Raw genomic sequence first — 288,358 nt, forward strand, 5'->3', positions numbered from 1 at the left:
AATTACGAGGTGGTCCCCAAAGGAGTGAGCTGTTGCAATACGAGGTCCCCTGAAATAAAGAACTCCGCACGCCAGCCACAGGGACTGAGCTAAGAACCCTCTGGAGAACTGGCATTAACAACAAAAATATTTTATTTCTTTTTTTCTTAAAATTCTTTTTTTTTTTTTTTGCATACTAGAGGAGCAAAAGAGAGATGCGGAGGAGCAAAGGGAATTAGTCAGGAACATTACACATTGAAAATGCTGATGGGATGGGGGTGATTTCTGGCTCCCCTGAGCATCCGTTTCACTGCCAAGCGATGTTCTCCAAGTAGAAACAATCATAAATTACCATCAGAGAGACTGTGGGATTCCCGTGAGCTGTAACTGGAAAACACCAACCTCAGAGGCAACTCAGAGATTTTTTTTTTTCCTAATTGGAGACAGGACGGGAAGAGGGGAGCCCTGCGGGGTGCAAGAATGCAGGAGCCCCTCTCTTGCTGTGCCGATACATTTAGGAGCGAGTGGAATGAAGCACATGGTGGCATCTAAGGAAAAAAGAAGGAACTTTTCATGCTGAGGGTGGTGAAACACTGACACAGGTTGCCCAGAGAGTTCCCCATCCCTGGAAACATTCAAGGTCAGGTTGGATGAGGCTCTGAGGGGGTTAAAAAAGATAACCTTTAAATGTCCCTTCCAACCCAAAATGTTCAATGATTCTATGATATATTTGCCGCCCAGTGCAAGCGATGGCTTCTTGGGGAAGGCAGCAGTCCCAGCCCCAGCTGAAGGGCTGCAGACACCTTGGGTCATGGATTGGTCCATCAATACCTTTGGGGGTTCATCCAGCAGCAGCAGATTGAAGCAGCATTGAAAATAATATTGCTAATAAATATGGACAAGCAAAACAAGGCTTTGCTGGTGAAATACACTGTAAGCTGGTCTGGTTTGTCCAGGCATGAGCCGCAGGCCAAGCAGAGGGAGGAATGGAGCAATTGGAACTCTGGCTAGGGAAGGAGGAGCACTTCCAAACTGCGCGTTTTCTTAAAGCCTATGCGAAAGTATTACTATTTGCCTAATAAACAAGCACAGTTTTTTTAAAAAAAAAAATCAAAAAACAAAAGAAAACAAAAAAAACCTTGGTGAAGAAAAGCACCAAACTCCCGTGGTCTCGTGTGAGTGACTGATCCCAAGGTGCGTGCAAATTTACAGTGTCTGGAGTTGCATCGGTGTGTCAGGTTCCTTTGAGTTTAAATAATTTGTACGAGTAGGTTGCGATAATAGGGTGAGTCTGAAAACAAAACAAACAACAAAAAATCTCTAGGAACAAAACATTGATAGTTTACAGGGTTTTGTGAGTTTAAATGCCTTATATTTAACAATCATAATTTATGACTAACTTGTAGATATTGTGAGTTCTTATTTAATTATTTTTATAGTTGTTTTTTGCATTTTTAATTATAATTTATTTATTTAGAAATTAATACTAATTTTTTTTATTACTCCTATTACCTCATTTTTGCATTGTTTCTGGGAATGGAATGCTTTGCATGCGTCGGTACTTAAAAAAAAAAAACAAAAACATAGGATGTGGGGGATAATGCTTATCTTGTCAAAAAAAATAGCAAAAAAAATCAGGGTGTGTGATTACAAACTGTATTACTGTGGTGCTGTTACCTTGGATACATTCCATAAAAATGCAAAACTTTGATTCTGTATGCTGTGACATAGTGGAAAACTGCAATATAGTGACTGTGTTTAGCACATATATATGAATATTATTTGCACTCATAATCAAGCTCTGGTGATCCTTTCACTTGCGCCCTTGAGAATTCAAGGTGACTATAGGCTCTCTGCAAAACTAAAATATTTTGGTTGATTCTTTCCACTGTCCCCAACACTGCTGGTGATGCTACTGCTCTTGCTGCACGTGTTACCCTGAAATAACACCTACTGGGCCCCCGCTGCAAGGCTGTGCTTGAAGCAACACATGCGTTTAGCACAAGACTCTGCAAATTGCTTCAAAACTGAAGAAGGAAGCCCAGGCGTGGTGTCTCTGTTCAGTTTTTGGTGTCTATCAGTGCTCAGTCTGGCGCTTTTCCCCCTCTGTGCATGCACCCAGCTAGGTGCTGCGGGGAGGATGAAGGAGGCAATCGATTGAGCTTGAGCTTGGAGGCAACAAAATGGAGGGATTCATTGCAGTTTTTAAGGGTTGATCACTGAGAGGGGCCAGGACCCGCACTCGAATGATTCAGCGCACCTTTGCAATCCCTGGCTGTGCGCGTTTGCTATAACCCAGCTGTATGCATGGAGCACAATCCCTCTTCTTGAAAACCTTCCAGTTGATTTTGTTCCCCTTGTTCAGGAGAAAACATCAACTTGAAGCTTTTTCATCCATTTCAGAGCCGGGAGCTGCGCTGGAGCCCTCCGGACCCTACAGAGGGTGGCAGCCAAGCATCCCCACCCCAGCCACGGCCACGTTGCTTTCACAGCACGCTGCCCTTTCCCTAAAGGCTCCTGAACATCAGTCCCTAGAGCCTTGCAAGAGGGTTAGAGTACCCTTGACAATATTTTAAGCTTTAAAGACATAACGGCTTTTGGTCAGTGCAGATGCTCAGCCAAGAAGGGACAGAAATGAGGTTCCGTGCCTGTGCTCAGCGAGTAGCCGTTCCTGCAAAAAGTCTTTGGATGCAATTCTCTTTTGGGTTAGAAAGGCACAGAAAGGTTCTATCCTAATTTTTTTTTTCTCTGTCCCTTCAGGGTACTGCTCTGCTTTGTTGACTTTAATTTTCCCTGGGTTTAAATCCTGTGTTTTTCCCTTGCTGCTCTGTAACTCTCCTCTCCTGAAGCCCAGAGTCAGACAGATTTTGAGCCATGTGGGGACAGGGGTTGGTTTTGCCCACCCAAAAAAGATTGCAAAAGGGATCAGTACAACAAGGAGTGAGCAAGCAAAAATCCTCTCCTTTAATGACCTGGGCTGGTGAAAGGATCACCCACATTTTTGTACTCCTACTGCTGTTCTGTTGTGCTGTGCAACATTTTGCTACATAGACTATTTTATAGAAGAAAGCTAGAAAAATATTTATTATTAATATTAAAGCAATAGTGCATTGAAGAAATGAAAAGACATTAGAAATTGTGTAAATGCTTAGATTCACTTTTGGTGGATTTTTTGTACTTTATTTATAACTAATAAAACAAACTGCATTGCTAACTATAAACGTGTGCCGTGCAGAAGTCACCTGGCTGGGCGATGGCTTGGTCTTTATTTACCACTCGTTCCTTGTTTCTTTGGGTCAGAGTCAATTCTTTTTTCACTGCTCATGCCTTTGGGCTTCAATGTGCAAAAGAGACACTGCTGGGGTATAAAATACTCTGCCAGGCTAGTTTGCAGAGGCTGTTGGTGCTTGAGCTCCACGCTGGGCGTACCACCATGCGTGATGTCTTGTGGCATGGGTTTTATGATTAGGTATCAAAACCACTTTCTAGTGAAAATTGCCTGTCAAAGAGACATGTCATCTCTTAACAGAGTCCATGGTGGCTGTAGGACATCTCTAGCAAGTTCTGCAGAGACAGCTACGTGTCCTCCACCCTCCAAGTGGAGAAACATCTCCCTCCCTGTTGATCTTTTGTTTGACAACTAAGGAAAGAGAAGCACATTGGAATAACAAAAAAAACTCCTCCAAGCTACGTATTTGAGGGTATTTTCAATCATTTTGTTACCTGTTGGAGAATCAATGGGCCACACATCAGACTTTCCATCTTCCATAGCTCATTTCATAGGTCCTCTTGTATGTTTATTTTTCCCTCCACAATGAATGGTGCCAGTCTTTGCTCCTACCCACTCTCGGTTTAGCCGTTCCTCCTCTTGCATTTCATACAGAAAGGCTGAGACTGGTTCCCAGCTGTGACTTATCTATGCGATTAGAACTAAATAAACCTTGGAGACGGGTGGCTGCTGATCATAGAGATTTGGTTCCCGTAGCCGAGGGATATTGCTGTCTCGTCCAGCATCCAGCAAAGGCTGCATAAGAGACGCACCGTACTCAGGCAGCTTTTACAAATTCAGAAAATGGGTTAAAAGTGATGGTCCAGCTGGGAAAAATCTCAGTTGTTCGCTGAGATCGAGCTGATGTCCTTCAGAAGTGTAACGGTGCTGACAGAGTTGCTTGAGATGGCAATCGGATTCGCTTCAAAGCTGCTGCAGCAAACATGCCCCTGCGATCTGATAACAGCCCCATGGAGCGTGGCAAGCAGTGACCGGTGGCTGTGCTGGGGAGGAGAGGGATTGTGCCCATTAAGGTATAACAGCAAGGGCCAAGGTGCAACATCTTTATTCACTGCAAGCATCTGTTCTCACAGCAGCTGCCTGGGGTCGGGAGGCTTATTTGTATTTTGTAGTGTCTAAATCCTCGGCTAGCCCATAGGTTGCAGCTCCGAGCTGTACAACTCCATCAGTAAAGATCAATTTTTTGCTGTTTTTCTTTTTTTATGAGGACTTTTTTTTTTTTTATGCAGAACAATGGAGCCTGGGAGATTATAAAATGGTTGCTTCACAGCCCTCAGTTATTCTGCCTCTATGCTCGTAAGGTTGGTGTAGGTATGTGATGCTATTAAAATTGTTTCACAACAATTTTATAGATATTTTTATATAATCCTCTGTGTCCTGCAGCAAAAGACAACCAGTCCTTCTTAGCATCTAGCACAACAAAGTACTCCTTGGTTATACTTGTTTTCACTGGCAGCACCCAACTGCTTTCATAAATACAACACCTCAATAGGCTCCTAATATGACGAGAATCGCAGAGATGATGGGGTGTCCTGATTTTGAAGACTCCTGCTGGAGGTCACCATCCTTGTCCTTTGCTCTTGCTTCTCACCTACATTAGTGGCTTTGGATGAAGTCGTGTGCACTAAACCCACACCAGTTAAAAAAACAAGGACCAAAAAATAAGGTAGCGTGTGGCAGGGAATGCAAGGGCTCTGCATCTGCCTGGCAGTCTTGGGGAGCTCTGCCCCCACAGGCAGAGATTGCAAAAGGTGCAGCCCTAGGACAATTTTGGCTTTTCTCCTCCTCAGTTCTCCACTTGGCTAAGATAGCGCTGGTTTAAGCAGCTTAATGCAAATCCAACCCTTGGAAAAACTTATTACTTTTGTAGCATTAGTTGTTGTAGCAACAGAATGACTCCCCAGAGCCAGGGTGGAGTTGAGTTTTGCACAAACAAGGGGCATTTTTTAAGTCCTTTGAAGAAAAAAGGAGAGTTTTTTCATGCTTTGCCAAGGTTGCCTTCCTGGAGGGCAGGGAGCTTGCTGGCCCTGTATCAGGAAACCCCCATTCAGCCCCTTTTAAGGCAGCACTGCCTGGAAGTCAGCACAGCTTTTGTGTTCAACACACCCATCCAGGCATGGCTGGTGGTTTTGATGGCAACCCAGGTATTCACTGTCCTATCTCTCAACTACACAATGACCCAATGAACCCGAAGATGTTCACTTCTACTTCAACAGGACCTCAATCCAAGGCTGTACCTACTTGCTACATATGGTTACTCCGAGATGTGAGGACATCTCATATGCAAGATAACTATTTCTCTTTTCTCCTTACCCCGTGAAGGGATGGTGCGAGGAGCAGGAGCTGCCTCACTGCTCCCAAGGGCAGCGTTGAGCAGGGCAGTTCCCACAGTCTCCACAGTGAATTTGCTCAGGGACTGGCAGGGGTTAAACTGCTGCGATGCAGCAGGGCTGTAAAACCCAGCATCTCTGTGCTCTCCATACCAGGTGGGCACTTACTGGAGCCAAGTGGAAGTGCTGGGACTACAGCATTTTAATGGGAAAAACTCCTATTTCACTGCAGTGCATATTTATCTAAAAATGGGAGAGATTATTGATAGGGGCAGGGGTTTCTCCATACTCCTGCTAGACTGAGGTGGGAGGGAAAGCAGAGCAATCAAAAGCCTGACCTTCTTTTGTTTCAAAACACCCACCAGGAACCACTGCTTTGCAACACCACCACACAAGCACAGAAAAGCAAATGCTCCAGACTCGGACTGAGGGACCCCTGGGCATCCAGGGAGCCTGAGCCCCATCCCAGCTGGGTCCAGCAGAAGCAACACACCTGCTGACCCCAGCACCCAGCTCCAGCCCTCCTGAGGTCCACCTTGCTCTTCCCGTGAACTCACAGCTCCTGATCCATCCTTGCTTGTAGGGGCATACAGGAAAGCTGGAGAGGGACTTTTTACAAGGTCCTGTAGTGATAGGATGAGGAGAAATGGCTTTAAATTGTAGAGGGGAAGATTTAGGACGAGACATTAGGAGGAAATTCTTCATGCTGAGGGCAGTGAGTCCCTGGCCCAGGTTGTCCAGGGAAGCTGTGGCTGCCCCATCCCTGGAGGTGTTCAAGGCCAGGTTGGATGGGGCTTGGAGCAACCTGATGGCAGGCGGTGGAACTGGATGATCTTTAAGGTCCCTTACAACCCAAACCATTCTATGATTCTATGATTCTGTGATTCTCTTTGCTCGGAGCTGGGTAGCATGAGTCTGCAGCAAGGAGGGAGAATGCAGCCAGTAAAGGCTGCTATTATTATTCCCCATCAGTGAGTAGTTGATCATTGATGAGGTTGATTACTGGGCTCATTTAAGCAACTTGCTTTGCTCCAAAACCATCAGTTGACAGAAAGGTTTCTAAAATGAATTAGCCTGGGCTATTATTTGTGACTTGGCACAGATGGCCCTGAATAAGCTCAAGTCTCTTTTGTAGTGCCTGCTGCTGAACATAAAGATGTAGCACTTCCCTTGCACAACTTAGGTGGGACGCAGCAGCTTTCAAATATCCAGGAGCACTTGGCAGCACCTGCAATATGCCCCCAACTCATGTCTCAGCATCACTAGCCTCTGCAGGAGCCTCCTTTGCCTATGACCAGGCTGTGAACGGTCCTGTCTTTGGCCAGGCACATCCAGGTAATGTCCCAGTCATTGACCCCAGCCCAGGGACTAATGGAGTGGGTGGACTCAGAAAGTTTAACCGACTCTTGACTATTTGATCCCTGTTTGCACAAGGTGCTTGTTTAAAACCAGCTTCAGGAAGGAAAGAGCTTCCCTACGATGTAGGCAGGCCAGGGGGAAGATTGCATCCTCAAGGTGTCTTAGACATCCCTCTTTCTCCTCCAAAGGATGTGTTTGCTCCCTGGGAAGGGAAAAGGGGCTCCAGCTGCAATAGTTTGTAACAGCTTTTCTTGTTGGTACCTGTAGTGATGCAAGTAGCTGGGAAGAGCTCACCTAGAGGAGCACCGGCCCTAACTGCGGCTGGGAAATCCCTCTTCCACCACAAAAAATCCCTCAAACCCAAACCAAAACAAACAGCCCTCCCCCCAGCCAACCTAAGCCATCAATTCTTATTAAAAGAAGAAACAAAAATGAATTACAGTTGCTCTGAAACAGTGTTGTTGTTCAGGCCATATAGGGTAAGAATATTTTGAGACAGCTTTCAATGTAGCTAGCACGGCTTCCTTGCAGTAGAATCGATTATCTGCTAGGTCTTCTGCTCTGGGTGGAAAAACACCACCCAGATCCATCATCTGAAACCTGTCTGGATGGATAACGAGTCCTTCTCAACCCTTCCTGCAGAAAGCCCTGCTGTGCCCGCTGATTTCAACGAGGTGCCTTCTGGAGGTGTGTATGTGTACAGACAAGCAGTGTTTACAGGTGCCAGAAGTGGGGAAAAAAAGGGATCTTCAAGTTCAATTTTCTTAAATATATGGGCTCAATTCCCTTATCCCCTTTACTCAGCTAAAAAGGGAGCCTGTCAGCGGTGGAAGCCCCCTGGCAGGGGCGTGTTGAAAGCAGAAGACAGAATCTGATCTATTAAAGGATAGTTCGTGGATCTGCTGGTTGTGGCTTTTAATAATAAATAAGCGATAAATGCATTTATTTAATTCACAATTTTATACGCACCTTAAAAAACAGTAACATTACTTTTAGAAAATGTTAACCCAGAAAGCACATCTTGCTGCTAAAAATCTGTCAATATAAAAGGCAGCATTTTAAAAAGAAAAATGCAATATAAAACAGTAGAAGGAGAAAAAAAATCAATGTGCAGAAAGGACCAAAACCCTCCTGCCATCTTGCCCTCCTCAGTACCTAGGAAAAAGCTCCCTCCAGATTAACCCATCACCTCGGTTTTCATCCAGCCACTTCCCGCAGGGAAATATGGTTGTCACGCCGGTCGCTGAGTTGGTGATCTCCACCCGTTCCACCAGCCAGCCCGGTGCCAGACCGCTGTTATCATGCTCAATTCGGACCTTTTTTAGCTCCCCCATGTCCAGCGTTTCCAAGTAAAACCTGTTGGTTTTGCCTCGCTCAAAGAGGTTCCTGAACTTCTGCTTCAGTGCCCGCTTCCCCGAGTCCCCGTTCAGCCCAAAGATGGTGATGAACACGTTGGCGTCAGTTCCTGCTCCCTTTTCAAAGCCTGTGACCACAATTGTCTCATATTTGACTGGCACCAAGCTCCGGGCTTTGCTGGCAAAGCTCTCGGTGACCTTGGCACACTCAAAGACTTTGTAGTCCCGCCTCTTGTAACGCAGAGGGATTTTCACATTGCACCTGAAAAAGTATCTACCAAAGGAAAATTAGCAGAATGTTAATGGTTTAGGTGGACACATTATTGGACCACAGCCTGATACTGATGCTGTTTCAATGCTTTTGCATACTTGTTCCAGCACTAGAGTTTCTGTCTAGAAAGAACATGACCAAACATTGCAACTGCAACAGGAAAATCCAACATCTCCCTAGTTGTGAGTGTGAGGCACCTGTCACCACTTTTGCCTCTTCAGCTACACATCTATTTATTGACCCACTGAGGCAGGATTAGCAATCAGCCCTGCTCCTAATGTAGCCCAGAGCTTCTGAGTTTAACTGGTCTGGGAGCAAGGTCTCATCTGTGCAGCTGTCCTTGCAGGGAGCTCAGCAATTATCCTCACGGATGGTATGGCTAAGGTTAGGCTAGGAACTAGGAAAAAGGAAATGGCAAAGACAGGAGGAGGAGGCTTATACCCCCCTTTTCCTAATTTAGATCACCCAGCCCATCCTTAGCAGGAAAAAAAAAAAGCATCAAGTACAGAAATGATAGGCACCAGATGCTGAAAGCTCTTGGCTCTGCAGTGCTGCGTCTGGTGACGTGCAGGGAGTACACAGCACATCCATAAATTACTGCATGCCTGGCAGCTGGCCAGAGGCTGGAGCACTCTGCTTTTAATGAAGTATTTCATTTCCAATGATGCAGATCATTTCCAAATGAGTTTCCCCTCTCGGCCCCTCCTCCCCCACTGCCAGACTGCAGCAGGTCTTCCTGGAGGGATTGTACCTGGATTGCAGTGTCTGTACATAAAATAAGCACTTTGAGGAAGGGTTACTTCAGTTGCAGCAGTGCTGTGCTTCTTAAGCCCTTCCAACATTTTTGACATTTTCCACAGTCAGAGAGTAAAGCACTCTTTTCTCTGGAAAGAAGCTTTGTAGATGAGATATTCTGGTGGGAACAAAATTTTAGACTCAGAGACACAAAAACTGGATGAGAGTAGGGTGGAGTGGTTGCCTGAAGGTGCAGTTTTATTTCCTAGGCTGTGTAATATCTCATGGTCTGGAGTTACAAGGAAGCATGCCAGTCTTCACCAGGGGCTAGAAGAAAAAATACGACCTTTCTAGCCCTGGGATTTGCAAGAAAAACCTTCTAAATACAGCCCTTTCACATACTAAGCTCTGCTACTAAAAGGCAAAAATCCCAGTGTAATTCAAAACTATTGCTGGAGCAATCTCAAATCTCTTTTAGTTTGGTCTTTGACTTGACTGGGTGGGTTTTTTGAGATGTTTGAGACCAGGAATACCTGAAATGAGTGTTTACTCTTATGGTGAGATTTGCTCCTGTTGATTGTTTGCACAGAAAACACGGCTGTGAAGTGATGTGTCTGTAAAACTGGAGCCCTGCTTCAGCACCACAACGTGCTTTACCGGTATCTCCTGGCTGCCCTCTTTAATTTCATAGAATCATAGAATCATAGAATCACCAGGTTGGAAGAGACCCACTGGATCACAGGGGAGGTGAATCAACCCCCTCCCTGGGCAGCCTCTGCCAGTGCCCAATGACCCTTTCTGTGAAAATTTTTTTTCCTAATGTTCAGCCTGAACCTCCCTTGGTGGAGCTTGAGGCCATTTCCTCAACATCCTTCCTGTGGTGAGGGGCCCAGAACTGAACACAGGATTCGAGGAGCGGTCTCACCAGTGCCGAGTCCAGAGGGAGAAGAACCTCCCTGGACCTGCTGGCCACGCCGTGTCTGATCCAAGCCAAGATGCCATTGGCCTTCTTGGCCACCTGGGCCACTGCTGGCTCATGTTCAGTCGCTGTCAACCAACACCCCCAGGTCCCTCTCCTCCAGGCAGCTTTCCAGCCAGACTTCTCCTAGTCTGTAGCTGCTCAGGGTTGTTGTGCCCCAAGTGCAGGACCCGGCATTTGGCCTTGTTAAACCTCCTGCTGTTGGTCTCAGCCCAGTGGTCCAGCCTGTTTAGATCCCTAATCTCATTTCTGTTTGGCTGGAAGGCAACAGGCGTGATGGAGAATGAAGAGCTGACAGGAATTGCTCACATTCAGCAGCCGTGCTGAAAGCACAGGTCACATCTCGAGTCTCAACAACATCTCTTGGGCTGCCCCACTTGCAGGGCTTATGATCGAGCACAACCGCAGCACTGCTGAGGGCAGAGAAGGTTTTGTTGGTACCTGAACGTCAAGGTAACTATTGGGACTTTGCTCATCACCCATGTAATTCAACGTGCTCAGCCCATGGATCCAGCCTGTTCAGATCCCTTTGGAGCCTCCTGATCCTCCAGCAGATCGACACTTCCACCCAGCTTAGTGTCGTCCGCAAACTTGCTAAGGGTGCACTCGATGCCTTCATCCAGGTCATTGATAAAGACCTTGAGCAGGGCTGGACCCAGCACTGAGCCCTGGGGAACCCCACTTGTAACTGGCCTCCAGCTGGATTTAACACCATTTACCACCACCCTTTACCACCATTTAAAACAGCTTTAAAAAATCTGGGGCTTTCAGAAAAGATCTTTGGTCCTTTCGAAACATACTGTTTCTGCAGTTTCAGCACGCTCCCAATGAGTTTAGTGCAAGGATTTGATTGCACAGCTGGACTTTAAGGATTCCAGGCTTTTTCCCACTGGGAGAAGAAAACATGTTTTAGCATGTAATTGACTGAGTTTTCATTCAGCAAATATTATTGTGGCTCTTCTGCTGGCTGATTAATTTGCTAGGAGAGACCCTTAGCTTCTAAAAAAAAACCACTTCAAGGATTTCTTCTTAAACACTCAATTGTTCCAGTTGGAACAAACTGCTTGTAGTTAAATTCTTCAGCAGCAATGGGAATATCATAGAGAAAAACAGAAATCCACAATAACGTTGTGGGTATTTTCTCTGAAGAGCAGCTTGTTCTGCAAATGGACAATCTTCTCTTGTTCCTACACAGTCCCTGCACTACCTGCTCTGTCAGTTGTCAGTTTCAACCCTTCCAAAGACAAGGCTTAGACCAGAATGTGCAGGACCTTACGGGCTCAGAGCTCTTCAGATATGTTCATGTTTCAGCTGTGGCAGATTTCAGTCATATTCTAATCAGGCTAGCTGGCCTGCATGACTTCAGCCTTTCCAGTGGGCCCTTTGGACCCCATACCAGAAGGATCTGCTACTCAAATCAGTCTGAATAAGAGGTTCAAGTTTTGTCTTTTTTTTTCTAGGAGTTCATTCTACAAGACTTCCCTAAAGGCCAATCTATGCAGTGCATACTACAAACCCCTAAATTATCAATCTAATCATTTTCTACAAGCTGAGGCATTCATTTTTCGTAGCTGCAAGATTCACCAAAGCCATCTTGTTTCTAAACTTACCTGCTCATGTGAACACCCTCTCTAACACTGCATAGGCAAGTCAGGTAGGAACATTCTGTACCTAACACACCAAACACTTTGTCCTTATCTTTCAGAAAGGGATTGAGATTTGGCTGTTGCTTGAGTCTGAAATGCTTCAGGAGGATGCATGCAGAGCTGCTCAGCTTCTTCATGCCCTCCTGGAACAGCTCCTTGCAGATGAAAAGGCACTTACTTGTTGCAAAGCTCCATCTCTGTTATGGTAATCTCTTGGACATGCCAAAAGACATCAGCTTTTGCAGATGACTTCTTCCCATCTTTTGGGCAGTGGCCAACGCAGATGGCTGCAATATCCCCAACGTTCTTTGAAGAAAACTGAAATGTGTCTGTTGCTCCCCTACAGGAAACAAGGAGCAGTTTCAGTTACTATCTTGAAGGCTGGCTGTGACTCGACTCATATGGACATTAAGTCATTTGCACATAACCACGGAAGATAGTAGATAAGCCTCCATTTAGAGTAATTTGATTTAACCTACAATCATTCAGCACAAAGTATAATTCCCACATTTAAATTTAGTATTTTCTCTGATTAGGGGGTGACAGTTTAAGTTGTTGCCACTAGGACTTTCCAGGATAAACTTGAGCTGTTCCACATATAAAATCAATTTGCCTCATTATAGATAAAGCTAAAGAATGACTAATTTCCCCTCTGGCACTTATTCATTCATCCTTGACAGATACTGTATCTGTAACGCATCTACCCATCATAGCTGTTTTAAATTTGCTAGTTCAGCCACCCTTCCCGAAGCTCAGCTTGAAAACAGTTTAGAGAAACAATAGGTCTCTGTCAAACCCTTGGCTGACTCCATGTCATGTCCCTGTGGATCTGTTAGGTTTAGCTTCTTGAACTGGTCCTTATTCCAACCTGCCTCCAAGGATGGACTGTGACTAATGCTTTGGAGAGTGGTGTCTTTAACTCCACTGTATACACCAGCAGCTGAAGCTCAGGAGGAAGCTCCTCCCAGACTTACATGTTTAACATGAAATCTCAGCCAGTCATACTAGAGTCCACATCAGATGTAATTTCACCTTCCTTTACAGAGCCACAAGAAAAACCTTTCCTCCCTGCAAAGCAATAGAAAATCAGCAGTATCTGTGACTTTGAAGAGGTTCCAGTCTCCTAAGGGTATGCTGTGTCCTTAAACAAATCAGATAACCCATCTCACATCTGGAGCACTTTTGTCCCACATGGCAGAAGGAATCTGCCCCATGTTACACAAATGTGCCTCCAGCTTGTTTTTTTCACGAGTCTGATATTCATCTTTCCTCACATGACAGTGATCTTTCAGCCTTTCCACCCAGATTCGTCTGGAAAGTCAAATCTGAGCAGCTCTGACAACATTTAGCCTCCAACTATTTTTACTTTCTCTCTGATTCCCACTGCCAGTGAGATGCTGTAAAAGGAACTAAAAACACCTCCAGCTTCCTTCTGCCTTTCCCAGCTCAAAAATACACAGCTTCCCTGCAGGCTCAAAGAAGCCTGTTTGTATGTACTAACACAAAAAGGCACACAAACACACTCTTATCATCTACATTTTCTTACACCAAATGATTTTTTCTTACGATTTTTAAACCTGCTCTCTGTCTGCCTATTGGAAATTAATCTCATGTCTTCCTTTTACTCCAGGTGAGAAACCACAGGGCTTTTTGGAAGAGGGGATGATCAACAGCAAAGCACAAGCACAGCTCTGTAGACCATTCTGGAGAAGAGGTGGGCAATTGTGGAAGACAAACAACTGGTGAGAAGTTCCTTTAGCCCACCAGCCATTGAACCATAGAATCATGGAATAGTTTGGGTTGGACAGGACCTTAAAGGTCATCAAGTTCCAACCCTCCTGCTATGGGGGGGCATCTAGTGCAACACTAGATCAGGTTGCCCAAGGCCCCATCCAACCTGGCCTTGAACACCTCCAGGGATGGGGCAGCCACAGCTTCCCTGGGCAACCTGGACCAGTGCTTCACCACTCTCATGGTGAAGAAATTGCTCCTTATGTCTAGTCTAAATCTTCCCCTCTGCAGTTTATAGCCATCCAGTCCCACTACCTTTCGAATCTTCTTTTCTTGGAGGAGTTTTCCATAAGGAATTCTTTAGAGCGGCCCAACTTTCCTTCTAAGATGATCCAGATGTTTTCCTTTGTTTCTGCATCTTCTCTGTCGCTTGTTACTGTGACAATCTCATAGGCTTTAAATCATAATTAACACAAACATTAAACAGAAAAAGGAAGAGCAGGTGGCCAGAAAGATCTCTTCATTTGCCTGTCACTTTGCTTAAAAACTCTTTTCCTAATATTTATCACAGCACACAAGAAAGCATTCACAAACTAAGGATGGAACCACACTGAAATCCATGGGCCTTTCGACTTCCACATGCTGTGGTTTTCATGCACTAATAGAGAAGAGGAAAATATAAGTACTGCTCCATCAAGCAGCAAGAGCAGATGGAGTTGCTCTTGAATAAGTGGTGACCAGCTCCATGCTGAACCAAGCACTCCCTTTTTTAGCACAGCCCAAATCCCACAGTTTCTGCACCACCATTCCTTACAGGGACAGTGGGGATCCATGCACCCAACAGGATGTGCTCAGATGCTGCACTGGCATGTATGTACCTCAAATGGCAATCACAATGCTAGGTTTTTGTTGTTTTGGTTTCTTTTTTTTTTTTTTTTTTTTTTTTGCAGGAGCAGAGAGACGTCACACTGACATAATGTGATCATTAGCTCTCCAGGGCTCTCCTGAAGAAGAGCACTGTGATGCAGGAGGGGTCAAGATGCACTTTGCATATCATCAGTACAGTTAAATAACTCTTGCTCTCCTGTTCGCTCACACATCAGACACCAGTGTGATCACCTCGGACTCAGTGGAATTACCCAGAGCAGACACCGGGCGAAAGGGTGTTAAGCTTAGTCGTCATGTTCAGCTGGGATACTTGAGCTAGTAGCCCAGATCATGTTAAGAGGGAAGCTGGAACAATGTTACTAACAAAACTTTAAGGACTGAAGTTATTTTCCACCTCACAGACTCAAGCTCATTATTTCTAATGAGACAATAAGCATGTGTCCTTATGGCTTACTGCTGGATTGAAATGCTGCAGATAGACTCCTCTTAGGTTTCAACCCAGAATGAGATTTTTTTTTTCCTCATAAATCCTGATTTATTTCTTTCTTAATACAGCATTGCACTTATGAACTAAAGAATCCTGTAAATAATCCAGCCCTTAAAGCCTACAAATACAAATTCCTATTGCATGGCAATCCTTGGCGGAGCAGCCTGCTGGAGATGTGGTCTTATGGTCTCTGAGGTGCCTCAGCAAATGCCAAAAGTCAACTCCAAACTTACTGGTCCGTTCCTTCAATTCCAGGATGTCATTATTGGCGCAAGCCAGTTCCCTTATGAGCTGCCCATCATCTTCACCTTTAGCCAGCCAGCGATCGCACTGAAAGCGAAATGTCTTGTCCATAGCAGAGTCCATCACGTCAATATATTCCAAATGCCAACCTGGTGCGATTCCTAGCATAGAAACAAAATAAAAAATGTTTGTATATTTTCACAAAGCTTCGGTAAGGAGGTGAGATACTGCTCCTTGGTAGCTCCCTGCTAGTGCTAAAAATGTTTGTTTGTTGTCACAAATAATGTCAGCAGTGAACACAATGTTGTTCTGATACCTAAAGCAATGTCAGCTTGGTGAAGACCATAACCCAATCCCCTTTCTACATTCAGGCTGTGATTTTGAGGGAGTAGCTACCTTTTGGTTACATATAAAGATGTTGTAACACGGTCAAGGATAAGATCATAGAATCATAGAATCATAGAATAGTTAGGGTTGGAAGTGACCTTAAAGATCATCTAGTTCCAACCACGTTCTCCTGACTTTGCCAAGCAACCATCCGCTAATGCTTGTGACTGACCAGGAGTGTGGGACAGACTAAATTGATGAATGCAAAGACCAGCAAATCACCACATGTTTTCTATGGGGCCTTTTGAGGAGTCATAGCTCTCTTTCAGTTGTCCATTTTTTTAATTCTGGCTTTCAGGTTTTTTGGGGTTTGGTTTTTTTTTTTCTTTTTTTCCAGTGGAAAAACAACTTGAAAATGATGAAAAGGGCATTTGGGAACATTTTACTGATTTTTTTGTTGAAATAGAAGAAGCCCTTGTTGAGCCTGAGGATATGAGAGGTTCTGACATTTCTACTTACAAGTCCTGTTATTAGTCAGACAAAGAAGGGTGATGTTCATGATAAGACATTTCTACTGACTTATTATTTGCATCTCAGAGAAGTTAAACAGCTCTTGTTCTCCCAAGAACAAACTGCCATGTGCCTACTTCCTTAGTCTGCAAATATTAATCTTCCTTAGCTCTGAAAACAAAATGATGGCAGCTTTTTGAGTTATGTCAACAATCAGCCTGTTCCTGTGGACTGTGAATGATCCACACCACATGCTGGCAGTTGTCTATCAGCCTCTCAGCCGGTCCTGTTTCGTACTTTGGCTTCCTGAACCTTCTTCAAGCTAGGAAATTATCTGCTACAAAGCAAGGAACTCAACCGAAGATGCCACTTGGCCCTTAGATTTCAGAGACATAGAAGCACAGAATCATTGTGGCTGGAAGGGACCTCTGGAGAACACCTGGTCCAACCCACTGCTTAGAGCAAGCTCAGCCAAAGCAAGTTGTTCAGGACTGTATCCAGTCAGGATTTGAGTATCTTCAAGGATGTGGACTCCAGAACTTCTCTGAGCAAGCTGTGCCAGTGTTTGATTGCCCATGCAGAGAAAAAAAAAAGTTTTTTCCCTATGTTTAAATAGGATTTGCTGTAATTTAAGTAGTCTCCATTGTCTCTTGTCCTGTAACGAGAGACAACCTCAGAGATCCTCACCAGTTTATTGCCTCCTGGGAAGATCTCTATGAATTCCTCAGGGCTCCTAGCGCTCTCTACCTGGAGCAACTTGCTTTTTGAGGCTGTTTAGGAATGTATTCTAAACATGTTGGCAGTGTCAGCTGTTAATCTTTTTGGCAGTCACATTTCCATTTAAGTTCAATGAACACCTCTGCAGCATATTCAGAAGGCAGTTCTGCTTCCATCAAAACTTTAGTTAAAACAGTACAGGATGAAAGAAAGAAAGTATCCCATCCGTCTCCAGTGAGAGAGATCAATGACTGCAGACTAGGATAGAATAAATTGGTGATGTTAGTCATGTTGCCAGCAGTGAACAGCATGACTGGGACAGGATCAGTGCTAAGCAGCAGTCTCAGAAAAGTGACTGAATGAGATGCACATACCCTCCCCCTTCTTCTCCAGGCTGATCCCAGCAGCCACTCACCAGGAGAACTGCAACAAAAACCTGTTCTTATATCACAGGGGGAGGTGGGCCAGAGCTGACTTTCCAGCATATGTTGGAGTTGAGGACAAAGCAAGCACAAATTGCAGCTTTTCCTAGTGTTCCCTGAAAAAGATGCATTTATCTCTGGGCTATTTAAAGAGCTAGCTCTGGGCTCTGTCAGGAGTTTGACACTGAAAAGCAAATACCAACAGGGTGTCCCTTACAGCACAAGGATATCTTAAACCAAGGAGCTGTCTGGTCACTTTAGAAAAAATTGCAACTATCCCAAAGCATCCTCCTCTCTGCTCTGAAGAAAAGAATATGTCAATTCCCTCTCCCTAGAACTGGTTTTTCTTTTTTCCCTTTTTTCTTCTTGGTAGTTAGCAACTTAAATGAGATTAGGAGAACCTGGAGGCTGCAGAAGAATCCTGTATTGTGTTTCATTTCTCAAAAGAAATAGTTCACCCCAGGTGAATGTTGTATTGACTATGTCCAGAGCAGCACATTTTCCCACCCTGTCCATGTTCCCTGGCGCCAGGAGTGGTGTCACATCAAGGCTTTCACTGACACAGCATTAAACCCCATTTAAAAGCTGATATGGAAATGGAAGGATTGGTTCAGGGCTGAAGAAACTATTCTGCTTTACTAGTCAAGGTGTTGTTTTTCTCTTGTTTCAGATGGGGAAAAGATATATATATAATTTCTTTTTGCATTAATCTTGAAAAATATGCAAAGTCCAGTGAAGCAGATTCTAAACGTGAGACCTCCCTTCCACTGAGTGGATGCTGTGTGCTGGGAAGCATATGAGGAAAAGGAAAAGAAACTGTGTGTGCAGAACTGCTTTTCAGGTCATGAAATCCTGGTTTCAGGATATTATCATTTTTACACCTCCTGTTCCTATGCAGTTTTTTGCAGAGTATCCAGCCCAGAGATGTTACAGCACTCAAGAAACAACAGGAATGGAAACTACATCCTATGCAGTTATAATGCTCAGGGGCATCAAATCCTTAGCACAAGCTGGTTTATGGAAGGAGTGAGGAAGGGGAGCCAGAAAAGTGTTGTGGACGTAGAGAGTGGAAATACTTTCCTAGGTCCTGTCTACTGCACACACAACCTGGCCATGCAGGAGAATGTGGAGGATCTCTGCAGCAATGGCTCGTCAGCCTTTCCCCTCAGCACTGTTGGAGGGTGGATTCTAATTCATCGTGAAAGCCAGAGCTGCTCCATCACTCTTCTTTTAGTACTTGCAGAAGGTCCAGAGCCGATGGCACCTCGCCCAACAGTACCAGGAGAACAAGGGCTCAGGAACAAATCAGCGCCATGAATGCCCTGGAGAGCATCGTGAGCTTTTCTGCAGTGACCCTGCCACAAAGCAGGACCACTAAACATCTCCAATACGGCTTGAGGGCAGAAAGGAAGAAATAGTATTTCTCTGAACAGTCCCTGCTTGATTATGCAGGTCTCAGTCTTGAAAATAGTTTGTCCACCACTGTGCCTTTGTGGAAGATCTTCGCCGTAACAAGTGTTCAATGTTTGTAACAAAAGGTACTTCACTCCAGGTCTGCCTCGCTGCCGTCAAACCCCCCAGCAGCAAGATGCCCTAATAAAACCGGTGGCTGTGCCATGAAGGCTCCGTTACAGTCCGCAGATGGAAGTGACATTTTCAATAGCATGCAAAACATTTCAAATGTAATTAGAGGAGGAGAAGAGCTTTGGGGAAAACAAAATCACTTTGCTTACTTGACTCTGGCAGTTGTATAATTTAGTGTCATGTAGGAAAATGTATTCTTTTCCCCAAGTGTCTTTATCCAAAAGAGCAATTATTTGTCCGATTTATCCTCCTTTTGAAAAGGGTCCAAGCTGACAACTAGGTGATTCTGGACAAAGTCCCTCTGTGTACACCTGCAGAGTCTTTGCAGGACCATCTTGCCTTTTTTCCCAGGTGATTCTTGAAGTCTGTGCTTTCCTGATATCGGACAGACAGATTGGATTGTAAGCTCCTTGTCATGCGCTTCTGCAGTGATTAGCGCAATCGACTCTGACTTTAGCAGCAGCAGATGTAACACAGATAATGACATTACTGCTTGATTTAACTAAAACCCCAACTCACAGGTCTAGAAGTTCCTTTTGCCCCTCTTGGGAACAGCCAACACTTGTCCCACTCTATATTCAACCCTAAAACATTAAGTTGTTCTGATACGTGCAGAAATATAGGATAAAAGGAGCAAGAATGGATCAAAACTAGTGGTTCACCAGGCACCAAGCACTTGGTCCTTGACCTTACTTTAATGAACATTAACTAACCCTTGCAAATTGAGAGCTGGTGGAATAAAATCTGTGCTGTTCGAGCCACATCCAGGCTCGGCTATATAGACGTCCCTGGAAGCTAAACTGACTCCACTCTTTGCAGCCATATTAATTCACTTTGCTCTCTGTCTCTTGCCTACCTGAAGCAGATCCTCTTTGGTTTGGTTCTGAAAGCAGCTGGTGCCTAATCAAGAATAATAGTTGTAATTAGTGGTGCTTATGTTCCCATAGGAAGGAAAGAAAAACTTTGCTTGGGACATTGACTGCTCACAGGCCAGTGAAGAACTGTTGCTGCCCAGTCATTCACAACTATCAACCATTTCTGCTCAGCCCCTTAATTGCATTTTTTTTTAATTCTCACATTTTCTGAAACATAAAGTAATGACCATTGCAAAGACAGCTCATCAGTATTGTGTCCTCTGACATTATTTACTCCCTGCCTGGTTAGATGACCATCCATCCATAAGCCCCACCACTTGAGACATCACCCAGAAAGTGGTGGGAATTTTGATAGCAGTGTCAGATTGCTAGAAACACAGCATTAATCGTGAGATGTTAAAATCATAGCATCTAGCTTTGCATCGGTACATCTCAAAACACTTTAAGAAGGTGAATAATTTTTATTCCTAATTTACATAATTGAAAATGAGGTACAAGGATGTGATTTACGCAAGGTCATTCAGTAAGCCAGTGGCAGAATAAAAATAGATCCATTTTGTATATCTCTTCTTTGGGATCATGTTAGTTCACACCACGACATTTCTCATCAGAGCAGACAGGCAATGCAAACCCTCTTACAACCTTTGACAAAGCAAAAGCTTAACACTTGGTACAGTTTTAGAAAGCAGGTCCCCTGCCCCTCTACCTCAGTTGTCTGCGCAACTTGTTCAGTCCATGATTTGACTCAGGTCAAACCCACCCATAAATCACTCTCAGACAACCCTTCTCTCACTCCCTATATAACAGATAAACTGCTCCTTTGCAAAAATCTTAACAGCTCAGAATGAAGATGTAACACTTTCTCACATGATATTCTTGCGATTGAAGCGTATTTTGTGTTTTATGCAGGCATACTTGATACAAAAGCATTTAACAAAGGTGCAGGATAATTTCTTCCCAAGAGGAGCATGGAGGCTTGTGGAAAAGAGAGTCATAGAATCATAGAATCATAGAATCATAGAATAACCACGTTGGAAGAGACCCACCGGATCATCAAGTCCAACCATTCCTATCAAACACTAAACCATGTCCCTCAGCACCTCGTCCACCCATGCCTTAAACACCTCCAGGGAAGGTGACTCAATCACCTCCCTGGGCAGCCTGTTCCAGTTCCCAATGACCCTTCCTGTGAAGAATTTTTTCTTAATGCCAGGGGAGGTTTAGGCTAGACGTTAGGAAAAAATTCTTTACAGAAAGGGTCATTGGGCACTGGAACAGGCTGCCCAGGGAGGTGGTTGAGTCACCTTCCCTGGAGGTGTTTAAGGCACGGGTGGACGAGGTGCTGAGGGATATGGTTTAGTGTTTGGTAGGAACGGTTGGACTCGGTGATCCTGTGGGTCTCTTCCAACCTGGTTATTCTGTGATTCTGTGATTCTGTAATGTCCAGAAGAGAAGTGTTTACAGAATTCATAATCCTATTGTCCTATATGGTCTTTTGGGCTCTTTCCACTCTGTAGTGAGGGGTTCTGCAGTTACAGGAGATTGGGAGGAAATGAATGACTGTGCAAGTTCAACACCAAAATCTTTGCCTTCTCTCCAAGTCTGTTCTTTTATTTGCTTACGTTTTTTTCCCCCCAGTGTTATGTCAACTCAGAACTATAAGATCTTTGCAGTATCTTCTGCTTGCACTGTAATTCCTGTAGCACGTCTTTGAAATAGTAAAGATGAGTGAAAGGACAAAACCTACCATTGAAGAGAGAAGAAGGTACATGGCAGGTGAGGAGGACTCCACAAGTTGGTGCCTGGGTCTCCTGAGGGGCTGAAGCCAGGTTCGGGCAACCTGAATGACTAAGCAGCCACAACTTGGTTGCTGGCACACTAGACTGGTGTGCACTTTGCGTTCCCTCTAGTGCCTTGTGTCAGGTACTGAGGTACCTACAAAACATGGGATAATGGACTCTCCTTTCCTTGAACAGGTTTACGCATCTGTTTCTCTTCCTCTCATTTTCTTTATTGAAAGTAGAAATGATTCAACAAAGCTGTCCAATGGATCAACAAAGCTTGTGGGGCAACAGTAGAGCACTGTGAAGAAGGCTTAGGAAAGCCCATCTCAACCCTAATAGCTGAGCAAATCCTTACAAAGGGCTAAACCCTCAGATATTTAGGTTTCCTTTAATAATTTATGGCCTACAAGTGCCCAAAAGGCTTGGAATCATGTCTCTGCACTGCAGAAACATGTCTCTGGAAAAGCCACGTGCTGCGAGTTCAAAGTCTGGACAATTTAAGATCTTATCCAAGATAATGTTCCTCTCTCCTTTAGAGAAAGAAAAGGAAAAACAAGGATGTATTATTTCTTTTTTACTTCCATCCAGATCACAAAAGTGCAATAAGATACTTTCTTCATTGGAAGAGCCATACAAAAGGAGTCACTGGGGCAGTTCAGCTATTTAAAACTCTAGACAATATCATAGCAGTTGGTGGAATTGAGAGAAGAGCCCTGTTGAGGCAAAGAAGTTTTTGGGCTACATAACTTTGTTATGTACTTCTATCTTCCCTCCTATAATAGCACAGAGAAGTCTGGTTTATCCACAATTAGACTCTTCCTGGCTCCCCTTGGCTGATGGCAACTGAGATAATAAAGAATCTGAAATTAATGACTTTAGAAAGACTGCTTATCGTCTGGGTTCAAATCTACTCAAGCAGATGAGGGAGCTAAATCCAGATTTCCTGTATATCCTTTTACAAGGAGAAAAAGTGCGTGTTGAGGAGGGGAAGGAAAAAAAGCAGTTTTTCTAGGTAAATAATTCCATTACTGAGATACTGAGAAACTTTCGGCCATTCTTCCAGAATGGTGATTTATTCCTTAAACCACAGAAAAAATTGAGGCCTATATTTAGAAAGCTAGCATTTCTACAGACCTACAGATACTGATCTTGCATAAATGTAGAAGTAAATGAACTGAGATATGAGAAAATACATAGTGCCTATCTGAGATTGGGAGATAGGGAGTCTGGAAATGATTAAATTTGCTCAGGGAGTCTAAATATATTAGGTCGAACATCAGTATCTCAAAGTAAACAGTGACAAGATAAAAAGACATAGAGCAAAGCTTAAAACTAGATTTCATTACTGCAATTCATTGTTACCAGACTCTCACTGATGAGCTCTAAACACCTAAAAAAATTAGGAGCAAGTTCCTTGAAATTGAGTTGCAAAGTCTCTAAACTGCCTGTTTGCAAATGAGTGCTGACTTTCTCCCTAATCAGTTTTACTGAAGTTGGAGGAATTAGACGGGGGTTTCATTCCCCCTTTATATCCATTACATAGATGCCACTCATCAGGTTTTGTAGCGAAAACAGCATTTAAAAGCATTAAAGTGGGACTATAAAACTGACATGCTTTTCCAGAAAAGGCAAACACACTGTTAGTGGTTTAAAAACCTGACAGCCTTTGCCATTGCAATTATTGTCCCTTCAGCTCCGAATACCCTACTGCAGTCAAATTTCAGTGAAAGGATAAACAAAAGCGGGTGGTGAAGTAGGAGCAAAGCCATTGTAGCAAAGCTTTGCTGATGGGAACAGATGCTGGACTGGGCTCCATGGCAAACTAGCCCCCTTAGTCAAGCAATTTAAATGCATTTTATTTCAAAATGGGGGCAAGCTGGATGACGTTTTGCTGGGACTAGGTGATGTTTGAAAGAAAAAGAAGGCTTGTGATGGTCATTAGTTTTCTTAACTAGCCCATAGGTGTTGAAGGCACCTAATATGAGTCAAAGTGACTTGCCTAATATGAGTCTTCCCACAAGTAACAAGTGACAGGATGAGAGGAAACAGTCTCAAGTTGTGCCAGGAGAGCTTCAGATTAGATATGAGGAAAAATTTCTTCACTCAAAGGGCTCTCAGGCCCTGGCAGAGGCTGCCGAGGGAGATGGTTGAGTCACCATCCCCAGAGGGATTTAAAAGACAGTGGACAAGGTGCCTAGAGATATGGTTTAGTAGTGGACAGGTAGTGTTGGACTCAGTGAATGCAAAGATCTTTCCCAAGCAAACAATTTTACAATTCTATGAAAACAGGATGATGCTGTCATTGTGTCTGATCATTAAGAACATCAGAAGAATGTCAACCGTGTTCCAAGTATTCAGCATGTGAGGAGCAATGGGGTCGGCCAGTGTGAGGTTGAGTCTTCCACAGACTATTGGCAGGGAATCATTTAGTCCAAAAAATAAAAAGAACTACAGAAAGAATGATCAGCATCCGATGCCTTGAAGTAATAGTAAATGCAAGCACATTTTTATTTAATACCCAAAGTCCCCCAGGCATCTGACAAAAACCATACATAACCCTCAACCTCTGACACCACTATTCCTTTCCAAAAAATAGAGCCAGGAATTTCTCATCAGTGGCACAGCCAAATTATATAAATTATATAGAGAGAGCAGGCATAATATATGCAAAGGATAGCTATAGCCTGGGATCCCAGCAGTAATAAATACTTTACCCACCCAACAAACTGTCATGCTGCATTGTGTGAAGTTTTAGATAGGATATGCCTTCCACATGACTAATGCAAGAACAATGAAGACAACATATGTTATGATTTAAACTACAGTTGTCCTGCTTTCTGGGGGAAAAAACAAGTACATTTTTGCTGAACAAAACCTGAGCATGTTGTTTGTCCAAGGCTTAACTCTGCAGTCAGCTAGATCTGGTAAAAGCCCTATGAACTATTATTTATAAACGGAAAACAGTGATGTGAAGGAAATAAGGAAAGAGAATATGAGGTTGCAATGTGTATTTATATGCATAAATATGAAGTATTTTTTCAGGTTCTGGACACATGTTTTACTCTTTTAGCAGACTTGTGGTTGTTATCTGCGTACATGCTCTTAGCCCACAGCAAATTTAAAATAATTGAGCTTATTTACTTCTCAGCCTAAGGCTAAACTCTGTAACTTCTCTTTGCCACTAACCAAAATCATGCAGGTAGCAATTACCATAGCTCAGCTGCAATATGGTAACTCCTCAGACTGTATCAACGGCATTATCAGTGATGCGAAGATGGTGAACTATGACTGCTTCTGCAAGAAGGAAAAAGCAGCAAAACCACCTAGATTAATAAGATTCACCTGTAATGCAGCAGAGCACACTCATGGGACTCATTGCCATGGGATGCCAGGGGTGCTAAATGTTTCCTGGAGAGTCTGGACAAACGCTTGAAGGTGAAAATTCACTGAAAGTTACTTAACGGACAAAAACTGTATCAAGTTTAGGAGGCACCCTGAGCTATATAGAGTAAGATACAGTGGTTTAGGGAAAGATTACATGTGCTTCCTCAGTTCCTCCTCTTCCTCAAGCATCCAATGCTGCTGGTGTTGGAAATGGTTCTGGGCTTGACAGACCCTCACTCTGACCCAGTTCTCATCTTCCTGCACCCTAGCACGTTCATGTGCCTGAGCCCTAAGGATCAGCTCTGATCTGGTGGGTGCATTGCATTCTGTTAACACAAGCAACCACCAGGGAATCATTATTCCTCCTGAGCAAAATATTCTGCTTATAGAAACTTTAGAATGTAATATATTTGAAAATGAATCTGCAAGCCCATGTTGATTCCTTCTCAGAAGGATATCCAAACCACCTTTGTAACTGCAGAGATTCCTGAGATAAAACTGCAGTGGGTATTTTGATGGCCCATTCCATTTCAGCATCTAAGCTCTAGTTTCAAGGAATAAATGTTTTGACAGCTTCTCCCAAGTAGCAAGTGCTAGGACAAGAGGAAATGGCATCAAGTTGCACCAGGGAGTTGTAGACTTCATAGTAAGAAAAATGTCTTCACAGAAAGGGTTCTCAGGCCCTGGCAGAAGCTGCCCAGTGGTGGAGTCCCCATCCCTGGAGGGATTTAAAAGACATGTGGATGTGACACTTAACAACATGGTTTAATGGTGGAGTTGGCCACGTTGGTTTAACAGTTGGACTCAATGATGTTAAGAGTCTTTTCCAATCTAATTCTATGGTTCTAAAATCAAGTTTAGTGGTCTCCCTTACTGCATTAAGTGCCAGCTATATAATGTGACATTACAGAGCTTAAATAACTAAATTGTCCTGTATTATGGGAGTGATAAATATTAGCTTGCAGTAGCTGAGGATGAAACAATCATGAAACCAGGTTAGGGAAATGGTCGTATTTCCCATATTTCACAACAGACAGACTCTAAAATAAGATTTCTTTCTTTTTTCCCCCCTTTCTTTTTTTTTTTTTAATAACAATGAGGAGGAAGACTTCATGTGGGAGGGTCTGATCCAAAGGTAACATCTTTTATTAATGTCTTTCGAGATGCATCCTTTCCCATCTGCTACAACTTGGAGATATCAAGAGGATAATGGCCAGAACAAGCCCACACTGACATACAACCCCAGCCCAGACATAAACCGGTTGCTTCAGTACAATCAAGTAATGACTGGGTAGTCCTGCTGCAAGTCCTCCCAGGAATTGGATAAATACTGCTGCCCAAACCACCTTCTTAATACTGATCCAAGTAGGCTGCTAGGTGCGATCAAACTTCCCTTTCAGGCTGAAGCAAGGGCCTGCCATTAGCAGGCAAATAATTGTTAACGCAAGATCATCTCTTTTAGATGAAGATGTGATGGGATGAGATGTCACTACATGCATTTGTTACAAGATGCTTGTTGGCACCTGAATAACAACACAAATGATTACAACAGTGGTACTGAGTGCTTCTCTGCCATTTGTGAAAGCAATTCAGCTGTCTGGCAGCTGGGAAATGTCAGAATCTCTCTCAGCAGGGCACTGTACACTCGCCGTATGATGCAGTGATTTTAATAAAGACAGATACAGATCTTTATTTCTGTCTTCTAAAGCTCACTGTGTTTTGTTATGCTGCATTACCTCATGTGTTGGTGTCAGACTCATAGAAAAAATTGCTAGGGAAGTGCCATATTGGCATGTGAAAAAGTCATTGCATTAATAGAATTGGTGTATTGGGATTAAAAAAAGGCTGGATGGCTTTGCTTTGGAGGAGCTATCAATATTTTTTCTGCAGTAGTGGCTGTAAGCTCTAACTGAAGCTGGGGATCCATTACAGCAGACACTACACCACCGTGTGAGATGTTCTCCTGTGTGAAGGGGTTATGTCTAGATAGAGCAGGAGGCTGCCTTCCCTCAGGTAAAAACATTGTCTCAAACTCTCCCAGCCCACCAAGTCGTTTTCCTGACCTTTGTTGTCATGCCAGATCCTCACTTTGCAGAGGTCTCCCAGGCTCAGCATGTCCGAGAAGTTGAATTCATCCATCTGGTTCCTTTCAAACTTGTTCGACTTGTTGGACTCCTTTAGAGCCAGGGTCCCGCTGTCGCCGTTCTCCCCAAAGAGGATCAAGGAAACGTTGGCATCTGTGCCTGCTCCTGGAAAGAGAGAGTAAGTCTGAAAGGAGGATGTTCCATGGTAGCTAACAAGCCAGCCCTTCCAGTCTGTGCCCCAAACACAGCTGGAACACTCTGCCTTTGCAAAGCAATGCTGTGAGAAGACAGGAGTTTGTGCCTCAGATGGAGCACTGTGAATTATGTAGCTTTGCAGAGAATGCCAATCTTGTGACTCCCAGTTTTCCAAGGTGGCTTAGGAAGCAAAGTGACTCACACAGCAACATCCAGCAATCTATGGAAGAGAATTAAAGAACATATTTTAGCTGGTTTAGCTACAGCTAAAGTATTAGCACACATTCTCCTGGGCTTCCCACCAGACCACAGTCCCTTTTCCACACTGTGAGCTCCTTCTGCAGTCCCACAAGCTCCTCCAAGCTGTCCTGTGGCATACAGGACTCTTCAGCTGGAGTCTGTCTCGTCCTGCTCTCCCTGTGTTATATGGCACAGGGATTTGAAAGCAAAGTGCACATCATCTTGAGACCCACAATCCCCTCCCATAAGTCTTCTTTCTCTACACTTGTTTCTTAAAATATTGTTTGTGTTGCATTTAATGGAAAAACAATCCCAATTTCTCAAACATCAGTTTGCCCCACCAACTCCTATCTCTTCTTATATATATGCTAGGAAAAGACTAATTCCAAAGATGATCTTTGTCTCCTGAATTTCATATGCCCATGACTGCCTGTATTTTGCTGCAGAGAACAGCCATGTTGTCAATGTTCGTGACTTTTGGGGAGTTCAAGGCTGTACCATCACCTGCAGTGATCTTACAAATACTGCCGTGGAAAGTGTTACAACAGTTCTACCTGGCATTATTTATAATTTGACCAAAGTTACTGCTTTTAGTGTTTGACAATAAAAAGGCAGACTCATAGAAACAAATTTGATTCCATGTGAGTAGACATTCATTGTTGTGTCAGAACCAAAGCCCTTAAATTCTGGAAAACTAAAATGAGATCATCAAACCCAAATTTGTCTTACAAAGAAACTCAGCATCTGCTGCTCTTGGTTAGATAGCTGAGCTTTGAAAACTCTGTCTGCCAAGCCATGTCTTACACAAGAGGGCTGTTAATTCACTTTGGGCCACACGGACAGTACTTCCCACAGCTCCATTCACAACAAAATGCAAGGACAAAGCTGGGGGGACTGAAAACTTTTTGAGAAATCTACCACTTCTTTGGGATAATTATTTGAATACAGAAAATAGGAAGAAATCGCAACTACTCTTATAGAGGGGATAAAAAGAATGCTAGAAGAAAAAAATAAAGAGGAGAAAATGAATCATAAAGAGCAAAACCAAAGCAACATTTGATGTCGACGTGAAAAATTGCTTATGTTAAATTGAGGCTAATTTTGAGCAGTTCCCTAGGAAGGACTTAAGAAGAAGGAGAAAGCTTCAGGGATTCAGGCAGTTCATCTGTCAATACCTTTTATGACCCTAAAGCTTGCTGAGGTGAGGAACAAAGCAAACCAAAGTCCATTTCCTTACAAGGAGCAGGCTCCCAATTAATATAAGGTCTCAAAAAGCCCAGAACCAACTGTTTCTTAGCAAAACCTTCCCTGCAGGAAGAAGCTTATGAAGGTCTCACGCCGTGACATTTCCCTCACAAGCAATTAGCAGGAGATGGGAAAGAAAAGAACACAAATTGCTGAATCAATGTACATTTCACCTTTTTGGGTCCCTGATTTTGTTGTTGTTGTTGTTAATTCCAGGAAACTGTCAGGCACATTTAGGAACTGTAACACATTTGACAAATGAAGAGATGAAGTTCCTGTGGTTGCACAAGCCTTAACTGGCAACGAGTGCAATATCTTATGGGTCGATACTTGGGTCTGCAGCACTGAACTTCATCACCAACACCCTGAACAACGACAGAGTGCATTCTCAGCAGATTTCCAGATAACGTTAAATCTGAGGGAGTGACTGACATGCTGGATGGAAGAATTCCAACCCAGACGGACCTTGAGAAACTTGAGGACTGGGCACCAAGAAACTTGAGGATTCCCACAAAGCTCAGGAAGGAGAAACACCAAGTTTTGCCAGATTTATACATGCTGGAGAGTTCAAGAAGACCAAGATGTTATAACAGTAACATTCACAGTCTGATTAAATCTGAGCTAACAGTGAGTTCTCTGTGTTCAATGCAAACCACATATTTGGCTGCATCAAGAGGACCATGGCCAGCAGCTTAAGAGATGCTCTTATCTCCTTTGCCGATACTTAGGAGGAGCCTGTATTCAGAACACAGTGCCAATTTGGGCCCTTGGGTCATGGTGAGACACTCAAGAGGGCTCAACACACAGTTGCCAACATGTACAGCACACAATTGTGAGGAGATGCCAAGGAAGAGGAGCTGGGGCAGGTGAACAAGCGCTCCTTGACCTCATGGAGGGACAGTGGTAACAATAACAGGGTCATGTGCTCTGGAGATATCGGACCATGCCCCAGGGAACCACAAACTGCTGGGGAGGTTCAGTCTGGGCATCAGGAAAATGGCACAGGTCTGGATCAGATGCCAGGGGAGATGGTAGCATCACCATGAGGTGCCCAAGACTCAGCTGGGAATCATCATAGAATCATAGAATCACCAGATTGGAAGAGACCCACCGGATCACCGAGTCCAACCGTTCCTACCAAACACTAAACCATATCCCTCAGCACCTCGTCCACCCGTGCCTTAAACACCTCCAGGGAAGGTGACTCAACCCCCTCCCTGGGCAGCCTCTGCCAGTGCCCAATGACCCTTTCTGTAAAGAATTTTTTCCTAACGTCTAGCCTAAACCTCCCCTGGCGGAGCTTGAGGCCATTCCCTCTTGTCCTGTCCCCTGTCACTTGGGAGAAGAGGCCAGCACCCTCCTCTCTACAACGTCCTTTCAGGTAGTTGTAGAGAGCAATGAGGTCTCCCCTCAGCCTCCTCTTCTCCAGGCTAAACAACCCCAGCTCTCTCAGCCGTTCCTCATAAGGCCTGTTCTCCAGCCCTTTCACCAGCTTTGTTGCTCTTCTCTGGACTCTCTCCAGAGCCTCAACATCCTTCTTGTGGTGAGGGGCCCAGAACTGAACACAGGATTCGAGGAGCGGTCTCACCAGTGCCGAGTACAGAGGGAGGATAACCTCCCTGGACCTGCTGGTCACACCGTTTCTGATCCAAGCCAAGATGCCATTGGCCTTCTTGGCCACCTGGGCACACTGCTGGCTTATATTCAGTCGGCTGTCAACCAACACCCCCAGGTCCCTCTCCTCCAGGCAGCTTTCTAGACAGACTTCTCCCAGTCTGTAGCACTGCATAGGGTTGTTGTGCCCCAAGTGCAGGACCCGGCATTTGGCCTTGTTAAACCTCATGCCGTTGGACTCTGCCCAGCGGTCCAGCCTGTTCAGATCCCTTTGCAGAGCCTCCCTACCCTCCAGCAGATCGACACTTCCACCCAGCTTAGTGTCGTCCACAAACTTGCTCAGGGTGCACTCGATGCCTTCATCCAGATCATTGATGAAGACATTGAACAGGGCTGGACCCAGCACTGAGCCCTGGGGAACCCCACTTGTCACTGGCCTCCAGCTGGATTTCACACCATTTACCACCACTCTCTGGGCCCGGCCATCCAACCAGTTTTCCACCCAGGAGAGTGTGCGCCTGTCCAGCCCAGAGGCTGACAGTTTCTCAAGCAGAACGCTGTGAGAAACTGTGTCTAAACCATGTCCCTGAGCACCTCATCCACCCGTGACATAAACACATCCAGGGAAGGTGAATCAACCACCTCCCTGGGCAGCCTCTGCCAGTGCCCAATGACCTTTTCTGTGAGAAAGTTTTTCCTAATGTCCAGCCTAAACCTCCCCTGGTGCAGCTTGAGGCCATTCCCTCTTGTCCTGTCCCCTGTCACTTGGGAGAAGAGGCCAGCACCCTCCTCTCCACAACATCCTTTCAGGTAGTTGTAGAGAGCAATGAGGTCTCCCCTCAGCCTCCTCTTCTCCAGGCTAAACACCCCCAGCTCTCTCAGCCGTTCCTCATAAGGCCTGTTCTCCAGCCCCTTCACCAGCTTTGTTGCTCTTCTCTGGACTCGCTCCAGAGCCCCAACATCCTTCTTGTGGTGAGGGGCCCTATGATTCTTACTGCATGGCTACATCATATTTAAACAAACCGTAGGCTTGAGTCACAGCCTTCTGGGCCAAAGAATGTCCTTTTTTTGACCAAACAGCCCTGGATAAGGCACTAAGAATTGACACTTACTGACCTAATAATGTGATTTGTAGGCTGTAGCTGAGCTGACAACATACTAATTAATCTTATAACAAGACAGATAACTTCCAGCTTCATTAATGTTTGGAAAAGGAAAAAGCAGCATTTATTCTTTCTCCATCTTTATTGCATTACATGTATACAATTCCTTCATGTAGAATAGAAAAAGTCTGTGTAAATAAAAATTAAAATTAACAGATGAGGGCATTTTTGTTTCACAGAAAGAGCCATCATGTGGTCTGGCTCACTTGAAGTTGTGTCTGTTGGCCATACGCTAAAGAAAATGACATCGTGATTTACTTCTCTTGTAAGATCAAAAGTAAACTGATTTTTTTTTTTTCTTTTACTAAAGTTTATCCATCTGACTCAGGATGTGTCTGCTCTAACAACCTCATGTCCCCATGCTTGTGTATGGTCTGAGAGCTGCCATCTCAGGTGCTTCTGATGACCTCTGGATTAGACCTTTGCAAGAAGAGAGTATTTCCCTGATGCAGCCCCTGTGTGTTACATGAGCATCCAAGCCAAATGACTTCTGGAATGCCAAACTGTAACTCAAAAGGTTTCTTTGAGGAAAAAGTAAAACAAGACTTTTGTTCAATATGTGTGCATGGTGGGAAGGAAATGACTACTGTATTATAGTTTGCTGCAGGACATTTTTTGTGGGATTAATTTACTGTAACTTTAGCCAACTAGCCTAACTTAACTGGACTGGCTCTGTTTGAATCTGATGAAGACAGAGTGATAGAGACCCTCCAGAGGATGATCCAGACCACTGATTAAGACTCCTCCCCCAGATGAATTGACCAGAGACAGACTAGATTAGAAGGAATTAAGGCCACAAGTATAATTTTTCTGAGAGCAATAAATAGATGAGATGAATCCTACCCTACATATACTTTTCCTTTTTTTCAATGCCTCTAGTGCTCTGGAAATTTGAAAGATATTGCAGAGAAAAACCTTATACCTAGAAATAAACATACCTGATCCTATTCACTTTGGAGCGTTGTAATCCGTAGATAATGTCAGTGTGGCAGATGATATAACATGTTTAAACCAACCTTCAAGGATAAAATGTCTTTTTTTCCTGAATTTGTCCAACCAGGGATAATTGTGGGATACATAATAATCGAAGAAGGGAGATGGCTCATGACTTGTACCTCTTTAGATAAGCTGGACAGAGTTCAGCATCATGTTTATGGGCTCTGTGATCTAACCATAAACAGACTCTCTGAAACCTCTCTCTAATCTGCTCTTTCCTACTGATTGTTGCTGTTCATAATGAAATAAGATGTTCATCATTAATACCCACCGTCCTTCATTCAATGGAAAGGACAGATCTGTCTGCTGTTGCTGTCACCTTCTATTCTCCTTTCATTTCATTTCCACTGCCTTTGTGAGCTAGGGCTGGATTTCACAAAAAGGTCACAGGAAGATCTACCATTATACTAGATGATTTGCCAGATACATAAACAAATCTTCCTCTCTTTCCTTTGTTTTTCGTGTTTCATTACATGTTTTTCAGACAAGTAGCAGGAAGAGAAGATAGATGAAAAATGGTGAGGTAGCACAAAGACAGGCTGCCAGGGGAATTTTGATATTCTCATATCAAACCTCACAAGCTGCATAAATTACCACTGGAAAATCCAGGGGAAAAAAAAAAAAAGGAAAAGAAAAAAGAAAGAGATGTGGAGATCAGGAGGTAATTATGTGCACTGGTGTGGCAGAATCCCCTTCGAGGGTCAACCTTTCAAACAAGGTGTCTGCCAGATCATATCTGACTTGCCCCATTTTGGCATGAGGCAGCATGTCTGCGGTTGCAGCTTTCATTTCAGCAGCCTGACAGAAGTCCTCATGAAAAGAGGCAGTGATCCCAGGAAATGACATAGAAATCTTATTTCTTGGCTTTTGAAGCTCTGCAGCTTTCTTTATACTCTGTTCCACCTCTTCTATCTGGTGTGCATTTCGGGGTGGTTATTCACAGCATGAGATGAATGGTCTCAAGACACTTTGAAAAAGAGGGTGAATAATTGCTGTCATTTTTGAGGAAAGGAGATAGTGCTGACTGAAACCCAGGATCCTGTCAGCTTTGACCATAACCTGCTTTTCTATTCTGTGTGTATGGACACAACCTGATAAAAAAGAAAAAAGGGGTTCCTGACCATCACAACATGGTCTAGCTTCTGTTAAGGTTTCTTCAGAGGAAGCAGCAAGCAGTCAGATCAAGGTCTTATATCTCAATATTTTGTGCCCAGTGCTCAAATGAGGATGAATCCCACAGTATAACATTCATAGAATCATAGAATCACAGAATCACAGAATCACAGAATCATGTAATGATGAACAGCCAGCCAAAATGGTGATGTTTCCGCATAGTAGGATTGAGTATGCTTTTTAACATAATTTCAAATAAGACCGGAGAAGTTTTCCATGGCTATAATTAAAACTCCATGCTAGAAATGTCATAAAAAATCCACCACGGACATACCTCCAACATCACTGGTTTTAACCTGAAGAGTGTATGTTGTATCCTCCATCATCTGCTTATCATTTATCACAGCTGGCATCTCACACAGAAGACTTCCCTTCTCATTTTTTAGCTTCGACAGCCATCCGCCATAGGTAAACGTGGCCACTTCTTGATTGGTCAGGTTCCTCAGGGTGATCTGTGAAGAGCCAAAATAAAGGAAAAAAAATTCAGCTAGAGTTCATCTACTGTTTGAATGAGGGCAAAGATGAAACTTCTGAAGTTCATTGTGTGATCAGACATGGGTAGAGCTCAGTCATAGCTTCAAAACCTGCACTGAAGTCCTCTGAGATAAACAGAGGTGCGAACAATATTTGCTGTGGTGACTTGTCCTGAGAAACTGTCTTCATAACGTTGGATGTTTTCTTGCATCAGATAAAGCACATGAAGAAATTTGGTCCTCTGATATAAGTTATGGACAAAGTTCATCTCTAAGAGAATCACACCTTTCCTGGGAGCCATTATGGAGCTAACTCCAAAGATGAAGAAATAGAGAGTTATCAAAAACCTCACTACCACTCCTTGACCTACGCAGTATCTTTCTTTCACCTTGCTCCTCTGAGAAAACACACAGCAATCATTGTAAAGATATGCAAACTAACCTCAAACAAGTTAAAGCAGTGCAGAAGATAAAATTAGGCCAGCAAAACTTAATGCTTCACACTCTTCTCCTTCTGGGAAAAGGTGACAGAACAAACAGTATGCAACAGATATTAGTCACACTGTCTAACATGACATAGGAAAGAACTCAGATGCTGTGGTGATCAGAACAGAATAGGAAACCGTTGAGAATGATCCAGCGAGTTATTCCAACAAACACATGATAAAATGCCCTCCTTTGTGTGTCCTGTTCAGGGTGAGCTCAGTGGAGCATCAGTCTGCTGCGAGAAAGGCATTACGCTTGCCTATGGCAAAAACTTGGCAGTAAATTCCCACTAAACTGGGGGAGTTGGAAGGAAGTAAGGAGACAGGGCATTTTTGTTACCCTTGTAACAGAAGCAGGGACCATACCCGAGCGAGGCAGTGCTTCAAGAAACAGGGTCTTGCAAGGCACATCTCTGCAAGGGCCACGGAAACGTGACCCCAGACAAGTCACAGGAATGTGACATGACATTAGGAAGAAAGAAATCATGCAGTGGTGGAAAATGTTGCATTAAAAGGGGCACCAGGAGGTGTCTAGTCGCACCTCTGGCTCCAACTAGGCCTAAGTGCAAGGCCATGCCCAGCTGAGTCTTGAAAATCTTCAAGGGTGGAGATTCCCCCAGTAGTGTGGGCGTCCACCCTAGGGCTGCATCACTCCCACTGGGAAGATATTTTCTTCCTTAAATCTGATCAGGATTTTCCTAGCTGCAGGTCATGTTCACTGCCTCCTGCCCTTTCACTATTCACCTCTGAGAAGAGACTGAATTGATGTAACCTCCATTTAAGCAGCAGAAGACTGCAATTACACTCTCCTTAGACTTTTCTTTTCAAGGCTTAAAAATTCCATTTACCTTAGCCTTTCCAAGAGTGCCGTATGCTTCAGCCCTTTGACTATCTTAGTGACCTTCCACTGCACTCTGATATATCAGCCTAAGAAACTTATAAAACTTATCTTGAGATAAAATGTGCTCAAGTTCTCTCCTCAAACTGCATGTGTCCCAGCCCATGCACTTCTGTTGACCCCAACTAAACTTTGCCAGCGCCTTTAGCAGTTCAAAAGAATTTTGCTCCAGGTTATAAAAAAATGACTTTAAAGAGAGCAGTAGCTACACTGAAGCTGAATCAGCAGCCGTGCTATTCGTGTATTGTACAGTTCTGTGGGTAGGACACTCATCTGGGGTTTTCTCTCTGCCTGGTGCTAAATGGGGATCTGTATCACAGCACCTTCATCCCAGAGGTACAGGACATTTTGGGCTGTTGAAGCTGTCCCATTTTTCTGAAAAGCTGCTTATTCACAGACAGTGACACTATTACTTTGTGGTCAAAAAACTGCTCTATGTGTCAAGAGGTGTTGAATCAAATCCTTGCTTTGAACCAAGAAGAAATTAGGTTTCCAACACCCCAGCTGGTGCCCTCTCTGCTGGGAAACAGGCCAGAAGGAAGTCTCCTCTCTCAAGGATGAGTGAGTGATATATACATCCTCTTAAGAGTCCAGCCAAGAAACTTTTCTTTGGCTAAAATTCATAAATTTGAATTGTGAATAATCTTAGGTTGACTGAAAATGACCCATTTTCCCCCCTTAGATAAACTATTTGCTGGAAAATATTCAGGCATCTATACCTCTGCCCTGCTTAGGAAGGACAGTGACACTGTTAATAGCAAAATGGCCTGAGCAAAGCTTGCAGGGAGATGTCAGGAAAGCACTGGGGGGTAGAAGCAGATTAGACTTGCCAGCTGGAGTGTGCTTGCAGACAGAGAGCTAACCTCTCACAAATAACCAGCCCATGCCCAGTGCTCCAGATGCTGTCTGGGAAAAGCTGTTTGGCTACTAAAACCACAGGAACAAAATGCCCTTTCTTTCCATCCCCAGCCCCTCACCCAGGATGAGAAATTTCATCTACGCGTAGCTTCAGGTAAGCAGTTAGCACAGAGAGAGCGAGCAGCCTCTGCTATCTCATCCTGGGTGCTTTTCCAGAGGTGAACAGATAGGAGAAAGAGACTCACAGCATGAGCTTTGTTTGCTCAGGGGAGATCACAGCAAGAGACATGGATGCAGCAGGAAACCTGTGGCAGGCTTATTGCTTGTGGGTGTGTTGATTGGCTTACCTACCACAAGCCACCGAAACACCAGGCATCCTGCCCAAGCACATCATGTCAGCTCTTCCCATGGTCAGTGCTCAGAGCTGGGTATCCCCAGGGAAGCAAGACATCCCACCCAAGCTATGGGCAGATAAACAGCCATTTCAGGCCTCTCTTCCTCTCTCTTTCTCTCTCCTGAACACAGAGGGTGCCTAAATTATTTGGTAGAAAAGGAGAAAGCTGAATGTAGCTTTTTGAATGGCTAAAACAGCACAAAATCAATCCCAGCCTACAAGGAGATATTTGTGGGTGTTGCACGCACACAGGATGATGCAGGATTTTGATTTGGATCGTGATGGTCAAGAAAGTCAACTCAGGGAGCTGAGCTGACGCTATTTTTATACTGTCTGTTCCTCTTAGAAAATTTAGGTATCACTTGGCAATGAGAGTGCTGCTTTTGATTGCATCTAAACTATTTTTTTTAGGATATCTAGAACTTGCTGTGGACCACGTCCATCCTTTTAAGCTCAAAAGTTATCACTAATTAGGCATAGGTTTTAACTGGCCTGTAGAAGACCTATAGAAATGAAAAGGAAATGGGAGCAGTACTTATGAATAAAATGTTGATAATTTGCTTTGTAGCTGAGCAAATTTAGTAGCTGACAAGAATATTAAACCAGCAACTTGAAATTAATTGTGCAGTGTATCCTGTATCAGAAAAGGCTTGACAAGTCCAATGATTTGATTTACCTCAACCCAACCTTCTCCCACCTGCAGTGTAAAACATGCTCTGCAGGGGCTCACACCTCCCTAATGCCAAAGCACATAGGTCTTGGGTTTCATCTTTAAAGACTCAGCCACAGGTTTTTGTGGTTCTGTTGCATATTATTAGGCTTTGCTTAAAACCAGAGTCCTCTGATGGTAAAACAAAAAGACTCTGCGCTGTTGCAAAGAACAACAGTCAGCTTCAGTAATAACGAATTGTCTCAAAATCTCCTAATCTCCTTTATATAAAAGAAAAATAACTGAATAAAGACCAAGTCCCACATTCAGGATTATTCGTGAAGTGTGAATGCAATGCAATTAGTGCTTCATTAAGACAGCTTCTTATCTGCCTGGCTTTGACAGCACAAAGTAACATTAAAATTCTGAGGGAAGCAACTCTGCAGAATTCAACAGTCTTACAATACATGTTATTTCACTCTGAGAGCTCTCTTCCCTTCTAATTTTTAGCTTTTCAGCTTCGTATCTAATACACTGGGCAGCAGGTGAAATCATCATGTGGTCTGAGGGACTGGCAATCCCAGGAGAATGTCTCCAAACCATGCATTTATATAAGTTGCCTAATTAGAAGTCATGATTTTTTATGCAAATGATGGTAAAACACTGGCACAAGTTACCCAGAGAGGTGGTGGATGCCCCACCCTTGGAAATGTTCCAGGCAGGGTTGGATGGGGCTCTGAGCAACCTGACCGAGTTGAAGATGTCCCTGCTCACTGTAGGTGTTTGAACTAGATGACCTTTAAGGATCCCTTCAACCCAGAATGTGTCGTGAGTCTATGATTCTATTCTCAGATTTTTCAGAGTCACAGAGCAACTTCATGGCAGCTTGGTGTGGAAGAACCTGATATTCAGCATCAGGTCAGAGGACCTGACTATGACCTATCTCTCCCAGCAGTGGTGATATCAGGAAGTGTTGCTCAGCTTTAGAGAGTTTTCAATATGTCTCTGTGCATAGCAATAATCAATAATATTCATTTTGGCCAAACCCATCACTGATCCCTGTAGAGGATTAAGTGTCAAGTATATAAATCTTATTGCCACTTTTGGTGCATTTTGAATCTTTGGCACCAAGTTCATTACTTTGTTGAGGTTCTGAATGAAGTTTTGATGTATTTTATGTTGACAGAAATTAGAAAAGGGCTACTTCTTTGCTTGCAAATAGAATCTTTTGGCTGCGTACATTATCATTGATAATATACGCATTTTAATTAGTACTTTTGCACTTCTATTACTGGTAAACTAAAAGCAGCATGAATTATGACCAGCAACATTTTACAGAAAGACCAAAGAGAATTAAAAAGATCATTTATTGTAATTCTAATAGAACAAGAAAACTGAGAATATCCTGTAGATAAATGGAGCAACAAATGGTTAATTACAGGGTTGATGGCTTAATCTAGCTTCTCATTTCACTGTGCTAGTTAGCACTAACTGTGAACCATCTGTCTGAGAGTTTAGCACTACCCCCACAAGTATTTCATTATGCAGTTTTAATATGCACTTTTGACAGAAATGGAAATGGGCTCAGATCAGTTTTCATGTCACACCAGGCTACATAATTTTTCAAGGCTGGAATACAAATCAGAGAATACAAATCCTTCCTCCCCTCCTCCAGAGCACTCCTGTCCTCACTGTCTGCCTGGGAATGCAAATGCTATGTTTACCTTTGCAGGGAAAGTAGGAAAGAAAGCTAATAAATAAAGTTCTCTTCATATCGCTGGAGCTAGAAGATCTTCCATGGTCTGTTTCTCTAGGAAAAATTGTAATACAGGTACAATTTTCCCAAGCTGCTACAATCTTGTTCTCAAACAGTTGCAGGCATGGTGTGCCTATTACTTCCCTAGAGCTCCAAGAGGGCTATAAACCCATCATATGAGTCCATATGAGAGTCCTTTTTGTCTGCTTCTCTGTGAAAGCCTTGCCTTGGGTGGGGCAGTCAAGCAGGATGGATTGTTGGTCAGAACTGGCAACAGGAGCATGTGAAGGTGCTACCTACCACTAAAGATGTGGGTGTCCCTTGCCTTTGAGCTATTGTTATTTCACAACTGAAAGATCTGGAATGCCTCTGGATGAATAAGCTTTATTTTGTTTCATTTTATGTGAATTCGATTTATAAAACTCAGGTAAGTGGCAGGGAACTAGCAAAGGGAGTTTGACCAAGATAACTGAATCAAATCAGAGAGCAGATTGAGTTATTCCTTAGGCATAGAGAGAAAAATTGTGTCTGTGGAAGATATTTGGAAGATATAAGCGGGAGGTCTAGTACTTTGGCAAACTGCACAAGAGTTGCTGAGAAAAAATGTAGAAGTGACAAAGCTCAAGTACAAGAAGGTACGGCGCACAGGAATGCTTTATAGACCATGCTACTAGAGTCACAGAATCGTAGAATGGTTTGGGTTGGAAGGGACCTTAAAGCCTATCCAGTTCCAACACCTTTGTTATGGCTAGCAACACCTTCCGCTGGATCAGGTTGCTAAGAGCCACATCCAGCCTGGTCTTAATAGAGGTGAAGGGTATTTCATCACTTTGCTGGAAACTAGTGGCCATCTAGGACCATTGTTTAGGAACATGTTATTTTTGAAAAAATGAAGAAAAGTTTCAGACTAGTCAAAAGGATAAGGGACCCAACAAAAAAAATCTTTCACTATTCTTAATGACCATAGATTAAGCTATCTGGATCTTAACCTATTCTCAAAGGAAAGTCAAGAAACAGAAATTCAGTAGGAGAGCTACTCCAGAAAAAGTGTGCTAAATGAACATGGCAGAGGTGTGTTTCTACCTTAATGACATCTGACGGTGTGAATCTGTGCATCACTCCATCTCTATCCTACAAGTAAAATTATAAGGACCCATAACTAGCAAAATACATTTTCGTGCCTAAATATGTGAAATATGTGATGTTTACATAGGGTTGATGGTTTAGTAGAAAAGATAAAGGCAAGAACGGTGCTTTTGTGTGAGACAGGACACCAGGGAGAAGTACAGTCAACAGAAGTGGCAGGAGCTGCTTTGCGTGCTGTATTTAAAACACAAGAAGAAACTGACACCTTACTTGTATGGAGAAGAAAAGAAATAAATACATCTGTGTGCTAGAGTGAAAAAGCAAGGGGAGAGCTGTGATGCTTCACCTGAAAGAATGGATTATTTGGAAATATCCTACCCAGACAAGGCTCACACTAGCTGTCCCTGCCTGGCAGAAGGTGATATGCTCTCCCATGGGGTTTGATAATGGCAAGGGTCTGCAGGAGCTGAGGGTACATCCCAAGGACCAAAAAATATTGCAGGTGCCCTGGGTGGCAAGGCTATTCTGCAGGAAGGGAGAGTGAGATCTAACAGCAGAGACTGTGATAAACCTTTACAGCACAGCTTTTGCTCTTGCTCTCTATTTTGATTCAAGTCCTACAGGAGAAAACACATGAGAAACTAAATGGAAAGAGGCAGAAAACAAATGAAATGGAATCACTCTCTGCTTTTCTCTTTCTGGAGGGCTGAGAGGCTTCAACATAAGCAGACTGCAAACAGATGCGTGACGTGAGGTGTGTTACCGTTTCCATGAACCAGTGCGGTCGAGTCCCCTTCCCATCCGTCCGAATCCTCATCTTCCGGAGGGGTGCGATATCGGCTATCTCCATAATGAAACTGTCCACTTGGCCTCGCTCAAATCTGGAAGGATTGAAAAATTGGCAAGGTTTCCCACTGCTTTACAGACTCATTTTGTCTCAATCCCCTGTCCATGCTGCAACTCACACCTTGCCAACAGCCTCAAATTAAAAGTTTATGAGTGTGCTTTACTGGACTTGAGCATTTCTGTCCTGCCATCACCAGCTACTGTGCTTTTGGCAAGATACCTCAGTGCAGATCTGTCAGGGATTCCTCCTCCCCTAGAAAATCAGTCCCATACAAGGCACCTGGAGTTGTTCCAGGCAGCCTGTAGCATACATTATCGCTCTGTTTGTAACCAGGAAAATAGACACTCACAGTCAGTTTTATGTACATCGCGTTCCTTCTGGCATTGGCCCATGGGCTTGCCCTCAGCCCATCCCAGCTAGAAGGCAAAGCAATTTTGCTTAATCTTCTTTCACTAAGATGCAGCACATAACTTTCCTTTGCTGCGGTGATAGACAGCTCCTGCAGCTCAGCTAAATACCGCAACCTGATTGCAAGCTGGAGCCCAATGCCTACATTTAGCAAATGCAGGCAAATTGTGTTAGAAAGGAGCCAAAACCAACTGTCCTGCATGCCCCTCCTGAATTTAGGGAATTTGGATTTGCAAACTAGTTCCGCCTTTGGTAAGAACCTGGATAGGTTTGTGTGACAATGCATGAAATATCTTTCCCCACGCTTGGCTGCTGCACATAGGCACTAAGATACGTTGGAACTGCTCATCCATAGCAATCAGCAGAAAGCAGGAAAAGGGGAAAAACTAACATATGCTTCTTGAAGAAGGTATTACACTGGCCTGCCTCCCTCTTAGCATCAATGGTGCTAGGAAGAAAGCCTCAGGTTTAATATTACTCTGTTTAGAAGAAGTGGACCTTCTAGGTTTGCCCCCAAAATAATCTAGCAGACCCACTGTGGGCTTGGAGATGGAAATCAAGACCTTGCTAACTAGAAGACCAAATCCAGAGGGTCTACCAAGCTACTGAGGCTGCTTTTTTGTGTAAACTTCTCTTTGTGAGCTACTTGTATTTGCAGAGAGGTTTGGAGACAACTCTGCAAACTGTGGCCACAGTCATAAACTAGACAATCCATAATGATGATATGTCATTCCTAGCAATGTACTTAGCCTCCTACAGCTGTGCAGTGCCAGGATATGGAAAAAAAACCCTTTCTTTACCAGTCTCTGCTCAGATTACCCCCTGCAGAATGAATGTGATTATCCTCACACCATTATCTAAGCCTGCATAGCTGCAAATGTTAGCAACAGCGATTGGCTCAAGCCTCTCGTTTTTCATCCAGGCATTGCTTTCCCTGCACTCCCAGAGGCATTTGGATAGGGCATTTTGGTCCCAGTCCATTTCTAGTCATTGAGGGTTATGTTTGCTCTTTGAGAAACTCCCCTCTCTCTTGTTATTTGTCTTTCTGTGGTACTGGGTACTAAGACAGCCTGTCTCACTGTGAGAAACAGAATGTGCTTTTGTGCTTAGACTGGATTGATTTCCACTTCTACTTAAGAAAAAGGTGTGACCCTTCTAGCCTGAATTATCCCATGATCCTATGATCAGTTTTCATTACAATCACTGTTACCTACAAAGCTGCATGGAATTCTCTCACTTTGCTCCTTTCTAGGCTGAGGAATTCCAAGCTAAACAGTCTGTTAGCAAAATAAACCATTATTTATCTGCAGTAAATGCCATGCTTACAATTTGTAAGGCTGCTGTTCACCTGCTGCTTCCAGGAAGTCATCACACGAGAGGAAAGAAATTGCTAAAGTGACAAACTGGGTGACCCAAGAGCTCTTTTCTATCCCTTATTTATATAAACAGGAGCATAAGCCTGAAAAAAATTGAGAAGGGAAGAAGTACCCAGACATGCTGACTGCCACTATTTCTTTTCCTGGTCACTGAAGCATTTATCTGAGGGATTTCATTGAGATTTCCTACCCATACCTGCACTTATAAATATTTCTATTGCCCAGAGGTCTTGGCAATAACAGTAATGTAGCTAAAATTGCTCTAAATCTGCAGCAGCTTAGACAGACAGTTCTTCGTAATGCACTAAGCTGCTGTGAGTGAATTGGCATTGGATGTCCCCTATAAAGATGAAGTGTCTTTTACCACTTGGTTCCAGTGGCTCTCACCCATTCCTTGCTGCTTGTGCAAAAAAAAATGGTTGGACTCGATGATTCAGTGGGTCTTTTCCAACCTGGTGATTCTATGATTCTATGAAAGTCTGGCAAGATTTAAATGCAAAACAAGAGCTGGGGAAGCCTGTGTTGTTAATAGCTGGATGAAGACTGGTGGGAGTGGTGTGCAATCAGGCAGAATTTGCATTTGGGGACTCACATGTTCTCTGCTGAGTGTTAATGAGATAACAAGGGCTCTGTACAGGAGGTGGGATATAGAGCATCTTCAGCTAGCAGAGATGTGGCTGTACATCCCCAAAGAATAGCACAGCATCGTGGGGATATTAGCACATTAATACCTGTGTTTTACACATCCTTCTTCTTTATACAGTCCCAGAGAATTTTCATCACCATTTGCAGATCTTGTACTTGCAGAAAACAACCCAAGCAAGTAATAACATACAAAATATGTGGACCTCTCTACAGCGTTTTCATACCCTCATGACAGACATTATCCATCCTACCCATGTAGACAGATAAATGGGATGTCTTCTTGTAGGCCACAGAGTTTAGGCATATCACTTGCCTGGCCATGTGGAGAGAAATTGTAGTCCCTCTCTTGAAGGGCTGGAGCTGTCTTTGTCTCTTTTAGAGATATTTGGTTAAAGTACCCTGACACGAATTCTGCTTTACTTTTAAATACCAGTGGTCATTGTCCATTTTCCCACCACTAGGACTGAATATTGGGCTTAAAGTACAATCATAGAATCATAGAATCATAGAATCACAGAACCACAGAATAATAGAACCATAGAATCATACAATAATTTGGGTTGGAAGGGACCTTAAAGATCACCTAGTTCCAACCCCCTTGCCATGGGCAGGGTCATCCCGGTAGACCAGGCTGTCCAAGGCTCCATCCAACATGACCTTGAACACCTCCAGGGATGGGGCAGCCACAAACATTTGGGACTGTCTGGGGTCTTGGAAGGGGGTCATCACCAACAACCAGACACGCTGGTAGCCCAGGTGCCTTTGGAATTCTCTCTGTGATAGGGAGTAAGGCTAAGAGCTAGGACTTTCTGCATGACTCAGTTGTGCTTCTCACGGAGATTTTAGTCAGCAGCACCTCTGCTATATTTTTTTTTTTCAGAGCAAACAAGGCTCATGCTTGTTACTAACTAAACATATGAAGGTTTCAAGCTTAGCTGAACACGCTTACCCAGACACCCACTCTGCTATGACAGCTGCAAGTAAAACATCCCCTGAGCAAACACCTCTAAGAAGGGAGCCTTATCTTCAATTATCCAGCCCACACATGGTATACAAAGCTGTGGAGGAAGAACTGCATGGCGAGGAAGCTGGGGGAAGAGTCCATCATCACCTCAGGAAGCTCAGCTTGAACCATGTGGCCAAAAGTTCCTGCCTTCCCGATGCTCGGGAGATGCTTTGCTGATTAAGATCAGAGGTAGTCAATTAATTCAGTTTAAGGTTAATGAAAAGCATGTCTAAAAACTGATTAGTGCCATGTTCATTCTTGCCAAAGCTTTGAGTACTGAGGGAGGTGCTGGGAAGGAACAGGAAAACTTGAGGAAATGGACTAGTGGCAAGTGGATATTTTTGGTTTACAGAAGTGCTGTCATCAGATTGGGATTACAGTGTTAGCTGCTTCTGCTGAAGAAAACATGAGATTTCTTCTTTTTAGTCAAACCAGAGCACACAGTGCAGAACTCCACCCAGCTCGTGGCATGTTTACATCTTTTTACCCCATAAGACCACATCTGGGCAGGCAGATGTCGTCATGTGTCCCTGTTGTGCCAGCTGTAGACAAGCCAGCTCCAGTTCCAAAACCTCGTGGTTACATTAGTGTGGCACAGAGCCCAAGCTAAGAAACCCTCTTCTCAGCAAGGCCTTCATATTATCAGCTCAGGCCCTGGCATCTCTCATGCAGCTTCTGGACCAAGCTGGCTGACATCTGGCCAGCAAAGCCAACTTGAGGAGCATACAGAGGATCAGCACCTTCCCATCACAGGCACTTCCTAAGGCAGGTATGCGCATGTTAGTTTGTCTTTCTTCATCACGGTGTTACTCATGCATTCCCAATAAATAATGTTTAAATTAAATTACTTATTTTCCCACAAAAGATCCATTTTGCAGAATTTGCACCTGTGGTTTCATGTAATGTTTACAGATCGTCTTGGAGATGATGCAAGACATTAAAATTCATACTTTTGTTCTAAACTTTCAACTCTAAATCCGTGAGGAACAGGTCAAATGAAACAGCAAATGATGTAGGTTGAGTCCCCTGGCCACACAGTGCTCTCCTTTTCGTTGCTAAACATACTATAACAACAGCTACAAAGGGCACAGTTCTGAATCTATAAAGTAAATGGGAGTTTATCTTTGTATTTCAGTGGGAGCATGTCCAAAGCCCAAAGTGCATCTCATCTTGACACCAGCATCTGTCATCACTCCACTTCTGATGAGTAAAACTGACAAAGATATTGTACCTGTCTCCATTTTTTTCCAGCTGCATCTCCTCAGTGGTCCCATTGGATCCAAAGACAGTCATGAAAATACTGGTGTCAGTACCACCACTTTCGATGTCTCCAGTCACAACAGTGACTTCATAGAGGATCTGGTAAAGATTTGGAACAATCAGAAGGTCTTATTTAAACAACCGTCCTTAATGCATACAAAAGCCTGGGCAAAATGCTAGACAGGCTCTGTAGGAGATCTGCTTCTTTGCTAGAAATAGCTACAACACAATATCTTGGGTTCTCTCCGCACTGTGGTTCTCAGAAGCAACGTTAGATATTGCAGCTTGCTACAGGATCTTCCTCTTTGCATCATCTATGACTTTTTCCGCAGATTTTCTCAGCTCAGATAGGCTCAGAGAGAGAAATATCCATTTTGACAACCATATGCTTGGGGAGCAATGAAGACCTTGTAAACATCAGTGTGTGGGTCTCCAACCCTCTGCTACTGCCATCTCCTCCCAGCCACCTCCCAGAGCTCCAGACCTCCATACTGTACCACACTTCTGCCATTTTTAAAAGCAGCTCTCAAAGATATGATTTTTTTTTATTTTCCTTGACTGCAAAATACTTCCCCCAAGTGTTCGGTGTCCATCTGGGCAACACGTAGCCTGAGACCACCAATAGATTTAAAATCTATACATCCAGACGCTCTGTACAGCAGAAAAACACAGCTGCCCTATTTCCCAGTGGGATGCACACTGCTGCATTGAACACAGAGCGTTCTCAGATCTTGTACATTAAAGGTATGCCAATTTGTGAAAAGATGTTTTGCACCATTTTCACCTGATTAGCCTACCTTTGTTCTTTTCTCCTGACATGTGAATAATAAGATTCAGAATAAAATATTTCAAAAGCGTGCAAGTCCCAGTGGCTGTCAGTAGCATTAAGACTTTTAGGCCGTGCAGACGCTTTCAAGATCGTACCTATGGCAACAAGACCTCTGGTTTTAAGAAGTGGAGGAATATCAAGAAACAGCCCCAACAAACCCTATTTCAAATAGTGCACAGCTAGGCAAGATTTATTGGCCTGAGTTGTGGTTGCCACAGTGCAAAAAGAATAATACAAGGGAAAAAAATATATTCACAGTTGTTCAATGTTGAGTAACCTGTCCAACACATATTCATACACACATTTTACATCACAGGAGAGCATCGTATTTGCTATACATGGGAGAAGCAACACTCTTTTACAAATTCATTAAAGGTTTTTTAGTGACTTTGGTGGATATAACTAGCTTCTCTATGTATGGAAATGCAAATAATTAAAACACAAATTGGGGAATATCAAGCCAAGAAGAAAAATAAATTGAAATGGGTATGTGTGGCTGTGGAAGAGTCAAGCAAAAGCAAAGCAAAAACCATTTGTTTTCCCAAAGCAATTAAAAGTATTAGTCTTCTTTGAACTCTAAAAAAAAAATTTAAATGTAGTTTCTAACTACAGATATTTATGAGGGAACAGTCCCTAATTCCCACAACTAGAAGACTGATCAGAGAGTCAAATGCACACTTCTGATATTATGTTTCAAGCAACATCCCTGACTTCCTTCAAACCTTTTAGCTAGTTTCTGGCTTAGCATCACAGAAAAAAATTTAGTCATGTGTCATTTTGGGCATGCTTATGAAAATAAATATTCAGGATTGGGCTTTTAAAGGAAAGCTGAACATCAGACTTCACTAACACTCACATCAATCTACAGCAAACCATCAGCTAACCAATCAGAGTTTGGAAATCTTATGCAGGAGGTCAAACAACCACTGGGAGGGTTTTGAGAGACTAGGTTTTAATCCTGGTGTTCAATCTGAGGGAGTTGATTTTCCCTCTTAGGTCAATTCTACCACAAAAGCCTGCATTGAGCTGCTGAATCCTTCACAGATGCTAAAACTGTTATCATGCTTTTGTGTGTCTAAGGAAGAAAAAAGATTTCACGAGAGTGTCTGCAGCTTGGGAATCAAGAGCAGCATAAAGAAAAATTAACATCCTATGAAAGTGTAACATCACTGTAAATAAAGGCACATCTATAGAGATTTTAAATTGCCACACAGGTGCTAAATGCAGTGTTATTATACTATTCATCCAGACTGTTATTTCTAATATAAAATCTTAAATCCAAAATCAGCATAGCTAGGCTTTCCAATTGTACGTGTCTGAAATATGGAATAGCACACTTCGAATTTCATATATATGGATGAAAAGACTACATAGTTATTTCACTGCTTATTCAACTTCTATCAGTTATTCATTTCAAAGATCAAGCTTACCCATGTCTTCATGTTTTAACAAATTCCAATTATTATTAGTTTCTAACTGAATTCCATTTCCCTAACCCATCTTAGAAAAGCCGATATAGACCCTATCTATGCAAATATTAAATTACCTCCCCTATTCTAATTTGACAAGGCAGATGTGTCTCCTCAAAGAAAGCATGATGGATTTGGATTACACCAAGGTGTTCACCTGGCAGCTCCCCCAGCTCTACAGGTACCAGGTGATGCAGCATGTGGTTCAGGTATGGTGAACAAAATAAGGACATGGTGCTGAACTGTGTCCTACCTGCTCTGCCCTACCCTGCACCTCTGCCTATGCCATGGCTACATCCAGACAGCATTATAAAACTCCCCTAAGTGGCAAAATCAAAGAATCTCTTAGATTGGAAGAGACTCTTAAGATCACAGAGTCCAATTGTAAACCTTACCCTGCCAAGTCCACTACAAAACCCTGTTCCTAAGCAACACATCTACATGTCTTTCAAATACCTCCAGGGATGGTGACTCCACCGCTTCTCTAGGCAGACTGTTCCAACCCTTGACAAAGAATTTTTCCTAATATCCAATCCAAATGTCCCCTGGCAAAACCTGAGGTCATTTCTCCTCACCTTATCACTTGTTACTTCATGAAGAGACCAATACCCACCTCACCACAACCTTTTTTCAAGGAATTGTAGACAGTAGTAAGGTCTCCTCTCAGCCTCCTTTTCTCCAGACTGAATAACCTGAGCTCCCTCAGCTACTCCTCATAACCCCTGTGCTCCAGACTCTTCTCCAGCTCTGTTCCTTTCCTCCGGATGCACTCCAGCCCCTCAATGTCTTTCTTGAACTGAGGGGCCAAAAATTGCACCTAGGATTCAAGATGCTGCCTCACCAGTGCCAAGTACAGGGAACAATCCCCTCCTCCTGCTGGCCACACCATTTCTGATCCAAGCCAGGATGCTGTTGGCCTTCTTGGTCACCTGGGCACACTCATGGCTTGTGTTCAGCTGCTGATAGCCAACACCCCTAGGTCCTTTTCCACTCAGCAACTTTCAAGCCACTCTTCCCCAAGCCCATAGCATCGGATGGGGTTATTGTGTCCCAAGTGCAGGGCTTAGCACTAAGCTTTGTTGAACTTCATACAATTCACCTCAGCCCATTGATCCAGCCTGTCCAAATCCCTCTTTGGAGACCCTCAAACAGATCAACACTCCCTCCTGATTTGGTGTCATCTGAAAACTTACTGAGTTCTCTGGTCCAGACCACTGAGAAAGATAATAGACATGGTGCTATACCATCCCATAGATTTTGCTAAAGAATAAACAAATAAACCCTCTGCAAATAGAAGGCTCAAATCACATGTAGAAGTCAAAGTACGAAAGCTGCTGACACATAGCCTGTATCAGCTCAGGTCCATGCAACAGCTAAAGATACAGCAAGAGCTTAGAGCCTACCTTGAGGCCAATGTTAACACAGTCTGCATCCAGGATGTTGAGGATTCGTGAGGTGAGACCATCACCTTTGTCTCTGGCCAGCCAGCACTTACAGACAAAGTTATACATGAAGCCTTTGGTGGGTACAACGATGGTAAGCTCTTCCATCAGCCAGCAGCTCTCAGGGGTAGCGCCATCGTGCCCCACCTGTGAGAGTCAGCAAGAAAACACCCGCCGATTAAAGGGGGTTTCTTCAGAGGAGAGACCCTGTGTTTTAGCCATTGATGAAAGTCTAAGAGTGTTGGCTACATATACCATCACACCAACCACTTCCACAGTGGAATGGAGCAAGCTGTGAAATAGTTTGTACTGCTGCCGACCAACACGGAAGACATCAGTGTGCATTGTAGTTGATGTAGGCAAGGAAGCTCAAGTCATTATCTGCTGAGTGTGAGGGATGACAGGACACTGCCAGTCCCAAAATAAAGTAATATAGACCGGACTGACATACATGAGAACATGTCTGGTCTTCCACTACTCTATTTCTGGTCCATTGACCTTTATCTACTAGTTTGCTGATCTCAGTAGACTCATTTTTCCGTCTTTCCAACTCCTTCCACTGCTTCTGCCACACTTAGAAGTGACTATTCAAAGCTTCAGAGCCAAGATGAAAGACACAACTAGGCAAACAACTACATGCATTACACAAGCCCTCCTTCTCTCTCAAATTCACATCTAAGTTAGATACATGTATCATGCTATTCTTCTGCTTCCCACTCCCTTAAACTGCAAAAGCTCTATGTTTGTATAGAAGCCAACAGATGGAGTTTACATCTGTAGCTGGTATATTTCCAACGATGGCATCCTCTAAGCTCAAGAATGGTCCATTCTGGAGATCAGGTAGTCATACAAGACTGGCAGGAAGGCTGCATGAATGAACAAGGGGCTCTTGACAAAGCTTAAATGGAAAAAAAGAATACTAGAGCTGCCAGCAGGGATAGGACACCTGGAGAAATACAGAGGCACTGCCCACGTGTGCAGGGATGAGAACAGGAAAGCCAAAGCTCACCTGGAGCTGAATCTGGCAAGGGTTATGGACAGCAACAAGCAATGCTGTTACAGTTCTATCAGCAGCTAAAGGATACTGACGGTACAAACTTCTCCAAGAAATGGCATGTAGCCCTCTTAAATAATGTGGGTAATTCACATCAGGGTGGGCTTATAAGCATAATTATGTATTCCAGCTGATTTCCAAAACTCAGTCAGCCAGTCATGCCAATGATCTATCTGTACATAAAAGGTCAAATAAACAAGCTGCCCACAGGTCATTATTTTCAGGGAAAGTGTTCTTTGTGTCGTAACTAGGAAAATGAGGCCCTTAGCTCTTGCTGGTTTTGTTTCTAGAGTGTTAGGATATTTAGGGTTGCTTAGAAAAGAATTTTTAATAATAAGTTCATCTTGGGTGATATATATGTGATATTATTTTCCCCAAAAAAGCAAGTGATCTTTTTATCTGACTGTCTCAGCCATCACTGCTATTAGGAGTATTATTACTCTACTAATGTCTGTGCAGCTGCAGAAAATTAGAGTTATCCACTAGGGAAATTCAAGTCTACAATGGATGCATTAATTTTCAGATTCCTGGGGTGTGAGGTGAATGGGAATACAACACTTGCCTTCCCATTCTGTCTCTGGTGTCTTGGCTGGCCTTCTCCAAACCAAAAAATCCTCTGGGAGTCTCCACACAGCCTCTCAAGACCTGTTGCAGGATGAGGCAGTGGGGCAAGTCCAGGGCAATAGCTCTGCAGTGAAGCAGGGACAGGGCAGCTGGAGGGAAAATCCAAAGGAGCCCATTAAAGTCCGCTGTTCTTCTGTTTTAATTACAGCTACTTCCTAAAGCAACATTCCAAGGCATTGCTAGGTAGCAGGTTTTCACAGCAACCTTTAACTCCTTTGTTACAAGTGACTGGCCAGAAGAAAGCATGCTGCACATCCTGTTGCCTTGGAGAACCTCCACACATGCAGATTTCCAAGACCTCCAAGAACAATATTGTAAGGTCTGGGATAAACTCATCCAGTGCTGAGACTTCCTTATAGCTGGTCTTTTACAGCGTAGCACTGGGTTTTGTCTTTCAATCCAAGCAAATCTTTAGGTAGACCATGCCAACACAATGAATGGTTCAAAGCCACGGACACACCAGCAGTGTAGCCCGGATATGCATACCAGTATCACATGTTGTTTGGTCTAAGATATTTGAGCTAAGTTAGGATGATGGAATTTCAAGGGCTGATAATACTTGGGCCAGCTGAAAATCTTTCTAAATCATTCTCACATATCCTTGAAGGACTGTTGAGTATTTTGCGTCACTGAGACTAAGATGCACTATTTGCACTGCACAGCTCACAACCTTATTGAAACTGAAAGCAACAACAAGGAAAAGTGTGAGAGAATTCTAGAGGTAGGTAGAAGGAAAAATGACAAAAAAAGGGGATTTATAACTTATTTTGAAAAGTGCAGAAAATATATTAGAGACCTGAGGGTTTTCCAGGGTCAAGTCCCTAGTCCAGGAGGTACTGGACTTGCAGCACTTCACACTCCATCACACTTTGTGCTTGTGATGGAGAAAGGCTTTGAACAATAAGTGGTTTAAAAATGCAGAACAATGTACAGCTTTTCTGATCATACCTGTGTCTCTCTGCAGCAAAAGTAGTCTAGAAACAGAGATACTTTGATTCATTAGGAGAAGAAATATTAAAACTTGTTTTAAGAACACAGTATAAATTGCCCGTTCCAAATAACTTGTATTATTTATTTTCATGTCAGTGTGTCTATTAAAGTACACCAGTAGAAAATACCATATCTGTAGGCTTACAAGACAGTTATAAATGGTCCCCTTTCAAACTGCTTCATGTTCCACTGTTTCTGCTTTTACCACTATATTTGCAAGAGGAGAATAATTCCAAACTAAGACTGACATCACACTGCAAATCTTACAATCCTACTAAATCCTGCAGTCTGCTCCCTGGGTTATACAGAGGGCTTCTGGAAACTTAATCCCCATGCTATGCTATTTTCACATGTTAACTCATATTCAGAACTTCTTGCCTTCTTCCAGAAGCAGACAAATGCCAAATCTGAGAACAAACTGTTCCTCACTTTTTCTGATTAGATAACTAGCAATTTTCTGCACTATCCCCGAACACTGCAATTTTCTACAAGGAAAATATGGACTGATTCCATGGCAACCATGGCAGACTGGCACATCGGTGTTAACTCTGGGATATGAATCAAGAAGAAGAGACCCTTCAAGAAGAGGGCACTGCAGGAAGGAAGGTAGAACACCAGGAGCAGATGGCTCCTCCAGCCATGAGCTGAGGGATTACAAAGAGAAAGAGAAAAATGAGCAAGGGGAGAGGCAGCAGGCTGGTGAGATCACTGAGGATAAGGGTGAAAGAGTGCAGAAGAACATCACCCAGCTTAAAAACTATATGTTGTGTCTTTTTCTAACACTCTACTGTTCATTTGCAACCCTTTCTCTTCTTTCCCAGTTGTAATCCAGAATCACAGTATGGTCAGAGTTGGAAGGGCCCTCTGGAGTTCATCCAGTCCAACCCCCACTGCTAAAACAGGATCACCTCCAGCAGGTCACACAGGAACACATCCAGGTGGGTTTGGGTATCTCCAGAGAAGGACATCCCACACCCTCCCTGGGCAGCCTGATCCAGTGTTCTGACACCCATGCAGGAAAGAAATTTTTCCTCATGCTGAGGTGGAACTTTCCGTGCTTCAGTTTGTGCCCAGTGCCCCTTTTCCTGTCACTGGGAACAATTGAGAAGAGACTGGCCCCATCCTCTTGACACCCACCCCTTAGATATTTATAAGCATTGACAACGACCTCTTTTCTCTTCTACAGGCTAAACATTTTGAGCTCACTCATCCTCTCCTCACAGAAAAGATGCTCAAGTCCCATGATCAAACTACTTCTTTCTTGCTTCTGTCTTTTTCAAGTGTTTTCTCTTATTTTCTCCTCTTCGCTGTCCATTCCTTAAGCTACTCACCATCTCTTTTCAAGTGACTATTTCTTTCTTCCTCCAACTCCTTCTCTCAAACACTAAGGGCTTACACTTTTTCTTCTTTCTCTTTCACACCCTATGGCTGTCGCCGTGTGCATGGTTTGGAGAAGAAGTATTTATGCACTTACTTCACTTTCAAAGTTTGACCTAGAGAGGGCTAGATGCAAAGTGCCACTGAAACTCACAACATCCAGGCACTTGGAGCACAGCAGGAAAATGGCTTGTTAATAAACTCAAAACTAGTATAGGGACTTCTTAAGGTACCAGAATCCATTGATTGAATGCAAGATAATGGGAGTGCTTCAGTCTGTCAGCTGATAGAACAGGACATAGAACTACAAATATATTTTAATTAGTTAGAATTTCTCTCTTTATGTTCCTTTCACTCATCTCCCTCTGAATATGCAAGTACACATACCAGGTTTACAGCAACATGGGGTGTGGGGTAAAAATGAAATTAAATAGGCCCCAGAAATCTTCAGATGCTATGAGTATCAGTTCTTGAGGGCTGGAGCAGGCATTCAGGAGATGAAACTGCCATACGAAACATGAATGATGTACACAAATGCACTGGAAGATTCATGTGAATTTTAACCTCGGTAATGGAAAGTCTATGCAAATTCTGTCTCCCTGAGCCATAGCAGAAATAATAGCTCCTGTACCAAAATCTGTTTGTGTACGTTACTTATGAACAATGATTAATTTTCCTCTCTAAGCTTGGGTCCTCCAAGCTGTAAAAACAATTTTCATGTTTAGCTAGAAAACTATACAAGATGTGTTTCTCACTGCAGGCACAATTTATAAAACCCAACTGGAAGTAGTGTAAATATCAGCTAGAAAAAGGACTGACATAGAAGCGCATCCTGGGAGCCTTCACTGCATCTATCAATAACAGGGTTTGACTAAGAAAAACCAGTGCCAGAGATGGAACAAATCTGGGATGTGTTACAACATCCCTTATAGTTCAATATTCTTTTGCCTCCCTAGGATCTTAGTTTTGTGACATGTAAAGCATACTGCTTTTCAGGCTCAGACACATATGAAATCTTATTAGCATATCCCTGTTTACATTCCTTTAAGATTCAAGTGCCTTTGCTGCTAAGAATAACAGGAACATGTACTCTCTTTGGCTGCACATGACTATGCCTCCAATGCCTTCCTTGTGTTCATGAAATACCTCCACTTTTTTGATCTCTCCAACATCAAGGCCCCAAACAGAGAATTTCTCTACAGAACCATCTGCAAACTCGTCTTTTTCTTCTGGGAGGTCCAGCCACAGCCTCTCTGTCTGCACTTTCTGAGGACCCATGATGATGATGTACACACGGCTGTCGGTGCTGGAGTCATACTCCGTGCCTGTTGTGACGGTGATGTGGTATGGGATTACTGTAAAAAACAGAAGTTTAGCAATCAGAAAACCCGCACATATATATATTTGCATAAGACTTCAGAAAGCCGGGGGGTTATTCCGTCAGAGGTACCAGTTGTGTGTGCTACGTAGTTTCACATTCCATTGAACTAATTGAGTTCATTGAGTTAAAGAACTAATGCTTCATTGAGTTACAAATGTACATGGGAGATGACCTTCCCATACACATTTGGGACTGAATTCTGCAAGGGTTAATTTCCCCAGACAACTTTACCAGTTGCAAGGAGGTTATAAGTCTGGATTTCTCCTTAATAGATGACAGAACAGCAAAGGTCTTGAATCTTTATTTACACCAAGAGATCTTCATGAAGATGAGCCTGAGCATCTAAATCTTAAGTAGGCCATTAGACTAGAGCCATCTTATGCTCACTGTTCAATAAAGGCAAATAAATCTATGTTGACTCCAAGGTAAGCTCTCACTGACTGAAAGGCCGAGCACAACTGCAAATGTTCTCTTCGTGCTTCATTCAGGGATTGCTGTGATCTATGGGGCAGCTCAGGATTTCAGCATCCCTTTGCAAACCCAGGCAAAACATCAATAATCCTTGTATTAAGGGCTCAAAAATTTTATACTTCACATAATAAGATCGATTAGAGAGAAAAAACTTTCAGGCCAAGGCTTGGGGCTGAGCTGGTTTTTCTATGGTTTTCAGAAATTTCAGTTCAGCTGTTAAAAGGGAGGAAGTGCCAGACTGCTTTTCAAGTGCTTTCCAAAAGCTCATTTGGGTAAGTCGAGCGGGTGGTGCAGAATTAGATGCTGAATACTCGTTTGATTTCTCAGAACATTTGTGCAGGGCTGTTAAAACCATTCTGACAAGATTCAGAGCTTTGAAACTTGCCTCGTCACAAACTCAAAACTCAGTCTGGCTTCATCATCACTTTTTCGATTTTAAAAATAGGTTTATAAACCCTGACAAAAAACTTAGTTGGGTTTCATATCATCCAAGACTGACAAATAATTTTGCTTTATGATGACTAACAAGATATTTGGGGTAGGAGGCTGTACTAGAAACTCACATCAAGCTCAGAACACATATGCAATATCAGGGAAGGCATGAAACCATGCTGCCTAAATCTGTTCTTACCTTTGGACACAGCAGAACCCAAAGAGATTAATTCAGCCCGAGACCAAGGATTTTGTGTACCAACACAAAACAAACTGATGATTAGTCAAGACTTGTTCTCCCCTTTATGGTATCATTTACATTTTAGTGTGAACATCAGCTTAGGAGGTGGCTATCTGGCTCACATAGTCCATCTTATGCGACATTCCTTCAAGATGCAGTTTTGTTAATAAAGCCATTGCACTGCCACAGAGATAGTGGTGGTGACAAGCTCCAGGACTCAGAGAAGAAAGACCACCCCAGTACAATGGGAATGATGAGATCTTTCTCAGCACTGCTGGAGATGGGTTCTCATGGGAAATACTGATGTTTTACCCATTATTTGTGAAACTACAGGGAATTCCAGCAAGGCAGATGTTATCCATTGTCACAGCACAGAAGTAATATCAGAAGGGACATGGGAATCATTTTTTTTTCATTTAAACACAATATGGGATTACAAAAGAAGGGTTGCCTTGAGACATATGGGTTGCGGACCAGGTTAAGCAATCGGCAGCCTTATGTCTGCTTCGCAACTTCAAGGCATGAGATGCACAACCCAGGTATCACATTGCAACGAGCTACAAGGCATCAGCTAAGCTGCAGTAACCATGTCAGTGAAAGCTATCTCAAACGCTTAAGCTGAATTACATCATTTTGCCCTTGTCTTGCCATGGAAGTTTAAGACAAGTTTAATTATTTTGCACGTACTGTGGGCCAAGAACACATATACAGACCACAACTTTAACCCAGCTGCTTCCCAGTTACTTGTTACAATGCAGTGTAATCTTAATCTAAACCTTAAAGACCCCATGTAGGACAACAACAAGCTATAGGCGCAATTTAGATGATTTTGTCCTGGAACACAGAGGTGGTTAATCAAAAGGTGCGTAAATGCAGAGGGAAAAAAAAGCCTGTGTGCCAGTGAGGTTACAGGGAAATATTTATGGACTGGGAAAGTTTTCCACAAAGGTTAAGTTCAACTGATGGACACTGATCCTTCAGGGTTTGTTCACAGCCAGGACAGAAACAAAACTAACACAACTTTCCCACCTTGTATTGGACACAGCTGAAGAAGACTAGCCTCCCTGCATGAAAGCTGGCCTTTGCAGACACAGTCCAGCATATCTGACTTTTTATAAATGCAATCCAGAAACAGATTTTTCTTTTATATTTGCCTTTGCTTTGTCTCAGGAACCAGAACCTCAGGGTGAAACTCTACACTAGAGCCATCAACCCTTTCCACCAGTGATTTGAGGAAGAACCTGTTGGGAGTTCATTGGCTCCTGTCTTTCAATGACAGCATTTGCAGACCCTCCTCTTCTGCGTAATTATAAGACAATGCACCTTTTAGAAAAGAACACACTCTCTTTAGTGCTCCCAGTCAAAGCTCATTTTCTGAAAGCCAAAAGGCTTATCCATACTCTTGTTCACTCCCCATATCCCACTCGCCTCACAACCCAACAGCTTCCATGATTCAGCTACATGTTGCAAAGAAAAAATGTAAAGGATTCTAAAATAAATCACATTTAAATTCAGATTAAGTGAACATCCTTGGTGATGAGGCACTACTAGCCTAATCCTGAAAAGGAAAGATGATTTAGGAATGGCAAATAAGGTCTCAGGAAATTCAAAGCCTTCTTTGCTAATTCAGATTTAGTATGCTAAATGAAACACTATCTTGGGTAGGTCAAAGAGATACAGGAGGGGATAAAAACCAGCTGATATCAGCAACAAGAGCTTCTTCAAGCAATCATGTGGAGAAGAGCCTCTGATAATACAAAGGAGAGTTTTTTGGTGATAGCATGTCTAACTACATTTCCTTTCACTGCAAAGAGCTTTGGATCCTTTGAAGGATACTTCAGACAAAATTATACAAAACTTGCATAAATTCTTCCCTTAACACTATCAGTCCACGCTGTTCAGAGGGTAACGTCACTCTAGCCAGTGCTATCTGCAATGCAGTTGTTGGTGGAGGAGGAAGAAAAAGGAGTATGACTTTTCAGGCCAGTGGGTTTCTTTCTGAGGAGGCCCTATGGATATAGTTGACTAGCTGCTTTGTCACAATTAGTGGTGTGGATGCACTCGTCTAACTTCAGGCATCTAAGGGACACAATTTGGGACTGCAGTAGCCTCTAGAGGTCCCCTGTGTCTTTCACCTCACCACAGCAGAAAACAACATACTCTTGAATAACCACCTACCTAAAGACATTGTCACATTGTCACATGAACACAACCTCTCAAGCACTATAATCCGAGAACACACGCATGCATGCAATCAAACACTGTGCTAGCTCACGTGATCCTTCTTCTGCTGCCTTGACCAAGCTGGATTTCTTGGTTTCCTTCACGTCTGCGTTGCTGTCTTGACTTGACATGCTGAGAGACAAATCATCCAAGCTGTTTCTCTCACCATCATAGCTCTAGTTGGAAGGCATGTATGGGAAGGTAATGAGGTTGAGTGCTCACGTGTTGTCAGCTCTTCCCATATCACTCCAAGATCAACATGAGAAGGAGTCGTTCTAGTTTCCCAGGTCATTTTTTTCCTCAGTGTAGCTCAAACAAATGTGACTTGCAATTTACTGCAGCTTATTCATTCATTTCATTGGTAACCTTAACCAGTCATTTTGGATGCATGTTGTAACAAAAGAAAATATAATGGGTATAATAGACTTTAATGGTGTGTTGTGACTTTTATCTGCTACCTGCATGAGCAATAGCCACAGAAAATGCAGATGGATGGGATGATGCCAGATTTGCTCATTAGAGCATACACTGTGGTGTCAGACTTATTGATCTGGTGCAAGTCAAATACTGAGAAAGTACTGCAAAGCTGAATGATAAGAAACATCTATTGTGTTTGAGAAGTGTGCGTGTATGAGCCTCATGAAGTTAAAAAAGGCCAAATGCAAGGTTCTACACCAGAGTCAGGGCAATCTGAAGTTTCAGTTTGGGTAGGGGGGTGACATGACTGAGAGCAGCTCTGAGGAGAAGGACTCGTGGTTGCAGATTGATTAGAAGCTTGACACGGGCCAGCAACGTGTGCTCACAGCCCAGAAGGCCAACCGTGTCCTGGGCTGCATCAAAAGCAGCACGGCCAGCAGGGCGAGGGAGGGGATTCTGCCCCTCTGCTCAGCTCTTGTCAGACCCCACCTGGAGTCCTTTGTCCAGTTCTGGAATCCCCAACATAAGAAGGATATGGAGCTGTTGGAATGGGTCCAGAGGAGGCTACAAAGATGATCAGAGGGCTGGAGCACCTCTGCTCTGAGGACAGGCTGAGAGAGTTGGGGTTGTTCACCCTAGAGTAGACAAGGCTCCCAGGAGACCTTATAGGGACCTTCCAGTCCCTGAAGGGTCTACAGGAATGCTGGGGAGGGACTTTTTACAAGAGCTGGAGTGATAGAGGGGGAATGGCTACAAACTGGAAGGGGGAAAATTTAGACTTGACATTAGGAAGAATTTTTTCACGCTGAGGGTGAGGAGACTCTGGAACAGGTTGTCCAGGGAAGTTGTGGATGTCCTTTCCCTGGAAGAGTTCAAAGTCAAGGTGGATGAAGCTTTGAGCAGCCTGATCCAGTGGGAGGTATCGCTGCCCATGGCAAGGGGTTGGAATTATAGGATCTTTAAGGTACTTTCCAACACAAACCATTCTATTATCCTGTGTTAGTCCAGATGTGTTAAGTGTCATTGTCCAATAAATGTGAGGCTCTTATCACACCGTCACTTAATTAAAAAAAATAATTATTGTCCTTTCCTTATTATGAATCAATATGAGCAACAGAGCAAGTGAGACCACAAGAATTCCTAGCATTGTCTGCTGCAATTTTATGAAGTAGCATTTGGCAATACTTATCCTTGGTGTATCTGTTGTATTGAGGATGAGCCTGGCCCAGTTTCATTGATGATAATTTTGGTGGTAACTGTCAATTAAAATTTCACTGTATTTTGCAGAGTGGACTCCATAACTATGAGGAACTTATAATCAGCTGCTTTATTGTGTCTCATTGTATAGAAGCAAGAGAGGTCTATTAATCTTGTTTGCTAATTTTAAGTAGTGTATGTACCTTGAATTCCAATCAGCTATTGTAGCCTGATAAGGCAACAGAGAATGTGCAATTAGAAATGGCATGTCACTAAAAAACATTCATTGCTTTGAGCAGTAACAAAGAAACTATAATTTTTATGTTTGTAATTGATGGAAGAAACTGCTGAGAAGATAAACCTACCCAGTCCAATGAGGATGAAGTCAAAGGACCCAATATTTTGACTTGGGGTCTTTGAATAGTGGGACCCATACTTTCTGGGTACAGCAAGGATAGCAGTAGGCAAATATACACTACTGTGCATCTGAAAGATATTTTGACTCTGGGCTGAAGAGTTTCACTAAGGCTCATAGAATTTCTTGTTGAAATTGCACATTACAGAGCTGGTAATACTGGGTTGACAGTGGTCATACTTTCAGGCCTTGTCTGAAAGTCACAGATTCATTTCAGGCAAGTGAAAAAGCAGGAGTCCCTAATGATCTGTCTTGAACTTCAACCAGATATTCAGTCATTTTATATTTATTAGTAGCAGTGGGTTGTGATCATATCTTTGAGCCACAACTGTACCTGTTCATAAAGCGTACGCTCTATCTTTTTGTCCTCTTTCTTCTTAGAGAGCCAGCGCTCACACAGAAAAACAAACGACTCCTCTGTGGTCTCATCCAGGATCTCTACTTTTTCCAGGAACCAGTCAGGACTGAACATGCTGTTGTCGTGACGAATCTTGATCTTGTACAAAATGCCCAGGTCCACAGCCTGTATAGTAAACGTATCCTCCTGCAGAGTGTTCAATAGCATTTGCTTCTGTTAACAAGCTCTCAACAGACCATCTACCAGGCAAAAGCAGAGACTACAGAGCACAGTATGTGTTTAAATTCCACCTCACATGATGGTGCTTGGCTAAAATCTTTGCAGCAGTCTGTAGAGGCATCTCTTTACGCTAAAACTGTTCTTCAGGGAAGTGTTTTGAAGCCTCCTTCTGCTATGAGGGGAGTTACACAAAACGTTGCTCTTACAACCAATTACAATGTTGAATTATTGGTATTTTTACACCCTGATTTTTAAGCCTGTGAAAGACTTCTCCTTCTACTCCAGTTAGATTGCTATGGATAATCCAGATAAGACAACTTTTGCCATCTTTATATCTGAGTATCTCCAAATAAGGCAGTGATATATGACTCATATATTGACTGCAAAGTAGTAGTTTTGGAGTTATTTTATCAAACAAATGCACTCACAATTTAGGTCTCATGAATTTATCAAGCTTTGCGTTGAGGGGTATATACTATGTACTTGAAAATCAGTTACACGGAGGCTACAGGAATGAGAGATCTTAGGATTTGTGTGCTCTCAAATCTGCAGCTAACATTTCAAGCCATTTTATATGGACCAAGCTTATGATTTGTCCATCAGTGACTTTGCAGAAACATCTACCCATTTGCTTCAGTGCCCATCAATTGCAATACCCAGCTGACAATCCATACAAAGCACTTTAAGAGGTAAATGGAATCAATAAATTCATCTCTCATAGGAAAACTCAGACTATAAATGTAGTCATGGACTTGTAAGGTTGAAAACTGAAAAAGTTATTAAGACATTGCATTTGTACCTGTCCTCTTTCAAACTTGTTGAAGTTTGTTTCAGATTTGCTGAGTTTTCTCTCTCCTGTGTCCCCCAGATCTCCGTAGATATTTAGGAAAACATTAGCATCTGTCCCAGCACCATAGATATCTCCAGTGAACACGCTGATCTTGTACGTGTGAACTGCAGAACGAAATGGAAACATGATTGCTGGCTACAAGAATTGTCAAGTTCTATCTTAGATACTGAATTTGCCTAAGCAAATGCTCCCCAAACTTTCTACGCATAGCTCAGTTCCTGGAGGTTAAAAATCCCATGTGTTTTATCCTTCCAGCTTCCAGTAATGATCAAAAGACTGGGGAATTAGTGGGCTGAAATTTGCTGACTTTTCTCCATCTAATCAATGCCCGTGTATTGCTTTGATCATATAGTTTGCAGTTAAAAATGCAAAGAATCATTATGCTTATTACTGGATGCAAAGTCAATAGAGGTGAGGGAACTCAGCACCTTTTCACACCGAGGCTCAAGGGACCTACATCTGAGAACAAGAGATTCGGTGGTGTGAATTCTTAATACTTCATGTTCTATGAACAAACTCACAGGATTCAGATGTGCAATTACTACCAGAGCTAACGGCATGCATCTCTCTAAATTCCCCAAACAGAAAGAAAAAGATTTCTGAGGCCTTTTGCTGAGGCAGTATTTAATTAAGGGAGTGTTGGAGCTGTGCTGTTTAAGTACCCTTTCTCTTTAGCTTGCTCAATGATGATCCAATAAAATCTCATTAAACTCTAGAAAGGTGCTTTGCTGAATCTGTTATATATTCCTAGTTTTATTTTGTTACTCTTTTCCCAATGACACAGGGAAAACAAACAGTTATCGAAAGCATCCTCACCAGGAAAACAATTAGGAACTGTACAAGTCTCTGATTACCCCGGTGGCATACAAGACTTGGATAATATATCCTTGCAAATCCTTGGGCAATGCAAATGAGGAAGAGCTATGAAGTCTTATTTAGGATTCTTCTTTGTATGTTAACAGCATCAAAGAAAACATCTATATTGTCTATTTTTCTTTTGCACCTAACTTTCCCAGTAAAACAAAGCCTATTAAACTTCATCATCCATGAAAGATTTCCATTGATTTCTCTAGGAAATGGAGCAGGATCATCACCTGAGACCATTCATCAGGCTAGGCTCAGTGCCAGGCTTTGTGGTTTGCTTCTTCATGCTGTGTCCTACAGGGTTACAGCTTTATATCTGAGAGGCAATGGCTGCTACCAATGACAGAAAAAATGCATATGGCTAATTATTCAATGCATCTCGGTATGGTTTTTGCTCGCCAGTTGTAGAGACCTTCAGGACTGAAAAGCAGCCTACTCATCTAATAGATGATCCTTAGAATACCACAGGCTGGTTTTCAGTTGCTGTCATTTACACTGTGTTGCTGGTCAAGATGTATGAGGACTCACAGAGATACAGGAGATATAATTCCCATCCCAAATATTTTATATCTAAAGCAGAAGTTCCCAAACTTAACTCCTAGATCCCAGACAAAAGAAATCATTTATCCAAAAGTCCTGTTCTATAGACTATAAAACATATTAAGACTTTGCCTTAAGAAGGAAAACATGAGTCATCATATGCTAACTCATGCAATATAAAGAAGTAGAAGTAATAAGTTAAAGAAAATATTGTGCAGACACATCACATTTGTTCCACTTACTAATTGATACTAAAACTATCCTTGCCTCTGCGGGGAAGAAATCTCCCATAAGCTACCATGAAGTTCCTAACAGGAGGAATTATGACTTCTCTCTCTTCTAGGGGCACAATGCGAAGGCTTCAGCCTTCCTAACAACAAGCCACCTCTTCCTTTGGTAGTGGGAAATGCTTCCAATCCATATAAATTCCACCCTGACAATGGTGTACTGCAAATGCAAATCAAACTCTGAGAGAAAAGAAACAAGGAGAGAAATAATTTTCTCTGTTGAATCATCTTGTTGCCAGATGCAAGAACGAAGAATGAAAACGGCAGCTGAACTCAATTTGCTCTGCTCAGGATGTAAGGAGGTTCACGACTTCTCTCAAGAGCAGAAGGATGGTGGGGTGTGAAAAGGAAGTCCCAGAGGAAAAAAAGTTGATAACAAGATGGAAGAATTTGATTAGGTATCAGGGAGACGTGAAAACTATGTCTATGTGAAAGTGTGCTCGTGACAGGTTTATAAATACTGTACAGGAAAATAATGGTAATATTGCACCGAAGTGTTTTAGGTATAAAAGAGACCAGAGAAGAGGAAGGGAAAGAAATATGAACAGTCATACCAACACTGTATACATCTGAACCATGCATGCAGAATTTTTGTTCCAAATACCTACTTTGTTCCAAATTCTACCTACTTGTAGAATTAATTACCTTCTAATGGGTCTTCAACTTCTTCCTCTATCTGCTTGAGTGTCCCATCCTTCAAGAGTTTTTCAGTAAAAATTTCAGATGGTACCAGTTCTCTAATTATCTCACCGTCATCTTCAGACTTAGCAAGCCATCTTTCACATGGAAACGTGACAGTTTCTGAGCCCTGGAGTAAACATGACAAAATCAATATGAACATGTTAGCATTTCGCCTTTGAGAATAGTCCTACATCGGGCAAGGATTTTCAGCCCACATATGTATGTATGTGCATGTAGATGCGGACCTGAAAGAGTATGTAGAAATATACTTCCTCCTGAAAGAGGACATCTGAGGTCTAGGAGAAGGACTGAACATGCAGCAAAGAAAAGTGTGCTCAATGGCTGTGTGGGACCAGCTGTGTGATCCAGCAGATCTCCGCCCTTTCCAGTATTCAGTCTTACAAATTTCTAATCAGGACTGCACCATTCCCACTGAGAACATATTTTACCAGGACTCTGCGATTCCTCTTCAATCCTTATTCAGGAAAGATTATCTTTGAAGTCAGTAGGGGCTTTTTTTCTGAGTCAATACTTTGAGATTTTGCCCTGTAATTCTGTGACTCAAGCTGGTTTCCAGGCAGTTCCCATGCGTGCATTAAGAGGAGAAAAATAGTGATTTGATTTTTGATCTTTTGTTTTGACTTCACTTTGGTGGAAACAAGTATGATTTCTATCATCAAACAAACAAAAACAATGGAACATGTGTTTTCCACTTGGTAAACAAAGTCAATTCCAGACTGCTATTAAGAACAGAGTCCTGTAAGGCCTCCATGCTGGTAAGATGCAGGCAGCTTTCTGTGTGCTGGGTTCCATCAGCTCTGTCTCCATCAAGACAGCGGCATAAGCAATCATTCAAGTTGCAGAACCCACAGGTCTGAACAGAAAAAATAGTTTTAATCTCACTGTAACTAAAGGAAGAAAGAAATGGCTCTCTCTTTACTGACAGCTTAATCATTTCTTTCCCAAGTAGCACAGGGACTTTCCACTGTTTCTAGTACTCTGTGTACCATCAATTTAATGTATAACATACATACAAATACCATACAGTTTAATTACTCTCACATAATTATTTATCAAACCAAAACAGGGTTCTTTCTTCACTATTTTTGCTATTTAAATACTAAAACATTCATACATAGCAAAAGAAGGAATGAATAGGTCATTGAATCACTGCGCACAGATCCCAGAGAAGTTGTTCTGCGGGACCTGAGCCTCTCCAATGGGCTTGTGTGATCCAGTGCTTTGAGCCTGCAGCAGAACCAGCCTTTGAACTCACACAGCCCAATCCTGCTGTCAATAAACCACCGTTTCTCCTCTTCTTCTCCTCCATGAAATGCTGCCATTTAACCCCAGGTTTGCAATGTTTAACTCCAGAGGCAATTTTGAGCATGATTTGTACAAAATTGTGTCAAACAAAACTGGCAACACTTTAGATGATTTCAAATATTCTGCTTTCAAGTGTCATTTGTGCTGTACAAGCAAAATACAGTACCTAATGAATGCCCACACCAGTACTTCTGCCTTTTCATTTCTGCACTGACTGGCTAACCACATAACCTGTATTATCTCACTGTACACTGAGCGGATGAACAGCGCTTAACTTCTCATCTGCAGTCTGGGAAGAGAGGGATTTCCAGAATGATGCTTCAGTGCCGAAACCTTCTCCTCCCAGAAGAGATCCTACTTCAGTCACGTCTCTCACTGAAGCTTTTAGCTGCTTCTAATTCCGTTGATGATGTTGACTGTATGTGCCATTGATATGAACACTGTTTATTTGGTAATAGGATATCTAGGGACTTGAGTGCCTGCTCAGTGGGGTATAATGTGCAGTTATTGCAAGAGTTAATTGTATCATTATTGTTAATCACCATGTCATTGTCACACTTTTTATTGAAGTTTCCTTGTTAGTGATTGCATTAATATTTAAGTGACGTAAAGAGCACTGGTTTATGTTACCCACGGTAAAATCCTCTTGCAGCTTCAAACAGAATTTGTTTCATTAGAATCTGTGGCTGGCCCTAAGCTAGAGGCAGGGTATGATAGTGTGCTAAAAGTCAGTGCTTTGCCCTTCTCCAAGTTGTAACAAATGAAATGTAATTATCAGACATAATTGGCATGCGAAGACAGAGCTTTATTGGCATGCAACAATCCTAGTTTCCTACCCAAGTGCTTTTAACTTACTCTGAAAAGTTACTGACCTCATTTTTCTTTTGCAGCATTACAGATACATCTACACACATCTTAGCAGTCTAATCAGGTAGCACAGCTTTTAGAAGCATTGGCAGCATATTGCTATCCTGTGGCAGGTCATAATATCCTGTGGCTGATCAGCAGCATCACACCGTGTTCCACTTTCTTCTTTTTTTCCCATGTCATAATCAAAAGATCAGCAGAATTGTAAATCTCTCCATTTTTAAGTTGCTCATGGTTTCTTCCCTTCCTCCACCTTCTCAGGCTTCTCACCATCTGTCCTTCAAAGTGGCTGCAACGACTGTGGAGCTGAGCAGCCCCAAAACCCTTTTCTGGGCTAGTGGAAGAGCACTCAACATGGAGCCCTTGGGAGCTTCCCAAGGTGCTCAGTCTGCTGTAGGTGTCGAAACAGCCAGCCCGATAATCTTTTTCCCTTTGGCTTTCATACCTTTGCTCATCCCCCTCTTCCTCTTCCCTAGTCTATGAGACCAGTAATAATATCTTCAGAAACAATGTCACCCTGTTAATTCATCTAATGAAGCTCTGGAAGGCAAGAGTTAGTCAATACACAGATAGAGGGTCTGATAACAACAGACTGACGAAAAAGTGATTGTGATGAATAGTCACAGAATCGTAGGATCACAGAATCTTAGAATGGTTTGGCTTGAAAGGGACCTCAAAGCCCATTCAGTTCCAACACCTCCCACTGTATCAATTTGCTCAAAGCCCCATCCAACCTGACCTTGAACTCCTCCAGGGATGGGGCAGCCACAACTTCTCTGGGCAGCCTGTGTCAGGGCCTTCCCACCCTCACAGTAAAACATGCCTTCCTAAGATCTCACCTCAATCTCCCCTCTTTCAGCTTAAAACCGTTTCTTCTCATCCTGTCCCTGCACTCCTTGATAAAGAGCCCCTCCCCAGCTTTCCTGTAGGCAAGCTAGGGTATTGGCTTGTGAATAAGCTTGCACAGGAGGATACAGGCTTGAGCATGATAAAGAAGGTTCAAGACATATGAGTTGATCATGAAGCAAAGAGAGTAAACATACCCTGGAAAATTTTAAGGAGGAAAAAAGATGAGAAGTACATTCAACATGATTGAGCAAACCATGTTTCCATCACCTCAGGAAGGGGTGGACCTGAGCATGGAGGTGGAGATGAGAGCTGACATCCCTTCAGAATAAGGGAAGAAAGGATTAAAGAATGGAGAGGTGTTTCCAAACACAACTAATGCTCCAAATCTGAACAGGTTCTGAAGAGGTGATTTTCTTCAAGAACTTCCCTTTGGCCAGGATTATTCCTCTTCCTATAGCAAGCATCTAAAAGTAAGGTCAAGGAACCATTTCTTAGGGTGACCAGACAAAGATGACCAATCTAACTGCAGTGCCTCAATCCTGTTGATATGAGTAACCAGAAGTCCTAGTATTTAACTTGATATTTTTCATATGGGTGATTCAGGGCTTCCACTGACAGGCATTTTTCTTGTCTTAATTGTACTGGCTCCCTGCATTCATTCTTCTGGAACGAAGAGACTGATGAAATTACTTCTTGTCCATGTTTAGCACAATACTTTTTATTTTAAAATGATACACCCTCTTCCCACTTCCTTCCTTGTGATTATTTGAAACAAAACTGCACACGAAAATATGGAGCTCTGGCTTCTTGTGTCACTCAAACCCAATATTATCTAAGCTAGCTGTGGGTGCTCTGGGATGTCCAGTGACAGTGCAGAGCAGCAGCATCTGCTTAGCTCCATGATTCTTTAGCTGTATTTGCACAGCAATGGTACTAACTCAGGAATCTCCCCTCTTCAGTCTAGTAAGCAAGTAAGTCTTGACAACTTTGCCTCCAAACCTCACAGTCTGATTGCTCTTTCACACAAAGGATAAAGAATAGTGAAGATCTGCAAAAGGCTGAGGAACAATATAATTGCTTTGATGCCATCCGTTCTGTGAAAATGAAAACAGCTATTTTTTTTTGGAAAAAACCCAACAATGATAGTAGAGTCTTATCATCAAAATTTGAGGAATAAACCATGGTAATATATATTTGTTATCCCTAGATCCACAAGCTTTAGCAAGTTCATTAATGTGCATTGTTCTTTAGGGAGTTTTTTTCATTGTTAATCATGCTTTTTGGATAGAACATGTTGTTTGGGAAATGGAAACGTCTGCTAATGGAAACATATTGCAGAGTGCTGGGACTTGAAACCTACCTTTCCATTTGGCAGGAGTCTACGAACTGCCACACGGTCCAAATGCCATCCAGAATTCAGTCCTCCACCATTGTGTCCTATACGAATCTTTTCAATAATGTCGCCAACATCCTCCAGCTACAGAAAAAAAGAAGGAAAAAAAAAGAGAACAATTAGGTCATGAACAATAGATGACTTTTAAGGCACTGCTTCTTTATCTTGTTGCCTAATTTTCCAGTCTGTACAAAGTTAGCCAATCTGTACGAAGCAGCCTGGTCTAGTTAATGATGTTTCTGCTCCTGCAGGTTGTTGCTCTAAATTACCTGCAAAGGTCCCTTCCAACCCAAATAATTCTATGATTCTAAGTCCCAGGGGAGCAAATATTAACATTGATGCCAACTATGCCCTGACTTGCATTTTAGCTAAAGAGTGTCCCTGGACTTCTCTTCAAAAAATTGAGACAATCTTGCTGTACAGAAAGAGATCTTGCTGTGTGAGGAAGGTTTGGTTGCACAGCAGTGATCCTGCATCTCAGGATTCTCTGCATGAATGGGAATGAAGGTAATTTAGAAATTGTGGTGGTGCTGCATCTTAAATTCTTCTTTTTATATCCATTTCATTTTTTAAACACTTATGTGCACTTTTATAACACTAGAAGAATAGGTTTGAGGTCACAGTTCAATATTAACAGCTTGGCATTTTTTATTATCTCTCTCCTGTTCCTCCACAGAATCATAGTGTCATTCTGAGTAAGTCAACAGTATCACTACCTTGTGAAGTGGCTGCTGGGTTATTTTTGCCTCACCTTATTACATGAGTAATTTTTTACAAGCCCATTACTTTCAAGTCATTGCCCTTCCAAAGTCTTGAACAGGAAAAATGATATTTGCTTCTAAGTAATAGCTTTTGGTTATTTCAGTGCAAGCTTTTTAATAGGTACCCTTTAAAAAAACAAGACTGTCTGCAAACCTCCTTTGAGCGTATGAGAAGTGCACTGAGCTGTGTTTCTCTTCATGGGGACCTGGAGTCTCTTTTTCTTAGAAAAATGGGAAAACAAAACACCTCAGATCTTGCCCATAGAACTGGCTGAATCACCATCCATGGAGGTGCTTAAAAGATAGTAGATGAAGTGCTCTGGGATGTGGCTTAGTAGTGGATGGGTACAGTTGGACTTAATGATCTCAAATGTCTTTTCCAACCAAATAATTCTATGATTCCATGGTTCTATAATTTGCACCCAAGGAGAACACTCCCTTCTCTTCCCAGCTGACAGAATTGTCCCATATTGAAGAAAATACATTAGTAATTTTAAGAGACTGCTCAACTCAATAAGACTGAGTGTACTACTCAAGGACTTCACACTCCAGACAAACTGGATGTAACTCCAACAATCCTGCCCTATGTCACACCCAGCCTGGACAGCCCAGGGTCACCAGGGTAAGACTCTGTGTCTCCCCATAAAACTTTATGGTTCGGTACCCACCAGGCTAAATGAAGGCAAAACAATGCCAAATAATTGGTAAAAAAAAAGGAATTTATTTTTACAAGCATTCTTAGGGAAAAGATTGGCATTGGCTGCTAAATCTGTGTTAAAGGCAAAGAAAGAAAGAGAGAAAAGGGAGTAAAGGGAGGGAGAACGAGGGAAAAGTGCAAGGACACCATCCGGTCTCTGGTCCTTTCCTTCTGCCTGGATGGCAGGTGTGCACAAATGCCCTCTTATAGAGTATTATTTATATTTTTATAGTGGGCCTGTGTAGTGCTTCTTCTAAAAGGGTTCTGGAACTGAGTCTTGAGGGAGCTGCTCCTTCCTATGGACTCTCTGGGCAGCAAGCACAGCTGGGCTGCTTGCGAGTGTGCAATAAGGTTGAAAGACACGGCCACTGCTGCCGTCTCAACATTGGTTTAAGGCAGTAAAACAAGTGGTTTAAGGCAGCCAGAAAGAATCACTCTCTTACACTCTGACAGCTTAAGCATCAATTGCAAAATAATGAAATGATCTGAACTCGTATCCAAACCTCATGTATGCACACAAGTATACTCTAGAGGAAAATTATTTTCTTCCTCCTTTGTTCTGTCCAAATACTCAGCTTACAATGAAGCTTTTAATCAATACATAGCAATAAAGCAATGCTTGACCAGTAAAGATTCATGTTAAAGTAGTGGTCTTTACACTGCTGCATGCACATCCAACAAACCAGCACTTCGAAGCATAGCTGAGATCAGCCTCTAATCTTTCTTGCCTCTTCTGCAAAATACAAAGCAGTTGAGGCAGTTAAAAACACTAAAACAAACACTCAATTCTCAGTCTGTGTTTCCTGAGATCACTAAATTTTTTTATGATCTGTTCAACTCCAGATGATGGCTGTACACAAGTAGGTGAAAGAAAAATATATTTTATTTCATTCCCTTCTCCTGCAGCAGGAGGAACTGGTGAACAGACAACTAAGTGGGATTGGGTTAATATGTTGTTGAGGACAAATGGCATTTTTACTCACTTCATCTAAGAAAAGTACTGATGTTTCACATTCTACCAAACCTAAAATGAACCTTGAAACTGACAGTAACACCCAGTTTAAGATTCATGCCTATGGGTTAATGCAACCACTATTACAAAAAACTGTGTGACAACTCTACTGAAATGCCTTATTCATTGTTTTTAAATAAACACACTGGGCATTCATTTTATGATTTATGCCATAAAACAACAATGTGGGCTGGAGGCATTATGATTTGTTAAATAGTTTTGTTTAAGATTTGCCTTCAATTATTTTGCAAAAACAAATGAAACTCAAAACACAGAGATGTTGCACTGTCCTTTACAAAGCCTATGTTGCTGTTGCATCCAGGGAGAGAAGGTGGAGACATGAAGCAGTATCAAAAAGGACAGGCCAGGATAGGACTGCCTATATTTTTGCCTCTTGCAAATTCTCAGCAGTTAACAATGTCTCATGAATAGGAATTGCTGCATATTGTAGATGCAAAGGAGCTCTCTTATTTATGTGCACTTATTTAGTACACGCATACAGTTGTGCAAACCCTCCAGGAAATATTTGATAAGATCTTTCAAAAACGATAGTCCTAGGTATTCAAAAATCCACCTGTCTGAGGACACAGAGAAACAGGGTATGATGTTTAGGTTGCCATAGAGCTAGGAAAAATGAACAGACCATCCACCCCAAATCAAGTGGTGCATAAATAATGAGCATCGTGGACCACATCCTTCAACACAATCTGCTGAAACCAGAACATGGATAAGGATGGATAAGGACCTTAAACACAAGGCAGATAGTTTCAGCAACACTGCAAGCACTTGTTTCCTGTTACCTTTCAAAGAATTACAAACTGCAAGATAAAGAAAATAAGCAAGCAAGTAAGAGTGATAAAGAGTGGTACACAAACTAGATCTGGCATGTGTGGAGACTGATACCCACTCTTTACCATGTGTGCTCTAGGAAATAGAAGATGTAAAGACTTTCCAAAGTGGCTCCAAACTTCACCTGGAAGGTCAAGCCTCCATATCCATGTATTGGTACATCTCAGCTCTGTGTTAAAATTGCACCATCCTTTACAACAGAGTCTTGAACCCACATTCTTTTAGTAAAAGAGCCAAACAACCTTCTTTAAAGAGGAAAAATTCCCAATTCACTCCATTTTTACTTCTTAATCCTCCTAGGGCAACCTAAGCCAAGAACAAGTATTCTTGATCTTACCTCCACAATGAACTGATTCACCGAGTTCCTTTCAAAATACATCCTTTGCTCTCTCTTGTTGAGGCACAGGGATTTCTGCTGGGTGCATATCCCATCGCTTCCATAGAGAACAATGAAGACATCTGCATCCGTGCCAGCTCCAAAGATATCGCTGGTGTAGACTGTGATCTCGTAAGGAACAACTGATTTAGGAAACGGCAGAAAATTAAAACAAACCAACAGAAGTTAGCAAGCAGCACAGGAATGCTTCTAAGAAAATTTTAACGAAATCTGGATTAGAAAACCCAGCAGTGGAAGAGGACAGGGTAGTATTCACACACATATGGTCATTTACTTTTTAAGCTGGTTAGTACTATGAAAATACAGAGGAATTTCCTTTAACCCTATAAGGCCATTTCACCGCGACTCTGTTCATTTACTGAGATTTTAGGGTTGATCAGAAAGTACTCAGTGTATTTATATCTGACATCTAAAGTTATGAAAATAGGATTTACTTCAACAGCTCAAATCTTAAGGCAAAACACGAATTCACAAAATTTTGGGCAACTATGCAGATGGATGAAGTCAAGCCAACTGGAGGAAGTATATAAATATTCAAGAAAGCTTTACTGTTAAAAAAGTCTCTTATCATTTTAATTACTGAACAGGTGAGATTAATTAATCATAAGGAAAAGAAATAAAACCCTCTGCTGCCCACTTCGATCTAGCTTTCTGTTAGTACCACCTAATCAGTTAACCACACTTAACACCAATGCGAACAAGTTAAATTACACCCAGATCGATGTCAATCAGTGAATATAGAACCGTAAGGATCAAGCTCCTAAATACTTATTTATTCTGTTCCCTTCATTTCTCTGGAATGTCCTGTGATCAAAAAACCTGGCGCCTCTTTCTGTTCTGTTCTATCTTCACAACTTCTCCATCCCGAGTCCTTCTGGAGTGCAACTCAGACTTGCTCAGGAATCTGACTGGCCCAGGAATTAGACTGAGGCTGTGTTCCTGGCTCTGCTGAGTATCCTCAGTGTCCAAGGTGTGATGGTGTTTACCTCACAGAGTAAGAAACCTATGCACAGATGTCTGCACATCAAATAGGTGTTCACATCTCCAGATGTAATCATTGAAGTCAATGCAGTGTGAAGAGTCAGACAAGCACATGTAAGTATCTTCCTCAGGGCTGGCTGAATCATTCTTCAAATCCACCTTCTGCCAATGCCCAAACATTTGTTGATGATAACAGGAATTCAGACACTCCACTGTCATGAAAGCATGTAAATTCAGGCTTGCCTTTTGGCAAACTGAATCCTATCCCTGTTTCATAGAATCACAGAATGTCGAGTTTGGAAGAGACCTTTGAGATCACCAAGACGACCAACTATACCTGCCCACTGCTAACTCAGATCCCTAAGCAGTTCATCTACCTGTCTAAACATCTCCAGGGATGGTGACCCAATCACCTACCTGGGCAGCCTCTGCCAGTGCCAGAGAACCCTTTCAGTGAAGGAATTTTTCCCAATGTCCAATCTGAACCTGCCCTGGTGCGACTTTAGTCCATTCCCTCTCCTCCCATTGCTTGTAATTTGGAAGAAGAGACCAGCATCCACCTCACCACAACCTCCTTTCAGGCAGTTGCAGACAGTGGTAAGGTCTTCCCTCAGCCTTCTTCTCTGCAGGCTAAACTACCCTAGGTCCCTCAGGTGCTCCTTATAAGACTTGTTCTCCAACCCCTTCCCCAGTTCTGTTCCCTTCTCCGGATGCTCTCCAGCTCCTCAATGTCCTTCTTTTAGTGAGGGGTCCAATACTGATCACAGGACTCAAGGTGCAGCCTCAGCAGCACCGAGTACCAGATCACAGCCCTTTCCCCAGTCCTGCAGGCCACACTGGTTCTGTCACAGGCCAGGATGTTTCTGGCCTTCTTGGCCACCTGGGCCACTGCTGGCTCATGTTCAGCCGCTGTCAAAGAACACCCCCAGGTCCTTCTCCTCCAGGCAGCTTTCCAGCTACTCTTCCCCAAGCCTGCACGGGGTCGTTGTATCCCAAGTGCAGGACCTGGCACCTGGCCTTGTTGAACCTCACCCTGTTCTCAGACCATCAATCCACCCTGTCCAGGTCCCTCTGCAGAGCCTCCCTACCCTCAAGCAAATCAACACTTCCTCCAGCTTAGTTTCATTCACAAACTTGTTAAGGGTGCACTCAATCCTCTCATCCAGATTATCGATAAAGATATTGAACAGAACTGGACCCAACATTGGTCTCTAGGGACATGGTTTATGACTGGCCTCCAACTGGATATAACTCCATTTCCCTCAGCTCTTTGGGCCCATCTATCCAGCCAGTTCTTTACCCAGCAGAGAGTTTGCCTGTACAGGCCAATAGCAGCCAGTTTATCAAGCAGAACACTGTAAGAAATGGTGTCAAAGGCTTTAAATTCCTTCTGAAATGTATGAATGAAAAATACCAGGAAAGTTTTGGGCAATATTGATTCGCAGACCATAGAATTATATGAACAAAAAATACCAGGTATGGTTTGGGCACCACTGATTCGTAGACATAGAATTATAGAATGGTTTGCACTGGAAGGGATCTTTAAGATCATCCATTTCCACCCCCCCCATCATAGGCAGGGACACCTCCCACTGGATCAGGCTGCTCCAAGCTCCATCCAACCTGGCCTTGAACACCTCCAGGAATGAGGCAGCCACCACTTCTCTGGGCAACATGTTGCAGTGCCTAACCACCTTCACGATAAACGATTTCTTCCTAAGATCTCATCTAAATCTCCCCTCTTCCAGCTTAAAACTCTTCACCCTCATCCTATCCCTGCACTCCCTGATAAAGAGCAACTCCCCAGCTTTCCTGTCATCCCCCTCTAAGTACTGCAAGGCTGCTTTAAGTCTTCCCTGAGCCTTCTCTTCTCCAGGCTGAGATAAGCTGCATGGATTTCTCCTGCCTCAAGCAGACACAAGCTCTCTAACACACAAGGCTACCTCACAAGAACAACCTGTGTCACCCAGCAGTATCACCAGGATCTGCCCCTGGCCGTCCCACTCCCTCATACCACCCACCCTCCAGCATTTCCCATCCGTTATTACAATCTTCTTGTTTGCTTGTCATCTGCATCTTCCTACGCTGCAGTGACTTCAGTCATCTTTGCCATTTACACTACAGCACTCTGCTACATTTCGGATTCAGCATCTCTGTTAGGGTAGAGAGAAGGTTTCTGGCACCTTATCTGTTGCTGTTGGAGTAACTCTGATTATGCGTACTGGAGACTAATCATTCATTAAAAACTCAGGCTCTCTAAATAGCACTCTCAGGAGAACAGAGATGAAGAACTTTTCTTCTACAGAGAGTCAACCTGGAGGTACTTAATATTCTTTCCACCCAGTGTAATGAATTCTGCTCTGCTATGCTGCAGGTAAACTGGAATAGTTTCTCCAGTATGTTAGAAAGGTGGAAAAAAATCCTGGAGACCAAAATCACATGCCATGCATTATGAATTAAAAATGATCTTCTTTGCTGAAGTCCGTGGTGCTTGCTTTTGTTGCTTGAATATTAACGCCAGCTTAGAACTGAATCAGCAAAGCGTCACTGTAACAAGGTGCACAAGCAGCACAACTTTCAGCTGTCAGACTCCCACTTCATTTACATGAGACTTTTAAAGCCGTATCCCCACAGGCATGATTTTAATTGGACTGCGGATGACATGTTTTCATCGTTTGTTTGGCATGAAACAATTCTGGCACAAGTCATCATAAAACAAATCAAATCATTTTAGTTACCCCTGGAAAACTGAGACCTTCAGGTTAATAGTTGGGAAACCAGAATGCAATAAATAGCACATTGGGGATGGTTTAAATAGTGAAACAGCCTAAGTTGATGCTGAGCCTGGTGCAACCTTTTTGCCAGAGAGGCCTGACTGGTTGGGAAGACTGGATGTGGACTGCTGACAAAAAATCAGTTTTACACAAACTATGTAATCAAAGGCAAGGTATGCCAGAAAATCATTGTAATATACAGGGACATTAATAAATTATATAATCACCACCTGCATCAAAATATATATTGACAGGGTAACGTGGATAAAAAACATGAGAAGCACATACAGGGTTTCTGCGTTATATTCTCTCCAGACACAAATATTATTTTGTCTTCCAGTTGACCAGCAAAAGTGAGGAAGAAAGCAAAGAAGATTTGTTCTTCTGCGCCAGACAGTTTAGGTAAAGAAAGTAAGACATAAGAAACAAAAAATAGGTTGGTCAAAGCATGAGGAAGGCACAAAGAAATGGCACTGGCAGATCCTCAGAGAAAAAAAGACTATTTCATTTCACAGACTGCAGGATATGATGATCCAGACATTGGAGGGTTGGCCAGCCAATGTGGTGACTTTGACATGAACCACAGTGTTGACAGTAAAAAAGAAGCCAAGTCTTCTGTGTGGTTATTCTCACAACTATCTGAGAAGAAAGAAACCGAGGCAGAAAAACAGAGATAGGGCAACTCTAACTTTTGATGTCTAAATAAGGACCTGCAGGAGGTAACATTTTTGACACCTTCAATGCACATAATGAGGGATGTAATGAGGTAGGAGACAACTTCGTGGTGAACAAATTATCACTTGTTCAGAGTGACCTAGGAAGCACATAGGAGAGCATGGAGTGGAAATCATCCTTCATCACTGTGGTATCCAGCCTGATGAAGGGAAAAGGTAATTCTGACAGTCTCCGAAGGCGGGCCAGGAAATAATTGTCAGCAACTTGAAATGAAGCAGAACAGGGAAGGACAATTCAAATGCAGTCCCAGAGCTGTGAGTGCCCTCCACTCTGTGAGGATGCACGTGTGAGAAGAGAAAGAGAAGGTTGCAAAATAATGTCTCTAAAAATTTATTTCAAGAAAACCATGTTATCTGATACTGGATATTCTGGAGACGAGAAAAGAAGATTTCTAGTAGACATGAAAATTATTATATAACTACTTAGAGGGCACTCCCCAAAGATGCTGGGTTTACCCCAAACATTCAATCAAACAGGAGTGAAGAGCAAGGAAAAACTGGAAAAAGAGGCAGATTGGTGCAATGCTGTCAGAGAAGTATGACACTGAAGAAACTGGAAGAGCATCTTTCAGCAAGAGAGGGTTGCACAATGTGAATTGCACTGGGGGAACCATGACTTGGAAGCAAGACAGAAGTGTCTGCTGTATTCGAATGGAGCAAAATGAAAGGCTGACTGAAGACAAGGAGGACATTTTGAAGCAGGATGAGGACTTTGAGATGACAGGGCAAGAGGGAGGTAAAAAGACAATATACACAGCCACAGGGCTTCTAATAACTCTCTGATCTGGCAAAGACAGGAAATGTTAATCTAGAGCACCCAGATGAACTTTCTTGTAGTAACTGGAATCATTGGCATGTGATGTATTTATAAATATTTCAAAACCAATTCAAGGGAGAGGCCCAGCCTGTAAAACTGTATGAGCCAGCAAGATTTTATCTTCTGTAATGATGGGTGTATTCTGGGGAAATGACACTCTGCTCACATGGGATATACTCTTTTGTCTGCAGTTCTGCAGGGAAGATAATTCTCTCAATGGCTCCATCATCTTCCGATTTATCCAGCCAACGGCCACAAGGGAACTTGAGGCACTGTCCCAGTGATGGGGCATCAATTTCCACCCATTCCAGAAACCAGCCATTTGAATTACCTGTGGTTGGAGAGATAACAGTGAATAATCCACAAAGCTTTTACAGACAACAGCAAATGAATTATTACATTCCAGACCTCTGACAAATAAATCTTCCTCTCTTTTGGCAATGGAAAAATAGAGTAGACACCATAAAGATAATTGCAAGAAATTGTCCAGGTTTGAGCTGAAGTGCTTTACATTTCTATATGCATCAATTTAAAGATGTGTACATGGAATTGCTGATTACACCATCACTGGAATTAATCTGCTTTTATAATAAGACAGGGAAGTTATCAACAAATATATCCCTTGGTGCCCCTAAAGGAAGGAAGCCATGTGTCCTTCCACTGCTTCCCTTGTTTCTAGTAGAGACACAATATGTCTAAAAAGCAACCAAGACTTGATGATCAAAACAACAAATGTATTGATAAGGAAATGAGATAAATCTATGAGTCTCATGACTGACAAGGAAAAGTGTTTGGTGATGTATGAGGAATCTCTTTAAAGATGTGGCTGCAAAACTAAAAAGGCTCTTGCAGAGAGGTAGGTTGCAGAACTACTGCAAGTTGCCACCACTGTGCTTTTACTGCCACAGCCATGGGAACGGTCTTAGCAGCCAAGACAGCAGCAGCAACAGGCAAAGTGACATTGAGGATCAGTCAACAAAAGGTAAATTATTATTAGGGTCTTGGAGGCAGGTTGTTTTATTCAGCAATGTTCCTTATGCATTAGAAATATGATGTTACAAAGTAGATTATCCTACCTTTATTATCATGGCCTATCTTGATTTTTTTCAGGTCTCCAAGGTCCACAGACTCCACTGTAAATTCATCTACCTTTCCACGCTCAAATTTGTTCTTGTTAATCTTTGAGGCCTTTAGGCTGACTGTTCCTGTTGTGGCGATGCAAAAGGACATTGTTCAGCATGTGAAACAAATCCTCTGGGAATGTCAACAGTGGAATGAGGGAAGTGGCTAAATGTAAAAAAATGGCTTTTCATCTCAAGATCTGAGCTTTGTCCCTCCCTCTGAACCTAAATCTGTATTAGCACCAAACTACACAGATTTCTTTATTGAGTGATCCTCTGGCAGTGCCACAGGGGTGATGCTGTTGTGCTGTGTGCTGTGTTCACAGCTAAAGAAATTCATCCTGCCCATCAGTTCCCTGTCACTCTCACAGGCATCCAAGTCATTCCACACACAGCTTGGCTGCTTCCAAGAGGATTTGCTCATCAGCTGATTAAATACTTCTGGGCTACTCAAAGGAGAGCTGGATTTCAGGGAGCATGCTGATTCACTGCTGAGGAAAGCAAATAATTCACCGCATTCACTACTCAGTTATGTAGTCCCAGTCAACTGTGCCATTTCTATAATTGAAATTAAAGCCTTTAGATCGGCAGCTGGTGCAAATCAGCATCACAGAGTTTGACAGTGATTTACAGCAGCTGGTTGTATGCTCCCAGTTATCATGATGTATGTAGAGGCAGCAAGAACATGAGGTTGTACTAAAAGGGAGTGAGGAACGGATATTGAGGAAAAAAAAGGAAACCACGTCCTGTCTTTTCAGGCATCCAGCAGTGAGGTGTTGTCCTCTTCCGTCACATGAAGTCATACCTGTATCGTCTTTGCTTCCATAGAGAGTGATGAAGACATTGGCATCTGTCCCAGCATTCTTCTTGTCCCCAGTTTTCACTTTCACAGTGTATGTTGTTGATTTAGCTGTCAGATAAAATACCTTTATTTCAGAGTGTGAAGCCTGAGCATAATTTAACTCTACTTTTCATTACATATGTGTGTTTGATTTGGGTTTTATTTTAATGCATTATAGCCATGTTGTAATCTCTAATTCCTGTCACAGGCTGTGGTAGCCTCTGGGGTGAGGTGGGGTATCTGGTTGCAGAGCCTCTTAGAGCTCCTGTCATTCAGTACATAGTCTGCATATCTACAGATAAGAAGTGTGCTCAAGCCTTCCTATTTGCTTCCTGGAAGTCTCTAAGGCTCCTCAAAGCTGCCTCTGCCTATACTATTTCATTAAAAACAACACAATCCCACCTTTATTCTATTAGCACCAAATAATATTTATGTGTATAACACATGAAAAAATCCTTTGCATTCATGAACAAACCCTTCACAGCAGCATCATTAGGGAGGTTTCTATTGTGCCAGCATCAAGCAAGTGCAGGGAACTCATTAAAAATGTGGAAAAGTCCAATACAGTCTTCACTGCTCTGCAAAAACCCACTCAAGATTTCTAAGACAGCACCTTTCTTCCATAGTTAAATGGATGTTTCCAAGATGCTGCTGATCTATCAGGTCCTTCTGAACCAGGCAGCTAGCCAATTTGTGGGAATTATTAATGTATTCAAAAGCATCTGAGGGGGGAGTTAGGGGAGATTTTAAGACCTTTCACTGGCAGTGAAGCCAGCAGAAATATTGGGCACTGAGCACCTTTCAGCATCAGACCCAGGAGCGTGTCATTCCTCCATGGTTACTGTGCAATATTATATAAAAGGGAGGCAAAGTTATTTTGGAGGACAACAGGCACAAGCAGCAAGATGGAAATTGAGATAAATTTAGATCCCTTCCCTTCCTCTGGTCATGTTTTCTCTCTACTCAGTTTCATATTGAAACATTTAACCATTCCAGTCTATGATGTAAAATGACTGGGACTTATGTCATAAATATTAACAACTAATGCACATTTCAGTTGAGAGATGATGACTGGACATGTTATCCATCTCTGTAGCTTTCTCACTCCAACCTTGCAAGATTTTTAAACCCCCTAAAAATGAGGAATGTCTACTTCTCACTGACTGACATGCACTTCCCACATCATTCACACTTGAAAGCTTCAATCCTGGGCCAGAATTACTCACAGCCCAGTGAAGACTGTCAATGCCCTCAGCACTGCTAATAACTTTGTTCCTTTTCCACCCCACACTGGAAGAAGTACAAGGCTAACATAAACCTTTCTGTTCCAGGCCCAGCGTTGCAAGAGACTGGCCATCATTTTCCGAATCTTTCTTTACAAATGCTTCATCCACTGGGACCAGCTCCCTGACAATCTGACCGTCATCTTCCTCAACTGCTAACCACCGCTGGCATGGAAAATAATACCTACAAGAATGACAGCAGCACCCAGGGCTTACACAGTACTTCACAGACTTTAATAACAGAAATAAGCATAGACCAGAGGCTACTTAATAAAAAACCCAAGATTCCTCAAACTTGAACAATACATCTGTTTACATACTTGAGCTTTGGTATTGTTTGTGGGAACTAAATGCATAAATAGGTTAGTAAGCATTTACTGAAAAATGCTGCTACTGAGCTGTGAACCACATATCATAGAATCATAGAATTGTTTAGATTGGCAAGTCCTACCTGACCAACGTAATGGCCTTCTATGATGGAGTGACTACCTCAGGGACAAAGAAAGAGCTATGGATGTCTTCTATCAGGACTTCTTTTACGTGGTCGCCTACAACATCCTTATCTTTAAATTGGAGAGATACATATTTCGGGGGTGGACTGTTTGGTGGACAAGGAATTGGCTGGATGGTTGCATCCAGAGGGTAGTGGCCAAAGGCTCAATGTCCCAAGGGAGATCGGAGACAAATGATATCCCTCAGAATCATAGAATCATAGAATCACCAGGTTGGAAGAGACCCACCGGATCATCGAGTCCAACTGTTCCTATCAAAGTCCATATTGGAACCAGTATTATTTAGTATCTTCATTGGTGACACAGACAGTGGAATCAAATGCACCTTCAGCAAGTATGCAGACAGCACCAAACAGTGTGATGTGGTTGTCACACTTAAGAAACGGGATGCTATCCAGAGGGACCCGGACAAGCTTGAGAAGTTGGTCCAAGAGAACCTCATGAGGTTCAACAAGGCGAGGTTGACGGTCTTGCACCTGGGTAGGGCCAAACCTGGGTATCAAACCTGGAGGTGAAGGGATTGAGAGCAGCTCTGCTGAGATGGACTTTAAATATCTGTGGTTGAAAAGATGGACATGAGCTGGCAATGCATGTTTGCAGCCCAGAAGGCCAGTTGTATCCTGGGCTGCATCAAAAGAAGTGTGGCCAGCAGGGAGAGGGAGGAGATTCTGTACATCTACTCCACTCTCGTGAGATCCCACCTGTACTACTACATCCAGCTCTGGAGCCCTCCACACAGGAAAGGCTTGGACCTGTCAAAACGGATCCAGAAGGCGGCCACAATGATGATCAGGAAGCTGCAGCATGTGCCATGTGGAGAGAGGCTGAAAGAGTTGGGGGTTGTTCTGTCTGGAGAAGAGACGATTCCTAGGAAGCCTTCTAGCGGCATCCAGATACATAAAGGGGGCTGATAAGAAGGATGAGGAAAAACTTTTTGGCAGAACCCGTAGCAATAGAACAAGGGGTGACAGGTTTAAACTAAAAGTGGGGAGAGTTAGACTAGATAGAGGAAAGAATTTTTTTACACTGAGGGTGGTGACACACTGGCACAGGTTGAGCAGAGGGGTAGTGGATGCCCCGTCCCTGGAAACATTCCAGGTCAGGTTGAATAGGGCTTTGAGCAACCTGACTGAGTTGAAAAACTCCCTGCTCCCGCAGTGGGGTTGGACCAGCTGAACTTTAAAGGTCCCTTCCAAACCATTCTGTGATTGTATGATTCTATGAAAACACCTTTAATACCACAAAGTCCAACTGTTAAACTAGCATAAATTATTCCTTTTAGTTTTCACTCCCAGTGGAATTTAAATAACTCAAGGGAACCTCTGGTCTCCCAGGCAGTTTTTGTTTATGAAGGGTGGACTTGAGATTATGAAGAGTGAGGTCTTTTTGAGCAGTCCCATTCACAAGAGCACTGCAATTTTTATCCATGTCACTTCAAGTATGTTCCAGCTCAAAGGCAAGCCTGAATTTCAGGTTTCCAACAGTCTAGGCTTTGCTCACACAGCTCTCTGTGGAAATCATGGGAGTTTGCTTAGATCAGGACTTATTTTGGTCCTGATCTTTGCGTTATGTGCAAAGGAAAAAGGGCATGTGCTGCAGGGCCTTCCAGATTGGAGCCTTGAAAGGAAATACATGAGTGCAAGCTCTGCAAGAGGACCTTTTCAGGCAGGAGTTTCCCTTCCAGGAGAAACAGAGAAAAGTTGAAGTTTCCCTACAAACATCCCTAGATCCCAAACTGAAGGTTTGCTGGGGCTTCAAAACCCCCCACAGAGGTACCCCTAGAATGGCCTCATGCTCAGTGTAAGAGCACGATCATCACAAGGCTCCCAAAGGGATGACTGCTCCCTTTGAAGGGGTGAACAGTTACGATGATGCCTTTCTGCATCTCCTCTGCCTTCTTGCAGTTCTGCAGGGTCCTGAGAACGTGACCCTTTTCTGACCGTGTTAAAAGAGTTCCACAGGCAGCTCACGTGGTGCTCTCCTTGCGGTCAACAATCTCTACCCTTTCCAGGTACCAGCTTGGGCTAGCACCAGAGTTATCATGTCGGATCCGCAGCTTCTTCAGCTCACCCAGGTCAATGGCTTTGATGGTGAACACATCCACCTGCACAGGAGGCAAGAGGTAAATGACTGTTTTTCCCAGAAACGGGAAAAGAAAGGCAGTAGTAAGTGGCCAAGATTAATCTTTTTCTCCCGTTAAAATGAAAGGAGTTTGTAAGTCCCCTTGTATTGTTTGTGTGGGTATACTAAACTACAGAGCTCTGAGCTCTGCCATTAACACTCATGCTTGACTCTTAAAAAGTGGTAACAGCCATGGTGCTGAACAAATTCTTCACTCCTTCTGTTATCTCATCCCCACTTCTGCTTCCTCTAGGTTTAACTCGTCCCTCCTAAATCTCATTCTTCTCAGGCTTAGTATTTGCCCCAGACTGAATCTGGAACTGCACAAAAATGCATTGACTTCATGGAAACTCTCTTGTGTGCCACCATGCGCTTTCTTTCAAACCACAGAATTTCTTCCTTTTGGTGTTTACTACAACCATGAGGTTCATTTATTAGTTGCATTAGTGTGACAGGATGGTCCTTGTTATCATAATACTTTAAACATCTTAATGTAATTAACTTGTTGGTAGCTCTCGGGTTTCTACTCCCAAGAGCAGAGAACGTTACATTTGCAGCTTGGAGCTCTTCCCACTGAAGGAAGAACCACGTGCAGGTTGCAATTTCACTGGTGCCAAGCTCATAAATCACAGCTAACAGAATATTTAACACCCTTAGGCTCTTTTTTTTTGTGATTGAGACTTTTCCACAGCTGCTTATTGTTTCCATAATTCTTCGTTATTCAAAATTATTCCTGGCTATAACATTAGCTTGTTAATTGTTCATAAATGTTTTTATAGCAAATATTCAATCTACGAGAGAAGTTGTTTAATTGGATTGGATTATAAGGCAATTATAACACATCATGTAATATTGTTTTTATTCCCTGACTGGTTGAGTATAACATTTAGAAACGTATTTGCATCTAAATGCTGACATATCAGAGCTGCCTGACAAATACTGCCCAATATTAATTTAAAGTTTGCAGTTTTCAAGCATTTCTGTCAGGAAACATCATTAGGAGAATGCTTACAGGAAGCGGATGCAAAAGGTGGTCCAATGTAAAACTGAGGTTCAGCTTGTTATTTGAAGGAATTTCCCCTGGAAAATGTTTTAAAGTACTTTGCTTTGAATAATATATTTAAGAAATTAAACACATTCAAGATTTAAGCTGAAAGAAGAAGCCAAGTCTTGCAGAAAAGGGACTGCAACGAATAACCAGCATGATAACTGAGAGCTCTGCCCGCCTTTGGCTCTCTTGAGTGAGCTGAACCCATGCATTACCTGGCCCTTTTCAAACTTGTTGAGGTTATTCGACCTTTTCAGCTGGCGCTCACCCGTGTCTCCTCTTCCTACACCATAGATGCTCAAGAAGACGTTAGCATCTGTCCCAGCACCTCCCACAGTCCCAGTGAGAACACGGACTTCATATGTATTCTCTGCAAGTAAAATTGTAAACGCAGATCAAGAGAAGGCCAGAAATAGCCATATTTTGTCAGGTCTGTGGCTCACCATGAAAGCATGTCGCCCTCAAATGCCAGCACAGTCAGCTTTAAGAAAGATTTTGTATGTCCAAAGTATGCTTGCATCTATCTTTAAACATAAGCAACTCCATCTTTCTCCAGCCCTTACCATTAACTGCATGAATAGTTACAGCTTGCTAAACTCCTAGCCAACAGTGCTAACTTGTGGGACTCTTGACCCAAGTGCCCCAGACAAGCCTTGGAGAATCCTTCAGGGTATTCCCATTTTGAGATGTCTCGTCTATCTTCTGTCCTCTTCCTCCTCAGAGATGATCAACCAAACCACAGTGCAAACTACACTGCAGGCAATGGGGTGGCTAGAGAGGCCATAAATGGCCATGCAAAGCACCACGGTGTGGTTACTGTCCTTCAGGCAACTGCTGTGTTCTCACATTGACACACATTCCCTCAGATATTTACCTTCCAGGTCTGATTCTCCTTCAGGCATGAGCTCCACCACAAGCTCCTTATCTCCTTCATCTCTAGCCAACCAGCGGTGTGCCACAAATGTGTAGACATCCATTTCTTCTTCCACCTTTGTCTCCTCTTCTTCTTCCTCCTCAGACTTCTTTTTCTTCTTCTTCTTATCAGACTCTGTCTTCTTTGTCGCAAGCCGCTTGAGCGTGACACTTTCCAGGAACCAGCCATCCCCAATGCCTGTCCCATCATGGCCTATTCGAATCTTATAAATCTTTCCAACATCTGCAGCCTCTCTCTGCCACCAAGGAGAAGCCAGAACACAGAAAGATACAAGATATTTTAACTTGATAAAATGTGTTCTTAGAAATAAGGATCATCACCTCTATTGACCGAACCACCTGGGCAAGGATGAGATCAATTCTTTATGCAAGTTTGCCTTTACTTTTTCCTTCCTCTTTTACTCGTTCATACTTTCCATCAGCAAATCTCATCTCAACTGTCTGAGCTCAAGACAGAGTAATCATGGTGAGGATAGGAGCTGAATCCATATTTTTTGGGCTCCCTATTTCTCCATTGCTCTCCTTACAAGTATTATGTCTATGTTGGCATTAAAGATGAATGTGACAAAATATCATGCTAGTTTTTTATGTATTCTCAGTGTCTGAGGTCTGTTTTTAAATGAATAATGAATAATGAATACTTAGCATGAGACATGAACCAAGCAAGAAGCAGTAATGGCATAGTGAAAAGGCAGTAAACTTGAACTTTCATAACCTGATTTGTGACACAGACACTGAGCGTAGGCTGCCCATCTCCTTCCTTCTCATCTGGAAAATTATTTTTTCACTTTGCTAGTGTGCAGTGAGCATGTATTTCAAGTGCCTACAATGCACCAGTGGCAGAATACTGCATCAGTAAAAAGATTCCTACCTCTCCAGTTATTACAGCAGATAAAAAAAAAACTTACTGGTTTAGATTATTTTTCTGGATTACTACCTAATTAAGTTGGATAGAAGGTTTCACTCCACACAACCCTTCAACAACCAATAACTTGTTTCTCATGGTTGCTAATGCTGTAGGCAGTGTTTGTGTTACAAAACTTGCAAACATTTGCTTCAGGCTTAAATCTGGCAACTTGGCATGTAAATTTCAGTCTAGATGCATTTTTTTCTATAGTAAAACAAAATCAATTGCACACAAAATGCTTATCAGCATAAAATTGATTCAGCTGTTGTGGTATAAGATTGTGCCTTTTCTTACATTGCTTTACCTTTAGATTTGCTGTAATCATCCTGTGTGCCCTGTCCATAACCGATGGCATTTCCTATTAGCATGTAGCTCACATAATCTTATTATTGTCCATATCTTCCTGTAAATAATCATATCATGAAGGAGACAGAGGATCTGTCTATTAATGCTTCAGAACTTCTGCTTTTTGTGCTCATAAAAAAACATCACGGAAAATGGGCAGAACTTTAAGCTCCAGAAATAAACATCTGAGAGAGTGTATAAGCGTGTCAATGTAAACAGAAAGCTGTGCATATGGCTTTATATAAATCTGATATTGGCTAAAAGCTTTTACTCATAAATTTTGGAAAACTTATTTCCTTTAAAATCAGAGAAATCTGAAAAGTTGCTATCAGACCATATTCTTCCACAGCATCTTTGCTACTTGCCCTTCAGAAGATGTAAGTGACTCTGTGAAACACAAAACCTTCCCAAAGAAATACAAGACAGCCGAAAAACATGATTAGAGGGAAGCAGATGCCAACAGATGCAGCAATTTTGTTTGGTATAATTGGGCCAATTTTTCTGCCGATGTTTCAGTTTTGGCTGGTCATTCCTTTCACCTCATGGAAGTGGTACGGACTGCCTTCATACCTTGAAGATATCTGTGGCTCCCCGTTCAAAGTTGTTCGATCTGTTTTCTAAGATGATCAATTCCGTTTTGCCAGTCTCACCATAAATCTGCATGAAGACTTTGGCATTGGTGCCTGCGGCCCGCACGTCTCCAGTAACTACAGACACCTCGTAGTTTATCACTGATCCAAAAATAAAGCAACTAAATCAGCAGGGAAGCTTAGATAACAACATTCCCAAAGGCTCAGGTTCAAAATTAAATTACCTTGTCTTAACAAATGACCACAGAGCTGAGCATTTGCTCTTATCCAAACCAAATGTGAGATAACACACTCTTCAGTGAGGACTAACCTAAAAGTTTTCCTTTACTTAAGTACTAAGCCAGTGTGAGAAGGGTGAAAATAAAGCCTTAAAAGGAAATTTCAGTATTAACTATAGGCTGGTTAAATGATCAACTCAATATAACATAAAGGAGAGAGTAACACAGAGCAGATGAAAACCGTATATTTTCTCAGGATCCCCAAGCAAAGTTTAACCATAGCATTAAAAGAAAAAAAATCTACTGATAAAACTAAAATACACAATAGGGATTTGGTCCTTGCTTATCAAACAGCCTCTCTTTTCCAGGCAATGAGGTAATATAGGCAGGAATGGACATGTGTTTGCTAGGGAAGCATTGCAGGTAAATTTAAAAAGCAGAACCCAGTGATATTGTAATGAAGAAGCATGGCACCTTGTGCTATCTTACACCAGTCAGGATGTAAATTTTTCATAAAATCTCAGGAAATGGAGAATTCTGTAATGTTTTTTTTTGAACTGTATTAGAAAACTGAATAAGAACAGAATCATTTACTTTCCTCACCAACATAAGATCTTTAGGATGGGGATTTTGGGGGGTTTGATATCTAACCGTGTCTTTTAAAATGCTAGTAATACAAATCTAGTCCTAGCTGTAAAAAAGCACACATTTCTCCATGTGCTTTATCTCACATTTCTCAATAGGCACAATCTCACTTGGATAGACCTCCACCTCCACCCTGCCATCAGCCTCATCTTTGTCAAGCCATCTGTTGCAGGGGAACATGTATTGCCTTCCCTGGACTGGAACCGTGATCTGGATACTGGCCAGGAACCACCCAGACCGGAGACCCACGTTATCATGTCCGATCAGTATTCGGTTGATCTTTAAAAAAACACATAGAAATCAAGAGGGCAGAAAAAAACCCCAACAAAACAGAATTTACTTAATATATAAAAATCTCCTTCCTCTGGTACCCATTTCTTACACAGTGTTCACGTAAATAATTTATATATGTATTTAACTAAACTTAAAACACTCATCACATGCCAGCATGCATGCTAGACTGCCAGTGTAGTAGTCTACACAAAATGTATTTCGTAATATCCAGTGTAAAGGTCAGAGATTCTTATATCACATTCGATCCTGATTGTTATATTGATTCTGAATTCAAACAGTTGCACAAACTACAGAGCCACCTTCAATTAATTCTTACCTTCCCAATATCCATCATATCTAGGGTAAACTCATCCACTCGACCACGTTCAAAATAATTGCCTAGATCATTATCAGAGACTAAGAGAGCCTCTTTGCTGGAGTCTGCTTTTTCACCGTAGAGTTTGATGAAAACTTTGGAGTCTGAGCTGGCACCGGGGATATCTCCGGTCTTCACGCTGATGTGATAACTGACATCTAGAGTAAGATCAATGTACAAAACACACACACATGAGTGGCATTTCCAGTACTCAGACAGGCAATTGGCTTCAAACAGATACAGGGGAAGAAGGCTCCAGCTACAGATACAGAAAGGCCTTTGCTTCTGCATTCATGTATCCAGCATCTTGTGGCCACATTGGATAAGCTGTCATACCTTGAAGTTATTCACCGAAATATTAGAGATGTAACGGTTAAACTAATAAGCAGAAAATATTCTGTACTCCTCTCTCTCATTGTTAAATGATTACAAGCCACAAAAAAAATGAGCTTATACAAGTGAGGTGATTTCGTGATTTCACCTTTTTAATACTTGCAATTTAATTCAATTTAATTCAATAGCTTCAATTTTTTTTTTTCTGTAACAAAACAAAAAACATCTCAACTTGAGCCCTGTAAGTGCTGTTTTCTAAAGAAAATTGTAGTATTGGAGCCCTGGTTCTTCAGAAAAGGACAATGTAATCCTTTTGGTGATTTTCTTCTGGGAACACAACGTTATCTGACAGAATTTACTTTACTAAAGCAGTGGCAATTTAAGATCTCTCAGAGAAAGCTATAGAAGAAAGCAATTCTTATACAAATCACAAGAGTAAAAATCAAAGTTTCTTTCTACATACATAATATTGCAATTATTCTCTTTTATGCAAATTAATACCATTCAAAAACTAGGATTTAAGGGTCAGAGGCATTTCCCCCTGAGTTACCTACTGCAGATTCTTGCATAAGAATGTCAAAAAAGCCCAGTAGATTTACTGTGAACCGACATGAATCATTAAATAAAATAAAGCAAGTAAATATGTGCATACATAGCTCAAAACCAGACCTTCTTTTTTTTCCAAGCTAAACTCACTTTTTAGCATTGCTGACTCCCCAGCAGGCACTAATTCTCGGACAATCTGACCATCATCCTCATTTTTGTCAAGCCATCTGGTTTACAAACAAAAGTAAGTTATATTTGAATAATTAGGATCTAGCAGACCTTTCAAAATCTAGGCTGGCTCCACACATAGTAAAAAATCCACACGACAGTAAAAAAATTTTACAGGGCTCTTTATATCCATTAGCTTTGCAGGAGCTTGACCAGACTGTACAGCAGTCACACTTTTAAATCTCCACTATTCCAAGAAGAGAGTTCATGAGAGCCCTGCTTACAGTAGATAAGCATCTGCTGTGATGTCCATCTGTTTGGAAAGCACAAACGCCACAGCCACCAGTTGTTCCTGTAAATGGGTAGTCTCAGTCTCTTTAAGCATTGACCTTCATTGACCAGAAATATTCTCAGCCTTTATTACTAGCCACTTTGATTACAAACTTTATAGCATCTAAGTTATTTAACCTCCCCCTTTTTTTTAGTGTTTGATTACTCTGGCTTACTATCACTCTTGCTTTCCTTATAGATAAGTACATTATCCTTTTTTCCTTCATCAGGAACTTCATGAATTACGCTGTTCCCATTTTCAGAGCAGGGCATGTGGAGGCAGCCGGCACCAGCCAAAGGAAGGATTTCCTTTGTTTCTCAACATTAATGATCCAACTAGACTGATTAAGAAGGAAAGCTGGGCATAAAGCAAAATGTAATATGATCTCAAGGGAAAAACAACTGAAAGGAAGATGGAGAGGAACAAACTGCTGATCCGGTAACCTTCACAGTTGCTCCTTCAGCCTCAGGGGTGAAGGAATTGCAGCTCCAGCCCCATCATACACCATACAGCAAATATTGTATGACAACAATAAGGGCCCTGGCAGAGGCTCCTCACTTTCCACTTGAAATCCAAACTGCTGCAGCACACAGAATATTCCTGTATCCATCTGCTTAGGGTCAAGTTTCCCTCAGCAGTACACTGGGGCCGTTTCAGTTCCCAAACATCAATGTATGAGAGCACAAGCAGTTCCCAGAAGGTCCCTTCTTTCTAGGTACACAGTTATCTGCAGCAGCATCTTTTGCAGTTAAAAATACCGTTGGAAACCAGTGGGAGTGAATGAAGAACCAGTGAGCAAGCTCTGGCAGGTCATGCAGGGTATTTAATTTGCTATAATACTCCCCAGAACTAGAAAAAAGAAAACCAAATCCCCAGACACTGTTTCTTTTTAAAGACAGCCACACAACCATGCAAATGACATCAGAATCATAGAATCATAGAATCATAGAATCACTAGGTTGGAAAAGACACACCAGATCATCGAGTCCAACCATTCCCATCAATCACTAAACCATGTCCCTCAGCACCTCATCCATCTGTGCCTTAAACATCTCCAGGGAAGATCACAGAAGACCTGCTTCTACACAAACACGTGCAGCACAAGTGCACTGCGAGCTTCCTGCAACGTCACTGTGCCACATGTGTTCTCCTTGCCTGATCCTCACACGAAAAAGGAGGGGAGCTCACTTAAATGGCTCCATCTTTGATTTTTCTGATGTGTCAGCATGCACAGAAACCAGCGAACAACCCTCATAAAAGGAATTTGGGGACATGAACAAATGCCCACTGAGAGTTGGATCAAACATATGGTATCTCACTGGTAATAAACCAGCGCAGCTTAGAGTCATGACCAGTTGGACTCGCCACAGCGACCAAGAAGTAACCAGATATTCTGGAAGATGAAGGATGATAGGTCTCCATTTCATCCATCTGAAGGAGCATTATCTTTTTAGTCTTCTTCTCTTTCTTCCCACCCAGAACAAAACAATAAGCGTGAAGAAACCATGCAATAAACCCCACAAACCAACAAAACAAATCAAATCAAAACAAAACACACTGGGAAAGAAATCCAAACATGAGCTAGAGCTGGACAGTTGCAGAAGCATTAACAGCAAAGCCTTCATGCAAAAGAGGTGCATCCAGCCCCACCACACAGGCACAAATCTCCACTCCCAGCTCCCCCTCTAGGCTTTGGTGAGTTGTCGGGTATGCCGTCTACCCCGTATTCTTCCCTTTCACCTTGTGAAGCAGGTGGCCATGTGCACGTGGCTCGAAAATGGATAAAGGCTAAGAGGGTCAGCATGAAGGTGATGAACATGTGAACGCAGACACCATGTGAGGGAATCAGATGCATTATTGTGCCTCAGCACAGGCTGAGAGGTGTAGAGGGGGTAAAGGAGCGTAAAACTGTGGAGAAGACCATGAAATTGATGTCAAGAACTGAGCAAAGGTGGAGTGAAAGGAGGCATGTCAGGAACTGAGCAAGGGTAAATTGAAATAAGTGAGAACAGAAGCATGCCAAGACATCATGTTGCCTTGAGAAAGGAAGACTTTGTTCATGTTTTGGGGTCAGGGGATTTTTTTTACCTGTTAGAACTGGTCCTTAATAAATTTGTATCATGTAGTTCTTGATGCTGGCTCAGGATTCATGTCCTTGAACAGGTATTGTTGCTAGGGGAATCACGTCATCCCAAAAGTCAAGATGCTTCTGTGTACATGGATGTTAACTGGGCCCACAAAGTAGACAAACTTCTCTCCTACTCCTGGTTTTAGTGCCCTGCAATCTGCTGTTTATGCTGCCAGTGCACGTGTTGTTGTTTTCTGTTACCTTTGCCATTGGTGATGTTTTAGGGAACTGTAGGACAAATCTGAGTGAACTGGTTCTGTGGCAAGGTGGCAGGATGAAAACACATCCCACAAGAAACAGACCTCTGTGTGCAGCATGTAAAATGTTAACTTCTTTAGCAGTTAGGATGGACAAGGGATACCAACCCAGAAAGGAGGACACACCTCTAGATAGTGAAATTGTATCTACTAGTGTGGGTAGCTACTGATGGCAAAAGGAGTATGTCTTGGATTAGAAAAGTCAGAGTTTTATCAGCAGAAGTAGATTAAGGCTCCTGAGAATGTCCCAGGTGAAAGAATAGCCAGAAGTGGCAGAAAAACCGCTTTTCCAGCAAGATAACTTTAACTACTAACAGAGAAAGTATTTGGGTGAGCAATGCCATTGTGTTCCTTCCCTTCAGCACATATGCTTCAATATCCTAATTTTACTTCAATGTGATTCCAATAGCGTATCACCGAGCTGCAGAATGGAAGCAGGGGTTTCCAGTTTTACATTGAACACAAGTGGACTGGCACATCATAAACACATCAGGCTGCAGCAAATAGAATTTTTCAGTATAGTGCCATCATACCCTTAATGCAAAAGACCTAGCAAAATCTTTTATTTTACCTGAGCTTCCATACAATTTCAGTGCATGTTATTTGTGTAATTCACTGTGAGTTTTTCAAGGGTGTAGTTGTGTCCTGTATCATACGCTTAGTTGTAAAGAGAAATTGTACACCCTATAACCTAAAGCAGATGCAAATATGAAAAGCCACTTCAGAGACAACTTCTACAGGATCAGAGTGTCATGGAAAAAATATATTATGACATCATATTTGAGATTTGGTAGATGATAGGCTGTGTGCAATTAGAAAGATTAAAACACCAAGATGTGGTTTTGTGTGTGTATGTCTTTAAATATCACCTATAGATGTAATAATGTGTAAAAATATAGACATTTCAGTCTATTTTTAGGAAGTAAAAGGAGGTTTCTCTGGATCCTTTCCATGACGAGAACTTGTGGCATCTGATTGAATAAATGTTCTCTCACAGAAGCCTCTAGTGCATCATTCCATTCATAGTCTGCCTGCTGTCCTTCAGGGAATTGACAATGTACCCTTATGTTTGCTCTGGAGAGAAATTAGTATGGTGCAGTCCATGTACTTAGAAAAAAATGTAATAAAGTACCATTGAAGATTTCAGTGGAGCCCTAATGATTTATATCATATAAAATCCTATCCTATTATGAACTCATGACTTGGCCTGATTGAAAATTCTTTTCTGTCTGGGATACAAATATTATCAAAAATAGTCTATCTTAGAGAATGTCAGCTAGCCCATTCCTAGTCTTCCCCTGAGCCTTGAGGAGAAAACGAAATCTGAAGAACTCAGATCTGAGCTTCAAAAAGGTTTGCCTACGGTTCTGGGGCAAAAGGTGAACCTCTTCATTTTGAGCTTTTTAGTGGCATTCATAATCACAATATCTAAACCACATCAGGCACTATAAGGCATAAATCATTCATTTGTGCCACTGAATGATTCACTATTCAGTATCTAAAAGCATGGATATTATCATGTCATGTGGTCATAAAGGGGAAAATAATACTGCAATGCATCCAAGTGATGTACTAGTAATTCTGCAAATAACACTTGGAGAAGTTACATGCATTTACTTCTTGCAAGCACAGATCACAGATCAAATGACTGCTTTAAAAAGATGTACAAGCCATTCCCTATGCAGCCAGCTGTTTTATGTGTTGAAAGCACAAGCCTAGGAGTCATTATTTCTCTATGCTCCTCCTGAATCTGACACAAACTCACAATTAATCCATTTAGCTTCACTTTAGCTCTGCTGGCTCCCTTGTACAACAAAGACAGTGCTTCTCATAGACCCCTTGTGACTATTAGGTAACAGAGGTTCCTACGGAGTCATAAAAAAAGCTTTCAAATTAAAAGATGAAAGATAGCCATGTATATAAATATGGAAATAACAAGAACAGTGACTTCAATGAGTTATATGCAATGAAGATTTATAAGGACATCCTACAGACATTAGTTGCAGTGGATGCTGGTTAGCCAGCCCTTTGCTATATCTGCTCTCCACATGCTGGTACAGAGTAGTTTTTACAGACACATAAGAAGCTTTCTGCACAGGTGAGATGTGTTTCTGTGGAAGGTGTTTTGTCCTCTAGCTGTGTCACAGGAGCAGCTAAGCAGCAGGAAGTCAATAGAGCAGCTTCCAATAAAGACACAGAAGCACGATTGGTTTTCTCCAGACCATGCAATTGTGCTGTGTAAAAGAGTGGAATTTAACTAGGTCTTGGAGCTGAAGGCAACAAGGACATCAACATGTCCACTGACTGGCCAAGCAGAAGCAGGAGCTTTCCTGATTTCCCCCAGATCGAGTCTCTGACTAATCTCACTTGCACTGGCTTACCAAAAGAAGGCTGCTCTTCTTGGCTAAGCCTTCTTCAACATCTCATCTCTGAAGAAGCAGGAGAAGTAAGCCTCCCTAGCTCTTGCCAAAGCAGCTAGGACATAAGCTGTCCTTGGCCTACAGGACTGGAGGGGAACATCCAAATGCTGCAGGTCATGGAGACATTTATCTCTCACATGGAGGATGCAGTGGGTGAGCACCTTCGCCCTCAGATATCTCCAGACTCCATGACGACACCCGTATACTGCGATGATGCCCCCGTCTCTCAAGAGACACAGGCACCAAAGATAGTGAGAGGGAGCAGCTGTCCCTGTGTTTGGAGGTGATCAGTCATGTTACCTTCTCAATCTGAGAGGAAGAGATAATGCTGGCACAAGGACAACAAATAAAGTCATGCAAACAACATTGATATCACTTGGAAAAAGAGACATTAAGAAAGGTAAGAAGAGTGGAATTCCATCACTTGTGATTTGAAGCCTGAACACACACCATGAATATTTTGGGAAGAACGCCTTGAGTTTTATTTCTCCCTTCATTTTCAGTTCCTGGCCTGAGGGGTGTGCTCTGATGCTTCTGACCTACTGGTGTAAAGCTAAAGGGAATGAGGCTATTGCTCCAAACCAAGGGAAAACATCCAGTTACAGAGTCAGGTAAGGAGACAATTCAAACTTTAAAATGAGCCATCTGCGCAGTGCAGTTAAGCACAGCAGTATCGCTGAGGCGTCTGTGCAAAAAACTCTTCATTGAGACACTTCATGTGCAAGTAAAAACCTGCCTCACTTATCTGCTTAACTCATTAAATATATATGGTTCTTAAAAATGTACCAAAAGGCACCAAAAATATGGTGTCTTGTCCTTTGAAAAGGGAGAGACTGGCTTGCTTTCCACAACCAAGATGACATTGCATCTGCTCCTCTGTGCTGCCTCTCCAGCAAGTTTGCTCTCTGATGTTATGCGATTCTAGTAAAAAAGAGGCTGAGGCTGGCTCCTGTTAGGTATTTGTCTGACTCCACTCGTTATAGTGGAGTTCTTCCTGATTTACAGTGACAAGAGAGAAGTAATCAGCTTAGTGCTTTTACCTTTGTTTGAAATTTAAAAAGTAATTGTGTTTGTGTTCTACAATTTCGCTAGTCCCCTAGGAGATGACTTTTAGAACAGGTACTTGATGTTAAATGGAGCTCAACAACCTTCCATCTTACAGAGTGGGCATCCTGACAGGACAAGTGTGACTTTATAGGGCACTGAACTACGCTTAAGTAGGTCTTTTGAGTTTTCATCCAGTTGTTTCTGGTTTGTGCTGCAATGTTGAGGGAGACCCTAATTAGTGTCAAGACAGATGACACATCTCATTCCCCATGGGAAGCCCCAGTACAACACATTTGTTTTGGCCACTTGATGTCTAGGAAAGAGAAGAATACATCTATAGCTCACTCATGGGGGTAAGTTGCTGCCCTCTGCTTTGCCTCTGTCTACATGATATGCATTTCCCTTCATACAAGTTGCTGTCATGATGGCAGCAAAACAATTTTGCATTCTTCCAACACAAGAATAGCATCCCATTGCTCCTGGAAAGATGGGATGTGCATGTGAAGGACCAGAACCTCATCCCACACATGCAATAAAACCAGCAGATTGCAGAGGGTGTTTTTGCAGCAGGCAATTCAGTGACACTGGATGTGGTACTGGAAGGTTGCGTTTTACCTTTTAGAAATTCTCTGTATTACTGAACTAGTTGCTAAGAAGTTCACAATTCAGGCTGCTGTTTGTTTGTTAAGGAGAGTTAACTGTATCTTAAACCTCCCAATCCACAGATTCGCTTTCAGGCTTAGCAAAAATAAATGAATGAATAAATAAAAAGGATTAAGCTGTGCTCAGAAAATTCCAGTCTTGGATAGCTAAGCTCTTCAAAGTCTGGAAAATGCATAGATGGAGGCATAATTTGCAAGCATTGGTTCCAGTACCTGTAGCAGGGGAATTCCACAGCCTCACTTTCTGGCTGTCCTTCTTCCCTCACTATCACTTTGGCAAGGTACCAGCCACTGCTTCCTCCTTTGCCATCATGCCCTATCCTCACCCTCCTCACCTGCTTCAGCGTTACTGCTTCAACGAAGAATTCATCAGCCTTTGAGAAGGAGAAGAAAAAAAAGGTAAGGCAATATATCTCCTTAAAAGCAAACTAACAAACCAAATTTACTATTGCAATCAAACCAACATCATCAGCACGCTGCAAGATAATTCTTCACAAGATGAAGGAGAAAGTATGAATTAATTTAGCAAAGAATGAAAGCTCGAATACTTGTGCTAGATGTATAACGTTAGATTTACAAGTATATGATCTGCCATGATTTTAAATCTCCCCTGTCACTGCATGCCCTCTGCAACTGTAAAAAAAAAGGAAAGTGATTTGATTAATAAGAAATTGATATAGAGAGGCAGGAAATCCAAGTTCAAATCTCTGCTCATGTATCAGCTTTTTTCCTGGTCTGCAAGCATTAGTTGTAGTTGCACAGAGGTATTGCCAGATGCTCTGGTTGTGTTAAGAAGTTGGTGTGAACCCTGACCATCAGCTAAATACCCCTATACTCCATGACAGACACAAATTTTACATCTTTCCTTTCACCCACACCCCATGGAAAAGGGCTCAGTTTACCAGTCTACAGATTAGCTCAAGATATGGCCCCTCAGGACCAGAGCTCTGTTACCCAAGATGACACTGAATGTGATGGCTGAAGGAAGAGAGATTTGTTAGAAAAAGCGAATTAGTCCTCTGGGACTCGTGCCAGACAAATATCTATGGTACATGTACAGACACACACATGTGTATGGTAAATACTTATTTAAATGAACAGCATATCTAAAGCATATAGACCAACAAATATATAGACATGACTGCAGTGGATACCATCTAGCTGAGATGCCTCGTTAGGCAAGAGAAAGCTAACCAAACACTGATTCATTTGTTCTTCCTCTCCCAAAAGACCATAAACCACATACTGTAGTAGCATCTATCCAGCTAGGTCCCAGAAAGCATGGTGGGAAGGCACTATTTATATAAATACTTAAATTTATTGAAGCAATCGTATTTTTTTCCAAACACTTAAGACTCCAAACTGATCTTTGAAATAAAGACAAACTAAACATACTGCCACTGATTTAGGTGTTAATCATGGGTTTCCATCCATCAACAAGTGTTACTTCCACACATTAACAAGTGTTATTTACACACTCAAAACTGCTGAATTGAGTATTTAAGTTATAAAACCTCACTGACTTAGCCTAAGTCAAAGAAGTCTAATTCATTAGGCCTGATGTTCATCTTACTTATTAACAGCTAATACAAATTAATGAGTAAGTAACTAAATGGAAATGCAGCACGGCAAACACCTAATTTAGAGGCATCTTTAAATTTTAACTTCTATACAGGCTGTTAGTTTGCATCTGCAAGCAAACTTTCCATGTTAAATTGATAATCAAGGTTCTATTGGTTTAAGTGGCTGTAGATTAGAGACCGCACTGACTTAGCTACATTTCTTTTTAACAGGGTATCTGATTTAATTAGTATAGATACATTCATTCAATCCTCAGCTTGTGAATACACAGATTCTAAGTTTATCAGGATCAGTTTTAAACAGCTTCCAATTCATTCAGCAGCTTTTAGTTCCTTGTGCCAAAAGAGGAGTTTTTCATTAACAGACTACAGTTTAGTTTATAGCATCTGGATATTATTAATCACATTGATTGATTTCTAAAATATTTTTTCCTATTTTTTTACCCTTCATGCAAATCATCCTATAACTCATTTTTTTAGAGTAAAAATAAAGCAGGCATCATCTGTGTTTAAAATACTCATGTCTTCTGTAAACCAGGCATCTTTTTTAGGAACAGTCTTCATATCACCACCAATAAAATTACTCATTTAGCTACCGTTTTGGCAAAGCAAGACTTTGCTAAATGACAAAATGCTATCATTTACAGCTTGGACTTACCTTTTAAAAGTAAAAAATCTATGATGTAAGTACATAGGCAGAAATATGACTTTTGCAATTCCATGTCTCCACACCTTTAGATCATTTAAAAGCAGAACGAGTTTTCCCACTAAGTTAATGCCATGTGTTTCCACCAACAAGATTTACAGGTATAAGAAAACTTTTAAAGGCTAAAAACTCAGTGATTTCATTGAAAATCTGGAAATTCTCGATGCTTAATGGAAAATCCAAAGCATGAATGCATATTTCAGAACCTTAAATTCAATTGCTAATTTTGAAAACATAACACCTTTTTATCCTCATTTTCTTTCCATTCCAACTCTTCAATCAAACAATAACACAAAGGACCCAGAAATCTGAAGAGTTCTGTGATCAGATTTTGAAAACCTCCTCCAGGAGATATTGATTACATTTTACCAGTCTAAGTTGGACCCCAGAGATCCAAAATGTGCCTCATAATTGAATAAGCATTGAGTAGGCTGACCCCATAGATCAGATAAGCTTTAACTACAGTTTGACCTGCTCATTATCCCTAGCTTTCCATGGAACCAGCTCAGTCTTCAGTTCATGCCATTTCCACTCTGCATGGGCATAAAAAAACACATTGAAAAGTAGACTGAAAATAAGACAAAAAAATTGAGTGCAGGACAGATGAGGGGGAGACTGGAGGAAACTTAATGGAAACTCACAAGGCTTTTAGTCCTGTTTTTGACATTAAATAGGATGCTTTTCCTTCCCTTTCCCAGGAAGCCAATTTTTTGCCATATTTGAGGGAAGCGAAACAGCTTTCTGTTGTTCTTAAGAGATGGACAGACTTCCTGGAAGCCTCCCCTAACCCGAAAATTCAATTTCAACAGCCAATACTCAGCTGGAAAGCAAACCAGGAGATGTTTTTGTGAACATGTCAAGTAAGGGCACACTGTCCCTGACTCAAAGCTCCCTCCTAATGCAACCTGTTATGATGCTCTGTGGACTTGATTGACTTCTCCCCACTCCTAAACTGGCAGGGAAATCAGCCAGGTTTGCGAATGCACATCTGAAAAAATCTGCAAACCATTACACACTTCAAAACCCATCTCGAGGAGCTGCTGTGTGAACTTACGTTGCCTTTTTCAAATTTATTGACAGTGTTGATGCAGTTGTAGAGAACACGCTCTCCTGTGTCTCCCTGGTCACCAATGAGGCAGACAAAGACGTTGGCATCTGTGCCACTCCCACTTACCGTCCCGGTGCAAACTGTCACTCGATATTTAATCACTGTGGAGACATAAATTAATGAAACAATCTCAGCAACAAAATTAATTTCCATTAAAATTTACTGCATTTTTCACAGACCTGAAATAAATTTTAAGTGTTCATAATTCCAGGTGGTGCTTCTATTAATGCTTTGGGGTTTATATTCTGTTTTATGCTGTTAGAGCAAGTCCAGAGGAGACCATAAAGATGTTCAGAGGGCTAGAACAATTCCCATATGAGGACAGGCTGAGGAGTTGGAGTTGTTTAGCCTGGAGAAGAGAAAGCTCAGGGGAGACCTTAGAGAATCTTCCAGTGCCAAAAGGGCATCCAGGAGAGCTGGGGAGGGGCTATAGATCAGGGAGTGCACAGGCAGAGTGAGGAGGAATATTCTTAAGATGATAGAAGGGAGATTTAGATTAGATATGCTTTCCTGTGAGGGTGGTGAGGCCCTGGCACAGGTTGCCCAGAGATGTTGTGGCTGACCCCTTGCTGGCAGTGCTCAAAACCAGTTTGGATGAGGTTTTGAGCAACTTGAGCTAGTGGAAGTCATCCCCACCCACAGCTGGGTGGTTGGAACTGGATGATCTTGAAGGTCCCTTCCAATCAAAACCATTCTATGATTGTCACTAGGAGGGAAAAACTAAATAAATAAAGACCAGAAATTTTAAGAAAATCCATAAAACTCCTCCAAGGAAGCACACAAAAATGTCATCCACTTCAGGTAAAACCTCAGGAATTGGAGTGCGTGGCCTCCTTGGGGTCCCAGCCATTCTACCTTCACTAATGCATTCATAAGAGGGTCCTGGTGATGGGGAATCTAAAAACATCACATTCAGCATCCAGAAGCAGACAAAAAGTATTAAAAATGGCCAAATGCTCAGAGACACAAGGAATACTCTCTTCATGTTGGGTTTATGTGGTAGCACATGTCCAGTTGCTCCTATATCCAGGAGATCCTCATAGAACAGGAGGCTGCATTCTATCTTGCTTGCTTGTTACCTGTGAAATCCTTATTTAGGATCTTGTTGTATGGTTTTTGAGCTGACACATTCCTCTCCCCACCCTGCCCTCATATCATCTTGTAGGAAGAAGGTTTTCCAGAAGAAATTTCACAACAAAGGAACAGCCTACAGACCAACCTTCCAGAGAGAGAAAACCTTTTCTCCAGCATTGGGAGATGACAAGAGGTAATGCTTCCCACCCTCTCTCCCAAACTTGCCTGCAAGCCCAAAACGTGGGTGCTACATCTCATCTTCACTCAGCACAACTGCTCTTCATGGGAAAGTGCCTGCATTTGAACTCAAGCAGCCCTCTCCTCAGTTGATTAAAAATACATTTCAAAACCTGGTTTATTTACATTTTAATAACATCTGCAATTACAATTACTCTTCCTCTTCTGAGGAACTGCTCAGCTGCATGCAGATCACTGTGTTAATCAGAAATTTCACGAAACAGGGGACTCATGGACTATAGAATGTGGAGCCCCATTGGGCACTTTGATGGAAATGTGGGAAATCCCAGTGGCAAACCTGAGATGTCCTGCACTCTGAAACTCTCCTCCAGGTACAGTTAATTCTTGTGACACAAGGTCAGGACAGAAGTGACCACTTTAGGAAGCCAATACAAGTTCTGCGGTTTTCCTTAATTAAAACTCCAGTACAACTGTACTTAACCCAATAGAAACTTCTGATTGCTTACATGTACTGAAAGGTGGCTATGCTCATGCACAACTCTTCTGTGTGGTTTCCTTTACATTTATATATATAGCTGCATAAATGTGCATATAACTAAATAAAATTTTAAAGCTGAAAAATGATTGTTAGACTTCAGACTGCATTTCAGCTAAGCATGGTTTTCGTGAACATCCCTTCAAACCTGGCATTTCACATTTTGAGAAAAATACAATTAAAAAAAAAATAGCTCTGGAAGAAAATGTGCTGTGGCCAGATCTCTCCCGTCTCCCACCACAGAGAAATATGCTCAGAATAAGGGCTTAGGATTTCTGAGGCTTCATGCAGTTAATGATGCACACAGAAAATACTGCAGAGAGAAAGTGCCAGAAAGAGAAGATAATTGAATTGCATCAGTCTGCCTGTACATCCCTTACACAAAGAGGGTTTCTTTCTATTCAAGTCCTAAGTGAGCCCCTGCATGGTGCCTGTGGCTCTCACCTGGCATGACTTCAGTCACTAGAGATCCCTCTGCAGGGAGCTCTCGCACGATCTCATTGTCGTCTTCATTTATATCTAGCCAACGGCCACAGTTGAACGAGTATTTTTCTTTTGTCAGCGTTTTCAGCAGAGTTACCTTCATTAAACCAAAACACTGCGTGAGTTCACAGGCTTAAAGACAAAAAAACCAACAAGCTCCTGACAGGTTTTTGCCTGGGAAGCAAGTGTAAGAAGCAACAGAGAAATAACAGACATTAATAACGAGACCATCATTCAAACTTGCACATCAGTTACACACACAGCAAAGTCTGTCACAGATGACGGCTTTTCATTCCTCCTCTCTCCAATCACTCCATGGTGTCTGAAAATTTTGATGGATACAATGGCTCTCCGTAATTGCTTGTCGTATGCTACTGTATAAATCCACAGAGAAAAGTTGTGGATGGTGCTTGCACTGCTGATCCCTGCAGCTCAAAACCAGAGCATGACACATTGAGAAAACACCTAGAAAATAGCAGCAAGGATGGTCAGAGATCTGCAGTGGCTTCCCAAGGAGTAATGAGCAAATAAGCTGGGCCTATGCAAATTGCTGGAAGAGGAGGTGAAGGGAGGGTATGATGGTTTACAAAATCACAGGTGGCATAGAGAAGGTAGAGGGGATCAACTATTCACTCTTCTGCTGCAAGAAATAGAGAGCATCAAATGTTGCTTGCATAGTGAAGTTCAAGCAAAAAAATGGACACAATTGACCTGTGAAGTCCTTGCCAAAAGCTATTATGGTTGCTAAAAGTTTAAATGTTCAAGAGGAGACTAGAATTTTTGAACAAGTAAATGGTAGAGAAATAGAATCATAGAATCATAGAATCACCAGGTTGGAAAAGACCCACTTGATTATTGAGTCCAACCATTCCTATCAAATACTAAATCATGCCCCTCAGCACCTCGTCCACCCGTCCCTTAAACACCTTCAGGGAAGGTGACTCAACAACCTCCCCGGGCAGCCTGTTAAATATACTAAACACGTTGTATTTAGTAGATCTGTTCAGGTGTAAATAGTTGGAAACTGAAAGAATGTTAGGGTGAAGTATCATAACCGCTTGCCCTTTTCTCACTGCTCTCTAATATGCACGTCCGTGACACAAGACAGAGGATGTTGGTCTAGACAGACTTTTGACCTGACCAGTGTGGCTGTACCTGCGTTCTTGCCATAGAAAATGGAAGCCTACGCTGACATGAAGCAAGCCTCTCATAAAATGTGTGAGGACTGGAGCAAAGCATTGTTAAGGCTTCGTCCAAGTTTCTAGATCATAAAATGCATGCACAAGTGATGCGATTCATGTGTCGTGAGCCTGATGCATCCAGGAAAACATCAGATTGGCTGTATATGGCCAGATTAATTTCACACATCTTCACCAGGTTTGCTTAGACACTTCAGTCCAAACTGAATCCTAGACACATTGCAAGATCCCTCATCCTCCATGAATATAATTTCTGTTCAAGGAAAGAAGATATTCCAGGAAAATGTGTAGCTATGGAAGATCTAAGCATTCTTGCTCATCACTTATGAACAAACCAATAGACATGATTGCAGTAGCCCAGCACTTTCTTTTTGATGAATCACAGCCAGACACTTTCTACCATCATATGATGAACACAACAGTACTTGATGTCCTCTCCTCACTGGAAAGGCTTTGGCTGCTTTCACAGCTCCCTAAGAATACAGGAGAGCAGAATCTATGAACACAACTTAGAGGAACATGAGAAAGACCAGCCTAAATAGGCCACAGAAGGAGTAGGTTTGCTTCTCTATAGAGTAATGATGTCTCCCCTTCCTGAAGAGCAAGGGAAAAAACTCCTAGCAGCAATGTGGAGGGACTAGAGTGGTCTGGTGTGCAAAGGATGTAGAAATGTGGTTTTCACCATTGATCTGGGCGGTTGGGAGCTGCCATTTCCAGAGCTCTCATTTCTTATAGTTCTGATTTTCCATTAATACCTGGGATGAACTAAGAGAGATGGAAAGGAGAAAGGAGTTTTCCCAAAAAACACTAAATGGATCCTTCTCTCCCACATATGCTTTTTTTCCAAATGGTATAAAGTGCTCTTTTCATATCCCATTTTCATGCAGGATTCCACCTCTTGACCAGGACTGTCTATAAAAGGTGGCACCTCTGCGCATCAAAGTCAGCTGCAGCTGAGCAACTCAGTGATCCAGGACTGACAATGCACACCTCTGTGACCAATCTGGCTTTTCATGCTTTCTTGCTGTTCCCTCACCTTATTCAGATGCCAGCCAGCAAAGGGATTTCTTTTCTCATGCCATATCCGAAGCTTGTAAAATGTGCCCAGATCAGGGAGCTCGATCTATAAAGGGGAAGGAAAACGCATTATCTGTTTCTTTAAGTCAGCAAAGCATCTGAACATCACTTAAGAGCCAAATCAGAGAGTAATCAAAAACTAAAGTAAAAAAACAATTATGTTCTTTAAAATTAACAAGTCCTACTCCACAAAGGTAGATTAATGCCTCTATTTTAAGGAGAGGAGAACATATAAATAGAATCCCAACACTTTAAATCGTGAGAGCTCCATTAAATCATTCCTCCCAGAAAGAGCTAAGGCCAGTTCTAAGGCTTCAGCTCTTTCCCAGATGCCATGCTTCTTCCTGAAGGCATTTAGGGCTGCTGAGGCAAAGAAGGTTAAAGTTTTTACAGATAAATCCTTTGTTTCTCAGTTTTTCTCTGACCAGACACCAGTTAAGTTTTAAACATTTTTATTCCTAAATACATGAAGATCCTTCCCAGCCTCCAAACTCAACAGACACAGAGAACACAGAGAAACACAGAGAAACTATTAACCTTAGAGAAGCATGGTCTAAATGAGTGGATTAGTCTGTATCATAAGGGAGGTTGTTCCTGAGGGAAAGACTATCAGCTTCAGGAGCCTCAAATATGTGGCACTCAGAACCAACATGACTTGAAGCCATCACCACCTGAGCACCCAGGAATACCAACCTAAGCCCACTTTGGAGAAGACAAGGCAAATCCACAGGTAGGGAAATCAATTGCATCACCACCAATCTTAGTGACTTCACCTGAACTTCAGTAGGATCTATTGAAGTAAAGATCTCATGCTGCTGATTTCCTGTACATGGCTGAAGCTTATGCTCTTGAAAACAACGCCAAGCCAGATTTACCACTAGCACAAGATTCATACCATGAACTTGTCAGTTTGCCCAGTTTCAAAGTTGTCTGAATTGTTGTCCAGCTTCATCTCATCTGATTTCCCCTTGTCTCCATAAATCTGGAAGAAGATGGTAGCATCTGTCCCTGCGTTCTTAATGTCACTTGTCCAAATCCACAGAGACCAGGGGTTTTCTACAAAGAAAGGTTTAAGGCATTTTGTTTAAAAATTAATTTTTAAGGATGTCCTGGAAAAAAAACATATTTCTTATTCTTTCCCCTGGGTGGTAGAGAGGGAATCATGCTACAAATGAAGATCAAGATGTTTTATTTTTTTCTATGCAACTTTTATAGCTGCTACATGACATACAGGAATGACATTGCCTGGAAATATATCCTGTGTTTTCATTTAAAATTAAATAAGAAAAAACATAAATCAAGTGAAACATATTCTTCTGCATCATGAATTACAAAATTAATCCAGGGATGTGTTCCATCTCAGCAGATTCAGTATACTCCTGCAACGCCTAAAACTCTAGCTTCAAAGACCATTTTAAATCCAGGGGAATACCATCAGCTTTCTTTTTGTTGATGAGAAAGAGTCTCCAGGCTCATGTGTATGGTGCAATGCAGCTCCAGGTAGCTCCCAAAGCTTGCACCAAATGATCTGTGTCTGGAGCAAGAGGTATGGATAGAGCCATGTATTTCTTCATCCTGACCTAACGAGCCTTCCTGTGACTGTGTCAATCACCGTAGATGCGCCTTTCGGAGGACTGATTGGCTCGGAGCCCATTGAGGAATCTGTAGCCACGCTGCATTGTGTGGGGCAAACATGCTCAGAGCAACATGAAGTCATTTTTCAAAAGTTTTAGAATCATTTAAATGCCTAGATCCCTCCTGACCTCGGTTACTCTAAGGGACGTGCCCAAAGATAGTGGCAAAGCTACATAATTTTTTATCTCTTAAGTCTTCACCAAACATTTTAACAGTAAGAACAGTCCACTTGCAGCAAATTTGCATTCATTTTCATATCAGAGGATGGTTGCACATGTAAACGTGACATTCTTTCCTCTAAAGATCCTCTCATCTGCATTCTTCATTGATAATAATGTGTTTCTCTTCTGCAGGCCTTGCAGCACCTACAGGAGAGGGAACAGGTTTCTTTCTTGACTCAGACATCAGCTGAATTATTAACAAAAACTAATGGAAGAATTGCTAACCCTTTCGGTATGCCTGAACCCACATGAGCACAGCTCGACCTTCAGAGCCCAGAATGGAATATAAAAAATACAATGACGTGCATATAAATTAGATTTTTACTGATCTGCTTAGCATTGGACTGTAAAAAAAGAGTCAACAGCAAAAAAAATTGAGAGGGGAAAGTAAAAAAGTTTTGCCTTTAGTTTAAAAATTTGTAAAATTTTGGTGGCCACTCCCTTCTGAAAGGCACCAAGTTTTATCTGGGCAGCAATGAAGCTAAAGCATGTTTGTGTGTGGCACATGATGTAGCTGCCTGATGTCCCTGGGGAAAACAGCAAGGGCAATTCAGACATCAGAGACTTCTCTCATCTGTCTGGTTTGGCCTCTCTGACCTCTTTCTGAAGAAAAGGAGAAGAGAAGTGATGCATGCAGGGAGGGGGAAAGGAGAACTTGTACCAGAATTAAATGCTGATAGAGGTCTGACAGGGGAGAACCACACAGGAAGGAAAGTGGGTGAGCTAGGTCTGCAGCTGCCAGAGGAGATCAGGCGTTTCCCCAAATACCCATCCTCATCCACCCAGGGCATGTTAGGCACATTCCCCTTTCCTATCCAAACGTGATCCAGGCAGTTTGTAAATTCTCGGAGCCAGCATAAATACTCCCCAGGGCACAAACACCAAGGGAGGGCTACACCCAATACACAGTTTCCAGGATAACTTTCAAGATAAAGGTGGAAAATAGAAAAAGAGTGAGAACAAATACAGGCTAGACGTTGAGCTGCAATCCGCTGCGGGAGCAGCTTGCAAGCGCTGCGCAAGGAGCCATTTCACCATGGATACCCAAAGTGAGGTTGAACCAAGCTTTGATCAGCTCTACAGAAAGGGACAGTCCTGCATGCACGGGGAGATAGGCGAGATGACATAATAGGTCTTTTCTAACTCCAAGTCTTGCGCTCCTATAATCTGGCAGCTAAAGGTCACGGATTTCTCAAGGCTAATGCTCTCTGTCTATCTCCTGCACTGCGGCAGCAGGGGAATTAGCCTGTCAATAACAATCGGAGCTGATAATAGAGGGTTAAAGGTTGCAGATGCTTTAGTTAAATGGACCGAGTCAGAGGCGCAATGTGGTTATAACACTAACATTTAGATTAAGTTTATTTAAATGAACTGCAGTTTAAGCAGGATCCCACTCGAAGCATTCAGATTAAAATGTATCTATTATCCTAATTAAAACATTCTGCTTACACATACACACTGGCACAGGCTGGATGGCAGGAATCCGTATTGCTTGGTGCAAAACCAGCCAATGAGACTGGATGCTGGAGCCATGTGTGGATGGATGAACATGCCAGTACACTGCCCTGCACGGTATGGAGCAAACGTGTGCCATTGCCTCCCTCTAGAGAAGCTTTTTCTTTCTGCTTTCCCCCAGGTATACATTTTTATTATATTTAGGATTTGTTTCTATCTGAAATAGGGTAGTTTTGCTTTTATAAGAAACACAGCCTGCCTGGTCTGCAAAGGAGAGATGGTGGCTGAGGCAGCCCTGAGCTCAGAGAAGCTAGGAAGGCTGCTAGGTGCAATTCCTTGTCTTAAGAAAATGAGTGCAATTTTTTCCCAAATTTCATTTCAAACTCAAACTAGGATATTCAAAGCTGAAAGTTACTCAGGACTTAGTTCACTTGAGCCTCTGGCCATGGTTCTACCCATGTCATAGTGCATGGGTGACACTCAGGGTGCTGTTGTGTGGCAGGACAGGACAAGGGGGAGTGGCCTCAAGCTTCACCAGGGGAGGTTCAGGCTGGACATTAGGAAAAGATTTTTCACAGAAAGGGTCATTGGGCACTGAAACAGGCTGCCCAGGGAGGGGGTTGAGTCACCTTCCCTGGAGGTGTTTAAGGGATGGGTGGACGAGGTGCTGAGGGACATGGTTTAGTGTTTGATGGGAATGGTTGGACTCGATGATCTGATGGGTCTTTTCCAACCTGGTGATTCTGTGATTCTATGATTTGAACCTACTTTTTAGTCTTCTCTGGCGCAGGGAAACCATTTCGTAGAGCTCCCTCTCTATGAGACCATCTCCCTCATCTTCATCCAGCCATTTCCCACACGGGAAGGTTTGCTCAATACCAGTGAATGGGCAGTAAACCACCACCTAGGAAAAGAGACAGGGAAGTTGAGTTTGAATACTCTGTTACTGGCAGCCTGCAGGACAGTGATACTGAAACCTTAAGCAACTGAAGCAAAGACAGAGATGGAGATCTTTGTCCTGCTCTCAAAATCAAATTTTCTGGATCAACATGAACGGGATTGGTTGCACAGTTCCCAAACTGGGATATACCTAGGTCTCATCTGTTCTGTTATTCTCACTTTTCCAGACATACAAAATGAATCAGCCAAGAAGAGTCAAAATACCTTCAGGATAAAGGGAATGGGAAGAGGCAGGAGTGGGAACTGTTTCCTGCATGGCTGCTGGGGTCAGTGCTGTCACTGAGCAGTGCATGTCCTGCATCACACCAGGGCAGGGTAGGGTTTTGCAGGAAGCACAAGAAAAAGCCTTCAGACACATCCTAAGCTGATTTTGCTTTCCAGGAACACTGCATTTCCTCCAAGCTTCAGCATAGGCAGCTGCTTCCCTCTCCACCCCCACCATTACACCCTGCTGATCTTGTACAAGATCCCACATCACACATTGTTCCACTACCTCCCAGTAGCAGCTGTGGTCAACCACTTCTTTTTTTCTGAGCTCCACAGCAACATCTAAAAACTTCAGGAAAGTCTGAGTGTAGATGATAACTTTGAAATGCTCAGCACAATCCAAGAGTGCACTTCTGTCTGGCCCAGTGGGGGAACATCTGAAGGTGCTTTTGGTGCTGAGCAAACAATACTGTCTATCTTAGTGGCTGCAAAGGGGCAATCAACCCAATTAGTGTGTGATTGACTCATGCATCTAATGTGCCTTTGAGGCAATCAGCTACTACCATGCATTATGCATAATATTGACTTGTTAAATACGGGATATTGTCATCCAAATAAAAGCAGATTTTTTTTTTTTAAACTGTATTTATCTCTTGGGGGCAGTTTATGAAAAGAAAATGCTCTAAGGTGTGCCTACAATTTAGCCTCACCTTCTCACAAAACCAGCCGGAACTGACGCCACAATTATCATGTCCAATGCTGACTCTGCTGAGAGGGCTGAGAAGAGCAGCTATCTCCACATTGAAGAGGTCTGTCCTGGCACGCTCAAATTCACCTCCTTCCAAGAAAATCTTCCCACTGTTCTTTAAGCCTTTGGAGCCATGGAGGATTACGTGGATCTTGGAGTTTGTGCCAGCTCCTCTGATATCTCCTGTCACTACAGCAACGTTGTACACAATACCTGAAGGAGTCAGGAATTTGTTTAGGAAGAAAAGAAGGGAGGAAAAAAGGCAGAGAGTAATAATTCTTATAGCATTTACATTGCATTCTACTGGTTTCCCACTGGTCTTTTTAGCTTTTGACTTACACATAGCGCAATGCTTCATTTGTTTTCATTCCACAGATACCTCTGAGAAATGCACGGCTATCTTCAGGCTGTCCAAGAGAAACAGGTTTGTGGTGAAAAACTCCCTGTTGTGTAGCCCAGTGGAAAAAAAAGTATGAGGGTTTTATCATCATTTGCTGATAATTAGGTGAAGAAAAACAAAAAATAGAATTGGCAAGTAAGTCACTTGATTTTGTGAGGTACAAGTACCAAATGTGTCAAAGGATGGAGAGGTGTTGCTTTAAACAGTGGTGCAAGATCTGTAGCACCACAAAACTCTGGAAATATGAGGTCAGCAGCCCATAATACAGCAGAAGCCAGCAGGACATTCGCTATAACTGTGAAAGCCTAAAGTTCTCAGCAAGACAAAGCCTGAGAGAGGTGTTAGACCAGCTGGAAGAAAGAAAAAATATTTCTGAAGAGAAGTCTATTTGCATAAAAGTTTACTTGTTTTTTTTTCTAACTCTGGCTGTTGATCTAAGAAAGGTAACATTTCTTCCTACAAGCCTTACTTCTCAGAAGCTCATTGAAAGTCATATCTTAAAGCTGTGTCATGGTACTGAATAAGGAGACACTTCTGTTAAGTGTAAGAGTGTTTTAGAGAGCATTTGTAAAATACCTGGGGCCCAAGATAAGTTATTTCTTCACTTACAGCACTTAGAAATTTCAATAGGGACTTTGGATAAAGTTGAAACATCAGAACTCTCTTCTAAACAATCCTCTCTTTCTAAAGTTTACATTAAAAATTGTATTCAAGCACGATTTACTGTGCATCCATCTTCAATAAAACAGGTGACAGCAGGAAAAAAAGCACAGTCATGAATGGCAAATGAATAAGGGAAGATTTTAATAAGTGAATTTCATTTTTTAAGATTTTTTTTCCCTGTCTTCCCCTATTTTTTCCAATATGCAGGCTGTATTCAGACTGTGTACCCCGACCTCTTTCCTCTTGCACATGCTGGGAGAATACAAGGACTGTAGATGTCTAAGACCATGCAATGAAGTAATGAACAGCTGTTCTGTGAATAGTCAAAGTGTTTATCTTTATACTAATGAATAAATATAGGCAGAATAATACCCAAATATTCTTCTGCCTCTTAGTAATTTGTCATATTGACTTGGCATCCAAGATTCTTTCAACAAAACCATAACTTTTGATTGTCTCTCCTCTAACCATGCTGGATAACCAAAAAGCCAATTTTAGGGCTCGCAGTCGTCTTTCTTTTTTTTTGTAAAAGAATGTGAGCTTCCCCAGCTAAGAACCTGAAGTACAATATACAGTACTGTGTGGCAAGTTGGTGACTGTGGAAATAGCAATCCAGTTTCTGAAAGCTGCTGAGTGACTTGTTGAAGTACAAGCCAGATCTTTCATCAATTGTCCACCAGCTCCCTATCCAGGTGAATCAAGGAATAAACCAGCATTTAGGTCCTACACAGCTTCACCAGTGGGACATGGAGGTGGGAAATGCAATGGTAGCTCAGACTCTCACACATAATAATCTGTCACCAGCAGAAGGTCCACTGAAAATCTTCCTTTGCATTAAACCTCATAAAGAAAACATGGCTAGAAGCATTAATTAGGCCTTTGTATCTTTGTATCTTCCCATTTCCCACCCTGGATTCAGCCCATGAGTTTACCTGTGGCTTCAGTGCCCCCAACAAGAATGTCCCTCTGGATCTTTCCATCATCTTCATCCAAAGCAAACCAGCGTCCAACTGGGAACTGGTACACACACTTATTGCCAATGTCTTCAATGATCACCTAAGATAAAAGAAACAGTGCTTTGTAAAATACACAAGGAAAAAGAAAATGTGTTACATGAGGGAGTGACAGAAGAGCAGATGCTTAATGTACACACTCTCACCTGATATTTAATATATTCAACACTGAAGCAGATCTTTCTCCACTCCCTAATTAGAACTGATGGAATTTCAGACAATCAGCAAGTAAAAAGCCATAAGAAGCCAGGCTTTTTTGTTTCCTTTTCTTTCTTTTTTTTTAATTCAGTGAACTCAATCTACATCTCTAGCAGTGTACGAGACCAGATGTCTCTGCTAGGAAGACCAGCTGGCTGGCCTGTCTTTCTTCTCTCCAGAGTCTGTTTGCTGGCTACTCTTCTCCATCAGCTGAATGGCAGCTCTTTGTTCTGCTTTGGGAACAGGCTGTCTTCTCTGTCTCTCTGTTTTAGAGTCTTGTTATAAAATAATACTAAGGAATTTCAGGACAAATGAAGAACATTGGATCAGTTTGTGTACCTAGAAATATCATGATTTCCCACTCAGTTACTCCAGCATGGAACTATTCCAAAGACAGCCATGAAACCCTGTGGTGGGAATAGTTTCTAATTTGGAAGGATTTTGCTCTTGGCTGTACTCTAGAGACATGTCTACCAACACAAGCCAGCAAACAATCTTCACCTTTAAGCCAGCATTACCCACTTGGATTTTCTCACACCTCCTGTTGAGGCACTTCTTATTCACATCTTCTTCTCTGTTCCTGAAGCATGCCATAGAATTACTGCACTATTATAGGCAAGCAGTGAAAAGTACTGAAGATTTTCAGCAAGAAAAGAAGAAATCCAAATCTCTGCTCATTTGCATGGCTTATGTTTCAGAGAAAGAGTATTCACTATTAGGGATAGAATGTCATTGCCGCGTTTCATAGAATCTCAGAATCATAGAGTGGTTTGGGGAGGAAGAGATCTTAAAGCCCATCTAGTTCCAGCCCCTGCCATGGGCAGTGACAATTCCCACTGCGTCAGGATCCTCAAAGCCCCATCCATCCTGGTCCTGAACACTTCCAGGGATGGGGCAGCCACCACTTCTCTGGGCAGCCTGGGCCAGTGCTTCCCCATCCTCACAGGAAAACATTTCTTCCTAATATGCAGTCTAAATCTCCCTCTTCTCAGCAAAAAACCATTCCCCCTCGACTTGCCCTTGCACTCCCTGATAAAGAATCCTTCTCCAGCTTTCCTGTATCCCCCTTTAAGTACTGGAATGTTTCTCTGCTTCACAGCAAGCAGAGAGAGTTGAAATCTGTCCTTTCTGATAGATATGAGAAACCATTCTTTGGAACCAGAGCATCTCCTCCTGTCACTCGTCCCACACTGTGCTGTTGCCTGTAGCGTTATTGATTCTTGTCATATCTCCATAGACAAGGTGTCTGCCAGGGTTGGGATTGTCAGCATGAGAGAGCAGTGCTGTGTTGGAGTGTTATAGACTAAAATAAATGAGGTTCAAGAGAAATACCAACACTCAGATTCCCCTCTACCAGCTGATCCTCTTTGGGTTCCTGTTAATATCTCTATTCATAAATTCAAAGGTGGAAAATCAGCTCTGAGTACAAGCCACATTGCAAACACAAAAAACACGGGAAGGACTTCTAATGGTGCTTAGCAAGTTTACCCAGGAGTATCAATGCTGCAGTCCGAAACACTGGAAAAAACTAGAGGAAAACATATATACCGACAGTAGATGATAACTGAGCTATGTCAATGTTCATTCCTCCAAGTTTCCAGTAGAACTTACAAGGTGAACTTGCCTTTTTCTTAACTACAAACATCTCACAAGTTCCTGTGGCAGAACATAATATTCATGTTTTGGCTGCAACTAGTCACTGCCTCAGGTTTTGCGACTTAAGCAAACTAAACAGCACCAAATCCCATGCAAGGTGTACTTCATCTGCAATGTGAGAATGAGGTTCCCTTTCTGTGGTTTTTTTTTCACCCTATTTATTATAGGGAGCATAACAGCTCTGTTTTCCATGTTCTGCCTTTTTCACAGCCAGCTAGTACAATAACTTCTAGTGCAGCGTATGGTGATAGTGAAAAAGCATGTGTTAATATTTGCCTTTGTAATACATCAAACCACCTTGCTATCTAAGCTTTACAAATCTGGGGTCAGATCTTCAGCAGATTAAAGCCAGCTGTGTTAAAGTACACCAGTAGAGGAAAGAAAATGAGATTAGAGGAAAGAGTCATTGATTACTCTTTTTAAAAATATTCCTTCAACCATTTCACCAAAAGCTGCAATACCTTCATGCCTTAGAGGAGGAGATTAAAATGAGGAGGAAAGTGGGAGTAGAAGAAGTGGAGTTTTGTGGCAGGTATATCTTTTTTGCTGTGTCGGTGATAAATCACTTAAATTTGGCCAGACTATAAGTTTTTGCAGATTTCCAGCATGAACAGAATCAACAGATATTTCTTAGGCTCTGGTATCTTTACTGTCCTGGTAGTAAGTTAAATTAATAGAATGGGGATGGGCTTGGAGGCCCCAGCTTGGAGAATTGCCCTTCATCTGTCAGAGGATGCAGTGACAGGGACATGAGAAATACTATTAGAGCAGGCAAATTTAAGTCTTAACAACTGCATTTTCTCACTGCCATAAAGTCCCTTGAGATGCTTGACAATCTAACTAAAGCCAGAGTGTCCCTCATTTCCTAACTACCCAGTCTGAATCCACAGCACCTGGTTTTGATGCACCACGCTGGCAGGCACCAGGCTGTTGCCAGTGCTTCATCAGCCCCCATTTGCTCTGAGAAAAATAAAATGCTGGAGACGATACTTCTGGAAAGCTGAAAATTTCATTTGTGCTTTTCTCAGTAACCAGGAATCTCTATCATCAGAGAACATCCTTGCGTTTCTTGGCATCAGGCCACCAAGAGGGTAAAAAGTGAGATATAATCATTCTACAACACACTCAGGGTAAACATCTCAGGATCCACTAACCTTTGAGAGGAACCAGCCAGCAGATCCACCCTTGTTATTATGACCTATGTTTATTTTCCTTAACCTTCCCAAATTCGGAGCATCGAGTGTGAACTTGTCCTCTGCTCCCTTTTCAAAGTTGTCTTTGTCATTGTCCAGTTTTCTCACACCTGAGAAAAATCAAATATAGACGAACACAGGAGGATAGGTTTACTGGCAGACACATGTCTGTAAGTGTAGAAATATTTAGGAATGTCACCACTGACCGAATCAAATATTCTCCAGGTACCAGCTCTCTGCAACCAGGATTCAAAGTAAAGGCAGAGGACTTTATATTCTAATTAAAAATGTACCTTTTTTGAGCACACAAAAGACCAGGATTTTCACTCTAATGTCACAGTTACTTACAGCTCTCAGAGCTTTCAGAAATATACATCCAGATGGCTCTTGCATCTTGTTTTCATACCACTACATTTCCCTTTCATTTTTAATGTCATTTAAAATCTCCAAACTGTTCAAAAACGGCTTTGGTCACAAGCTGCAGATTTTGACATTTCAGCACATAGGATTCTTTTCTACATCACGCAGGAAGGATTTATTTTCAAATCAGGACCAAGCCAGGGGTGTTGCATTTTTTGGATCTCGGAGGAGCTTGACTTTATGAGAAGTATTACAGCACTGAACTCAGCTGCATCCAACTTTGTTCCCATGCAAGCGATGCTTTGAGCAGGACTGAACCTGCCCAAGACAGTAATACAGGGAAAGGTGTTGGAAGGCAATTCATCCCATCTACCTTAGAAGGGGATGAATCATTTTCTAGGGGTTTTATTACCCTATGTAGATATAACAGTGTGCTTGGACAGCCAACTGAAATTTAGGCTCCCACTTTCAGACGTCTCCTGTGAGATAAGATAAATCCCCTTATAAAAGTCTGGAGAATTAATCAAGGATAAGGCCTATCTGCTAAGTTTCATAATCTGTCCAAGGACATTTGGCAGACACCATGTCATTATTTCTTGAATTTGACAGGATAGGTGCAGAGACAATGTTTGCTCTCTGGGTTTCCAGGAATTTCTACCCACTCTTCTCCATGGTGTATCCCAGAGTGTTTGGCCCAGGCACATCTTTTATTATTATTCAGCTAAAATATTTAAAAGTTAAATTTTCATTAAAAAAAAATAAGTTCAGGTTTCTAGACCATTGTTGTAGTACAAGCTACATTAAAAAAAAAAAAATAAGAGCTACCACCATTAATTCAAAGCCAGCTAATATAAACCTTGGTCAAATTATTCTTCTAAATAGCCAGGCAGGCTCAGCCACAACCAGAGCCACACTGAAAGGTCAGCATTATCTGTCCAGCGACACAGAAAGATGGGGCATACAGCTCTCACTTCATGCACTGTAAAGAACATATTGGTGTCGGATACCTCTGTGGACTGGTCCTTACTGCGATTTACACTAGTGCTTTATGCTATGTTTTCCCAGGTTTGAGGTTTTTGGTGGTAAGTAACTACAGTCACGCTCGCAGCTCAGCCACGACTGCTGCTCTGCAGACGCAGCTTCCAGGAGCTATGGACGTGAGAAACTCCAGAGCTAACAACACCATTTGTTGTGCCTTTCACTGAGCCAAATTATTCTGTGTTTGCCAGACTGCTGTTGTGTGTTGTTCAGATTGCAGGCCTGCAGAGCAGGAAGAAATATTTTAGGAAATTATTTGCATTTGAATACCTGTGTCTCCTTTCTCGCCGAAGATATTAATGAAGACATCCGCATCTGTTCCACTGCCGCTGACTTCACCAGTAAAAACTCGAACCACGTATTTGTTGACTGCAAGGAGAGAGGCATAAATCCCAATAGATTAATAACTGGATGGTTTGATACAAAACATAAATAGCATAAACCAATTCGGGCTATGCTGATGCTATCTTGAAAGCATGTCTGAACCATGGGTCCTGGGTCCTCTGCGCTGACACTCTCCTCCACAAGAGGAATAAAATCTGTATGCAGAGCTCTGACACTTTGGGTATTTACTGACCTGGGCAAGAAGAAAAGATTACACAGTTCCTGGCCTTGACACTGAAAGTTGAAATAGATGAGAAGAAGGTGCAAATTTTGATGCTGATACATCGCCATTAAATGAATGCACCAGCCTGGCTTTTGAAGAGCATCAATGAGATACAGATGAAGCCATCTGCTCAAGCATGGACCTGACCCTTCTGGTCTGAATGCTATTCTAGAGCTGTTTTTACAGCTTAGTTGATATAAAGGTGACAAAGTGACACAGAGTATTTTGAGAAAAGGTCAGTCATGCTGTACAAGCACAAAAATTTGAAGGCACACACCCTGCTACACCAAATTTTCACACCTGCAGTGCCAGTTTGAGGAGCAAGTTCTTCAGAGGGGTTGGATGGGTCTAACCAGGCTCCAAGGGAAGCAAGCGTGAGATCAGCTTCTTCTGGAACCAATGAGAAAACTTCCATGACCTTCAGTGCGATTGTATTTCAGGCAAACACGAGCAACTTCCAAAATCTACCACCAAAGTCTACCTGACTAACTTGTTCCTCCAAGCAAACTCAACATGACAGATGTATAGTGCCGTATCCTCATTGCAGGACCAGTGCTAGAGACAGACAGCAAGACAGAAAACAAAACTGCTAAAGAGTAATGCAAAATGTGCTACCAAACAACACAGGATGCCATATACACCCTTAGTAAACCGTTATACCCTGCATTATTGAGCTCCGGCTAGCTGGTACTACAAGCTCTATGCTACATCACCACTTTACGTCTGAGTGCCGGGCATGCTACTCCTGCAAAAAGGACAACGGAACAGGCCACATCATACATACCAACCTTGTAAAAATAAACACCATGAACCATGGTGAGTCACTTTTCCCTTTGGAAGGTGCACAGTTACAGGAGAAGCTTGTCTGAGCTTCCCAGCCAACACCAGAAATTAATTCCTACAAGAGCTACAGACTATCACAAACTCTGGAGCAGCTGCCTCCTCTATTATAATCAGTGTATATTAAAAATTATTCTAAAAGACAGCAGGCACTTTGGTGCACATGCTCCCCCTGAGGCAGAGGATGTCAGTGCAAGCATGTGAGAAGCTGTTGTTGGACCATCCCCTGAATTATAAAGATGCGCTTGGCTCCCAGGGTGAGGAGTACAAGGGCAGAGCCCAAACAGAACGGAAAATCACCTGTCACGGTTTAATGAACGTGCTCGGAAAAGGCTAAAAATCGAGATGACATTCTTGGCGCCCCATCACACAACATGCCACTACAAATAAAATAATAATGATAAAAGTGCAATAAATACTAAATAACAAGAAAGAGGAGGACAGAGCCAGGCTCAGACAGGGGAGAAAATGCCTTAATGTTTCACTTTAACTCTTTTTCTCCAGTTCACAGAGCTCTTACAACCTGCTGGTGACAGTCAACAAGGTTTCAACAGTCAAAGGGTTTCATTTGCATTAGAGAGGATGCAGAGGTGCAATTTATAACTCCCAGTTGGCTACTAAGCTGCTCTAACTAAAATTAACCCATTGTACACTGGCTCCTTAACCACAGAGCACGTTTCTCAAGAAGCTTTTCTCCTTGCGTTTTGTCTAGCATGTTTGCTCTGATGTCACTGATTAATTTTCCACTCCACTTTTCAGGGACCAGAAGAGCCCAACAGGATAAAAGTATCCACAAAAGGACAAGCATCAGCAGGTGAAGTTAGATTACCCTTGTAGGATCAGGCTTTATGTCTCTTAATTATAGACCAGAAGGATGCCTGAGCACAGGCAAAGCACCAAGGAGGACACTTAGAGAACAAGTCAGCGAAGAGCAATCAGAAGCAGCGACCAAAAACAGGGCAGGAAAGGGCACCTTGTACAGCTTCTGCAGAACTACATCTGGTCAGTCAGCAATTATTTGCCAGATCCAATACCTTGAAAGGTTTCTCAGCATCGCTACAGTTCATATCTAAGATTTATAATGACAGCATTTGACAACCTGCTCCCAGGGGCTCTCTACACATACGATGCTGCTGTCAGAGTGTCAACGTGAAGATCTTGTTGGCGAAGCTGATTCCTGAGCCCGCAGAGATGGGCAGTGTATTGGGTTATTATTTGGGGCCAGTGGCAATCGCAGAGCACCACGTATGATATTCCCTAAAACACGAGCAAAGCCGTGGTGCATGGCACGCACTTACATGCCTTTTCTGCATGTTCCTTGCACATGTTTTTTTCACAGCTAAAGCTAATACAAGAGCATTAGCAGTCCTTGCTTAGGTCACAACACATCCCTGCTTCACAGACCACAGGATCATGCCTCGTGTGCTCACCAGGTTTACTCCCTGATTTTTTTCATATGTTCTCAAATCTGAATCTGTGTGCACTCAAGCCAGTCCCTGTACCTGGCCCACTCAACTCTACATACAGAACATACCATCACAGAATCATAGAACCACCAGGTTGGAAAAGACTCATTGGATCATCGAGTCCAACCATTGCCATCAAACACTAAACCATGTCCCTCAGCACCTCGTCCACCCATCCCTTAAACACCTCCAGGGAAGGTGACTCAACCCCCTCCCTGGGCAGCCTCTGCCAGTGCCCAATGACCCTTTCTGTGAAGAATTTTTTTCCTAATGTCCAGCCTAAACCTCCCCTGGCGGAGCTTGAGGCCATTCCCTCCTGCCCTGCCCCCTGTCACTTGGGAGAAGAGCCCAGCTCCCTCCTCTCCACAACCTCCTTTCAGGTAGTTGTAGAGAGCAATGAGGTCTCCCCTCAGCCTCGTCTTCTCCAGGCTAAACAACCCAGTTTTAGTTTGTTCATCTTCAGGAAGCCAACAGGATCCTGAGCCATGCTGAATTTTTGCCAGCACTCTTACCCTCTCTAAGCATTTCAACATTCAGCTGCAGCAGAGAGAGTAGCTCTTCATTCTGCTCAGGGGTCCTTCAGTGCTTCGTACATCAGCACATCTTACAGAATTAAATGGTGGTTGTGCAAATTTAAATAGAAAGGGATGCTGCTTCTCAAAAAGACAACAAGGATTCAGCTGCTAAAAGAATGCAGGAAACTGCTGTCATTGCAGCTAGGCAGAGATCTGGCTGAAGTCAAACAATCTTCATTTTAAGCAAGGGTGTATGTTGTTCCCTATTCCATAAGCCCTTAATCATGCATTATTTAAAACAGTAGCATCATCTTTTCAAAAATACCCAGTTGGCTTTTTTTTTTTAATCTCAATGCATGGCTCTAAGTTCATCTGCAAACAGAGATCGAGATGTTGCCTGGATATTTTTTTTTTTCCCTGAATGCTTTTCCTAGCACTGGGAACATGCAAAATGCTAATGTACGGCTGGTAAAAGCTGTGACTCCATCACTGCAGCACAGACACAGAGAGGGGAGCTTTTCTAGATGTGAAATTAGCAGCTTCAGAGGCACACATTTTAAGAAGCCAAGAGCAGAATATCAAACAAAAAAAATAGTAGCAAGAGCAGTAATTATTTTCTACTTTCTTTCCTCTTTCCATCCTGTGCCCTTACAGCACCTTCTTTTTCTTTACAGCTGCGTGTCTGCTCCATCAGAAACAACCCAGCTCCCCCTGATATTTCTCATCCAACACACCAACACACGCAGAGCTGGCATTCAGAGGCTTTGCCAGGATGTCATCTCTGGGAAGTGGTGGGGTGGCACTAACTGATATGACCCCACTGTGTTAATTTAGCAGTGGTGTGACAGTTAAGCAGCTTGTCTGTTACTAATCAACTCAGCCACAGCTTTCAACACCTCTTATAAGAGGGAAGATTAATATTGCACCGTGGGATTGAATCAGGCTCCTTCCAAGGTTTTTTTTTTTTTGGGGTGAAGGGCTGCGATGCAACAGGCACCTCTGGCACTGCTCCCAGGGGAGGAAAAAATGGTATTGAAGCCCTCCTACCCCCTGATACAGGCTGGACCCTCTGCCATCTCCATTGCAAGGAGGCCAAGACCTTGCCCAGGTCTTTTCATCCAGTCTCAGCACCCCTGGGTGTTCTTGTGCACCTTCTGTCTTGCCTCCAACCATGGAAAATGAATGGACACGTGCCAACCAAATCCTTCCACCTGCAAGCTGCAGCTGACTGCTCAGCCATGTGATATGCATCTGTTAACGCTGTTTGTTTAGAAACATGATATCATGGTCACCTGAAATGCCACGGGATGGAATTGCCTAAAGAAATCTTGTTGCTAATATTATCTGGGGCATTAGATAGGGTGTTTATGCACAAGCTGCTGAGTTTGTAGCAGGAAGAGAATCAGAGAATCATAGAATCACAGAATCACCAGGTTGGAAAAGGCCCACTGGATCATCAAGTCCAACCATTCCCATCAAACACTAACCCATGTCCCTCAGTGCCTCATCCACCCATCCCTTAAACCCCTCCAGGGAAGGTGACTCAACCACCTCCCTGGGCAGCCTCTGCCAGGGCCCAATGACCCTTTCTGTGAAAAACTTTTTTCTAATGTTCAGCGTAAATATCCTCTGGTGCAGCTTGAGGCCATTCCCTCTCGTCCTGTCCCCTGTCACTTGGGAGAAGAGCCCAGCTCCCTCCTCTCCACAACCTCCTTTCAGGTAGTTGTAGAGAGCAATGAGGTCTCCCCTCAGCCTCCTCTTCTCCAGGCTAAACACCCCCAGCTCTCTCAGCCGTTCCTCATAAGGCCCCTTCACCAGCTTTGTTGCTCTTCTCTGGACTCGCTCCAGAGCCTCAACATCCTTCTCGTGGTGAGGGGCACCAGATGTAGGCAGAGAAACAAAGTCAACTGTGCCTCATTACCTAGAGTTATCGCCTTCTGCAGGGCACAGGTGAATTCCCTGCTAGACATTCCAGTCTACTTCCCTCGTGAATGACCTGCCATGAAGCAGGGCAGCAGCACAGCTTCAAACATCTAAGAGAAGACACAGCCTTCAGAAGCAAAACAGGCTGGGTTAAAAGCTTGAGCTGAGTCGTAGGCAGTGATGGATTCTTCTCATAAAGTAACTTTTAGCAATTATCCTTCTGTTTTCACAGTGCTCCCAAGGGTGACAATGTTTAAGATCCATCCTGAACTGCTCATCACTGAGCAGCCACATTTCAGAGGAGAGAGAAGGGGTAGGGAAGAGGCACCACTACTGGCTCTGAATTGCTGCTGGCAAAGAAATACGTTTGTGGTTAATACGGGAAGTGAAAAGAATTGTTCCTAGAGGGAGAGGCAGGGTGCTGGGTCTGCAGGCAAGGCACAGTTTCAACTTGACTCTCCCACAAGTCCTTCTGCACAAGCTCAGGAAGGTGGTTTAATGTCCATATGCCTCAGTTCCTCACTGTCACATCAAGTCAGTCATTCCAGCCCACCAGAAACTGTCTGACAAAATCTCTTCTTGACAGAAAACACTGACTTGTCAAAATGGAAGCTCCTTCATACCACTTCTGACAGTGTATTTGTCAGTGACAGCTGGGCTTCTTGGTCACAACAGCCTTAAAAGGTCACCCAGACTATGGTTAGGGCTTGAAGCTGGGATCCAGCCTCCCAGCACGTGATTCACAGCAAGCATTTGAATTTATTTCTCATCTGTCCTGGGACAGAGGCAATCCCACCTAGCACCACCTCTTCCTAGACGATTGTCTCTTGGCCTTCTAGCGCAGATGCTTGTTTTAGTGTTTGATGGGAATGGTTGGACTCAATGATCTGGTGGGTCTCTTCCAACCTGGTTATTCTATGATTCTATGATTTTACATAGCTCTATTTCTGGAGCCTCTGCAAAAAACTGCAGAGAAGAAAAGCCACCGAGCCCTAATGATTACACCCCTCTCTACTGCAGCAGCAGAGACCCTAAAGACAGCTACTTATAGCAAGACATAAAAAGAAGCTAAAGCCACCCTTGTAAATGCAGAGGAAAGCAGAGGAGTCCAGCTCAGTTGACCAGGAGCCTGCTCTGTCTCAAAAGCAGTTGCCTGCACAAAGCAACTGCACACTGTTAAGGAAGATTTTTTTTCACCATCCAGGAAAGGGCTGAGTTCAAAGGGTTGGTTTAGAGCTTGAAAATAATTAATCGCTGTCAAGAGTAATTGACTACTGCCTTTCTTAATGAGCGCAACCTTCAGAGGTGGTGAACAGCTCGTGAAACCAAGGGTTCGAACTGAAAATACAGATTACAAGCACATTTGGAGTGCAGGGGATGTTGGTGAAGAAAGAGCTTTATATTGCTTTCTGCCACAAGCACCCCTGTCAAGCCTCAGTGTTGGAGATGGAGGAAGTTAAAGAACCAAGGATGCAAGGCTGGTGCAGTCACAGACCAGCAGTTCATTAGTCTCAGAGGATCTCTCTGAAAGCGTGTTTTTAAGAAAGAGAAATTACTGCTACCACGCAAGGTGCTATAGCACCCAGGAAAAGGAAACAGTTATGTTTGCTCTGCTGAATATTACTTTATTCTCAGCTGCTGTCGCTGCTTTAACCAAGTTGTCCAATTTATCTCCCCACCCAGCCCAGAAAGCATGAGATTCAGTCCAACTTCTTGTGGCTTTTATGTGAAATCGAATTGTGCATCTAAACAGTTAATATATTAGGATTCAGCCTGGATCAGCCCTCTGCAAAGCCTGTGAGAGGCAATCTACCACATGCAGGAGTCTTTGCTTGTAGGAAATGCTAAACTGATGTTCCTACTGCGACTTCAAAGTGATGATGACATTCTGAAGTGAGCTTTAAACGACCTTGCTCAAGAGACAATAGGGGTTTAGCTGCAGAGGCATGGAGCTTAGCACACGGCAACCCACCTTGCCACAGAGGTGTAGAAATCCTTGTTCATCTAATTCTCCAAGATTTCTCATTATTTTTTTCATTAGTTCAGCCCCGGGGTGGAAATCCATGACAAAATAACACAGACACTTCACAAAAGAAATATCTGCTTCCTGCTTTCTCCAGATCAGCTATTATCAAAATTGGGGAAATCACTGTAAATGATCTCTTGGTTAAACCATTTTTTGTCTGAATGAAGAGTGAAATAATTTTACAGTGTTGTTTAAAATCATATTACTATTACTGTACTTCAGTCTTGCTTAATATAAACTATATATTTAAATAAAGTCACTTTATTTCAAAACTTAGAGTTGAAATATTTAAATATCTAGACATAATTGGTCAAAATTTTCCTTCATCTTCACAAACTTGCTGCACTATCTGTTTTGTATTGGATACACACAGAACCAAATATCAGCCACACACAGAGATGTCTTTCCAATTGTTTTCCCTTGAAACAGGAGGTCCTTTATATGAATTACAAATCTCTATTTCCATCTCATTTCTGAGCTCTGTTCATCTTGTCATCCTTGTGGCTTAGAAGTCACCACTGTTACTTTTTCTTTCTACATTTCAATTTATCATTGCCTTTACCCATTTTTTAGAGCAACAAGCAGAAAATACATTACAAGTAAAACGTCCACAGCTGCTGCATTTTAGACACGGTGACATAAGATGGGTAAAGTTTGCAGCAAGAGTTAAATCCTTATTTGACAAACTGAAGTATTTTTGGAAAAGAAAAATAAAACTTGACATTTTGGGGATTCTCATTGTGCCAGATAGTTTGACTGGTTTTTTTCCAGTGATACCAATTAGGTAGTAAAGGATACTACTCCCTCTAAGAACCTTGTTTATTTGCTATGTCAGCATACAGCAAGACCTGATCCTCAATACAGGGGGTATTCATCATTATTCAAAAGTAAAGAGGTCATATTTATTTCATAAATATATTTAGCTGCGTTTTCCTGTGCTCATTATACACTTCCAGTTTTCAGTGTAAATAAAGATGAGTTTTGATGAGCATGCAACACCTATTAATATTTCACTCCCCCAACTTTCTTTATGCTCAAAAGCAATCTTGTTAGTTTTTGTGATCGTGGAAGTTTCCAAAATGTGACTTTTCATTTTGATTTAGTGGAGACAGGAGAGGGCCCAGTGTCCTCCTCTCCAGTCCTGGCTGGCACTTTGTAAAATGAGGTTGCAAAGCTCACAGGACATCATCATTGACTGGTGCCTTGCATCCAAAATGCTGCTCCATATCAGAGCTTCTGGTGCCAGTAGGTTATTGAGAAATATTGGCAACAGCTTTAGCTTGGATACAATCCAGCCCTTAGGAATATGTGTATCCCATTGGGACAGGAAAGGTTTAGCTACTGACTCAAAGTCAAGCACATTCATCAATGCCAACTACCCAAAGTGTTTCCTCAAACCACATCTAGGTTGGTGCATCATAAGTCTAAAGTCAGCCAACATTAAAGCTCTAGACCATGAACTGTGAAGTCTTAACACAAGCCTCCTACACAGAGTAAATAAATAATAAAGCCCACACTCCCAGCTTAAATATATGAGTGTTCAGTCCTAGAGGATCTAAAAACCTCAGAGAATATCTAGGCATGTTAACTCAATGCGTACTTGCATCGATGCTCTCAAAAGCACGCCAGGCAGAGAATTCCAGCACAGGTTACTTCTTCCTGTGCACAGACCATCTTTCCTGCCTTTGAAGGAAACTGTTCTGTGTCTCTTTCGTCCCATGGCCTTCTCCTCTGACCTACCATGAACAAAAATTGCCCAGGTCTCCCTATGTGATCTCATTAACTCTGCCTCAAACCAGGACAAACCGATAACTCAAGGAAACCAGTGAAAGACTAATGGATTTGGACTGACCTGAAACTTGATCATCTGAACTTCTCTCATTTGTAATTGTAATAAACATTGTTCTCATTCTTTAAAGGCAAGACTATGCTCTGCCTGCACAAGCACATGAGCACGCTTCACCATTCATCCTCCTTTATGGGAATCCAGTTCCCAGCTGCTCAATGTGACCTTACAGCCATTATCCCTTAGGATGTGTCCATGCAAACTCCCAGATGTTCCATACACAAAAGCTGAATCAGGCCAGAATTGACACAAACATTGAGCTCCTAGTTCAAAACTTCTTGTCTCTGCTAGGCAGAAAACTCATGCCTGTCTGTAAAAGATCATGCAGACTTAGCCCAAGATTCAACACAGCCACACCTGGTCTTGTCCTGAGATCCATTTTTTCACACAATAATGGTAAGAACAAAAAACTACAGTTGACCAGTGCTTGGCAGTTTTAAGTATGGAAGAAATAAAGGCAACACAACTGTTCTGGAGGCTCCCCTCCTCAAGACCTGGTTGTGACACACATTGTGACTGCCCTGCTCCTCAGTTCCGTGCAGTGCAATGCACCCATTGTAAATACATTTGTTATTAATAGACCAAATAAGATTAAACCTTACCCCCCAAAAATAAATAATGGAGGATTTTTACAGTTTGAGATCACACACACAGATGTGTTCTACTCTGAATACATGGCCTTGAAACAGTTTGACATAAGCTGCTGTACCATGTGCATTTATAGCTTATCTTGTCCAGTCTGAAGCAATTTCAGAGTGCTGATGGCCAAAGAGCCAGCAGTCCCTGGCTGTCAGCCTCATTTGCAACAGGTGTGTTGGCAAGACTGGACCATAATCTGACAGGTTGGTATAAATTGCAATTACATAGAATCATAGAATGGTTTGGGTTGGAAAAGACCTTAAAGGCCACCCAGTTCCAATCCCTTTGCCATGGGCAGGGACACGTCCCACTGGATCAGGCTACTCAAGGCCCCATCCAACCTGGCCTTGGATACTTCCAGGTGTTCCACAACTTCCCTGAAAATCCACAGCTTCCTTGGGCAACCTGAGCCAGTGCCTCACCACCCTCATTGTGAAGAATTTCTTCTTTATATCTAGTTTAAATCTTCCCTCTTCCAATTTCATAGAATCATAGAATCATAGAATAACCAGGTTGGAAGAGACCCACCGGATCACCGAGTCCAACCGTTCCTACCAAACACTAAACCATGTCCCTCAGCACCTCGTCCACCCGTGCCTTAAACACCTCCAGGGAAGGTGACTCAACCACCTCCCTGGGCAGCCTCTGCCAGTGCCCAATGACCCTTTCTGTGAAGAATTTTTTCCTAATGTCCAGCCTAAACCTCCCCTGGCGGAGCTTGAGGCCATTCCCTCTCGTCCTGTCCCCTGTCACTTGGGAGAAGAGCCATTTCCCCTCGTCCTATCATTCAATGTCCTTGTGAAAAGTCTCTCTCCAGCTTTCCTGTAGCCTTTCAGGTACTAGAAGGTTGCTATAGGTTCTCCTTGGAGGCTTTTATTCTCTGGGCTGAAAAACCCCAAACTCTCTCAACCTGTTCTCAGAGCAGAGGTGCTCCAGCCCTCTGATCATCTTTGTAGCCTCCTCTGAACCTGTCCCAACAATTCCATATCCTTCTTAAGCTGAGAATTCCAGAAGTGGACAAAGGACTCCACATGGGGTCTCACAAGAGCTGAGCAGAGGGGCAGAATTCCCATCCTTCCCCTTCTGGCCACGCAGCTTCGGATGCAGCCCAGGACATAATTGGGTTTTGGGCTGCGAGCGCACATTGCGGGCTCATGTTGATCTTCTCATCCCCCAGCACCGCGAGTCCTTCTTGGCAGGGCTGCTGTCAATCACGTCATCCCACAGTCCCTATTGAAACCATGGATTGTCCCAACCCAGGTGTGGGACCTTGCTCTTGGCCTTTTTTGAACCTCACGAGGTTCACACAGTCCCACTTCTCCAGCCTGTCCAGGTCCCTCTGGATGACATCCCATCCTTCTAGTGTGACACCTGTACCACTCAGCTTGGTGGCACCTGCAAACTTGTTAAGGTTGCACTCGATCTCACTGTTTATATCATTGATAAAGATATTAAACAGATATTACACAAGATATTACACAGAAGACTGAATCCGTTTTCAGGTTTCTGTGCTCTTGAGCATGGTTTTAAGGACCAAATGAGTAAAGGTTCTCCTTGCAAATACATACTCCTGCCTTATCTCAGTGTAAGTGTGAGTAGAGAGAATTGTTTTGATTAGGGAGAGATTTCAAACGTGATAAAGAACAGTCAATGTTTTTTGGTGGTACCTAACCACGACCTAACCTAAACCTCCTTGTTCTGAGGAAAGCAGGAGGTCATGTTGTGGAGAGTCTAGACTAACGTCAATCAGCTTAGCAATGATAACGGCCTGTTGTTACCCCACAGAGGAGAAGCCTCTTGGTTAATTAACATATTGTCTAACCTGACAAAACGACAGCTTCTATTATGAATCAGGGCAAAATGTAGACTTGCAAACAGATAGTGTCATAGAATCATTGAATCATAGAATGGTTTGGGCTGGAGGAGACCTTAAAGCTCCTAAAGTTCCAACCCCTCTGGCCATGGGCAGGGACATCTTCCACTGGATCATGTTGCTCAAAGCCTGGCCTTGAACTCTGTCAGGGATAGGGCACCTATATTACATAATCACAGGAAAAGACCCACAGGATCATCGAGTCCATATTCCAGTATTACATCTTGAGTCAGTGTTCAGCCCACCTTCATATCCGAGTGATCAATATCCGTCACACACAGGGAAGGAAAAAAACATCATGTCCCATCCGCAGAAGGCGCAGAGCAGCTCTGAGGCTGTAAATCACCACAGAAAGAGGAATGAAGTCCAGCCAAATGAGAGTTACCATGTGGTGGAAGACACAAAGGTCTGTCCACAGAATGGCATGAGTAATTCATAATCAGCCTGCAGATATGAGACAGGGAACAGGCTCCTAGATTTCATTTGCTTTTGCATCTCTGTGGGGTGAGTAGCTCTTACTAGTGCAGCTATTAGCTATGGTCTCCTCCCCCACTGCTTTGATAGGGCATTAGATGCTCTCAAGGTGATTAAAACCCCACAACACTCAAAGGAAAACCAGCACCTGGCTTTAGTTTTGAGCCTTTTCCTTTCATGAAAGCTCAGCCGCAGTCACACAATCCAAAGGCTTCATAAACTCAAGCAAAGCAGCATAAGGCTGAACAATAGCCCTTCCTTGTAATTAATACCTGTAATGTAAATTAATCGAGGCTGCCAACAGCAGCTGCTGGGTAAATAAGAATCTGTGTCACTATCACTGTCAAAGGGCCATGGGCGTACGGTGTCATGGATTTGAATACAGGGAATAGAGGATCATTCAAGCAGGAACACATAAAAGGTAACCTGTTCTCCTTGAGAAATGTGTGGGAATCAACAGGCAACCTGACAGGAATCATTTGATTCAGATAAGTAAATGCAGTCCCTCAAGCATCTGCAATCCCTACATATTCCTACCATCCTCTGTAATTCTATTTGAATCATAAAAAGAACTCTTCAGTTTGTGGGTGTCCAATTTTTCAGTTATATCTTGACTCTCTTTCAGAACATACGCATTTGAGCATTTTTTAATAATTCCTCTATATTTTTTTCCTTGAAATGATTCTCTGACCAGCCCATGGACCTCACTGAGAAGAATATGAGTCTCCCCATGACTTGAATCAAATGCCTCTAGAGAGCTTCAACAAAGGAAAAATATAATTTTTCACCAGTCCATATCCCACAAGTATAGAGAAACTGCATGAACCAGTAGTGACCTCCAGTTCAAGAGAGGGAGGTAAATCCTCGTTACAAAGATAATAAAGCTCTCCAGGAGCAGATCAAAAATTGAAGATGTTGTAGGAGAGGTAACATGGAGGAATCTTCTTTAGTTACCACCAGAAACACACCAGACTGCAGCAGCAAAAGAGGCATGAAAGCAAAGCACGAGACTAAGGTCTGGAGCAATGGTGCCTGGGTGGTTTACAAAGAAAAATTGCAGAAAAAAGTGTAACAGTGATTGAAGATGCATGATCAAAAAGGGGGAGAGTATTTGGCTGGGATTGAGTGCATTCTCACCAAGTTTGGACACCCAGCTGACTAGTGGGGTTGATCCTCCAGAAGGAAGAGGTACATGGACAGGCTCAAGATGTAGACCTATATGAACATCATAAAGTTCAATATGGCCAAGTACAATGTCCTGTACCTGGGTCAGAATGATCCCAAATAGGCTGGGTGATTAGGGGATTGAGAGAAGCCCTGTAGAGAAGGACCTGGGGTTACTAGTGGATGAAATACTGAATATGAACCACCAATGTGCACTTGCAGCCCAGAAAATAGTTGCATCCTGGGCTGCGCCAAAAGAAGTTTGACTTACATGATGAACAAGGTGATACTTCCTCTCTACTTCACTCTCATGAGACCCCACTGCATCCAGATCAGGGGTCCCCAGCATAAGAGTGACATGGACCAGTTGGAATGAGTGCAGAGGAGGGCTACAAAGATGATCAGAGGGCTTCATGTGCAACCTGGAGAAGAGAACGCTCTGGGGAGACCTTATAGCAACCTTCCAGTATCTGAAGGACACCTACAAGAAAGCTGGAGAGAGACTTTTTTTCAAGTCAGTGTATAGATAGGCCAAGGGGTAACGACATTAAATTAAAAGAAGGTAGACTTAGATTAGATATAAGGAAGAATTCTATGCTATGAGGGTGGTGGGGCATTGGAACAGATTGCCCCATTCCTGGAAGAATTCAAGGCCAGGTTGGATGGGACTTTGAATAACCTGGCCTAGTGGAAGGTGTCCTTGTCCATGGCATGGGGGTTGGAACTGGATGGGCTTTAAAGTCCCTTCCAACCCAAACCATTTTTTGATTCAGTGATTCTATGGAACTGAACACTGCTAATAGGAACACAGATTTAAAAAGGAGAAACTAATCTCTCTTTACTGGCACATAAAATCACCAAACTATATACGTGTTCCTTTGTCTAGTAGCCTAGAATATATTAATACTCAACGAGTAAACACCACTCTTTAATCTATTTGAAAGGGGGAAAAAATCCAACCACAAAATAGAGGGCAAATGACTTATATGTACAAAGAAAATCATATCACAATCTCATTTCAGACCTTTACAGATCCTGATGGAGCCAAATGAATTCAGATAAATTTACATTTGCAGTTGACAGCTCACCTCGGCAGCCTGGGAATGTTTATCTTTCATTAATTATGGTTCAAGGGGAACTGCAACCTGAGATACCTGAGATACCCTTCTCCTCTTACAGATTTAGACCTGCTACCTGGAAAGGATCCATCCCTTCACCCACGCCTCTGGCCTCAGCCCAGCTCCTTGCATTTATACAGACGGCTGCAGAACATCCAGCCTGTGCCCCTCAAAACTGGGTTTTCTGTGTGATACAGGCATAGAGTACAGACGCATTTCTGACAAATGTCTGGTTAAATCTCTTCTTTCATACTCTTAAGGCAGCAAACAATCTTATTTGTATTTGTTCTGGACTAAGAACATAGTGAGCAGTTGATCTATAACTAAAAAACACTTCTCCAGAAAAGCGACCATGTGGAACTAAGGTTTTGGCTGGTGAAATGCAAAGTTGCTCCAGCTATTTCATTGAAACTTCACTCATTTTTGCCAGCTGAGGGTTTAGCCCATGAATCTTTCCCTGCTGAGAGACAGGTGTTGAACAGGATGAAGGAAATCACATGCATTTCTTTGAATCAGGTCTCCCAGGCAGGAGCAATAATAAATTCAGAAAATAGTTGTGTCATTTAATGATATATTGAGATTGAATGGGTGACTTCCTCCTTGAGGGGACCTCTCATTAATCGTGTATTGCTTTGACTTATCCTCTTCATCCTCCAGACCCCACCTGCTCCTTGAGCGTCCTTAACTTTTCAATTTCACAAACTGAATAGATTACGAGCAGCAAAGGGCTTGGGCATAAGCAGCCCCAGCCACAACTGGGTGGGTTTTTGACACAGCATCTCCCAACATTATCTCATTCTCCTGTGGCATCCACCCTGGAGAGGACTGCATTTATAAAACGCTTCCACAGACATTTCTTGTCAACAGATATTATTTGTGTATGCTAACTCACGTGGAGTATCTTTTAACACTTCTATCTTCAACACACTTAGACTGGTTTAGGAGGTCATATTGATAGAACAAAATTATTTAATAGTTCAGGAACAAACAATGTCATGATGTATTGTTTCAAAGTTAACGTCAAACAAGATCTCCACAAAAATATCAATACTATGTTCTTCTAGAGTATCTATCAATGCTCAAAGTGCTATATTAAGTCTGGCAATAAAGTGGCTCGATCCAGTGTGTCTTTTCCAACCTGCTAAATCAATGATTCTATGAAATTGTTTTTACCAGAAAAAATGATCTAAAGTGGTAATATCAACAACACTAGTACAAGAAATTTACTACTTATTCTGAAAGGGATACAATACCGGAAAAACCACATTTTTCTTCTTTTGCAGCAACTATGCCGATGCTTTCCCTCAGACCTGTGGCTAGCTGTGGGCGTACTTCACTCTCCATGCCCCAAATTAAGGTCCCAGAAAGGAACAATGAATTGGTGAGGTCAACACAACTCGGTTTCCTCATTAGCACTTGCAGATAAACTGCTGACATGCCACCCGAGGCCAGTTTGCTGGCTCCACTTTCACATCTCGATCGTCTTCCTACTCATGTTACATGCACCACACATCACCACATGGCCTATGCGCTGATATCAATTTGGGAGTACATGTCTGGTTTGCAAGCTGTCCTGGCTTCATTTCAACACCATTAGCTTAAAAACACTCGGAAAAATAGGCACCAGCTCAATATGGATATCATACACATGCAGTAAACCAGCGTGGAGTTGCAGCGAGAGGGTTGGGTTATTTATGGAAATTTCCTATAGGTCATCACGAGAGCCTGGAAATGCTTAACTTTGTACACAGGACTGCAACCATGCTGCCTCTTCTGACAGAACATTATGATACCAACTACATCTTCTGGGGTGGGATGCGTTTCATCTACGTGTATGCATTTAAGTTAATTCAAAGTAATCATCATAGATCCTTTACTACTTAACAAATGAGCGAAGCTTTCCCAAACAGGGACTTAGCCTAAGGTTTCAGGACTAGCACTGGAAGAAGGAAATACCCTCTGGATTACCCTCTTGCATCTTCCTATTTCTCTCCCCACTGACTACAAAGAAAACTCAAATTAGCATAAGCTATGTGATAATTTTTTATAAGGCTGAAGTCACCTGAAAACAATCCTGTCGTTTCTGACAAGACACCAGAAAGCCAAGCTTTTTGGAAAACCCTTACTTTTGGGTACATCCATGGGATTGAGGCTGCCAATGAGGTCTCTGACATACAGTCCATCCCCGTCCTCCTTGCTCAGCCAGTTGTTGCAGGGGAAGTAAAACCTGAGGTGAGGTCTGTTCATGTCGGTCACAATCACACGGTCGAGGAACCAGCCTGCATTCAGTCCTGTGTTATCATGCTCAATCCTAGAGGAAGAACAATCCTGGATTAGATATTTTGATTAAGACTGGCCACTGGTACTGTAATTTTGTGGAATATTTTATATTAAGCAAGGCTAGAGCAACTACACACAAAATACCTACTTATACCTGGCTATCCAAAGTGTTCGATAGGATCTGTAGGCTTTTACAGAGTTCCTATATATATAATTGTGTGTGCAGAATATGTGGGCTACTGTCTGCAAGGGTATGCACTCAAGGATATACACGTCTGCATGTTCATTCAGCATACACATTCATTCATTTTACACTGCATATCTCAGACATAAGTGACTCTCCTCCCATCCTGCATCCCTCCTGTTCTTTTCTTACTTTGCTTTATCCACCTCTTCCCATTTTCCCAGCTTTCTTTGTGCTACTTACTAATTTTTAACTTTATATAGATCCGTCAGATGATGGTTAAACATAACAATTATCATTTACATTACCCTAATTAAGAAAAAGAGGATAGTGAACCTCCACCATGTACCTCCATCAGAACATAAAAACCATCCTATATGCATTCCTCTATGATTGCAGATGACAAAACTACAATTCTTGGTGGGGAGCATGGATAGTTATAAGCAATATTGTAGGTGATTTCACGCTTCAGTTCAAATCTTAGGCAGTAAACAAGCTTTTACCACCCCTTAACTTCACCTTGATAACAGTCTGCTAACGAATAATGAATAAAACATGGCAACGTTAGAGCCTCTGCAGTCTGTCATTCGATTAGCACCTCGTGCAGCAGGCACTGTGGTAGTAACGGTGTTCTGGTACCTTATTTTCTTTATTTGTCCGACGTTGTTGGTTTTCACTCGGAACACATCTGTTTTGCTCCTCTCAAAGGCCGTGCTGCTTCTGTAATACACAGGCATCAAAAGCAATGGTAAGAAAACAGCAACCCTGTCATCAGGCATGCTTCATGGCCTGACAGACTGCTAGTGTTTAACGATGAAGAAATGTCATTTCTAGCACTGGATAGACCTACTTTTCAATGTCCTCTTCCCCATGACAGGTTTTGGATAGCTCTTAGTACTGACGCCTAACACACTTCTTCCCTCTTGAGCTCTAAGAATCCTTGAGAAACTGGGATGGAAGCTTTGGGGGAAATGCAATGCTGGCCCAAGCAGATGCAAACCTTGGATCACATTCCATATCACCTCCAAGAATAAAGCATGAGAAAGGTTTTTTAAAATCCTCAACTGAATTGCCTGTAGAGGTAAGAGCTGGAGGAGCCTGTAAGACTTTCCTATCAGCAAGTGGCTTTCAGAGGTGCCTGAAAAAAATCCGCAGTGAACATATTTCAAGGCAGTGCCAATGAAGCAAAAATTACATGAAGAACTCCTACTCTTCGGTAACACCTCATCTGCGGTTCCTCAGCTCCGTGAGCCCACTCATCAGTTGCTAAAACATAGAGGTAACAGCAAAAAACATGTGGATGTTTTCAGCTGTTCTCCTCCAGGGTGGTCTGAGAGTGCTCGTTAGGAATGGTCAAGTCAGAGCTTCATTTGCCCTTATCGACCAGCCTTGTCAGACAACAAACACTGAAGCCCCTGGTGAATCTGGACCCCTGCATGTCAAACTCAGTTGCTTTATAGGGCCTCAATGTGCTTTTCATCTTTGTTTCCCACTTCCAGAGGTGTTTCTATCCTACCATCCTAACCCCCAGGCACTCAGTGAACCTGTTCTCGGCAAAAAAGCGAAGGGTTTCCGCAGCCTGTGGGTTCACTGCAGGACTGCTGATCTGCCCAAAGCACAGCCAGAAATAAAAGCATCCAACCACGTCAAAGGTTTCTTTCTGCTCCTATCTTCAGACTGGTTTTTAACAACCACTGAAACTTCCTTTGCAGCTTTCTCTTATTATTTGTATCTCGTTGAAAGCAAAATGGCTGCAGGACTATGATTTTTCTGCAAAGTGTGCAGTTTGTATTTCACAAGTGCAAGTGGAAGCCAATATAAAGTATATTTTCCTGGTTCAAGGCATGTAGAATTTAATTCCCTGTTCTGCTTCTAGGCTGTGATGTGATCTTTGGCAAGTGCCTCCATCTTTTTTGAGCTCCTATTTTCCACAAAACCACTATGAATATCATCAAGACAAAATCCATCCTTGCTCTGAAGACCCAGTGTCTGCCATCTGCCCTCCCTGACAGGCCTTGATGTCACCTGGGCCACTACGCATTGCTACAGATGATTAAACAAAGCAAAATCCACAAGTGATATTAAAGAGAACAAGAAACCGCAGCACTTAGCAGCATAAAGCCGCAGTGACAAGGAGCTTGTACTCAGAAAGTTAATGAATATTAATAATCCGAGCAAGTGGTTCATTTTTGCTCAGCCCTCCACATCATTGCAGGATCTGCATGTGTCTTTGTTTAAAGATTATTTTATGTTTTCTGCAAAAGCATGCACAGCCCTCCTCAGATAGCACGCCAGGAGCATCCTCACTACATGAAAAGGCGAAAATTGTTAACCTTGCCGTGAAGACAAGAGACAATTAAATCCAGCCCAGCCTCCCCCAGCCTAGCAGTTGGAGAGAAAACAGTCAGTGAGTGTGAAGCAATTAGTTTGTCAGGCTTGAGCGGGCATTGTAATGACAGCAGCTTCTCTGTGTGTCGGCTCTGGAGATCGATGCGGTGCCGCAGACTGCTACGGAGATGGCACAAAAGTATTAAGTGAGCCTAATTAGCCCAAAGCTTTCAGTGCAGCAGTCCCAGGGGCTGATGGTTTATGGCAGTTCCACCACTGCACTGGGAGGTTTCATTTGTTAGGATGGTGGGAGAGCGATGAGGAGGAAACCTGGTACAGGAGGAGCACTGAGTGAGCTTCTGAAAATGCCTGTCAGGCAGATGCTCCGTGTGTCTTGAAAGAGCTTGGAGAAGCATTGGGAAACATGACTGTGGTCCAGGAGTCAGGCTCTTGGGAATTCTTGCTGTCAAAAGGTAGGAAGAATTTGACAAGTCTCTTCCCTTGAGGCATAATGTGCAGCATCAAAAGCACAAAAAAGGGAATGTTTCATAGACAAATCCATTCCTTCCTTCTAACATCTAACATTTTTCTAGCACTGTTGATTAAGAAGTAAGAGAGAATCATAGAATCATAGAATCACCAGGGTGGAAGAGACCCACCGGATCACCAAGTCCAACCATTCCTATCAAAGACTAAACCAGTGAGTGAGGGACTATCCCACAGAGAGTGGCTATTCTGAAGTTTACGCAGAAAAAGAGAAGAAAGAAAGAGAGAGAAAGAGAGATTACAGCTGGGCTGTGTCAGAGCTTGGTCCAGGCTGAGGCTGGGATAAGAAATTCGTAGGCTGATTACCATAAGGTACTTGTTGCACCAAACAATGCAGTGTGCTGGCTTGCACAGCTCCAGTGGCAAATTAAGCAGGGGAAAATCTGACTTGGAAATTTCAATTTCCAATGTTCATGCTTGATTGAGTTCAGAACCGGGGACTGGGTATGCCAATCATTAGCTTAGTCTAAGAATCAGCTGGTTTTCACTTGGAGCCCCCATCATTTGGCTGAGATATTAGGCAAGGGCAGCTTCAGAAATATTTTTTAATCAGTTTTTTATTATTTTATTTCATGTATTTCATTGGTTTTAGCAGCTCTATTTTTTATAGTCTACTGTAGCATCTTAGAATCATAGAATCACAGAATAGTCTGGGTTTGAAGGGACCTTAAAGATCATCCAGTTCCAACCCCCCTGCCCTGGGCAGGGACACCTCCCACTAGATCAGGCTGCTCAAAGTCCCATCCAACCTGGCCTTGAACACCTCCAGGGATGGGGAATCCACAGCTTCTCTGGGCAACCTGGGCCAGTACCTCACTGGTCTCATGGTGAAGAAATTTATTCCTCCTTATGTCTAGGCTAAATCTGCCCCTCTCCACTTTATACCCATTGCCCCTAGTGCTATCACGCCTTTGTGAACAGTCCCTCCCCAGCTTTTCTGGAGCCCCTTCAGGCGCTGGAAGCTGCTCTAAGGTCTCCTTGGAGCCCTCTCTTCACCAGGCTGAACAACCCCAACTCCCTCAGCCAGTTTAACCAATTGCTTTGTAAGAAATGGAATTTCACTGAAGGTTAATACATGAAATTCTCTTTTTTTTTTTTTTTGTATCTGAAGCTGTTTTCCTTCAGGTTGAAGGTTTGCCTGCAGGTTGCACTGATTGTGGTAGTGAAATGTACAATGATTTAGAGCATTATGTCCCCTGACTGGGTAAGTGACATTGCTAAAAAGCACCACAAGAACTGGTGTATATTTGAGCACAGTATTTATAAATCCCTGTGTGCACATCTTCTGTAGGCCATTGGCACAGACAACAGAGCCACTGCCATGAGAGTTTCACTACTACATGATATATTTACAACAAGAAACAATCAATGGTGCAGTTTTAAATGCAAAATTTGCACTAAAAATCACCATAAAAATATAAGGGGGAATTAACAGAAGCTAATCCTACACACATGAATGAAAGTCAGATTTGAAATTGAAGTTTTGAGTATGTGTAGAAAATAGTCCTTACTTCTGTTCAGCTAACACCCTTTCCAGAGCTGAGTTCTTAGGAACAGAAGGAAAACCTGGGTACTGATCATAGCAGTAGCACGAAAATAAAAACCTTTAGCAGTCATGGAGTAACCTGAACCTTGAATCATTGCATTTACAATCATTTAAATTACCTTTCTATTAGGTGTTTTTTCTGACAATGCTTTGTGAACACAAAAGCACAATGGATGAAGGAAGAACCAGAAATTGTTGCCATGGATGTAATTTAGAAGAAAATTTTAAACAACCTTCATTAAATCATCAGAAGGAGTCACTTCTTGGTGGAGATAGTCCCTCCAACCTTGCCCTCAGGTCACTTGTCACTGGGGTTTAACAGCTGGGTACCAGGGATGATTTCAGAAGGACAATACAGCAGAAATTGTCATACAGCCAGTCACTCTTTAAGGAAAAAATGATGCCTTTTGGATCACTTGCTGACTCAGGGGAGGTGAGTTTCTCATGGACTAAGGGTGGGCAGTGTGCTTTTGACGTATAGAGGTGGCAGGGATGAGTGCTTTCTACCCCTGTTGTTTTCTTGGCTTGAAAGTATCAACAGTTTTGCTTACCCTCTGATGATCCCATATACATTACAGGCTCTGTGTGTCTGTGCTATCAGACCTCTGGCTAAGGAGGCAGCTTACCACAAGATGCAAAAAGAGGAAAAATGGTTATGATGTGTTTGCCTCATTCATCTCATTCTCCCTAAACATCCACTATTGATCATTCCTGGAGAGAGGACATTGGTCTGAATGGATTTATGGTCAGTCTAACTGTGAAGAAAACCCCACATATATTCAAACCATATTTACTCTTAGCACAGAGTTCCACTGGTAGCATCATTAAGCTCCTTCTTGGAGTAAGGAATACTCCAGGGAGTTTGCTCTGCAAATATTTTGCCTAGACTGTTGTCGTGAAGCTGACAACATCAGTCAATAAGTGGCTGGAAACGCTGCACAAGGCAGCGTGCATTCAAAAATACTCCAGATGGAGAGGAAACCAGCTGAAAAGCACAATGACTACAGCCATCTCTGTACCGAGGACATTATTCTATTTTTCTACCAATAATGTGACCAGCAGAAGGAATTCTGCTTAAACAAGCACAGAATAATTAGTGAAAAAATGGCCCCGCTTGAAAAGATTTAATGGAATAAGATAAATTGCTCAGGGGTGCAGCAGCTGATGACACCCAGGAGCCAAACATAAGCTCAAAACCATGAGATTCCATGTCCAAATTTACCCTGAATCTTTACAAAGTGCCACAGGACACACTGAAACTGCCTCTGTCTTATCCATATGCATTCACAACACAGATTTTAAAAGACTTAGCAGAATATTGATATGTGTTCCTTCAGTCTGTATCGTGTAGACCAGCAGTATCTTAATATCAGTTTTTCATCTTTGATGACACGATTTACACAAAGAAAATGAAACAGTGGTATTTAACTTAGATGGACTTAGCTTTACCTTATGTCTTTGTTGTCTGCAATTGGGTTTTTATTTTATTAAACTGTAGACATAGCAGGTAGTGCTATCAGTGACAATGCAAAGGTCACTCAGCTTTTCCAATATGAAATTACATTTTGAATTGCATCCACATTGCCAAATTTGGGGGCAAATTTAACTTTAAAACTTGCTGTCCCATTCCCCTGGAGAAATATTTATGAAATTTTTAATAAGAATGAACTCAGGCATTTTTAAGACTGAAATTAGTGAGTTAGGTGAAAGGGCAGGGCTTTGAGATAAGGCAGACAAGTTGAGGTTTTTTTCCAGGAAGGCATCTTATCCTCACCCCACGGGGAAAACTGGCCAGATTTTACAATCTGAAAAAATGTTGCTGGCATTTGATCAGCAGGAAGCTGCTCTAGTCTCTCAATTCCCTCAAAAGTCTGCTGTTTTGAGTAAATTCCTGTTTCTCCTGCTGAGGCTTGACCTTCCTTGTAGCTGCATCAACAGCTGCTACATGTGCAGGTGAATTATAACTTATATATACACCAGCTCTAGCAGCTCTTGTCTTTGAGATGTTCAGCATTGCTGTCTAAGCACTCTCTCAGGTGGTTTTGTTCCTGAAATGCAGACCATGAGCCTGAGCAAGAGAGAGAAGAAATCTCCCATTTTGCTTCTGTTTAAAAAGCAAATATAGACTCCAAAGTGTGCTGTCAGTTAACAGAGCCCTGGATCATTAAGTCTTCAGGGCATGGTGCAACTGCTGCACATATTTACAGCCATAAATCAGAGTGCAGTTAGAGACATAAGCAGCTTCAAAACAGGAAACATCACTTGTCATTAAAGGAAAATTATTGCAACTTATCCCTGAGCAGCGATGTGAGAAGACTTCCACCACTGTACTTGGAGTTTGTTTGCTCCCTAGCCTGAACAGACCCTTCTATATCAACTTCCTAACACTTCCTAACACGTTATATCAACTTCAAACAGTAAATAAGCTTGCCTTTCTGTATTTGTTTGCTTATTCCAGAGCTGTTAAACAACAAAAAAATAGATCTTCTGCATCTCAGCTTGGTTCAGATGTATTAAAGTTACAAATATTAACATCTTCTAAAGACCACCATGGAGGTACTCGGTATTTCATCTGTATTTGCAGGCATTAGAAACAGGAAAAACTCTGTATAGTGACTCAAGACAATGTAAAAGCGACTGCGATTAAAGATATTCAGCATAGGAAAAAAAAATTAAATCCACTGCACAGTTCTTGAATTCAGTAAGCTGCCAGCTGCCACTTACCAATTATTTCATTTTTCTTTCAGATTGCCATGGCTGCTAAATCTTTTCTATTGCCTTTGTTTGTTTTTAAAGGAAAAATCTCCCCATGAATATTTATCACAGTTGTCACAAGCTGAATCAGGTAAGCCTGACACTGAAAAGTGGATTTGTTTTCACTAAAAACAAATAAATAGATTTGCTGCTAAATACTTCAAATGAGCTTGCAGCGTTCCTAGATGAGCTTTGCAATTGGTCCTCAGCCCCAGCATGGTGGAAAGCACATGGACAAAGAAATAAAACACTGTGGAGGATCAGCATTATTTGGTTGGCATCGGACTATGGAGAAGCAGCTTGGTGACTGCCGGAATGCCACCAAGCAGTGCCTTGGTGTCCACCCATGTGCCTGTGATGAAGTTCATGGAAAGAAACTTATTTGTGGTAGGGCTTTGAATTCTGGCTGAGCTGTAGCTGGTGCAAGATGGCAGGTGGGGACTTGGACAGTTGTGTGAGCTGGATTTTAAAGTGGGATTTTGCCAGGAGTGGCCAGGGCCAAGCAGCACTTTGCCTGCACGCATCCACCACCTCCAGCACTGGCAAGGAGGGCAGATAGAGACTGCAAAGGAGGATTTCATAGAATCACCAGGTTGGAAGAGACCCACCGGATCATCGAGTCCCACCATTCCTATCAATCACTAAACCATGTCCCTCAGCACCTCGTCCACCCATCCCTTAAACCCCTCCAGGGAAGGTGACTCAACCACCTCCCTGGGCAGCCTCTGCCAGTGCCCAATGACCCTTTCTGTGAAAAATTTTTTCCTAATGTCCAGCCTAAACCTCCCCTGGCGGAGCTTGAGGCCATTCCCTCTTGTCCTGTCCCCTGTCCCTTGGGAGAAGAGCCCAGCTCCCTCCTCTCTACAACCTCCTTTCAGGGAGTTGTAGAGAGCAATGAGGTCACCCCTCAGCCTCCTCTTCTCCAGGCTAAACACCCCCAGCTCTCTCAGCCGTTCCTCATATCCCTGTCCCTCCCAGACCCAAGCACTACTTGGTTACTGCTCCTGGCCTAAATAAATGCATCTTTTGGGACAGAATTTGGATGTTGCCACTTCCAGAACTGATGTTCTTCCTGACAAGTCATGATGCTGATTTGTGTCTGTTTTTCACTGTTATCTTATTGTTGTCCAATATCAAAAACACAGGATATTTCACCAGCTTGACGCGTCTTCCCTTTACCACATATGAAAAAAATCTGAAATGTTATGTATTTCACTACCAGCACACAATCACAAGGGAAATAAGAGAAACATGTTCTAACTAGAACCTGAACTGGTAGTACAATCTTAAGGCAATGTATGATATTTTAGCTTTCTGTCATACACGGGGAAATGTAAACACCTATAAAATGTCATGCATTTGCAGTCATAAGTGAACTCATGTAAACATTTAGTTGAAAGATGCATGAGATTCCATCCTTTTGCCATATTCACAAAGCTGCATAATAAATTTTGGGGCAAACTCACTATTCTATGTTTTGCTTCATATTTAGAAGACAAGACTATCAATTAAGCTTATTAGCGGACACAGCTACACTTAGACAGGTTTTTCTCTCTCTGTCCCTCCATGAAGCACTGTAACACTCCAGACTTTGCTTAGAGACACAGAAATTTTGCTGATGCTTGGGAAACCCCCAGTGGAAAGCTGTAGTTGCAGTTCTAGCGGTCACCTCCTACGGGACTGTTTTTAAGAGATTTGCAGAAGGTTGGCTTCCTATGCCTTTCATCCTTGCTTACCAACACCTCAGCCATCTGCTCTCTGCAGCAACAGGGACCAAGCCCAAAATGTTAGAGCCAGGTCTGAACAAGCTCAGGTTGCTGCTGCAGCAACTTAAAATATTCCCTATGTGTCCTTTCTCTCTTTCTTTCAGAAAAAAATAATGATGAGTCCAGGAGGAAAGAGCAGAGTGCCAGCAAAGTTGACTTGTACAACCAGTAGCTCATTTAAGGTCTCAGCTGATTAAGAAATCTACTGTGGGACCTCCTGACTTCTTCTTTAAGGGACATACAGATTTTAGTTTTTTGAAGGCAATATTTGGATTCTTTCCACAGCCATGTGCAGAAAAGCACTTTCACAATTAAATGGCTCTTTATGTAAATACTGACCACAAGAAAACTCCCTGGAAAGCAGATGCTGCTTTGAAGGCTTTGCCAAATACTACAAAGTAGGTTTTGGTGCTAAAAGCTCTCCCTCCAGCAGAGCTGCTGCTGCTTCCATGCTATGGTATCATGTCATCTTTTACCTCCTTGCTGGGCTTCTTTTTCTGAAAGAGAAATGGTATTCAGCTTTATAACTTCATTGTGATGTCTGGATGGAAATCACAGAATGAAGACAAAGCATTTTGTAAAGATATACCACATACAATCAGTTCTAGAGACGCTGGGATGCTCCTCTGGCTAGCTCTGATTTCTGAATTTCAAATATGGCAAACAGGGCTGAAATTTCATGTATTTTCTTTACCATTCCCATATCATTTTCTTTACAGACTCTCATGTTTGAGTTGCTTCACTGGGAAGAGAAGCTCTTTTGAGGGTAAAATTTAAAATAGCTGCAGGTACCTCTTGTCGGTGCTGTAGAAATGGAGAAAATGTGAAGTTACCGTGTGACATTAGCACAGAATTAATAGTTTCTGAAGCACATTTTCAAGAAAAACCAAATTGATAAGAACACAAAAACAACAGAGACACATAGCCTCTCCTAGACCCCATGGAGAATGGATTTCTGCTGTCTTTTAGTGTAATTGTCTGACTAAAGGAAAGCTAGTACAGCATTTGTTGGGACATCGTTAAAAGTCACCTTGTTCTCATGGGGGCTGAGCTCCTGCTGGCCCTGATGCTCACTGTTGTTGGTTTTTTTAGATATAAAAAGCTATTGAGATAGTCAAAAGCCCTGTAGTAGGCTTCTAAATGATAAAATATGGTTTACACTAGGTTCAACACGGTGGTAAGGATTGAGAAGTTGCATCTAGAGGGTAGCATTGGCATCAGCTGGACGAAAACAGAACACTGCCACCACAGAGGTGTGCAGCCACAATGCTCTGCAGCCAAGCACACAGCAGATAGGATGGAAACAGCCTAAATTAGGAAACAGCTTAAATTCTTCCCTTTCTGCTTGGCTCAGTTTTCCTATGGTTAGGTGTGGGTGGTTACCCATCAACAGCATTACTTCAAACCCACCGAATCACTCTTTGGAAACATTCAAGGACATCTATCTCTCTGTACCTGACTTAGCATGGGGACCTCAGTGGGATTTAGGCATGTGAACATGGCTCTTCATGCCCACTCCAACAAATGATGAATATTTTGAGCTTCTATATTGGGAGCTCCTAATTTAAGCATTAAGAAAATCAAGCATCCCCACACCTTGGAAGTGTGAGCATTATATAATATGGATCTGAACACACATTTCCACCTACAGAAAGGAATGCAGGTTTGCAAGGGATTTGGTGAGAAATATGAAATGGCAAAAAATCAGATTTCCCTTGTGATCTCAGAATAACTTTTATGTTTATTCCCTCCACATCCATCAGCACAATATTACGTTTCATCAAAATGCAATAAGAATAGCTGAGGAACAGGCCTCAAGGATGCAGATTTCCTTCTAGATACTCACTTGCTTGTGAGATGAGTCTTCGGAGTGATCCCATGCTCTCCAAAGAGGGTAACAAAGACATTGGCGTCGGTTCCTGCTCCCCGGACATCACCTGTCACTGTCACCACCTCGTACACTGTGGAAGGAGGAAAACAGATCAGGACAACAGGAGAAATCCCTCACCCTATACATTATAAATCCACATAATGCCCAAATTTACTGCTTTAAAAGAAAGATGGATTGCTGCACCCACTACTGAAACAAACTCATCTCCTGGACAGGGCATCCTCTGCTAAGGATGAGCATAACTACTAAAAATTATCACAACAGATTAAAACTGCTGGAGACACTTTACATGGACAAAGAGGAATTGAGTTAGGACAAATTTTGCTGAAAATAAAATACTTCTCTGTGAACACATCGTCTCCCCGACCATAATGCATGTGCATGTATTACATATAAAAGATGAATTAATGTGAAGTGCTAGAGTAAAGCCATTGAGCCATTTTTCATTTATGCACATGTCAACACAATGCATGCTGTCCTGTTTGCTTTGATATTGTGTTTGTATGAGAAATCACAACAGCCAGGAACTTTGCATTTCAGTTGTTCTGAAGATTTTACCACAGACCAAATGGTAAATCGTGAAGAGTATAAGGCAGGAAAGGACTTAAGTTAGAGCCTCAAAGCTCTATCCATTTATCTTTCCCAGCAGTAGATTGAATAGTGTCTTTATTACAACACATCAATATCTTCTTGGGAGAGACACAAGTTAAAAAGAGCCTTTTATTCAAGTGGAGAAAGGCATGACAAGATCCAATTGCCAGAAGGTAAAGTGAGATAAATTCAAATTACACTCAGGCACACATTTCTAAAGCAGGATGATGTGTGAAGTTTGAAGAAGACTTAAGGCTTGAAAACAGGTTACCATTTTGAAAGACATGTCTTGGTTGGCTCAAGTACACAAGGAATTGGAAGAATTTATGAAACTCTGCCTATGCCCACACCAGGCATCCTGATGGCTTTAGAATGTGATGGCCATTAGCTAAAAATGGTATTTCAGGCTTAGACCTACAAGCTGGAGGAAAGGCTAGACTTCCATGACTTCATCTTGGACAGTCTGACTGCTAAGAATGTGATTTCTCAGGACTAATCTTGTGAAAATGCACCTTCTTCACAGGTGAATCGTAACTGTTACATATTTCGTTACTGTCCATCTCTTCTTCACTACATCACATAACGTGTTCAAAAGAGACAAAATCCATACTGGACATCAACGTTTTAACTGAAGAGCATGGAGACAGAGTGCTAGATTAACACCCAGGCCACTCATGTAAAACTGATTTGAAACTATTACTGATCTTCAATGGCTCTAATTGTACTGATATAGAAAAAGAATACTGAAATATTTTCCTAACATCTCCTTCTTGCCCATCTAAAGAGGATAGTAAGGGGACATTATTGTAATAAATACAGTAAGTGATGATCAGTGCTCAGCCAAATTTTAAGAATCATAGAAAGGTTTGGGTTGGAAGGACCTTAAAAATAATCCAGTTCCACCCTCTCTGCCATGGGCAGGGACATATCCCACTGCATCAGGCTGGTCAAAGCCCCATCCAGCCTGGCCTTGAACACCTCCTGAAGGCAGCTGTGACTTCTCTGGGCAACCTGTGACAGTGCCTCACCACCCTCATCATGAAGAATTTCTTCCTAATTTTTTAAATAAATCTCCCTTCTTTCAGCTTAAAACTGTTCCCCCTCATCCTGTCACTGCACTCTCTGATAAAGAGAATCCTTTGGCTTGGTGTGTTTCGGTTATGAGCTCAAAGGAAGAGGAGATTCCTTATAAGAATGTATGAAATCCACAGCTTTCATATGAGTAATGTGCACGAACAATGTTTTCATTTCACCTTCCTCCTGTTAGGATTCACACATGCCAACGGGAGATGTTTGGCACAGCGCAGAGAGACAGATGACATCCTCGCATTAGCCATTAACAAGAAGAAGACTCGTAATCCACCCTGCCCCAGTGATTCACCACCGATTTCTTCATGGTTTTCAGCACTGTGTCAACTCTGCTTTGAAAACAGTGGGCTTACATCATTAAGTTATACTATTTCTGTGTCACCTTTTATGTCTGGTGACCCCAAAGCTTATTGCAACTCATTGGTACCATGGAAGTACTTATCACTGTCAGACCATCCTATAGGCATTGGCAAATAGACAGTTACAGCTGAGCATGCCTCTGCAAGCTTTTGTTCTGGAAAAGGGTCTTTAACGCATCATCCCCCCATTTCCCAACAGAGGTTCAGTAAACTTTGGCCCTGCTCCTGTTTTCAGGGGGCGAGGTCAAGTTGTGTTCAGCTTCTTGCTGTCAGGCAGGAGGCTGAAGGCATTTTCCTTGTGAAAAGGGAGGGAAAAAAAGTCATCACAACACTCTTTAAGCTCACAGAGACCTTTGGAAAGCTCACAAAGGTTTTCTAGTGAGTTTTTGTTAACTGCTAGAGAAACGCTAGGACATATAAGATCTATGTGACAGGCAGAGTCTGTCATGTTACGTCTGCCACGTTACCTCAAGTGAGACACGTTCCTCAACAGGTCTGCGGCACCTTTAAGGGTATAGACGTAGAATCATGGGATCGTTAAGGTTGGAAATGACCTCTAAGATCATCAAGTCCAACCATCAGCACAACACCAACATACCTACTAACCTGTGTCCCAAAAAGCCACGGCTACACATTTTTTTAACCCCTCCAGGAATGGAGACTCCACTACTTCCCTGGGCAGCCTCTTCCACTGCTCCACCACTCTTTCAGTACACAAATTTTTCTGTCCTGGGCAGGCTCTGACAGCGCTTTGCCACTCTTTCAGGAAAGAAGTTCCTCCTAATATCCACCCCATCGTCTATACATTAACCTTAATTTCCTTATGGAAGACTATATTAGTCATACTGATCTACTTCCACTTTCCAACTCCTAACTAAAGAGACAATGGGAGACAAGGAAATTGAGTGTATAAGACAACATCATCAACAAGCCACAATACTATCCTGTTAAAAATCAAAACCTTTCTCCAACTCCCACAACAGGAATCTCACGATTTCAGGAAAACATATGCCACGAATATGTACAAATTTGCACTTTAGGCTCACAACCCCAAATTCAGCCTCCACACACCACAGCAAGCAAGCAGCATGCAGATGAGCAGTTTTTACCAGGACAGATGTGCTGAGCCTTGCCTGAGTGTCTTGTGTCATTACTGAGCATACGCTGTGTTTAGCACCGTTTTGATTAACTTTACACTGAGGGACAAAAGCGGGGGACTGTTTGGTGACACTAGCATGTCACTGCATTTGACAAGTGCCACAATGCACCCCTGGAAGGGGAAAAGAGCCCTGCTGACCCTTCTCCAGCAGTACAGCTGTGCTGCCAGCTGTGCAAGTAAATGATGTCCCTGCTTTCCAGTGATGTCATGGAACCAGGATGCATGATCTCGTTTTGGGGAAGAAAATAAAAGTTTAATGCTTATATTGATGCTAGCTCTCTCTGGAAAAGACACCTGGACACAAACACAGCTTATTTAACAGCTTCGTTCAAAGCCATGTAAAATTCAGCAGTCTGGATCCAGGATTGTTTATTCTATTTGCATTTCTTTTACTTTTGTTCCACCACTGAGAGCTGATGAGTGTCATCTTTTTTGGGGGGAACATTTTTGCAGCTTGAGGACCCAGCAGGTAGAAAAGGCTGTGGTGCGAGGCTGGGGTGCTGGGGAGGTGTGAGCAGCATTTTTGTATCCCAAGCCCCTTTACTGGGACAATGTCTGTGATATAAGATGAGAAGAACTGCTGTCTACTGTTATTTCTTAACCACTCCAGGAGTTTGCTTCTGAATAATTGGATATTCTGGCTTTGCGAGAACATGTCCGACCTCACAAATCCCAGGCGTATACATCTTGTACTTTATGATTTGGGACAATAAAGCTGAATTAGCTGAAAAGCTTGAAATTGGATTTCTGTGGAAGTCACTTTTCTAACCAAGGGTAGAATCTGGGCTAGAAAGATGAGTTTTGCTACTTTAGTGCTCCAGCTGTGAAGGGAAAGATTAAGAAAATATGGAAGTTAAATAGCTCTAGTATTGTAGCTATTTCATCATGCAAGGTAGATCTCTCCTTCCCACCAAATTCCCTACTTTCTTTTTTTATGATCTCATGAAATTTCCAGTCTTCTTCTTATTTTGAGTCTCCTCATCTCAAACCCCTCTCCACCACTCAAGAAGTCTGAATTGCCTGCTAAGGATTCGTCTTTGTCACTGCTGTGAATATTCTCAGAATCGTGGGCTGTGATACTCAGCAAAGATGCATCTCCATGCCATTGATGGAAAATATCTGCCCCAATTCTCTAGAATCTCCCAAATAATTTTTAACAAGAGCTGTGTGTAAATAGGATTGGCCATGTTTTTATTAATTTCTCTCATCTTCCACCTCCATCAGCCTTACATGGTATATATGCTTATTACCAAGTAAAGTTAAAAGAAATAATCCACTTAGTTTATATTGTCAAATTAAAGAGTAAAAAAAACCAACCAACCAAACAAACAAAAAACCCCAAACCAACAAAACTACAATATTTCCTTGTGAAGTGATGAAGTAGAAAGGTTGCAGTTTTCCCATCCTTTCATACTGGTGCACACAGTCAGTTCAGGATTTCTTTCGGGGTTGTTGCTACTCCAACAGTGACAGACAAATTATAGCAGTTTTTCAGGAGAGAATGAGGTTTCGGTATATTACTCCAGATTTGGCTGTATCCTGCTATTTAGACTTCTCTTCAATAGAGGCAATCACTGAATGCAAATAAAGAGAACATCCACAGGGATTTCATATTTACCTTTGAAGTTTCTGAGTGCATCCACAAAGTCTTCCTCTTCCCTTACTAATGTATGAGATGTCAACATGAAGTAGCTTTGCTTTTAGCTGTCTGACATTGGTGAGGCTTATACTGGGGAGCCTTTAAGCTTGTCAAAGAGACCTGTTCTCGAAGTTGAGTTTAGGAGGGCCAATTCAACTCCATTAACATCTCCTCCAGAGAGTCAGCTGAGACATGAACTCTAAAAAGAGACTACACTGTTATAGCAGCTGCACATCTCAAGAGTTTCTGTTTGCCCCATCTTAGCAGGACTTCAAACAAGAACTTCTCTCAGAGCTTTGCAATGGTTTTGGCTTCCATGATGTGAAAATAATTTCTTATATGCATTTCTGCCTCTCCTATACATCAAGATGTACTTTGGCAGAAATTCCAGCCTGCCCATGGATGGAAAGCTTCGCATCCACCACACCCTTATCCCCTTTTTGATCAAACACGAGGTGCAGACAATGACATTCCCATGTCCCCTTATCAGCTGTTGACACTGGTCATCTGACTCCATCCAAATATGAATAGGATGCCCCAAAAGTCTGTGTCTCTTCATCTAAGCTGCTGCTCGATCAGACTATTTAGTCAGTGTTAGGATGCTTCTGTCCACCTGTGCTATTCCTTAACAACTTTCCTACCAGTGTTAACCAAGTTCAACATAGAGACTAAGTAGAGGAGCCCCGAAGAAAGGCTGCAGAAGCAAAAGGGCCTCTGAGCCTTAACACAGGCATGCTGAGTAGGCTGCTACTCACAGGAAGACGCTTACTTTTAGGTGGTTTTACCTGATGAAAAATCTCACCCACAAAGTCAAGGCAAGACCATTCTAAATGCCTAGAACATGACTAATATACAGTAATCTACAGTGTCAGTATGGAAACGCTTCACTTTCAGGCCAGTTTCCAAACCCTGCTTTTCTCCCAGTGCAGAGTCAATATAAAGCTTTTAATACAGCCACTGATGCAGACTCTTTTGTTCCAAATATTATCTCAATCAAGTGGAATTTGATTCAGTTTTCTCTTCTGGTAGATATTGAATCCCCATCTGACTCCACTGTTCAGCTTTCAGCATAAAGACTTCAGAAATCAGTGGAAGTTTGAGCAAGCTAAACAGAACTGATTTGCTATGGACTGCAAACATATTGCTGTTTTTCATGGGCGTATAAAAGCTCAATGGAGGAAATAGCAGACACTAGCTTCTTTGCTAAAAAAACCCATTCAAAAATGGTAATTTCTAGTGCAAGATGCAGACAGCATAAAATCAGTATCAGGTTACATTGCAGCATCACTGGAAGAACTTAAATCCATTTCCCTGCCTTGCAGAAACAGCTGATACTATAAATCCATACATCCCATGGCCAGCATACAGAAGCACTCACTTGAAAGTCATTGCTAAAATTGTTGTAAAGCTATAAAGACTGACAAGTGGAGACTGAGATCCTCTAGCTAAAAGCACGCAAAACTCCCTTTGCTCCACAAGCAAGGAATATCTTCAGGGCAGAGGAGTGCTTTGGCTGATAGATTCAAGTTTTTCCAACTCCAGCAACATGGGACTGCTTAGCACAATTATGGAAGTGACTGCAGATCCCTTCAGGTCCTGTTCTCATACGGTGAATATGGAGAACTGAGCTGGAGCAAATGATGGTGTCTAACTGTCGTCTAGCAAGAGTGATCCCTGGTAGAATTAAGGGATAAGCCACAAGAATGATTACACAGGTGGAGATACATCAAGGAGTTTGGGTAAGGAAGAGCAAAAGCAGAAGCAAGAGCTCATCCATGCTGTGAGCACAGGTAGGGAAACAGAGGAGATGAAAGCTCCAAGGGGACTGCAGATGTGGAACATCCCAGAGGTATCAGTGTCCCAGAGGCAGCCTGCAATGCACTGCCACCCTCCAGCATCTCTGCCTTTTACTTCTCTCAGACCTGATCTATCATATACCATCATACACCACTGCCATGGCAAACCTCATCTCCCTCATTACTACACTCTTCCTCAAAGAAATCTGGAAACCCATGCCTCCAGGCTGCCTCCACAAGGTGGGCAAGAACTAAACCCTCCTGCACTGCAGCAGAGGAAGAAGCCTGCAAGATGCCATGTCTTCGTCTTGTAGATAAACCCAAGCCAACACAAACTCCTTTGAAGCTGTGCCTATCAGAGCTACATTTGGATGCATCCATTTAGCAGGATGTATTTACCTCTGCAGTATTAATGGTTGTTTGCACTTCCCTGTATTTCCAGCTGGGAATTCACTGATTATTCTCCATACTTACTTAATGTTGATTCATGCAAAACACCAATCACTCCGGCTCCTGTTGAAGCACTTCAGTGTATGTTTGTCTTGGAGCATCTGAAGAGTACCTTGACATTTATGCCAAATACTTAGAAGTTTTTAAGGGTTTCTGATGACTGTTACAGGTTACGTTTGTCAAAATGATGCACATGAACATACCAGTTACATGCTCACTGTGCTTTTAGTGTTATCAGGACCATTCTTTACCCACCATAAAGAGAGGCCTTTGAAATCAGCACTTGTTTGTTTTTATCAAGCCACAAGCTGAGCAATAATCGCTTGTCATACACAAAATGAGTCAAATTCTCTCATTCTCTCTGGGGTAAATCCCTATTAGCTCCATTGACTTGAGCACAATGACTTCGGATTCATATTGGCAAAACTCTGAGCAGTTTTGGGCCTCACTCACTACAAGAGATTGCTTGCTCTTTATACACATTTGTGAAAACAGCTTCTGAGTCCAGCGTGGATGCCAAATTAATTATGCAAAGCAAAAGAGAGGGATTTTTCCATGAATATTTGGACACTGTTAGACATTTTCTTATTCATAGGTTATATAAAGAATTGCAGAATTAATATTATCTTCCATTTTGAGACACTCCTCAGACATGAATTAGGGAAGTGTCCTGCAAATTTACCACTATTATGCACAGACAGCATCATATTGAGCTCCGAAGCACCATTTATCTCTTAAAATATAAATCCAAAACCGAATACTACCCTGTCCGTTCCCACAGGCAAAGTAGTTGTGGTTTGGATTTTGTTTTACTTCATCAGCTATTGCAAAATCAACACTTCATTCTCACGCACCTTTGGAAGCCAAACTCAATTCATCTGATGCTCCAGCTATCACTCAAAAGCGTTTTTGCTTTAGCATCACCAGCAAAAAAACATCCCAGTTCTTTGCTGTAACGGCAAAGCAGAATTAGCTTAGCGATGGACTTGTTATTCAAGTCTAAATTGCAATGGAGGAAAACACTGTGCCTCAGAGGAGAGAAACATCTTTGAGAAAAGTCTGTTCTATTTCTTTCATTTTCTTTTGGACACGAGGAGGGCTTGCCAGGACATGGGTGTCTCTGAATCACAGCTATGGACAAGAACATCAGATGCTGCTGTCCAATGGGAAGAATATAACACAGCCTGAGTAAAATATGGTATTGATCTTACCTGCAAGCACTGAGCAAAGTCTGTGATAGAAAACTGTGTCTGCAGAACACAACTGCAAGTAATTCCCTGCTGCCTAGGGACCAGATTCAAACTAGAGACCTGCTTTCTTCTGGTTCTCTAGGCAGCAGGGCACCTGAGACCAAGGAGAGATGCTCTCTTGGGCTCTGACCTCCACTACCCAAATGGCAGGAAGAGCAATTTCACCAAAAACTACTTTTTTTTGCTGACCCCCACAGCAGCCTTGGTCAGGAGGCTTTGTGTTGGGTGCTGGATGATACCTAACATGAGCAAAGCACATTTCTCCTTATTTATTTCTGGGGAATGGCTGAGTTGGTTTTGCAGAGAAAAACACACCAACTACGATGTGTTTCAAAACTGCTCAGCCAGAGGTAGTGACTCCAGGAGGACCTAGATTTGGAGGCAACAGCTGGCGAAGCCACTGGCAGGTGAGGACTGGATGATGCTGCGAGCAGGGACAATCACCCCACAGCAGGCACGCCATCTACAAGCTGGAGGGTGACACTGCCCTTTGCAGCTCGCAGCTGAGGAACCAGCACCTTTTGCTCCAGAGACTTGATTTCCAGCTGCATTTCAGATTGATGTTTTTTATAAGCCAGGACTGATACCAGTCAGAAGCTTGTTATAAATACAAGTTCTGTGTATTAGCTATATTTACACTCATGTTGGTAGATGTCATTATGAATTAATCATAGCTACATGACTTAATCATTCATGGCAAACAGCTGCTACTATCCCACTAGCACGTTAGGAAAGATTTAAACAAAGCAAAATAAACCAAATATGAACGGTTATAAATGATGTCCTTCCAACCTCTTCCTTCTCTGCAAATATCTCCTGATCAACACTTGCATCTCACCGGGCAAGTTTGATAGAGGTACTGCTACAATACAGACATCTGTGTGGAAGACAGCAAAGTGGTGTGGAAAAATACAGTGGATCTGAAGATCAGGGGTGAAGTTCCACAAAAACTGAGAGTTTCTAACAGACACATCCTATTACAGCAGCTGTGAACAACTACTTTTTGATATAAGTCCAGTGAGCCTTGCAATGCACGTAAACCCATCAACAAAAGCTGCAACTATTATTTTCAGGCTGTTTTTAAGCATTGCCACTCAGGTATCTGTGACATTGCATCACATGGCAGTGCAAGGAAGAAAATCCAAAGGCACAAGAAAAATCCCTCTGAGAATGCCTTGGGAAACACCTGTGCCCACAAGGCACTGAGAATAAATGAATATTTGTTGGAGCAGCAATAGTCAGCCAAGAAGAGGACTTAATCAGCCAAAAACTATGTTGTGAATCATAGAATCATGGAATGGTTTGGTGGGAAGGGATTTTAAGGATCATCTAATTCCAACTACCCCCTGCCACGGGCAGGGACACCTCCCAGCACACCAGACTGTTCAAGGCCCCTTACAGTTTGCAAGTAACATCCTGAAACCATCCTTAGCAGCTGACATAGAAACCCCTGCTAAATCGTAGCATGCCATCAGCAGTCAAGGTGCTGTCAACACCAACCCCACTGTGAGTTTCTGCTTTTCTAGGGCTCAGGTGGATAAATCACCTCACCTGAGGCTGTGCAGGGGATTGACTCAAGTTGTAATACGCATCTGACTTTGCCCTGGTTCCCTGTATCTCCTTAGCCCGTTATAGCTCAGTACGATTTTGTGCCCAGACTTTCCACCCAGATGGAGCTAATTCTGATGTTTTAATGGCACAATATTCAGATACTTGCCCAAATACCCAGGGACAGGATGACAAAGAGCTTCATGGAGAACCTGGAAGATGTTTGTTTAAAAAAGAATAAACTATCATGATCATTAAAACTCATAACGCTTAAAATATCAATCCAATCCTGAAACTGAGAATTTGATGCACCTGTGAAGGGAGCTGCTGGCCTTGTGAGCAAAACCAGCACCTCAATTTTCATTCTCAACCAGAGAATGAAAAAACTGCCTAGGCTAAGCTTGCATTTTCTAAACACAAAGGAATCACAATTAGTTTCTGAAAAGCTAAAAAAAATAAACAAAACAAGAACTAAAATAGTGAAGAAAGAATACAAATCTTATAGAATTATTCTGATGTGGTAAAGTTCTAGTCTTGTATCTTCTAAAAGTCACCTTCCTCAGAAAGGACACATTGCCCTACACCATAGATGCTACAGATCAGGCTGATGGGACATATGAATTGCATTTAGTATCTGTTTCTCAGTGAAACCTTGTTCAGTTTCTCTTCAAGAACTGCCAGATATTTTCTGTTAAAGTCCAAACCCCAAACAGATAATTCAGGATATAAATCTGAACATGCCATTCCATTTAGATTGAAGTATTTGCAGTGTGAGGATAACAGCAATGCTGGAAAACAGCAGTCCTCACAGGTGTGGGTTTTACAGGCATCATCCGGCACATCAGCTGCGCTGTGCGTTTGGCAGCCCGGTGCCTACAGCTGTCCTCAACGCTGTTTTGGTGCTGCCAGCTGTGCAGAGCCATCCTAAATGGATCCTCTGTGTGCGCCTGTGTGTGTGTAGCGAGGATGGCTTCTACATACACATGGGGCTGCTAGGTCCTTCCTGAGGAGAGTGAGAGGTGAGGGGTACAAGCGAGCGCTCCCCTCAGCTCCCTGCCTGTGCTTGCTCAGAGCACACCTTCGAATGAAAGGAGATCTCACCAAGAGCATAAACCTTCAGATCACAGAGAGGGCTTGCTCTGAAAGGCTTATTTCCACTCATCTGATTTGCAGTACTGATGTTCCATACCAGTGAGATGCAGCAGCCCTCCTGCAGGTCAATGTCTGATCGCAGAGGTCAAAGAGACACAGTGATTCTTTGCAAAGTCCCATCCACAGCATTTGAACAACCCATTTCCAGTAAGACCCCATTTCAGCCTGACACATCCAGGTAGCCTTAACTCTCCAGTGGGACTACATAGGTGTGTAGGGGGGAGGAAGTGTCTAATGGCCAGGCCAAATATTTCTCAGTGTCTACATAAAAATACTCCTGTGACTTAATTAACATTTTAATACCACAGATAGTTTAGTGTTCACTTGTTCTGTCTCACAAGCTGATAGTTCCGGAGTACAGACCTCTAGCAGACTCTAGAAGTGTTCTAAACTTCTCAAAATTCATATTTCATGCAGTCATTTGTAACTATGGAAAATATTGAGATTCAAGCAAGTGCGATCACCATCTCCAAGGCAGGTGCAGCACCATTTCCTTAGCAGCACGCATTGCATGTCCCACCAGATCACAACACACAAAACTGCCACTGGTACAAAAGTATTCTCTCAATGTTTTATTCCTTAAACCCAAATTCATTTTAATGGTGGGGAGGAATAAACAAAATCTGCCTTCCAAAGAGGAATCCTTTTTCATTCTGACTTGGAATATTAACCAAAGCCTTAGTTTGGGAAGATCAGCAAGTACAGATGAGGTTATTTTACAACTGATGATCAATTATCACAAGAGTATGTGGTACATCTCTCCAGGTCTCTATACAGAATTTGTGGAGAGCCCTCGACTCTTGCATGCAGCATTTGCTCCCCTCCTCCATTCTGCTGCTAAACTACATTAAACAGGACTCAGCAATAAACTCCCAGTGTCCTGATACTCTATGTGTGTAACCCTTTGCTGCAGTTGCTAAAGGAATATGGTGTGATTAATGTAACACCATGAAACGGATGGTCCACATCAAAAAATAAAAGGATGAGTAGCTTGTTTATCTATTTACAAGTCACCAGCAGTCATTACCCCATTCCCATCACCACTTGAAACAATGTGCTAACATTTCTTAATTTCTTAGCTTTCTTCATATTATCATTATTATGGATGCTGCATGATATGGACGAAACAGCAGCGTTGTGTACTAAGTGCTAAGCATCTGTCCCTGACAGAGGCAACTGCAGCCCTGAAGCAGTGCACTAATCCAAGATTTTCTGCCTTGCTTGGGAGTGTACATTTCTCACAGTCCCTGCTGTGTCTTTATCATCATGAGGCACCTGAGCTTTCCTGGCCATTTACTGTGACACAGATGGAAGTGCTTTATCCTTCATCCTCTATGAAACAGTTCTGGGAATCCTGGCCCTGGAGATGTGACAAAGTGAGCATAGTGCAGTAGGTCTGACTAAATGATACAGTAAAACTTTTAATAGACAAGTAAAACTACCAGAGGAGTCTTTTGTGGACAGATACCCACTTCTTGATATCCAAATCTGAATCTCAGCAGGAAAAAAAAAAAAGAGGGGAGACAAGTACCCCAAAAATGTTCTTATCCTCTGAAATGAGATTTACCCCTTGGTGAGCTATAGCTATGAAAGAGAGAAGCCACAAGATCTCCTGGGTCAGCAGCACTTCTCTGTGACCCAGTGCGGGAGGTACATGATTCCTCCATCAGGTCTGACCTTTCCAATATCTGCTACACCCAATGGAAATCTTGGGGCTGGAGTAACCAAGACAGCAGCTACTGGCTCAGCCAGATGGAAGACTCAGTTAGTGGCATAAAACCAGATTTGGAGAGGGAAACATTTTCTTTCTTCCTACCACCCTGAAGATACCTGTGGCTTTGGCAGTGATGCAGAAAGCAGATAGTGTCACTTGGTCGCTTCATTCATGGTTCTCTGACCACAGGCCTGAGCAGGAGGGTAAATAACTATGCCTCTCTCCCTGTTTCCTATCACAGAAAGATTCTGGAGATACCAAGAGAAAACAATGGATAAAGAATGAGCTGGAGTACCTGCAGAGATCTGGTTTCAGAGTGCAGACCTGAACTTCAGGTAGGTGGTACCTATAGAAACTTTAATGATGCTTTAGGCAGCCAGGATGCTATACAAACAGTCTTTGGACACCTACTGCACTTTAAACCTACTGATTCCACCAATTAATTTTACAATATGCAGTCTGCCCTCTCTGCACTACTGTAGACAACTCAAAAGCATAGAATGGTTTGGAAGGGATCTTTAAAGATCATGCTAGTCCAATCACCCTGCCATGGGCAGCAACACCTTCCAGTGGATCAGGTTGCTCAGAGCCCCATCCAGCCTGACCCTGAGCACTTCTAGGGACGGGACATCCAAAACTTCTCTGGAGAACCCATCCCAGTGCCTCACCACCTTCATTGCAAGACATTTCTTCCTTATGCCCAGCCTGAACCTATGGTCTTTCAGTTCAGAACAGTTGTCCTTTGTCATGTCACTACAAGCCTCAGTAAAAAGTCTCTCTCCATCTTTCCTATAAGCCCCTGTAAGTACTGAAAGGCTGCGATAAGCTCTTTCCGTAGCCTTCTGTACTGTACTTTGCCAATACTTATTAATAATTAACTATTTTCGTTAACAAGAGTATCACAAGAATGGACTTCATCTGCAATTTAGTTACAAATGCCTGCTATCTCTGCTAGAATTTTCTCAGATACACCATCACCCAGCCACTTGATATCCTTTGTTTTCCTGTTCCCAGGAGGCGTATTTGCCTTGTTCTTCAATCATTAATCAAATGTGAAGAGGGGGAACCCCTTCTCCTGTATGTGACTACAATAAGATAAAGAGGACATCAGATGACACAGGCACCATTGATTCCTCACTTATAAAACATTTACAAGATCTCTCCTTTTACAGCAAAAAGAATTGTGCCTTGTGTATTGAAATATATCTCTCCTGAATATTCACCAGCTCCCAAGGCAGCTGACAACCATAAATCACAGAATCATGGAATGCCCTGAGTGGGAAGGGACCCACAAGGATTATCAAGTCTTACTCCTGCTCATGAACAGGACAACTCCAACATTCACACCATGTGAATGAGGGTGTTGGCCGAATGCTTCTGGAATATTGTCAGGCTTGGTGCTGTGACTGCTTCCCTGTGAGCTGTTCCAGGGTTCCACCGCCTTCTGACTGAAGAACCTTTTCCTAATATCAAAACTAACCCTCCCCTGACACATCTGCCATTCCCTCGGGTCCTGTCATTAGTCACAAGAGAGAAGAGATCAGCACCTGCTCCTCCTCTTCCCCTCGTGAGGAAGGTGCAGACCACAAGGAGGTTCCCCCTCAGTCTCCTCTTCTCCAGGCTGAACAGACCAAGTCACTTCAGCAGCTTCTCATATGGCTTCCCCTCTAAACCCTTCACCAATATAGAATCATAGAATCATAGAATAACCAGGTTGGAAGAGACCCACTGGATCATAAGTCCAACCATTCCTATCAAACACTAAACCATGTCCCTCAGCACCTCATCCATCTGTCCCTTAAACACCTCCAGGGAACTCAACCCCCTCCCTGGGCAGCCTCTGCCAGTGCCCAATGACCCTTTCTGTGAAAAACTTATTCCTAATGTCCAGCCTGAACCTCCCCTGGTGGAGCTTGAGGCCATTCCCTCTCATCCTGTCCCCTGTCACTTGGGAGAAGAGCCCAGCTCCCTCCTCTCCACAATCTCCTTTCAGGTAGTTGTAGAAAGCAAATTGTTCATTGGCAAGCATAGAATCACAGAACAGTTTGGGTTGGAGGGGACCTTAAAAATCATCCTTGTCCAACCACCCTAACACGATCGGGGACACCTCCCATGGGACCAGGCTGTTCAAAGCCCCATCCAGCCTGGCCTTGAGCACCTCCAGGGATGGGGTAGATGCTGCTGCACTGGGCAGCCAGTGCCAGTGCCTCACTACCCTCTCCGTGAAGAATTTCTTCCTAATGTCTCATTTAAATCTCCTCTCTTCCAGCTTAAATCTATTCCCTCTGGTCCTGTCCCTGCACTCTCAGATCAACAGCCCCTCCCCAGCTTTTCTGGAGCCCCTTTCAGTACTGGAAGCTGCTCTAAGGTCTCCCTGGAGCCTTCATCTTCTCCAGGCTGAACAGCCCCAACTCTCTCAGCCTGTCCTCTGATGGAGCAGCCCTCAGATCACATTTGTGGTCTCCTCCAGACCTGCTCCAACATCCTTCTTATTCTGGGGATTCCAGAACTGGACACAGGACTCCACTTATCAGAATTCAGTAAGGAATACATAATTTTTTTTCTGTCATCATCCTTATCGCAGTACTGTGGAATGAGATAGAAAGAAATAGTTGCAGCACACAGCGACCTCCATCTAACTGAACCTTCCTGGGGTGTTACAAGTGAGCCTGAATTTCTCACAAGAAAGTAGAAAAAACCCATTATTTATCCTGGACAAGTACTAGCACAGTTTTACAGCACTTTGGGGATTCTAAAGCCTTTAGACATGCTATAATTACTTTGTAAATTCCAGTAAGCACTAAATAGCAAAAATATCACCTGCACTCAGTTAAGTTAAATTACCTATTTATCACTTATGAGAAAAAAAACATTTAATAAAGTATTATGCAAAGTTCACTGAAAAAAAGCCAACACAAATGTCTAAAGATCCATACCATTATACTTCTACAAAGTATTAATTTGACACATGTAGGGTTGAGAAAACTTGTTAGAGAAAGACCCAGATAGTTTTATAAATTAAGAAAAGAAGCTTGTTTTAATTTCTTATTGAAGGAATTAGACTTTAGTGGCTTACCTTTGTAATATGCTGTAAATCAGCAGTAGAGCCTGGCAACAAGAGCATAATAACATGGGATTTAACACCATCATCTTGCTAATTGAAAGGACCTGACCTCAGTAGGGTCATGCAATGCAAGTCAGAATGATAACAATGCGAATTATCACTGCTTTGCAGATGCCAGTGTCTCCTATATGTGAAGAGAATGTAACTACAAATTTTTCATTATGTTGATTAAAAATTATTTTTTACCCAGGTTATGCCTGGTTAAAAGCCTTAGGAATAGAAAAACCTAAGGTGAGACAGAATGGTGAGGTGCAAAGGGTTTTTCTCCATAGTTCAATGGTCTCGGTCATTCAGAATGTTAATATGCAGTTCCCTGTATCATTCATATCAATATTCAAGTTAGTGCTGGAGCTTTCTGGGAGGTGACAAGTGGGAAGTTCATAAGCATTGATGAATGTACACAGTATTGACCCGAGGGAACAGGCTTTGCTCCCACAGCTTGTCTTTACTTACACTAAAGCTGATAACGACAACTCCAGCTACAACCTGACTCATGCAAGAAAGTGTAAGAGAATCGTATTTCCATCTATGCTTCTACAGGTAGTTTTAGGACACTCAGTCCCCAAGATTTCTTTCCCTGTTTTTGAAAAACAGCATTCCAAGCTCATAAGCAAGAGGATTTGACTGCTGGGAGTAAAGTCTCCTTTCCTTGTAGGAAATTTTCCTCTGATAAAGGTATATTCAGCATGTGTACGTATCGGTAATTCTACACTGCTGTTCTTGGCATTTAATTAGGGACAAAGAGAACTGTGTAGGACTAGAATTTTAAGTGTTGGTTTAATAACCTTTATCCAGCTCATTTCAGAATGATTTTCCTCCTCTCTGCAGAGGGTTCTAATGTCAAACACCGGTATTAAGGCAAGTCATGGTTACTGAAGAGGCACAGACAAGGCACATGGCAAAACTATTAACCACAGGGAGGAAAAGGAGTCAGAGTATTGTCCTCATGCTGTAGAAGTCCTTCTAAAACAGAATATTTAATATTGAAATCAAACACAATTTCCATAGTCAGAATCTATTAAAGTCTTACTGATGTCAACAGAAGTTGGGGATTTAAGAATTTAATTCAAGAACTAATGTAAATGAGATTTTTAGATGGCATCAGAGGTTTTGGGAAGACACAAAGTTTTACGGTTTTTTTTAAGTACAGTAAAAGAAATTGGGAACTATTCCATATTTGACATGCACGGTAAGTTAAATAAAATCAGTACAGTAACATGAAATATACTCATGCTGTTTCTTGTTATGGTTAATTTTTTTGATTCCTTCCTTTCACATCCAATGTTAAGAGCTGTACCCATGAGAAGACCAACAAGAGGGGTTGGTCAGTGCTATTTTCTGCTATTTCTACTAAGCTGAAATCCAATACCTCTCATTCTAACCCCAAAAGGTATATAAAAATATAAAATATTTAAGGTATACAAAATACCTTAAAGTATTACCTCTATAATAAAAATATACCTTAATTTTAAATGTGCATATATAATTTTAAATGTGTATATATATACCTTAAAGCAACAATACAAGTAGAGTTTGGGAGTGGGTGCTTTTTTGGCCTTTTCTTCTTTGGTTTGTTTTGATCTTAGCTCTTTGAGGGAGAGGAAGGGAGCGGCTTGTGTTTTTATTCTAACCTATTTTACCTCTACTAAATTATCAGACTTATGGGATCTTAAGAGTATTTTTTTTATGCATTTCTGGTTTGTGTCTTACTCACAAGCAGCTTCCCACATGATAAAATAAGCACAAAACGACTCCTTTATTAATGAATTGTTGCAGGTGGCACTAAATTATGACGCAGTACCTTCTAACAGTGACAACATACAAAGTAATCACAAGCTAAACTGAGCAGTGACAGCTAAAGAGCATTAAATTCATGAGCACTATTTAGGCTGAAGCCGATGCAACCATGCTCTTTCTTGGAACACTTTGTGACATCAAGCAGTCCATGTTTGTGTTTACAATGGCAATGGAACACGAGCAGACGGAGGTGTATTTAAAACAAAGAGCTCTGCAAAAATTCCAATACTTTGTACTTTCCAGAACAACTGCTACCATCATGATCATCTGCTTTAAGCCAAATCAAACAGAACCATTTCTAAGCTGAAAGATGCTTAACAAAATGTTGAAACTCTACCTCCCTGGCTGTCTTCATGCCCCTCCTGAAGATCAGGAACCTGCAAGGTATCACAGTGGTATCTCATGTATGTACCGCTCCATATAAATGTAACCTAGCAAAAGCAAAGTTCCCTGGAACGTTATATTTCACAGGAGAAGCAGGATATCAAAATTAAATGAAACAGTGCAGATTCCAGTTCTCTGGATCTCTAGTTTTCTCTGGAATTCTTTGTTTGTTCATTTTTCTCTGGAATTCTTAGAGCTTTGTGCGTTTAGAGCTATAAATTTTCCAGGTATGATTTAGCGAAATAAGACTGACTAGCAAGTCATCAAGTGCAAGACTGTTTTGTTTATAAATACAAGTGCACGCACACAACAGCTGAGAGGAAAATCCTTTGCCAAAACAACTATATATCTACACCTCTTCATTACAACAAAATTTATTTCCCATAATTGGGGGGTATTTTCTTCTTACGCTATATCACCTGTCTAAAAGAAGACACAGAATATCATAAAACCTGATTAGCAAATGCACTAGACAAAGCAATGACATTAGTGCTTGAATAAAGGAGTGTTTTATGGTTTGCTGTTGTTCTTTAGTTACTGCGAGGGGACAGGATCATGGCACTTCAATCTCCCAGTGAATCGGAGAGGATTAAAGGCACAATTGAAACAAAGCTAGTTTTTGGCAGCTGAGAATCTGATTTTACAGTTTATTGCAATACATGACACAAAAATATGTATTTGGAAAACAACATGGAATCATAGAATCAAAGAATCATAGAGTCATAGAATAGTTTGGGTTGGAAGGAACCTTAGAGATGATCCAGTTCCAACATCTTGCCATGGGCAGGGACACCTCCCACTAGATCAGGTTACCCAAAGCCCCATCCAACCTGGCCTTGAACACCTCCAGGGATGGGGCAGCCACCAGTTCCCTGGGCAACCTGGGCCAGGGCCTCCCCACCCTCATAGTGAAGAAATTCTTCCTTATGTCTAGTCTAAATCTGACCCTTTCCAGTTCATAGCCATTGCCCCTCATTTTATCACTACAGGCCTTCATGAACAGTCCCTCCCCAGCTTTCCCGTAGCCCCGTCAGGTACTGGAAGGTCACTAAAACATCTCCTCAGAGTTTTCTCTTCTCCAGGCTGAACAATCCCAACTCTCTCAGCCTGTCCTCATATGGGAGGTGCTGCAGCCCTCGGATCATCCTTATAGCCTCCTTTGGACCCATTCCAACAGCTCAATATCCTTCTTATGTTAAGGATTCCAGAGCTGGACACAGGGCTCCAGATGAGGTTTTGCCAGAGAGAAACAGAGGTGCAGAATAACCTCATATAAATGCCTTCTTATAAAACAGCTCTTTGCTGCTGAATCTCCATCCCGGAACTTGCCTTCCATTTTTCCTCTCTTAAGCAGTTACATATCACTCTATAAAGACTGGCACGTTGTGGCTAGAGAGACTCATTCCCTGTCTCCAGGCAAGAAGGGAGTATTTCCTGCCAGCTCTTTTTTGTCTGTTCTCTTCCTGATAAATTACAGCACTGACCCAACATTATCAGCTCTCCAGTTGCTGCAGAACGCTCCACAGAGGAAATCACACCATGAGAAAGACCTATCTATTCCAAGTACTTGAAGGTTAGACAGATGTGACCTGCTTCACCTACCCTGTTTATTCAAAAGACAAAAGGAACAGTGTTAACATTAACACGCAAGGCCTAAAGTGTATTGCACCAATATTTCATAAAATCATAGAACATTTCATGTTGGAAGGGACCTTGAAGATCATCCAGTTCCAACCTGCCGTGTGATGGGCAGGGACACTTCCCACTGCATCGAGGTGCCCAAGACCCCATCCAACCTGGCCTTGAACTCCTCCAGGGATACAGCAACCTCTTCCAGTGCCTCACCACCCTCATCGTGAAGAAGTTCCTCCTTATGTCTCATCTACATCTGCTCCTTTCCAGTTTATAGCCATTGCTCCTACTCCTATCACTACAAGCCTTTGTAAAAAGTCTCTCGCCAGCTTTCCAATTTCTAATTGATTCTCCTAGTGAATAAAGTTGAGGAAATAATTTCTACAGAGCAAAAGAAATAATTCTATAAGCAATGAAAATACGGCAGCATATTTTGGTTTGTTGTTGTGTTTTGTAAAACTACAAAGTGCATGATTTTAGTAACTGGAGAAAACTAAAGCCCTTGTTCCTATAAATCTCCTGGGAGGCTTTTTGTAGAGGTAACGTAATCATCTAAACTCTGACCAACAACAGTCCCTTCATTTAATAGTCCTTCAGAAGAAAAGAAGCAGTGCTCTCCAGCACAAAGTCACCTAAAAAAATTTGCTGTTTTTAATCAAAATACAAAGAGTAGTAGCATAGTGCATGGCAAAGATAATAGCTAAAACTCAAGCAAGAGGGTAGGGTAGTTAGAGTTTTACTTCTGGGTGCCAATTGTCCTGGTGGCAGGTTTGCACTGGTGGAAAACCTCCATGGCTCATTGACTATGTATGTCCTACTAATACCTTCCTCCTCTCCCTTGCCCTCCCTCCTTTATTCTCTCACATACGTGTGCTCTCACTTCTGTAAATATCTGGAAATTGAGGGTGCAAAATACTAAGACATGGCTCAAGGAGGAGAGTCCATGAACCAAGACAACAACCAGTGGTTCACCCTTAAGACTTCTGGCCACACAACAGGTTTCTTGGACTGTCACAATAGGAAGTGTTGCCGGTTTTGGACCAAGAATTTTAAATATCTGATAAGGATTTTGAGAATGAGGTGCCTGCTTAAGTGTTTCTCCTCTGTTTCAGCCGAAAGCTATTACCTTCCCTGCAGAAACTCTTCACAAATTAAGCAGAAGACCATGGCGTCATTGGTACAAACATTTGCTGGAACTTCTCTCTTCAAAAGTGCTACAATTTCCATCACTCTACCTTAAAAGAATTATTGTGCAGGGGAAGAACACGCCTCTGCCCCTAAAGAGTGATCACAAATGAAGATGGTTATGTGCATGATGTAAATAAATGCAGTGTATATGTGAAGGTCTTTCTTCTTCTACATAAGAGAAGTTGAATCATTTTTCTCCGCCAAGAACAGCCATATGGCACAGTTACAGAAGTCATCAGTTATAGTTAACCTCTAACCACATCACAAGTGCGGGATGTCTTTTAAGATTCCTTGGACAGGCTCGGTTCTCCAGTTTGCCACATACAAAATGTGTTATTACTCTAATTAACTGATGGGTAAACTACGATGCTGAGAGGTTAAGTGTCTTGCCCCCATCGCGCCAAGATCCAGTTGCACAGGTAATGGGTGGTGGGAGTCACCCCTCAGCAGTCTTATAGCCTCTTTGCTGCCAACCTCTCTGATAAGATTATAACCTCACTGTGCTTGGGAGCATCCTCCTACCTATTTTTACTTTTAATCATGGAGCTACACCCTGAGTCTTTGCTGTTCACCTTCCTCACATCTGTGCCATAGCACTGCTGCTTTGCTGGGGAGCCAGCCAATGACCTGCTATCCAGAAGATAAACACTAAAGCACATTCTTTTTCCACAAGCTGTCTAGATGTTGCCAGGCTGGTGGCTGCAATCCTTCTCCAGACCATGCCCTTCCAATGAAGCTGAGTGCACCATCCAAAACCTTAAGTCACTGCATAGCTCACCATGCATTGAACTGAAGTACCTTGTGTATGTAGAGTGGACTATTTATTGTAGCAACACAGTATTAAGGTCTATATGTCTATAACAGCCAGAGAGATGGTGTGCTGGACCTCCTGCTCCTACATCAATCCTAAGCAGTCCACTGGCTGCTTGTCTGATTGCTGAAATCACCAGCACGCTCCTGCTGCATCCTCTTCAGCAAGACTGTGCATCTTTGCTATCCATCCTGACACCAGCAGTGTCATCATAGAATACCAGTTTGGAAGGGACTTGAAGGATCACCTGGTCCAACTTCTCTTGGCAAAAGCTTGGTCTGCATAAGATAAGCCAGCACCCTCTTCATCTGCACCTCAAAAGTGTCCGGTGCTGGGAAATCCATCACTTCCCTGGGGAAATTATTCCAATAGCTGATTTATATCATTGTGAAAAATTTTCCTCTTGTGTGTCCAGTCGAAATCGTGACTTTCACCCATTACCCATTTTTTCCACATGACTCCTTGTAAAAATGGAGTCCCCACTGTCTTTGCAGCCACCCTTTAAATACTGGAACATGGTAAGTTCTCCCTTAAGCCTTCTTTTCTCAAAGCTGAACAAAATCAGTTCTCTCAGCCTTTCCTCATAGCAGGCTTCCCAGTCCTTTGATAACTTTGCAGCCCTTCTCTGGACCCACTCCAGTCTGTTAATATCTGATGACTGCAGCTTCTGAATGGCACCACAATGCAAACACTAATTAGGAGAATTTAATTACAGCAGTACCACGCACACGACAAAGTGACTTCATAGACAGAAAAGCTACTACAGACACAATCTTTCAGTGCCATCTCATGTGGTAAAAATTCTTGTTTAACTAGAAATATTCCACACACAGGAAAGAGAAGTGCCTGCACCCCCAGAAAGGGATCCTAAGATGGGAATTTGTGGGCCCAATAACATAACTGCCTACTTAAAAGGTAAGAGGAGAAACAATGGACCTGACCTTTCTTTTTGTTGTACTCGTCTTCTGTCGCATTGGATGAGTCCGAATGATAGTCCCGAAGCTCCTGTTCATACATCTCCAAAAAATTGTCATCTGCCTTTCCTTTCTTGGATTTGTCACCTTTCTTCTTCTTCTTTTCTTTGCTCTTTTTGCCTTTTTTCTTTTTTTTCTTTCTACGCTCATAGTCATCCTCTTCCTCACTGCTATACTCTTTTCGCTTGGACTTTTTCTTCTTCTTTTTCTTCACTTCCCCATCAATCTCTGCATCCTCAGACTTTGATTTCTTTCTGCTTTTTCGCTCCTGGCTTTCATCTTCCCCATCTTCCTTAACTACCTCATCAGCTACCTCTTCCACTACCTCCTCTTCTTCCTCCTCCTCCTCTTCCTCTTCTACTTTGTTCTTTTCGGTCTTTTCTTTCATGTCATTGTTTTTCACCACTACACTTCTAACAACGCTCTATGCTTGCCTTAACCTCACTTCTGCCACCTACTCTGTCTCCTTTACCAATTGCCAAAGTCCTTTAGTCTCCCTTTCCTTGCCTCAGGCTGGGCTGCTGTTATTTTCACAGTGTCCTTTCTCCCCACTGGTTCAGCGTACGTGTGTCCTGGTGTCCTGTGTCCTTCCCAGCCCACTGGTGCTGACAGCTCACCTTCTTCTGATGCTTCCTGACTTACTTCACCTCCTTGACTAAGGTGCCTTCCTCTCTCTTTTGTGTCTCCTGCTCTTTGGGATTTCTCCTTTTCGTTATTATTATTTATTCATTGGCCTGTGCCGAGAACTTTCTCTTTTTTTCAGAGCTGCCTTAGCCTCCTCCACTCAGGGTCAGTTGACAATCTGGGTCTACGGTATCAGGACATGCTAATCAAGGTTGTAGGTTGTAGCTCCTTGGGAAATCAGTCAGATGAGGGCACATGGTCAAGTCACTTCTTGTCCTTCACATGCCAGCCCAGGACCAGTGAAAGCAGAAGTATTTCTCTTCCTCATAACATGTAGCAGCTTCAGAAACCTCATGAAAAATTACTTAGTGCCATCCAGTCATGTGGTTATAAGACAGATGGGCAGGTGAAAAAGGAGACCCTCCAAGAAACCATATAGCACTGGTCTGTATTTCCTCTCCATTATTCATGGTGTCAGGATCACTTTACTGATAACACAGGTCTCAATTTTACGTGGATATTTTTTTTTTTTGACCAGCCAGACCAGTGACCAGAAAAAACAAACACCTGCAGGATCTGTGCCCGGAGATCTTCAGAGCATCAACAATGCAGTCCTGCATCCAACTCCACCATCCACAAGTTACTATGCAGGACCTCCAACCAAATTAAAAATCGATGCTCAATACATAAATAAAACAGTCTGAAGATGAGACTGAGTGTGTCCTACACAAGACACGTTTTAACAGCCCATCTTGGCCAACCAAAGAGAGATACAATATATTAATAACTGAGTGCAAACACAAAGGTATTCCCTTGACAGTTCTCATGTGCAAAACTTTAAGAGGGCCTGTAAGAAAGCTGGGGAGGGGCTCTTGATCAGGGATTGCAGAGGCAGGATAAGGGGGAATGATTTTAAGCTGAGAGAGCGGAGATTGAGATGAGATCTTGGGAATAAATATTTTCCTGTGAGGCTCATGCCCTGGCCCAGGTTGCCCGGGGAAGCTGTGGCTGCCCCATCCCTGGAGGTGTTCAAGGCCAGGTTGGATGGGGCTTGGAGCAGTTGAATCCAGTGGGAGGTGTCCCTGCCCATGGCAGGGGTTGGAACTGGATGATCTTTAAGGTCCCTTCCAACACAAACCATTCTATGAGTCTATGGAGATAGGTGGAGAACAGGAAAAATAATTGATGTAACATCACGGTAGAAAGGACAACACAGCACGAAGCATGCCCAGCACCCTGTTTGGGCCCAGGGATGTCAGCGTGGGCTAACATCTAATTCATGGGTTTCCCTCCCATATGCAGAGGCAGATTTTCCAGCAGGACACAGGAAGGGACTGAGGGTCATTCAGCCTCTCTCCATTCCCACATGAGCCTGCAGTGCAACAGCCGCCAATGGCCCATGACAATGTGAGGGCACAGCCCCAGGAGTTCAGGGTTGACATGCAGAGACTCTGGCAGGCTCTCATAGAATCATAGAATAACCAGGTTGGAAGAGACCCACCGGATCATCAAGTCCAACCATTCCTATCAAACACTAAACCATGTCCCTCAGCACCTCGTCCACCCATCCCTTAAACACCTCCAGGCAAGGTGAATCAACCACCTCCCTGGGCAGCCTCTGCCAGGGACCAATGACCCTTTCTGTGAAAAACTTATTCCTAATGTCCAGCCTAAACCTCCCCTGGTGGAGCTTGAGGCCATTCCCTCTTGTCCTGTCCCCTGTCCCTTGGGAGAAGAGCCCAGCTCCCTCCTCTCCACAACCTCCTTTCAGGTAGTTGTAGAGAGCAATGAGGTCTCCCCTCAGCCTCCTCTTCTCCAGGATAAACACCCCCAGCTCTCTCAGCCGTTCCTCATAAGGCCTGTTCTCCAGCCCCTTCTCATGGAGAAGTAAGGAAAACGAACAGCACAAGACCAGGTCGATCTCAGCTGCAGTCAGGAGCAGATGATTTAAAGTCAGACTGTGAACGTGAAAAGAAGAAAAATTATTTCTTCTTATTTAAAGGTGCTGTTATGGGTTTTGTCACAGAAAATGAAGTTTAATTAAAAATTGTGATATGGAAAACCATACTGAATTTCTCTGGTGCAGCTCAAGCATATGTAAACCAAGCATGGCAGTCAGGTTGGCACTAAATCACACTAATGGAAGAAGTGAGAGCTGAATTTATGACAGGGCTGTAGGATGATGATACAGAGCCTCCTGCTACCTCCGGCCCTGCCTGTGGGATAACTCAGCCCACAACTTCCTGAAATGATGAATTAAGTATGATTTGCTTGATGGTGTGCTGCCCAAGTTAATGATATCATAAGTATTGTCAAGTCAGGGGGTTTGGCCATGCTAAGTCTTTAATGTACGTGATTTAAAACTCTTCCTAGATAAATCTAGGGGTTCCAGCAGCCAGCCTGAATAGTGAGGGTGGCATCAGCAGTGGATTTCCAGGAACATGAACAGATGTTTCAACTGCAGGATGTGCAACCCAAGCAGGATGGCAACAGCACTGCCCTAGGCAGGAGGGGATGGGGAGGGCCAGTCCCACCGCCCTTAACAGAGTTTTGGAACCAGTCTCCAACAATTTCCTACTGGATATAATGAAGAAAAAAGGCACTGTATTTTTTATGGCTTCAGTCACTAAATGGAAATATATTAACTATCATAAAGTGAATTATTCAGGGACAGCTTCCAAGTAGGTTAAATCACAACTTCAGGATGAAACACAACAATGGCTTTTCCGAGGTCTTAAAATCACTAAAAAAAAAATAAAAAAAAATCCTTATCCTTCCTTTTGATACAGCTTTCACTTGCCAGTCTCCTGAGACATCAACACCACAGGACATAGACTGTACCTGAAATCCCCTGTTTACTTTCAGGTTTTTATTTTCTGGAAAGCAGCTGAAAGGCATGAGTGCATGTCTGCAGGGCACTTCTGAGAGCAAGCATGGGATGAGCAGCTCATCAGACACCAGGTCACGCTGCTCCAAAGGGATCATCCGGCCACATGGATGCTGCTGGTCCCAAGGAGCTCAAGGATCCTGCAGAGATATTTGATGATGCAGCGCATTTTCTTAGACAGATGCTGTGTTGCATTCATAAATCTTACCTTTCCCATCTCTAGGACAGTCTCATAACAGAAATCACAGCCACAAACATTTCAGCTTAAAGCTGGGAGCTGGACTTAGATTTTGGCTGCAGAAAATCCAACCCTTTCCACCAAAGAAAAGAAAAATCCCACAGAACAGAGCAAAACATGCCTTCATAAAAAGAAAAATCATGGGATCTCTCAGAAAAGCAAAGCTCTATCTGTGTTATGCTTTCTCAAGGTAAACACTTCATCAAACAGAGTCCCTGGGTGCTGCTGCTCCAAACGGCTCCAACACTATGCAGCAAAACACTGACAGCATCAATATCTAAGGCCAAAAGGCAGCATTATGATTTTTCAGAACAAGTCATACGGATACAAGATTGTTTCCTTCTAGCCCTATAATAGTATTCCCAATATCTTCTTGCCCGCATCCCATAGTAAGATATCAGAACTGTTGGGGTAGAAGAAACGCCTTTCCCCCTGTCCCTGCTGCACTGGGAGATTCAGTTTTAGGATGCTCAGGCACCTCTAGGAGCATCCTCAGGCTGATGCAGTCCCGGAAAGGGTTGAGGCTGTGCATCAACACCAGCTACATTTGCAGAAATACCTCAATTAACAGATCATATGTCAGGAAGAAAGATCTGAGCCACTAAAACTACCAGTGGGACACCACAATAGTTACCCCCATGAGAACCATGGTTCTGAGCTACCTCTCCCATTGCACTTCACGTTCTCTTGGTGTAGCATAGCAGGACCTCAGCTTAAAGCCAGAAATAAATCACTCCTGTCAAATGAGCAAAAATGATGGGGGAGGGGGAAGAAAAAGATATTTACCATGTTTCACGCAAATTTTGCTCCATACGGTTATTTCGTCTGTTGTTTTAATTAAAAAGAAATGTGCCGAGAATGCTCCAGCTTGCTTTTGTTCTTTTTGTGAATAACAGCTGGGAGAAGAACAATGGGGTTTATTGGTGCATAAAGAACTACTGGGAAAGCAACCAAGCTATTGGTGAGAACCATTAGTTAAAACTGTCAATAGTATTTATATGGGTTTATATTCTTTTCTTGCATTCGGCAAGAGATTCCCCCCAGATCCTCCCTCCCAAAAAGACTCAGACCGGAACCCACCAGGGCACTCTTAGCTCAGGATGACTTATTGACTTATAACCAAGTTGGTGGAGTGCAAGAGGTCAGAATTTGGCTCTGCAAGGTCCTAACTCACCTGTAACCTATATTTCCTGGAAGCTAAAAACTGCACAGTGTTTAAAATGGAATTACCCTATTATTAGGTAATGAGATTATTATTTATAACTACTATTAGATGACTATTAGTCAAGGCATGAACAGACCTTTTTTTTGTTCATTCTTTTCTATGTGGTTCCTACTTTGCACCTATTACCGTAAATTCCAGACATCCTGTACCCAGGCACCATGCAAGACAGCTAACAGAATCATAGAATCATAGAATCATCAGGTTAGAAAAGACCCACCAGATCATCAACCATTCCTATGAAGCACTAAACCATGTCCTTCAGCACCTCGTCTACCCGTCCCTTAAACACCTCCAGGGAAGGTGACTCAACCCCCTCCCTGGGCAGCCTGTTCCAGTACCCAGTGACCCTTTCCATGAAAAATTTTTTCCTAATGTCCAGCCTGAACCTCCCTTGGTGGAGCTTGAGGCCATCCCCTGTCATCCTGTTCCCTGTCACTTCGGAGAAGAGGCTAAAGAAACTCCCACCTGGAGTATTGTGTCCAGTTCTGGAATCCTCAACCTAGACAAGGATATGGAACTGTTGGAAAGGGTCCAAAGGAGGCTACAAAGATGATCTGAGGCTGGAGCACCTCTGCTATGAGGCTCAGAGAGTTGGGGTTGTTCAGCCTGGAGAAGAGAAGTCTCCAGGGAAACCTTAGAGCAGCTTCCCGTGCTGAAAGGGACTCCAGGAAACATGGTGAGGGATTTTTTTACAAAGGCACAGAGTGATAGGACCAGGGGCAACGGCTATAAACTGGAGAGGGGCAGATTTAGACTAGACATAAGGAGAAAATTCTTCACCATGAGAGTGGTGAGGCGCTGGCCCAGGTTGCCCAGAGCAGTGGCGGCTGCCCCACCCCTGGAGGGGTTCAAGGCCAGGCTGGATGGGGCTTTCAGCAGCCTGATCCAGTGGGAGGTGTCCCTGCCCATGGCAGGGGGACTGGAATTATGTGATCTTAGGGATCCCTTCCAACTCAAACCATTCTGTGAAACATTCGTTCCAGTCTCCTTCCCAATGCAGATGCAGTGAAACCTCTTGTTTCAAGAGAAGTTATTTTTCGATACATGCTGCTCTGCGCTTACGGCTAGAGAAATCTGTAATCTCATTGCACAGCCTGGGGGCAATTTAAAGACAATATTGATGTGTGCATAGACTGTATTTAAATTTTCTTTTGGTGGCCAAAACACTCCATGGAGAGGAGGGTAAAGAAACTGGTTGTGAAGGACAAGCAGCAAGGAGTAGGTCAGATACATGTAAAATAGATTTCAAGACATTTTTTGTGTCAGTTATTTGATTCTTTACCTCCTTACCGATCCTATGGATTCAGGTTGGGGTATAACGCAGAGAAAAAAAGAGCATTCTTGAAGTACAGCTGAATTACCGTAGCTTCATCAGGCTTTGGAGCATGTGATGTCCTGCCCAGGGCACCTTCCAGCCCCCAGAGCACAACAAGGCAGGCAGAGTTTGCAGCTGCTTCCTTAGTCTTAATATTGCAGGGGTTTATATATTTGTGTGCATATACTTGGCAGTGAAGCAGGATCTACCTCCATCTCCGAGCAGATTTTTTGAAAATACTCCCTGCAGCCCAGAATGCCACATACTTTTAACATATATACACACAGTCCATCTCCTTCAGAAAATAAATGTATTTAATGCCACAGAGACAAATACCAAGAGATTCCTTTAATGGAGCCATTTAATTTCTCTCCCATGTACGTGTGTAAAGCACAAGATTACACCCAGCTGGGCAGAGGAGGTGCTGGGGGAGACGCTTGCTGGTATTGCAGCACCAGTCATTACAGCTTTAATCAGACCTCACTGTGCCTAAGAGCTTTGTTTTTTCTTCCAGCCCCAGTTGACTACTCATTTCTTTTATTATTATTATTTTAATTCAAATAACAAAATCTGCATCTGCAATTCTGTCAGCCCCACAGCTCAGCAAGAGGTGGTTGGGGATACTGGGGTAGGGAGTCCAATCCATCTCAAAGACAAGCTGGAAAGGTTTGAAAATGTCCATGGGCTTCAGTGGAAGCTCGCTGCCTTCAAGAATATGGGCATGACGGCCTCTGCTGGTAAAATGGGGTTTAGGCAAGAGAAATATATCCCTGGCAAATGCTGTGAGATCCTCAAGGAGATGAGCAGCAGCCCCCAGTGCCCCAGGAGGTGCTTGTGTCCATCAGCAATGACACACTTATGGACACTGAGCCATCACATGCCTCGAAACAGCAGCTTTCGTAGTCAGCTCAAGCTCAGGACTGGAGAAACTGCTTTATTCAAGGTTATAAGAACATGTCTTGAAAAGAGAAATAAAGCATGGGGGCTCTTAACGTAATTTTCCTGAAAAGACACATACAACAGCTCTTTCAAGAACAGGTAACTGAAGTTGGGGGTCGTAAATCCATGTCAAGAGAGGCATTTGTGTGGCTTTTCTGCAATGCAGAATGAAGTTCCTGCTGTTACCTGAATAAGCAGACATCAAAGCACAGATCCCATCACCATCCCTGGCACCTCCTGAAGCTCGCCTGCAATTCCTATGACACAGTGAAGCAGACATTAAACACTAAATATCCGGCTACAGCTGCCAGAGGAGCTGCAAGGGCAAAGCTCAATGTAGATTCGACACCGAAACATTTTCCAGAGGTTTTTACCCCGATGACACTTCCGATTGAAAGAAGGAAATGCTGGGAGAGTTCAATGCCCTCATCCACATTTCCTTAGGGCTGCGGTACCTCCAATTTCAGGGCTTTTGTCAGACAGGCAGGATCTGCTCCAGACACCCACAGCTGCAAGGTTATACATGCATCCACCCATTATGGCTTATTCACAGCCAAGGGTTGTTTTTAAGAGCCCCAAGACCAGGAAAAAATAGCATCTTAATGCCACTAGCATAAAACAGATCTGCTACAAGAACAAGAGTGCAAAACTAGTGAAAGAGTGCTCTTCTTTTTTACCAATTTAATTTACAAGTTTTAAGCACTGCTAAGAATTATTTAGCTACAATTAAAAATAGATTGAACTGTCATTATGGCTGTGATTTTGTGTCCTTAGAATGTCAGGCTGAGCCTATGTGTACTCAGCAAATATAAGAAGCAGCTTTTTTGCATAAACGGAGGGGTCTCTAAGCCTAGAAGCCAAACTCTGTTGCCAAAGGAACTGCACAATGTTCTTTTGGGAAGAACATAATTCAAGCATTTTTGATAGGGGGAGTTTTGCAATAAGAGAAAATGAGGAAGGTGTTGACTGCACTTTCACCTGCTGCTGTGCTTTTTTCACAAAGCAGAGAGGAAAGCAAACCCACAGAGAACAGGAGTTTCAAGTGTGCATAGATACACTTCAATGCATAATGGACAAGATCATCAACTAAACAACATAATGGGCACTGTTTTTTATTTAAACCAGCTGTACAGAGAGCAGTATTTAAGGTATTGGCCACAATTACTAGTATTGCATATGGCTTCCTATTGAAGAGACCTTTTCCTTAACAGAACTAACAGTGCAGGTTCTGCGGATTCCATGAGATTGAGAGACGCAGCCCAGAAACAGTAATTGATCTGTTCATTTTGATCATAATATACATTAGCCCAGCCACCAAAAGTCGGAAGAAGGATTCAGAGCAGTGGCCACTTCTGAACCAAGTACCGAGTATCCCCACAGACGGTGGGATTCCTTCACCATCTTGTGCAGGACTTATTTTAAGTTTCTCTGAGGAGGGATCAACCTATCTCCTTGCATCCTAAAACTTTCTGACATATCTGTTCAGCCAGAAAGCTGTAAAATCCAGTGTTTCTTAAAAAGACTGTGATGCACAGCAGCTTTAGGTATTTCAAAGGACACAGTCCTTTCTCCCCAGTGAAGAACAATACAGATCACAATGAGAGGCAGAAACAGAACTGACTAAGCTGCAGGGATATGAGAAGAAAAGCAGCTATCTTCAGGCACTGCAGCAGGGGTAAAGAAACCAAAAGTGTTCAGTTTTGCAAGGTATTGAGCACAGTGACATTTAAAGCACGGGTAGAATCATTGAAGTCAATGGGATCAATTGATGCTTGAAATCCACCTAAATCACAGAATATAGGAACAAACCAAGAGCTTTGCTTTCTATCCCACATAGCATGCCACCATTGCCTGTACCCATGTGGCTGCTTCTCATTACAGAGGCCAAGCACAATTCTTCTCCCATCCTCCACAGCTCAAGAAACGAGCAGCAGCAGCACCACGTCCTTCTTTCACCCAGCTTCTGCCTTCCAAGGCACCGAGAAGGCTCAGGAGGGGGAGTTTGAGCCCATATCAAGTCATCCCACACCAGCAGATGACCTGCTGCCTCCAGTAAAAGCCAAACACCACCCCAACCCCATGTCCCAAACACCTCCAGCTTCTCCCTTCTCACTCCAGTACCACCTTCAGCAAGGAGAGATGGACACCACAACCAATACAGCGCCCACTGCCCCAGCCTTGATCTTATTCATTCCTAGTTCAGCACCTGTTTCTCCATTCAGAAGAACCAGAGCCATCCCTGATCAAAAACAAGCAGGCATATTGCTCTCTACAGGTACCTGAAAGGAGGCTGTGGTGAGGTGGGTATTGGTGTCTTCTCCTCAGCAGCAAGTGATAGGATGAGAGGAAATGGTCACAACTTACACCAGGGGAGCTGTAGACTCGATATTAGGAAAAATGTCTTCATGGAAAGAGTGGTGGAGCACTGGCAGAGGCTGCCCAGGGAAGTGGTGTAATAACCATCCTTGGAGGGGCTCAGAACACATGTAAATGTGGCACTTTAGGACATGGTTTAGTGGGGATGGTGGTGTTGGGCTGCTGATTGGACTGGATGATCTTAGAGATCTTTTCCAGTGTTAGTGTCTTAGGCTTTTCTGATTCTACACATTTAAAGAGGAAAAAGGAAGGGAGGGTGTCAGATCCATGCTCTCCTGTTAATTCCTACCAAAGCACCAGACTGTCTTTCCACTCATCTGCATCACAAGCAGTAAGTTTTTGCTTCTTGGCCCTCCACCTGCAGAGATAATAATTCATTTCATAAACCTCGCTAGTCTTGGCATTAGATCTTCTCCCAAAAAGTGTTATCAAAAAGAAAAAGAAGTTACAAGTCAGAGGGCACAATTAGGAAGCACCAAGGTGGAAAAGTCTTCTGCAAATCATTTCACTTGAACTTGCCTTCTCTTTTAAAGGCTGGAGAGGACCCGAGAGCGAAGCGTAACTGTGGTAGCATTAGCCTAAGATGCACAAAAAGGTTGGGTATGAGAAACAGTAAAGTGAAGAGGGCAGAAACATGAACTGGCTGCTGTCTTTGCTAGGGCAAGGGTTGATCACAGTGGACTGGAGACTGATGCAGAAGAGAAGATAGGGGAGAGAGGGGTAATCAGCTAGCATTTTCTGACTCTGCTTCACTGAGTATCTCCCACTTCACCACATCCTCAGTCGGCATTTCCCTTTATGCACAACCCTATGGCACATTGCAGGGCAGAGCCAGCTGCAGAGGGACCGACCTGCACCTGCCTCTGCAAACAGGGGCAGCTGAGGAAAGAGATTCTCCCATGGATTAAGAATAAAAACACCTTCTCCTTTGAAAAACGTATTAATTAATGGCATTCATTAGGGAGCTAGCCAGGAAACTAGGTAATTTAATTTCTTGGGTACACAATGACAGGAAAGATAATGGGCCAAAAGCCAGCGCTGCCCATAAGGTGAAACCTTTTTCATTTATTATCTGAGAGGTGGGGAAGACAAGCATGAACGTCAGAGTGTCACTAGAGAAACCAGATACATTGAGCAAGTACTAAATTATCCAAATGAGTCCATTATATCTATTGCTGTCATGCACCACCCTAGGGAGATTGGAAAGCTCTCCTGGATCACCAGTGATGACACGGGCCAGTGCTTTTCTGCAGGTGAGAGGCTTTGCTGGGCTCAGGTGAGTCAATAACTTCAGAGAGAAGTAAAAATAAAACCTACAAGCCAGCAATTTGCCATGGGAAATCATGAGCAAATAGAAATCCAAATAACATTCCTCTAAAGATGGTTAAATTAACATTTCATGGGCAACAACAAGAGCTACAAAAACAGTTTTAAATCCCCAGGCTGGTTTAAAGCATTAAATACACAGTGAGGTTGGGACAGTAGTCACCCCTCCAAGAGATGCCCTGTGTGGACTGTGTTTGGAGAAACAATGAAAAAATTATGTTAGGTGATTTTCTTGCCATCATCTACATAAAAAGTGATGGAAACAATCAAATTCAGTCATTTTGCTGTGCATCTCTGGTTTTCTTCCAAATATATCAGAGAACTTAAATCAATCTTTACAACAAGTACTCAAGCCAGAAAGCTCTGCTGCCCTCTGAACAGATATTATGGGTTTGGGGGAGATATTGGATTTATTACAGCAGTTGCCCAGTCTGATTTAGTAAATCAGGGCTAGAGATACAAGCAAAGGAGTTCAGCCTCACCCCTTACTCAGCATAAGAGCTGAGTTTCTGCACTTCTCCCTGACCTAGCCTTCCTTTTCCAGGGATCAGGTAGATAACTCTGAAGCACCGTATTCAACAAGAGGGAGTTGCCTGGCTGGAGCTAGGGGGCTCGTTTTTGTAGAATCACAGAATGGTTTGGCTTGGAATGGACCTTAAGGATTGTCCAGTTTCACACCCCTGCCATGGGTACGGACACCTCCCACTGGATCAGGTTGCTCAAAGCCCCATCCAACCTGGCCTTGAACACCTCCAGGGATGGGGTTTCCACAACTTCTCTGGGCAACCTGTTCTTGCAGCTTAGCAAGACATGGTCTCAGCTCCGAAACTGCTTTATGGGAAGACATTTTTAAAATTAAATTTATTTATTTTAAAATACAACCTTAGAAATGTCAGGAGACTACCAGTGTGTCACACCCCAGAGCCATGAGCCCCACACTTGTGCCTGGGCTTCTTTCGGTCTGCACAGTTGAAAAACGGGGTTTTTGTTTATCTGTGCGGAGATCCAGAGGCCAACAAAGTCACCAACCTACTGACTCTCAGCCAATCCTAAGGATTCCAAGATGATGCTGTCGTGGAGTTCACAGCACATCTGTCAGTGGAAGTCACGCTGCCTCAAAACAAGGAGATACAGAGCATTTCCCAGTCCTTTTCCATCCCTAGAGGAATGTAAACTTTTCACAGCATCCACTTTAAGATTAGCCATGCCAGGACATTATTTTTTGTAATTAACATCATTACTGTTCACCATAAAATTATCCTAACTCATAAAAATGACTGCACTATAATGCTATATCCAGCAGGGGAAATATATTCCTTCATTTAGGACAGGTTTGAAATTACTTTTGGATATTCAAGTAATTTCACTGAAACACTGTTTGATTTTTATATTCAGCAACAGAAGCCTTACCCAGTACATTCCTCCAAGGGAAAACATTACTGTTATCCAAAACGGCATTAAGATTTAATACAAACAATGCAGTAATTCAGCCTTTTAAAATTCAATAATGTTTCCTCTGATTTGACACATAGAAAAGCTGATTGCAGAACCACCATTAGCTTCAATGATTTGGCTGCAAGCTTCCTGACAAATTCAAAATTAAATCCAAATCACACAACATCATTTATTATGATGTAAGCTCAGTAAATTAAAATCAAAGCTAACAGATGTTTCTACAGTTCTGTTTACTTAAAAGTTACGCAACTAAAGCCCACCATTTTTAATTTTTTTTTATTTAAACCTATGCACAGGATACTGAATCTAAGTACATTTAAGATTTAATGCAAACAGTATGATCCCTAAGATAATTTAATGCTGCCTGTGAAGCTAGTACCACTGTTGACATTAGATAGCAGGAATAAGTGTTTGCAGAACTCAGACCAGACGTAATGATGGTAAGCATGGAGACCTTGATGCATCTCCTCGAGCTTCAACAGAGTTAAGCTTCTGAGAGGCAAGCCAGGATTTCTGTATCAGATCTGTGTATCAGAAACCAGAAGAGCAGCAATGATTAAGGCCTGTAGTACACAGTTTTTTGTTGAATTTGAGGACATTAGCAGCAAACCTGCCAATTCTGGGAGATAGCTTCGCCTCCTTTGTTTAAAGATAAGGATCTAATTCAATAAATACAGAAGGGCTCAAACACCCAGTTCTTCAGATGCTGCCAAATTGACTCTGCAACGGTCATTGATTTCCCCTCCCACACACCCAGTTTCCTTAAAACCTGCAGTAGGGCTGCCAAAATATTGCTCAGCATCCCTGTGCTGCCTCTGACTCTACTGTCCTGGGAGACGGAGAAGCTGTACTGCCCAACTGCAGCTGTGTACGTACATGGGTAGAAATATCCTGGCAGCAGTGTCCAGGCATATCTATGATTTATATTTTAAATATTTTCCTGTGCTGCAAATGTTGCTTTACCTTTTAAGATGGTTGTTGGTAATGTAATCGGTGCCAGAGTAGGCTGTGCATACTCTGTTCCCAGATAATGGCGAAAAAATTGGGTTTATTTGTTATTTTCTATTTGCTCTGCAGTGACATTAGTTTTCTCAGCTGAGAGTGAGTCCCTGCTGTGCTGAACATGGCAATAACCACATCAAAAGAGAAAATCCTTACCACCAAAGGCTCAGTATAAACAGGAGAGACACAGAGCTAATAGGAAAAGGGCAGGAGCACAGCCACGATCAGCGAGCAGATCACCAACACCTGCCCTGCTCCAGTAATCACTGAGTTACCAGCAATAACAGGAACAAAAACCCTGAAGTTTAGTATCTTCACATCTTCCTTACTGCGTGCAATCACCTGCATGTAGTGAAATAGTCTCAGGGAGGGTAACAGGTACTGTTCACAGACAGTGAAGCAGTGGTGTATCCTGAGCATGTTTAAGGTTTTCAGCATCAGAGCAGGGAGGTTCTCAAATATCCTCTCCAAAAAATAATGGACCCAAACCCACAGATAGATTCAGCAGGGTCTTGGGACCTTCATGGATTAAGTACTACATGGTTTAAGCTGGAACTAGACTTAATGATGTGTGTGGTCCTTTGCGATCCTGTATTCTTCAACACAATCTAGTTGTGAGCAAGTGACATTGCAGTGGCATGTCACAGAATAAATACTTCATAGGTGGACCAGGGTTGATAATCCTGGCAGTGACTTATCAGTATTGTCTGTCTTGACGTCACTTCACCATTCCCAGGGCCAGATCCACTGATTGTTTACACTAATTACAATACAGCAGCACTTGCCCCACCAGTGGACTTGTCCCCACCATAGTCATAGAATGGTTTGAGTTGGAAGGAACCAAAAGGTCACCCAGTCCTTCCCCACTGCAATGAGCACAGACATCCTCAGCTGATACAGGTCACGCTGCTCAGAGTCCCGTCCACCATGAATGTTTCCTGTTGACAGTCAGGCACTCAGAACATCACTGGTCCCAGCTCACCTCCTGTAAGCCTAAGCCTTGCAGATGAACACTTTGATGCAAAGGCAGATCCCTCACGTCAGTAGCTCAGCTACCAAGCTCTAGGTCCTACTCTTCCTGCCACCCTAGATGTTGCTGTTGCCTCATGACACACACATCTGTATACCTGGAAGGGCTGCCCAGATGCAACTAAATGTGTGTTATAGGTGTGCACATCCCAGCAACTCAGCCCACACCTCTGCCAGGGTTGAAGGATGACTGCTAAGATGAGGTGTCTCCATCTGCGGGGATGATTCCCACCCAAGAAAATGCAAGGAGGCCCTGGCTTTACCAAATCCAAAATCCCAGAAAATTTTGAATCAGAAAGGACATTGAATATCATCCAGTTCCACCCCTTCTGTCACTGGATCAGGTTGCTCAAAGCCTCATCCAGCCTGGCCTTGAATATCAACAGCAACTTGACATCCATGACTTGTCTGGGCAACCTGTGCCAGCACCTCACCACCCTCACAGGAAAACATCGCTTCCTAAGATCTTATCTCCCCTCTTTCAGATTAAAGCCATTCCCCTTCATCTGGTCTCTGCAATCCCTGATCAAGAGCCCCTCCCCAGCTTTCCTGGAGGCCCTTCAGTTACTGGAAGCTGCTCTGAGGTCTCCGTGGACCCTTCTCTTCTCCAGGCTGAACAACCCCAACTCTCTCCGCCTGTTGTCAGCAGAGGTGCTCCAGCCCCTAGATCATCTTTGTGTCCTCCTCTGGACTCTTTCTAATGGATCCATGTCCTTCTTGTGCTGAGGACTCCAGAACTGAACTCAGGACTCCAGGTGGGGTTTCACGAGAACAGAGTAGAGCGGCAGAATCCCCTCCCTGGCCATGCTGTTCACACTACTTTGGATGGATCCCAGGATACTTACGGCCTTCTGGGCTGCAAATGCACATTGCCAGCTTGTGTCCAGCTTCTCATCCACCAGGAGACATAGAAGTGTTAATGAAAAAATTGTCATAGTGTGATCACCGACTGAAGATAGTGCTTTCTGTCCGTCACAGAACTTCACACTCTTCTCCAGTCTACAAGAAGCCTATACAGATTGGATCCATTCTTTCTTTTTCTTATGCACAGGGTAATACCCTGTCACTGATTTGAAGAAGGCAGCTTGCAGTAACAGCTCTAATCACAGCCAGACACAGCCATCAAACGTATTCCATGAAGGAAGTAAAAAGTCCTACAAATATTTCACACACTTCTAGCACCTGCTGGAGGACCTGGAGTCAAACAGCTACTTTGATCTCTACATCCAAGAAAATATAATTAACAGCTCTTTGCAGGCAGGGTCTCAAAGAGAGGTCAGATATCTTGCCAAAAGTCTGGGGAAAAGATGAAGTGTTTTTTCAGTGCATGACATACTCTCAGCTGTTAAAAGCAATCATTTCTCTGTGCAGCACCTTGGAAGTGAAGCACACCAAACATTCGGCACCTTTTCTTTCAGATTTGGGTGTTAGCACAATGCATCAGCCCTTGATTGACCACTGCTGACAGACCTGTGCATTAACTCTGCTCTAGGAGAGATCAGAGAGGATGGAGAGCTGAGAACAGCTGCAGAACTGCTTTGTTTTTATTTCATTTTAAAAAAAAGAAAATCAAAGCTTTGTTTTTGCAATCCTGTGTAAACACACGTATTCTCTTCATCTTTCCACCTTTTCAAGCACTCATCATCTGCACAAAGTTTATGGCATAGGTAAGGGCTGGATTTCCAAGACCTATTGTGAGGATGGAACCAAGGAATGCATTTTGCTAGTGCTTCTGCAGACTGGAAATACTATCATTCCTACAAACCCCATCCAAACTATGATACAGGATTTGGCATGGTAATTGTGAGTCTGCTCCTGGGCTGAATGGGTTTATTTATCTCTATTATTTGCATCAAAGCTATGAGTCACCCTGGTAGCACTTACTACCTCTCACAATACCATTTTTATCCTCCTCCCAAAGATCCTATCTTGAAGAACTTCGGCTTTTCAGCACAGAAGCTACTCCAGACAGGCACTAAAGGGAAGTTATCTTTCAGCAAAAGTTTCTTCACTCGGGTATCTTTTTGCCTCCGTTCTTGCATCAGCAATAAAATTATCACCGAATTTTTATTTATTTTTTTTCCTAAGAGAATTAGTTTAGAAGATTTCTGCCAAAGAGGATTAGAGACACTGTTACAAGCTGCCAAGAAACAAGAGTGCAAGTACATTTGTGTGTGTTTGAGAAGGGATGAAAGTCAAAGAATATACAGCTGATCTTGCCCAGATAATATATAAATACAAAACTTCCTATTCAGCTGGCATAAAAATAGAAAAGCTCTCAGAGTTACAGGGATCCAGACCTAACCCAAGAAATATTAATACCCCTTATCTGTCTGTGCTGTGGATTTACTCTGAGGCTGTCGGAGCTGATTTAGTTACTTCCTGCAGGACCTGCTGCTTGCTATACCTTATCTGAATACCGCTGTAAACATGCAAATAAGCTTCCCAAAATGCACTACACCAATTCTCTTTGCAGGCATCCTCTGTTTTATTTGTCCATAAGTAACTCCATCACAGCTATATGAGTGGTCTCCATTCCGTGATCATGAACACGATGCAAGCTCTCAGATCCACTTGTAACACAAGGAGGTCAGATAACCAGCCTGCCCTGAACTTTACTTCTTACCCTGATTGATTTCCTGCCCCCTATGAAATCAAACCATCCTCTACCATTACAAATCTAATGGGCCGTCCAGACAAAACATGCTTGGCTACCTCTTGTCAGCAGAACGACTAATAAATTATATTACAGCAAAGGTGAACAGCAATCCAAGTTTAACATCTGCTGACACTGACACTCATGATTCTCATGGCAAACAGATGGATTTTGGTCTGCAGATTCCAGGTCCTACTGCTCATACAGCATTGAGACTGGTCAAGTTCAATGGCAACATTTATACCTGTAGTTAATTTAAAAAAAAAAAAATTCTGATATTGGAAAATTTATCACAGTCAGAGTAATGGTTCATCATCTCCCCTGGTGAGAATCTCTTATGTTTGACTTTAGTTTCCAACATCATCTTTTGTATTGATGCCTGCTAGACAGAAGCAGGACTGACTTTGGGTGACCAGGAAGTCAATGGTACGCAGAGACCAGGCTGAGATAAATGAAAGTGCTCAACATCCTTGTTTTCAGGCACATTTCCAGGCTTTTCACTATTCTCATTTGAAGTCTCTAACATTTTGCATGCTTGACAGTGAGATTAAGGTTTAGTTAGAGCCGTACAAACAGGTACTCCCACCCAGGGACTCATTTTTCCACAGAGACACTTGCTGCAGTAGAAGTTCACGGTAAACCTGCTTTCATACATGTGAACTTGTTTCATTTTACTGCATGTACTAGAGATTAGCAGAGAGATTAAAATGTGAAATCATAGAATCACCAGGTTGGAAGAGACCCACCGGCTCATCGAGTCCAACCATACCTATCAAACACTAAACCATGCCCCTCAGCACCTCATCCACCCATCCATTAAACCCCTCCAGGGAAGGTGATTCAACCCCCTCCCTGGGCAGCCTCTGCCAGTGCCCAATGACCCTTTCCATGAAAATTTTTTTCCTAATGTCCTTCCTGAACCTCCCCTGGAGGAGCTTGAGGCCATTCCGCTTGTCCTGTCCCCTGTCACTTGGGAGAAGAGGCCAGCACCCTCCTATGTAATTAAACGTAGATTAAGATCCAAAAGCACCCGAGTCTGACTCAATACCAACCCACTAAGCCTCCTGAGGAGGTTTTGCACCAATCCTGGCATAACTTGCATGCAGAAGGATCTTGGTAGAAATCCCCACTGCTGTGTGTTGTACCACCACGTACCAGAAGCTAAAAAACTGGTGTAATTTATTTCTGCTAGTAGCTTTGAAATTAGATTCCTGGAAATGGTGTTTTAAGCTAAACCCCCATTACTGATCTAAAAGATCACAAATAAGTATTGTATTACTAAATAGCTAATCTCCAGAAGCAAGAGCAGGGTGACAGTTACTCATATTTCTTGTCTGCTGAGAGAAAAGGACAACACAGCAGGAGCTAAGAGAGCTTGTATATGCACATGTGTGTGTATATGCATATATATATATTTATGTATGTACACACACAGACATACATGGAGTGTACAAGCACCAGCAGCACCTGAAGCACGTACACAGGCAGAAAGGAGAGAAACAAGCAACCCAGCCCAAACAGAACTGTCTTTGCAATGGGCTGCAGCACACAAAGGACAGACACTCAAGAGCAAGGCAGATATACAATATCAAAAAGGTGAAGTACTCTGCTACAGAAAAAAAAACAACAAAACATTGAGGGCACTTCTATGGTGATAGATGAAGAGGGAAATGATATTACTACACCTCCTCGGTCTGAGAGTTATAAGTAAGTCATAATCCATGCTGAGGTTGGCTCTGCCAAGTAATTGAACTGAAAAGCCAATTGAAAGCAATCTAATCCCCAGCATTTTCTAGGGAGAAAGGCTCACTTCAGAAAGCACTTTTGCGGCTGATCAACTCTAAGCATATAATTAGACCTGCAGGGTAAAATCCTGGCCTTAATGGTGAGCTTTCACTGAACTGGAGCGACACAGAATTTTGCCTGTTGGACTTCACGAGCATTTGGAACCTTCCCTGAATCCAGGTGGGAACTCCAGCTCTTTGTGGAATGCCCTTCTATTCCCTCCACAAAGAAGTTAAACAAGGCCAAAATTTCCAGATATTGGTGTCCTAAACTGAGGCATGTTTAGCACTGTTTTCACATAGAGTGGGCAACTGCAGCTCCCAGCCTTTTAGACCCATCCTGCCATAAGCCATGACCACGCAGCCAGGTGTGGTTCCCAGCTATTTAGCATCTCAGGGGGACTTTGTATGACTTGACTTGAGACTTAATTTCATCAGCACATCAAGATAATTTTCCCCTTCACTGCAAATCTGTCTCGCTGGAGCTAGAACATGCCAAACTAAACAGCCCATTAAGTGTTATGGTGGATGAAGTTCACTGCTGCCTCCTTCATAGCGAGTATGATGCTCTTTGGAATACTTCATAGTGTTGGATACGCAGTCACTTAATGCATTCAGCTGTTTAACCAGAAGATAAACAATTTTTTTCCCTTTCATTAAATTGTTCAAGTCAGAAGGTTTTCTAGAAAAATTCCCTGAGACATAGCTGATGTTTTCTTTAGGCAAAGGCCACCAATGCCTGCTGGCTAGAAGTGCCTGTGCACTCCTGAATGGCTCTGGGCAGAGCTAAGGGTATACTTTCCTTCTGCCTCATTATCCCTTGCCACAATATGGAATAGTCCCCAGGATACTCAAAACACATAAAAAAAAAATCCCTGCTTTGGAAATGACAAGGAAAATATATGATTTGATAGGATGTCATGCGATGTTATATGATAGGATTAGAGATAACGGTCCTAGGCTGAAAAAGGGAAATTTACTCAGATCTTAGGACAAAATTTTTTTCCTGTGAGGGTGGGGAGGCCCTGGCCCAGGTTGCCCAGGGAAGTGGTGGTTGCCCCATCCCTGGAAGTCTTCCAGGACAGGTTTAATAGGGCTTGGAGCAACCTGATCCAGTGGGAGGTGTCCCTGCCCATGGCAGAGGTTGGAACTGGATGAGATTTAAGGTCCCTTCCTACCCAAACCATTTTATGATTTTATGGATTCTTATCAAAAAAAAGACTAAAACAAAACCGTATCTGCATTCTTCACCATGACATTTTTGCAACACTCTTAACCAAGGACTATCATCAATGTATAACTTTAGCTAATGTAGACCATGGCAACCCACCCATCATGGGAGGTCAGTGGTTACGACCATGCAACACTGTGCCTCAACCCACCCTCTGCTTGGGTTCCAGGCCAGAATAATGCTTGAACTGTATTTAAAATAAAGCCTCAAACTCCAGTAGCCAAATTATGGATATCAGTGGTGACATTTGAGGTGTTTAAAGAACAGGCTGTTGTTCTCAAATTCAACAATAGGTTGTCTCCAATGCATAAAAGACAATAACATGCTTTTATTTGAAAAACACACATCATCTCAAAAGAAATCACAAAGCAGAATGATTTAAATATACAGTTAACAAAGTGTTTGAGAAAGTATAACTCTTGATCTTTTAGTATTTTCTAGCACACCATTTTACATGCATATAAAGAAAAACAAAGAACGGAAAGCACACAAGGCTCCTCATCCTTTAACATCAAGATTTTCAATGCAGTTCCGCCCTCATTGCCAGCACCAGATCATAGAATGGTTCGTGTTGGAAGGAACCTTTAAAGATCATGTAGTCCAGCCCTTCCTACATCTTCATGTATCAGTCTGCATTATCCCATTAAAAGTATTAAACAATAAACCCCTTGCTTCATACTGCAGCACCTTAACCTATACACTCCTCCAATCACATAGATTTGGGGAAGCTTGTTAGAATTACAAGCTATTAAATCATTTTAGTTCTATTTAAAATTAATGATCAAATCAAGTTTTTAGCCCCCCACTATCAGCTTCTGTAAAGTTGGCTCCATTGATGATGAGGTTGTGGCAGGGGAGTAAACAGGGCACTCTACTGCTCTTTATCCCAATTTATGCTTATTCTTGCAGATATCTTCCACCTGTGCTAAAGAGCAGTACTTTTTTTTTTATGTCATCTGTCTTTACTGTAGAGGGCAATGTGGTAAGACTTAACAAAACGGAGCCAGGTTAGGTTTTTTTCTACCTAAATGCAAAATATTGGCATCAGGCTCAAGATAAACAGAAGCCATTATGACATTCCTTCGCCTGTCTACAGCCTTAATACTTTTTAATTGCACATTTTTAAGTATTTTCTCCTTACAGAGATAAAAGATCCTTAGAATATTGTCATTGTTGCTGTAATCATGGCAGAAAATTAAAAAAGGTCACATTACAACTTTTGGATATACTCCCAATTGACATTATTTGAGCTCACTTTCTAAGAGAACGTGTGTGGATCTAGAGTTTGGGTTATAAAAGACAGAAGGGTGAAAATCATTACCCTACCAGCAGATCGGAGCTCCTTCCCCCACCACATGGTGACTGGTTTTGCTCCAGTGGCGATCAACTAGTTCTTCAGCTGCTGGTAGCAGATTGCTGAATGTAGACACCTGGGAGAGAAACTTTCTTCCCCAGCTCCCAGGTGTCCTCAGCAGATGAAGCAGCCGAGGCAGCCAGGAGAGGAGTCAGAGTATTTAGATGGCAAAGGCAGTCAGCTGAAAGCCTTGTCAGAGCTAATGAGTGCTTTAAAAAAATATGAAGCCAACAAGGACCTATCGACCTCTGAGAGATGGTGGGGAGATGATAATATGAAGGAGGGGGTATGGAAAAAAGGAGGTGTGACTGATTGCACAGTAAGATGTTATCTTATCGCAGGCTTCACCCATAATTTAATTTCTCTGATTTAACTCACTTTGACTTTCTCTACATTCTACATGGTAGTTCCTTTTTATCTTTCATACAAAGGAGGAAAAAAAACCTCCAGTTTCTGCCTCTTAATATAAATACAAAAAAACCCAAACCCCTTCGCTAGGCACAGACCAGTTTTGCTTGATGAAATGACAGACTGAGAAAGTTGGGATTGTTCAGTGAGGAGAAGAGAGGACTCTGAGGAGACCTTAGGGCAGCTTCCCGTACTGAAAGGGGCTCCAGGAAAGCTGGAGAGAGACTGTTGATCAAGGAGTGCAGGGATAGGACAAGAGAGAATGGCTTTAAGCTGAAAGAGGGATGATTGAGGTGAGATTTTAGGAAGGAATATTTTACAGTGAGGAACTGGCACAGGCTGCCCAGGGAAGTCGTAGCTGCCTCATCCCTGGAGGTGTTCAAGGCTGGGATGGATGAGGCTTTGAGCAGCCTGATCCTGTGGGAGGTGTCCCTGCCCATGGCGAGCGGTGGAACTGCCTGACCTTTAAGTTCCCTTCCAACCCAAACCCTTCAATGTTTCTACCCCATTTAACTAAAAATATCTTCAGTCCTGAAGTTAAACAGACCTTGAAGTATTTTTTTTTTCATTTCATTATTCAGACTTGAGCATAGATTTCCTTCATCTTTCTTAGGCATTTTCTATTTGGGTACAGGAAAAAAGGATGTCCAGGGAGAGTGTGCATTTTGTCCAGCTTGAGCAACCATTAAGACTTAATATTGAACTTTGATGACATTAAACATCTCAACCCTGCCACAGGAACTACTGGGGCATTGGGGGAGTTTCTGCTCAAGCACTAGCCGAGCTGGAAATGCCAGCCTGTGATGTATCATGGATCAGTGGGTCCCGGCCAGGCATGTTCACCCTACAGCAGACCATAACTCAGAGCAAAAATATGGAAATTAGACCGTGTTTCTGGTTACTTACCTTGATGGCAAGGCACATTTCCACAAATGATTGTTTGTGAACATGCCCCAGTTTTTTGGAGCTTGTGTGTATGTGAGTACATTCTGAAGTTATCTTTGCTTTATTGCCATTTGTAAACTCAAGAAGACAAACCTTGAAACAAACAATGGAGACAGTGAAATCAACTGCTTCAAAGAGCTAAAGGACCAAAGTTTTGGAATTTCTTTTTAGTCAGAAATTCAGGGCCTATTGTTTCAGATATAAAACATAAGATAAGAGGGTAATGGGAGACAAATTTCAAAAAAGTCAACCTGAGTTAGACTTGGGAAGTTAAAAAAGAATAAGATACATCACAACAAGGACTTTTCTAAAAAGAGAGGGTGCATGACTAATCTGAATCCTCTCTGTAATTATGGACTCTTTTTTAAGAAATCAAAATGTGCCAGCTCTGTTGTATTTGCAAGTTAGTTTGTTACAGAAGAAGTTGTGAAGTGGAAAATAACTTAATTCAGCTACAGAAGATGTGGACTTATTCAAGCATCATTGGGCAGTGAAGAAGAGACAAAGTGTTTTGCTGAAAGGAGAATAAATGAGCCAAAGCTTATTAAACCGAGGGAGTAGATGGGTCTGAATGAAAGGCAGGGACCTTAGTAAAAAAAAAAATCATAATAATTACAGTAATAATCAATATGAAGGAAAAAGCCTATTCATTCCTTTGGATGACAGTCTGCTCCAAGCATATGGAGAAGCTCCAAACACATGGAGCCAATTCCAGGCTCCCCACCTCATCCTCCTCACCTTGGGCTTCTTCTTTGGCAGCTGACCATTGGGTTCTTTTGGTTTTTGGGTGCTTTTAATTTCAGTTCACTGAATGTGATAATGACAAGGAAAATGCTGCTCAGGTTCTGTATTAATAGCCTCATTGAATAATAAAATTTATGCTTGAGAAATTTTTTAATTTTATATGTGGTTCACTTCGAAATCCTTTGATCTGTTAACAGTTAAACCTCTTAAATACACACACTTTACCAGAGAAAACTCCCCAAAAAGAAAGAAAAAAAGGTACAGACTACCTTTGCTCAAACCAGAGAGAGCGAAGTAAGATTGGGATGAAGATGCTGGTTCATCACATCAAACACCTGAAATGGTGATTGACCTTCTGTGCCTCAGGGTCCCTAGTTAGCACAGGCAGAGATACAGAAAGGTGAAGGATGCATCCTTGAAAAAATGAAGGCAGGAAAGACATGCCTAGAGCAAGGAAGAAAATGCATGGGGAGGGGAGCAGAAATACTATCAGCCTCCAACAGGCAAAGGGCAAATTACAAACAGAAATGGCCAGACACATCTCTGTGTGCTCCTCTGCTGCTTTCCTTCCCCAACCTTTCTTTTCGCAGGCTGACCCTGCCTCTTCTTGCCAGAGGTAATGGATAGCTGCCTACATTGACATTTTGAGTTAGATTTTAAGCCAATAAAGCTCCCATGCTCCCCCTAGCTTGTTCCAGTCTGCAATTTCACTTCAAGAAAATCAGAATATTCTGAAATCCCACACCAGTAGTTTTCTGCGAGGTGATACTTTCATGTATACAATTTCTGGACTGTGGATTGCAAAGGTATTAAGTGACTAGTGAGAGTTTGAAGGCTGATGTTGCCTCAGTCATTGTTGATCTGATCACCTTTACTGTCCATGCCTTGCTCTGTTTCCCCTTCCCTTTTCCCTTTCTCCTGAAGAAGTGCCTAGGAAACATATAAGACATATCTCTGTGTTATAAATAAAGCAGAAGCATTAATATTTAAAGTACTTAATCACAATCTATCCGGATATGACAATAAAGTAAATTAATACTCCTAAGTCCTGATTTGGATCTCACTAATATTGGTGCTCCAGCAGTGAAACTGTTGGTTTCAGTTGTGTTGTTTACAGATGAATAACTGAGGCTACCGTGACCTCACATTCCTCTAACAAATACACTACAGTAACAACAGATCTGGAGTCAAAAGGAGTTTGCCACTGGTTGCAACAGCAGCATAAATAATACATGGATATTAGAAAAGCAATTACATCCCAATATCAGAGCCCATATCATGAGCACAGAGGGCTCTGCAACACTAGCTGGCTCTATGGGGATGAATGCCCTTCCTAAATTACAGCCTTACAGATAACAATTCACTCTGCTTCTGCATTAATGCAAAGATCCAAGTTTAAGGTCAGACTGATATTACATTTTTTTAAAAAGAGATCTCTTTAAAGATATGAGTTCACCTTTAAAAGAAAACAAAACCCATCCTTGGCTTCAGACATGTGCAGGAGAACATCTTCATTTAGCTCTACTCCCTCCTGGGTGATGCAGAAGAGCTGGACTTCAGATTTGGACGAAAACTTTCAGTACCCAGCAGAGACCTCAAAAATTATAAAACTTAACATGACAAGTTGTGCCACATTCAGTTGTCCTTGTGCAAAGAGCATGACTGGGCTTAAAAAAAGGTGGTAAAGAGTAATTACCCAAGCAGACCAATCTAAATCTCTATGTGAGTTATGGTTGGATTACTAGTAGAATTTAACAAATACCTGTCCTTCATAGCAAACCCCCTTAAACAGCGATAATCAGGGTATTTTATTAATATTTTTTAAAATCAATATAATATTGGTTATGATAAGAGGGAAGGGCCAAACTATTTTAATGTCTTCTGAAGCACCCACTGTAAAAATATATATTTGATTCTTAGTGAATATATCCTGTTTGCTTTTCCTGCTGGTTATTTTTCCAAAATTAACAATCAACATACTGATAGATTATAAAGCTATTAAGGTACAGATTAATTAATTCCCAGAAATGAAATCTTTTGCTTATGCAGCTACCAGGTTTGCTAATCATAAAAAACACCTATTTCAAGCAAAAACTTAGGCATACTTACTAAAAACTTGCACTAGGGGTGGTCAAAAATACTCAGCACAGAAGATGGAAATGAGCTGTGCCATAAAATCCCACAGCTGATGAGAGCTCAGTGCTTTAAAGACCCTGCTGAGGACAGTCAGCATCTGGTGAGCTGGTTGAAAACTCACCCAAAAACCTTAACAGTAAGAGCTTATAAACATGCAAATGCTTGCTACTTTTTCAAGAGGATCAGGGAGTTGTGTTTGTATGCATCTGATCAGTCTCTTCTCTGCGACAGACGCTTTAGCATCAGCCCAGCAAAGTGTCTGCAAATTCACTGGGGGGGAAGAAAAATGCTAAGGTAGCAGAGCAGTTTTTGAGAAACAGTGCTTAATATTTCATAGCGTCATGGAAGGGTTTGGGTTGGAAGGGACCTCAAAGCCCATCCAGTTCCACCCTCCAGCCATGGGCAGGGACACCTCCCACTGGATCAAGGGCTCCGAGCCCCATCCAACCTGGCCTTGAACACCTCCAGGGATGGGGCAGCCACCACTGCTCTGGGCAACCTGGGCCAGGGCCTCACCGCCCTCATGGTAAAGAAATTCTTCCTTATGTCTAGTCTAAATCTGCCCCTCTCCAGTTTATACCCATTGCGCCTCATCCTGTCACTATAAGCCCTTATAAACAGTCCATCCTCAGCTTTCTTGTAGCCCCTTTCAGGTACTGGAAGGTCACTATAAGATCTCCTCAGAGCCTTCTCCAGCCTGAACAACCCCAACTCCCTCAGCCTGTCTTCGTATGGAAGGTGCTCCAGAACTCTCATCATCTTCGTAGCCTCGCTGGCTCATGTCGAGCTTCTCATCTCCCTGCACTCCACATCTGTCTCTGCAGGGCAGCTCTTAATCACATCATTCCCCAACCTGTCATGAAACCGTGGATTGCTCCCACCCAGGTGCAGGACCTTGCACTTGGCCTTGTTGAACCTCATGAGGTTCTCACAGCCCCGCTTCTCCAGGTTGTCCAGGTCCCTCATTTCAATCCCATTTTTCTTTTCCAGGCTGAACAACCCCAACTCTTTCAGCCTGTCTTCACACGGGAGGTGCTTCAGCCCTTGAATCATCTCCATGGCCTCCTCTGGACTTGCTCCACCAGCTCCATGTCCTTCCTGTGCTGAGGACGCAGAACTGAGCACAGGATTCCACATGAGGCCTTTCAAGAGCAGAGCAGAGGGGCAGAATCCTCTTCCACAGCATGCTGGTCACACTTCTCTTGATGCAGCCCACGACAGAGCTGGGCAGGGGTCATTTCGTGTTCAGTAGCCCCTGTTGACGCGGTTTCTTATAGAAAGGGTTGTGTGATCCCTCTGCCTGTGCCTGCCTGCCAGCCCCACCTGCTGCTTCGCAGCCCCTGTGCCAAGGTTCAGTCCAGCCTGAGCAACTCAGGGCTCCCGTAGTCACTTCCTATGCTGTTTATGGAACATTTTAGGGAAATAAAGAGCTATCATGATAGTGCACCTGTACTTGTGCTTTCATTTTACTGGAGAACTTGCAAAGGGGAGAAATCACAACAAAGAAGGCAGTCTTCTAGTGTGCAATATGGCAGAAAATTGGATTTAATCGCTTCTATTTATGAAGCATTTGTAATATCTCTCTACTGATTCAGTCCTACAAGGTCTAATATCAACAAACATACTGCTGTATTTATTCTTTAAAAAAAAATAATCTGCCCACCATGATCCATAAATCCAGAAGAAGACAATTTTCCTGAGCTCCTCTGCTCAAAGAACCATTCTCAATGTGGTTTAGATGTTTTAAACTTGTGGACACACACAGTTCCTCCTGCAGTGATGTGTAAATACTTAATTCTGCTAGCAGGCTACATTAAGTGATGCCAGTAAGCTTATTTTACAGAATATGAGGCATGTACAGACACAGAGTCAAGACCTGCCCTCAGTAGAATATTGCATACATTAATACTTACTTATGGTTTAGTGGCAGAGAGGAATGGCTGGTCTTTTCCAACCTGGTGATTCTATGATTCTATGATTATTCAGATGAGTGAGGTAACACGCTGATCAGATATAATCATGTAAACAGAACCAGATAATCTGTAATGGTGGATGAAGAAATAATGAAAGGCAAAAGGTGTTTTTCTGCCAGTGTGAACAGGTCTCTGACTTGAGACGAAACAACTCCAAACTTTTAATTTAAAGCTAGATATGAGCTAGGCATTAAGGTTGTCCTTCTTTATCCCTAAGAGTTTATGAGAGTGACAAACTAGCACGTAGTTCTAGGAGAAGTGAGTGGATTGGGGAAATAAAGGGTGTTTATACCTGGGTGAGCTGGGGAGATACCTGGAGTGTGAGTTGTACCACAGCAGCCTACGTGTCCCCAGCATGCAAGGGAACAATGCTTGACCCTTGTATTCACCAACACATACAGTACTGACTTGTGTACTGCTGCTGCAGCTTCCCAAAGCAACAAGAGGACAGCAGGGTATCTCTGCTTCCGTAAATCATAGAATCATGGAATCATTTAGGTTGAAAAAGACCTTTAAGATCATAAAGTCAAACCATAAAAAAACTGCCAGATTCAGCGGTAAACCATGTCCCTAAGCATCACATCTATGCGTGAGCATGGAAAACCAAGGGAAATCCCTCTAGTCCCAACTTCTGCATTGCCACATACAAGCCATTGCATATGATTGCAAGGAAAGAAAGAGTCAAGAGCCTTAAATCTATGAGTGTTAAGGAGAAAAAGAAATGCACTAGAAAAATGCATCCTCGTTAGAAAAGAAGGCAGCTTGAGCAAGAGCAGAAACCTCCTGGAGCAGGTTGCAAAGGTGCCAGGTGAGACTCTCTTTTAATTTTTCTCAGAGGCAAGCAGCAAGGCAGAAGGTAAGACTAACTCTGGTTCTGGGGCTGGTCTGAGACTGGCATAGATAATGTGTGGAGGTTCTGCAGCATCCTCTTTCCTCCCTTTAGCTGCTGTGAAAAAAAGAAGCAGAAAGATCCCCCAAGCCATTAAAAGCATCTTGAAGATTGGTGCAGACCAAAGTATTTTCTAGAGTTATGTGGTCTGGATGAACAAGGAGGAACTCCTTGCCGTTCTGTATTTCCACACAGAGAAAGCAAACAAGATTCCCAAACAAGATATCAAAGAAGACACCTCACTTCAGCACGGGCAGAGAGGTGGTGGACAAAGCATCTTACACCACACTCTGATATTCCCTTTGAGGAATTGTGACTGCACGTCACCTTCTCAAAATCTCAGCAGGAGTGGGGGAATGCACATTTGAATCTCATGGTTGTGGGGAACTCCACACATACGGGGTGGACAGGGGATAAAGCCGCTATCACTTCTCAGGGTCTCCTCCTACAGGTGAGAAGTTTGCATTCTATCACCCAGGGAATTTCAGTGGAGGTGAGCTGGTGTTAAAATGGGCATGTCAAGAAAACAGAGAAGAATATTCAGCCAAATTCCCTCACTGCTCCAGAGATATGGCTGTTTTTATTCCAAAGTACAATGACTCAGTAAGTTCACAGATGACACTAAGCTGGGAAGAAGTGTCGATCTGCTAGAGGGTACAGAGGTTCTGCAAAGAGATCTGAACAAGCTGAATCCATGGGCTGGTGCCAATGGGATGAGGTTTAACAAGGCCAAGTGCCGGGTCCTGCACTTGGGACACAACAACCCCATGCAGTGCCAGGCTTGGGGAAGAGTGGCTAGAAAGCTGCCTGGAGGAGAAAGATGTGGGGGTGTTGGATGACAGCGGCTGAACATGAGCCAGCAGTGGCCCAAGTGGCCAAGAAGGCCAATGGCATCTTAGCCTGTATCAGACACAGCGTGGTCACCAGGAGCAGGGAAGTGATTGTGTCCCTGGACTTGGTGCTGGTGAGGCTGCACCTTGAATCCTGGGTTCAGTTTTGGGCCCCTCACTACAAAAAGGACATTGAGAAGCTGAAGCACATCTAAAGAAGATCAATGAAGTTGGTAAAAGGGCTGGAGAACGAATCTAATGAGGAGCAGCTGGGGTTGCATAGCCTGGAGAAGAGGAGGCTGAAGGGAGACCTGTCTACAACTGTCTACAACTACCTGAAAGGAGGTTGTAGCAAGATGGGTGTTGGTACTTCATGAAACATTTACATGGAAAGTCAAAAATGCCAGTAATCTTGTCAAGTGAAAGGGATGCATATTCCACATTCATCATCCTGCGCCACACTTTCACGAAAACATCAGAAGAGCGCAGCATTAGGAACTCAAGTATTTTATCTTATCACTTGATGGCATTTGCATTGAACAGCAAAGACGGCAAATTATTTGCAAAATTATCAGATTTCCTCGGTGTCTCAGTACTTCTCAAGGGATGTAACATGCTTAGAAACATGGATATTGCCAAGATTAAGTTCCACTTTTTGGAAGGCATTTGCCTGCTTGACCTGACTGCAACCCTCAGTTTTATTGAATGCCGCTAAGCAAAGAGGCAGTGGGACAAAAAAAAACCAAAACAACCAACACCTGTGAAGCTCCAGGCATCATCTCAGATGCCTTGGCAGCATTTCAGTCACCTCACCTGGGCGAAGGATGATCTTCGTATTCCAAAAATTGATTTTAAGTCCAGCAAGGCAGAAAGGCTGCTAAAACTGATGGTGTGACAGTCCTGACTGTTAGCACATCTGATAAGATCTCTTCCTTGCAAAAGTGAACAAAAGATGCCTTATGAAAGGGAAAAAAAAAAAGTGGGGTTTAGCCTTTGTCCTTCCCCTGCAGGACCAGCTACCCCAACCACAAGGATGTCCATAAAACCTGATTTCTAACCCACTGGTGGCAGAGAATTCAGTGTCTCCCCAGTGCGAAACCCTCATTATCTTTCTGATAAATCCCTGCCGAGTGCAGCCTGAGGAAGAGGGGTTGGAGCCAAGGGACGGACAGGCAAGGGTGTCTCCATGAGCCCCGGGGTGCTGGAGGCTGCAGGCAGAGAGGGTTGAGCACCCAGAGGGATATTGTCAGCAAGGAGGGAGGACATCGGTACCATGAGTTTTCTACAATGCTGGGCAGGTGAGGTGTATTGGACTTCTGATTTCACCTCCAAAAGTCCTAATGAAATGGAAAATGAAGCTGGTGATGATATGCTGAAATGCCTGCCTGTTGGTTTTCCAGGTTTGTGAAATGATTTCTGACACATCCAAGAGATAAAAAGGCAGCGCCTGTGGGCTGTGGGCTTTGGTGATAAAAGTAACTTGAACGTGTTGGGGAATGTGTATATTGCTCATTCAAAAGCAGAGCAAGAGAAGGATTGTTTTGTTAATTATTTCAGGGTTCTGTTCTGCATCTCTGCCTTCCTGCCTACAGGTGTCAACTTAGGGCTGTCACAATTATCAGCAGACACCTTGTGAGACACCCTTTTGTAGCATTCATATTGATTCCATGGTAGGATTTGAGGTTTGTATTTTTGTCTCTGAGGTCTACATAACTATCTCTTTTCTATGTCCTACTCATGTTCCCTACTCCTGGTTAAGACCTGAACTGGCTAACTCAATAGTTTGCAACAGTAGGAAAAAAACAGTGGGGTTTGAGTCCTACCTGTAGGAAGCTTTGGCACTGACATCCTTGTAACCAAGGTGTTTTCTCCACCTGAAGAGATGCCTGTGGCAGCAGTTACAGGCACTTGATGGAGTATTTTCCCTCTTTGTGATGGACAATAGCTTCTGGATGGATTTAAGTAGTTTGTTCTTCTATCCAGAGCCACTATGAGGACTTAGAGATGATTGAAACATTTGGGCAAAAAAACAAGTAAGTTATAAATGTTACCTGACTGCTAGTATTTCACTGTCTAGGAGCAGCAGATTCTGGTTAGCAGTGCTCGCTGCAGCTCTGGTACTAGTCAAAGAAAAGGAGGTGGGGGCTGGGATGTGGAGATGAATAGAGATTCATCAAACTTTTATTCCAAGAGAGGATACCTGCAATGCCTGGGGTGGAAGAAGGGAGGTCAGCATCTGACCTGGCTCCACCAAGCAGATCCCACAACCCAAAGGCATCTTGCTGGGTGCTGTCAGGAGAAAGCAGCAGCACACAAAAACAAAAGGGAGCATTTCATCACATAAGCGCAGAGATAAAATCTGACATGTGGTGCCACACAGCATTGCTGAGGCCAAAAATACAAACTAGCAATACCAGTTTGAGGGAATACCAGCAGAAGGGCCATTTATTACTTTCTCTGTTTCTTCTGCTCTTTCCCTAAGTACTCACTCCTGGGCACTGTCAGAGACAGACTGTGGTGAAACATCTCTGTAATTCACTACAGCTTTTATTGAGACTTTCTGAGAGGAAAGGCTGCAAATGCCACTAAGGAAAATGACGGATGCTGCAGTCTTTAGGAAATGAACCACTTTTTGATTGCTTGCTTAGCTGAGCAATTTGCAACATGATAGACAGCAATTATATCATCCAGTGTCAATTTGTCTATTCATTTTTCCCTCTCCACATGTTTCCTCTTCTTGATTGAATAATCACTAACAATAATCACAAGCAGCTGTGGGAAGGAAGTACATCCATCAGTTTTAATGCCAGCAAGAATGAGAACTGATTCCTCCAGCATTCACCACAGCTCTGCATCTTCAAACTCATTTACATTTTCCTTATACCAGTGCTGATATCAAAATCTTACTTTTATTACCTACTGCTATTTCAATTTATACACTAGGAACAATAGAATGCCACAGGAAAACAACCAAGTTCAAAGAATATGTGGTTGTTTCACCTGCTATTCTGTAATCTTACAAATATTTTTTCATTTATGTTTTCATTTTCCTGATGCTGAGAATACTGATGGAAGTGTAAGTCTGTAAGACTGCAGCTATGTAAGAGACACCAGACCTGAAGGAGTTAAGTTTATGTAAAGGGTGACAACAGCAAGAGACAGAAACTGTAAGGAAGGTGTAAGTTGGCAAAACCTACAGATTCTAGATGTCTTTAAATCTTGTCTGCATACATATTGCTACTTCAGGTAATAATTCCCTTGCTGTGCCTATATGTACTGTAGGTTAAAATCCAGAATGTTAAGATTGAACATCCAGTGATAAATTCTTAATTTATATAATGGCATACCCCTATATAAGCTTTTACTTATCTGTATACATTTATCATACCGTTACGCCATTCCACAGAGGTATTCTGTAGCTGTATGACGCAATTTCTACCAGCTGAGCTTCCATCTCTCTCTGCTTTGAGACTCAGAACAGCAGAAAATACAAAATCAGTTTGAAGGCACAAAAATTGTCCCAAAGACTGCCTTTCCCATAAAACTGTTAAAGTGGTTTATTCAATAGAATTAAATCATCTTTCAAACACAGTGACACAGACCAAAAAGAAAAATACCCTGATTGCTGTCTTAGTTATGGCTTACATCAATTGATAGGCTTTCTATTACAACCATAATACAGCTACAGAAACAATAAGCAAATATTACAGGGTGGAAGGTTGAAAAAGAAAGGTGAGTAAATGAATATAAGGGATTAAAATCAGCATGAAACTACCGTGACTCCGCTTGGTTTCTCCACCTACACCATCACTGCCTTACAGAAAAAATGAACATGAAACCAGCTTTATTTTTTGCAATAACCCAAGCTCGCCCAGCATGAAGACACATAGCTCCACTCTGGTATTTCCAAACTAAGCATTCATTTTCCACCAGTTGAAAACATTCATATGGCAGCATCTGTTTGCGACAATTGGCACGGGCTGAATGCAAAGGTTTGATCAGGTTCACAGTAAGGAGGACCTAGAAGGGAAGAAAAATTCACAATGTCCTGTCCCAGATGAAGCAGGTACAGGCAATTTTCCTCATCTCTTAGGGGACAGGCTCTGGTGTCACACACAAGCATATATCGCTTGGCCAACACAAGGTTAACAGACAGGTATTATTCAACTCTGCTTGCTCTCCACTTCTAAAACAAATAATACCCAGAGTCTTCACAAGCCATATGGAGCACTGGAGATACTTCGGTGTCTTGGCCCATCAGGCAGTTTTCAGGTAAAACAGACATTTCAAGAACTAGCCAACATAGTGTCTGATTTTGCTGGCTTCATTTGTCACCATGTTACATGCTAACACATTTTACAGTGATTAGTACATTAAAAACATACACCAACTTACCCAAAGATCAAACACCAAGAACATTTATGGCTTCTAAAGGGAAAATCAGACACATCAGCAAATTTACAGCTTTCAGTCCTTCAAGCACTGAGGCAGATTTTTCTTCCTTTAAGTTTCCCACTATGACCCAGTCCCACATTTCTGGTGTTTCTCAGATACTCAGGGCTTCAAGGGAGCATTGGAGGTGCTGACAGCCTGAGACTCAAGATCTCTCCCTCTAATGCCATACGCTTGGGTTTCCCTTAAGTTTATTTAAAAAAGCACTGAAGTACAATTGCTTGTTGGTTTTGAATACCATGCAGACAACACAGGGATGCTCAGCAGCCTCACCCACATTAGACAAAATGATAAGAAGACATTAAATGATAATAGTCTGGGAGGGGGGTTTGGGAAATGCAGGTTATTGGCTTGACTTACAAAGACTGGACCCAATGTTTTTTTTTTCAGTTGAAACCAAATGCAAATGCTCTGCTGGTTTCAAAGGGTATGGGCTGAATCCTGCCTTGAACACATTCATAACATTGATGAATTACACGCTTGTATTTGAAAGCAAGCAGAAAAACACCTCTTCTCTCGAGGCATGTGATTCACATACATGCAGATAGGTACAGAGGGCTCATTTGTGACTTGACACAGCAATTTATACTATCACGATGAAATGTTTTGCATAGATGAGTTTGAAAAGATGAAAAGTGCTGAAATCTGGAAGGGAGAGTGACAGTCACAACATTTCTGCTTCCAGATAAGTTTGTTCTATACACACACCATTAAAAACACAGTATTGCTACTGCACCTTATATACAAGATATTAAAAAACACATCTGAAATCAAGTGAGTAAGAAACAAGAGGCTACTCTTCCTGCCCAAGAGCAGGGTCCATTTCTGGAGGCTTGCTCTAGAGTACACCAACATTTCCAAAGACTTCATTGGATTTTGGAAAAGGCCCTAAGCATAAATACTGACTCCCGAATTCCTAAAACCTTCGCTCACTCCAGAATTTGAGAGGGAATTCGGTCTCTAGGGATTGCTGGATTTTGCTGTTTCTTTCTTCATATAATTGTCAAAGCTCCAAAGTTTTCTGCACGCTCAGATGCAAGCAAGATGGAGAAAGGACCGTTTTCACTACCAAAGGTTATGCTTTCTATGGTCAGAGGCTTTCTGAAGATTAAAAGGACAGATTCTCTCTCGCTCCACATCTCAGTGTTTTAGCCACTCCAGTTTCTCTCACAAGCAAACCAGAGATTGCTCCTTCCTGCCACAAAGCCAAGCAAAGGCTGTCAACCCACATGGCTGCGTCACTGCCAGTGATTTTGCCTGCAAGGTCTAAGCAACATTGCCACTGATTCACCAAACCCCTGCAGAGTGGACTGTTCTTAGAGTTGATTTCCTGCTGGCTACTACATCTCACCATCTCGAGTGAACATTACATTTATTGTCAGCCTTGGCTGAATGGGGACAGCTTTATTTCAGGGTCTAGGGGAGCTACCCGACCATTGCAAGCTGTGAAGCTCCATCTGTCCTCACTGTTCATCTTACTCCACATCACTAAAGGTTCTGGACTGGAGTTGTGTCTGCAGTCTCCCATATTCACATAACATCACTTTTCCAGGTTATCATGGACCTGCCCGCTGTGCCTCTTTCCCCCCGCAAGATTGCAGCAGGAGGAGATGCCATGGCACGTCTCTCTCCCTTTGCAATTCATGAGCTGGCTTTGACTACTCCATCACAATCACTGAAAATATGCTAAAATATTATAATGGCCCTACCACCATTTAATCCATTCTGTCCAACAGCAAGGTTGGATTTCATAAATCAAAAGCAAGCAGCTGAACTATTTCAAATAAATACTTCCTTCCCTTTGATGAAAGCACTGGCAGATTCATAAGCCTCCTCTGTTGACCCGAGAAGCAGTCCAACCTATGTTTTTCTGACTGAATTTGCATTGCCAGTGTATGCAGATTTCAGGAACTTCTAAGAGATTGTCATAAATAATATGGGGAGTCAGTGACTAAATCATATTATAATTTTCTCCCTCCCTATCTCAGATTTCATATCCTCAGCAACAGAGCTGGGATTACAGCCTGAGCTCAGGATGTGGTACCAGACAGCTGACAGGATTCCTTCTCAGAAAGATCAAATTTTTCTATTGAGGGATTTCTCTGGAGCCTGCAGTCTTTCCTGTAGGAAAGCACGACATGCTATGCACGTCCTTTACTTGCCGTAACAGTGGGCAGCACACATATCTGGCTTCCTGACAGTTACTTCTCATTGCTCAGGTATCCCACTTTTTAAAGAAGATCAAGACTGGACTTTATAAGAGCTTTGACCACATGGGAGAAGGGGAAACAAAAGAGCCTCAAACTCAAGACAAATTCTCGATGTCAAAAGAGTATTTCTTATGCTCAGTATGCAAAAGAATGATGGCAGAAAACAAGGAGGGTCCTTCTTTCTGCAACAGCCCTTCTTTCCATCCATTCAAGCAGGACAGACAGAAGCTCAGGTTGGTCAATGATGGCTCACGCACCCCTTTTGCATAGGCAGTGACCTCCACGTAGCTAAAATCTCCTGGGCAAACAGAGCTGCGCGTAGGGTCCATCCTTAGACCCTGCTCCTGTAAGCTGCCACCACGTCTTTTCCACTCAGTCCCACAGATGCTGCAGTAAAGCAGCAGGAATCCAAATTTCCACTACCCAGTGCAAGGTGAGGGAGCCAAAAAATATCTGAAAGCTTCTGCATGTGGCATTTCTGACAAACGCCACAGTTTTTCAATCATTTTTTTGAGCAACACCTGAAAAATTAATCAGAAAGTGAACACATTGCAACGTGCATTTTGTCTCAAGGACTATTTTATATATATTTCTTTAAATATCTTTCTGACTTGCAAATCACGCCTTATATCTAACTGTACACCTATGTACACCTTCACAGACACATCCAGGCCTGTTACTGCATTCCCTACACAAATAAAATACCCATCCACTTGAATGGGAGCTCTTTTCAGATAAATGTGGCAAGACTGAGCCTTTGGTGTATATGTGCGAGTATCCTGCACACACATTTTAAAATAATTAAAAAAATATAGTAGCTATAGATCTATAACTGATCAAAATCTAAACACAGTAAAACTGCACTTATTACAGTATGGCCTAGGTGAATTTGCATGGCTCTTTTATATGAAGCAAACAAAGGAAAGGAAATGTCTGTGACCCAGTAATTACAGGTTAACTGTAATTATGGTTTTGCTTATCCTCTTGTCTGTCCAAAAAAGTCCAAAAGGATTTTTGCAACTAAAAAGAGGGACTTGCACCACTTCTTTCCAACATATGGATGCTCCTCAAGTGCTTTCCCACCTTTTTGAAGTATCTTTTGCAATGTATCAGACTCCTTTCGGTTGCTTTTTTTCACTTCAATCAACACAGTAAAGAATAATCCCTTACTAAAGAGGGTAACCTTAGCAGAGCAGCAGCAGCAAAGCAATACTGAAGTCACTGCTAGTCCCATACTCAGGCAAAATAAGGAGCAAGGGCTCTAGGTACCAGCTTCAGCATCATTACTGTTATCATAAAGCTTAATGCACAGCAAGACGGCCAACCCACAGGGTCACATTGCCCTCTAAATAGCACTTTCATTACAGCACTTCATTATCAAAGCCCTTTGCACAAAAATTTACAGAAACACAGCAAAGACAAAGATCTCTTTTGCATATTAAATCAAGGAAACCATTTCATCTACAAGCTCATTCTCCATATGCTGCACAGGGCACAGCTAGCCCATACGAGGTGGTGCTCGCTAACACACGCTGTAACTCTAAGACCAAAAGCACAACACAAATATATAAAGCTTAAGCACAGGTCCTTCACCTACCCCTGGCTGGTATTTGCCAAGTGAGTTCTGACACTTTTATCAAGGATATGGGTTGCTTTTAAACTAATCAGAGCTCTGGACTCTAGTGTAATGCCAAAGAAACACACTCTCACATACCATCCAGGTCACTGCTGGTCAGAAGGGACTTTTGAAATGGTGACTATTGTGCTTCACTTCATTTTTCAATAATTTAATCTGCAGCGTGAGCAACTTGCACAGCCCTCAGCACAGCATAGAGGATTTTAAAAGAAGCTTTGTGCATTCATGCATTACAAAATCAAAATCTAGATTTGGATTTAAACTCTCTCTCCCACCTCCCTCCACAAAAAAAAAGCATCTCGCATACAGGAACAGCATTTTGAACTCCAAATCCTTGATCAAAGATCTTGCCATCTAAGCTAGACAAGACAAGGCACTGGACAACAGCCCAATGCTTCAGACTAAGGACTTACACAAGTAAACTCTGTTCATTTAACTATGCCAGCACAGCTGAAACACCAAACCTCACCCTCCTGGTTACGCAGACATGCTACTATGAAAGGTCCTATACCAGCAGCCTTCTACACCACAATTCAGCAGCCAAATTAATCTCCAGCAACATGCGGCATCTTTTCTGCATCAGGATTTTGATAGATTAACTGTATCAGATAAAAATTAAGGTTGGCATTAATGACAGAGTTACATTGGTAAATTTTTAAAGAAACACCAGCCCTTATACTATCCTAATAACATTCTCAACATACAAAATTGCCACAATAAGACATCTGACATCTTGAGATGCATAATCTTAAAATACACATCATAATCAAAGCCACAAAGTATGTTCACTGTATTTTAACTTCATTTCCTGCCAGTACTTACCACAGATGCCTGGCAGTTTCAAATCAATCTGCAAAACAGTGAATCAAAATTCAAATAACCCTAAGTCTTTAATAAAAATTGAAGAGGTAACGCCCTTTTCTGTCTTATGGTGTGATATATGAACCAAAATACCAACTGACAAAATATAACTATGTAATGTCCTTGCTATTCAGCCCAAGAAAACCTTGCAGAAGTATGACGGAGCAAGTTTCTTCAACAAGGACTCTGATCGGAAGATGAGATGGTCACTGTGGGAAGAAGTGCACACATTGCTTATGTGTATGTTAGAAGGAAAGTGTTAGAGATGACGAGAAAGAAAACATGATCAGCAGAGGAGACCAAAAACATGATCAGCAGAGGAGACCAAAAACATGAGACACAAGAAGGAAGAGGAAAGAAACTCCTAAAACAATTTCACACCACCACCAGTGCAGTCACCTGTTGCTGTGAACGGGAGTTTCACATTCTTTTCTATCCTGGCTGAAAAATTTCATTAAGTGATTTTGTGTATTCCTATCACATCTATCTGCTGTTTTTCACCAATACTTTGGTACATTACAGAACAAAGACCTGAAGTTATACACTTTCCCTTAAAACTAGAATTCTAAAGAGTATTTTCAAAAGCACAAATGACAGAGAACAGTGCTTTCAATAAAATCTGGCAAGGCCCCAATATACTCAATTCAGAAACTTATGTGAAGTCATACAGTCTATGCTAAAATTCTCCCCACTGATTCTCCTCAAAGGTTTTGGTGCTTTTCTTCATAGTGAAATGATAACTATATTAATGTGCTCTGTTTATCCCTAAACCTATTGGAAATGTGCTTCTTATCTGACTTGCTTTCCCGGGTAGTGTATACCCTGGAACAGAGGAGTTTTGCCTCTCCCACACTGTTATGGACCCAACTCTGCTAGCAGGAAAGATGCTGGTATCCTAGATCTTATGGGATGCAATGCCTTGAGGAAATTTATATCAAACAATTATTGCATAATCTCAGGGTGTAGTAAAACCTCGTGTGCCATACACAGGCATTGAGTTTCTGTTGCACTTTTGTACCAGAAAAAGAATTATCCCCATCAACAGCAGCTGCAGGTCCCAGTATGAACCCGCAGGATCCCCTTGCTGTGCATGTGGAGGAAGTTAAAGATTTCTGAGGGCATAGCGTGAAAACCAGGGCGAGGTTTCACATTGTCATAGTAGTGGTGAGTTATAAAAATCCCTGAGGGGTTCATGGGGAAGGCCCAAAAGCCAAAAAGGTGGACCTCCTCGCAGAGCTCCAGGGCAGCAGTCACCAGGATCAGTCCGGTGCTAATCCGCTTGGCCCGCACCCCTTGACCGAGCCAGTAGCGCGAGACATTGATGAGATACTGGGGGTGAAAGTAATAAACAGCTTGCTGAGATTCAAAATCATCCAGGACATATTTGACCCGGATGGAGACGTCCGTGTTGCGAGTGTTGTAGAAAGCTGGCAGCAGCACAGAAGCGTTCTCGTAGACCTGGAGCACATCGTAGAAGGGTTTCCTCCATTTTTCCAGCTTATGAAATCTAAAGGGAAAAGGATGCAAGTGACAGTTAGACCAGCACAGACTCAGCCTGGGTGCAGCCAACAAGAAACCTTTAAAGGGCTTTTACTGGAACATTTCTGATACACACATAAATGAAAGGGGAATATATAGAGATTTCTAGCTGAAGTGTCACTACAAGGGGATAAAAAGTACATTTTATCTCTCTTGTAATCATACATTCATTTAACAGCGGATGCACTTTGCACACATTTCTGATCACGTCCCACATCTATTTTATTATAACAATTATGTAATTTTTCCAAAATTGGTCAGCTATATAATGCACTACGCAGTGCAGAACTGTGCAGAAAGTGGGAAACATCAAAGCAGAGCAAAAAACATTTCTAAATTATCTAGCTGCAAAATTCAGAGGGAATTCACAATGCAAGAAAATGATTCTGCATTGCTCGAGAAAAGAAACCCATTCCCCCAGCAAGAATGGAAAGCAGGAATTAACCCCATGGTCCCAGGTCTGTCCACAAGGTGGCATTCAGGAATTAACAAATTTAAAATTAAAATTACTCATTCAGTCTTGACTACAAAGTTTAACTGGCATTTTTTCCTAAAAAGATATGAAAATGTGTGCTACTTTGTTTAAACATTTAGGGTGGGAACTAGCTTCTTCCACTCTGATGCGTCCAATATGTTTGTCTGGGGCTTGCCAGTATGGTACAGGACTGCAGGGGGAGGGTGGCTCTGCTGTTAAGATTTCAGACAATTAGCTTCCTACTTTCTGTTATCAATGTGCAAGCCCGAGTGTTTAACACATCTCTGTTAGTTGTTACAGATTCCAGATACTGAATAACTTCAACTCAGAGTAAAATGTATGATTCGTAGTGTCAGTTTAAACTAATATTGGGGGGAAAAAAAACTTTGTAACAGTTAGAAATTAGTGCAAAGTAGGTTTTGAAAAGCAATAGGGATGAAAATACAATGAAACAGAAATGACCTCTCAGTAATTATACTGGGATTGACAGTCACGACGTCCGTTTTTACCCCAACATCCGTTAAGTATTTCTCAGATATAGGAGGCAAATTGCATCTATAAAAGAAAGAAATTGGTAAGAAAGTTAAATAATACTTTTCACCTTTTGAGGACTAGAAAGTAGAATTGATTTAAACATTTCTTCCAATCAATGGTTTAGAAAGAGACTGACAATTTAAAATTGTATGAAACGTGATGATGTTCAAACTATGCATTAAAGTAACAAGTACTTAGGGGATGAATGAAGATCTCTCTTCTTCCCTGAGCCTTTTTGCAGATGCAGCCAACGTTCAATCATTCTGCTTCCTTAACAGCTGATCAGCTATTTACCTTGGTAGCTTAGGACAAGGAATGGCATTAAGCCCCAAGGACCATCAGCCTATAAAATCAATTACTTCCTCAGCAACAACTGAGGTGTATTCAATAATTAATAGATAAACTATATCTATAATATTGCTTTTGATGTGCTTTGATCCAAGAGGATTTAGGAGAAATGCCCCACAAGAGAGAAATCAGTCCAGTCCTAATTAATCCAGAACTACCTGCTTCCTTTATACCTGTCTCCAAGTGCAGGGTAAGAGGAGCAGTTCTGACTCCATAGATCCACCAAAGGATGTCAAAGCTATTAGGAGCAAACTTATGAGGAGTTGCAAACCTTACCCAGCCTCCACTCACCTTGGCCTTGACCTAGATTCACCATCCTAAAAAATTCAGAGCGTCCCTCAAGAGACGCTGAAGTTACTGAAGCACACACATATACACAAGCTACCACAGAAGTTTTGCTTCCATAGGAAAAATAGCTAAAAAAAAGAAGGCTCAGTATGGGCTATCACACATAACTGTCCTTGCAGCTACTTTTACACCCACTTTAAGCTACCATTAGGTACTTGCTGACATTTTGAAAACTTTTTAAACTGATCTACAAGCCTCATTAAAAGCCATCACTGTTAAGATCCCAGCATCTCAAAAATACTGTGCTCCACTCCCAAACATCTCCACATTTCTGAAGATCAGGGCTAAATAGAAGAAAACTGTGAAGGTATTTAGGGTACGCAATGCTCAGTGTTTCACAAAACTGCAGTTCAGCTGTCAGCGTAACTTCTCAGGCACATGGATAGGAGCAAAAAATGGACAAAAGTCCTGCAAAGTCCTTCTTTGCTCAGGAGGTTCACATCTACCTCCCAGAGTCCTACTTTATCAGGTCAGAGAATTTTTTTTTAGCCACCTCATTTTTCACATAGGCAATGTTTTTTTACAGCATTTTTCTCTGCTAGGTCATGCATCGTCTTTCCAAAGTCCTCTAGCATCCTCAGTTCCACCTAGCACTGAGCACTGTACTCATGCAACTACATCTGAAAAATGACTTCAACTATTCAGCTTCAATATTTTTAAATATTAAGGAATAAAAAAAGGCTGAATTTGTTGAAAGTGATAACTCCTTATAAAAATCATACAATCTGCATAAACTCTAGTTGTGTCATAGGACTCCAAAAATTCACCCCTGCAAATTGAGTAGGTCCCATGTCTAAAACCACCAAATGATTCATCAAAGATCTCCACTCTGGCCAGTAGATGGAGACAGACAATAGCAACCACTAAATGCCATTTGTGCATGTGAATTTTATACAATTTATTGTAATACAATTAATTGCTAACAGAACTTTTTTCATTGAAAAATCATGGCTGCATCTGCTGACCACAAGCTTCCTGAAAATAAAAGATTTGCCTGGGTGTCCTGAAGGTATCGCTGACTGCTAGCAGTGCCCTATAGCCAGTTTCTGAAGTATTTTAAAGAACTACATTGTTGGTGACTAAGATGGTGACTTCTGACAGTCTGGTGAACTAGTGTCAGACTGGAAAGTGGATGTGTTCAGATCTGTCCTTAAACACAAGCTTTACTTTAAAACTTATGTCAGCAGACCACAAGCTCTTAAACACTAGCACGTTGTTGCATCTGATGCTGGTCCCACACAGAATCACAGAATCACCAGGTTGGAAGAGACCCACCAGATCATCGAGTCCAACCATTCCTATCAAACACTAAACCATGCCCCTCAGCACCTCGTCCACCCGTCCCTTAAACACCTCCAGGATTCCAAATGTAAGAATTTTTGGGAGCCTAAGAACTGCAGTGAGCACACTAACAATTTCTAGCATACAGAGTTCTGGGTTCCACATGGGCAGTGAGGGTTTTAAACAATGTTCTACCTCCCTGTAAGGCTGGCAGAGATCAGAAATGCATTTCAATATCCTTACATGTTTCGGAGATGGAGAAAGAGAGGTTTCTTTTGTAAAAGTAAGAATTTATTTATTTCTATTTCAGCTCTACCTAATCACAGAATGGTTTGGGTTGGAAAGAATCTTAAAAATTATCCAGTTCCAAGCCCCCTGCCATGGCCAGGGACATCTCCCACTGGATCAGGTTCCTCAAAGCCCCATCCAACCCGGTCTAGAACACCTCCAGGGATGGGGCAGCCACAGCTTCTCCTGGCAACCTGGGCCAGGACCCCACCATCCTCACAGGAAAATGTTAGTCCCAAGTATCTCATGAAAATCTTCCCCTTTCAGCTTAAAATCATTCCCCCTTGTCCTACCCCTGCACTTTCTGATCAAGAGCCCCTCCCCAGCTTTCCTGGAGCCCCTTTCAGCACTGGAAGCTGCTCTAAGGCCTCCCAGAGTCTTCTCTTCTCCAGGCCGAACAACCTCAACTCTCTCAGCCTGTCCTCACAGGGGAGGTGCCCCAGGCCTCGGATCGTCTTCATGGTCTCCTCCAGAGTCACTTTAACAGCTCCATGTCCTTCCTGTGCTAGGGACTCCAGAACTTAATGCAGGATTCCAGGTGGGGTCTCACAAGAGTGGAGCAGAGGGGCAGAATCCCCTCCCTTGCCCTGTTGGTCACATTTCTTCTGAAACAGCTCAGGATACGGTTACGTTTCTGGGCTGCAAGTGCACATTGCTGGCTCATGTTGAGCTTCTCTTTCACTGGCACCCCGAAGTCCCTCCCTTTGGGGCTATTCTCAACCCCTTCTCCATCTGTATTTAATTAACTCCCGGTACCAAAAGCAACACACTTTCTATGTTGTGCACTGATATGGTTTGCTTTTTTCCATCAGTTGTGGTACAGCTCAAGCAAGAGTAACCATGCTAAGAAGAGACCTCCACTAGAAAGTTCTTGTACATGAATGATGACGTTTAGAATCATAGAATAACCAGGTTGGAAGAGACCCACCGGATCACCGAGTCCAACCATTCCTATCAAACACTAAACCATGTCCCTCAGCACCTCGTCCACCCGTCCCTTAAACCCCTCCAGGGAAGGTGACTCAACCCCCTCCCTGGGCAGCCTCTGCCAGTGCCCAATGACCCTTTCTGTGAAGAATTTTTTCCTAATGCCCCAATGTTTGCTGCCTTTATTTCCACTCTCACTCAACAGCTTGTCACCTCCACGTGTGCTTTTCATCTCAACCATACTGAGGCTGTGATCCAGCACAATAGAAGGGAATATACAATAACTGCTTAACGTATATAGGGTACAACACGCTTTTAAGAAGCAAGTTACATGAAGCCTGGACAGTTTCACAGATTAAACTAAGGTGGTAGTTGTCTATAAAGTGGGCACAAGAGGTAGACAATGGGTCTGAAAATAATGAATAGTGAGCATAGGACTGGTAAAATTTTATTTTGCATTTGATGTCAAATTAAACTAAGAATGCAATGAGCCAGAATCTGACCTAATTTTCGCTAGTATGAAATCAGAAATTCATTGATTTATGCACACTTGTTCTAATCTGACAGCAATGTACCCAAGATCAGAAAATAGGCCAATAGAGGTAAAAAAGATATTTCTTTTTCACAGAACAGGTCATGAATCTCTGAGCTAGCTGTCATATGCCATGACCTGGGAAAAGAGCTTAACAGGATTTAGAGAGGGATTAGCCATGCATATGAATAATAAAAATATCTTTCCCAGGTATATTAAGGATGATAAAAGTGCTGCTAAAATCCATTTTCCAGGGGTGTAAGTCATGGGACATCCCAGTCTATGCAAAACCTGGATAACTCCACATATGGTGGGGAGCACTATATGAAGTCATCCCATCTTCAAAGTCATTTGGGAGACTCTGCACATCCTAGAGTCTACAGTACTGATTACCGTAACTCTCATCATCCACCACTTGAGCTTTGCAGTACTTCAGAAACACACCTCCGAGGCATCTGAGCTGCACAGCACGCAGCTATGACACCTGCTCAAGCTGCTTGTCATGTAAGAGAGGTTGTACCTCTGGTTGAGAACTGCCCCAGAAAATCATGGCCACATTCACAGGACACTGCTCCTGGGCTAATGTCCGTGGAAGGATAAATCAGCGATGTCAGTAACAGGGCATGTCCTGAAAGAGCACTTCAGACTTTGTCAATAAATCAATGATTAACCACACAGAATTAAGGAAAAATAAATCCTCAAAGTATGATTTAAAAATAAATATTATGCAGTGAGGTGTTTTTTTCCCAAAACACTGTGTTTTATGCCAGATGTAAGCTTGATATGACCAGTTAAACAAATCCCACATTTCAATATGAGAATGGCTTCACAATCCTTTACTTGTCATTGAAATAGGCAAAAGGAAAAACGCCATTGTAGCAATTACCGAAACACAAAGTCTGCACTGTCGATCTCCCGGCCACATCTGCTGTTCTTCAGAATTCCTCCATTCCCAACCACTGCGCACTTCTTAAACTGGGAGCGGTGGTATGGCATATCCTGCAACATCACAGCAAGGAAACAGTTAAATATCTCGAAACATGGAAGCAATAAGTCTCTTTTCTACTTTTTCCTTTTTTTTTTTTTTTTTTTGTGCAGCTGCTTCTTGCTGCAGATGCAATAATTATAGGAAGTTGACACTGGTTCCAGCCTGCAATATTCCTGTGGTGTACATAAATGAATGGGATTGTTTTCTGAGCAATTAGAGATTGAATGGACAAGTAACTTGGTGGGGAACACAAGGGGGAAAGCAATAGCTGGTTTTGTCCAGACTTAATAACGGAAGAAGTCATTTCAGAAATTTACTTTCCCTTCTGATTTCTACATTAACAGTAAAATTAGCACACTCCAGGCGTTTTCTTCTGAGCTGCCTGCAAACTGCTCTCTCCTTAGGCTCTGATGTCCTCCTTGGGAAGTCTGCACACATAGTTCCAGAGCAGCTAGTAAAGCCCAAGAAGTCTCTCTAAGCCAGACAGCACATACAGCTATTTATCAGAACCTAGCCCAAATTTTAGTGCTTGCTACCACTAGCCGTACTAATCATATTAATAATTATTGCTTAGCACTTGTACTACCAGCAGTTCCCAGAGCCTGTGCTCAGGCCCTTTTTTTGGACATATGTAGGACACATCTTACTGTAATCTTCAGGCAAAATTCCATCTTCATGTGCAGACACGCAGCTGCTGCCAAAGCCAGAGAGAGTGCAACGCACATCTCCGAGAACAGAACTGGGCCGTTGGGGTGAGAGGGTTGTGATGCAGAACTGAGCTGTGCTAGACCTTATAAATATGTAGAGATGTGCTTACATAAGCATGAGAGTGCTCGTTTGGGCACATACATATTTTATCAATAATTTCATACCGCAAACTACAGAGAGATGCAATAGTGGAATGACATTTCTATGCGACTGTTCCCAGGATCTTCCCATTGCATTCGTAAGGCATGAGGCAAAGGGCACACAGTTACACCTGTCTCAGAAAAACAGCAGCTGTCTAACACAGAGGCATTATAGGGCTGTCTGTGCTTTATCCGGTAATATCTTAACAAAATGCCTCACCAATCCCTTTCAGGGAGATCAGATCTCTGCACTCAGCACAGGGCTCTTGCCCTTTTGGCCTTGCTCCTGTGGTTTCAGCCCTTCATCTCCCACATTTCCCACACTGCAGCCCCACTCAAGGCAGAGGGAGGCTTTGGCACATAGCTGGTTTGCATTGGAAAGGACCTTAGAGATCATTCAGTTCCAACCACTCTGCCATGGGCAGGGACACCTCCCACTGGACCATGTTGCTCAAAGCCCCATCCAACCCAGCCTTGAACACCTCCAGGGATGGGGCAGCCACAACTTCCCTGAGAAACCTGTGCCAGTGCCTCACCACCCTCATGGTGAAGAATTTCTTCTTAATGTCTCATCTAAATCTCTCCTCTTTCAGCTTAGAACCATCCCCCCTCATCCTATCCCTACACTCTCTGATCAAGAGCCCCTCCCCAGCTTTCCTGGAGCCCCTTTCAGTACTGGAAGCTGCTCTAAAGTCTCCCTGGAGCCTTCTCTACTCCAGGCTGAACAACCCCAACTCTCTCAGCCTGTCCTCATATGGGAGGTGCTCCAGCCCTCTGATCATCTTTGTGGCCTCTCCTCTGATGATAATCAGAAAATAGGATAGTTGGCTACAATACCATACCAAAAATAAACATTGACAAAGTACAAGCAATGAAGTTCTAGAAATGTCAAACAGCCAACTGCTAAATGCTTGGCTATAGGTTATCATCTAATACATCAAGTAGACGGAAGTTGATTCTGCAAATGGGCATAGGCATAAGGCACCTTTGGAAACATTTTGAAGATTTCTTGGTTGATATGGAAGATTCCACTGGTGTCCACTTCATACTTCAGTTTAGTTCCCAAGGGAGTATTTTTCTGAGTGGTGAACAGATAGGCAGGAGCATTGCAACACCTCGACAAAGTCGACCTGTAAAATGAAAAATACAGAAATAAGATCACGCAGCCGATACCATACTTTAGGAATTGCAATTATAGTAATAAGGCATTCTTCAGCATAAACAAACTTCTACCTTTAGGAGGGGTAAAACTATGGTTTGCTGGATTTTGCTTTAGAAAATTTTAGATTCAGTGAAATTGGTAGAGGAACTTAGAATTAAAAAGAAAAAGAAGAATGAGAACTCTGTACCTGTCTCTTCTAGGCTGCAGGAAATGAACACAAAAATTCTGCTCTGCTCCTGACCCAAAGCTAAGCCTCTGCCCCAAATATCCTGGGGAAACCATCCCAATAAATTAGTCCCTATCTGCTTTAGAAGTGTTCCGCTTCATATAAACCATTTCTTCATTTCTTGGCAGGAAATGCAGGGGTAAGTTATTCTCCTGGGGATGTGGTAGATTGGCAGGGCAGGGACTTAAAGACAGCGTTACCTAAAGACACTACACCCTTTACCAGACTGCTACGGTGCACAGCACGCTGATTACAAAAGGTCTAAAGGTCTGTATTTGTCTTTGATGTTGTATATGTGAATCAGGAAGACCAAGTAACCCAAACAGATGGGTGCCAAGCAGACCAGTCATAGCTGTAACTCCAAAATCTCAGGCAAATGCCCCAAATTTCCTTTGTCACTGGGACAAACTGGTGGTGTTCCACTGCAGACAAGAGTAGTTTTGAAATCTCAAAAATCATAGAATCATAGAATCACCAGACTGGAAAAGACCCACTGGATCATCAAGTCCCACCACTTCTATCAATGAGATTCATGGCACAAGAACATTCAGCTATGTCCTCCTTAGCGTAAGTTTTATAAGAAATTTAAATCAAATCATAGAAACATAGAGTGGTTTGGGTCACAAGCGATGTTAAAGCCCATCCCATCCAGTTGCAACTCCCTACCATGGGCAGGGATACCTCCCACTGGATCAGTTGCTCAAACAGGAAAAGCAGCTTTCCAAATAGGGGTCCAACTCTCAGCTCCCACCTTTCCCTAAATGCTTTTCTCTTTTTACTGGGGGAAATAAAAGCCCTGACTTAAGATTGCTCTTACTCAAGAGCTGTTTTGTTTCTCAGTCAATGCATCTTGCAGCTTTAATGAAAAATATGTCATGGCAAATGCACAGACATGAAGACAAGGCCAAAAGGCTCTCACATAACCTAGATGAAGTACCTTGCCTCGGGTATGTGGCTTCATTATGAGTTGGAAGAATAAGCAAGATTTCTTTATGGGCTTAATTAAAAGCACCAGAAAGCAAATACAGAATTATGCAAACATTTCAGTAATGTCCAATTACTATTATATACCTGACTCATGCAGAATGACACAATATGATGATCAGATCAAGGTACTGAGACTGAACAAGTAGATGAATAATTTCTAATAACAAAACCATTACATAACTACAAGCAGGTAGCAGGACTGAATTGTGATATTTGAGATATGAAAAAACCCTCTTCATTAGTTCTGCATTAAGGAATTGAAAGAGATATAGTTCTTTAATGTGATGTCCATCTGGTTCTCCAGAGGCAAGTTCCTTAATGTAAAAGCCTGATAACTGATGGAGAGATACAAAAGCTAGTGTGATTTTGTGCCTCCTCCCTCTCTGCAGCTTTAGTATCTGCCATTTAACTTTTGCTGCATTCTCCCTATGTCACCTGATGGTCCAGAACTGACAAGGTTCAAAAGCCTACAACTCAGTGTTGTTAGACAACCATCTTTTAGCTTCTTAGCAGTCTACCTCCAAACCCAAGAGACGCTGGTCTGCTTTCCAGGGGCTACAGTTTCCCCACACATTCACGCACTGAAGCCTCTGTCCTTTAAGATAAGAATGAAACAGACTTTGAACTTCTTTATTTTTTTTTCTCCATGACTAGCAGGATTACTGTGCCTGGAACCAGATAGCAAAGGTTAGATTACAACCAAAGGCCAGCAGCAGTTTCTTAAGCAGTGAGGTGGTTACAGCCAGAAATCAGCGTCTTTCACCTCCTCTTTCTCTCAATGCACTGCCTAGGATGGAGATGTGTCGTTGCTTGATGTGCTGGTGTTGGTGGCCTCACAGAGTGTGATTGTCCACCTCATGCTCCTTAGATCATCATTTCTCGTTGTTGCTACCTTTGGGCTGGCCACCATTCTTCTGTTTGCTCCATGTACTCTGGGCACGTTCTTTAGTTCCCTAACTCCAAGCAGCCTGTAAAATAGTGAGCTCCAATCCTGAATGACTCTTGTCTACAAGATGGGCTCTGATTATTGCCCATCAATAAATTTCCAGAAAAACATATACTAAAAATAACCCTAAAGATCTTATTTGTGGAGTTCAAGCTGGTAAAACTGGTGCTCGCTTTGGACTAACAATTAAGTTCTTTTTAAAGTTGTTAATGACTAACTCAACACATGCATTCTCACATTCTCTCATTAACTCGTGACAGCTATTTCCTGAAATTATGCAAGAGAATTTGGAAGAAAATTGTGGGGCCTTATTCTAAGCAACAGCTCAGAATCATGCCAGTGACTTACAGACTTTAAATAGTCTGTATTCCACTTACTCTGAAATAATGTGGTTTCTCTAGACCTATCTATGGCCCTTGAAAATTACAACATACCACATTCAAATATTGCTTTCACTTCATTCTACTGCTGCCTTTGTCTTTGTTGCTTTGTGTCTTGAAAGGCCTATGAAGACCTTCAGCCAAAAGGAAGTCACATGAAGAAAGACAGAGTACTACAGAAATAAACTGCAGAGGTTTCTGAAGACCAGAAAAAAATAATTAGATAGTTGGGGAATAATGGCTAAGAAGCCAACTTAAAAAAGGCAGTGAAAAACAAGCTCTGACAGTACCTAATACACTACAGGAAAAATCCAGTTTGAGTATTTTGTAGGCCAAATTTGCAGTGGCACCAACGATGTTACCATTATACACCCCCATAGACCTGTGCTGATGAGTCAGGTGCAGCCATTATGTCCTGGCTTCATCCTCACTTCTGCCTGAATCATACCTGGAAAAGCCTTTGCCACACCAAATTCCCTGTCTTTCCTAGGAAGACTGTTCCACAAGGCAGAAGAGTGCTCTTTCATTCTTGTTGATTTTTTAAAGTACAAAAACTCCATATTTATTCAAAAGGATGGTACTCCAATAGTAACAGTGTTGTAATGCTTACTCTTTCATTCCATAAGAAAGTTTGATCTCTCTACAGGAACCTAAACTCAATCTGAAGAAAATCTTACACAGTCTCATTAATGTGGACCATTCTTACTTGAATAAATTGGCTTCTGTAACATTCATTTCCCATTTGCACATCTGTAGGCTCTTCCATCTGTCAAACAACTCAGTTTGTTTCACCCTAAAAGATAAAAAGAAAGAATATACAAATTCACCTTATTACAAGGCCTTCATTTCCCAAAGCAGCTGCATCCAGGGTACTATGCAGTCGGCTTTCGATAAGGCAAACCAGTCAGTCTGTCCAGTGCAAAATTTATTGGTTTTATTTCTTTTATCACTTTTATTTCATTTTCTGGTCAGACATAGCAACCCTAATCCATATATACACAGATACTGATGGAGCTCTTAAGATCTTCAGGACTGATTTCTGTTCCCTCATAGTCATTTTCCATTTCTACAGGATAAAAAATAAAATATCAAGCAAGAAGCACCTGCATTACTGAAGTCCATCCACAGTCTTCTGGGATGCTAATAAGTGCCTGGTAAATACAGCAGCTGGGGGGAGTGGGGTGGGGAGGTTGCACCCAGGAGAAGGGCCCAGCAGAAAGGGTATTGGAAAAGAGGATACTTCAGGTGATTTGCCTAATTATCATTATATTCAGGTGAGGTTATCCAATCCAGCAGTTCAGAACTCATGGGTTCTGAATCCCATGACTTACAGAACAGGATTGTTGGTAAATCTATTATATGAACCACAGCAGCACACATGTAGGAATAAGCATCTCTGATGGTAAGAGGACACAAGAAGCTCTTTAGAGAAGGATGTCTCCCTCTCTGTTAATAACTATACTCTTAGTTATATAAAAAACTGATATTCCTACTTCCACTGAGCTGGTACAGGTTGACACATTTTTGGTAATGTTGTTCCAAGCACTTCTACCTTCGAGTTCATACATATTGTTCTGTATTTGGACGACAGAGATAACAAAGGTCATGCAAATATTTAGAGCTAGGGAGAAAAATCATAATCTGGCTGGGAAATTTTGAAGTCTGAGATTCAAGATTGATACATCTTAATGAGTTCTCTTCAGGCTTGGGGGCTTTGAATGTTTGAATAAAGCAAAGACTTTTAAGATAATAATATATTTAAAGTGAGTGGAACTTAGAATTTCCCAGGCTGTGGAAGTTACAGGAAAGAATTAGGTCATATTGTACTTTCTGTAGCCCACCAGAGCACATTAACTTGGAAATTTTCCATTACCGTGAGAGCTGACTTAAGAAATGTAGCGCATTAGAAGCAAGTACATCAGAAGAACCCCGCATAGTAAAAGAGCTTAATGTCATATGGTATCTGTCGTACAAGTAAGGCTAACCCTATCCCACCGAGCAGGAGTCCACCACTTTCTATGTGTCATTGTCAAAGATGAAGAGAAATGAGTAATTCTCTGTTCCATCTGATAAGTATGCAGAAAAGCAATTCAAAACTCCCCACCTTCAGCAGAATACGGGCAGAAGTGTCACATTCTCATCCCTTCCTTTTATTTTTAAGCACTGCAAGTCAGCAAGCAGTGCAAAGTTGTTACTCACATATCCTTCATCCAGTACTATATGCAGAAGACAAGGACACAACCTACATTTTTCTGTGCACAAAGTCAGTGAGGAACTCATGCTTAAAATTCATGCAGACCTGGAGCAAGAAATCGTATTTGCAGTAGCCTTGATTGCTTGATGCTATGCACTCCTATAGCTGCATTTTCAATTGTGAGTCTCAGTGCACTTCACAGGTGTTGCAGAATCACAAAATATTTAGGTTGGATAAGACCTTCAAGATCACCGAGTCCAACCATAAACACAGCACTGCCAAGTTCACAACTAAGCCATATACTAAGTGCCATGTTTACACATCTTTTAAATATCTCCATGGATGGTGACGCCACAACTTCCCTGGGCAGCATGTTCCAGGGCTTGAAAACCCCTTCTAGGAAGTAATATTTCTTAATACCTAGCCTAAACATCCCCTGGCACAACTTGGGGCCACTGTTTTTAGATATGGTAAGGAATTAGGCATAAACTAAGCAGTTACATATGCTGAAATTGCAAAAGGGCAAGACAAAAATAATCTGCTTTGCTCCATCCAATGAGCTACATTGGCAACCTCGCTTTTTTGCCTGATTCCATCTCTCTGTCTGCATGTATATATCTCACTCAACTCATTAATTTCCTGATGTACATATAGGACCACAAAAGACAAAATGCAGATATTTTATTACTTCCTAGAATTGCATTTTCCTACTTTTTAGTGAGTGCTATTAAGCTACGTGGATATTTGCTATGAGTCAGTCTGGCTGTTCTTATTCTTCAGTTACCCTCAGCAGGAACTTGGAATGTGATACTACAAATAATATTACACTATATTTCATTTTAAGCAGTGACACTGGGCCTGAAAAAAATGCCTCAGTGTATGTGAAATGCCTCCAGTTTTTTCAAATGGACCTCAGATCAAATTCAAACATGACTACTTGCACATATAAGAGAACCTCAGGAATCTCTGATGTGATCCCTGTTGAGGGGATTTCTTAAGCCTTGCATCTTTTACAATCTTTTTGTGAGTTATTATTTCGATCCTGCCTGAAAAGTAACTTTTTAGAAAACATTAATTCATACTTACATAGACAAAACCTTCACCTCAATGATGTCTTGTCGTAATTCCAGGCATTTGGTAGAGTTATATTCCAACGGCCCTTCGTAAAACTCAAAATACCTGATGAAGAACAAGAAAAGAGATTATGAGGAAGTCTTAGATGTGAATACTTGCCCTACGTATCAATGGAAATTTGCTTCAAGTTGTCACTTATGATTTCTACCTAACTTAAAACTATACTCTCTGGCCTACAGGCAGGTTATTACTTCACAGGAGAACACAGATGTTGTTGTTGATTTTAGAACAGCCACCCATGTCCAAGTTTTCCACCTCTGCAAGGGTTCATCTATCTTGAAGGCACCAACAAGGACCAGATACCTCAGGGGAAAATTAAGGAACACTGCTCCCATCTTTTGCATGTCTGGATGTACTGAGAGTTTAAAAATCAGTTCCTTAAATTTTGTTCTTGGGTGGAAAGCAAAGTGCTGGAGGTCGTACCTTGTCTGTGGAGACTGTTACGTACCTCTACACAACTGAGCTTTTTGATAGGATTTAATCAGGCTGTCCAGTGAACCAAACAAGACTTTCAAAATGGCAAAAAAATTTAAGGCTTTAAACCAAATGTTTTATCAGTTTCACCACTTATCAATAGAAGTCTGGATTAGAACCTAATACCTAAGAACTGTGCATACCCCTACAACATTTGTGAGCATAAGGAAGAATCATAGAAGCATAGAATTATAAAAACTGGAAAAGATCACCCAGTCCAACCAAAATACAAGGAGATAACCTGGAAGAACAGACATTATGGCCAAGGCTAGAGCAAGTTACTTTGATGGATCCTTTAAAATCTTAGAACTCATGAGGCTGTAACTCCAAACTATCATTTGAAATTTCAATAAGAAAATAAAATACAGAATACCCAGAAGAGCTTTATTTAAACCATCATTGGAGATGTAATATGTTGGATTTATATCACTTTAAAATAACATCAAAATTCATATTTGACCTGAATGTCTGTTTAGGCCTGAACATATGATCCTTAAGTAGGAAAACCTTGTTAGTTTCCTTTGTATTTCATGTTTATAGTTAATATCAAATTTTTGGGGGATCCAAAACTGATCTGTTCTGGAGAAGTGCTAAGAAATCACAGGGGAACTGTAGGAAGGGAGAGTGTCCAGAAAATAACATTTCCAGGTACCTCCAACAGCACCTCCAAAGGCAAGAAGCATCTAAAAACAAACAGCCTCTGAACTTTGCCTTGTAAGAACATCCAGAAATCAATCTGATACAGCAGGGAAGAAAGAAATCTATAGAAGAGAGGAAGGGACTGTAGTATGCAACTGGAAAGAAGCCTAAGAGCTTCCAAAAGCAATCTCCTACCAATAGGTAAAACATTCTATCCTATCAAATGCTTCTTTAGGATGTGTCTTCTTCACCTCTCGCTGAGGTTTTCACCACCTCAGCTTTGCCAAATCCCAAACTGATCATTTCCATGATCCCATGAGAGACAAAACCCTTGAAACTGAAAGGAAGACGGCCATGCCTAGAAAGTGGCAGGAACATCATAAATTCCTAAAGTAAATTCATAACTGTCAAAAAAACCAAAACCAAAACCAAGCAAACAAAAAAACCCCACATAGTAGTTCAGTAATCTTTAAGCAATGTGACTATTTGGAAATGTGTTTGCACTGTCTTCAAGTAAGCAAATACATTTTCATGAGTTTTGTAAAGGAAATTATGTACTTAAAGCACTCCATAATCAGTGACAAATCTAGAAGAAGACTTCCTCAGCCTCCCAAAGGGAGATGAAGCGCACGTAACAAGAATCTTCATCTGGCCTCTCATCAAAAGATCTGGGTTCTCCCTCCAAATCAATCATTCACCTGGACATCATCCTTTACTAAAGAGCTGAAATCCATTGCACTGGCACATTTCATGTGTGCTTGGCCTGTGGTGCTGGATCTCAGCAACTTGTATTTTGGAAGCTGCACCAACTTAAATTAGATTAAGAGAGATTAGATTCACAAACTAAACTGAAATCTCTGCTGTGCAGCCACCACCACAGGACTTCTCTCTGGTCACAGAATTTTACAGAGGTGAAGAAGTACCCTCGGGCTACCAGTCCAGACAACATGTTGTTCTGTAATGTTTGTTTTTCTTACTGTATTTTGTGGTATTCATTCTTTACTTTGGTTTTTTGAGTCAGACAAGATCGGGACCCGGAACATGCATGTTTACACAACAGCTAGAGGCAGCTACACATCGCCACACAAAACTCAGTGCATTATATACCACTCCTACCTCTTCAGGCATAAAGGGGAGAGCAGTAGCTATCAGCATCATCCTTGCCTTTCACCTAACACTGGATTTCAGCACCCTGTATGTGCTTCAGTGCAGATAAGAATGGCAAAAATCTAGATTAACATGCATTTCCATATTTCCTGTGGACTTCTGGCTCTGCAGCTGCATTAAATAACTGCAGCTCAAAAGTTAAACAGCACATACTGTCACTTGGAAATGCTGTAGCAGGGGAAAGCTGGCTTCTGCCCATGGCCCTGAAGACGAAGATGCCATTTTATGAAACAGAGATGAAATTCCCTGAATTCCAGCCACTCCCTTTGATCATTGCCTATTTACCCAATCCACAAACCAAAAACTGAAATGAAAACGGATGTCTTACCAAAGAGGCAGAAGAGTGAAGAGTGAACGATTAGGCAGAAAAATAAACCACTTCTATATCTGAAAGGAATTAACTGCATTTTTAGGAGAGTTACTCCACTAGCCTACAGCTTAGAAAAGCACAGAACTGTCCTATAAGTCTCTAACTCTCGCAACAGAATCATAGAATCACAGAATTATAGGATGGTTTGAGTTGGAAGGGATCTTAAAGATCATCCAGTTCCAACCCCCCTGCCATGGGCAGGGACACCTCCCACTGGATCAGGCTGCCCAAGGCTCCATCCAACCTGGCCTTGAACACCTCCAGGGATGGGGCAGCCACAACTTCCCTGGCCAACCTGTGCCACAGCCTCCCCACCATCATTGTGAAGAAATTCCTCCTTATGTCCAGTCTAAATCTGCCCCTCTCCAGCTTATACCCATTGCCCCTCATCCTGTCACTTAGGGTTAATGCTGCTGGTGCTGCAGCACTTAGGTTGCAAGCATTAATGATGCTACAATAGCATTAAGGAATTTGCAAGACAGTATCTGGTCAATGCAATAAAACACAAAGTCTTTCTGCTCTTCATCCCAACAGCCTTCACGCTATTTATTCGCTCCACAGCCATCCCCCTCCTGCTACAGACACCAAGGCAAATTAGCAGAGGCAGCTCCCTGGAGCACCAGCCAACCTATTACCGCAGAAGTGCTTGACGTTGTACTTTCCCAGAATACAGCTTTTACACAAGACCAGGCTCTAGCACAAGGAACATGGGTTCCCTCAGCCCCCGCAGATGTCCTTTAAATCCAGCTCCTCTGCTTGGCAGGGTCTGGTCCTGTTGGGAGTGTTTGGAGACCAGCCCCCACATTCTCCCAGAGGAAGCATCAGTCTCACCCACTCCTCAGGCTCTGAGTAAAGCTTCTGCCTATTAACTCCCACTCTAAACCATGTAGTTCCCTGTGAATGAAGACACATTTGCCTGTCAGAAAGCTTAATTAGCCCAAATGGAAACTGTCCTCCCCATCATCTTCCTCAGTCTGATATCCAGCTAAGAAGCAAGAGTGCAGCGTGGTTTATTTTGATTCATGCACTTCATTACTGCCAAGTGACAAATCTGACAACACTGTGTTTCAGCTTTACAAGAATGACAGTCATGTTTAATATCCATAAAACAGAGTTGATATGTCACTATCAGAATGTCCTCTCCCTGCGAGGCCTTTGCTTCCCCTGCTGAAATTCAAATAATTTTTATCCCTCAAAGGTCACAAGTCTACAGGAAAACAAACACAAGAATTCATTATTCTTTTCAACAGGGAACACAAATATATCTGAATCACAACAAACAGCACAGCTGAATCCAGTATTGCATTTTCCCAGAGTACTGGGCACTACACATGACCTACTGCTCTATGTCCATTCAGGTCAATTGTAGCTTTCAAATCCACATTTTTCCGGAGTCTGAACGTGACACAAGCTGCAAGTGCTCAGAGAGGATTCATTTTCTATGGCTTTCAGCACTGAATGCCCAGAAATGAGATGCTATTCACTCTGCAGTTTTCCACTTTTGACTAACTGAGACTCTTCTAACCTTAATGTCTCCCATCGCAACCCCACTTCCAGCTGAGCAGCTTTCTGAGCTCACTAGCGAGAGGCAGATTTGGCAGCTGAGACCACAATTCTGCTTCCAAGTGACACTTGGGTTGAGGCACTGATTTACCTGATATATTGAACAAAGGCTTTAAAATATAATTGACTGTAATTGTCAGGCATCTTTTAAACAAGATCATTTTCTCCTGCACAAGCCATCTTCTCATTTCACTTGTTCCTGCAGTGCCAGTTCTGTGCTGTTTGCAGTGAGATTGCAGCACTTACACTGCAAGCGAGCAGGGTATCACAGGAAGGAATCCACCTACCCTGCAGGAAAAACAAAGATCTTTCCAAAAATATACATTATCCAGTGACTAAGAAATGAGAATAAATGAATGAAGCCCTGCAGGCTTCTACAAAATGCTTAATAAGAGAACTGTCCAATTAGCAGTGCCTGCACTCATCAGTACAGGCAGATAGATCCATGGCCAACCTTGGGTCTAGATTCACCTTCCCTACTCGGGAACCTTGCAAGGGTTCCAGAGCACAACGCCCGATGTACACAGGGACTCATGTTCATCTGGCAAGGCCAACATGGGATCTTTAGACTGTTGTCGCAAAAACACTGCTGAGGTGGAGCATATCACAGCTGCAGGGTCTCCAGGACACTCATCCAGAGCAGAGCAAACCAGGCTTTCACTTAATCAGAGAGTCCACTGTGAGTGAGCGACCATATCCCACCAGTCATTGCATCTATTAATATTTGTGTGTGACTACATGAAAACCTACAAGACGGCCCCTCTACTCTGCTGTCACGAGGCCTCACCTGAAGTCTTGCATTCCGATCTGGAGCTGTCATGGATGTGTTAATGAGAGCCCAGAGGACGCCACAAAGACAATCCAAGACCTAGAGCATCTCCCCTCAAGGACAGACTGATTAAAGTTGGAGTTGTTCAGCTTGGAGAAGAAAAGGCTGTGGGGAGACCTTAGAGCAGGTTCCAGTACTGAAAGGGGCTCCAGGAAAGCTGGGAAGGAGCTCTTTATCAGGGAGTGCAGGGACAGGACAAGGGGCAACAGTCTTCATCTGAAAGAGGGGAGATAGAGATTAAATATTATGAAGAAATGTTTTTTTGTGAGGGTGGTGAGACCCTGGCCCAGGTTGCCTAGAGCAGTGGTGGCTGCCCCATCCCTGGAGGGGTTCAAGGCCAGGTTGGATGGGGCTTGGAGCCCCTGATCCAGTGGGAGGTGTCCCTGCCCATGGCGGGGGGGTTGGAACTGGATGGGCTTTAAGGTCCCTTCCAACCCAAACCATTCCATGATTTTATGATTGTATGAAGATTTGGTGAAAAAGGTTTAAGGGCCGGAGATCAATACAGTGGTTTTTTCCCCCCTCAAAGACTGCATCCTACCACTTCACACAGCATTTTCTCCTAAGATTACTTTGACCCCTTTTGGAAGGCACAATCCTCCTTGCGCAAAGAATGAAGCTGATATAGAGGCTGATTGACAGGTAAGTCCATCGCAGGCAGCAAGGAGGACCCTGGGCTCTGCTCTCACAGAGTCTGCCTTGACTACAAGATTACCACCAAGAACAAGAGTAGCCTCTGAAGTTAATGGAAATCATCATGACCTTTCACGCGACACCTTGCAAAAGAAAGCACCTGTGGACATACTGATGTTAAATGAGATCTGCCTGCTCTGAGAACTGGTAAGTGAAGCAGAAATGTTTGATGCCCTTAGATTAATTTACACTTCACTAGGATTGCGCTACAAAAAGTCACATTGCTGTCTGTGTTTTTCCTGCTGTTTGAGGGCCTGTTTTGACTTGTTCACACCAGGATGGTGCTTGAAAAACTGAAATGAGAGAGAAGGTGCTGTGGGCACAAAGGAGGCAGACGGAGAATCATAGAATCACAGAATCATAGAATCATAGAATAACCAGGTTGGAAGAGACCCACCGGATCATTGAGTCCAACCGTTCCTATCAAACACTAAACCACGTCCCTCAGCACCTCATCCACCTGTGCCTTAAACCCCTCCAGGGAAGGTGAATCAACCCCGTCCCTGGGCAGCCTCTGCCAGTGCCCAATGACCCTTTCTGTGAAAAATTTTTCCTAATGTTGAGCCTAAACCTCCCCTGGTGGAGCTTGAGGCCATTCCCTCTTGTCCTGTCCCCTGTCACTTGGGAGAAGAGCCCAGCTCCCTCCTCTCCACAACCTCCTTTCAGGTAGTTGTAGAGAGCAATGAGGTCTCCCCCAGGCTGATGAAATTATTCTACCACCTCCTCCTTGGGGACAACAAATATAAAAAAAAATGGTTCACATTCCTCCTGGCTACCACCTGCTGATGCCAATGTCACCAGCATGAACTGGTTTAAATCTTTTACCATCTTCATCTCTAGTTGTACTAGATGCAGTAGATGTCTAACTGATCGTGAACTTCCAGAGTGTAGCTGTAGCTAGGAACAAACCTCTGTCATGTAGAGGGGGGCTGGAATTAGATCATCTTTAAGGTCTCTTCCAACCCAAACTTTTCTATGATTCTATGTAAAAAAATGAAAATATAAGCAAGAGAAACTGGTTGTGCATCTTTGTGGTAGCAGCTCTTCTGAATTACTGCATCCAGCTCTGATATTTCATCTTTGAAGGTATAAGACAATGGTCAGAAGTTACAAAAGGACCTGCAGAAGTTGTTAGGGTTCTAAAAAGCATGAAAGATGCGGGAAGCTTAATCTAAACATACGGCAACTAAGTAGTGAAACACCGCACCAAGAAGATACTAAAGGTGGCAGGAAGCTTTCCAATACAACATAGTAAGGAAAAACAGTATCCAATGTCTGGAAGCTAAAGATAGAAATGGCATCTTTAGTTCACAGCTGATTTTATTTCTAGAAGGACCAGAGTAATCAAACAAAATTCAGGAGCAGAAATTCCTGTACATGGACTCATGTTTCCCAGCACATCGATGCGGCTGAGGTTAAATGCTATTAATTCATGAACATCCTGACTGTCCACCAAGGATATTTTGAAATGTTTGGCTAGATTTTTCTCCTTAGAGTGTCACAAGTTTTACTGGCTTTTGATAATAGAAATGTCCATCCACCAAGACAACAGCAATTTTCCAAGATATCCTGCCCATCTTCCAAATTAAAAATTCTTGTTTAAAAAACAAAACAAAACAAAAGTGCTTTCATGAATTAACCCTAAATTCATAAATTTGGTCTTCCACAGCAGAGAAGTGGCTTTTCTATTTCGGCCATTTAAAAGCAGCTCATCAATAGCTCTATATTCCTCCCAAGTAACTTCAGAAAGGCTCGCACATTCATCTCGTCTATATCATTTCTCAGAGGTGCTCCTACCCTGTATTCCTTATTTCATGTAGTCCCATCACTTTACAGACAGTTTACAGACCAGTACAGTTAAGATGATAGCTGTGATACCCTGAGGATACGCTTTTCATCACAACTGTGAAAGCCCCTGGCAAACTGGCACTGTCTGCTCACTGCCATTCTGATTTTGATCCCCTGCCTTCATGTCTCAACACACAGATTATCTGGGATTGCCTGGCTCTGCTGCCCAATGCCACCTCAGCGCATGAACTGACCAAATACCCACTGGAGCCAATGCTATGTTGTTCCCTCCTTATCCACCCACTTATCTGGGAGCCAAGTTTCTCCAAATTTTCAGTCTAATATGCTACCGGATACAGCTCTGCTGCAGCAGCTTGATTGTAACAGCAGGATCTAAAGCAGAAACAGCCCTAAATGATGTGGCAAAGTCCAGGCTAGCTCCTACAGTTTGTTTAGGAAACTGAGATAAGCCCACCTTGTAGACCGTATTTCTGAATCACCAGCATAACCCTCACAGACTGCCATGCATCTCCCCTAAGAGGCTTTCCCACTGTACAGCGTGCCACTCCTAGAATGATTTATTGGAGACTTCTAGTTTTAGGGACACTTTGATGTTTCTTTTCTTTCAGTCACTGTATCAAAAGAACATCGGCTCCGAACAAGCAGCAGTGGTGTACGCTGCAGGCAGTCCTATTTTACCAATGTCATTTCAGAACTCTTCCAACTCTTAATGAACTGCTATTTGGCTGTTTTAATCAAGCAGATTCCCATCACTCAGATTGAAATAAGCTGCTGATATTGTTATCCTTATGACCACGGGGGAGGCATAACAAAACACATGACAACACTTACACATCAATAACATCCCAAAACACGCATTTTAGTTCATCATTGCAAGTAACATCTTTTTTCTTTTCTTGTGCTTCTCGAGATTTTACTGTTTTTCTGAAGTACTATGACTTCAGGAACAGCCAATTATTGCCCTTGCCGATAAGGTCGGATGTCTCAAGCCATTACATTCGTTCTTGGAAAACATGTATTTGATAAATCCAATTGATTACACTTGCTGTTTTGTAGCCACGGGGTACAAAGCTCCAAATTTGTCATACTGGATAATTCAGCGTGCAAACTGACGGGCCCAAAAGCATAAAGATCACATATACTCTTGCTCATCAAAGGCCACTGTGGTCTCACTGCCCAAGTTCCACATTGAATCTTATTTTTAACTCAGGTGAACTGAAGGCGTCAGAGAACACCGTGACCCAGGTAATAGGGCAGATAATCCATCACATCATTAAGGCAGCTTCTTAGCAATGAAAAATGCTTGAAGCATGATGACCCGCAATCACAGTAAGTTGCAAAAGGTATTAAAAAGAGAACAGAGGAATAAGGGCTCTAGGAAGTAGTTTCATGAATCACTTCTCAGAACAAGCATCAGATAGAACCCTTTACTTGATTCCCCACAATGATTTTGTAAGATTTATGATACTTAGTACAAGATAAAAAGCAAAAGGTAAAAATCTGAGCAATGGCTGACATATAAGAATCAAAAATAAGCCAGTATTAGACAACTGTTTGACACTGCATCTAAGTGAGCCTTTCAATGGGCTGCAGCCCATCTAGTCCTCCTTTAGTTGAAAGTGTACATCCCTACGGATCTGGGGACTTGTTGTTTCTCTTTTACTCCTTGCAAGTACTCAGAACTTCTTTGCTGAAGACCTGCTGTGATTCAATATGCATCAAAATTAAGCTCTTGGTCACCAAAAATCCTCAGCAGATAGACTTCTCTGTCAGGCATTTACCCACAGCAATATTAGAGCCACAAACAGGATCCACAATCTGAGTCATACTATGTACTGAGCTGAGCTCATGATTTTAGCTTTTATCTCCATGGACTGGTTCCATGCAATCTGAAGACTTTTCACTGGGGTGAAAAGCCTTGGTTAACTTGGTTACTCTGGCACAGTGGAGCTGTCTGCAGTCAGAATACTGCTTATTTTATGAAGCTCTATAATGAAATCCCCTGTACAGCAAAAAGCATTCCAATTGCAAGTCACTCTTTAACTCCGCACATCAGTTAAAATCTGAATAACCTTGTAGATTAGTTAAAATCTGAATCAGTTTCTACTGAAACCAGACAACATGACATTCTTTGTTTCTGTCCCATTTTTTTTGTGCATTCTTTTTCATGCAGTGTTTAATCATCACTGTAAACTGGTTTTGATATGGCCACTGCTCTTGTGCAATTCTAATGCACTTATTCCCTTTGTGTCCCTCATTTTCATTTAATAAATCATCCCAACAGGATAGACTGTCAATATCTCGATGCCACATCTTAAGTTACAAGATTGAAAGATAAAGAATAGTTATAGAATGCACGTGTGTTGATACCACATACATATAAAGATGCATCTATGTATAGAGAGATATATAAATGATAAAAGCTAATTAAAAGCACATTAATATCTATTTCAATTACTACCTTTAAACATTAACCTTTCACACGGCAATGATAACACACAAGGAATTGCAGAGCCATGCAACGAAAGTTATTTACTGTGCATATGCTGACATATAATTAGTTTTGTGCACTTTAGACATCTCTCTGGAGACCTGTAAATATATACAAGCAAAATCAGGACAGTAAAATATAGTCTGTAAGTTTTCCATTTGGTGGAAAGAATTATTCATAAGAGGAAGGCTTCTTTTCAATTGGTATTAACAGCCTGAAGTTGGGTGTCAGATTAAGGCTCTCAGGAGATGTCTAGTGATAACACAGTAAGAAAGGTGATCAAAGGTAAGCAATTCATGGCATAGCTCTCCAGTTATTCACCACACAGTCTCACCTCCAGTCTTCTCTCCACAGTTATATAGTTTGGGGTTTTTTTACCATACTCTCAGATTTCAGGGATCAGACCAATGGATAAGTAATATCTTTAAAAAACTTAAATACAATTTATGTCACAGTCAGACTTATCCCCAACTCAACGCCCATATCTTTCAGAGCCACAATCGTTAATATGACACAGACATTGAAATGTGCATCTTTTAATGGTATTAAATTTACACCTAACTTTTTCAGTTTGAGCCTGTTCATATAAAAGAACACTTGCATCCTGAACCTCTTTGTCTTTGAAGGGGCTAAACAGACTGAGGACAGTATGTCATTCAGTGCCTCACAACTAGTATGTATCTTAAAGTGAAGGGGTTTGGTTCCCCATTCTGCAATCAATGATGATTCAGTCATCTCTGTCAAGGGTGCCTTGAGGGGAAAATCTATATTTATTAATTCTCTCATGTCTTCAAGAAGATATCTGTCTTCATGCCACATTCAGTTCTTTCATATGCCAAGTGCCTTAACTGAAGACTTTGCATATACAGACTATGGAATTATACACAAAAAAGGCAACAGAAGTAGAGATAGATAGATAGACAGACAGACAGACAGACATATACTTAAAATTAATCATTTTTCCCTTGCTCTGAATAAAAAACTGCAGCTTAAGCTGGTTCTTTTTATAAAGAACCTTAAGTAGTTAAACCAGCTAAGTGGGTAGCACTGAGATAGATCCTCATACAGGATCACGTTACAGCAAGGAGTCATTACAGGAATTGCAGCATTGCTGCGGTTGACTTGACTGGATGCTTTTTGGCAGGTCAGACTCGGTACTTCCGCTTGCCTTTGAAATGCTGTCAGGTCCAAAGCGGTAGTGGTTTATGCTTACCAAAATATACTGCAATGATATTTTAAACAAAACACGTAATTTATCCAAACACAGTTTTATTTATACACAAATATTAAATGTAAGCTTCTTTTAATTATTTTATTTTTAATTTAACTTCAGACTTTCTGAGATTACACTGCTACTTATACAACTGAACAGTAGACATGACTCAAGACTTTTAACCTCTACAGCTGAGGTTTCAGGAAGATACTCCAAATATTCGCCCTGTGCCTGTACCCAGGATTTATGCAGATGGCCTGAAATAGCTATGGAGCAATCTAGGCACAACGGCAGCCAGTTTACTGACTGTGCACATGGCTCTTCATGATATTTCAGATACATGTCAGGTAAAAGCATCCTACTACAAAGTAGTAAGTACAAGGAGTGCAATGCTACATCAAGTGCTTCTATATTTTCAGAACAGTGTAAATTATAGAATCATAGAATAGTTTAGATTGGAAAGGACCTTAGAGCCCATCCAGTCCCAACCCCTTGGCCACGGACAGGGACACCTCCCACTTGATCAGGCTGCTGAAAGCCTCATCTGACCTGGCCTTGAATATCAATAACTAATAATAAATAAAGAAATGTTCTATTCTTATCCTTATAGAACACTTTCCCCTTGCTATGCCCTGGAAGAATTCCAAGTAAAATTATGTTTTCGTAGAATACATATAGTATGATAAAGAAAGCCTTGGGCTTCTCCAGTGTGCTCTGCATGCATCAATACTGCCATGTGGGGACATTGCCCACTCAAGTCCCACGCTCCCACACTACCCCATATTGACACTTAGCATTGATGGGGGAATGGAAATAGGACAGGCCACTACACATAAGTCACCCTTCTTTGTAATCCATGAATTGTGGCACATTCCAAAATGATCCCAAGGCTTTGAAGGGGGAAAACAGCACAGCAGTTTTGTGCTATGGGGAGCAGTACCGAGCAGTCAAAGCACACCACAAATCTCATTTTTCATACAGTCTGTGCTCACATTTGTGGTTTATACAAAGAGAGAGAGATATCTGTAGTCATCCCCTCAAGTGTTGGTACCTGGTGCCTGTGTCACTGCCACTCTTCACTGCTCCGTCATCCGTGAAATTAAAGGTGCCGGTCCAATTTGCCAATTCCTCTCCATTCTGCCAGCTAAACTGCAGCCCTCTAGCAAGAAAATCAGGCAGTTGATATTTTATATTATTCATTAAGTTATGACTATCAGCATGAGTTCGCATGTCCTTTTTCTTAACACAGAATTGTGACTATGACACATTCATCAAAAACAATAAAAAGACACCAAGAGCCACAAGATATCATGTTACTAGTGGAAGCAATTCATTTTCAGTTCCCACAGACTCAGCAGTCCTTGGCTGGGAAGCCATCAGACCCTCCAAACAAATTTCAAGACTAGTAATCATCTGTGCTCACAAACAACATACGTAGGTGTGGAGTAAGGCAGAAATTTCACTCCCAGATATGCAAGTGTAAAAAGCTGGAGACACAGAAAACTGCAGGGCCAAAGACATAAACTTTCTAAACTTAATTTTACATCTACATCAGCTGTTAAATATGGTGAGCCTTCCTCTGATTTGTTGTCCAAGCCATTTGATAACTTACCTAAGTCATAGAATCACAGAATCATAGAATAACCAGGTCGGAAGAGACCCACCGGATCATTGAGTCCAACCATTCCTATCAAACACTAAACCACGTCCCTCAGCACCTCATCCACCTGTCCCTTAAACACCTCCAGGGAAGGTGACTCAACCCCCTCCCTGGGCAGCCTGTTCCAGTGCCCAATGACCCTTTCCATGAAAAATTTTTTCCTAATGTCCAGCCTGAACCTCCCCTGGCGGAGCTTGAGGCCGTTCCCTCTTGTCCTGTCCCCTGTCACTTGGGAGAAGAGCTCAGCTCCCTCCTCTCTACAACCTCCTTTCAGGTGGTCACACTACATTTCTTCTTTTCCCCATTTGGGAATATGATATTCTTTAAGCCAATGCATATCACAGTCATCATAACTCCCTGTTTTCCAAACTTTCACAAAACCATTCCAAGACCCATGATGCCTGCAGTCTTCTGCAACCATTTATAATTGGGTAGCAACCTCACACATTTTAAAAAGCTGGGTCTGAAGCAACATTTGACAACAAAAGTCAAATCCCTCCTCTACCTCAGAAGTCAACAAAAAGGAATCTCACAGGTTGTTATTTTTAATCTCTTCCATTTTAACCCAATTTCATGATCTCAGAGGCCTGGCAGCTGAGTTGTGAACATTTGGTGCTGCCAACGGTGAAAGTTAACTTCCCGACTAGGCTGTATGGGGACAGCCAGGAAGCAACGTGCCAGCCCACTTTGCCCAAAAAAAGGGCATCCAGGACCTTGCTAGTTTTCATGGTAAACAGGCGTATTACAAAGACTGGAGAATCTTCCAGACCACATTCATCCTCTACTCTAATTGGCAGCGGCTATAAGCATAGGAAATTAAGAAGGAAAGGCATTAAAATAAGGCCTCTTTGTTTCCTGCAGCAGAAAAGGGGAGTAGCTCTAAGCAGCTCCAAAAACATAGAGTAGGAGTTTACTTGTTTGCTATTGTGGAAATATGTGCACACAACTTTTTGTTGTCATAGCTGTTCTAAGACTACCCTGTCTCACTCAAGTATCTGCAGTGCAGCCATTTCCACATGAGCAACTTCTCTTCATTCTTAAAAATCAGCAGAGAATGGCTCCATATAGATATTTAGGGAAAAATTCAGGTGATCAAAGGCTGGCCTTCACCCTGGAGTGAACTGAGTCATCCCCAAAACTCTTTCTCCATCAGCAGTACAGCCTGGGGCTGCTTGTAGTATGTTGTGCTCTGTATGTCACCACTACAAACAATTTTTCTGATCTAAACCCAAGATATTTTGAAAGAATTTAAGTTTATTCTTGTGTGGGTTTTGCCTTTTTTTTCCTTCTAATTGATCTTTTGTAAAACCATTTTGAGGGAGAAGTAATTCTGAACAAAGGAAGAAGCCATTTCAACACTTCAAACTCAGGAAAGAGCTACCCTCCTAAACTGCCCCCTTTCCTCCCAAGCTACCTCCCATCACAAAAGGTGAGATAAAGCACTATGGAAATAATGGAAAATCTTCCTCTGAATCTTCAAAACACATTTTCTTTTCCCGCATGTTCTCCCGTGGTCAGCTTTTGCTTCTGCAAACAAAAAATTTTTAAGATTCAAAAAAAGAGCATTTCAAATGTTGAAGTCAAATTTTTGCTCTTAGGAGACACATACTGAATACTTCTTAGTTCAATACATCAGTGCAATTCTCCTGTTTACCAAAATAGCAGAATCATAGAATCATAGATAGGTTTGGGTTGGAAGGACCTTAAAATCCATCCAGTTCCACCCCCCCTGCCATGGGCAGGGACACGTCCCACTGGATCAGGGGCTCCAAGCCCCATCCAACCTGGCCTTGAACCCCTCCAGGGATGGGGCAGCCACCACTGCTCTGGGCAACCTGGGCCAGGGTCTCATTGTTCTCACAGGAAAACATTTCTGCCTAAGATCTCATCTCAATCTCCCCTCTTTCAGCTTAAAACTGTTCCCCTCATCCTATCCCTGCATTCGCTGATGAAGAGCTTCTCCGCAGCTTTCCTATAGGAGTGGAACAAATGGAAAAGATTATTCTGATTGCCATAAGTAAAATGAGGCAGTATCGCACATTCACATCTTGTACTCAGCTTGGAGAGTGCTACTTCAGTGATCAGTTAGTAGAATCACATCAAAGGGTGAATAGGTTGTGCTACAAAGGCAATAGAGTAACATTACGTCTTATCAGGGAACTCTATAGCTTCTACATTTTCTGACAGTTTTTAATCAGCTGAGGATGCCCAAGGTATGACTTCTGAGTAGAACATCAGTGTGAAAAAAATATGAGAAAATTGTCACTTTTGCTAAGACACTTTCATCTCTAGGCTTGTTGAAACAAACACTTGTGATTCTCTCCCTTGTACCACAGTCTAACACATTTTTTTGCCATGATGTAATTGGTATGGAAACACAATTCTTTTGAATGTGTCTTTGTAAAAGGTATCTAAATATATGACCTTAAAAAATATGTTTTAATTGCTAAGGGCAGCACTGAATGATACATGGAGAGAGACTGGAAGTGTGGGAAAACCAAGTTGGAATCATACTTTCTAATTTAATTTAAATTAGATGTTTTGGGCTTAGATATTTACTTGCAGGCTGAAACTGAGAGCATTAATGTAAATAAATACCTGGTATAAGTGTGTCCTTCAGAGGTGAACTCACCTAAAGCACAGCCAATATTCATTCAGGTGAAATGAAGAATTAAAAACATCATTTTTGCCTTTGTTTGTCTACCCTCCACATGTAACAGTCAGAAGGAAAGCTAAATAAATGTTCAAAGATGAAGGGGGTTAATCTGTCCATAAAGCAAAAGAAGTGATACAACGACCCTTTATTGCCCTCCTCTCAAGCCTTTGTTGAGAACAGTGTGTACTGCAGCTGAGGCACCAAGTTTAAAAGAGGACATGCACAGTTTGGGTAAGATCCAAGAGGAGATTGGGAGGACTAACATTAAGGAATGGTAGGTATGTCTTATGATGAACAGCTTAAAATACCTAGCTTTGAAATGGCAGAATGGGGGATCTAATTGAGGTACAAAAATATCTAATAAGGGCAAGCAAGGGCCTGAGTGTGACACTTCTACATGGTAAGGACTAAATACATTTTGAGCTGAGCTTAGGGTTACGAGCAAGCTAAGTGTCTGGCCCCGAACTAGATTGGAAAAGGGGACCACACGGTACTCCTCTTCCAACAGACAGGCACTCAGGAGGTTAACACCACATAGACTCACACAAACACAAAACACACCTCTGAAGAAACATTACACAAGACTCTGTATCTCACTGTGAATCTGCAAGACTGAAACCAAGCTGCTGCACCGCACTTTCTGGGATGATGGTACAATAAATATCTTCCCCCTAGCATGAACAACTCACCTGATTAATGGTTTGTAGTATTAGGACAGAGCAGTAATCTAGGATGAGACATTTAAAAACGCTGACCTGAATTAATTCTGTTCCTAACAAGATTACTTATTTTACCATTGATTTCAATCAGCCTTGAGTTAGGAGATTGCAATTTTAAAAATACAAAATTTTCTAATCTTCTCAGTTGTGAGTTGTAAGCTGCCTGGCCAAATTCGCAAGCAGCCTGAGGAAACAGAGCAGACACATGAACTGCTCCCTCAGTATATTTCTTCGGTGTGTTACGGTAGTTAAATCCTAACACATACCCTCTCAGCGCTAACTACACTTTAACTGGTAAACAAAGAAAAGGTAAATTAAATTCTGCAGATCAGAATTACAATAGAAAAGCACATGGAAACACTGAAAAGAAAGAGAAAAAGAATCAGAACAAAAAAAATAAGGTAAGGAAAGATTAAAAGAAGGGAAGGAAAGCAGAGGGAATTACTTAAACACAGAGGTCTCCTCTGTAATTGAAACAGTTTATGTCAAAGAGTTTTTTTAAAAAATAAAGCTAATTTTAAGCCTGGGATTGTTACCAATGATCATCAACAGTGGAACTTTGCCATTTGCTCAATTTGCCTTACTGTTATTTCCTTCTAAAATTAGTACGTTTCCCCAACGCGTGATGCTGATGATGACAAGGGAAGACTTTATAAAGTGCAGTGATGCTATGTTTTGCCTATTCACTATACGCAAATTTCACATCAAAGTTTATGGAACATTAATCACAGGATTTATCCCTAACAAATAAGAGCATGCGCAATGTTTTTTCTTGTATCAGAGAAACTACATTAAGTTGGATGTCTTGGCAATAAAGACTTTGAGTTTCAGGTAAATGTCAAAGCAATATTTCGATCCTAATTGGCAACTGTAAATGTTGAATCAGTATGTAGTCAAATAAACACTGGTGTAATGTAGGAATAGCATGAGGGGGTGAAAAAAACCCAGGAAATTAATAAAGCAGCAGTACTTCCGAAGGGCTTGTCAAGACCAGCTGTCAAGAAACAGCAGGAAGCTAAGCAAAAAGCCTGTTGCTGCAACGCAGGCAAGAAACAAGTCCTGCGCAAGTGGGAGTTTTAACAGCAGAGGATGTCAAAAAAAATATGAGGCTTCTGACCTGAAAGGTGGGAATGAACAAGTGGATAGACTGCAGCAAGAATCTTCCTATCTATTCTGCTGTCACACTGAGTTTCCACTTCAGGGGTGTCTCATTGCCTTTCTGAAGCATGAAGGCAAGGTGAAAATTCAGCTTAGGCAAAAGGCAAGGCTTTTAAAAGGGAGCTATTCTAGAACTAATAAACAGAGAAGACCCGAAAGACTTCAAGCACAGTTGGTGGTCCTGTCTGGGCTCTAACCAGAGAGTAGACCATGACTCTGTCTTTGGCAGAACCTGTTAAGGAGAGACCCACACACTTTCAAGGCAGTCTGGTGCAAGTGGCTGAGTAACACAGTGACTGTTGAATTATTAAGGTTGGTTAAGACCTCTAAGATCATCCAGTCCAACCGTCAGACCAACAGAACTGTGCCTACTAAGTCATGCTCCAAAGTGCCAGTTCTACAAGGTTTTTTAATACCTCCCCATAAATCCTGTGCTCCAGGCCCTTCACCAGCTCTGTTCCCCTTCTCTGGACACTCTTCAGCAGCTCAATGTTTTTCTTGTAGTGAGGGGCCCAAAGCTGAGCATGGGATTCAAGGTGTGGCCTCACCAGCACCCAGTACAGGGGCATGATGCTTCCCCTGGTCTCGCTGGCCCCACCATGGCCAGGATGTTGGCCTTCTTGGCCACTGCTGGCTCATGGTCATTTGCTGTCAACCAACACCCCCAGGTCCTTCTCCTCCAGGCAGCTTTCCAGCCGCTCTTCCCCAAGCCTGGAGCTGTGCGGGGTTGTCGTGTTCCAAATGCACAACCCGGCACTTGACCATGTTGAACCTCATATCCTTCTCCTCAGCCCATCAATCCAGCCTGTCCAGATCCCTCTGCAGATCTTTCCAGCCCTCAAGCAGATGATTGACACCTTTGGGTAACAAGGACGGAGTGGCAACAGGAGCATCACACGGTTGGTGCAAAGAGAGGGTGTGGAAGAGCACCTGCCACTCCAGTGCCAGCTCATTCCCCAAAACCCACCAGATCATCTCATTTAATCCCTGCCAGCAGGCTATTTCCAATCATCTTCCAAGGTGACAGCTGCCACTGTCCCCATCTTGCATGTACCAGAGGGAGGCAAAACCCGAAAGCAAATAAAATCGGGGAGAAACCAATGTCATTTCATATCTGTAAACTAAGCCAAAATCTGACTTAGTTTGCTGGCCTACCACAGATGGTCAAGCAAGGGGAAGCAGAGAAGTCCATGAACTTCTTCTCCAAAGGTTTGAAAGGAAAACAGAAATGTTCCCAAGAACAAATCAAATTCCCTTATTTTCTTTCTGAGCTCCCTCTCTTATCTGTCTTCACTTGTCCTGCTCTTTCTTCCTATCAGTTCTCATATTCCTTCTCTATACGCGTTCTCGCTAGTGAAGAGGCCATTAGGAGGTGACAGCAAGCCCAACTTTTGGGATTCTGGCTCCTGTTAAGGCTATAAGCTAATAGTATACAAATTAATAACATATACTTCATTAATAATTTTATATTCATATTTCTACAAGTGTGGTCATAGGGCTGTATTACAGTACCCAAGCACAAAGCCACATACAGTCCCTGCCCTGAGAAACAGACAGTCCAGGCTATGTATAGGTTTCCTGAGGTCAGTGGAAAATGACTTCCACTGTACCTCAGTTTCCCCGTTTCGTAATTCTTGTGCCCTTGAGGGTAGGAACTGAAGACTCTAGTGCTAAACTTCACGCTGCTTTCTTTGAAAATGAAAACTGATTCCCTCAGCCTACTAACAGGGATGTCACGCAGGTACAGGAAAGTCAGATGGTTAATCTCGCTAGAGATCCAGTTCCTTCTCTCTGCAAAATAAGGCGAATATGACTCACAGTGTCCACAGGGTGAATGGAAAATAAAAGGAAAACAGTGGTATGCATGAATGACCTGCAGATAAGAGTGACTGAAAACACTCACTAAAATGGATCAGAGAGTAAGCGGAGCTTGGGTAAGGAAGGGGAATATTGAGACTGTCCAATGTGACAGGCTGCTGCACAAGAGACGACAAGCTTAGGAGCCAACAGAGATAACAATAAGAGAAGACTCAGAGAAAAAAAAAAAACAAGGATCCTTTTCCTTTCATGCAGGTAAGGTACAGCAATTTTATTTACACTGCATTTGAAAAGACATCAGAGGGGCTTGAAAGGAGTAAAAGCATCCGATAGGTAACAGTGATCAAATTCAGCCCAGCAAAGTCAAAAAAACTCCACTCCAGAAGTGTCCAAAGCCTCCACTTTCCTGACAAAAGGGCCAGACTCTGCCCCTGAAGACAATGAAGTTAGATGACAGGAGAAAGGCAAATGCTGACTTGAATAGTTTAATATCACTTCAAAGACCCTAATTAATTTTGAAATAAATATTCAAGGTGCAGCCATCTAGAAGGAGACAGCACAGATGAAGGAAAGAAACGTAAAACTGCTTGTAGCAGCCTTGATCCAGTTTGCCTGTGCTATAACAACACGGAATTACCATGCCTGCATTGGCCTCTTTCAGTGGAGAACCCATGGGCATAACCCTAACAGGTACAGCACAAAGAAATAAAACATTTCTGGGGCCAACTCACGTACTTCAGCAGGATGTTTCCCTTCTAACGTGAGTCCATCAGAAAACTCACATCTGCATTCAATGGAAGCAGACTTGAATCTGCATAGTCCAGTTTTGAAAAATACTTATTTTTCCAGTAAAGTTAGCAAAATGCAAGTCTTAGCCTGGATACATACACAATTCTGCTTGCTGTATTAATAGGGACCAATCTTTTTCCCAATGACCTATTGCTTTGCAAGTTGACAAATAGTGGGTAACTGCTGCACTGATTGTTCGCTATATTACTGGGAGAAAACCTTTAGAAAAGGTTCTGAAAATATATGAAACTATGTGGGAGCATAGGGATGGCATAGTAACAACAAAGGGAAAAGAATGAAACCATATGGGTGCCATGAAAAGCAAAACAGGGGTGGAAGATGTGAAAAACAGGCATGTCTGGTTATACAGCACACTTGGACATACAGCATTTTACCAGGGATGAGCTTGGCTCTGCGTTAAAGGGAAATGGTAGCAATAAAGTCGTGGAGGAGTATATTTTGACTAGCACAAAGAGCAAAATTGGAAACACAGGTGGGAAGCTTCTGGATTATAACCACTATTATATAGAAAAAAAACCCATTTTCTTCCATACAGCACATTTCACATTTGGGTTAAGCCTTGCATCAGATATTCACATGCAATGTCTGAAAAAAATTGATCTAGAATCACTTCCCAAGAAAGATAAAATACAACCAACACCAACATTCAACCAATCTAATTAAATAGGATGAAGTGCTGATGAGGACATCAAGGACATCAAAAGATACCTCTCAAAACTACGTAGTCTTCCCTTTTCTCGTTTGTGGCTGGATAACATTTAAGGAGTAACAGATAATCAGTATCAATTAATATTTTAATAATTATTAATAATTAAATATTATTTTAATAATAATTGGCAGAATCACAAGGCCAACAATAGTATACTGGAGTCTTGTGTCCAGTTTTGGAATCCCTAACCTAAGAAGAATACGTAAGTGTTCGAACAGGTCCAGAGGAGGCTACAAATGATGATGGAGGCTACAGATGATCTGAGGCTAGAGAACCTCTGCTATGAGGACAGGCTGAGAGTGTTGGGGTTGTTCAGCCTGGAGAAGAGAAGGCTCCAGCGAGACTTCATAGTGACCTTCCAGTACCTGAAGGGGCTCCAGGAAAGCTGGAGAGGGACTTTTTTACAACAGCATGGAATGACTGGAGGAGGAGGACTAGCTTTAAATTGGAAGGGGGAAGATTTAGATCAGCCATTAGGAAGAAATTCTTCACAATGAGGATGGTGAGGCCCTGGCCCAGGTTGCCCAGGGAAGCTGTGGCTGCCCCATCCCTGGAGGTGTTCAAGGCCAGGTTGGATGGGGCTTTGGGCAGCTTGATCCAGTGGGAAGTGTCCCTGCCCGTGGCACAGGGGTTGGAACTGGGTGATCTTTATGGCCCCTTCTGATGCAAACTATTCTATGATTCTGTGATTCTATTACAGTGAGGCAAGCTTTTTTCTTTTCGAGAAAAAAGGCCAATCAAGCCCCAAGCACACTCACAGGAAATCCCAATATATTTTAAGATACTAGGAAATTCTGACATTTGAGATGGCAGCTCAGTGCAAAGATACCTGATGCAGCATGGTTACCAGGAGCAATCTCACCATAGCATTAGAGATCTGACTGAGTTAATTGCTTTGCATCTCATGTTTCCAAAGCTCATATATTTAGCACCAGGTCAAGTGTCCCTACACCGCACTATATTCTTCATCGTACACACACCCACAAAGCCCCAGTTGCACTGAGGTTTTGTACTGAAGGAACCCAAAAAAATGCCATTTAGAGTCAATGCGTCCATACCCAGTATCAGCCACAGGAGAAGGCAGTATTCCCTCTCTCCATGCACAGAAATGAAAGGCGCAATTGTCTTCTATCATTTGTGCAAGCCCTCCAAACTGTTGGCTTCCCAGAATTTCCAGATGGGACTGTGAAAAGCCTAGCTTTGGCTGTGTTTGTTCTAACGGAAATTGCCAGTGAGAGAGATCGTTTTTAAGGTTTTCATCATGGGAACTGAAGCACAAAACTAACTAAATAAAGAGGACGTGGAAGGACAGAGACTATCTGTGGGGCTGATGAAAAAGCAAAATGGATGCAAGCAACAGAGGGCAAGGACGCCTCAAAGAAATGAGCGGTTAAGTCCACAGTTTGCCTGAGGGAGGCATGGCCTGCTGAGCAATGAATACACTTGAATTAAAAAATGAGAAATGAAATGAAAAAGCAATCAAGGGTAAGAATGAGCCACAGCGAAAGTAAGAAAATACAAAGATTTGCACAGAGATTATGCGTGAAACAAATTTAGCAAATGCAAGAACAATCGGAGAACTCCAGTCAGGTCAAAAATAAAAGATGGAATTACTAGGAGGTGTGCAACTTTCCATGGAGGTCAGTGGTCAAGGATGTAATCGCTCACAGCTGAGGCTGAGGGGGACACAGGTACAGCACAGTTCAAACCAAGAAGAGTGGGTCTTGTATTTGGCTTTCTAGAAAAGCAGGTAAAATTGAACTTTGTACCTGCCCATACACATCAAGGGCAATCAGCTGATTTTTTTCTAAGTTGCATAAAACACATTGGTAGCAAGTTATAATAGAGATTCTTATAAAAAAATGTGGGGTTTTACCACGTTGGAAGAAGGTGCTCTGATTCACAGGGGTTGAATGCTGGGCATCGGCAAAACTCAACCCTATCTTTGCCATACAGAGGCAACAGATCTGTTTAAAGTGCAGAAAGCGGAGTTAGCCTAGATGTTTAGCCAAATATTCAAAAAGATCTGTTTGCATGGGCCAAAGTAGGCCAAAATCCCCACACGACAAAGTTCGAGACCAAAACAAGCTGCTGCTGGGTATTATATGAATTACAATTAGGACTTAATTGTCGCTGTACTAATCAGTGAGGATAATGGGCACCTTTGGGCTGGTAAATGGGGCACCTATAATTCACCACTGCAGGGCAAGAAGCTTCTGAAGAGCTCCTACAGCCCAACATGGTTCAAACTCTAGGTGAACCAACCACTCCTGTGCAGGATGGGCTGGTGGAAAATGGATTAGGGACTGCCAGGTAGTCACAGGAACAGCCAATGTGCTAAGCATCTGTAGGTCACTCTGTAGTGACTCACATCCCCTGTAGTTTGAGCTCAGGGAGGACCACAATGTAAAACAACAGGGAACAACACACTCAGGATAATGCAATTTGCACATCTAAAATATTGAAATAACTGACTTACTTTACATTAATTTACTGCCGTATAGGGAATGGAGAAGGGCTGGCAATTCACAGACTAGATCAGCAAGTGGTTTTACCATCTTAACAGCAGAGGGGCAACAAAACAAGGCTAGAAATAAACCAAGTCCACAGGGAGCAGCAATTCAAACCCTGCCTGTTTTCTGCACAAGAGCCATAGACAGCACTGCCAGGGAACACAAGAGAGGAAATGATACATCCTCACACTCTTGTCCTAAAACTTCAGCCACTTGATGCTTTTCTTTAAAAGCAAACGAAAAATATGAGCGGTGATTATTTGCAAGTTTTGGCAGAGCTTTATTTCACGTGACGTGTATTTGTGAGCTCTCTCTTTTTATTCTATGATTCTATGATTCTATGAATGACTTTATAGGCATCTGTGTTAATCTATCAGCTCTCTGTTCTGCTCCCTCCATCCCTTTGCCATCTCTACCTTGAGCTCTCCCTCAGCAGACTCTAGTGGTCTTCTGATGTCTCATAAAGCTGATTCATTTCCTCATCTTTACAATGTTAGGCACGATGGGGATGCCAGCACCCTGGTCCCCATCCCTTTGAAATGTTCTTGGGAATTCCCTGTAGCAATAACAGCATTACTGGGTCCTGAGCTTCTCCTGTTACACTAGAATAGAATCATAGAATCATAGAATAACCAGGTTGGAAGAGACCCACCGGATCATCGAGTCCAACCATTCCTATCAAACACTAAACCATGTCCCTTAGCACCTCGTCCACCCGTGCCTTAAACCCCTCCAGGGAAGGTGACTCAACCGCCTCCCTGGGCAGCCTGTTCCAGTGCCCAATGACCCTTTCTGTGAAGAATTTTTTCCTAATGAATAGTTCCATTCACTTTAAGGTGATGACCATAGTAGAATCACAGAATCACAGAATGGTTTGAGTTGGAAGTGAACTCAAAGCCCATCCAGTTCCAACCCCCTGCCATGGGCAGGGACACCTCCCCCTGGGGAAGATTGCTCAAAGCCCCATCCAATCTGGCCTTCAACACCTCCAGGGATGGGGGAGCCATGACCTCCCTGGGCAACACGTTCCAATTCCTCACCATCCCTATTGTGAAGAATATCCTCCTTTTATCTAGACTAAATCTTTCTCTCTCCAGTTTATAGCCATTTCCCCTTGTCCTGTCACTGCAGGCCTTTGTAAAAAGTCCCTCCCCAGCTTTCTTGTAGCCCCTTTCATGTACTGGAAGGTCGCGTTATGATCTCCTCAGAGCCTTCTCTTCTCCAGGCTGAACAACCCCAACTCTCTCAGCCTGTCCTCGTATGGGAAGTGATCCAGCTCTTGAATCACCTTTGTAGCCCTCCTCTAGACCTGTTGCAACCATTCCTTATCCTTCTTATGTTGGGGATTCCAAAACTGGACACAATACTCCAGTTGGGGTTTCATAAGAGTGGAGTAGAGGGGCAGAATCACCTCAGATGTACACGTATTGGTGTAGACAGCCTCAAGAATTTGCTGCCTCCTGAAGTTTCCAGTGTTCTTCTCCTCTAAAGAAAATCAACCAAAACCAAGTCCTTCTCTGCCATCCCTTCAGATGTGACTCATGGGTCACATGTCATTTCACTGGGATAATATTTCACTCTGGTTAGAAACAGACAGGGCACAGGGCTATGTGTTGGAGAGATGACTCAGTAGGTGACCTTCATCTCTGTTCCTCTCTAGTAAAAAGCATTTAAATGGAAAGAGACTTCTAACACTGGAATAGATTGTCTTAAGTTACAGTTAACACCTTCACAGGTCATTATGAAGTGGAGTACATGCCAGGTATGGGGCAGGAGCTCTTAACTCCCGTGAATTGGCTGTAGTTCCTCAAGAGACCAGCATTGAACAAAATAAAACTCATGCCACATGAAGGATCTGTGTCCGTGTTGCAATTACTGTTGTCCCTGCTATAAGTAAGATCTCATCTAGTCTTACAGCACAGTACAGACCGAATAATCCCTCACCGTGTAACCCATGTTTATTTTCTGTTATTATTGTTATTATTGCCCCTACTGTGCAAAAAATGATCATAACCTGTCTTTCTTGTGCAGTTAAGGATGTTTGGGGATTGATTTGCAACTGTGGAATATAAGCTGCTTCAGAAATACCAAAATGGTGGTATAACCTTAAGTCACGAGAGTTTGATACTAATTATAGTGTACAGACACTTAAGAGTGATGTTTTATTCTCACTTAAAAGACATAAAGCTTTCAAATAACGCAGGCTTCCTGCACGGGAAGGTTTGCTACTTCTTGCTGAGTGGTTCTTTGATTCATTGTATGTGCCCCCTCTGACAGACGCCAGGGTAATCTTTGTTTAAAGTCTTCAATAGCTTTGAAAATATATTTCTCCTCACTTGACTGAAAAGGGAATTTTTAAAAGGGAAGATCCCCTTTTTCAGTTCCTACCCTATGCCGAAGTCAAGCTGTTAAAAAAAACAGCATACAGTGCATCTCCTGCCAATAGAATATAGGTATATAACTCTATAAGTACATGTATATAAATATATACATATATATACACATACACCCAAGTGTTTCTCCAATATTTTTCCATTGCCAAAGCAGCCAAGGACCATCCTATTGATCTCTCCCATGCAACAGGCTGGGAGATGAAGGCAGTGCCTATTTCAACATTTTATCGTTGTAGTGGCAGTTTCCTGATGTAATCCAGGATTATTCCCCACTGACCAAATAAGAACTCACAAAAAAAAGGCCAGCCCTCAGCTCAGCATCTGATTCAAAAGAAAATTCAGCTGAAAGCCGATCATAGGAAAGATGAGTCAATACAAGAGCAAGCAGCAGATCTGGATTGAAGCAGAAATCCACAGCATTTAACCTACTTTAGCAGATCAATGCAGTGGATGTTTAATCATCATATTAATCCTAAAACAAAAATAATTACCCCAGAGATCTGTATTAAAGTCCCTTAATTATATCTCATTTCATCATCCTTTTTACTCAAGATCAGGAGCTACAGAGACCAGAGCTTCCCTATGTCATCCTCCAGCTTGCAGTTCAACTCTCTCATTAGGACTTTAGCTGCTACTATGGGGATGAGACATTGGCCTTGCTGAGAGCACCCACATCCATCCCACTTGGAGGAAAGCTGAAAAAAAAAGGAAAAATAAGGTGGGCAGAATTCTACTTTCCAATGGCATGGTACAAAAAAAGGAGGGGAAGTAGCAGAGAACATTATACGGTGGGTGAAAACTGTGTGAATAACTAGGAATTCAGTCTCTACATTCTCCCCTTCTTCCAGCAATGCTGGGAGCTCATTATTATCTCATAAAGGGGAAAAGGCTTGACCAGAGGCTGAGACCCTTATCACGTTTCACTGAGCAGAGTTTCTTTTCTGGAGAATCCTTTCCTGCCTTCAGTTCAGCCATCCCCACAGCCAGGCTTTGTGAGTGTGGCCGCAGGCAAATGCAGGACTATGATGGAGAGCTTCAGGTGGGTTTGTATGGCAATAAACCAGCCCATTCCATGCTTCTAAGGGCAAGTGGCATGGCACAGCTTACAACCATACAGCTAACTTCCATCTTTCTCCCAGAAAACACTGCCTTTGTCCACATAGTTTACTGGGACCAGTGTCTAGTCTCTGCTGTCCTCTGCATCGCACCCAAGCTGCTCTTTTTTGGCCAGTTTCCCCTGCCTCACTGGCTTTTACCCATTTCCACTACCTTCTTGTGAGAAACAAGCTAACCCTGTGCTATATTTATGCTTAAAAGCATTTTACATTTACTGGAATAGTACTTCAGGGCAATATTCAGGTTTCAATAAACACATTAAGGAATTTCTTCCCTCTGCCTTAGGAAGCGGTCCAGAGGCCTCTTATTGCTGTAGATGTTGGGATGCAAGCAAAGGCTGTCACAAAACAAGCAGCATGTTGAATCTTAGGAATCTTAGCGAGTAAATGGCTTTAGGTTTAGGCAACATCCAGCTTGGAAAGCATCACCACAGCTATAAATATCCCACTTCCCCTCTGCAAGGATGCTCTCCAAAACCACCAGCTCCACCATAGTCCCTGCACGTGCAAGCTATAACGTGTCCAAGCAGCCCCACAGCCAGCATCAGCTTCTAACAGGGGACTTAACACAGGAGGTTTGTGAAAGAAAAGACTAATGAAAGGTTACAGCTACCCCTGCACAGAGTAGACTAGCAATCAGATTACCCAGGAACAGTCACCGTAACACAGGACACAAGAATGAGAGGGAAAGAAAAAGTGAAGAAGTTCTTTCATGAAAATATTATGTTAACGATGTGGGCTGCTCTGTAAATCACCTTTCTATGATTAATAACCGACAGCCCGAGACTGCCTCATCCTGCACTTTTATTTCCATGAAAGATGGGAACTACCACTTACCAGCAGAAACGAGCTGAAGTGCTTTTTCCCTGCGCTGGTAGGGGGAACCCTTTCTGAGGCTCTCATTTTATTAAAAACCAGGGAAAGAAACAAATCTTTACAAGATAAAATGTATGTGCACCTCCCTGCTTAAAACCCTTCGATGGCAGACTGCTCAGAAACAGATTTTCTCCTAGCAAGCCAGGGAATCAGAAATCACCCTTTTTTTGCATTCCCTGCAGCCAACTGATGACAGGAGAGGCTCCCAGGCACAAAGCAGGATAGAGGCTGGCCACAGAGATCACTCAGTGGAAGAGTTTTAGTTGCATCTTCTCGCCATTTTATATTTATTTTGCTATTTTTCATTTCAGTCTATACTTTGTATTTATTTTTCATTGTTGTATTCCTGTTGCGGCCATTTCAACTTGAAAAAAAACCCAAAAACAACAAGTATAGGTAGGGCTTCAAGGCTTCTAGGACAAATGGGAAAAAAATGAGAAAATAACGCAAGATGAGACCTGAAGGTCATCCTCTCAAAACCAAGGCAGCTTGGCAGCACCTTTATCTACTAAACAAGTTCCCGATGCCAAAGATGGAGATTTTATACCTCCTCATAGAATTACAGAATGATTTAGGATGAAACAGACCTCCAAGCCCATCCAGTTCCAACCCCTGCCATGGGCAGGGTCACCTCCCACTGGATCAGGGCTCCAAGCCCCATCCAACCTGGCCTTGAACACCTCCAGGGATGGGGCAGCCACCACTGCTCTGGGCAACCTGGGTCAGGGCCTCACCATCGTCACAGGAAAACATTTCTTCCTAAGATCTCATCTAAATCTTCCCCTTTCAGCTTAAAACTGTTCCCTCTTGTCCTACCCCTACACTCCTCGATCAAAAGCCCCTCCCCAGTTTTCCTGTAGCTGCTCTAAGATCCCTCCAAGACTTCTATTCTCCAGGCTGAACAACCCCAACCCTCTCAGCCTGTCCTCCAGCCCTCAGATCATCTCCATGGTCTTCTCTGGACCTGCTCGAACAGATCCACGTCCTTCCTCTGCTGAGGGCTCCAGAAGTGAGTGCAGGGCTCCAGGTGGGGTCTCAGAAGAGCTGAGCAGAGGGGCAGAATCCCCTCCCTGTCCCTGCTGGTCCCACTGCTTTGGATGCAGCCCAGGATACTGTTGGCTTTCTGGCTTGCAAGTGCACGTTGCCAGCTCATTTCGAGTTTCTCATCCTCAGGCAGCCTTATTCTTTAAAAGTTTCCCTTTGTGGTTAAAGCCAATTTTTTCCTGCTGCAAGTTAAGCTCATAACTTCTCATCATCTCATGAGACTTCACAGGGATACGACTGTTACCTTCATTTGGGCAGAAATAGCTTGGCTCTCTCAAGGCCGTTATATGCCCCCTTAATTTTCTCCAAGCTAAGCACATTTTTTCTACACCTCTGCTCATTCTGGCTGTTTATCTTTGGCTCCTTCCAACTGCGTCATGTCTTGCTGGAAGTGAGGTGCCCAAAACCAGACTGAGTCCTCCAGCTAAAGCCCCACTGCTAAGCAAGGCACACAAATCACTCTGTGGATAAACTACAACACTCTTGTCTATACATATTAATGTCATGCTTGCTGTTACCCCCGATTGAGAAACACTGGCTGATTTGTCAGCATTTTGCTTGCTCTTGGCACAAGGCAAACAACCACAAAAGTTGCAAATCAGGCAAGAAGCAAACCATTGATCTCTTCCAGAAAAAATGTAGCTAAATTCCAGTAAAAAAAATCCACAGCAGCTGCCTATGCTACTGAAACCCACTTAACTCAAAACTATGGAAAAGAAACATTCCCCTCTACAAAACCATATCAATCGTAGCACCACAAACTAGATTAAGTAAAATAAAGTCTGCACTGGTCAAGGTTAAACACTTGGAGTTCACCACTGGTGTTGGCAGCAAAAAGAGCACTAGCATTCTCAGATCAGAGACTGATTTGCTTTACAACAAAGCAGTCTCAGCAGTTATTCATGAGAACACAGCAGTAAAAAAAATGAAAGTGCTCCCTCTGTTATTTGGAACACCAATATTGTCACTGTGATTTTAGGAATTGTGTCCGCATGTTTTTTACTAAAGACACTGAAGTTTAGGCAATGAGCGTGCTACCTTAATTCAACCTCGCAAGCCATTTCAGCTTGAACTTATGTAAGGTGAAAAGCAGGGTCTGATCAGGGGCAAATACTCAGGTGGTACAAGTCAGTCTCGCTTAAGTTAAGGAAGACCTCGATCTTTACAACAGCTGAGGACTAAAACACAATCTAAAAAAAAATACCAATTACATTCTGCCTAACATTCTCCTTTATTAATGATCTAACAGACATTACAGATAGTGGAGGCACCTTCCCAGACAGAGAAGGTATTAATATTGTCGGCAAAACACTGAGAAGTGGTTTGAACTGTTACAATGCTACAACTGGATCTCTGAATCCATTCAGACTGATCAGAAAACTTTTCCTATTCCCTCAAATCCCCCCTTACCTTTTGAGATAGTTTCTCCCGTACAGGATCTGCTGCAGCAAGGTGACCACGGCAAAGGCGCAGATGAATATGAAGAACAAAGTTCTGTTTCCCAGCAAATCCCTGCTTGACGAAGGGTCAGTGTACCCCATCCTTCTTTAAAGCCACTGAAGCTCCACTGGGTAAAATTCAGTTCATTTTCACCTTCATGCCCTTTTTGCTGGGAAGAGGAGGAGAATGCTTACTGTTTTTTCTCGGAGCGATCCAAGGACAAGGTATCCCATTGTTTGGCCCTGCTGCCCCTTCCTTGCCCCTTTTAGCTCCAGAATTGTGCGCAGTGGCTTGCTTCCATGGTAAAGTTTCCAGGAGATTCAGACGTGGGTAACATCTAAAATCATCTCTCAGAGCTCTTTCAGTGCAGGCACCCTGTGCTGTGCAAGAGGCATTCTGTTCCCTCTAAACCTCTCTCAAAAACCCGCTGCTAGTAATTATCTATTTCAATCCCATTTTCATATTCCAGATGGGGGAAGCTGCAAATAAACCAGAAAACTGCAGCCAATGGCAAACACAGGGCTCCGGCAACCCGCGTTGGAAGCACATAATCGTCAGCTCTTCTTTGCTTCTGCTCAGTGATTCCAACGAATTGTGCTCGCAAGGAGACGTGACTGGGGTGTGCTATTAGTGAACAAGCATGTAACGATCATGAGGATTTCATTCAGTCCCCTGTAAAAAAAAAGAAAAAAAAACAACAGCAGCAATCTGGTCAGACCAGCAGGAAAGCTGCACTGCATTTTGTGTAGCAGGCATGCCTTCGGTATCGTAGCGTTTGCATGCAGAATGCAGTGCCTTTAGTCATTCACCACTCACTATTTGGGCTCCTGCATTTCCCCTGGTTATTCCTCCAGAGTAAGCACAAGCAAGGTCACTGTGCATCTCTTCAAGGACAGCGCTCTCCGTTCCTGCATGCTGATTTATTGGAGGCTCTGAGTAGCCTAACAGCCGCAGAGAGGGAGACTGCCTCTCAGTGCGGGCTCTAAGAACCATTCATTTAAAGAGACAAATATTCTGATTGTTCCTTCCCACAAACAGTTCTCTTTTGAGAGGGCAAGGCGACAAGACCTTGTCTACAGCCATCGTAGCTCCTTTAAAATCCTCCTCATTGTCAGGAGAAGCTCAATTCAGCTCACAGGGAAATTAAAGGGAGTTTTGTTGCTGATTTCACTGGGAGTAAAATCTGCCCCCAACCCTTGTCTTCTTAAAACAAGTTCCAATGAAAGCTTTATCCATGAATGAAATGCCTTGGCTAGAAATTTGTTTTGCCCCAACAACAACAGGCTGCAAAAGGATTTTTACAACAAAATGCAGGGAAAAAAATCTTTTGTCTAAAAGAATGAGAAGATTTTTGTATGAATAAATTTTCCAACAGTTAAATCAGCGTATGCAAAACGTTTCAGCATGCCAGCAGTCCAGCTGTGCGAAGCAGTGAACAGGGACTGTTTCTGTACTTTGTCTCAGCTGTAATTGGTGCTGCATGGGAAGAAGGGCCAAAGGTAACTTTACGCAACCCTTTCAACCTACTTCCCGAAGCCAGGGTTAGTCCTCAGCACGACCTACAGCAATTTAGACAAGACAATTAAGGGCTAAAGAGGGCTTTGCCTCACCTAATTTTAAGCAGCAACAGTAATAGAAGTGTTAGAGGAAGGAACCTGGTCACCCTGAATTCCTGCAAGCAGGAACCTCCATGGGACATCCAGCCTTTCTGATACCCTTGACTTTGCAGAGAAGGTTTAGGGATCCAGCCTCTAACGTGTCCTTCTTCTGTGCCTTTCAAAGTTCCCACATGTTCACTCATGAACCCTGCTAAATGCTTCAGGTATCACCTGTGTGTATAAAAGGAGTGGCAATCCCGGTTCGGATTAGAGTTATCCAGCCCAGTGCCTTGTCTTTGACAGTGGCCAGTGATGGATACATAGGGAAAAGGAGAACAGGAGGGCAGGGATGTGTTGATACTTCCTTGGAAATCTCTCTACCACTACCAAGAAGATAATGTTTCAATTAGAAAAATAACTGAGTTGGATGCACTGATTTCTACTGTACTGGGAATAATGCACATACCAGGGGACTGCAAATTAAATAGGAAAAGCAGTTTGATTCCCTCTTGTCACAGTCATCAGCTCTAGGGCCAAATATGTTTCTTTTAACAATTAGACCATCTAAGCCCATATACTATTAGAATGTTTCCATACTGAACCATTTAGATGGATCTAACTGCACACCCTTCTTAGTTACCGTAAAAGCAATGTGGCTGTCAGAAAACCCAGGCTGGGACCCCATAGGATACTGTGCAGGCTGAGAGGTAAGGGAAGATGTAGGAAAAAAGTATTTAATTCTTCGACTTATTGGATTTTTACTGATAGCTTTGAAAAAAAGAAATTTGTCTCAGTTGCTCCAAGAGTTATTTTACAATAACAGCAAAGTATCAGGGGGCAGAATTTAGCTTTTTTATGACATTCTGTGGGTGTGATGCCAGTTCTGCACGTGTTCATGTCACCTGGGTTTTGGTGAAAATGTTTTCAGTCTTTCTTCCTCTAATCCTCTCCACTCAAAGTGTTCTTTTTCTTGAGATATCTGTGCTGTGTACCAAACTCATGAGCCTAGCAGCTACTCTTTCTCCTGTAATCATGGTCAGCCTGAGCTGCAGTAAACAGCTAAAAAGTGCCAAGTATTCTCAGTCAGTCTTTGATTTTGTGTGTCCTCTCATTCTTCTCTGTTACATCAGAGCTGGCCAGATGATACAGCACCTGAGCAGCTGACGTGCAGGAGACGTACATGGCTAAAAAAGAAAAAAAGCAAAGTACAAAGATATGTGCTATAAGCAGAGGGGGTTTCTGTGCCAGATCTTGCACAGACAGCATTCTTGATGTCGCTTGTAAAAGAAATCTGTTTGCTGCCTTCATCCCAGTACTATGACAACAATGCAGAACTGGGAGCAGAGCAGCTCTGTGCAAGCACGAAGAAATAAGACACCTATCGACAAATTTCAAAGGATGCTCAAGGTTGCCTGCAGCATTTGTTGTGAGTGAAAATATTCACATGATGTGTGCAGAAGGGTTGATGAGCAATGTCAGCAATCCTTCCCAGGGGCTCTCTGAGAGTCGGACTTGTCAGCTACTGGCCTCCTTGCAAGCATCACACCCCTGCAAAGAACAATTTGACTTTTTTTTCAGTATTTTACAACCTGGAGCTGTTCAAAAAAATGTGTAGATGTCGCATATTGAGACACGGTTTAGTAGGCAAGGTGGTGTTGGGCTGACGGTTGGACTCGATCCAACCTTAATGATTCCACGATCATATGAAACACAGATTTGCTGAGCACGCCTTGGCCTCAGGTGCTGTGCACAGCAGTGTCTGCTGGTCACACAGGCATTGACCCTGCCACCGGCAAGGCAGCCACAGTGACACCGGTAACACACAGGGAGTCCAAGTCACGTCACGCTATACTCCGCTCAGCTTTGTGCCAGAGCACAGGAACCCAGTAAATAAATTCTCTTCCGTCACTGGAGGGTCAAGTATGACTTAACTAGCATCAGGCCCTCAAAACACCTCCTATGAGATTGAGAGAGAGGGTGGATAAGTGCATAAGATGAGAAAGGGTATTCCTGCATAGTTTCTTGGAGGATGGACTTCAGACGCTAAAGCAACAGCAGCAAAATGGAACTGCTCATAGTTTATCATAATATGAAGCTGCCAGAAGCAGCCTGTCTTACACACTACCAGCCTTTGTTTGTTGTATGTGAGCTGCTTGCTAAGTATCATCAGAGCTAATCTACGGCATGAAACAACTCCAGCCTGAGCAGTGAGACTGTGAGCCCTCTAACACAAACATGAACATGCTCCAGACAGCGATACCCTCCAATGGGAGTTGATAGTTTTCTCTCAAGTCCAAATGAAGCAGAAGTGAATTTAAACAAAATAAAAAGGCTAATATGGGATCTCAAAGACAAAGAAATCTTGGCTAACCACCAAGACTACATTTCTGAGGATCCAAAAAGGAAAGCTGAGTAAGCAGAAAGGCAAAACCTGCTAGGAGTCACACTTCACTTCTCTTTGAGCAGGGAACATGCACATCTCTCTCTCTGCTGAAAGGACAGTGTGCAGCCCTTAATTCTGAGATGCAGTTTATTTTTTAATGTAAATGAAACAGAAAAAATAATTTCTGTTAGGCAGGTCTGACTGGGAAATTCCTTAATCTGTCATTTGAATCAGTGTTTGACTGATTATGCATGCTAATTTCAGCTGAAAGCAAGGTCATCCAGTGTCCCAAATAGCAGGATCTATCATGTTAAACTTATAGCACTGTACGGGTTCAGAGTAAAGCAAAACATGTTTCCTATTCCCCTTCTGGACCTCAGCTTGGACTAATGTGTTCAGTTCTGGAGCCCTCAGCACAGGAAAGACATGGACCTGTTGGAGCAAGTCTAGAGGAGGCCACAAAGATCATTCGAGGACTGGAGCACCTCCCATATGACAGCCTGAGAGAGTTGGGGTTGTTCAGCCTAGGACAAAAGGCTCTGGGGAGACCTTTGTGCATCTTCCAGTGCTGAAACGAGCTACAGAAAAGCTGGGGAGGGGCTCTTGATCAGGGAGTGCAATGGATATGATGAGGAGAAATAGTTTTAGGCTGAAAGAGGAGAGATTTAGATGAGATCTTAAGAAGAAATGTTTTCCTGTGAGGGTGTTGAGACCCTGGCCCAGGTTGTCCAGAGAAGCTGTGGCTGCCCCATCCCTGGAGGGGTTCAAGGCCAGGTTGGATGGGGCTTTGAGCAACCTGATCCAGGAGGTGCATGGGGGTTGGAACTGGATGGGCTTTAAGATCCCTTCAAACTCAGAGCATTCTCTAATTCTATGATTTTCTTCTCTCCCTTCAGTCACTCTCCACTCTTCCTCAAGTGTGTTATGCAGATTAAAGAACACACAGCACAGCTAAATACTGTGGGCTGTAGAAGGCTTTAGTGGAACGCTTTTTATATCTCACTCTACTATCTTTTTTTTCCCTAAAAAAAATTAAATCAAGTCTATTTACAGTTTCTACAATGCTTGTGTCAACTGCTAGAACCCTGATTTTGCAATGTACTGGCACGTAGGTATATGCCTGTAAGGTTTTGCTGAATGTGAAACTCATAAACATATGCTTATCAATATCAGTTCTTTTGCAGATATAAAACATGAATTTATTAGCATAATCTAGTGCTTAACATAATGTCTAGTCCCCCATCACTGCCAGAAATCCATATGTCTTAAACTGAAACGCTGAGGAAAGCTGAAAGGATTCAGCTAAGCTGTAAACATTTATTTCCTTCTGAACGGGGCTAAGCCATGAGGAGATGACGGTGGCCACGCTGGCACAAAGCCTCCTACCTGTGGAGCTGCCTGATGGGAAGAATTGTTCTGAAGAGAACATATGGTCTGTACAGTGCATATACACTACATCATCTATTGAATCATGACCAGTTTCCTTCCAATTACGGGTCACAATAAGCACTGGGGGAGAAATGATCCAGTACATAAAATAACCCTTTTTTCACACTGCTGACGCTTTCCCTGTTGGAAAAGGAATGCGGTCTTCTTTCTGGTAGGAAGCTCTAACGCAGAGGCTGCCATAGCTATAGTGCTGCACATTTACAGTTCCCTACAGCAAGGCTTGCTAAAATATATAGAAAAGTACAAAACCAAGCTGGGCTCAATGCTAGGCACAGTCTTGCTTCCTTAGTGGTGTATCTGGATTCCTGGAAACTACTGTGAGCTTAGTGGGTTTGTTATGACCTCGTACGTGCTCTTAACAACCCTGCAAATCATTAAGAGTGATGAAAGCTCATTTTCTCTGCAGAGAAAAAGAAACAGGACTAAACTTCTTTTACAGGAATCATCTGTTAAAAGCATTAGTTTGACTTCTGAGCACAGTGTGAGAGCCCTGGACTTAGCACCAAATCAATAAGACTCAGATATTGGCAGAACAATGGAGTGGTCAAAAGGTTCTCATGTCCAACACTTACCCTCAGAATAGGAACATGATATTACCTCTGTCTCAAGAAAGTCATAACCCTGAAACACTTCATCAAAACCAAACTTAAAACCTTACAGTAAAAGCCTGAACAGTGCTGCAATAAGCGGCAATCACTCCACAGGTTTAATGGCCATTGAAAGTTTCAACATTTCTTTTCCCTGAAAATATTCTAGCATTAACATGAATATTTCACATGGTCGAAACAAAAAGTACGTATTATCTAATTCTGAAAACCCTAATTATTAAATATTTCACCATTTTAACAAAACATTTTTGGAGTAAAAATAAAAATTTTAATCTGAGATATTTTAAATACCCTGTAATATAGCATGTAAAGTTCAGAGTATCAGAGAATCAGAGAATGGTTTGGGTCAGAAGGGAACTTAAAGCCCATCCAGTTCCAACCCCCGTTCATGGGCAGGGACACCTCCCACTGGATCAGGGGCTCCAAGCCCCATCCAACCTGGCCTTGAACACCTCCAGGGATGGGGCAGCCACAACTTCTCTGGGCAACCTGTTCCAGCGCCTCACCACTCTCATAGAGAAGAAATTGCTCCTTATATTAAGTCTAAATCTGCCCCTCTCCAGCTTATATCCATTCCCCCTCGTCCTATCACCACAAGCCTTTGCAAACAGTCCCCCCCCAGCTTTCTTGTAGCCCCCTCAGGTACTGGAAGGTCACAATAAGGTCTCTTTGGAGCCTTCTCTTCTCCAGGCTGAACAATCCCACCTTCTATATTCCACCTTCCTCCAGTCCTTTCTTCCCTCCGGCACAAGATGACCGGTACCGCCTCCTTTCCGTCGGCCAGAACGCTTTGCACATTTATCAGCAGTATTTGGAGGTGGTGCAGAACTTTTGCTAGAGAGCCTGCAAGACGTTATTTATGTAAATAGCCGAGTGCAACCACTTGGTTGTGTTTTTTTCATCAAAAACCTAAAATGGGGAAGACAGAGTGGTAGTTCATCCACAGCCTATTATTAATCTCCAGCTTGGAACAGCATCTGGCCTACGGGATCCACTGCTCTACAAGCAGGCATCAACAAAATGCCTTTGACAGGGAGAGACATCCCCAGGAGAGCTCTCCTTTGAGGAGAAGGAAGCGCAGCATGGCATTTAGCCAGAACAGGGGTTTTTGCAGAACATTCTGATCATCACCACCTTTATTTAAACTTCACTTTCAATCAGCTTTTTCATTTTCCTCCAGGTGTATGCAGCAGCTCCTCTGGAGCAACGAAGTTTGTGCGTGGGGTTCTTTTCATGCGGTGTGGGTAGGAATGTATGTGGGAACTGTAATTCAGTCACTTTAAATCACATGAAGCTGAAGCTTGAAAGGAAAAATAATAAATGGTTCAGATTGTCAGGCTCGGTGCAATTTTCAATCAATTAAAGCTAATTTTAGCATAAGGGCATTTTATTTTAAAAAATTTCTCCTGGCATTGTGATGCTTTCATGTTACTATATAGCAAGAGGGGTCTTGCTGGGAACAAGTTAGTCTTGGTTGAGCATTTTCTGAATTGCATTGTTAGTTTCTGTCAAATGACAATAAATAAGATCCCAACGAGCGAACAGCAGCTACAAAATAGGTAGCGGCAGCGCGAAAGCAAGACTTTGGACCTGAGTAAAGGGGGAGGATAAATCTAGAGCCTTAGCATGCTAAAAACATAGTTGTTTGGGTACAGAGTCTTACAAACTCATTTTTCTATGAATTTAACTTTCAACTGTGATTAACTATATTGGGACATTATACAGCGAAAAGTCACCAGTGAAGATATTCTACATCAGATAATTCCTTTTTTCATGATGAGTTTAAAATTAAATATTGTATCTGCATTTTTTATCTTAATTTTGTGAAGTCATCTTGGTTCCCATTTCACAGGTGTGGACGACACAGGAACAGACAAATCAGTATTCCTCTTCTGCAACCAAAGCAGCACTTGAGAAAATTAACTATGGTGCCAGATTCACACTGAAAGTCTCACAGGTCCAAAAGCTGGCCAAACGATGAGGAAAGCTCTTCCTTGGTGTGTTAACAAAAATCTTAACTAGTACCGTTTCTGGGCCCTTGCAGTTTATGAGAGTAGCTGGCAAAGAAAGAACGATGCTGTGAGTTCTCCTCTGTTCTCCGCAGCCAGAATCACAGACAAAATATTTGCTTAATAAAGGGGCAATAATAATGTGACATTCTCCATGTGGTTTTTTTTCACTGTGTCAAAGAAGAGATTACTACTGTTGCATACTATCTATAAACTGATTCTGTTTTTCTTGAAGATTTAACAGACAAGGAAATTAAAGGAAAAGTTGAAAAGGTGTAGGGAGACTGTTCCTTGCTCATTTTTAATGGAATACTTTCTGGCCTTTCACCACCTGTGAATTCCTGTTTTCTCTTGCTTTTCCTCCCTCAGGTCTGTACCCGTCCCTCACATGCACTGCCCTGGGTAGCGTTCTTCCATTCACTTTTCCCAACTGGAAAAATGCAAATACAAAACAATAGGGAGATTAACACCTTATAGCACACAAGAAGCTACGGCAAGGTCCCTAATTCCTCTGACATCTCATTTTCAGGTGCTATCTCCTTGCCCTGGATACCTTGGATATTCAGAGCAGCCCTGCAACTGAGAGCAGCGTGCAATGAAGGACTTGGGATGCTGGTGGATGAGAAGCTTAACATGAGCCAGCAACCTGTACTAACAGCTCAGAAACCAACCATGTCCTGGGCTGCATCAAAAGCTGCACGGCCAGCAGGGCAAGGGAGGGGATTCTGCCCCTCTGCTCCTCTCTTGTGAGACCTCATCTGCAGTATTGTGTCCAGTTCTGGAATCCTCAACATAAGAAGGAGATGGAGCTGTTGGAACAGGTCCAGAGGAGGGCTATAAAGATGATCCGAGGGCTGGAGCACCTTCCATGAGAGGACAGGCTGAGAGAGTTGGGGTTGTTCAGCCTGGAGAAGAGAAGGCGGCAGGGAGATCTTAGTGAGACCTTCCAGTACCTGAAAGGGCTGCAAGAAAGCTGGGGAGGGGCTTTTGACAAAGGCTTGTAGTGATAAGGCAAGGGCCAATGGGTATAAACTGGAGAGGGGCAGATTTAGACCAGACATTAGGAAGAATTTCATCACCATGAGAGTGGTGAGACACAGGAACAGGTTTCCCAGGGAATCTGTGGCTGTCCCATCCCTGGAGGTGTTCAAGGCCAGGTTGGATGGGGCTTGGGCAGCCTGACCCAGTGAGAGGTGTCCCTGCACAGGGCAGAGGGGGTGGGACTGGGTGATCTTTAAGGTCCTTCTCAACCCAAATGATTCTACGATTCTATGACCACTACAGGTTTGGCTTGGAAATCCAAGGAAGCTGTAGTTTATATCTATACATATAGCATTTATCTGCTATGGGCAAAGGAAGGACATGCCTTTCCCCTTCACATTGCTCCTGCCAGTTGATGAACCAGAGGAACTGGCTGGTGCTGCAACAATCAACGCTTTAAACACTGCACTATGGCACATGATCTCAGTTTAGGTCACCAGCTTCACAAGAACACTTATCTGGCTCTGGGCCACACACCTGATAAATCCAAACTCAAGCTATGACCGGCCGTACACAGAGCAGAGCTTGAATTTGGATGTTAAATACATACTTGAATTCACCAGCTGCTTCCTGAAACCAGACCATCACCCCTCCCTGAAATATACAGGAAGGCCATTTACTCTGCATTTCATGTCTGTTGCCCTTCTTGCAATCTCACTCCCCACCAGGACACGTCTGTGGCTCCAGAACTCACGCAATCCTGTTGTAAGCATCCTGTTCCAGCAGCCACTGAAAAGCTACAGTGCTACAAAGAGTTATGGTTCAACAATATCCATCCAAGTCGGCTTCAAACATCAGCTCCAAGTGTTTCATACTCCACTGTTTTTAATAAGTTATTAATATTAAAAGAAGTTCAGTTATAAAATCATTAACTATTCCCTAGTTTGTTATGTTTGCAGAATTATCCTGTCCTTTTTTAACATAAACCCTAAGCTTCCTCCCAGCAGGCTTAAAGCCGAGTTCATCCTTATCCTCATCCCAACAGGAACAGTCCTAACTTTCATTTGCTAATCAGGAGGAGGTTTGGGCTCAGCTCCATGTGTCACCAGGCTTCCTTCATGACTTCAGGCAGAGCTACGCTGCCATGCTAAGATCTCCAAGCTGGCTTGAGAAGGCAAAACAGCACTTGTGTGAAAGCACGGCTGCTTCCAGCACTTGAACTGTGATTTCTGCACGGTGCGGTGGAGTCAGCTACCACTTAGTCACCTCATCGTACACTCCATATGCCACACAGATGAGTATCTTTACCCTCCTCAGCATCTCTTCCCTCATTTCTGTATGAGCAATCATTGCACTTCTTGGCCATGCAGGTGTATTGCAGGAGTGACTACGACATGAATAAAGTCCAGATTAGAGAACACAAGGTGACAGGAAGACTTTATAACAGCTTTCCAGTACTGAAAGGGACTACAGGAAAGCTGGGAAGGGGCTTTTGATCAGGGAGTGCAGGGACAGAACGAAGGGAATGGTTTTAAGCTGGAAGAGGGGAGATAGAGATGAGTTCTTAGGAAGAAATGGTTTCCTGTGTGCGGTGAAGCCCTGGACCAAGTTGCCCAAAGAAGTGGTGGCTGCCCATCCCTGGAGGTGTTCAAGGCCAGGTTGGATGATGCTCCAAGCAACCCAGTCCAGTGGGAGGTGTCCCTGCCCATGGTGGGAGGTTGGAACTGTGTGATCTTTGAGGTCTCCTCCAACCCATTCCATGGTTCTACAATTCCATGGTTCTAAAGCTTTTGACTTGTTCCATAAGGCAATAAATGTCTTCTGCCTTTAAACATATGACTTTGTCAGTCTGAGGACTGTGAGAGCACAATCCACCTGACTGGGAATAGGATTCAGTTCCCTACGTGCTGCCATCCAGGAGTGCTTTACATGCCACAGGATCATCTGGTTAAGTGTCGTATACAGCCTGTGGGAACCAGGAAGTCTAGGAATTAATAGCATTAAACACAGACGTACCTGACTCCCACCCTCTGTGGAGTTAGCTGAGACTTAGCCAATACGCTCCATGGAGACTAGCAATTCTCTTCATCCCGAAGTTTCTAAGCTATGTCAAATAAATCACATCCTCAAAATGACTTTCTAGACCATAACAGGAGCTCAGGAAGACCAGGTCAGTTGCAGATATCTGCATGGTGAATGCCTACAAGCTGGGGAGAGGACCAAGTGTGAAAAGAGCATGAAAGCAAGCTGAAGTTAATGCCAAGTAAATAACATAAGTAAGCGAGCAATTCATATTTTCCCCTTGATATTTACTCCACTAAATGTGCCTCTATTGATTGGAGTGAAACTGTCACATAAACTCACATCTTCTGCAGCCACACACCACTGAAGGGGCATGAAGCTACAGAATTTCACCTGGTTTTCCAGTAATATTCTCGTCCTCTTTTTTCTCTCTCATAGCTACTGTGGATGATCATCAGCAAATGAATAAAACATACATCCAGGCGAATGAAATAACATGTGCCAGCTTTGCTGCTGGCGTTCTGTCCACATGACTAGCACTCCCCTTCGCTAACCCTTCTTTCCACTTGTACTATTAACCCTCCTCACAGTCAAAAGGAAGATGAGGCAAATCTGGGAATCATGATATCTCTTCTCCCACAGTAAGATTGAATCCAAGCTGAAAAGATGGGGGGGAGTTACACTTTCAGACAATAGAAGAAAATCAGGTACTTTAATATTCCATTTCTCCTAGAACTGAAAGAACTTTAAAAATAACAGAAATGATATAATTCAAAACTATTAAAAGGAAAAGCCCCGTTACATAGCATGTAACTTTTGGAAACTCCCTGCCACATGGCAAAATGCTTACTGAGATTCAAAAACCTTTTGACGACCCTTGCAGAGAGCATTAACAGCTTCACAGATTGCATACCAACCCCCCAGAATCACTTGTGTGAGCCACTCAAAACTTACTCAGTTTGGCTGTTCTGCAATCATCTGTCAGGAAGGTGAAAGATAGGAACAGCTTGCATGACCCAAAGCATTTATTATTCAACATTCCCTTATTTTCATGCCCTTTGCTAAAATGCCTGACCTCCAGGCTCCCCCACAGGGATGGCAGAGAACAGTGGCAGGAATATAAAATGAAAAAAATACTCGTGTTTATATAATTTGGCTCTTGGATGAAAGCTGAGAGAGAAATCAGGGAAGCTGGGGACTGTTAAGAGAATCTGCCCTGGTTTTTAGGTTATATTTCACCCTTTGGTCATCTCTCTTGGCTGCAGAAAAAATACCACCCACTGTGGCAATAACAAATGTAGCTTATTGGGGCCGCAGTTCCCGGTGCACTGCTTTATCTGCTATGAACACTTCAGGAAAAGGAACTGAAATGTGCCTACAAAAGAAATCCTCGCTTGCTGCACCATTTGAAGGTTAGCAGAGAAACCCTCGCACAACAAGCAGCTAACGACTAGGGAAACGCCAGATTTCACTGAGTTGTGCCAGGGACATATTTGGCCATGTATTTTTCATTTGTACATCCCCCATAAGTTTGAATCATCAGTCAGATTGTGCTTAATCAGAACCTAAGCTAGTATGTGCTTAAATCAATGGGAGATAGTCTTGATTTCCAAGGGAGGAAGCATAATCTAAATCACTGCACTATCAATTCAGACTCCCTTTTTTTTTGTTGTTCTCACAGCAGAATCTACTATGCAGGTGGCTTTAATCTACCCTGGTAATAGAGAATCTATTACTGATAATAGAGAACCTTAATCCAGCAACCGGCCAAACACACACAAGGTCTTTTAAAGCCCTAGGGAAAGCTTAGAGCAATTCTAGGAAGCATCCACTATCATATGGGACTGATACACAGAATAGCTATTTCAGGGTTTTTTCCTTATTTGTTACCATGCTGGGTGAAAAAAAGGCATTAGCTAATTATTTTAATTGCACTTTTTGTAGTATTTCTCATGGGACCTTTGCTGTAGCTGCATCAGCTTGATCTCATCTGTCTGGGGGATGGGAAGCTATTATAAAATGTGTTCTCCCCAGAGTGAACAGGACTTTCTTTTGCAGCTGTCTTTACGGAGGTGGGGAACTATTGGAAACAGGTGTCTTGTACATATATGCTCCCTGCTTTGAAAATATCTAATAAGCTCCAGAAGGAAAACTACAATCAACTCCACAGAATCAAAACCAGCCTCACTCCCACCCTCATTTTTGTGAGGGCAGGGCGAATACACAATGATTGCTTTTAAAAGGACAAGTACCTTTGAGGGGCTGAAAAGGTATTTGTGGATTTCTAACAAGAATTTTATTAGTTTCTGAAGGCAAAATATTGCAACCTTTTAAAGCAGTGATGATCTTGCAGGCAATGAATTATCTGCAACAAGGTTAAGAACACTTATGGAAAAATATGCTGTTAGGAATGGAGTGATGGAAAACACCCCCACAGAAAACTGATTAATCAAGTACAACTGGCAGAAAGCACTGAAGAGAGACTGTATTCTTTAGGAGACATTTTTTTAGTGCAGATGAGTCTTTGCTTGGCTCCAAGTGATGTTGCCATGCTTTCCCTGCTCCCATTCCTGTTTCAGACCTAGCTGAAGACTCTATAAATCCCACATGTCATCATTCATTTGTCTTGGGCTCCAGTCTTTTACAGATTCATAGAAGCACAGAATGGTTTGGGTTGGAAGGGAACTTAAAGTCCATCCGGTTCCAACCCCTCAGCCAAGGGCAGGGACACCTCCCACTGGATCAGGTTGCTCCAAGCCCCATCCCGCCTGGCCTTGAACACCTCCAGGGATGGGGCAGCTACAACTTCCCTGGGCAAACTGCTCCAGCGCCTCACCACCCTCTGATGCTTGGTGACAAGTAAAAGGCAAGGTAATCAGGGTCTTCATTGGTCCAAATCACACTATTGTTGATAAAAATCTACATTTCCCCCTGAAAATCGTGTTGATGTTGAAGATGGGCTGTATCAGTGTTACAGACACTGAGCTGGGCGTAAGGCATCCCCAGTAGCTGGTCAGATGCTGATCTCCCGAGCATCCGTGATAACACAACCTCCTGAATGTGCCGCTGCAAACCTGTTCGCGTCCAAATCTTTCAGGGCAGTTCTGAGAGTGAAGTTTTCCCCTTCACCATTAGGATTTGATAGCCAGAACTGGATATCGCTTCTTCTCCAAGTCTGAAGTTAGAGAGTTAACTTTTCCTCCCACTGTGTTATTTTAGCTCCTTTTCTGACCATCTAAAAGATCTGCCCAGAGCCCAGAAAAGGAGCTTTGGGAAACATTTCTGTTTTTTCACTAAACAAATTCTGACAAGTCAAACATCCCAAGTCCAACAGCTCCCTCCCCCTCTCTGACCTCTGCCTCCCAGCTTGGGGAGGTTATCAAAGCCCTTTTCTCCTCCCCTCACATCTTCTGCACCCGCAGCTTTATCTGTGCACTGTGTTACTGTTTGCATGCTACCCTAGGGCTACACAGCATCTCCTGACCCTGGGAGAGATTAAATCATAACATTTTGGGTACAGAAAGGGTTTTCTTTGATTATCTTACATCTGCACAGTTGCTTAATGAAAGTGCAGTATCTGGTCTAACAGACTCTAATTAAAACATATATGTGTGTATATATATACACACACACACCCCCCACACACTTTCTCAAGCATTTCCAAACGGGTATTCCAGACTACTTGGTTTTATGGAAATGTTCACGGTGTGCCAGGACAGCATGGTTTTATAATGGCTGAAGATAACATGAAGCTGCAGTATTAAAAGTAGTACAATTTGGCCTGAGCTCGTCTTACCAACAGAAAAAAGTAAAGCTGTCCTGCTCTCAGCTGCTTGCCTGGGTGTTGCACTGCTTCTTCCCTTGTACAGCAGCAGTGTGTGCATGGACGTGTGATGACTATCGGAGAGGCAATCCAGTTTAGAATAAACCCAGCAGGAAAAGAATTTTCATGTGGACCAGCTTCAGGTTCACCACGCTCCCAGAAAACAGGAGAGGGGTTGATACATGGGGGGAATGAGCAGGGAAGCTGGAGATGAAGTGGTGAGAAAAATGGACTGTTCTGGCAGCAGTGCTGGCTTTTGTCAGCTGAAAGTGTTTGCAAAATGATGGCCTGGATAAGTGACTTGTGGCATTTTCAAGCAAGCCCTGCTGAAATCTTTGGACAACATCACATCGTGTCTTTCTCCTTCTGCGCAGCACAAGCTGATTTCCCAACAAAACCAGTCTGTTCAAGTAGTCAGAAGGATGAAGGCATGTCACACAAGTGGCTGGGACAAAAAGCCTAGGAGCCATGAAGAGATGGAGGATCTGAGCCGCCAGAGAGCTACTGCCTCACTGTGTAACCTTGGGAGAGGCACTTGGCCTCAGTTTGCCTTAGCTGGAGTGCTGGTGGGGAGGGACACAGGGATGCACACGCCTGACCGCGTGATGCTGTGGCTGAGCTGGGCTTCGCCGAACGCTATGTAGCTGCTCGTGGGCAATTATGTACAAAATCACAACAGGGATGCTAGAAGGCTGCAGGCATCTTCACCAGATTTTGCTGGCCATTAATCCAGCAGAAGGCTGCTAATGGTATCTGATCGCTTTCTTTGTGCTACTGCCACTTAAGGTCACTCTGAAGGACACAAGCCCTTCTGCGTTTTACAGTGTGAGATTCAGAGAAAATAATAACCATGGGTTTTAGAGAAGGAGTTCTCATAATTACTATAAACTAATGAGACATGAATTTTATTTTTTAATTCTCCAGCTACGAACAGAAAAGGAATTAACTCTTGAAAGCAATAATCTCTGATAAGAAATAAAACACCAAAGCGGATGAAGAATTAATCCATGACACCTGCATTACTAAAAACCTTTAGAATACCCTCTGTCTACGAACTTATCCGCTGCAAAGCTCTACTGCAATGCAGCTTCCGTGGGTCCACCTGACATCATGCACACAGAGCAGTGCACAGCATTCACTGAGAGGCCTGCAAAGATTTTCAGTGTGGGTCAGAGAGGGATGTACAGGAATAAGGGCAGCCAGCAGTGTGCTTCACATCACCCAAGCACTGAGAGGACCAGACCTGCCAGATCCAGATGGTCAAACTTTCCACAGCAGGAGCTGGTATCGAGCTAAAGACTCTTTCAGTCTAGCATTTGCATGATGACTTTTAGTGCTTGCATGCAATGGCCAGCACTGGCTAGGCTGACTTATTGTGATTTGCTCCTTCCCAGCAAAGGTAACAGACAAAAGCTTCATTGTCTGATTTCTAAAGACCTCACACAGCAACATACAACCATGGACTTCAACTTTTACTTGAGCGTGGTCTTGATGTTAGAGGGAAACAGTTCTTTCTCAGAGTCAAAGAGCCAACTGTAACGTGCAAAAAGAGCAAAAATAAAGCCAAGCTAGAGGAAGAAAAGCGAAACTGGACTCTGACTTTCTTGACACTTTGGCAGCTCCTTTCAGAGTCTTGGAAAGAGGTAATCTGGCTTAGAAAGGATGGTGAATATTGCCACATGGGTTGGTTTGCAAAGATGTAGCTCCCCTGCAGCTGAAGACAGGGATGGTAAAATTGTGTTGCTTGGTATGCATACCACTGCCTGCCTTCCTGTTTGTCCCCAAGAGGGGTTACGCTAAAAGCCTGGAATGATCCCTCCTGCCCTGCATAACGAAAACTCTAAAGGTATCTGTATCTACAAGGAGCTGATAAAGTCATTTGGTCTGTTCAGCCTAGAGAAGAGGAGACTGCAGGGAGATTTCATTGAAGTTTAGTATTTCCTCACAAGGGAAAGAGAAGGAGGAGCAGGCGCTGATCTCTTCTCTCTGGTGACCAATGATGGACCTGAGGGAATGAGAGATGTGCCAGGGGAGGGTTAGGCTGGGTATTAGGAAAAGGTTTTTAACTCAGAGGAAAGCAGTCACAGCACCAAGCCTGACAATATTCCAGAACCGTTTGGACAATGCACTCAGACCTATGGCATGAATGTTGGGGTGTCCTGTGCAGGGACAGGATTTGGACTCGATGACCCTTGTGAGTCCCTTCCAACTCAGGATGCTCTATGAGTCTATGTGTGAGAAGCTAAGAGGGTATCTAGAAATCAGAGGCACCATCTAAAGGGCATGAACCAGACAGACAAAAATAATCTCCATCCCATGGAACGTCTCCAGTACTGGGAACAATCACAGAATCACAGAATCACAGAATAACCAGGTTGGAAGAGACCCACCGGATCATCGAGTCCAACCGTTCCCATCAAACACTAAACCATGTCCCTCAGCACCTCATCCACCCGTGCCTTAAACACCTCCAGGGAAGGGGACTCAACCCCCTCCCTGGGCAGCCTCTCCCAGTGCCCAATGACCCTTTCTGTAAAGAATTTTTTCCTAACGTCTAGCCTAAACCTCCCCTGGTGGAGCTTGAGGCCATTCCCTCTTGTCCTGTCCCCTGCCACTTGGGAGAAGAGGCCAGCTCCCTCCTCTCTACAACCTCCTTTCAGGTAGTTGGAGAGAGCAATGAGGTCTCCCCTCAGCCTCCTCTTCTCCAGGCTAAACAACCCCAGCTCTCTCAGCCGTTCCTCATAAGGCCTGTTCTCCAGCCCCCTCACCAGCTTCGTTGCTCTTCTCTGGACTCGCTCCAGAGCCTCAACATCCTTCTTGTGGTGAGGGGCCCAGAACTGAACACAGGCTTCGAGGAGCGGTCTCACCAGTGCTGAGTCCAGAGGGAGGATAACCTCCCTGGACCTGCTGGTCACGCCGTGTCTGATCCAAGCCAAGATGCCATTGGCCTTCTTGGCCACCTGGGCCCCTGCTGGCTCATGTTCAGTCGGCTGTCAACCAACACCCCCAGGTCCCTCTCCTCCAGGCAGCTTTCTAGACAGACTTCTCCTAGTCTGTAGCACTGCATAGGGTGCAATGACTCAGCTCTGCCCAGATCTCTTAAAAGTACACAGAAAACACATTTGAAAACACATTTTTAAACACTTAAAAATCAGATTATTTTATTACAGACCAGTGAATGTCCAGAGGGAAAATTAACTAGCTCATATAGCAGGTGAGTCTCACTATTCAAGTCAAACACCATTTTTGATACTGCTTGCAGTCAAAGGAGATTCCAGTTGGAGGACAGCAGTGTAGTTGAGAGCAAAATTTGATTGGAAAAAGGGAGTGAACTGACCACAATGATCCCTGCTGTAAGCGTTAGTGATTAACCACAGCTAATGGTTTTAGAATAGTAGGTCTGAGGATTAAAGTATTATTTAGGCTGAAAGCAACACATCACATCTCTAAAATTACTTTGCTTTGTATCGTTAGGGTCAGTTCTTAGGTCCTCGTTCACTAATGGGAACCTCCACCTCAAATCTAGGTAATGTTTAGGGTTACTCACTCACTTTCAGAGGCCATTAGAAGAGATTCTGCCTCCAGCTCTGCTTTATCACATTTCTTCATTCATACTCCTTAAGTCCTACCTTGATGGTTTCCCTGAGAAACAATGAATGTCCCACATATGGATAAAGGAGAACTACAAGACCTATTTTTTCCATATGCGGATAATTCTTCAAACAAAATAGTAATGCAATCTCCGTTCACTCACATATATTAACTGTAAATAATATACTAGATTATCAGACTACCTTCTGATAATGAAAAAAAGCATAAAAATGTACCCAGCTCCTAAAGTTCATGATCCTAATGGCATCTTTTAACATATCTGACTTCCACAGTTCAGGCAGTAGGCTGCTTTACCTGTGTGACTTCACGTTGTTTACTGCATATAATGGAAACAAGATTTTCTGAGTGTCACATTATACAGAGAAGAAAAAAAACATAGTTATTAAAAGTGATTATTAAAAAGTCAGATGAATGCTCAGTCTTGATAGCAGTAATTGCATCTACATCTAATTAAGGGTATATATTGTGCTTTTTCTGAACTGAAATTTGAAAAAAAATAAGGCAAATTTCCCTTCTGGAAGAAACGTGCACTTGGTCTTGCCATGGGCCTGCTTAGAAAATGTGTGTCCCGTGTAAAATACAGAATTGATTTGATTGACTGTTAGCTCTCTGAGTGATGGATCTCTAGAAGAGCTCTTCAGCAAGGTCCTGTTACAGCCAGCAGATGAAAACAGGCATCTCTGGAAATGTTTCATTGCTTTTTAAGGTAGACAGGCTGGTGAATAAGCCATTGGGTGTGCTTCGCTCCCCTCACTGACTACAGAAAGTGTTTAAATTACTGGCTTAGACTAGAGATCTAACTTCTTTACAACTAAAACTAAATGAGATTAATCCCACCTTGATTCAAAGCTCACCAAATATTATGCAGAAACCACTATTACTGTTCTTGAGTTCTGCTTCTTTACATTACTGAGAGGTGAATAAGGCTTAATTCACTTCTTTTTGACACCTCTATAGCAACTTTGACTCCTACTAAAATGTAAACTGAGGCACCATGAGCTTACACAATGGTGCAGAAGGGTGTGTAAGCTTTTTATGGTTCTGTTATTCTATGTTTCTATGTTTCTATGACACATGTACCCTTCGGGTACTGGAAGGTCACTACAAGATCTCCCCGGAGCCTTCTCTTCTCCAGGCTGAACAAGCCCAACTCTCTCAGCCTGTCCTCATACGGGAGGTGCTCCAGCCCTTGGACCATCCTTGTAGCCCTCCTCTGGAGGTATATAGGTATAAAAATTTCTAAACTCATTTAAAAAAACAAACCCAAACCCAACATTCTTTCCCATCAGTTCTGTTCTTCCAAGCAAGTGGGCTGAGGGAAGGACAATTCTGTTCAGATTTGTTTTTCCTGAGTATTGAAGTCACATATCCAATCTTGTTTCCAATAAGGAAGCTAAATCATAGAAGAACAGTCACTGTGTCAGGAATGCAAGCACGAACTGCATATTAATTAAAGTTACTGTTTACCAACGCTGCCAGTCATTTACAAAGAAACAGCACAGGTCAACCCAGAGAGTTGTTTCAGCTGCCAGAAGAATTCCCTAAACAAATAATTCCTAGATACTCAAGCCAAAGAGTTCAGCAACAAGATCTGATGTTGGAACAAACCACGAAGGAAGCAATCTGAGAAAACACAGGGATAAATGCACTGTCCCAAGTTAAGAATATGATGCAAACGTTCTGTGGGTATCTATACTTTAAAGGGGAAATAAAAAGGTATTTCAGACTCATTTCTCTACAATAATTCCTCCAGAATCCCTGGAAGCCCCTGTCATTCAAAAAAGGCACCACTGGCAGTAAATTTTAGATTTGTTGGATAATGCAGCACAGCTGAAAAGCAAAAATCACAAAAGGTAAATTTAGCAGCACTCTGCAACACCTGGAAAGCCCAATAGTCATGGATGGTCTGAGTGCTCGCAGCACCTGCTGTGGGTCAGGGCAAAAACACCAGCACCTGCATGGAGCCACAGGTGCCTTGCATCCTGCTTCTAGATCACTTGGGAGGATTTTTCTCCCTCTTGTTCCCATTACTCTGCCCACCACATTGACTCAGCCTGACTGATAAGGAAGCCACTTATCTGCTTCCAACCCTCCAGACCTGCTGAGCATCCTCTGGAAGAGCACAGCCACTCTTCCCAGCCCACACCTCAGCGTCACTCATCCCGTGGGGTGACCACACTCAGCTGGATGCCCTCAAGTCCTTACTCAGCTTCCTTCAAACACTGCTGACAAAGAACTGTGATAAAATACAGAATGCAAGCTAGCTCCTCTAGTCCAACCCACCACTCAGAGAAAGGCCAACTCTGAAATCGTGACAGCTTGCTGAGGGCTTTCTCCAGTGAAGTTCTAAGCATCTCCAAGAACGGAGATTCCACAATCTCTCCTAGCAGGCTCCTGTAATATTTGAATGAATGCTCCCAGGAGTCCACTTAATAAATCTGCCTTGAAATTCTACAAAATTTTGTAATTTGTCTCCAGACAGATCTTCCTTCCTCTCTTTCTATCTACGTAGTGCTGCCAAAAATAATTAAACACTGAGAAAATAATATAAGAAATAATTTGCTATGTGGATCAGAAAATCTGACAAGTTCTGAGGTCTAGGACCAGAAGCAATTTGCTTTTACCGCTAGCTGAAACCAATTTTTTTTGTGAGATAATGAAAAGCTGCATTGCAGGTGGGATTAATTTACCTAACTAATAATAACTCTCAGTCTGTTCTAAGCCTTAACAGATGTCAAAAGCTCAGATGAAAAGCAGTAGGAGCCATGCCACTTTTGCTGAGCTCAAAATGTTCTACAAGAAACAACATTCTTGGGTTTCTGGTGATTTTAATTCCAGGTCATAGGCCACAAAATGCTGTGGGCTACAGCAACATTTAACAGAGCAACAATTTCAGGTTTCATCATAAGCAATGCAAACTCTGGCAAAACAGATCTATTGAGATGCAAAGGGGATAGATCTCCATGGTACTTTGAAACAGAGGATTTTATTATTAGCTGTCTAACCGGACAGAAAATCAATTTCAGCTGCAGGTCTAGGAAGGTGACCATGCTAAGAAAATTCCACTGGTTTGAAGTCTTATTTCCAAAAATTGGATATGCACTGAACCGGAGGGTCTTAGTGTATATATGGTTATCTTTACATCATAAGTACAAACACAGACATCCGCTAAAACTGAATTATACTTGTTTTCCTTTCCAGAAAAGAATGCTGCACTCCAGAATTGTAATAAAGTACTCATCTCAAGCGAAGAAAGAATATTCATAGAGTCATAGAATGGTTTGGGTTAGAAGGGAACTTAAAGCCCATCCAGTCCCACCCCCTGCCATGGGCAGGGACACCTCCCACTGGATCAGGGGCTCCAAGCCCTATCCAGTTTGGCTTTGAACCTCTCCAGGGATGGGGCAGCCACCACTGCTCTGGGCAACCTGGGCCAGGGGCTCCCCACCCTCACTGTGAATAATTTCCTCCTTGTGTCTAGTCTAAACCTGTCCCTCTCCAATTTATAGCCATTCCCTCTCGTCCTGTCACTACAAGCCTTTGTAAAAACTTCTTCCCCAGCTTTCCGGTAGCCCTTTTCAGGTACCAGAAGGTCACTATGAGGTCTCCCCAAATCCTTCTCTCCTCCAGGCTGGACAACCCCAACTCTCTCAGCCTGTCCTTGGACAGGAGGTGCTGCAGTCCCCATGTCCTCTTGACTCTCTCCAAATATTCATGTCCTTTCTGTGCTGAGGACTCAAGAACTGAACTCAAGATTCCCCGTGAGGTCTCATGAGAGCAGAGCAGAGGGGCAGAATCCCCTCCCTCGCCCTGCTGGCCTCGCTGTTTCGGATGCAGCCCAGGACACGGTTGGTTTCTGGGTTGCAAGCGCACACTGCCGGCTCATGTCAAGCTTCTCATCTATCAGCACCCCAAGTCCTTCTCCTCAGGGCTGCTCTTAATCCATTCTCCACCTAGCCTATACTTGTGCTTGGGATTGCCGTGACCCAGGTGCAGGACTTCATACTTGGACATGTTGAATTTCATGAGGTTCACCCAGTCCCACTAATCAAGCCTGTCCAGGTCCCTGTGGATGGCATCCCCTTCTTCCAGCATGGCAACCACACCATACGGCTTAGTGTCATCAGCAAACTTGCTGAGATACCCTCAATCCCACTGTCCAGTCTGTGACAAAGATGTCAAACCACACCAGTCCCAATACTTACTCTCCCTTTTATCTATTGATAAAAGCCCCTTATTATTATACTGACAAATCAGAATTGAAATACTAAAAGTGATAGAATTTTTTAATTAATCAAAGATTAAATGTGATTGAAAAATAAGAAATTGCTTTAAAATAGGAGGTAGGAGTTAACAGTTCAGGAACTACAAAACACTGAGGACTTGCCAGGATCACAAGGAACACACAGTCCCTCCAACAAAGACGATCACGCGTAATTTTTACATGTAAAATCACTTATGGGATATTGACAGAAGGAGTAGCAGAACAAAACTGATAACTGAGCACATAGTTCTCACATTGCCAGGAAAAACAGGCCAACAGCTATTTCTTTCTCAAATCTCAAGTCAGGATATATATAACCAAGTTCACAAGCTGGAATTGCTGATTTGCCCAGTGTTATACGTCCAAAAAGAGGCATTTTGCTAAAACCACATGAGAAGCTAAGAATGCAAACATACTGCCAGTAGTCAAACTTGTCACACAGAAAGCTGGTCTTCTAACTTAGCATTAAATGTCAAAGATGATAGGGTAAGATTTTGCTTTAGAGGTTGCACTTCTTCAGTTCTCGAAAAACAGAACTGAAAGTTCCTTGGCGGATCTACATTCTTACTGGTGAGACTTGGTGGGCTTTTCAGTAAGCTATTTATCTTGTACTAATTAAAGGTAATTTTCCTCACAGAGAGTGTAATGACAGTTATAAATAATAGATTGAAGTATTTATAGGAATCCCGTTGACATCTTCATAGCCAAATACTAAACATCATACTCTTGAGAGTTTTGTAAGTCAAAGGCATCCTAATTCTTTGGGGAATCACTGGAAAGTTGATAAATGAATGCTAAGGTTTATAACTGGGAATGATGAGGAAATGCAGTAAAAAGCAATTCTCTTGGTCTGAGACTCTGAGTTCCATTAGAGCAATCCACCTGACCCACAACAACTCCGCTGGCACCCTCTTTCCCAGTAATGAACTATTGATTACATCTCTGTCCTGTCGCTTTCAGTGACTGAATAAGCTGCCCACATCCCCATTTAAAAAAATACCTTATAAGGGAAAGCTGACCAGAAAAGGAGTGTAAAAAGCATACAGGTAAAATTAGGATGCTGGCATTTCCAGAATTCAATAAAAAGGGGTTATTCTAACTAAATCCTATACCAACAGTGGCTTTAGCACCAAAGCTGTACTAGTACAGCTGTCAAAGACCTAGACAGGTAGACTTGAGCTCTAAAAGCTACCTGGCAACTTTACAACAATGTAAATTTCTTCTTTCATTCATGCATGGCTCCCCAGGTATCATCCAGAGTATCTCATGTCTATGGGTCAGAGCATGAACAGCCCGTTTGTTTTCCATTTTTCTAAGTTTCCTTTCCCTTGTAAATCCTGGAGGTCAGAGACTCCTGTCTGCATATCCCTCATCGCATTCAGTGTAGTCAGTGAGAAACCTGCAAATATCACATGACCTTTTAATGAAAATTCCCTGGATCTTGGGCAACTTAGTATTTTCAATGTACTTCTATATCCTTTGAGAGACCATGCTATATAAATGCAAATACTGACTGCTCTTACTTCCTCTCTTTCCCTGATAGGAAAACACTGCTGTTCTTCAATACTTTAGAAAGACATGTGCCTGAAATATGAAAAGGACTTCTAAAAATAAGTTAATATTACAGTAAACAGAATAGCAGCCAACAATAAAATCACTCTGCAAAGGCAGATGTTTTCTTTGCACAACCTATAAGAACGGAGGTACAGAGGAAACCAACACAGGTTAAAAAAAAAAACCATCATTTTTAAACACCTTAGTCAAAAATAGTTGCAGTCTTTCAAAACCACAATGCATTCACATATTCCCCTGCTTTAGGAATCTTAGAATTATTCTAGAAACAGGTTTAGGTACTTCTGTACACTAACCCAAAACCAAGCATATTTTGGCCCTGTCCATCACAAAATTTGGATCATTTTTGAGCATAAATCAAGTTGTTTGGTTACTGTTAATTTAAAATACTACACCTAATTACTCCACCAAATACATCATTCTGATGTAACCGTGAAAAAGCTTTTGAGAAGGTAGGTATGTTCATAAGCATCCTGGCCTTCAGCGCAGAGGGAGGGTGCAAAACAGCAGTGAGCACAGGGCTGGATGGGTGGCTGAAGAGTTATTTAGTTAGAATCATAGAATCACCAGGCTGGAAAAGACCCACCAGATCATCGAGTCCAACCATTCCCATCAAACACTAAACCATGTCCCTCAGCACCTCAAAGGTCCACCGAGGAACTTTTAGTTCTTCAAAGCAAAGCTGTAGTAGGACACAGGCTATACATCATGCATTAACTGCAGCTACTGCAGTCTGTGCTTGGGGCTGCTGTCCTCCTGCAGAAGTATCTAAGAATTCTTTTTGCTCATGAAAAAAAAAGCACAAAATGAAACGAGCTGCGTTTTCTCTACTGAGGTTTATGTGGGAAGTCCTGATGGGTCTTTTCCAACCTGGTTATTCTATGATTCTATGATTCTATGATTTTAAAATCTTATCTTTTATGTTTTGATCTTCCCTTGGAGTTTCAGCACTTTTAAAAACCTTGCATGTAACTAGAGCGTGTAATGTCAGAGAGGTGCAGCGCTGCTAGCATTCTCCCCTGTATGCGATGGAAAGATTCATTATCGCAGCCTCTCAACATACTGGTGGATAGTGGATACTAGATCCTAGATATGAGATTTACTTTGAAACGGGAAATAAGATCTTAACTCTCTTCCTTCAAGGACAGAGCCAATGTCACTTTTGCAGGGTCAGATGCTACAGTACTTTCTACTCCCGTTCCCACTCAGACACTGGATGATTTGCACTGCTACTTAGTTTGATGGGGTCCCATATGACCTGCAGCCTCAGCAAATGCCCTGATCACTCATCCCTAAAGCTCATGCTAAAATGACTATTCATTTGATTAACTCGGCAGCATCTGCACAGTGCTCAAACACTATTTAGGTAGCACAGGAAAAAACACCCTGCAACCCCAGAGAAGTCAAGTTCAGGCAAATCATATCTGAGTCAGATTTAATAGGACTTAATTTTACTTCTGGTTCGTTTACACTTCGTCACACAGTCAGTTTCCATTAAGACCCCTCTTTATTTCCTAATTCTGTAATTCCACACCATTCTCTTAAGATATGGAATTATTATTAGAGTTAGTTAAATGCTCCAAGATTTTTTGTACTATGTTCAGTGCAGGTGTTAACAGCTTGCTAGCATGTCTAAAGGAGGCAACCTAAAGCACAAATAAGTTCAGTAGCTAACTGCAAGTGATCTGCTTGCAATTCCCTCTCCCATAGCATGCATGCATCTTACAGACATCCCATGCCTGCCTCTGAACTCTCATTTTCTGGCACACAAATGGATTTTACTTTTTTTCCTAGAAAGAAATCACCACTTGAAAATGAATTCTTTCGTGTATGGAGTTGGTTCACAATTTTTAACAAAGACTTTAGATTAATGCAGATTGTTACGCATCTAGATTTCCTGCAAAGGTTTGCACAAACGTGTCGGAAACCTGCTTTAGAGAGAACAGCACATACCAGCTGCAAGCAACCCAGACAGACCAGGACAGCAGCAGCAGCAAACAGATGTTTTCCAATTGGACTGCCCCATATTTTACTTATTTACCTTCTACATGTGCTGTGGCTGCCCTCCTGTTATGCCAGAGTGGACCTTTCTCCCTGTTTCTCCTCCACTGCCACTCATGGACTCCTGCTTCTTTCTCTCTTTGAATCGCGGGCTGTCCTCCTCTTCCACCTCCCTTAAGCATCAAGCCAGACCCAGCCTTCACCTCCGCATCACAGAAGCTTCCACCAATGCTGGGATTCAGTTTCCTCCTGATGTCAAGATTCAGCCCAGCCCACGAAACCCACCCCCTGCCTTGGATCCTGCATCATGAGCTGGAAAGCCCTCCTGTGCTCCAGACTTTGCAAGGGACGTTTTTAGATAAACAGTGGTTTTAGTCACTCTGCATTTTACATCCTGTTTTTTCTGTAGCGTTTTTTCTCTCAATGAAAAACAGCTGCTTGTGTTGTGTTCTTGAGCTAAATCCTTGCCTTTGCTCAAATCAGCTCTTTCAGTTGTTCTAGCGGCACTGCGATCTCCAGGAGTGAATTAAACTTCTCTAGGGAGCATTAACACCATCAAGCTTTATTTTTGCATCTAAAAGAAGCATTTATAATCATAGAATCACAGAACTGTTTAGGTTGGAAAAGACCTTTAAAACACTGAGCCCAACTGTAAACTTAACACTGCCAAGTCCACCACTAAACCATGTCCCTAAGTTATTTAAGTTATTTGGACTGTCTTTGAAGAGGTTTATTTCTCCTAAAAGGTGAACAAGAGTCTAAATCTAAAGCTCCAAATCAATGTGACTCTTGAAAAGCAAAATAAAGCAAGACAGAAGACTTCATTCCTGCATAATTTCAAGTCAAAAACTGAATCTTGCAAGGTTAATCTTGCAAACTGTCTCATGAGTAACTTAAATCAAACACTGAGCTGTTTGGGGTCACCCACATGAGTACAGTGGTAACACAAAATAGGTTAAAATCTGCAGATTCTGTGCTGTTGGATTAATTGCCAACTGAGGACAGGACTGCCTGCTACTATTCGTCTGACATGCAGCACAAAGCAGCTTTCTGCTCCCGCTAAAAACCTCCAGGTAGATTTCCAGTAAGACTGAACAATAACCACAGTGATTGCTGGTGACATCTAGAGCAACGTCCCTGCCTTATCAGTTCTCCATCACGTTTTACACCTCCAATCAGGTTTGAGGTTTTAAAGCTGGATGAATGCGCAAGCTCAGTTAGTTACTCTCAAATAAATAAGATAATAGGCAAGAAGTTGCTTTGCAGGACTCCTCCTTTTCTGGTGCAACTTGTGATCTCTGTAATTCTGTCATAACTTATCAGTTTACTTGACATTCCCACTTAGAAAGTGCTTTCCCCAGGCTCTAGGCAACCCTTTCTATTTAAAACACACCTCCACTAAAGCTGAACTCTAATACAGTGAAACTAATGATGATTCTGTACTCTGACTTTCCCATCGATAGACGAGAGCTCTGAACCCAAATATATTTGCAGGATTCCCTGGGAGAAAAGGGAGTAGGAGGGCTAAAATGTTTCTCTGCCACACAAGCATGCATTTGATGGAGAAGGGTCAGTGGCCATGAAGATCTCCCAGCATCTGTGCCCCACAATAAACTCACTCACAGTTTTTGGGACTGGTTCTCAAAATTTCTCGTGAAAGAGTTGGGTTTTATCAGAATTGTGCAGCTTTGCTATATACATTTCTCCCATCCTTACTTCACCACCATCACCATCGTCCCCACCAGGTATCAGTGGCCTGGCAGAAGATAGACAGGAGGGATTGGAAACTCCTTAAGGTGACGTTTCTGAATGTTTCAGTGTTCTGTCTCCTCCCACAGAAAAGGCAGTAAAAAGGAAAGGGAGAACACTGTTTTATCACATCCTGAGATCAAGGAGAAATTGCAAATTCAGAGTGTGTATCTCAGGCATGTTTACATACAGAGAAATATCTCTCAAAGAAGCAAAGCAGATTAAAGGTGGAAGGTGTCCCTGCCCATGGCAGGGGGATTAGGACTGGGTGATCTTTAAGGTACTTTCAAGCCCAAACCATTCTATGATTAAAAGTCATCAGTACTAAAAATGCTGTGAAGGTACACGTGGAGGCTGCTGAAGAGATCTGTTGCTTATGAGCAGGGACAAGATAAGCTCCTACTGCTTCCAAGGGATATTGCTATTAACCTAGCAGTGTCCACTGTTAACATTTGAAAATTTTGATATTTTCTTTTGTTCTGGTTGCGAGGCATGACTCTGACCAGAGAGAAAAACATTAAAACATTCAATGCAATAGAATTCTACACTCAGCAGATGAAGCTTGCTAACAGAGCATGTGTTTGCTGGGAAAGCAAGATGATGCTGCCATTTTGTTATTTAAATCATAAATGACATTCCCATGCATTTCGGTAACTCTACTCTTCTCAGCATGTGTGAAGAGGAAGTATTTCATCCAGAATAAGAGCACAGCAACCTGATCCAGTGGGAGGTGTCCCTGCCCATGGCAGGGGGTTAGAACTGAATGAGCTTTAAGGTCCCTTCCAACCAAACCGTTCTGTGATTCTATGGATCTGTGATTCTATGACTCTATGATTCTATGACTCTATGATTCTATGGTGATGTCCAGTTCTTTCAAATAGTGCTTACAGGTGTCAACAATGGCACTGCAGCACAGAAAAACAATCTGATGAATGATCTGTGTGCCACAGCCACATCACATCACGTGATGCTCACAAGTTGCTGTCTGGAAGCACAGTTTGGATTCCACTTTATTATAGAGTCGACAATATTTATTTTGCGTGTACCATGCGTGAGTTTGAGTTAGTTTGCATTACTTTGCATTTTCAGCTTCTGGGGACAACCAGCAAGAAGGAGATAAATTCAAGGCAAGAAAAGAGAAGAAAGGAATTAAAGGCATTGCCAGTTTTAGGAATGTAGCGAACAACTCGGTATTGCAGCCCCGTGCTTACAGCCACACTGCAAAGGTAGCAGATTGCGTCTTTGCCCAAATCCCTGTCCAGCTTCCTTTTATCCATGCTGGCAAGCACAGCTTCAGGTTGCTAACTGTTTGGTCACCGCAGTGCAGAAAGCCTGTGGTGTGGAAATACCCTCAGTGTTACAAGCACAGGGAACTTTGCAAGGGGTTAATTTCGCTCTAAGGGATTTTGTGCAGATAGAAATCATAGAGGTCAAAAGCAGAGGTCGAAAACCTAATAGGATTTTTAAAAAGGATTGGACAATGCAAATACCCACAGTTACATTAGAGATAATAACTCCAGAGATAATAATTATATAAACCCGCCTCCAGCTTCAGAATAGAATCCAGTCATTAAACTACTTATGATTACCAACAAACTTCCCTGTATGGACTTCTTATTTATATACAGCTCTAGAGATTTGTGCCTTTTTCCTCAGAAGCCGCAAGCGACAGCCTCACTCAGAAACTATGTCATACACTGACCTGATGCTACTACTTTTTTTGCCCTAATCTCTGGTTACGCCTGTATCTGAAGTGTTTCACACAAATGAAGACCCTGGGGGTGTGATGCTCTCCGTGTAGTCCTAGACATGCCTGGCCAAGCACAGGAGAGACGGATGTCAGGAACTCAGGTTTTGCTAATACAGCATCATGCCCTGAAGAGGGCTCTGAGAAAGTTAAGAAATAAATAATGCGTTCTGAAATGCAATACTTTCCATGTAGTCCCCCGCAAGGCTAGGAAGGGAGTCCTATGACCAAGCCAGCTGCAGCATTACTGCAGGGCACAAAAATTGCCTGAGGACCAGCACTGTTTTTCTTTGGTGAAGCGACCACTTCAATACGGGGAGAGATTCCTCCTCCTGCAATTTCTGCACCCTAAAGTCTCTTATAAGGCTTTTGAAACCCAAGCTACCATAACCACTTAGACATTATAAAGATTGTTCAGACAATTAGTAAGGAAATTTTTCATACCTCTTCTCTGTTTCTCCTCTGGTTCTCGCTGAAGCAGGACCTGATCTAATAGGTGGCTTTGAGGATGGAGGAGCACTCATTCCTAGGCACAAGCAGAAGGGTTGTATATTTATATTAGGACATTCATATTTGCCAGAGAAGACAAGAGAAGGAAAATTCACAGTCAGAGCTGGAATATTATTGCACCATATGTTTTCCAACAGCCAAGCACAACAGGATCCCTCCACAATCTCTGCCTTAATGCACCCTGTTGTATTTCCACCTGGGAAAACATATGGCAGTGCCTAAGAGAGAAATTTTTCCTTTTTCTTTTTCCTGATGTTGATGTAATTTCCCAGCTTTAAAGAAACATTTGATTATGAAACATGCTCAGGCCAAGGATAGAAACGTTCCTGTCTGTTCCCAGTAAGGATGAAAACAAGTTCATTGACCTGCTGGCATGATGACCAAATAAAAACTTGAAAGAATGGCTTGGGTGCTATTTTATCTCATGCACTACTGACAAAATTGTCTATGCTCCAGAAATCTGCTGCCTCACAGTTACGTCAGGGGCGCTAAAGAGTACAAAATTTATTTTTCAGCTCTTGGTGAGCACTGTGGGAGCAAGACATTATAAAAATTATCCTTCCCCTTGTAAAATGAAAAATCCTGCTTTGTCATGAATGAATGAGCAGCATCACAGCAGACACTTTTACTTCTGGTTACAGTCATTTTTTGTAACACCATTTTTTACTGTGAAGACATTAATTATTACAGTAAATCTCTTGTGGCCACCACAAGATGCGGGAAGAAGTCCCGTTAGAAGATGGGAGTCCCTGGAAGAATGAGAGACTACACAAGAAGCATTTATAACTAACCCATCATTGCTCGGATAAGCAGATATATTTAACAGCAGTGTTAATGCAAGAGTAAGGCTTTTCACTTCCCTGCAATAGCTCTAAGAGAGCTATCTTAGAACCACAGAATAGTTGGATTGGAAGAGACCTTAAAGATTACCCAGTTCCAACCCCCTGTCATGGGCAGGGACCTCTGCCACTGGACCAGGCTGCTCAAAGTCCAGTCCTACCTGACCTTGAACATCTCCAGGGCTGGGGCATCCATGACTTCTCTGGGCAACCTTTGCCAGTGCCTTAGTGGTCATTGTGGACAGTCGTTCCACTCCATTTTAGAGAGGATCTCCTTCATCTAGTTGACTTATCTGTGTGACATCTGCCTTGGCCAGCTGAAGCCAGAAAAAAAGCCAATCCCTCAAGTCGGGGCTTTCGGTCTTAATCTATTCACTTCCCAAGTAATAAAGTTCCAGAGATTCCTCAGAGACTTCAAATGCTGTACATATGGGTTCACCGAGACTCCTCATTCTTGACAGAGCTGCTTGAAATTGTGTTTATTTCCGCACTGGCTTTGCTCAGGGCAGCCTTCTTGTACTGCCACTTGGCCTATGCCATTCTTTTTAGCCCATTACAAAACATATTCTGCTCCCAGATAAACAGATGTGACCTTTTCAGTACAGTTTGGCAGATGTTCTCAATGTAGTGACGTTACCAGAAAGCAAAGTGGTAGTCTTTATTTAATTCACTGTAGAAAATCTGCCTGCTTTCTTCATGAAGCAGAAAAAGACTTCATTACTTTTACTTTCTTTTCCTTTTCATTCTGTTTCACACCCAGAAATAAATGAACACTGCAACTAAACTTTCCTGAATCTTTGACAAAACATAACTACTACTACATCCATATCACCATAATTAATATTATGATTTAAAATAATCATACTTAATCATAAGACGTGCTGTAAGAATGAATATGAGAAGGTGAGAAGCACTATTAATTTCACTCACTGGCTGGGTGGAAAATGGATTGAGAGCAGCCCTGAGGAGAAGGACTTGGATGTGTTGGTGGATGAGGAGCTCAGCAAGAGCTATCAATGTGCACTTGCAGATGAGAAGGTCAACTGTAACCTGGGCTGCATTAAAAGCAGTGGGACCAGCAGGGAGAGGGAGGGGGACTCTGCCCCTCTACTCTGCTCTCACGAGACCCCACCTGGAGCCCTGCGTCCAGTCCTGGAGTCCTCAGCACAGGAAGGACACGGACCTGTTGGAATAAGTCCAGGGGCCACAGAGATGGTGTAAGGGCTGGAGCACCTCCTATACGAGGACAGGCTGAGAGAGTTGAGGTTGTTCATCCTGGAGAAGAGAAGGCTCTAAGGAGACCTTAGAGCATCTTCCAGTGCTGAAAGGGGCTCCAGGAAAGCTGGAGAGAGGCTTTTGATCAGGGAGTGCAGGGATAGGACAAGAGAGAATGGCTTTAAGCTGAAAGAGGGGAAATTTAGATAAGATATTGGGAAGAATTTTGTTACTGTGAGGGTGGTGAGACCCTGACACAGTTTGCCTAGGCAAGTGGTGGCTTCTGCATCCCTGGAGGTGTCCAAGGCCAGGTTGGATGGTGCTTTGAGCAACCTGATCCAGTGGGAGGTGTCCCTGCCTATGACAGAAGGTGTGGAACTGGATGGGCTTTAAGGTTCCTTCAGCCCAGACTGTTCCATGATCCTGTGATTCTGTGATTCACAAGCATGGACCTCTTGGCAGAGATGATGTGATTTTCCAACAATGTCTTCATTTATTTCCCAAATTCAGGTGCTGTATTTACGAAACCAACCTTCAGCTCTAAACGCAGTTGGTTCAGTTATGTCCTTGTTCATTCAGTCCATGTAGATACTCAAGTGTTTTTCACTAGCACAAATGATCACACAATCCATTTCAAAATTACACAGAAACAAAAAGCCCGTTTTTACAGCTTGGATTTTCAAAAAACAGTCATTTGGGGCTAAGCTCTTTCAAACCTATGACAACAGCAATCTCACCGATTTAAGAAGAGCAGAGTAAAAGCAGCACAGAGACAGTACTTCTGAAAATCACATGCACTGCTTGTAAGTGTTAGTATCAACAGTGGATATTCTTGCAAACCATCCAGCGGAGGAGCAGAAATAACATCATGTGGCATATTCTAGTAGTCATTCAGTCACAACAAATCACGGACAAACAAAAAGCTGGAGTGCCTTCCTGAAGCACCTGTCTCTGTTCATTGCTAAGTAAGGGCTCCAATGTAGATATCTCTGCTGAATGCCTAATATTTTCTGAGGTGGACCCAGATATTTCTGAAGGGCAGGCAAAATCTGAAGAGGTTGTTTGACTATAGCCAATGCGTAATTAAATATAAAAAAGGCAAAATATCTCACCAATTTTCCTATAAACAGTTTTAAAGGAATTGCATGCTGTTAGGAAAAAGCCTATGAAGGAAAGAAAAGTGAAAGTCACACTTGAAATGTAACTCTGTCCCCCTGATTATCCGAATTTGAAGATGAAATTAAGTTTAATGGGATAGTCATGATTTCAAACCCACGGGCTGCTTAAAATGAGAGGCTACAAAATTAAAAAACAGCACGGATTAAGGAAACTTTCAGGTTTAAAAGTGGTGCTACCCTGGAAATGGCCAGAACTGATGGTGAAATTATTCACTGCTTTTCAAAGATAATTATACCGTACAGCTTCAACTTAAAACTGGCAGGATTTCAGTTCTGAAAATCAAAAATTTTAGACTTTTTCTGCCCTTTATGAGGCTTACTGGCATCAGCTTCATACAGTTTCTAACACTGTTCTGGTCAGGTACCTTTTTGCTGTCATAAGCGCATCCATCACAGACTTTCATTCATATAAAAATACTGTAAAAGAAAAGATTCATGGTAGTCTTTTGCGGTAAATGGTCCTCTGCTTCCTTGAAAAATTTGCATGATACATCCTGTTAGTGGTCCAAAAATTACCTGAATCACCAGTTGTGAATAAACAGTTGCCTCGTCAGGCATCTTACAACAGTGAAAGCTTTTGTGTAGAGTGGCTTATAATAAAGTTGGTGGGTTTTTTCTCCTAATGCATCATTACTAGGAATCAGATCCAAATAGGATCTGGAAAACATGGATAAACCTGCTGTCCTCAGAGCATCCCCTCAGAGGTGTTAATCACAGGTTTAGAGAAGGGCAATTGTTAAATGGAACAAACAGGCCGTGGAGTGACCTCAGTTAACTGTGGTGTTTTAGCAGTAGTGATAATGCAAATGAAAAAATATCAATACCTCTGAACAAGACACAAATAAGACGTTGGACAGGCTGGAAAGCTGGGTGGAAGGAACATAATGAAGTTCAACAAAGGCAAGTATGAGGTTCCTTGGGAGGAACGACCCCCTGCACCAGTACAGGTTAGGGGTTGACCAGCTAGAAAGCGGGTCAGCAGGGAAGGACCTGGAGTCCTGGAGGACAAGAGGTTGACAATTAGCTGGCAATGTGCCCCTGTGGCCAAGAAGGCCAGTGTTATACTGGTGTGCCTCAAGAAGAACGTGGCCAGTGTGTTGAGGAAACCAGTGCTCCCCACCTGCTCTGCCCTCTGGAGGCTCTATCAGGAGTCATTTGTCCAGTTCTGGGCTCTTCAGGTCAAGAACAACAAGGAACACCCAGGGGAGAGTCCGATAGAGGCCACAGAAATAATGAGGGGACTGAAGCATCCCCCTTAGGAGTGGACTCCACCTGGTGTCCTGTGTCCAGTTCTGGAATCCTTAGCATAAGAAGGAGATGGAACTGTTGGAACAGGTCCAGAGGAGGCCACAAAGGTGATCCAAGGGCTGGAGCACCTCCCATAGGAGGACAAGCAGAGAGAGTTGGTGTTGTTCAGCCTGGAGAAGAGAAGGCTTAGGAAAGACCTTATAGCGACCTTCTAGTACCTGAAAGGGGCTACAAGAAAGCTGGGGAGGGGCTTTTTACAAAGGCATGGAGTGATAGGATGAGGAGGGATGGCTATAAATTGGAGATGGACAGGTTTAGACTAGACAATAAGGAGGAAATTCTTCACACTGAGGTTGATGAGGCCCTGGCCCAGGTTGCCCAGAGCAGTGGTGGCTGCCCCATCCCTGGAGGGGTTCAAGGCCAGGTTGGATGGGGCTTGGAGCCCCTGATCCAGTGGGAGGTGTCCCTGCCCATGGCAGGGGGTTGGAACTGGATGGGCTTTAAGGTCCCTTCCAACCTAAACCATTCTGTGATTCTATGATTCATTCTACGATTCTACGTAATTTCAATTTATACCGACCTTTCAGATTATAGTGAAGTCTTTACGACCACTGGAATTGCCATTTCCTTTAAAAAAAAGTGCAGGTCAGAATTTCCCAATCACATTCCCACTTTCTTCTCCTTCCTGAGTACCTGCTTTTGCAATGTCAACACCTTAAATGTATTTGGTTGTATTAAACTTTACCTAATCGAGTATAGTCTTGCAAGTTCTCCTTATGTAGAAGCTCTGTTGAAAGTAAAAGGACAACATTTTTCCATGCCTGAGGCTGGAAGAGGTTTCTGACAAGGACTATTCACTCTGTGTGGCTGATAGGGCCATTTCACCCATCCATCGTGCTTCATGTATAATGATATGCTTGCGTAATAGTTTGATTTGATAGTATTCTTTTCCGATCCTCAATTCTTAGGGAGTACTACTGTATAAATGTTCCCGTAGTTTGATCCCAGAAGTTGGTGCTTTCAGTGAAGACATTCATGCGCTCACTCTGTGCTTGACAATTTAATTACCTAATATTTCTAAAAGACATCTTCGGATGAAAGTCTGTATTAAAAACGTGAAGTGCTGTTATTACTTCAGTGTCTTTCATGACAGTGAGTTGCTTTTACAGGGACACGATGTCAGCTTCGTGTTGCAACAGGGAACCGATCAGTCACTTAACTTAATTTTTAAAGTGACTAATGAGGGGTTATGGCACCCAGCCTGTTCATAGCAAGCAGAAAATCTGGCACTGAGCATCCTTGAGGGGGAAAACAGGAAAACCTGCTGGGGGATGATCATGGAAGAGGGATGGTCCTGGCTACACAGGAGCAGTGACAGCAGGAGAGGGATGGTCCAGTTACCTACGTCAGCTTCAATCCTAGAATTGCAGAATGGAATCATAGAATAGTTAGGGTTGGAAGGGACTTAAAAAATAATCTAGTTCCAACCCCCTTGCCATGGGCAGGGACATCCTGCTAGATCAGGTTACCCAAGGCCCCATCCAACCTGGCCTGGACACCTCCAGGGATGGGGCAGACACAGCTCATGGTGAAGAAATTCTTCCTTATGTCTACCCTAAATATGCCCCTCTTCAGTTTATATCTGTTCCTCCTTATCCTATCACTACAAACTTTTTGTGAACCGTCCCTCCCCAGGTTTCTTGTAGCCCCTTCAGGTACTGGAAGGTCAGTATAAGATCTCCTTGGAGCCTTCTCTTCTCCAGGCTGAACAACCCCAACTCTCTCAGCATGTCCTCATAGGGAGTAGCTCCAGCCTCAGATCATCCTTGTAGCCTCCTCTGGACCCGTTCCAACAGCTCCACATCCTTCTCTAGGTTGAGGATTCCAGAACTGGACACAGGGCTCCAGGTGGGGTCTCACCAGAGCAGACCAGAGGGGCAGAATCCCCTCCTTGCCCTGCTGGCCACGCTGCTCTGGAGGCAGCCCAGGACACGGTTGGTTTCTGGGCTGTGAGCGCACGTTGCTGGCTCATCTCCAGCTTATATCCACCAGCAGCCCAAGGCCTTCTGTCCAGGGCAGAAAGGGTCCCAGAGGGGGAAGGGGAAGGGACAAGGGAAAGGGAAAGGGAAAGGGAAAGGGAAAGGGAAAGGGAAAGGGAAAGGGAAAAGAGAAAGGGAAAGGAAAAGAGACAGGGAAAGGGAAAGGGAAAGGGAAAGGGAAAGGGAAAGGGAAAGGGAAAGGGAAAAGAGACAGGGAAAGGGAAAGGGAAAGGGAAAGGGAAAGGGAAAAGAGACAGGGAAAGGGAAAGGAAAAGAGAAAGGGAAAGGGAAAGGGAAAAGGGAAAGGGGAAGGGAAAGGGAAAGGGAAAGGGAAAGGGAAAGGGAAAAGAGAAAGGGAAAGGAAAAGAGACAGGGAAAGGGAAAGGGAAAGGGAAAGGGAAAGGGAAAAGAGACAGGGAAAGGGAAAGGGAAAGGGAAAGGGAAAGGGAAAGGGAAAAGAGACAGGGAAAGGGAAAGGAAAAGAGAAAGGGAAAGGGAAAGGGAAAAGGGAAAGGGGAAGGGAAAGGGAAAGGGGAAGGGGAAGGGGAAGGGGAAGGGGAAGGGGAAGGGGAAGGGGAAGGGGAAGGGGAAGGGGAAGGGGAAGGGAAAGGGAAAGGGAAAGAAGAAGAGACAGGGAAAGGGAAAGGGAAAGGGAAAGGGAAAGGGAAAGGGAAAGGGAAAGGGAAAGGAAAAGAGACAGGGAAAGGGAAAGGGAAAGGGAAAGGGAAAGGGAAAGGGAAAGGGAAAAGGGAAAGGGAAAGGGAAAGGGAAAGGGAAAAGGGACAGGGAAAGGGAAAAGGGACAGGGAAAGGGAAAGGGAAAGGGAAAGGGAAAGGGAAAGGGAAAGGGAAAAGGGACAGGGAAAGAGAAA

The 288,358-nt window shown here is 42.7% G+C and overlaps 2 protein-coding genes across 5 annotated transcripts; both read right to left on the reverse strand.

The window, feature by feature from the left end:
• Positions 1–7,933: 7,933 nt before the first annotated feature.
• On the reverse strand, positions 7,934–167,207 carry LOXHD1 (lipoxygenase homology PLAT domains 1). The gene is made up of 42 exons (XM_069880363.1): positions 166,787–167,207; positions 144,118–144,232; positions 143,064–143,075; positions 133,971–134,051; positions 132,994–133,178; positions 116,647–116,745; positions 114,940–115,088; positions 111,851–111,974; positions 109,818–110,068; positions 108,709–108,844; positions 105,525–105,685; positions 104,589–104,675; positions 102,315–102,450; positions 100,010–100,164; positions 96,883–97,043; positions 89,807–89,883; positions 88,739–88,935; positions 88,215–88,407; positions 87,246–87,406; positions 85,365–85,659; positions 84,706–84,860; positions 83,292–83,425; positions 80,845–80,993; positions 79,491–79,595; positions 78,641–78,769; positions 77,731–77,895; positions 72,199–72,380; positions 68,510–68,626; positions 64,072–64,234; positions 61,685–61,839; positions 60,643–60,852; positions 58,332–58,455; positions 54,678–54,886; positions 49,448–49,633; positions 45,718–45,845; positions 40,968–41,085; positions 33,880–34,057; positions 26,959–27,144; positions 15,283–15,453; positions 13,990–14,128; positions 12,122–12,283; positions 7,934–8,586 (listed from the first exon to the last, which is right to left on the reverse strand). Exons 1-42 carry the CDS (start codon positions 167,205–167,207, stop codon positions 8,106–8,108), a joined length of 6,942 nt encoding a protein of 2,313 aa, XP_069736464.1. The 3' UTR covers positions 7,934–8,105.
• Positions 167,208–205,645: 38,438 nt separating this feature from the next.
• On the reverse strand, positions 205,646–277,127 carry ST8SIA5 (ST8 alpha-N-acetyl-neuraminide alpha-2,8-sialyltransferase 5). 4 transcript variants are annotated; one of them, XM_069881012.1, is made up of 9 exons: positions 277,003–277,127; positions 250,611–251,312; positions 232,781–232,888; positions 220,434–220,526; positions 217,860–217,946; positions 214,438–214,582; positions 212,503–212,615; positions 207,821–207,913; positions 205,646–206,851 (listed from the first exon to the last, which is right to left on the reverse strand). In XM_069881012.1, exons 2-9 carry the CDS (start codon positions 250,739–250,741, stop codon positions 206,383–206,385), a joined length of 1,239 nt encoding a protein of 412 aa, XP_069737113.1. In that variant the 5' UTR covers positions 250,742–251,312; positions 277,003–277,127; the 3' UTR covers positions 205,646–206,382. The 4 variants fall into 4 exon arrangements, with proteins under 4 accessions (XP_069737113.1, XP_069737112.1, XP_069737115.1 ...); XM_069881011.1 differs by lacking the exon at positions 277,003–277,127 and having other exon boundaries at positions 250,611–251,571; XM_069881014.1 differs by lacking the exons at positions 250,611–251,312; positions 277,003–277,127 and adding an exon at positions 235,988–236,118.
• Positions 277,128–288,358: the final 11,231 nt, after the last annotated feature.

This window comes from Phaenicophaeus curvirostris, chromosome Z (genome assembly GCF_032191515.1).
Source record: "Phaenicophaeus curvirostris isolate KB17595 chromosome Z, BPBGC_Pcur_1.0, whole genome shotgun sequence".
Classification (NCBI taxonomy): domain Eukaryota; kingdom Metazoa; phylum Chordata; class Aves; order Cuculiformes; family Cuculidae; genus Phaenicophaeus; species Phaenicophaeus curvirostris.

What these genes read in the sequence shown, in the direction of transcription:
- LOXHD1 (XM_069880363.1), bottom strand. Translation starts at nt 167,207, where the DNA reads ATGAAAGAAAAGACCGAAAAGAACAAAGTAGAAGAGGAAGAGGAGGAG. An exon ending in GATTGTGCCTATTGAGAAAT is followed by an intron (nt 87,407 to 88,214) that starts GTGAGATAAAGC and finishes TTTTTGGATCAG; the next exon opens with TGATAAACTACGAGGTGTCT. An exon ending in TGAATCAGTTCATTGTGGAG is followed by an intron (nt 68,627 to 72,198) that starts GTAAGATCAAGA and finishes TTTTTTCTGTAG; the next exon opens with CTGGAGGATGTTGGCGACAT.
- ST8SIA5 (XM_069881012.1), bottom strand. Translation starts at nt 250,741, where the DNA reads ATGGGGTACACTGACCCTTCGTCAAGCAGGGATTTGCTGGGAAACAGA. An exon ending in GAGGTGAAGGTTTTGTCTAT is followed by an intron (nt 217,947 to 220,433) that starts GTAAGTATGAAT and finishes TTTATCTTTTAG; the next exon opens with GGTGAAACAAACTGAGTTGT. An exon ending in CCCAGTATAATTACTGAGAG is followed by an intron (nt 206,852 to 207,820) that starts GTCATTTCTGTT and finishes TTTTCCCTTTAG; the next exon opens with ATTTCATAAGCTGGAAAAAT.